We start from the raw sequence: 235,150 nt of genomic DNA on the forward strand, positions 1-235,150 counted from the left end.
AATGCAGTGTTCTCCTGGGGGTCAGTGCCTGGCAGCACAGAAAGTCTCAAATTCTCAGCATCCAGGACTCCAACAGTGCCTGTGCAGGCACTGTTGGAGTGCAAGGAGAGCAGCTGGGAGAGTTTGGGATGCTGGAATTAGCAGTGATTAGTGAAACTGTTGCGCCATCTATGCTCAGACAGGCTCGTGTTCACAGCGTGTCGCTCAGCCCCGTGACACAGGAGATATTTCCCATCACAGCTCAGATCTCGGCCAGAGCTGTCCCTGCACTGACCCCAGCCATGGAGCATGGGGGGTGACACCCGTGTGGAGCACCTTCACAGGATCAAACAATCCCAGAATCATTTATGTTGGAAAAAATCCCCAAGATCATCGCATCCAAACTTTGATCCCCACCTTGTCCCCAGCCCAGGGCACTCAGTGCCACCTCCAGGGGACACCCGCAGGGATGGGCACTACAAAGCTCCCTGGGCAGCCCCTGCCAAGGCCTGAGCACTCTTGCCATGGGCAAATTCCTGCTGCTGTCCCAGCTGAGCCTGCCCTGGCCCAGCCTGAGGCCGTTCCCTCTGCTCCTGTCCCTGTTCCCTGGAGCAGAGCCCGCCCCCCCCGGCTGTCCCCTCCTGGCAGGGACTTGTGCAGAGCCACAAGGGCCCCCCTGAGCCTCCTTTGCTCCAGGCTCAGCCCCTTCCCAGCTCCGTTCCCTGCCCTGGACACGCTCCAGCCGCTCCAGGTCCCTCCTGCAGGAGCAGAACTGGGCACAGTCCTTGAGGTGCAGCTTTCCTTGCACTTGGGCTGTGCTCACATTTGGGCTGGCAAGATTGCAAGTCACATTAATGCTGTGATTGCCATTCCAGTGCCCCAGCCAACATGAGGGGAGATCCATGAGGCCTCGTGTCTGGCCACCTGCAGGAGGGAAGAAGTACACCCTGATCCATGGAGCTAAAGCTCAGAATAAACAACCATAGCTGGCAGGAGAATCAGCCTCTCATTCCTCAAAACCAAGAGACACCGAAGAGCATTTTTTTCTCACACCACTGCCCTTCTCACCACTTGCTTTTTAAAGTACTGTGGTTTTGTGTTCTTTTTCCTAAAATGCCAGGCACTGCAGGGCCAGGTGTCTCTATTTTGGAAGTCCAGACTTCCTCCCTACTGTCTTCCTCACAGCTGAACTCGGATCACTGCAATAAAAGGGTGTCAGAAAGGAACCACTGCCTGTGCTGCTTTTGGCTGGGCTAGGGTTAATTTTCTTTGCAGTAGCTGTTGCAGGGCTGTGGTTTGGATTTGTGCTGGAATCAGTGTTGATAATTCAGGGATGTTCTCGTTATTGCTGAGAAGAAATGATACTTTTCTGCCTCTTACCCCACTGATGAGTGGGCTGGGGGTGCACACAGGCTTGAGAGGAGACACAGCCAGCACAGCTGACCCCAGATGACCCAAGGGATGTCCCACACCATATGGCATCAGAGTCTGGAGATGGGAGAAGAAGGAAGGTGGGATGCTTGGGGTGATGGTGTTTTTCTCCCCAAGTCACCCTTAAATGTGATAGATCCTGCCTTTTTTGGGGGTGGCTGAACACCTCCTTGCCCTGGGGAAGTGGGGAATGGATTCCAAGATTTGCTTGGCTTGCTGATGTGGCTTTTGCTTCACCTGTTAAATTGTCTTCATCTCAGCTCACAAGTTTCTTACTTTTGATTTTCCAATTCTCTCCCCAATCCCACCAGTGGGGCCCAGGTGCTGACTGGTACATGCTGTCCTTCCCCCCTGGGAAGGCAAGAGGGTTCCAGCAGAAGCATTTCACGTATTTCCTTCTTAGGAAAGCTCTCCACCGGGTTTTCACCCTGAAAAAAGAGATGGTTCAGGTCATGCCACCTGTAAATGCCTCATTTAAAATGTGGACAGAGCCTCTCCCAGGCACATCCCACCCCAGTGCCAAGGTAACCACTTGCAAACACACTCAGCAGAGTAACCCCTTGGCTCAGGGCTCTGCACACAGCCAGAAGTGCTGGTAAATCCCATTCATGGAACTAACAACCACTTCACCTTCAAATGAGCAGGCTGGGTGTGGACCTGGCTCTGAATTCAGAGATTCTTTCTCTCTGCCTGGGACCCTGGGCCTTCAGCACTCTCCCCACACACTGCCTGAGCAGCAGCAGCACCTCCTGGGAGCTCACGTGGTGCTCTTTGTGCCACCAAGGAAGGACACCCTCCTTCCTACCAACCCATCAGTGAGTTTTTGAGAGCAGACAAAGAGCAGAAATAGGATAATAACCCGAACTGGGTGCGGTGTGCTCACTGTTACAGTGCAGCCTTTTCACAGCTGGTATTCACCACAGGCTCATCCTGGAAGGGCAGCAACTGAACCACTCACCATCACCCTCCTGCTCCAGGAAGAGCTTTTTGCTCCCCTTTTTGCTCTTTATCTTGATTTCCAGCCACGTCTGCAAACAGCTTGATCTCACTTCTCCTCCCATCTCCACATCCCAGGTCAGCACCTCCTGGGAGCTCACGTGGTGCTCTTTGTGCCACCCTCCTTCCTACCAACCCATCAGTGAGTTTTTGAGAGCAGACAAAGAGCAGAAATAGGATAATAACCCGAACTGGGTGCGGTGTGCTCACTGTTACAGTGCAGCCTTTTCACAGCTGGTATTCACCACAGGCTCATCCTGGAAGGGCAGCAACTGAACCACTCACCATCACCCTCCTGCTCCAGGAAGAGCTTTTTGCTCCCCTTTTTGCTCTTTATCTTGATTTCCAGCCACTTTTGCAAACAGCTTGATCTCACTTCTCGCAGCTCCATGTTCCAGGGCTTAGGAGAATCACAGAGATGAAGGAACCCCTACTCCCAGAGCTCAGCATCTCTCCATTTTACATGCAAAAACCCCTGGATAAAATCCAGAGGAACCATTTGGGTGAGCACAGAGATCCCTAGGCCAGGTGCAAGCAGCAGCAGCAGTGGCTCCTGTCCTCCTGTCCCCCTGTCCCATGACCCATGTGAGTGGAGCATGTCACTGTCATATTTCCTGGGAAAATCCCCTTGCCCAAGATTTTCTCCTGGGAAGTTGAGAAGCCTCAGCTTCTCCTGTGTTTGCTGCTTTGGAATGCAATATGGAGATTGTTTATCCAGCATGTGAATTGTTTTTCACTTAATGACCAATCACAGCCAGCTGTGTCGGACTCTGGAGAGGAGTCAATCATGAGGTTTCATTATCATGCTTGTTAAGCCTTCTGATGTATCCTTTCTGTATTCTTTAGTATAGCATAATATAATATAATATAATATAATATAATATAATATAATATAATATAATAATATAATAGCCTTCTAAGAACATGGAGTCAGATTCAACAATTCCTCCTTCATCCTGGGGACCCCGGAAATGACCACAGGAGCACATCAGGTGCCTCCAGGCTGAGGCAAAGGCTGAACAGACATTTCCAAGGCCACAGTTCCCAACTGAGCCCTTGCATGGATCTTGTCCTTGTGTTTGTCCCTCATTTTCAGAGCTCCTGACCCTGCAGCTGAGCTGGAGGTGAAAACAAGGCAGATTTTCCATGGGAATTCCCCCAGATCCCAAAGGCTGTGAGGTACCCAACCCTCGGGCTTCCAGCTCTGCCCATTGCCCAAGGTGGTGCATTCCAAGGCATCTCTCAAAGGAAGGGATTGTCCTGGGAAGGCACTGAGTTGTTAATTATTTGGCAGTGGCTGCAGTGGGCAGGGAGGGTTTGCAATCCATTAATGACTGAGGAATCACTCAGCAGCAGCACATCCAAAGCAGCCTGGGAGATATATGGCATGTTTAGGAAAGCTGTTTTATTGTGAAAAGTGTCAAAAGCATCCTTTAAACTGCTCCTCCTTGGAAGGTTTTATTAGCAATTAATTTCTGTCACACCTCAGATCAAGCTACTGTAGATCTTGCAGCAATTTGTGGGGTTTTAAGAGATTTTTATTTAATTGCTGTCTCAAAGATTGTTTTGAATCCTGAGTGTAACCTGTGAGGTGCTGTCTGGGTCCTCTTCCAAGCTGAAATCCTCAGTGAAGCCTGAAACTTAACTGTGTTTCCCTTTGCTAAAGGACCACTGCCACACTCTGGCAAACTTTGAAATATATATTTTCCCAAAGTCCTGCTGATGCTTTGAGGCTTTTTCCCCATCCATCATTTCTTCTTTCCAAGGGATTTGTTTGAAAACAAAATTTCTTTATTTTCTTAACCAGATTTATCCCTCTGCTAGATTCTACCAGGTATGCTGCACAATTTAGCAGGTGACACTACCAGAAAAGGTGCTGGTAGGGGGACAGGTCTGGCATGACAAACTGAGAGTTTACACACAAATACCCCTGCAAAAAAACCCCAAAAAACCAGCAATGACCAGGACAGCCACAAAGGGAACTCTGTGACTGCTCTGTCTTGATGAAAATCTGTGGGTGAGCAGCTGAGTGTTCTCCATGTCCCATCAGCTTCTGAGAAAGTCCTGGTGCCTTTCCACAAAGCAGCTCCAGTTCAAGGGCAGGGCTGGTACAGAAACCTCCTGCAGGCTTTCCGTGCTGTCTGGGTTCCTGGGAACATGACTAAATCTGTCTGAAAGGGGGAGATGTTCACTCAGCTTGTCAAGGAAAACATCACTCAGGCCTCAGGTTCAGCCTGTGCTGACACCTCTCAGGCTTTAGAGGAGGCCACACCCTGCACTGATCACAGGAGTAGATGGATGAGGCTGGAATTTTTCCTCTGCATCTCAGCTTCATCATTTTTTTCCTTCCTCCAGCTGGACACTCAGTGGCTCTGTGGTCTAAAACACACACCTCAAGGCATAATTCTGTTCTCTCTTTAACTACCTTGAGCAAATGTCCACCTGTCATAATCACAGAAGTTTGGGTTAATTGTTTTTGATACACTGGGGTGTCCTATTTACATGTGACTATTCTGCCTTATCTGTTTTCTAGCTGGGCTTTTTTCTTCTGTGGAACTGAAGTTCACCACTTTCTGTGTGTTTTGAAAGAATTCTTTGTAGCTGTGTGCTGGGTGTTGTGGTCTGCAGTAAAAGCTTAGCCCATAGCTATTGGAAGTTAACAGGACATGGGCATTTTATCCATTTTGAAATATTACCACTTCAACATCTACTTTAAAGTGTTTTCAGGTGTATTCTGGAGTTATTTTCTTCTCCTCAGGCAATCTCTTTGAGGCTGGAGCCTCAAAGCAGCTCGAAGTGGCTTCTTTGCCCTGCTTGGGAGAAACTTCACCTGATTTTTAGAAGAATTTATAAGCTGCAGCTCTTCTCTCTTTCTCTGCAAACACAGAGCTCTGATGAGAGCAGTACCCCAAGCCTGATTAAAAACCTCTCAAAATATTTATTTTTCTGTGGAAGTGTGGCAATAACTGTTCAAGGCTGTTATCAATAAAGGGGAAAACTGATGAGAAATGTGGTTTCAGTGTTAATTATGCCCCAACAACTCCAGCCCAGCTGAGTGAGAGGTGGAGAGAGGCCCCCCCATGCCTGTGTCTCCTGATTCTGTACAAGATACACCCAATAACAAATGGAATAAGCTGTGGAGTTTTAACTTCTTTTTGTTAGGGTTGGGATCAAATGTGTGAGATGGTATTTTTTGTTTGGACTTAGGTGTTTATTAGTTCTTATCCATGTTATAGTCCCACAAACTGTGAGGTCTACAGCACTTCACTCTAATAAATTAAAATATGGAGCTGTATCTCTCTCTTACAAGGCTTTTTAAGGATAAACTGTGCAATTAAGAAATGACATCTAAATTGTTTTTACTTTTAACTCAACAACCAACCAACCATGCCCACAATGGGGACTTTTTTATCTAATTACACAATACTACTCAAACCTATGAAGAAGAAGAAGCAGCCTCCACCCTAAACCCTCCATCTTGCTTTATATCTATTACTGCATTCTAAACCCTTAAACTCTGAGTTTCCCACCCTGTGATATCACACACTTCTATTCAAACTGCACACCCACAATCCCAGTTCTGTCATTCCATTTTGGAAGCTTCTCCATGGCCTCAGGTCAATGCAGTGTTCTCTTAGGGGTCAGTGCCTGGCAGCACAGAAAGTCTCAAATTCTCAGTAATTTTTCTCCAGGGTTCCAACAATAAGCTCCTAAAAATAGGAGGTAAGTTTTCTAAAGACTTGGAATGGTAAAGGTATCTTTTATTACACTAAAAAGCATTGTTCCATCCTTTTCTCTCCTTTTTCATGTCTCTCACATCAAAGCCTTGAGCTGCTCTGACTTGCAACTCACCTGCCACAACTCTTCCACAAACACATCCCAAAAATTGATGCTGAGGCTGTGAGACATGAGGGTTTTTTTCAAAACTAGATGGTCACATAAATCTTCTGCCTAATAACTGTGGTCAGCTTTAGCTGATGGGATTTTGTTGCTGTTGTTGTTACAACACTTTTATGCCAGCAAAAGCCTTAATATAGAACCAACCATTCAAGCACACAGAGGATTTACTTTTGTGCATCCTGTACTGGTCACCATGTCTGCACACCCACAGGGCTGACCAAGGCAGAATTTTTATCTCTAAGTGATCCCCAAACCCTTCAGCTCCCAAAATCATTTGGTGGAGTCAGCAGATACTTGAACCCTGAACTCTTGGAAAACAGGAGCAGACTGGAGGCTTCTTTTCCCCTCTGGACTTATTGATTTCATCTGGATATTCAATATTTTTCTGCAGCATGTACAGAAGTCAAACTGCACTCCTCTGCTGAAGACTGTCAATTTTTCTGCTTGTTTTTTCCCATTTTTTGCTACCTCTTCTTTGTGCCTTGGTTTCCTTGGACCTCATATTCCTTTTGTACTGAAGGGCTTTATCCCTTATCTTTTTAGATTAATTTTAATTGAAAGATTTTTTATTTTTCACCAGGTTATGATAATAGGTGTTTGTGCAGTTGCTTGCTTAATAGTTAATTAGAGCTGCTTAGTAATTTAAGCAGACAATATAAGGAAAGCCCATTTTTCTTAGAAAACCCTTTCACCTAAAAAGGCAAATAAAGGAGCAGCTTTTGTGCAGCATCAGCATGATGGGACCCAAATTCCTCCAGCAGCACACCTGGGGTACAAGAGAAAAAATCACTGAGACACAGCAACCAAACCAAGAGAGCTCTGAACCACTGAAGTAGGAAATTGTAATTTCCTTATCTCGAGTGCTAATGGAGCAAAAAGAGGAGAAAAAGGAGCTACAGAGGGTGAAATAGCCATCCTCTCCAGGAACCATTCCTTCCAGAACCAACACCAGCAAACAGCAGGGACTATTATTAAAGCCCAGACATTGACACCAAGAGGTTTTCCATGAGTGACAACACTGAAATTTCACTCAGAGCAGTCAGGATGCTAATGAGAGATGTGCATAAAAATGCTCTCAGACCAAGCCCAAGCAGACTGAGCTGTCTTGCAGGTCCTGGCCACAGAAATGCTTTTTTCACACATGGCATCAGCGCAGGTTTTTTTGCAGCATCACTTTTCTGCTCAGCCTGCTGAAGTCCACCTGACACTCCAGTGCATTGCTGAACATCCTTTCCTCAGCTCCCGTTGCTCTGTTCTACTCATGCTCAGCAGAAATGTGCAGGCACAACTCTCCAAAAGCCTCTCAGCTTCCCTCAGCCACCTGGCAGGAATAATCTCCTGCTTGTCTTCCCACAGAAGGAGCTGATCCTTTTAGGTCCAGGATGATACAGCTTTTTTATGGCTTGCACTGGCTTGGGGTAACTGGTGCCAGAGCCCTTGGCCCACTGGGTGAGATGGGAGGCTGTGAAACCAACCCAGCATGGGCAATTTTCCCATGTCCTTTGTAAATTTTCCCGTGTCTTTCTCCCCTGTAGGGAGAAGAAGGTGCTGGAATAAGTGTTTCAACCTGGAATGTCCTGTCACAACATCATCACTGAATTTAGCACTCGGTAAATCCAGCTCTGTGCTGTGTCTCTGCTGTCCCCTCACCTGTTGGGATAATTTCTAGTCCTTTTTGTCATTTCATCCTTTTTACAGCATCAGAAGTGCTGCAGTAATGCTCAGAAATCCTCCTGTCTCTCTGTGCAGGAGGCACCAAAATGCCAAATAACAAACTGTTGTGCTGTGCCATGCCAGGGCCATCCCTGGCATTTCCTGAGGCGTTTTTTATGTCTGACTTTTAATTTCCTACACTGAATGTTGCTTGAAGCAGAAATATGTTTTCCCTTGTTTCTTAGCCTGGAACCCAGCAGAGCACGAGGCCTTTTTATCCACGAGGGGCTGTGTGTGGTGGGAGTTGGATTTCCCACCTGGTTTTGCAGAGTGTGGATCTCTGTATCTTGCTCTCAGCACAAGTGATGCCTTAGGATTTTAGCTTTTATATTTTTCCTGTATTTGTAACCCTGCAATTCTTTAGTGTAGAACTCTAAACTACATATTCAGTGTCAGCTGCTGCTTTCCCATTTTGGTCAGACACAACAGTTCCTGTCCAGGGAATCAAGGACACCTCACTGCCTCAGGCCTGAGAGATGGAAACAAAATTGAGTTTGGGGGGCAGCAAACTTGGGGCAAATGCCTTCATTACCTGAAGCTGTAATTGGAAGATTAACCCCCAATATTCAAATGGACCTGAAAACCCCTGACCCATCATCCATTTTGGGTGTAGCCCCTGGGGGCCCCCAGGGACATTTGTCTGCCCTAATGTACCTGAAGGCCCTTCAATAAATATAACAGTTTTTACTCCCTTAATTTTGTCTCTGTTTTTAGGTAGCCCAAAAAGGCATCACAAGTACAACCCGCCAGGGGAGATGGCATTTCCATGGATCTCTTCTTTGGATGAATTTCAGCAGGGTTTTTTCAATCCTGCTTTGCAGTGAGGTGTGTTTTTCGTGAGGGCAGCGTGACCGCGGGCCCACCTTTCATCCCAACCCTTGTGCAATGCTTGGAAGAGCCTCCTGCTTTTATAAGTCTGCTCTTCATAACTCATCTGCCAAAGAGAGCTCAGCACAGCCAAGCTCAATAGAAAATATTCCCCTGGGGAAACAGAAGCATTCTTCAGGCTTTGGGTATATTTACAGCAGGCAGATGAAATGCATAAATTAAAAGGGTAGGTAGAGGCTCTGAGGAGTTGAAGGCAGCCAGGATACTCAGACACTACGCACATTTATTAGGGATGGGGTTTGGGTTTTTTTTTTTTTTCACAGGGAATGTTAGTGTTCCACGTCTGACTTTCACAGCTGCAGTAAAACACACGGTGGCATTTTGAAAGCGGCAGCACCGCCGTGAATCCCCTCGCTTTGAGTGGTTCCCTGGTAGGAGACCTTGGCAGAGGCAAAATCTTGGAACAGACCAAGAGCTGAAAGCAGGCACAGCTAAAAAGCACAGGATTTAAGTGCTATGAATAGTGAGTTTGTCTCCAAAAGTGGCACAAAGGCTTTATCCAAAGGAGATAGCCTGCAAGCGGTGGCGTTGTTTGGGATCTTCATCCTCTTTTGCCAGCACAAAGCTACATTCTGCCCCCAGTGAGCACCGTGGGCGCAGGCTGGAGGCTGATCAAAGCAAATAAGCAAACAAATAAATAAATAAATGAGCAGTGCCTGTCAATCCCAGCACTCTGAGGGCCGAGCAGCCCAGGTCCCAGTGCCAGGAGCCAGCCGTGATTCCACACACAGCCCGCGGGCGAAATGGAAACCAGACGGGGAACCTCTCCAGCCCCACTGGGCTCGCCTTCCACCGGGTCTGCAAGTAATTAAAACTGGAGGGGAGGTTTTGAATAACCCCTTTGTGGAACAAAATACAGGCAGTCAAAAACCCAGCTGACAAACACAACAAAACTGACTTCATGGTTTCTTATGAGAAAACCATTAATGGCCAGAGAAATGAAGAAACACTTTGTTCAAGTCACTGGTGTGAATGCAGCATATTCAGATTACAAAGCAGTCTTGCCCTGCTGTAATAAATATCCTATAGCATTATCCATGGGTAACCAGGTGTCTAAAAGCCAGGAATAACACATGAGGTTTTTAGTTAGCATACAGTACCTACTATTGCACGTTCCCAGAGTTCACTCACAAGGAGCCAGCGCTTAAATGCCTCTGATGCATCAAGAAACCATGGGGCAGTCACCTGACCCCCCCCTGCCATGGCTCTGGCTTGATTTCAGCTCTTTGGCCATGCCCTCCTCTCGTGTCAGCACCCAAGGGAGAGCAGGACTGTGTGCTAAAAGATTTAGTAAAGAAATCTTTACCTTGGTGGCACGTCGCCTTCTTTTCCACAGTGCTGATGATGACTGTGGCAGGTTGCTCAGGCAGGCAGGCAGGAAGAAGTAGGGAAAAACACATCATATTTGGGGAAAATATTTACAGTCCCCAGCCCTCAGCTGGGTGGCATTTAGCAGTCTGTGATGTGGCAGGTCAGAGAAAAGGCTGTGACAAGTTTCTCTCCTTGTACTGGCAGTGAAAAGCAATATTCACCCCTTGTTTTACTGCCAGCACCCAGAAGCAGCTCAGGAGTGTCCAAGCCTGGCTGATTCCTACCACAGATCCCCCTTGCAGTGGCTGGTCACCCTCTCTCTGTGATGTTTGTGAACCCACCACCCATGAGTCAGGGAGAGTCACTGCATGAAGCACAGATCCTGCAGGTCCTGCTCTGGTCTCATGTCAAATTCTCCCTTTGGGCACCTGAAATCCCTGAAAGCCCTTTTTGCCTGCCCCAGCCCCTCAGCTCTGTCTGGAGGCTCCTATCCTAACCTGCAGCTGAGAGACCTGCAGATGAGACTGCAAAACTCATTTCTCTTCCAGACCTAATCCAGCCCAGGAGCCCGAGTTCCTTGTGGGAAAAGGCAGCTGCCATGCCAAGTCAGCATTCAGCCACAAACCTGGATTATTTTTGACAATACCATCATTACCATCCAGAAATACAGTAATTTTTAAGCTTAGGTTCCTAAAATGAGAGAAATTCTGACCAAGAGACTGTGTTTTCATCAGGTTCTCAGATAAACCAGCAGAGCACTGTCATCTCCATTGTTTGACAAGAGCTGTAACTGACTGTCCACATTTGTCTCCATCATTTGGAATTCTTTGATGCCCTAAGCATGCCAGGGGGATAACAAATCATTGGTTCACTTCTAGAACATGGAAAGAGTCCACTGGAACACGAATGAGAAAACACTGTTCCTACACCTTCACCAGCCCTCAGAAACCTGAAAGATTTGGCTTGCTGAGGAGACAAGTGTGCAAATTAAGCACCAGTTTCTTTGGGCTGTATTCCGAGTATTTTGCTACTTCATAGCAAGTCATCTTTACACATTTGTGACCTGGAGCCAAGGCTAATCCAATCCCAGGTGAAACCCAATCATTTCATACATGAAGTTGGTCTTGCCTCTTCACCTTGTTCTGCCTGGTACCAGACTAATTCTCTTCAGATCCCTGAAATATGAGAGGATGGTACCATCCTCTGGGTAAACAAGATGTGCTGAAAGCAACCACGACCACAAGTCTTCCAGTCCTAAGAAACTAACTCAAAATGTCATTTCATATCTGCCCCACTGAAATCAGACCATGTCACAGCTCTCACAGGCCTTGACTGTCTTTTCTAATGCATGCACAGAGATGAAAAATACTTTTCAATTACCTTTGTATCCAAATAATGTTGCATTAATCTGCACAGTATTGGAAAGTTATTACCTAGACTACGTAAAATGAACACAGTATCAGAATGTAATTGGACATAGAAAATTGGAAAATTCCACACCACAGTTGCTGAATAAGTAGGAATGCATAAAATGAAGGGCACAGTGCCTCACCTGCCTCAGCTGACATAAGGATGATGAAGATGAAGACAACAAAGGTGACGAAGGCAAAGACGAAGATGAAGACTATGAAGACGAAGAAGTCAACAAAGACAATGAAGAAGATGTAGAAGAAGAAGTTGAAGATGGTGACAAAGACAAGAAAGAGGAAGAAGAATAACTTAAAGATACATAGAAGAATAAGAGTAATGATAGGAATAAGAATTTAGCACTACATAGAAGAAGAGGAATAGGAATAAGAATTTTAAAATCCATAGAAGAAGAGTAATAAGAATTTTATAATCCATAAGAGAAGAGGAATAATGATAAGTAGAATGGGAAAGTATGCACAAGAAGAAAAGCAGAATAGTGAGAATAAGAAGAATTATTTAGAATTTCATCAATGAAGATAAAATCTAGTAAATAAGTGAAATGAGCAAATAATTTCTATTGTCCAATCAAATTTGTGATGCACAAGAGCAGAATCTCCAGATTTCCTTTCTCCTCTCTCCGAGCCATTGATGGATTTTCCACTTCAGTCCCAGGGAGTGCCCTGGGAGCAGAGACTGCTCAGCCCCAGCTGCTGTGGGAGAGTTCCCAGCTGGAACCTGGAAAGGCTGGAGCCAGCTAGGATTGGGCTCTGCTCCCAGGGAACGAGGGATGGCATGAGAAGGAAAGGCCTCTGGCTGTGCCAGGCAAAGGAACTTGGAACAATCCATGCCTGGAAAGCGTTTTCCAGCCCAGGGCAGCGGTGGAGTCCCCATTCCTGGAGGGATTTCAAATCCATACGGATTTGGAGGGACCTGGATCAAGGGTGGCCCTGGCAGTGCCAGGAGTAGTTGGGATGGATCTCCACGGGCTTTTCCAGCCTAAATGATTCCGTGATTTTATCAGCCTCCACCTGCAGAGCTGCATCCAGCACCTGGATCAACATCAGGAAGTGGAGCTGCTGGAGCAATCCCAGAGGGGGTCATGGAGATGCTCTGATACACATTGTTTTCCTAAAGTGCACTATTTATTCAACAGATATTGTATCTATTATTGAAATGGAAAAGAAGCACCTGCTGTTGTTTCATCTTATGTAACAACTACAGGTAATAAAAAAATGATCAGAGATAAACCAAGAGATTATGAGACGTGGTATTAAATTCATGGCAGTTGAGGACAGTCCAAGATGTCATTTTTATTTGTGTTGTTATCAGTCCGTGTAGGACAGGTTGTTCCCCCTGCCTTGAGTCTTAAGATCATAGGAGGATGAGATGCAAAGCTGCAGGGGCTCAGCTGCTTCACCATGGTGATCACCACAGCCTGCAGAGGAATCTCAGCTCCAGCACCTGGAGCTCCTCCTGCCCCTCCTTCTCCACTGACCCTGGTGTCTCCACATTGTTTCCCTCACATGTTCTCACCTCCTCCTCTTCTCTGGCTAGGAAAAAAACCTGTGTGTGCCACTTTGTATTGATTTTCTTCTTCAATACCTTATAACAGAGGGGTTCCCCACCACTCTCATTGGCCCAGCCTTGGCCAGCAGCTTCTGCATCTCCAGAGTCACCTTCAGCATCTGGCTCTGCCAGCCATGGTAGGAGCTTCCAGCAGCTTCTCACAGCTGCCACTGCTGTGGGGCCCCAATTATCAAAAACCAGGCCCTGCAAAACCAAAACAGTTCTTTAGAAGCAGAAGCATTAATTTCCTTGTTTGCTATAAATAGATATATTAAAACTATTTTGTGTCTACATCTGTGTGGAGGCCAGACACAAACCATGGCCAAGAATAAAGTCAGGCCTGCTCTTTAACACTTAAAAATTATTTTGGAGGAGTTTATCCCAACAATTTTGGAAGATTTGGTAAAACCAGGACACACATCAGAGATCAGTCTGATTCTCTGTGGCAAAAAGAGCCAGAGAATTCCTTGTTCTAGCAAACCCATTCCCTCTCTCTCCCTGAGCCTCTTCCAGCCCCTGCAGCCAGCTGTGAACAGCCAGGTGAGAAGGAGGATGGGCAGCACACGTGTGCTGGCACTATCCAGAGCAGGAATGCTCTCCCTGGGGAAGCAGAGCCAGCTGAGCTCAGGTTAAAGCAATCCCCAGGCTGCTGCAACCAGACAAAAATCCTTCCTAATTGGCTTCCTGGCAACCCCAGCCCCAGCAGACCTCGGCTGCAGCAGCAACTGTGACCCCAAATGCCCTGGAATTCCCAAAGCATTTCTGCATCAGGGAAGTTTCAGGTCTGGTTTCACATCAAGTGTTTCTTCCTTTACAAGGCCCTGCAATAGATATACATCCAGAGATGTGCTATTTTGGCTTCCCCTGATAAATGAAGAGCACTATATTTGTATTTTTACTTGGATATTAGAAGAGATCATATGCTGGTTTCCACCTGTCCATAATCTGCTCACTATTAAATCAAATTCAGCTCAGACACACAAAAGTAAAGAATTATTTCTCTCCCACAAGGCCTTAAATGTGGGCAAGTCATTTTAGGTTTCAGCACAATTAATGTCATGGGGTTTCAGCACAATAAATGTCATGGCTTCCTTGCTGTTAGGAATTCAGAATAATAAAATGGGCTGGGTTGGAAGGACCTGAAAAAAAATATAATCTAGTTCTCCTACCATAGGCTGGGAATCACTCTCTGGAAGTTTCTGGCTCTCTCCAGTGAGTAGAGGGGATTTCATGTGAGGCATCACAGTGAACAGCAGCCTTTTGTTGTGACAGCACAGTCCCATTGCAGACATTACCAAAAATCCTCTTTAATGTGGTGATCAGAGAGGGCTTCCCCCAGTGTTGCTATGGGAAATGTGAGTTTATGCCACAAGCAGTCCAAGAGGAGGGATGGATGGGTGATTTCTTCAGGATCTCCTGTGGGGCTCCAGCTGAGTCAGAGTTGCTCATCAAGCAGTTCCCGATGGCCTGAGAGGCACTTTCCTCATCCTTTTTTGGGTAAAATCTGCACTTCCCACCCCACTCTCCCCAGAACTTCCTCTCAGGGCAGGCTGTGTGGTGCTTACACCACCCAAGAGCTCAGCTGGCTTTTGGCATGCAGGGAAGGGACAGAAATGCCAACCAAAAGAGCTCCTCCATCGCTGGGGGGAGATCCTGAGGGGAGAAAAGCAAGAGGAGTATGAGAAATGCTTGCTGCACTCACTCAGCTTGGACTTGCTGCCTTTTTCAGGCAGACAGGGCTGGAGCTGACCACAGCAACTGTGCAGGTGTTGGAACCCTGGCTGCTGAGAATTCCAGACTTTCTGTGCTGCCAGGCACTGACCCCCAAGCGAACACTGCATTGACCCGAGGCCCTGGAGAAGCTTCCAAAATGAAATGACAGAACTGGGATTGTGGGTGTGCAGTTTGGATAGAAGTGTGTGATATCACAGGGTGGGAAACTCAGAGTTTAAGGGTTTAGAATACAGTAATAGATATATAAAACAAGACAGAGGGTTTAGGGTAGAGGCTCCTCCTCCTCCTTCTTCTTCACCTTCTTCTCCTTCTTCTCTTTCTTCTTCACCACCTTCTTCTTCTCCTCCTTCACCTTCTCTTCTTCACCTTCTTCTCCCTGGGTTTGGGTGGTTTTGTGTCATTGGATAAAAAGGTCCCCATTGTGGGCATGGGTGGTTGGGTACTGGGTTAAAAGTAAAAATAATTTAGGTGTCATTTCGTAATTGGAGTTTATCCTTAAAAGGCTTGGCAGAGAGAGATATAGGGCTCCATTTTTAGTTTGTAAAATGCTGCAGAACTCAGGGTTTGTGAGACTGTAATAGAGATAAGAACTGATAAACATCTGAGTCCAAACAAGAAATACCATCTCACACATTTAATCCTGACCTTGGCAGAAAAGAAGCAAAGAATCAGCGTGCAGGAATCCCAATTTCTTCTGGAGGGACACACCTCCCTCTGGCAGCGGGAAGATTCCAGCAGGAGCAGACATTCCAGGTGCCTGGGCTCACATGGCCCTGTCAGCTGCTCTGCAGAAGGCTGTGCTTTGTGTTCAGGGATAAACTGCAAACAACAACAACAACAACAAAGAAAGAACATTTCCAAACAGAAACACCTGTTTCCCACAGAACCACAAAAATCTCCAGGGCTGTTCTTCTCACTGGAGCTGCAACTCATTAGCAGAGATAGCCTGGCAAAGAGAATTGGGAAACAGATTAGCAGGCTGCTAAGGTGGTTAAAAAACACACCCAGAAAGGTGCTGGTTATTTGAGATCGTTCATAAAGAGAAAAGTAACTTCACTCCTGAAGCCCATGGGCTGCAATGAACTTGGCAAATGCAATCCTCTGCCTCCCCCAGGTGCACTCTGTGGGGAAGGCCAGGTTCAGTGCGCAGGGAAGCCCAAACCCTTTATTCTCCTCTCCTTTGGCAGCAGACTGGGAGTGCAGAGGCAGGGAAAGAGAGGGGAGACAGCAAAAAACTGCTCATATTCAGCTCCCACTTCAGCCAGGAAGCAACTGGTGGCAGCACCTGTCTTGAGCCATTGTTTGTTTGTTTATTTGCTTGGCTTTTTAGAGACAGATGTCACCGGTACGTCAGCAGAGCTCAGGCTCCACCACAACCAAAGCAGTGGCTCCTCAGAGGGATTTCCTTGGGATAACCATGGATTCTGGTGGGAAAATGGCCCTTCCCAGTGCTGGTGTTGGGAGAACCATCACCCAGCTCACCTCTCTCTGGCAGTTTAGTCCCTCACTCCATGTGGTGCACACGGGGAAGGTGACCCACCTTTGTCCCTTCCAGAAACAGAGCAGGGTCCCCTTGGGGAGCCCTTTGTCCTCCCCAGCCTGAGCTCCCAAAGCTCCTGAGCTTTCCCACTCCTGGATTTCCCACTGCCTTGCCCCCAGGATAATGGGTTTTGATCCCCAGGATCTCTGGCCAGCTCTGCTGCCCCTTCCCCACCATCTCCTCCCTGTGACCCTACACAGCCCCCTCACCACGCCTGTCCCCTCTGGGACTCCTGCCAAACTTCATTAAGGAAATCACAAAGTAGCACAGACCCTTTCCTGGGGTGCCCTAGCATCGATCCCCCTTCTCTGGGATGCAGCATCCACCTTGGATGCTGAAAACTCCCAAGGTTTGGTGGCCTGTGGAGGCACTGACCTGCAAACAGGCACTGCCAGATGCTCATCATGCAGGGGGAAACCCTAAAAATGGCACCTCCTAGGGGCTCTACCTGGATAGTTCATGAAATATTCAAGGATTGGGTTGTTTTTTTTTTTTTTAATACTTTGAGGAATAACACTGTTCTATAACCCTGTCCCAGCCCCCTGAATAATTAATTTTTGTCTTGACATCATATTATCCCCTGGGGAATTGCTCACTTCCAGGAAAACTGTCCTTAAAGGGGAAGAATGTGCAGTGAGAGAGCAGATCAGGACCCAGCTGTAAAAGAACATCATCCCCACCACTTTATCAGCTTTTGAAAGCCACACATGCCTGAGAGAAACAAAAAATAAGAGATGTTTCTTTTTTTTGAGAGCTAGGGACCCACAAGGATCCTTGAGTCCCACTCCTGCCCTGCACAGGACAGACCCAAAATCCCATTCTGTGCCTGGCAGCCTTGTCTAAAATGTTCTTGAACTCTGGCAGCCTTGGGGGTGTAACCATTTTCCTGCAGTGAGATTATGGGAATGACATGAAAGGCATCTGATGCCAGTTTGGTCTCCAAACTGGTGAGTGTGGACTAAGAAGTCACACAAGACCCCTTCCACTTCCCCCAGTGTGCTTCTCTGGTTGCTGTTGTGTCCAGCACAATGAAAAAACAAGATTTTTTTCCTATTTTTGTCCAGCTGTGGACAGCACAAAGCTTTCCAGGGAGACATTTGGGGGAGAGGAATCCCGTAACCTCGTTTGCTTCGTTCAAAGCCCCTGTTTCTTCCCTGCCCAAATAATACATGAACAACTTTTTAATTGGTTAAAAGGAATTAAATGGAAAAAAAAAAAAAGCAGGAAAAACCCACCCTCAAAACCCTGGGTGAAATTTAAGCAAGATGAAGACGTGCACGTCTTTGCTTTGAGCTGCTGGAACCTGGGTCTGTTGGGTTCCACGCATTACTGCAGCACCCAAATTTTTCCAGAAATCTCAGACAAGTTTACCACAGCAATTAAGCCGTCTGCCATCTGCAAAAGATTTGCCCAAGAAGTTTTCCTAATGTTTTTTCCCCCCTCCTGAAATACTTTTAACTTAATTCTTTCAACATTTTGCCTATCATTCAAGTCCATGTACATTAAGCACCACGGAGCTGGCTGGATTTTTGAGGGCAACTTTCCCTTCTAAGGATTAGTTGTGCTCTGGTGCTCTGAAATTTTATATATGGAGTAACACTCTGAATATGAATTATTTCTTGTGGAACACTGCTCCTATTCTTGGGGAGTGGAGAAGTAAAAACTTTACTGGGAGTTCCAGCCAAGGAGCTGAGATTAACACCCTTTATTCTCCTCCCAAATGGTGAGTTATTTCGAGAATACTGGCCCAGGCTCCAGCTTGATGTCTCCATCACACTGTATAAAAGTGCCCTTGCAAGTAAATACGTGCACTCAGCCAGTGACAATGAAAGACATGGATCTGAATCCTCCAGCACAAAAATTTCCAGTTTTCCCAGGAACATTCAGAGTGCCTCGTGGTCCAAGGAAAACAGTGGTTAGGAAAACTGAAGGGTATTCTTTATGTTTCTCCTCCTTGCACATAAAATGGTTGTTCCCAACTGCCTAACGCTGGTGGGTGTTCTCACTTTTCACTATGGAAACTATATTTTTTATGGAGCTCTCTAAATACAGATTTGCTTGTGTGACAAATAATCAGGCAGTCTGCAGCACGTTATTTTCTCTCTCCCTCAGCGTTTGTGCTTGCACGGCAAATTCTGTTCTTCCATCGTGTACCCAAACACTGAGCCTTCTAAAATAACATCCAAGAAGTGATTTGTTAACAATTAAAAGGCAGGAGGATTTCTGGCACAACCTCTTGCTTTTGGAGACTGATTTTGACAGAATTTGGAACAATTTTAGGGGGAAAAGCCTTGGCAGGGGCTGCCCAGGGAGCTTTGCAGTGCCCATCCCTGCAGGTGTCCCCTGGAGGTGGCACTGAGTGCTCTGGGCTGGGGACAAGGTGGGCATGGGGCACAGCTGGGACTCGATGGGTTGGGAGGTCTTTTCCAACCTAAATCATTCTGTGATTTTGTGAATTTTATGCTGTTTCTATGACTTTGCAGAAGCACAAGATAAGGTCAGGCCTTAGAAGAATTGAGAATTAGAACTGGAGTTTTCACAAAGCCAATAAAATGCTACATAACAGAGAAAAGTGGCAATTGTGAATAAGTGAAAAGAAATAACTCAATCCCTCACCTGGGTTCAGTGTAGGGCCTTTGGAACCCTTGACTGACAACATTTATCAGTAAAATATAAAACTTTGCCCTTGAAAATGCACGTTGAATTTTAGGATGTTGAATCTGCATCTAAAAACCATTCATCAGCCTCCACTCTGTGATTCTATGATTTTATAGATAATATTTTATGTTAATTAAACAAATTAACTGCTTGCTTTCCTCTTTCACTTTCTTATGGAATTTTTTTCCTATTTCTGGGTGATGAAGCACTTTGGACATCTTGTCCATTTCCCAGAATCCCAGAATGGTTTGGGTTGGAAGGGATCTTAAAATTCCAATCCCCTCCCACAGGCAGGGACATCTTCCACTATCCCAGGCTGCTCAGAGCCTCATCCAGCCTGGCCTTGGACACTTTCAGGGATGGGGCATCCACAATTTTTTTGGGAAAGTACCAAAAAGCTCAGAAGTGTGATCACAGATGAGTAATGATCTGCATGACCAGTCCCACCACCCTCACTGGGAGCAGTGAGGCAGCAAAACACTGAGCAGGGTCCTCAAATTGGGTTTCAGCCAGCAGCAGCACTCACAAACTCTCCCAGCTGCCTTCTTTGTGTCCTCCTGTCCATCCACATCCCATCATTCCAAACCTCACTGCAAAGCACTGCCAAGTGCCATCCTCCTCCATCCTCCACAGCTGCAAGGTGGAGCTGTTTGTTCTTCTTTCTATATAGAAAGTCAAATTTACAGCACTAAAATGAGGTGTCTCCCCACCCTACTTTACACACGCTTTGAAAAATACCACTGCTATTCAAAGCAGTGGATGTTAGGCACCAAAAAATAATAACCAGTGGTGTGGAACACATTATTATTTCCATGATATTTTTTTACAGCACATGGGCCCAGTGCTGGTCACACCAAAAAGAACACACACAAAAACACAGCAAAGCCATCAGAGAGGCTGTGAGCTCCAGCAGCCCTGCAGAGGATCCAGGGTCCAACCCCTGCCATGGCAGGGACACCTTCCACTGTGCCGGGCTGCTCCAAGCCCCAGTGTCCAACCTGGCCTTGGGCACAGCCAGGGATTAATTAACTCTGGGCATTAATTGTTGGCATGAGCCTCAAGGGAAAGAGACACAGAATTTGTGGTTTACTTCAGGGTGCAGAATGAAGAAGTGTTGGAATGTTGGGGGACACAAGACAGATGATGGACTTTGGACCTGGTTAACATCAGAGATTTGATAACAGGATGCCTTGGCAAAAGCAAAGGGAAGTTTGAAAATTAGACCTGGATTGTAAGAAGATTAAATCAAATGGGTTTACCAGAAAAAGAAAATCCCATTAAACTCTGCAAGCAAGAGATGTTGTTATATGCAGAAGTTTGTGTATGTGATTGTAACCTAATCACTGTAGTACACATTATTAGTCTCCCTGAAACAGTATATAAGTGCTTGTGTCCCACAATAAAATCAGATTCTGATCACTGAGTCAGTCTTCCCCATCTCTCTCCATCGCTGACAAGGAAGTGCTACTGTCTTGGTTTGAAAAGCCAGGTGTCTGCTAAGGAAGGCAGGAGCCTCCCCTATAATGGAAAATGTAAATCCTCCCTCTGGACTGTAATAAATTTTAAATTAAGGGGCTCTCAGGCAAAGATATGGGAGTAGGAATAACAGCTCTTTACTAGGAAAGAAAATAAAAATTTTTAAAAAATGCAGTAATACAAAGCAGCACTGCCAGAGTGAAAAAAAAAAAAAAAAAAAAAAAAAAAAAAAAGCAGTAATACAAAGCAGCACTTCCAGAGTGAGAACATGCCCTGTCCCTCTGTCGGTCAGGGCGGTGGCACAGTCCCATCCCATGGGGGCTCAGCCGTCCTGTAGTGCCAGCTGTGGTTCTGCTGGAGCAGGGATCCTGCACAAGGCTGGAGTTTTCCTCTGAAGCTCCAGGGCTGCTGGAAATGGACCTGCTCTTCCTCTGGGAATGCAGGGCAGGAGAAAGCTGCTCCTCTGGGAATGCAGTGGGCAGAGGCTGCTGTGCTGTTCCAGGCTCAGATTGTATCCAGGTAGGAATGCTTGGCTCCTCCCCTGGGCAGAGCATCTCCCCATGGGATGCTGGAATTTGATCAGCCATGCAGGGACACTCAGTGGAGCCACCCATCATCTCCAGAAAGGTCCCAGCTCAGGGAAGTGTTCAGACTGTGCTTACATCAAACAGCAGCCAAGGGTGAAGGGGAGCCTTGGGGAATGAGGAGTGCTGGGGTTACCACAGACACTGTGACCTTAAAACCTGAGGGACACGAGCAGAGGAAAATGAACAATCTTCTCTGAGAGCCTGTGGGGAAAGGCAGTGCCTACAGCACAAACAGTGAATTACAGAACCAAGAATCACCAGGGCTGGAAAAGACCTTCAAGCTCATCCAGTGCCACCCCAGCCCCACCAGCATCACCCCAAACCCTGTCCCCAGGGGCCACATCCAGACTCCTCCTGAGCACTCCCACAGACAGTGACTCCAAACCTCCCTGGGCAGCTCAGCCCAAGGCCTGACCACTCTGCCAGGGAAATTTTCTTTCCCAATCTCCAATCTGAGCCCCCCCTGGTGCCATTTGAGGCCATTTCCTCTCCTCCTTTCCCTTGGGACACAGCAGCAGAGCCCGACCCCCTGGTTGTCCCCTCCTGTCAGGAATCGTGCAGAGCCACAAGGGCCCCCCTGAGCCCCCTTTTCTCCAGGCTCAGCCCCTTCCCAGCTCCCTCAGCCATTCCTCACAACTCACATATTCCAGCCCCTTCCCCAGCTCCATTCCCTTCTCTGGACACTCTCCAGCACCTCTGCCCTTCCCACTGCACCTTCTTCTGGCTTGAAATTATCCTGCCCAGAAAATCTCCTTCCAAAAAGTCTCTCCCAGCCTAATGATTCTGTGATTCTGTGAAATCCAGCTGCTGTGCTGCCTCTCTCCCTCTCTCCCCTGCTCTGTCTGCACCCTGGGATTTTAATGGACTTCTGGTCTCTCTCTAGATCCTGTGTATAAATTTCCCAGTTCCTCAGACAGTTTTATTCTGCCACAGCCTCCAGAGGTCTCTGCTCACAGCCCCTGGCTGCCAGGGCAGTCACTCCAAACTTCTGAGCACACCTGCAAAAGCAACAGCAGCCGCAAGTCCTGAGCTCAGGCAGAGTCTGGAGGTGCCAACACCCCGTCCAAGCCCAGAAGGACAAAACCTGGTGCTGAAAATTACCTTTTGCCACTTCAACTCGGAGTTCATTCTTCATGCCCACCACAAAATTCACTCACCAGGTGCAGGTCTGCCCGTGTGGTGTGAGGAAATTTTAGCCAGCTCCATGGGATCCCCGAGTGCCCAAGCCCAGATCGTTTGGGCAAACAGAAATTCTTCCTGATTTCACCAGCACTGAGGGGAATTGAAGCAGGAAGACAGAAACAATAATTTCAAATATTGGCTCTCTGTTTCTCTAGGAAGTGAATAATTTTAAAATTGACACTTTGCAGCCAGAAAAAAAAAAAAAAAAAAAAAAAAAAAATTTAAATTCAATAAATCAGTTTAATATGCCTTGGCATAGCAGGTATGTGCTTAGGTATGTGTCTGCACACGGACTGGAGGTCTGCTGGTTGAATTCATATATTATTTTTAAAGTGAGCTAAAATGCTGTCACTGAACAGCAGGTTATTTATTTTTTCTCCCCAAATGATACCTCTGGCAAAAGCATATAAACGAATTAGATCCTATTCTATTTCACATGTATTTTCTGCATGAAATCATCCCTGGAAGTGTCCAAAGCCAGGTTGGATGGGGCTTGGAGCAACATGGTCTAGTGGAAAGTGTCCCTGTCCATGGCAGGGGGTTGGAACGAGATGATTTTTAAGGTTCATTCCAACCTAAACTGTTCTGGGATTCTGTGGAATTCATTTTGGGAACAATAGGAAAGAGCACACTCATGGTAACAGCAGTGTTGCTCAAAAGCATAATTTGTAAAACGAAGAATACAATGTAAACAAAATTATTGGTTAAAAAAAATGCCATTTTGTACTAGAGACAAAACCAAAATAGGGCTCCATTTTCAAATGCTGCCGGAAAGAAAAGCTTTGAGTTGTGGCCGTGAGTTACAAACCACGATTTTATTTCACAAAGATCCCAGCAGGGATCCAGCCTGAACTGGGAGCACTGGGGCTTTGCTCCGTGGTGTCCCCATCGCAGGGCTCTGAGGGGTTTAAAGTGGAGCAGCAAAACCAGAGCAAACCCAAATTCAGAGCAGCAAAACCCAAATCCAGAGCAGCGAAACCCAAATTCAGAGCAGCGAAACCCAAATCCAGAGCAGTGAAACCCAAATCCAGAGCAGCGAAACCCAAATTCAGAGCAGTGAAACCCAAATTCAGAGCAGTGAAACCCAAATTCAGAGCAGTAAAATCCAAATTCAGAGCAGTGAAACCCAAATTCAGAGCAGCGAAACCCAAATTCAGAGCAGTGAAACCCAAATCCAGAGCACTGAAACTCCAACACAGAGCAGTGAAACTCAAATCCAGAGCACTGAAACTCCAACACAGAGCAGTGAAACTCAAATCCAGAGCACTGAAACTCCAATCCAGAGCACTGAAACTCGTTCAGCGTGGCAACACTGCCCTCCTGCTTCCAAAAGATCCCTGCCCTCTACTCTGTTCAACTCACGGTGTTGAGGGATGTCCCAGCAGCCTCCCCCACCACAAAAGTGTCAGGGATTTGCTCTGTGTTTCCTTCAATCTATTCAAATCAGCTTGTGCAGGCAGTAAAGACACAGCTCCTCAGGGGAAAAAAGGGTGATAAAAGCTCAGAACTTTAATTGTGTGGTTTTCTCAGGGGGAAAATGCACAGCTGTAAAAATCACCTCAAAATGCACTGTTTGATTTCTGGGCTCAGCTTCAGGTTTTATAACTGAGCTTAGCACTTTATTAGCTAATTAATGACAAAAAGTACCTGAAAATTATTATTATTATTATTGTTACTACTACTACTATTATTGTTGTTGTAATAATAATATTAATAATAATAATAATAATAAACACAGAAACATCAGGACTGGAAGAGCCCTTCAGGATCACCCAGTGCCACCCCAGCCCCACCAGCATCACCCCAAACCCTGTCCCCAGGGCCACATCCAGACTCCTCCTGAACATTCCCACAGACAGTGACTCCAAACCTCCCTGGGCAGCTCAGCCCAAGGCCTGACCACTCTCTCAGTGAATTTTTTTTTTTTCAATATCCAATCTGGACTTTTTCTGGTGCAATTTGAGGCCATTTCCTCTCATGCTTTCCCTTGAGACACAGCAGAGGAGATTGACATCTCTCCTCCCCCACAAATAAAAATGGTTTCTATCTGTTGTTTTCATTAGGTTAAACATAATGGAAAATATTTAAAAATACTGGGGAAATGGACTGTTGGTTTAGATGGATCCTGTTCTTTCTGCATTCTGTTTTTGGGGATGGCAGGGAAGGAAAGATGCAATACTCTAACCCTTGCCAGATTAAAATCTAAATTAAAATAATGTAAATTTAAAAATGAATCAGAATTAAATTAAAATATTAATCCCTATGACCTGTTCCAACCTGCTCCTATTGAAATACTTGTCCTGGGCCAACAAAGCTACTGAGGAAAGTGAGGAAGAGAAGAGAGGACACCTCTTGCTCCCTGCACAGTCCAGGTGCAGCCTCAGGACAGAGGGTTAATTTAAGCATCTGATGAAGAAGCTAATTACTGATTCACCTGGTCTAATGAACAAGTCCCTGCCCATGGCTGGGGGTGGAATGAGATGATCTTTAAGGTCCCTTCCAACCCAAACCATTCTGTGATTCTGTGATTTCTGATGCTGCAAAGTAAGAAGATGATGCAAGCCTTTCATTCTGTGCAACACTTTACTTGAGCCCCTGTGGTTTTCTCCTTCCAGAAAGAAAAACAATCTGAGATGTGCAAATAAACCAGGAAAACTGGAGGGAAGGAAGGAAGGAGCAGCTTGCAAGGCAATTGTGAAAAACAAGTAACAGCAGTCATGAGGAAGGAACAGAAAAAACCTCCACAAAGAGGGGACGTGGGCCAGGATTTAGAAAGCATAGGAAAGACTCAAAAGGTGCAGGGAAAAAAAACCAAAAGCTTGAAAAGGCTTATTGAACCCAGGAGGTGAAAAAGACTGAGTAACAAAATGAGAAAAAAAGGAGGTTTACAAGGAAATAAATCCCTTTGTTTCCAAGTTCCCATAAATCAGGCTCTGGGTACTGCTGCTGACAAACACAAGCCCCAGGTGCTCGTGTGTCCCAAACTTCCCTGGACTTCTGTCCTGCTTTGAAAGTTGTCCCATACACCTTCACACTTCAAAGGTAAACGTTTCCCTGGTAAAAACTGGCAGTGTGCTGATCCCTTAGGAAGGATGTTTCCTCTTCCAAAGGAAGAAAAAAATTAGTAACAGCAGCTGTAAGCAGTAGCCCTGCTGGAGCCCTTCTGGCTTTCTGATTTGAACCCAAATCATTACCAATTTGTGGATCCACAAAACTGAACAACTCCACCTTATATTTCCTTCCCTCTCCCTCATCTCTGACCTGACTCAAAGCTTTTTTTGGTCAGGAATCAACACAGAGCCCATGGGCTCCTCCTGGCACAACTTCCAGGTGTGTCACCAGCCACAGCTCCAGCACCACGCCCTGTCCATCTCCCATCTCCATTTCCCACCTCCCATCTCCACCACCCACCTCCATCTCCCATCTTCCATCTCCCATCTCCATTTCCCATCTCCCACCTCCCACCTCCATCTCCCATCTTCCATCTTCCATCTCCCATCTCCATTTCCCACCTCCCATCTCCCACCTCCCATCTCCATCTCCCACCTCCCATCTCCATCTCCCATCTCCCACCTCCCACCTCCTATCTCCCATCTCCCATCCCCATCTCCATCTCCCACCTCCCATCCCCATCTCCCATCTCCCATCTTCCATCTCCCATCTCCATTTCCCACCTCCCATCTCCACCACCCACCTCCATCTCCCATCCCCATCTCCCATCTCCCATCTTCCATCTCCCATCTCCATTTCCCACCTCCCATCTCCCACCTCCCATCTCCATCTCCATCTCCCACCTCCCATCTCCATCTCCATCTCCCACCTCCCACCTCCCATCTCCCACCTCCCATCTCCCACCTCCATCTCCCATCTCCCACCTCCCATCTCCTATCTCCCATCTCCCACCTCCCACCTCCATCTCCCACCTCCCAACTCCCACCTCCCATCTCCGACCTCCCATCTCCCATCTCCCAACTCCCATCTCCCCATCTCCCACCTCCCATCTCCTATCTCCCATCTCCCATCCCCATCTCCCACCTCCGTCTCCCATCTCCCATCTCCCACCTCCTATCTCCCACCTCCCATCTCCCATCAGGAAAGCTGTGTGTGCAGCACCTTGTTTCCCTTCCAGAGGCACCAGGAAGAGGAGCAGGGTCTGGGAGATTTGGGAGTTTTGCTGGTGTGGTCCTTCTCCCACACTCACCGAGTTTTGCGTCAACTTCACAGCAGAACGGTCCCACATCTCTTTTCACTGGAATATTCCTCTGTGGGAAATAGTAAAGGTAAGAAGACTTCCAGAAAGCTGTAAAAGCAGGCCTTAGAATAACAGAAAGGACTGAAAACTTTGAGCTAGTTGCAGCTGCAAAGTCTGAATGTAGAAAGTTACAGTAGTGTAGCAAGCAAGGACATGACACAATAGCTTGAGTTTCAGGCTTGGCTAAGACAGACCTTAAGACAGCAGAAAAATATACTCAGCAAGGTAGTAGAAGGTTTTAAACTTAATAATGGAGTATTGTGTATTGCTAATAGAGAGCAGACAAGCAAGCATTGTGTGAAGCAGGTGTATGTGTGCTTTTAGTGATTGGCTAGAGCATTTATCTGTGAGCTTTAGCAATATGCTGTCGGCTAGAAAGTTTTTCAAATGCTCTGTAACAAAGAAATCTTTGGCTGCTGCTGGCAGGACGTGAGCTGTTGCCATCTTCCAATTGTCTCAGCCATGTAACGAGGCTGGTGCTCCAGTAAAGGAACATATCCCAGCAGTCCTGTCCTGTTGGAGAAAAACTACAACACATTCCTGCTCACTCCACCAGCACTGAGCTGCACGTTTGCCCCATGCTGGGTGTCACCTTCCAGGATTCCCATACCTGTTGGCTTTTCCTGGCATGTGGCATTGCTTTGATGCCCTGCAGCCTGGCTTTGTTCTGCACTCCGAGGTCACGCGGAGAGCTTTTTTCAAAGCACCCTTCAAGCCAGCTCCCTGACAATGACAAATCTTGGTTTTTTGCCCGTCCTAAGGCCTCACAGTGTTCCCTGAGACATCCTAGTGGTGCTTTCAAATCCATCACCCTCCAAGGCAGATGTAAAGTAACCATGGAAAGCTGTACGCAGCCATCAAACCATATGAACGGTTTTATAACTCCTGGCAACCCACTGAACGTTAAATATTGGATTAACCTTCAGCAGCTCTGCTGGTGCTTCCTGCATCTTGGCAGAGAGCTCTCCCCACCACGGAATGCTCGTGGAATGGGCTACAAACTCTCACTAAAATATCTGAGAATGGACGCCTTTGTTCTGCTCTCAACACGCAGCCAGAGGCAAATGGAGCAGCACAACAGGATCACAGGCTGGGAGATGAGGCTGCTGCTGCTTTTCAACCTCTATGAAATTAGTTTGTAACTCCTGACTTGCATGGCTGACCCAGGGAAAAACACATGCTCACGTTGCTACCAACCCAGACCTACTCTCTCATGAGTTTTGGTTTCCTCTCCTCCCTACACTCCCCTAAGTGAGGGCTGTGATCCCTTTGGGATCAGGACTGGTTTTCCTGTGTGCAAGATGATTTTGCCTTATCTTACAGGGTTCACTTGACCTTTTCTCCCATAACATGAATGCTTTCCAAGCAGGAATAATTTCCTCTGAGAGGTGGCTCCAGGTCTCTGTGCTCGAGAGATTCAAGCACAGGTCCCAACACCACCTTGCACCTCCTGCCAGCTTTTCATCAAGGAATTTCCTCAGCATCCCTCCTTGCAGGGTCAGGAGCCTCTTGCAGGACCAAAGCCATCTCTGGGGAGAGCAGCTGCAAGACCACAGGCAGCAACAGGACCCTGTTACAGCTTCACCTCTGTAGGGCACAGATAGAACAGCTGCCATGAACGTGACAATCCTGCCCAGACACCTCAGCACTGCAGCTGTCAGCTGAAAACTTAGCCCAGAGCAGGACAAAATAAACAGACCCAGCTCAAAGGGGCTGCTCCTTCCCTGGAGGTGCTCAAGGACAGGTTGGATGGAGCTCTGAGCAACCTGGGATCCTGGAAGATTGCTTGCCTAAAGCAGGGGGTGGAATGAGATGATCTTTAAGGTCCTTTCCAACCCAAACCATTCTGTGGTTCTATGATTGTATGACAGGCACGGGGAGGAACCTGACCCCAGAGGATTCCAGGCAGCTCTGCTGGAGAAACTCCCTCACACACAATTCCTCCTGACTCGTGTTTTGCAATCAGACACAGGCTGCAGCGTTCTCAGGGGCAGAGGGAGCCTGATGGATGGACTCCAGCATGCAGCCCTGCAGAACACGCCGGCAGCCCCGTGACAGGGTAATCACCACGTCCCAAACACCATTTCAAGAAAGGCAACCTGTCAAATTTGCTTATATTTTGAGGCTCAGCCCCGGAGGACTCCAGCGAATTTCCAACACGTCGAGCTAATTGTAGTTTACATTCGCTTCACTCTCCATTAGAGCTGCTCCACTTTCCAGGAAAGCTAATTGGATCCACAGAGCTTGGGCAGCCGGGGTTTTCTGCAGGAAACCCGAGCAGGGCTCTGGGTACCAGGCAGAGGGAAACGTGCACACGGTCTGTGGCGCGTCCCCCTCAGCATCGCCACACGCCCAAAATAGTCCCAGCTTCCTCTGCCCTGCTGGAAACAAAACACATGGAGTTAGCACGGCCGCTGATTGGATTTTGATTGCTCTGAAACGCTGCCAAGTTTAAAGTGGGGAGTGCGGCCTGAAAGGAAATACAGTAGACACCAGACAATTTATTTGTTCCACAGCAGGGCCCTGGCTGCCGGGCGGCTCCGAAGGTGGCTAACGAGAGCAGCATGTTCCCATATGGAAAGCAGATGGCGGGATCGGGCGGGATCCGCGAGCGCGGCACGAGCAGCGTTACCGCGGCAGAGGGGAAGGCAGAGCCCCGTGAAACCTGTGCCAGCCACAACAGCAAACTGCTGGGAAATGACTGCCACGGAGAACATTCCAGAAGGGTCGGGATGATGCGGGTGGCGGGGAGGGAAAACACGCCTGGAGGCAGGAAAGTCATCGGTTGGTTGGTCATGGTTGTCGTCAGTGTCATGGGCAAGGCTCCCCCAGGTGAGCCTGGCAGCTGGACCTATGGATCTGAGGGACCATAAAACCCTGGAAAAGGGAAAATGCCCTACTGCCACGCCCCTCAGAGCTCTGCCCACCCAGCCCCACCCAGCTGGTTCAGCCCCGCCCACAAACAACATGACCCAGGGGAGACTGTGGCACATAATAGTACGGGAATGAAGTCAACAGAATTCCCTGAATTTAGCAGTTTCATCTCAGTTTGATTTTCATTTCAAAATTTCAGTTTCATTTAAAAGTTTCATTTTCAGTTTAAATTCAGTTTCCCTGAGTTTAGCAATGTAATTCCCAGATTTAGCACAAATTTATCCATTGTCTTGATGGAAGAACAAGGAGATATCAACCTTCTCCCCCCACTTTTTGGATGTTTTAGACTAGAATGCTCTCACACCTTTATATTTCTATTTTTTTTAAACAGCAAGGTTTTGATGATGGCATACAAAAAATAAGGACAAGTTTGTCTGGATTTAAAAAACAAAATAAAAAAAAACCAAACCCAACCAATTTTGAAAATGAACTCTTAATCTGAATACAAATTAAACTTCTCAGTCAATTAAAAAAAAAACAAACCCACAAACCCTTAAAGTTCCATTTTTCCTTTTCATTTTGTTCAGATTTTTTGTCATGTTTTCCCAGGCCCAGAATAGCCATTTTTCTGAACTGCTTTGCTTCAGCTAGTGAAGGGGAAAATAAAATAAAATAGCACTGTTTCAAGTTCAATGGCAGAAAAAGAAAGAAATAATTGACCATGTCAAAGCATGGTCCATCCAGCAACCTGACAGTGACCACAGCCACGTTTCCCACTGCTCATTAGCTGCGGAAATGCTTCCAGGCCAGGAGCATTTTGTGGAAAAGCAGCATCCAGAGACTCAGAGCCCATGACTAAACAAAGGTTATGCTGCTACAGTCTGTTTTCTCACCTCAGGAGCTACTAACTTTTCATTTCTTGATTTTATGACTTGAAAGAAACAGGGAACAGGGGGTTTTAAGCCGTTGTCCGTGGAAAAGGTATCAGCTTTTCCACATGAAGGGCCCAGGATTTACAGCTTTCCCACTGGTGGGTGACAGTGGGGGAAATGTTTCACCGCTTCGCTGCAGTTCTCCATGTTCACTGCATGTCCTCAGTCACAGTGAGACCAAAGCAGTGCTTTTGTGTTTATTAAATTTGTGCTTGATTTATGCGCAAGGGGGCCGTTCCAAAGCCCACTGAAACCGACAGCGTTTACAAGACTCTGAGGAAAACCCTCTTGGCACAGGAATGTATTGAATGACAGCTTTGAGCAGCCCCAAATTGAGACTTGGGTCAGTCTCCCTGGAAGATTCCAGGTTGCTCCTACTCCACATCCTTCCTGGCTCTGCTCCTGGTGCTGGTGCTCCTAGGAATACAAAGTTCCTGAAAACACCATCCTCACCCAGAGCTGGAGAATTTCATGGCTTGTCCTTTTGGACCCGTGATTGTCTGGACACGCATGTCTGTGAGTGCCCTGCTTGGAGGGTTTGAGCACCAAATCCAGAATATTTAAGGGAAAACAGAGTAGAAGAGAGAAGAAAGATGGGCAGAGAAACCCAAACTAGCCACACACCCATCAGACATGGAGTAATTCCTGAATGTTGGCAGAAGACAAGGGGATCTCAGGTCATGGAATGGTCTTTGGAGTCATGGAATATTTTGGGTTGGAAAGGATCTTAAAGATCATTTATTCCCATTCCCCTGCCACGGCAGGGACACCTTCCACTGTCCCAGGCTGCTCCAGCCCCAGTGTCCAACCTGGCCTTGGGCACTGCCAGGGATCCAGGGGCAGCCACAGCTGCTCTGGGCACCCTGTGCCAGGGCCTGCACACCCTGCCAGGGAACAATTCCTTTCCAAAATCCCATCCAGCCCTGCCCTCTGTCAGTTTGAAGCCATTCCCCCTTGTCCTGTCACTACAGACTCCTGGAAAAAATCCCTCTCCATCTTCTTGTCATCTCCTTCAGGTACTGGAAGGCCAAAGTTGGGTGTTCCCAAAGCCTTTTCCTCTTCAGGAATCTTTAATGCCAAGTCCTAAGAAATAACTTTAATACTGAGCTATATAGCCAGGAAATCAAAATAGACACATCAGTCACTGCTTGTGATGCTCTACCTGGCTAAATAAACCAGCCTTCAAATGAAAAATAACACTTATTTCACCAAAAGATGAGAAGCTCTCTGTGTTCAAAGGCCTCTTGATACAACCTCAGCAACTCAGTAAATCAATATTTGCACGTCAAAAATCTCTGACAGGTTATGTAAGTCCCTATATACACATACAACCGTAATTTGGAACAAAACTAAAAAGCCATTTAGCTTATTTCAGGATAAAGCAGTGGGCATCACTTGAGTTTCAACATCACCTCATGCACCACAAAGCCACAGGATGATGCAGTTTTATTCCAATCATCACAAAAGTTTTGCATTGATTTATGATAAAAGAGGGAAATGAGGACAGCCATCCCTGTCTCCAGCTGCAGATTTTTTTTTTCCCTGCTGAACTCCCATGACCTGTTCTCCTGCAGAAACAGAGAGGTCACATCCAGGCTGACACTACACCTGCAGCTGGAAAAGCCAGACAGGTGTATTGTATTTGTGAGATGCCTGATGAAGGAAGGAATGATGAATCTGACTCCATGTTTTCAGAAGGATAAATTATTATTTTATTATCTATATTATATTAAAGAATACTATACTAAACTATACTGAAGAATATAGAAAGGATACTTACAGAAGGTTAAAAAGATAATAATGAAACTTGTGACTCTCTCTCCAGAGTTTTGACACAGCTGGACTCTGATTGGCTAATAAGTCAAACCAATTAACATGAAATTAATGAAACAACCACCTGTTGGTAAACAATCTCCAACTACATTTCAAAGCAGCAAAACACAGGAGAAGCAATGAGATAAAATTGTTTTCCTTTTCCTTTGAGGCTTCTCAGCTTCCTAAAAGAAAAATCCTGGGTAAAGGGATTTTTCAGAAAATGTGAATGCCACACAGGTGTATCTTTATGAGCTCCAGCAGCAGAGGAACTCGGACTTTTCCCTCCCTAAGCCACTTTTTCAATGGCAACCCCTGAACACACCAGGCAGGAGTTTCCTGAGTGATGCTCCTCATTTGCACTCAGAAAATGTAACAAAACTCCTCGTTTTAATTAGTCCACAGTCTCTAGAACATTCCAGTCTATTCTTTAAGGAAAACACAACTCTGGGCCAAGGCTGAGCACCTGCCTCTTCACTTTGCACTTCTGGTTTAGTTCACAGAATATTCAGAGTTGGAAGGACCCACCAAATGCAGCTCCTTAGGCTGAGGCAGGAGAGACAACACAGTCAGACCCAGGATGGCCAAAAGTTACGGCCAAACTGTCTTTGGAGAAATAAAATTGAAGGCCCCACAACCACTGGTTTCTTGAAAATTTGGTGACTTCAGGAAGAAATTCCTCCCTGTGAGGGTGGGCAGGCCCTGGCACAGGGTGCCCAGAGCAGCTGTGGCTGCCCCTGGATCCCTGGCAGTGCCCAAGGCCAGGTTGGACACTGGGGCTGGAGCAGCCTGGCACAGTGGAAGGTGTCCCTGCCATGGCAGGGCCGGAATGGGAATAGCTGATCTTTAAGATCCCTTCCACCCCAAACAATTCTGTGACTGTGACTCTATGACATTGCCAGAACTTTTCATCACAAAGAAAATCCAGCCCTCATAGTAACAGGGTAAATAAAAACCTCAGGAGGCAACTAAAACCACCCCAAATCATATTCAGTTTTAAAAAATTTATTCTAAAATCAACTCACAGCTACCTACACTTGGAGCTACCTACACCAATGGAAACTATATTTTTATATCTATACAAACATATACATACATATATGTATATGCATTTACTTGCCAGCAATGTTTTCATCTTTAAAAGCCCTTTGAAAGCTAATTCACTTGGCTGCTTAAAAAGATTTCTTGCCCAGTCACATCAGAGGAGGACTTTTGCCTCTTTCCAGCAGGTTTTGCATTTCTGGCTCTCAAGTTCTGACCGAAAGGGTAATTTTTCAATCGTTAGAGAACAGGTTTGGCACTTAGGTTTTAGTGCCCTGTAATGACATCTTTAAAGCTGGAGAGTTACAGTGTATTAAAAAAAAAAAAAAGAGAAAGCTGGGTCAGAGAAATAACAGCTGAGAAACTTACTGGAACAAAATGTATACAATAAAAGGCTTTTTTTATCTTTTAAAAACTCGAATAATTTTGTCCAACTGTAGTAAAAACCAAAACTTTTTTCATCTTCTCACTTGGAGCACACCTTTAAAACAAACCACAACAATGGATGGAGCTTCCTGCATCCACTTCCTGCTATGACCCACTCTAATTCTTTGAAATAAATATGTTTTGGATTATTTTGGTAAGGGCAATGTTTAGTGTCTGTCCCCCAGTGTGTAAATGTGTAGAATACACCGAAGATTTAACATCTGCTATGAATAATTTTACAGAACATCTCAAGTTCTCCTAAGGTTATTAGGATATTGTACAGGTGGCCAAATTATTAAAATATGGTTTAAATCCAACACTTAGGCATTTCATAACGTGCACTGGATTTGAGGGTCTGGAAGCCACATGTCAGCACCAGAGAACACCAGGCTGGCTCCCTGGAAGTCCCAAAATCAAAGCCACTTCCCAAACATTACAGCCCGGCCAGCTGCAGCACCCCTGGGGTGGAGGGGATGGAAAAGCCAGGGCAGGCTGCTCTCCTCTCAGACAAGTGACCTTTTCTATCAGCATTACAGCATTACTTTCTCTACCCCACGCTGATTAAGTCAAGACCTCCTCCAAGTGAGCTGAATTTCAGCATCTGGCTCGGAGCACACACTGCAGCGCAGAGGGAAGGCTGAGCGCACAGAGCCAGACAGCTGGTGCTGTGTCTTTGTTCAAAGAGTGGAAATTAAATGAGGGAAAACTAAATGAAAATGATATTAAAAAGCCCTGTTTGCTCTTCACAGGTAACACTCAGTATTTATTCCTGCTTTGAGGTGCTTTGTCAGGAGTGCAGGGGAGCCTCTTGCCTGCAGTGCTCAGAGGTGCAGAGCTCTGGGAATTTGGGTCCCCGCTGGAAGGACATGGACAGGCAGCATGGAAATCCATTTCTGCAGCCTGTGGCTCTGCTGGGCTGCTCTGGAGAGCACAGAAAGTGGGATTTAGCACAGAAACTCTTATTTAATGGAAGCACTCACTGTGTTGGTACAAGGGAGGAGTTCCTGTAGCAATTCCCTCTGTCCCATGGAGTAGAGGGAGATGCCACTACCTCAAGAAGCACCTAAAGCACCACCTGAGCTCCTCAGGCCAGAGGAGGCTCCAGGATGAGCAGAGGGATGGAGCAGCTCTGCTGGCAGGAAAGGCTGGCACAGCTGGGATTGTTCAGCTGCACAGGAGAAGCTTTGGGCTGAGCTCAGGGTGGCCTTGCAGGGCCTGAAGGAGCCCCAGGAAACCTGGAGAGAGACAATTTCCAGGGGATGCAGGGACAGCACACAGGGAATGGCTGCCAGTGCCAGAGGGCAGGGCTGGATGGGATCTTGGGAATGAGGAATTGTTCCCTGGCAGGGGGGGCAGGGGCTGGGATGGAATTCCCAGAGCAGCTGTGGCTGCCCCTGGATCCCTGGCAGTGCCCAAGGCCAGGTTGGACACTGGGGCTGGAGCAGCCTGGCACAGGGGAAGGTGTCCCTGCCATGGCAGGGGTGGCACTGGATGGAATTTAGAGTCCCTCCCAACCCAAACCATTCTGATATTCTGTGAAGTACAAGATTTACTGCTTTAATCAAATAACATCAGAGCCTGAACCAGAATAGACAGAATAGATTCAAAAACCATCTCAAAACTGAGCTGATACTGAATTTGACCTCCAGCACTGACTGGAAGAAATATTTTTGCCCAGATTTTTCTCAGACAATTATTAAACTGAAAAAGTTAGTGAAAACATTAAAATTTACATGAGCCTTGGAAAGCCTCATGGCCACAAATGAGCACCACAGGGCAAACCAACCTGCAGCTTTGAGTGCCTGACCTCAGTCAGCTCCATAGGAGGGATGTCAGGAAAGCAAATAATAGGATTACTGTCCAGTAGGACACAAATCAGAGCATTTGCAGAATGATTTGGGTTGGAAAAGACCTCCAAGACCATCAAGGCCAAGCTGTGCCCCATCCCCACCTTGTCCCCAGCCCAGAGCTCTGAGTGCCACCTCCAGGCCTTCCTTGGGCACCTCCAGGGATGGGCACTCCAAACCTCCCTGGGCAGCCCCTGGCAATATTTAACAACCTCTTCTGAGAAGAAACTCTTGAAAGAATTGTAGAACCAAAATCTTCACTGAACTTTATGCTCAGACAAACCTTCACCTCCAGAATTCCCTCCCTTGCCAGGCAGGGTGTCAGCTGGGGACTGGGGGATTCTTATTTGGGTATAAATCCAAAGATCTCTACCACAAGCCTTGCAGGAGGTGAAGTTCCTGCCCATAAAGATAGAAAATGTGCCTCCCACAATAGCTGGGAATAAGGTTATTTATAAAACCCCCACAGACTATTTTTGCTAAAAAAAAAACCCCAAAACCTAAAAAAACCAAAACAAACAAACAAAAAAAAAAAACCCCAAAAAACAAAACAAACAAAAAACCCCCCAAAAAACCTACTAGATTTTAATAGCTGTTAAAAGTAAATATTCCTCTGTACACATGGATTGGGAAGGGGAAGAACATAAAGAAGTGGAAATTCTAAGGGCAGGTACTGAATCCTCTGTTGCAGAGCATTTTCTCACACATGGCATTACCAGGTTATCCCAAATTATTTCCTGGCACTTGGAAAAAACCCACAGCAACCTGATGGAGCTCCATTGGGCTGCCTTAATTCCAGGCTCAGGCTGAACAGTTCTGCACCAGCAGCTTCTAAGGAATGAACAAACGACTGGCTTGTTTCTGACAGCATCCACAGGGGTTCCTGCAAGGGCCCTCCAGGGTTTAAGGGTGGAATTAGCCAGGCAGAGCATTCTGTACTTCTCACTGTGCTTCTTCTGCACAAAAATATCTTTATAATCCCACTTTGGGAGCGAGGTCAGTGGGGCAGCACAAAGGGAACAGCAAACCCACCTCACAAGCTGCTTTGGCACCACCACAACCCTTTCAAACTCTAATTTTACAGGATGATGGATGCTGAGGTTTTCTCTGCTGTGCTCTCACCTTTCCACAGTGGCTGTTCCCATCCAACCTTTCCTCCCGCAGGTTTGCTTTGGGTTTTTCTTTTTTAAATTAAATGAGGCTGTACATTCTCTGTTCATCTGTTTAGTAATCAAACTGCTGCCTTCACTGATCATGACTCTATTATTTTAATTTTTCATCTCCCCTTTTGTTAATTCCCCATGAAGCAGCTTTAAAGTCTCTGGAACTGACAGAAAAAAGGCTGCTTTTATTTCATGAAAAAGGGTCCAAGTCAAACCCAAAAGAAGAATTAAAATATCAATGCTGAACATGAAATATGGAGTTTTCAGTGAATGAAAGCATGTTGGAATTCTCTGATTCAAACACAGGGGAAGAACCTGTGGTCTTCTCAATAAATGCTTTGTGTAAAGTGTCCTTTGAAGGTGCATCACTATTCTCATTAAACACTTCCTACTTTAAAGCAGTGGTCCAAATTTCCCATCCAAAGACCTTTTAAACTTTTAGTTATACAATTGTTTGAAAGGAAAAAAAAAATAGTTTAACCTTCTTCCACACACACAGTTTGGGGTCTGTGGCCCTCCCTCACCTCAGGATGCCTTGAGAGCAAAGTGAAACAGTGCTTTGCATTTTTATCCCTGTGAGTCAATGGTTTCCTGCAGTATTTACTGCTGGAATTCTCAGGTACCTCTGCTCAGCAGCCATTCTGGGAGAGCTCTCAACAGGATCTCAGTGTTTTCTCTGAAGTAAAAAAAGCCTGACCTCAGAGCTGTGATCTCACTTGGCTCAAGGAGGTGCCTGTAGGTGCTGATTGCTGCTATGTGCAGCAGCTGTCAAAGCTTTCAGTTCAAAATATTTAAAGGGAAAAAAAAAACAAAACTGCAGACCTGATGGCAGGGAAAAAAAAAAAAAGAAAAAAAAAAAAAAGTAAAATCATTAATCTCTTTGACTTTCATTTTATTTTTAGCTCATTTAGATCTGTCAATGTTTTAGACACTAACCAGAATGTTAAACAAATCAGAAAGAATGAGGTAGCACAAAATACTTGCCTTTTTCATTTTTTTTGGCACAAAAAATTGCAGAATTACATGTCAGAAGTGATGTTCTTCCTCTGCAGCTTTGGCAACCAAGCACTTTGCAGGGCAGAGCCAATGTGAGCACGGAATCTAGAAAGAATTAAATTGTTTCCTGGAGCTGTGCAGTGAGATGAGGAATGGGAATGATGTGAATCCTGTCTGCATCCACTGCAGGTGGCACTGGAGGATCTTTAAGGTCCCTTCCAGCCCAAACGTGGCTTGGACTTCACCTTTGTGCCCTGCTCTCACACCTGAGGCCTGCACTGCACAGACTCCTACAGCTTCCAAGGCAAAATCAAAGAAGCCTCCATAAAATGCACCTTGCAGGTACATCACCTTGGGAGTCAGAGCCTTCAGGAATGGGAAAACATCTCTGCACACATAATAAATTCTGCAGTGTGACAAAGGAGAGTGGACTTGAGAAGAGCCCTTGGTTTGGAAGACATTCAGCAGAAGACAGATCAGTCTTATCTAAAAAAAAGGTAATAAATGGCTTAAATGTCTTAAAAAGTGGGGAAAAAACCCCTCTTCCAGTCTCACAGTTTACTCTGGTTTCACAATTTGCATTTATCAAATACCTCAGGAAACCAAGCCTTACACAATCTCATTTCAAACTTCTCCCCCACAGCTCTGAAGCCATCTGCCACATTTGACAAGTGTGAAGTTTGTGAACTCCCACAAGGATTACACCCAGCTGCTGTTAGGAAACAAGAAAGCCTCACTGCAGGCTCTTGGTAGATACTGGAGAGCACAGAAAGGAAAATAAAAAAGGCAACAACATTCAAATATGGAAAAAAATCTTCAGTCAACATTCACATTTTATGAGACACAGTTCGTCATTAGTTCTGAGGCCTCCAAATATTTAAGGGGTAAATATGAGCTGCTTCCTACATCAAATAATGGGAAAAGGCAGAATTTTAAATTAAAATCTCTTATTTCACTGCCCTACTGTACTTCCCCACTACATGCTACCTAAACATTTCCTGCTCTGGAGAGCTTTCAAGCAAGAGCAGTGAACCCTTGAGGAATTCTGCCAGAACACCAGGTTTCAGTCTGATTTCATGTCCCAGGCTGCCATGGTTTTGTTTGCCACTTTTATTCAAGGTGTTTAGGAGCATCCCACACCCCAGCATAAAGCCAGGTAGTAAAAACTGAATTAAATGTGATGTAGTAACTGTTTTAAAACATTGCAAAGTGCCTGGGTGACCACACCAATACCAGAAATACATTCACAATTCCTCTAAGGATCTGCATAACTTACTGTTAAAGATATTTCTTGTTATCTGCTTTATTTATAATGAACCAAACACATAAAAGTAAGAAAATGGTGCAGCCAACTTTCAAAACAACAGAATTCTCAGCTCAGATCACACAGAAAACCAATTTATGAATTAAAAAGATGGACAGAAATGGGGGGGAAAACCCCAACAAAGCTTCAGAATTTGTTCCAAAATCCAGGTCCAAAATCCAGCACCACTTTAGGCAAGATGTGCTCATCTGTCATTACCTGAACTGAAATTTAAATCAGTGACAGTTCTGGGAAGGAAAACACTGTTCAGAAATACCCACTGAGCATCCAGTGTAAATCAAAGCTGCACCCAGCAGAGAACAGAATTACCAGGGAGCAAATTAATACTTGAATACAATTTTCTTAAACAGAATGTTAAATTAAACAGAGTACAACTCAAAACTGCACCTCAATCCTAACTGAGTTAATTCTTGAAATAAACTGCTGAAATTGTTACCAACTTCCAGAGAATTTTCTGAGACACTTTAGAGCCTTTTACTTTCCTCTAAAAATCACCTGCTCTGCCTAAGAGATCTTTTATTATTCCTACCGTTCCCCAAATTTTGGTGGTTTAAAGTGAATTAAATCAGTTTGCCCTGGCAAATCCAGCTGAAGCAGCCTGTGATCCTGCCAGCCCCTTTGATCAGGAGAGGTTATTTTTCACTAGCAAGTTTTAAAGGCATTTACCATACTTTAATTACTGCATTTTGTATCAATATATAAATTAAAAAGGGCATGTGGAGCCATAAATAAACATAAGCAAAATTCTCTGTGGATGGAAAAGGAGAGAGAATGCATTTTCTTGATCACAAACAAATCTTTTAAGAGCATCAAATATTAGAAAAACCTTCAGCTCTCAAAATGAAGTAAAAAAGGGAGAGGTCTCGTTAGATACAGACAGAATTCCTTATCTACATTTCCCTCTTTAAAATAAAAAAGGAATACTTCTAGGTAAGACAATCCCTTCAGGAGGAGAAAAAGGAGTTGCTTTTCATATCCAAGAGATCTTTCCTAAAATCACTCCAGAAAAAAAGTCTTCCAAGCCATGCAGAAGAGTGTTCAGTGATGAAGTTAAAAGCAACAAAAATGAGTGGAAAAGTAAAAATCTACTGGAATTTATTCTACTTTTAAGGGGAAAAAAAAAAATCCCAGAAGTCCTCTAGAGAAGAAACTGGAGTTTGCAAAAGTGCAGCATAACTGTCCTTGTCAGATGTAGATATTATTGTGAGTTTCACTGGTTGTCAGGAACTTCTTCAAAATCTTTGTGCTTTCAGAGGCATCCTGGGGAAAAGAAGAGAGGATCAGCATCACCACAGTGCTGGGAGCAAAGCAAGAACTCCCCTGGTCCCATTTTCAATACTCTGAACATCATTTTTATTAAGATATTAACTAATTTTTATTAGAGATTATAATTAAATAATTATATATTATTTCATTAGATTAATTAAATATATTAATATCACTTTTATTAAGATATTAACTGAGCAAAACTCAGGTCTTCTGAATGAAGTTGTTCACAGGAATCTGCAGTGCAGCAAGAAAATGGGATTTATTTTTTTGCATTCCTCCTTGCTTGGCCATGAGGGGAAGAGTCTCTGTCACTGTTCTCCTTCAGAGTTTAAATATTTATGTCCTACTCAGACTTATTCAGGAGAACAGAATGAGCTGCACTGAAAACTGATTTCAGAAGTGAAATAAACACCTCAGTACACACAGACCTCTTTGGGCATTTAAATCTGGGTTCAAAGTGTTCTCAACCAAGTAGAATTCAATTAAAACCATTTCAGGACCAGTAAAACATTCATTTTAGGAGCTGCAATGGGAATTTATGGGAGCAGTGGGATTTACTGTGAGGATGGTGGCACACAGAAATTGTGGCTGCCTCATCCCTGGAAGTGGTTCAAGGCCAGGCTGGATTTCACAGCTGCTGGATTAGTGTAAAAATGTCTTCAGAAACGTGGCCTTTTAGCTCCAAAAATAAGTTAAAGGTCAAAATGGGTTATCTTAAGAAACCTTCCTGTATGCCAGAAGAGAGGCAGATTTAGAGCTAGAACAGAGGCATCTGGTATATGACTATAAAATGTAAAAATAATAAAAAAACCACACAACAAAAAGCTCAGAAGTTTTAAATGAGGCAACTCCAAAGGAAACTGCAGCTTAGACAAGCACAAGAAACCCCTCCCTGATATATCCATACCATTAGAAGAGCCTGAAAATTCACAATGAAGTTTTGAAGGCAGCTGTAGATTCATTATTTCTAAGCCACACAGATTTTACAGCAGGTACAAAGCAGTCATTAAAATCTGTATTTTTCTGCCTTTTCAGATGCAATCCCCACAGGGAAACAAAACCAGCAGAATGCAAGAGATGAAAACAGACAGAAGCTCCCCTTAATTTTAAATATGGAACTTTACCTTGGCTAAACTCTTGAGGAGCTTAGAAGAGAGCAGAGGCTTGAAGGCTTCGATGGTCACCGTGTCCAGCTTGATGACATCAGTGTAGCACTGGTACAGCACTGCAGGGATCTGCCACACCTGGCAGTAACTCAGAACTGAACGAGGGCAAAAGGACACCTCTGTTAAACTCAGCACAAAAGGAACCTCTGTTCTGTGTATGAAAATCAGCACTTTAAACCCATGGGAGTTAAATTACCAGCTCAGGATCCTGACTGCTGGAGCAGCCTCTCCTCATCCCCCAGCTAGACAAGGAAAATTAGTTAAAACCAAAAATTAGTTAAAACCAAAAATTAGTTAAATGCAGGTGTTTCTTCCTGGCACATACCTTACCTGTAAACTGTACATAAAAATAAATAATTACTATATATATATGTGTATATATATATATACACACATGTATATATATATATACACACAAACACATATATATATACACACACACACATGTATATATATAATATTTAATTAAACATAAAATAAATAAAAATAATAGCAACATTGGCAAAAAACCCAAACAAACCCCCCAAGAAAACCCCCAAAAAACAACAACAACAACAAAAAAACATAAAAAGGAATGTGAACAAGAGAAAATCATCCACTTTAACTCCTGCCAGACAAGCCTTTCCTCACACTGCTACCATTAGGGATTCTAGAATGAAAAACTCAAGTTTTTTATTAAATTACATAATAAAACTGAACCTGATTTTTCCATGAGGTTGATCAGTAGACCTGTGCAAGCTTCCTTACCTGTTATATACAAAAAGGACTTTATGAGCTTTTACTCTGGATGCTCAGATTAAAAAAATTCTTAATAAAACTTATTTAATTTCTAAGTAAAATTCCCAAAAAACTTCACTGTACAATATGCTTTATAAGGCTATACTGGAGGATTTCCCAGTACTTCAGTCTCACACATAACTGGTGAAATGATTTGTGGCTGGTTTGGAAAACTGTCCCTGTTTTCCAGGGCAATGTGTAAGATGTGAATCTGGCAGTAATTAATTTTTAAAAAGCTGACTTGTCAGCCAGTTCCCACAATTAAGCAAAAATTCTAATTGCAGTGGGATGCTCCTCAGGGGGAATTCTGTAAATAATTGAAATTGAAAAGTACCAGCAGCAGGAAGGTCCCTCACGATGTTGGGCTGCTCCAGCAGCGGGCAGCAGACCTGCTCCTGGAATTCTTTGGTCTTCAAGGCCTTCAGGAATGGAGATACAAGTGTCAGAGTGGATTCCTGAGTTTTATAATCAGCTACAGGACACGTGGAAAGGATGGTTACTTGCAAGCCTTTCTTCTGCATGGAGCCAAAAACCTGAAATTGAAAAATAAACATCAGCAAAAGTTCTCTTCTCGCAATAAAGGCAGAGGAACCTCAAGGATTCATTTCAATTTCAGAGCAAAGGGCACTTGAACTCAGGTTTGCAGGAGAAAAACCAGCCTGAATCACAGCCTTCAGGTAGAAATTTCCCAGGCATTGCTCCTGAGATAGAGATAAAAACCTCAAAATAACAGCTGACATATTTACCAAGTCAAGTGATCTTCTGGAGAGGTTTTAGGTTTTCAGCACTTTCTGTTCAATACATTAAGATTTACTGCTTTAGTTAATGGTGACTGCAGAAAGAAGGATTCCAAATAAAAACAAGCAGTTCACTGAGCTGCATAACATTTGAAATGAAAATTGTGCTCCCCAGATGTCCTACAATATTGTAAGAGACTTTATTTTAAATGCACAGATTTTATTTCATTCTATTCAAGTTGAATTGAGAAAGAGAACCCTAAGTTTTCTTCCTCATATTCAAAGAACAGAGTTTTGAAGTACAAAACCTTCTGGCCATCACAAAATACCAACAGGGGAAAAAAATAGAGAATTTGGAAACTGTGACAGAAACTTGCCTGTTTCTGTCTGTTTACCAACCCCAGGAGGGAAGGTGCCTGTGCCCTCCCATCACTGTCACTGTGTCACCACTGTGACAGAAATCTGACAAATATTCAGAAGCCCATATATTTTCCACTTGCTTTGTTGGGAACACAGGCTGGAATTCATGGCTGCAAAACTCCAGCCTGTGTGTTCTGGTTTGTCAGTGATCCTTACAGAGAAAACACAGCCAGATGTAAAGATCTGACTTGTGGAGATGGGAAATGCTCAGTAAATCAGGATTTACACACAGAACAGGGCTGCATGAAAAGCAAAAAGATTGTCAGCACAAGATGCTCAGTAAATCAGGATTTACACACAGAACAGGGCTGCCACTCACATGAAAAGCAAAGAGATTGGCAGCACGTTGTTTCTGCTGCACATTTAAAAATACCAATAACCACAAAATCTAAAAATACTCAGGAACATTCACTTGGTACAACCACACTCCTACTGTTCAGGAACACCCACACTGGAAATCACACACATCCCAAACAACTGGGGAAGACAACAACCCCCCAGCCATCCTACTTCTGCAATCCCACTTCAAATGAAGTGCAGGAACGTGTGGAATACAGCAAAACATCTGAGGTCTCAGGGTTTTTAAACTTCCACATAAGCTGTGATCCCCCAGCAAAGCTGTACTTACCTCTAAGCCCAGCTTTAGAATCCCTGCTGGTCCATCAGCTCAGCAGAGATTTAAAGGCAGGCAGGGAGGGAGCAGACAGACAGACAGCAAGACAAAATAAGCCACACTTCCTCCAGGCAAAGCAGCGACCCAAATCCATCAGGAAAATCAAGAGGAGGAACATTCACCCCTTGGCTTTATCTTATTAAAATCAAAATGATGATATTTGGAGGGACTTCCCTGAGCCAGCAGGGCTCCTGTACCTGGATGATGCTGGGGTGAGGCCCTGGGAATGTTAAATCTGGGAAAGGCGCAGAACACTCCCAGCAGCTGACACCATCCACCAGGAGCTCCACAACTGGTTTGTCTGGTGATCCTTTGGCAGCTGTACAAATTGCTGCTGTTTTTTTGAAGGAAAAAAATTCTCCCAGAGGTGAAATGCAGCTGAAATAAGCCATGGGAAATGAAAAGCAAGCAGGAAAAAGGTTTGGGAAGTGGTTAAGGGCCAACAAAATTGAAACTGGCCAGGAGTGACTGCACTCAGCTGGGAGCTTACAGCAGATACAGGTGGCAGCATTTTGAAAAGGATTTCAAGATCCTGCAGAGAGTAAATTTATCTACTTTTGAATATTTAATAAAAGAAAACCACAGGGGAAACTTATTTAACATTGTCATGGTTAAAGTATCAGAGAGCAAGATCCCCACCCTCAGGATTTTATTACTCCATTTATTTTCTTGTCAGTTTTACCTTCTCAAGCCACTGGAACTGTTGATCCTCAGCCACGTAGCAACTACACTGGCACAACAAAACCTGAAAAAAAGTAAAAACTTGTGTAAGCAAGTGGTCTAAAGGGCACAACAGCAGCTCATCATCACCTGTAAGGATGATGTGGCTGCAGACAATAACTTGTTCAGGTATTTTGGGTTCCTTTAACTCTGTTTCAATGAGGATTTTTTGCTCACAAATGCAGTGAAGCCACGGGGCTGTGACATCTCTGTGCTGAGCTCCAGACAGAAGTTCACAGAGTTTTAGTGAGAATTAACCCTTCAGATCATTTATGAGATTAACCCATGATCCTGCAGTGCCCTGTCTGGGGGTGGATGAAGGCTCTCTTTTTCAGACAGCCAAAGCCCAGAGGAATTACTGCTCAAGTCACTTACTGTGGGATCTGATATCAATCTGTAGAACAAACAGAAAGAGTCTGTGGGGAGGACATTTGTGGTGCTGGATGTTCTGCACCACTCATTCCACAGCTTCACAACTCCAACCACTTCCCAGCACACAGAATCCAGGATAAAAGATGACAGGAAAGCTGCAAAACCCATTAAAAATACTGTTATTTTATAAAGAATAAAACCTCTGCTTTACAAATAAATAGCTGGACTAAATTAGATTATTCCTTTGCAATCTGAAAGAAGAATAACTCATTTTTATCAGCTTGGATTTACTGACCAAATCTAAATAACATCAGCAATGTGATTAGCCCTGCTGTACTCAAATTTAAAAAGATGAAGAGATGTTCAATATATACAGATCCCTAACACAAAAATCACTTGTTCTTGGGAATTATACTATTACCATCAACTTCAAATTGTTTAGTATTAATTAAGGATGTGAGATATTAAGTCTCTAATACCTGCTGACATAAGATATAGCAGATTAAAACCAAAACTCACTGAAGCAGCAGGGCAGAACTATTACACTGTTCTAGAAAACAGAGGCAAGAATGTGGCAAAAAAATGTTCATAAATCAGATTCCTGTCAAAAGCTACAGAAGACAGATTCAAACTATCTATTACCATTTTTCAAGGAAAAACCTGAACAAAATCCAAACAAATTAGCAAAGTTATCTCTGATAAAATCTAACTGCCATTTAAATGTGACTTAAATGCAAGCAAGATCAAAACTTTTGTCAATTAATAAACAATCCCGGAGAGTCTACCAAGCAAAAGCCAGGTAAAGGAAAAGGGGGATTGTCCTAACTAAAATCCCAAACTAAAACATACTTCACTTTTCCTATTCAACTGAAAATACATCAGTTTTCAGGAGGAGTAAACAGCTGCAACAATAACTGTGTTTCCCATGTACAGAGGAACTTCAGCTTTCCCTGGACAACTCAGCTGCCTCCAGGTTTAACCTCTGCTCTTAAATGAGGAGCTGCACGTTCAGTAAATAGAGGGGCTTAAAGAAGGCTGGAGGAGGATTTTTCATAATGTAATGGGATGACAGGACAAGGGGCAATGAGTTGAACTCAAGGAGGGCAGGGTTGGATGGGATCTTGGGAATTTGGAATTGTTCCCTGGCAGGGTGGGCAGGGCTGGGATGGAATTGCCAGAGCAGCTGTGGCTGCCCCTGGATCCCTGGCAGTGCCCAAGGCCAGGCTGGACACTGGGACTTGGAGCAGGGAATGTCCTGGCACATTTACACCTCCCTCCCACGTTGTGCCTCGCCAGGTTTACCCCACACCCAGCAGCTGTGGGTCTGCACGCACCCGCAGCGTTCCTGCCGATGGCCACGATGAACCTGGAGCACTCCAAGGGCTGCTCGCCACAGCTCCACAGCACTTCGACCTCCCTGCGAAAGGAACCCCACAAGAGCCCGAGCTGGGAGGGACCACAAGGACCATCCAAACGCAGCTCCTGGGTTTACAGATACCCAACAATCCCTCCCTGGGCATCCCTGGACAAAGGAGCTCTGGCAGCCTCGGGGCCGTGCCCATTCCCTGGGGAGCCTGGGCAGCCCCAGCACCCTCAGGGGGAAGAACCTTTCCCTGAGCTCCAGCCTGAGCCTCCCGCGCTGCCGGTACCTTTTCTTCTCGATCTCCCTGCGGATCTCCCGGTCCTCGGGCGTCTCCTCCCGCGCCTCCTCCTCCTCGTCCAGGCCGGCCCGGGACGGGGCCACCACCACCTCGCCGAAGAAGGTCGCCATGGCCGCCACCGCGCCTGCGCGGCCCCGCCCTCAGCGCCGAGCAGGCCCGGGAGGCTCCGCGGGGGCAGCGCCGAGCGCCGCCACAAGGGCCTGCTCCGCACGGCTGTGGCGAGCTCGCAGAGACGGTGACTCCATCGCTTCCCTTTCAAGGATTACCAATCCTTTCAGTGAAAAAAAAATCATCCAGATATCCCTTTTGAACTTCCGCTGCCTGACCTCGATGCTGTTCTGTCCTGTCCCTGTTCCCTGGAGCAGAGCCCGACCCCCCCGGCTGTCCCCTCCTGGCAGGGACTTGTGCAGAGCCACAAGGGCCCCCTGAGCCTCCTTTGCTCCAGGCTCAGCCCCTTCCCAGCTCCCTCAGCCCCTGCTGGGGCTCCAGCCCCTTCCCAGCTCCGTTCCCTGCCCTGGACATGCTCTAGCCCCTCCAGGTCTCTCCTGCAGGAGCAGAACTGGGCACAGCCCTCGAGGGGCCTCTCAGAGCCAGCACAGAGGGACAATCCCTGCCCTGCTCCTGCTGGACACACAATTCCTCATCCAGCCCAGCTGCCAGTGGCCTCTTGCCCACCTGGGCACCCCTGGGCTCGTGTCCGGCCCTGTCCCCAGCACCCCCAGGGCTTTCCCAGCTTTCCAGCCCCACGGGGACAATTGTTGTCCCTTGACCTGGTTGAACCAAAGAAGAGCACAGTGAAATTCCAGGTGTATGCACAGCTTTACTTTGGTCCACTAACACATGTACATCAAAGCCTGTAACATGAAAGAAGATTTTGCTTCCTTTACGATTCTGTCCTGCACTTTCATGTTTCCCTCTGTGCAAGCTGCCTGATCACCATCACAGACTCGGGTCCTGCTCTAAGACAAACCAAAACATCCCCCAAAAGTCACATTAAAAAAAGATCCCGCTTTTAAAGGCCTACTACTTTACTTCCCTGAGTATAGCTAGACCAAATCAAAAATGCTCACTTAAAGGAAGATAAAAGGACTCCCAGTTCTATAAGAGCCACCATGCTCCTTTAATAAATTAAAAATAAATAAATTTTCTAAAGGGTGAAAGACTCAAAATACCTTTGAGTTAAATAATTTCTCTTCCCACTATGTGTATAAAATTAGGAACTACAGAGCAGCACATGCTTTGCCTAGAAAATGAAAGTGTCAGGGTCCCCAAGGCAGTGACTCCCTCTGGGATCTGCAGCCCCAAAGGCCAGAACCTTCTCCAGCTTTCAGGGATCATCAACCTGTGTGTGCAGTGACAGAACACAGCCCCTGAAAGAAAAACAGCTTTGTAAATCTAAGCCTAGATTAGAAATACAAACCTACCAGCCAGATTTTAGCTGTTCAAACTGAAAATTAATAAAAACTCTGATGTTCAGTTCAATTATTCCCAAACTGGAGGTTGTACTCCAGAGAACACTGAGAATAAGCAGCTACTAAACAATAAAGTTTATGGAAAAGATAAAGAGTGGACTTACTGTCTTATAACAAAGTTTGCTCCTCAAACAAAACACAAAGCCACCTTCAAGTTTTATCACTAAACACAACTGTGTTTGTACTTCAGAAACCAAATAAAGAATCCAGATAAACATTTATCTTGAATTTACAAAATTATTCTGCATCCCATTAAAGACTATGCTCTAAATAAAACTTCCTGGGGCAAGAACCATTGAAATTATTTTTGGACTTCACATGGAAGCTTTAAGGAAGAAAAATAAAAGAGCATTTCTCTGTGCTGAGGACCATTGAAATTATTTTTGGACTTCACATGGAAGTTTTAAGGAAGAAAAAAAAAGAGTATTTCTCAGTGCTGAGATAACATCTGGGAGAGCAAAAGTGATGGTAAATGCAACCAGTGTCAGTGAGGGTGTTGGAGAAGTGGCTCTCACTGATGGCAGCCCCATTTTCCATGATAATTTCCATTTGTACAGGTTCTGTCATTATTCACCAGGATTGTGCAGCTGCAATAATTTTTTTTACCCCCAAACACTTCTGGGTCCCACTACAAGTCCAACCTGCTGGAAAACCAATTCCCAAACTTGCTATTTCAGTTCACATGAGCTAGGTTAGGATATATCTGATATTTTGCCACACCTTGTACTGGATGATGAGATCAGGAATGACCAAGTTTTCCAAAGTGTGAGAAAGGGAAGCTGCAGAGTAGAGGAGGAACCCTGGATTGAGGAAGGAGCAGAGATTCCCTGGTGTTGGGCTGGGGGCAGCCATCGTGGGGCTCCCACCAGCACAATTCCAGGGGAAACTAAGAATTTAGAGCTGCTGTGTGTTTTTGTTGTTGATATGTGTTAAACCAGGGACTTCCATGTATTTTCCTGGAGAAATTTTTCCTTCCTGTCAACAAGAGCCACCTCAAACATTGTGAAAACAGGAGATATACTGCAGAGCTCAGAAACTGGTAAGGTTTAATCAATGGGAAATCCAACATTCAAACATTTTAAATATGGAGGAACAACAGAAACGTAGCAAAAAAAGGTCTGGAATGTCGGAATCCTGCACCTCAAGCTTTCCACGCATAAAGAAAACAGAACAAGTGTTTTGTTTGTTTTTCTATTTTATAAAGAAAACACACAAAAACCCTTTAGGCCCAAGAGTTCACCTGCATTTCATAATCTTAAAAGTTTACAGTATAGAAGTCACATTAATGATGTACTACCTGTCAGCAGAACCCTCTGTTCACCAAAGCCTCTGGAAGTGGCAAATCAACTGCTTCACTGGTCACAGCTTCTCAGCAATGCAAGGACAGAACACACCTGCACTGATGGAGCTGGGAAGTTATCAGCCTTGTCATTCCTCTCTGGAAGCAATGCTTGCATCCACCAGGATTTTAGAGTGTGTACTATTATTTAGAAGCCTGTTACTATTGTAGATGATTTCATACAGCATTAGAGATGTTTGAAATCTGTTCTTGAATGTTGCATGACCTAGGTAGTATTTCATTGCAGCACCCATAACAATAATACTCAACATACTGCTATTAACCTGTTTGCAGTGTTTTAACATTTTTTTAACTCTTGTTTATATGTAATAAAATACCAGTAAAGACAAAAAAATTGCCCCTATAATGAGGCACATTTTGGCATCTGTGCTAAATGCTGCTACATGGGCAGGCAAGTGCAAGTCAAAATATGAAAAAGGAGAAAGTCATCATCTAATCACATTCATAACTTTTTCATAGAAAAATATAAATATATTCCCTGAAATGTAGGACAAAGAAGAGCCAGCACCCACCAGGAGTTCTAGTGCTATTACCATTAAAAAAAAAAAGAAAAAACAAAAGAAAAAAAACAAAAAACAACAAAAAAAAAAAGAGATGGGCTGGCTATCCTTTTGTTAAGGTTACGTTTCGCAGGCGGCCTCCTCGAGGGCTCTGTCGTCGTCGTCGTCGTGGTAGCGCACGGTGCGCCGGCCGCCGTTGCGCGTGCGGATCTTGGAGCGCCGCCGCCGCCGGCACTCGCCGAACTCCACCTCCTCCGAGTCCTGCTCCTGGCTGCCTTTCCGCCGTTTCCTGCGCTGAGGCCTCCTGCAAGGCTTCAGGGAGTCGTGGTTCAGGGTTTCTTTCCTGCCGGGTTTGGATTTCCTCTTGCGCTTCCTGGTGTCCGCGGCGGCGCTGCAGATGGTGGTGTCAGTTCCAGAGTCCGAGGAGAAACGGCTGAAGTTGGCTTTGGAGCTTCCTGCAGCCCCGGGTGCTTCCACATCCTCGGAGACGGAGCTTTTCTCCTCTTTTTTCCCCCCCCTTTCGGATTCTGTTGTTTCCTTGAAATCATCCACCCGTTTTAATCTCTTGAAAGAAGCTCTGGGTTTTTTATTTGCTGCTACTCTGGTATTTTTAGTTTCAAGTTTAGCCAAGTCAGAATCTACCTCCTCTTCGGAGTTACTCGTACAATGGTCGTGGGCTGAAGCTGCCTGCCTAGAAATTCCCCAGTTTCCCCCATTTTCTACCCTGTGGTTTGTGGAATTCTCCTCTGAGGAGTCGTAGTCAAAATTATTATTCAGAGCTGCAGCACAGAGGGGTTTGTGTGGCTGCACGTGGTTATCACTCCGCTTCCGAGTCTCTGTCTCCGAGTCAGTCCTTTCATTCTCAGACTCAATAATATATTTCCTTTTAGAAACAGAAGGCTCAGGGCAGGAAGGTTTTTTCCTGCCAGAAACCTGCTCACTCTCATTTTCAGACTTGGAACAAGCCTCCACCTCCGAGCTGTTGAACAGCTTCTTCCTGCACACCGAGGACACGCTGCCCTGGAGCTGCCTGCGGTTCTTCCTGACTGGGCAAACACTTTCTGAGCTGGATAATTCCTCCTTTGCATCGCTCATTATCTTGATCTTGCTGGCTGCCAGCGTGGCACACCTGCGGGGGTTCTTCTTCTCCCCCACGCTGGACAGCCTGATGTGTTTCTTGTAGTTGATGATGCATGTCCTGCTCCGCAGCACTTTGGCACTCTGGCTGGCCTCCTCTGATGTTTGCTCTACAAAAGGAAGATGGAAAAGTTCTTTTTAATGTCTTACATTCCTGAAATTATTCGTTTATTACGGCCAAACGCTGCCACCTTTAATGAAATACACAAATATTGAATTTGATTTCAACTGTTGAGTGCAATTTATCTCAATTCTTTACTAAAAATACCAGCAGTATCCCAGGGATACTTTTAACTCTAGAGATTTCAAACCTTTTCATGGTCTCAAAAGAGCTTTCTTTAGCATTACCCTATTAATTAGCTCAGAAATTACAAATCCCCTCACTTACCAAACAAATGCTGTCATAATCACTAAAAGTTGTATTTTTCTTACTAGAATAAAAATTGCAACGTTAATTACACATTTTAGACCTTTTATCCTAAAAAAGGAAACTAACATTTCACGTGGGTGCAAATTTCATGTGGATTTCAAATTTCAAATTTAGATGGTTTCAGAAGAACATTGAAACCCTTCAGCTCCTTAGTGACTTTCACTGTTAGCAGCAATCTGAGTGTTAATCTTCCATTCAGTGTTTTTTAAATTAATATAGAACTTGCTTGTGTTGTGTTTTAAAACAAATATTCCATGTGTAAATCATATACTATGAAGATCAGTGTTTCCCTTCTAAATAAGACAATTCGTACGTATGAATAAAAAAAAAATATCCAAAGTTTTTGAAGTAAATTTAAAAATATAAACAGAGGGAAAAATTCTGAGGCATAAATTCAAATATCCAGCTTAAGTACCAATATTAACAATCTCTTTATATACCAAATCTGGTCCTTATTTAAATGTAGATATTTTTATGTACTACTCCAGTATATTCCTATTTTTACATTTTCAAAGGAAAATTAATTTCCTTTCTTTGTTAAGAGCTTCCAGAAATGATACAGGAATATTACTACTTGTAGTAGTTGCATTGTGTGATTTTATGGCCAAAGCACAACACATTTCTGCTGCACGCTGCAAAATGCTGTATGAAAGGTGAATTAATCCACAGACTAAAAAGAAGAGTTAGATCTTATATTGTACACTGTCCTCCAATATTATTAAGTAGCTGGAACACAAAGCTAAAGAATAAAGAAGCCCAGCCTTTCTGCAACACTGCCAGAATATTACAATTATACTTTCTACACAGGATCTAAAATTTGGAACAAATCTATAATAAATGTATTGAAATTCCTCACTGAACATCCAGAAATAAAAGCTGCAAAGCTACAACCAGGTGGCAGAGGCAGAAGGAGGGAGCATTAAACCAAGTACCCCCAGAAACTGGAAGAGCTTTCAAAAGCCACAAAGATGTGAAAGTTTGGTTCATCAGGGTGTCCTGGAGCTCAGGCCAAACTCCAAACCTGGAATATTGGGCAGGAAAATCCAGCCTTAGCTCCAACCAGCTCAGCTGCAGGGGGCACTACAGCCCAAAACGTATTGGCACAATTTATCAGAAAACTCTGCTTTCAGCTTTTCTGATATATAAAATCCCATGCTAAACACTACATACCTGTAATCTATATTATATATAACATAATAGACATTACACAACTACATACAGACTGTATGTATGTGTATATATATACTATATATGTATGTATATATATGTATGTAGTATATATATATTGTTTTACATATCAAAATAGATTATGTGTTATTTATATAACATATATATATTGAAAATAACCAAAGCAAAGCTTCTACAAAAATTGTTTAGCTGGCTAATTGAGCAGTGTGCATATACACATATATACTTACAGTTATATATATATATAAAATACATATTTATTTGAAAAATAGGAACTCTACAAGTATGCCCCTATATATGTATTAAATATAAGATCTTGGGACAAAACAAACAAATATTCCTTGTGGAAAACTGTCAAGATAGAGTCATCTTAACACACCCAATAATTAATTAAAAAAACAGTAATTTTCCTAAGATTCTTAAAGTATATTGACAGGATTGGAAGGATTGCACCAAACACCAACCTCTGAATAGTCTTTCCAATTTCAAATCAGGACCAATTCCCTGATTATACAGAGGCACAATGTACATGACCTGATTTAATAAACATCAGCATCATTCTCATAAGTTAAAAAAAAACCTCAAACCAAACCAACTCTCAAAATCATGATCAGCCACCACATAAAGATCTGAGTGACAGATAAAATTACAGAATAAAACACAAAAATAAAAGAATTTCACTTTCTGAAACAAGTGGAATATAAATCTTTCCTCTGCCAAGTGCCTGTGTTAAGGACTCTACACATCATTGACAAAATAAAATCTCAAAGTGAAATCCAGTTTCAGGTTCTGGTGCACACCATGGATGTGAGAATAGTTTAAACATGTTTCCATCAAATTAGTTTTGGAAAACTATCAATAAAGTTACTTCAAACTGAAACTAACAGTTGTAAATCTGCTGCAGCACATGAAATCTCAACAGGAAATTAAGGCAAGGTAACAGAACTGAAACCAGAGAGTTTGGGTTACTGAAATCCTCAAAACAAGGAGCTGGACAAAGAGAAGAACACTCTGCTCTCCTGGAGATATCCTATGTCATCTACTCAGTGCTGAGAAATAGAAAAATTAACTTGAAAAATGTTACCTTTTCTAACAATTTTTGTTTTTCCTTTCCTCTTCCTCATCTTTGCTTTTGCAGAAGTTTCACAGTAACTGCTGTTATTGCAATCATTCTCTGAGTCCGAATCAGAAGAGCGATGGAAGCTGGAGGCAGCTCCAGATTTGGAACTCCTTACAATCCTAGTGGGCACCAAGCTGTCCCACACAAAACTCTTCTCCTCCTCTCTGGCTTCATCTTCAGATTCTGCTGTGTCCTCTAAATCACTCAAGACTTTTGCTTTTTTTAAAGGAGGAGAGAGCTGCAGCCCAGAGGCTTTCCTGCCGTTCCACCTGTCCGACTCAGAGTCCGCCTCATCCTCAGAATTGCTCACTGCAGGCTTGTGATGTGCAGGTGTTGACTGGTCAGAAACCTTTTGGCTGCTCCCATCCTCAGAATTATGGCTTTTGGAGTCCTCCTCTGAAAAGTCTAAGGTGGGACTTTTCACTTTGGGAGACACAGAGCAGACAGGGCCCCGGAGCTGTCTGTGCCCGTTGCTCTGCCAGCTCTTCTGCTTGCTCTGCGTGTCGCGCTCAGAATCCGAGCTTCCATTCTCAGATTCGCTGACAAATTTCCTTCGTGGAGCAGAGCAGCCAGTCTGAGAAAGAGTTTTCCTCTTGCTGAGCTGCTCTTCTATTTCTTTGTCACTCTCAGACTTCAGGCCTGCCTCATCCTCGGACCCCTCCAGCAGCATTCTCCTGGCGGCGGCCGAGGCGTTGCGGTGCGGCAGCTTCCTGTTCCTGCAGATCCCGATGCTTTCCGAGCTCGACACCTCTTCCTCCACGTCACTCATCAGCCTCAGTTTGTTGGCAGCCACAGCAGCACTCCTGCGTGGGGTTTTCCTGTGCCTGCCCTTGCTGTTGCTGAGGGACTCGGATGTCACCGCTGAAGTATTTTCAGAGTCACTTCCATATAACTTTTTCCTGACCGTTTTCCTTGTATTCCCGTTCTCCTGAAGAAGTGTTCCTGTGAAGGAAAGCAGGGATTAGTATCTAAAATATGAAACAGCAGCTTTGAAACCTTGTCAAAACTGGGACAGGTTCAACCCACAGACATGCATGAAATATAAGCCCTAGTGACAGTCAGGTGCTTTTACTGTCATAAATTTCAGATTCATACTGGTTTTGTGACAATTAGAACTTCTTTCTATGAATTGCTGGTTTTTTTCTTAAGATATGTGGCAAGTTGTTCCCTCTCACCAAGCTCTTGGTTTCTGTCCTCTTCCCCTAGTCATGAAAAAATCTTTTAAAAAGTTGAACGTAATATTTGAGAGCTTCAAAATTAGCACCAATAAAAAAATTACTATCTTACACATGCAATGGTTTAAAAAAAAATACTAACTCCACTCAGTTATTTTTTATAAACATATAAGTATAAAAATTTGGATTTTTCTTGCTGTTCACAAGGAAGTCCTGGCACCCTACCTGTCTGTTTCCTCTGAGCAGCTTGGTTCCGAGTCAGCCTGCGACTGCTGTTCCTCCTGCACACCCCGTTGAGCAGGGGAGAGGAGGACACAGGAGCCCCAGAACAGCCTTTGCTGTCTTCTGAGCTGCTTGAGGAGGATGAAGATGAAGAGGAAGTAGATGAGGAAACCCCAGAACCTTCTATTTCACTCTCTGTTTAAAAAGAAAAAAAAAAAAAGCCATTAGCAGTTAGAATTCTAAGCAGCTTCCAGTAAAGAGTTACATTTTGCTGATCCTGGAATCTTCAGAGTTTTCTCACATTATTTTAAAATGCATTCTCATGCCTGAATGTCTTACAGGGATCAAACTGATACCTCAACAGAATCCATATTCATACAGGAAGCTTCTTTAACCTGTATTTAAGCTTCAATTAAAATAAAACAGCTCTTTTAAAACACCAGATTTAAGTGAAAAGCATGTTCAAAAAAAACCACCAAACCACAGAACATTTTCTAACAGATTCTACCAGAACTTGCACTCTTATTCTTTGAAATAAGCTGAATTTTTTCAAGGTGAGGTGCAGGGGAAAAGGGAAAGCATTAAAGTCTCAGGGAACTTCTGTCATTTGCTAATTGTGGATAAGAAGTTTTATATAACACATATATATGGGCATACAACCTGTATTTTATATAGTATCAATTATCAAATAATCTATGCTTTCCTGTTGACAAATTTCTTCATTAATATAAGTAAATTTACTGTATTCTACACTATTTCAAAGCAAAAAATTATATGAAGTACACAAGTATTTTTGTAACATTCACTGTAAATGATGTAACGTCCAAAATCCAGTAAGACACAAAACTGTGCATCCCATAAAAACTCTAAACTTGGTGTAAAACAATTTCATGTTAGAAACATAAAGCTCATTTAACAACTCAGAATGCAAACTGCAGCAATTCTAAACCCAGACCTGATGATAAAGCAGAACAGTTAGTCAGTGGAGTGGATCTGGCCTTCCCATTCCTCTCAAAGGATGCCAGGCAGGCAGAATCCGAGGATTCTCCCGAGGAACTCTGGTGGTAGGAGCCAGCGTTGGGTTTATGGCTTGTGACACAGGCAGCTCTGCTTGAGGTAGGCTGAGGAAAAGCATCTTCCTGCTCAGATTCAAGTTTGGCCTGAGACTTTAGTGGTTTCTGCTTTAGGTTTCTAGTGAGAGTGAAAGGAGGACAAGCAACAGAGGTTGTAAAACTAGGAGAGAGAAGGCAACGATGTATTTTAACACATTTAATTCAATTTTGTATTTCTGGGAGCTCATTTTATGAGTGAATGTGGTGTGGGACAGTTTTAACTCTGGCAAGGATAAACATGAACATAAACACTAAACATGAAAAACATTCACTTTCATTAAATAACAGTCTGCACTCCTAGGGAAGTCACACAAGAGGAGACAATCTTTCTCTGCTCTGAGAAACAGAATTTAATGGTGGATGTCCTCCAGACAATTCATGTTCTCTTATTTTCACTGCAGCAGCAGCCTCAATTCCTGCTGGATTCCCAGCCTCTGGTTAGTTGCACATGAGCCTCCAACTGAATGTTATCCAGGCAAACATTATTCCACAATAAACTGAGTTCCCAACACACACAGAAGTGGAACCTTACAGTTCACTGTTTAAAATGAAGTTCACTAATTTGGTCCTTCCTTACCTCCATATGCCTGAGTGCTACCTGCCATCCTGCTCAGTCCTTTATTTTCACCTACAGAACTGGTTTTTTTTTGTAAGTTTTTTCCTTACAGTGCAGGTTTTCAGACATTCATCCAGGTGCACAAGGTGCACAAGGTGTGTAATTTCTGTTATCCCAAACCTCACTTCTGCTGTGCCCCACTGAACAGTCACACACAATTCTCCAGATGTGAGCACAAATGAGATCCAAAAGACAATTTCTGCCTGTCCTGGTGGGTGGTTATTTTCAAGTATAAAAGTAATCCCCAGAAATTAAATTTTTTTTAAAAATTAAAACTTTTACGCCTACCCTTTTCCTGCCAGAGAAGGAAGACTGGACAGCAGCAGAAGGGAAAAGCTCAGTTTCAGTAATTTACCACATTCAGCTTTTGCATTTTGTCCCACATGCAAATTAAGAACAGGAGTTAATCATGTCAAACAGCAATTGTGTCAAAAGCTTGTTTGCCTTCAAAGAGAAAAGGCAAATCTGGCTCCCAACTGAATACTACAGCAAGTGACAATTTCCAGTAATTCCACAGGACTGACTTTATTTCTGTATGTAACAAAATATTTAATTTATGCAGATTTTCATCACTGTACTATATCCACAAGTAAATCTTTGTTTTGCTCCTCATTATTTTAGTTAAATATTGATTTTCTGATTCAAATATTAAAGAAAAAAACCCAACCTTTTCTACTCTTCTGTCTCCTTGTTCAGTTACATGCTATAAAAAAGCCCTAGTTTTTTAACATATTTTTCCTACTGCATGAAAGTTATGGGGTTACAAACATTTAAAAAAACAACTGCTGCCCTCTTCACAGACTAAATGTGAGAGCCAATATGAATATCAGCAGTTGAGACAGATCTTTATACCTTCACAGTTTGATTACCTGAGCATTTTGGTGGGCTGCTGCACTGAGCTTTGATTGTTAAATCTTCTCGTGTACCTCTGGTTTCTCCGTAGCTTCTCATTCTGTTTCTGCCCATTTTTGAAATCTGAAACAATTCTTCGGATTTTCTCCTCAAACAATGCTGACAATCTCAGGGTCATACTGTAAATCTGGGTAAGGAAGTGGTTTCTATTAAAAACAGAGCCTTTGATTCAAGACTAATATTTGTAATATTAAAATCTGCACAGAAAAGCAATAGGAAAAACACAGGCAGTCCTGTGTGACACCAAATAAACAGGAAATAAACATATTAAATATTTTTGTCCTATTTCTCCCCACTATCTACCCAAGCAGCAGCTTTATCAAAGGTACTGATAAATAAATTGCAAAATAAGATTTAATTTCATTAAGACATTCACAAACCCCCAGACAGTAACAGCTACCTTTGACTTTTTGTTTGGAGTATAAGATTTTGCATTACTGAATATCAGTCTGATATCTTTGCACAGTTCCATTGGAGTGTCATAATTCCCAGCTTCCAGAGTTTCCTTCACTGTACCAAAATCCATTGGAGTGTCTATAATATGTCTGTAATCCTATAAAAATCATATGAAAAAAAGATTTCTGTGAAAGTATAAGGGAAAAAAACATGCTGAATTTTATTTCTGTCATTTAGGAGTAGCTAAATTTACACAAATGATCTTCAGCAGCAGTGAAAAAAGAAGCACCACAGCAGAAAGGAACACTTTTGCTGAGACAGTTTGATTTAAAATTTCCTTTTTTCATTATCCCATGAACTTTACTGTGAGAAACAAGAGAACTGGTGTAAAAAAAAACAGCCAAAAAAAGCCCCAAAACACAACAACCACACAGAAAACCCCAAATCAAACCCCATCAAAGCACCTCAAGCTTTCTTTCTCTCCCAGTCTTGTTTTTTTAGAGAACCTAAAGATGTTTTAAACCCTGAAGTGAGACTTAAACTTAAAATGTGGAGTCACCAGGAGAAGTTATGTGCTGTAAATAAGTTTTTCCCCTTTAAATTAAGTTTGTTGAGTTTTTAGAGAAAAAAAGAGATTATGGGGGTAGTAAGATTACCATGAACAGCTAAAAGAGAGGGAAAAAATAAAATTCACAGCTCATGCTCAGTAAACAGATTGCAGACCTTCAAGATACTCATTTTAATTGAGAAAATACATTTTTTTCTAAAATAATCCCCTTACAAAGCATCGTAAGACAGCAAGAAAAGAAGACTCTATTAAGGTTATCAAGTACAACTTACAGGATATTGATCCAAATCAACTGGCTGCCTGAAAGGTTCAGAATCCTCACACTGGAAAATTAAATTCACCAGTTCCATGCACTGCTTCTTCCAACAGTTTTCATCATAGCCACTTTTCAGGTTTTTTCCTTTTTTTAAGCCTGGTCCCTTGAGGGGAAAAAAAAAAAAAAAGTTAGGAAAACATTACTGGAATACAGCAAGAAAAAATTCAACCTGATTTGGGTTACAAGGTAAAGATTGGCCAACTCACTTTCCTTCTTCTGTATGATGTTCTTGGAACACATTTTTCATCATCCTGCACAAAATAAAATCAATTCTCTTAAAAGTGATGTAGGAAAAAAATAGGTGATAGAGGCTAAAAGTGTCATTAGATTTGAAACGGTGGTAGAATTAAATTTTCTTCTTAATTCTTTCAGTAAGACAAAAGATGAGCTTAAAAAAATACAACACAGCATCTGGGAGACTTGGAAAGCAATATCCAAGATAAGGACAAGTGCTGGAGTCTGGAATCTCCAGTGGTTTGAGAAAAGGAATAACCACCATGAGAAACTGCAGTTAGAAGTTACTCAACAGCTTTGAACTTCAGTCACTAAATATTACCAGTAATGCAATTCACTGATAATAAAAGATGTAAAACGTTCATAAAAATTCCTAATATAGTCCATGTTTATATTAGCTATGTAAATAACTCAGCAAATTAACCAAAAATATTTGAAGGTTGCTGGTATTTTCTTACCGCCATAAATTACTGGAATTTTCCACAAAAAACTCCAACTTACCAGATCAGCATCATGACAATCTTGTTCATCATCTGTTGTGCTACATAATTCAAAAATATTTGTACAGTCCTGGTCACTGCAATGCAATTAAATCTCTGTTACTGGAATAGCAAAAGCAGAGCTGTTGTTGTTTCCTAAATTAAACTCAGTCACAACCAAGTGCTCCATATGAAAGGGAAGACTGGGTAACTGAGTAAAATGGAATATAAAAATCAGGATTAGGGATTTGAAAGGGGCCTGCCCAGCTGCAGGAAGGCTGCCCACACTCATTTCAAAATAAACCTCTCAGTTTATTTTAACCTTTCAATTAAGTCAGACAAGCTACAACAGGAACTTCTACACAGGACAGCACAGAAGTCACATTTTACAGGCTGAGCCACTTCACATACTCAATCTCAAGTGACATTTTGGGACTGTAATACCAGGGAAAAAGTTAAAATGCCTCTAAGCTAAACATGTCACTATTTAAGGTAACACTCAGACACTTGTCAAAGCAGGGCTCACCACAAAGGGATACTGAGCTGTTGTTACATTCCACTGTTCAAAAGCACCAGGATTAAAGCATTATTTAGATTAAAATACCACTTACTTGATAAACTTTAGGAGTTGGGTGGTGATTTTTTTTGCAGCTCTGGCAATAGCACTCCCAGGCTCATTGAAGGTTCTGGCATTGCTTTCTATGTATCTGACTTCCCAAACCAATGCTGAAATTCTCCTTCAATTTAGAAAATATTGCACCTTTAATACTAAAGAAAAGCTAAAAACCAGCAAAAATTTTATCTCTGTAATTTCCTCTTCGTATTAGATTTAGATGTCCTCTGTTTTATGTCCCTTTAGGGCAGTCTCAAACTTTTCCTTCACATGGAAAACCCAAGGAAGCAAAACCAGCAATGCACATCTTCCACCACTCATTTCCCCACTCATTATTGCTAATTCATCCTAAGGCAGTTTGTGATATAAACTCAGTTAATTCAGTTGGCCAAGTAAGCACTACCATTTGTTATCCCTAAATCACAAAATACCACTGAAATCATCCCAAGGACTGTGGATTTCCTGAAATCTTTAAAAATACAAGCATTTTTAAAAAGATTACATTTGACTTATTCAAAAGGAGGGGGAAGAATATAATTTAATCACAACTCTAAATGATCACATTTCTTCTGGAAATATCAGCAGCTGCTTGTTGCAAAGCCCTGAGAAAGGGAACACAAGTTGAGTCATATCTGAGGAACTTTTAATTAATAAATACAAAGCAAAAGCAATTAAAAAGGAGTAACAAGAGCCTTGTCCAATGACATTTTTAAAGAATCCCAGCTATGATGTTCCTTTCTGTTTTTCCTTAAAGACCTTGCTCTGAGGCCAAGTGACCACTGAAAACAGTGCCCCCTGTAAAATGACAGATTTGAGAAACTGCTACAAACTGAAATTGTAACTTGATAGAAATGAGCTGCCACAAACCTGTAATTTCATTTTTACGACTCATTTTCCCATTTCCTTATACCTGTGAAGCAGAGATACCCTAAGTCTGCACTTCTTCACCTACAGAATTTCCAATTACTTCCCAAAACATTTTTTCCACCTCATAGAGAAGGAAAATCACTATTAATATCTCTTCACTGTATTTACAGAAACACTGAATGCAGGTCCAGATGAAAAATATACTTATTTTCAAGCTATGGCTGACCAGCACATCCAGCAAACCAGAGCTTTGTCATCATTACACTCTTCCTTCTATCTCTTCTGTAAGTTTTTATCATTTAAAATGCTGCTGTTTATATTTAACATTTCACCTCTTGTGTTTAAGCTCATTTCTGGAAATAGCAACGGCTTAACCTTCTTCAAGTTCAAAGTAACTCAAGGTCAGCACTCCAAAATCTGAATTGTCACCAGCACTGAAGTAACTCCAGGGATTTTTACAATATTTGGTGATTTCACATGTGAATTTCTGAGAGAAAGCATGTCAGGGTTTGCTGTAGCTCTGGTGAGCACTGACCTGTAGAACCTGTTGGCCAGGCGGGTGCGGATGGTGTTCAGGTCCGTGGGATACGCGATCACCGTGCAGTACTTGGGGTACGTGCACAGGTCCACTGGGCCAGCAAAAGCTGCTGAGATGTCTGGTTAAAAACAGCAAGAACAGCAACATTTAACTGTCTGACCTCGTTTTAGGCCTTCCAGTGCCTGAAGGAGCTGATAGGAAAGACAAGAGACACAATTTCCAGGGGCTGGAGGGACAGGACACAGGGAATGGCTTCAAACTGCCAGAGGGCAGGGCTGGATGGGATATTGGGAATTAGGAACTGTTCCCTGGAAGGGTGGGCAGGGTGCCCAGAGCAGCTGTGGGTGCCCCTGGATCGCTGGAAGTGCCCATGGCCAGGAGCACGGAGCAGCCTGGGATAGTGGAAGGTGTCCCTGCCTGTCACATTCATACATTCTGAAAAATCCCTTTGCCCAGGACTTTTCTCCTGGGAAGCTGAGAAGCCTCAGAGAAAAAGGAAAACAATTTTATCTCATTTGCTTCTCCTGTGTTTTGCTGCTTTGGAATGTGTCTGGAGATTGTTTACCAACAGCTGACTGTTTCACTGGTTTCTGCTGTGAATTATTTTGACTTATTGGCCAATCAGTGCCAAGTTGTGTCAGGACTCTGTAAAGAGTCACAAGTTTTTCATTACTATCTTTTTAGCCTTCTGTAAGTATCCTTTGTGGATTCTTTTAGTATAGTATTCTTTAATATAATATAGTATAATAAAGTAATAAATTAGCCTTCTGAGAGCATGGAGTCAGATTCATAATTCCTTCCTGCCATGAGGGACCCCACAAATACAAGACCTGCCCATGGCAGAACTGGACAGATTTTCAGGTCCCTCCCAACCCAAGCCATTCTGGGATTCCATTTCAAAGCCTGCAGGTCCACGACAAATGAGCTGGGTGTTATAAAACCAATGATGTACAAAATCACGGAGATCTCAGTACAAACACAAAGAGCTGCAGAGAAAAACATTTGCTCATTTCAGTACTTTATCATAGGGAATTTTTAAAGGATGCCATGGATATTCCAGGCTGTCTATAAATGTACCATCAGGAGAAAAGCACCTGAAGCTCAGCTCACACTCACCAAGAGTCATGAGCTGATCAATCCCACGGATAATCCGTTCACAGGCCTCATCACGGGACTTCATGCCCCACTCCCCCTCCTGGGGTTTGTACAGGAGCTTCTCCACCTCCTCCAAAGTCACAGAGACACTTGCTCCCAGTTCCTCAGGCTGATCAACTACAGACAGCAAATTGGGGGAGGAGTGAGAATAAGATAAATTGCTGAGCACTCACAGTTATTAAATAATTGTGTGCTTGCAACTGGCAAAAAATCCTTGCCTTGAAGTAGAGTTTAATGCTAAGGCTGTGGGGAAAAAATTATACAAAATGGATACAAACAAAATGTTTTAAATTGTTTTTCTGCAGTTTTGAATTAAGTTTATTACCTTTTTGACAGCTTATTCAGTCACTACTTCCACAGTATCTCCCAAACATTCCTCCCCCCCCTCCCAGCTGGCACTGACAAGTACTGGAAAAGTGAAATATTAAGACAAACCACAAATTCCAGTCTTTTATTTACAGATAATCTGGATTTGACCAGCAAACTATATAAATTGTTGGTTTTAAACTATGTGCAGTAAGGATTTGCTGACTGGAAATTATTTTATTTAAATTCTTCTTACATCCCCTTGTATTACAGTATACTACAACAAATTCATATTTTGAAAATTGAGATGTTTTTTGAAACCTGCCATTTGGAAGTAGCAGGTTTTATTCCCCAAGTCAGAGCTACACATTTAATGTACTTTTAGAAAAATTGCTCTGGAAGATGCAAAAGGAAAAAATACAGGTATATCCAAATTATTTCACTAAATCTGAATGAAGACTGTCTTTAAGACAGGAAACACCTCAGGCCCTCTACCTGCATGAAACAAAGGAACTGGAAAGAGGGAGAAGCACATTAAGCTGTTTTATTAAAGGGTTTTTACTTACCATTATCAGGGACTGGTTCCATGTCCCATGGGCTCAGCTTTTCAATTTCACCATTGTCCCATCTGATTCACCAAGTAAAAAAAATACAATAATAATCTGAAGTTACTTTGACTCCAATCATATTTAAATCTTAGCTATAAGCACAATTCAATTACAGCTATTTGTAGGTATTGACAAAACACACTGTGTAAACATGTACAGAAACAAAGGCATTGGTTTGCAATCAGCAAAAAGGAAACATTCTTCCTGATCAATTTCAGATTAAAATTGTGCTGATTTTGGCTGTATGCAACTTATCCAATACATAAATCAATTTTACAAAGCCTGTATCAAGAAGATGAAGAAAAATAAGCTGCACATTTGGAAAAGGGAGATAACATCAAGGGGAAGATTTGAGAATAAACACAGGAGATTTTTTTTTGCTGATCACAACAGGAGTTGTGCAAGTCCATGGATTAAGGAAGAGCAGGAAGTGAGACATTTCATATGTTAGCACTTCAATTTATGAGGCAGAGGGCATTAAGACAAAGAAAAGAATAAATATAAAATGAAGAAACTGAAGTTAATTAAGATCCTAGACAAAGCAAAAGCAACACAAGTGCTCTTGAAAGATCTGGATATTCACTCTGATACTGAACTATGAGGTGTGAACATCATTCTGAGATCTCTCCCAATCCCACCACATTTGGACAGATTTTCACATGTTTTTAAAAACACATAAAATACCAATGAATTTTGCTATTTGCAAGGTAAGAAATGTCTGACAGGATCAGCTTCACACCTCACTGATGCAGACAGGCAGCAGTACCCTGTACAGATGGAGTGTTGGATCTTTCCTGCAGCTGGGTTAATGCTTACATTCCCATTTTTATTTTTTATTACAAACATATACCAGAAACCAACAGATCAGACTGCAGTTCACCAATTTCCCTGCAGAGATTTGCAGCTTTGCCAGCAGCTTCCTGTCAGAGTTCTCCAAATTCCTACATCTACTTCTGATGCATTAATAAACTCAGATATTTGATCTAATGCCTCCTGTGTATTTATTTCAAACCAACTGGAAATTGAAATGATCATGCTCAGATTACTTTGCCCTGCTGAGGCAAGAGCAGTTCTCCATTGTTTTGGACTTCCCAATGCCTTGGAAAACTTGGATCATTCAGCCTGTTTGATTTTTATGAACTAAGAGTCCTAAAGGTTCATCTGTCCAGTTCTCCTCCCCAGTTATTGTAGTGGACTTCCCAATGCCTTGGAAAACTTGGATCATTCAGCCTGTTTGATTTTTATGAAGAGTCCTAAAGGTTGATCCATTCAGTTCTCCTCCCCAGTTATTGTACAATTCTTCACAAGCTGCTGATATTCACAAATGGATATATTAATTCATCATTTTGCATGTAAGACTCCATCAAGAACTTAGTGCAGCTTCAGCCCCACTTAGTTCTGCTTAAGTTCACTTATCCAGGTAATGCAGCTTCAGAATAAATCAAGCTGCTCCTACACAAACACATATTATTGTCTTGCCAATAAAATAACAAAAAAAATTTGAAAATTATCTTCAATTCATTTATTTTCCATACAACAATAACACTGATAAACTGAAGTGAGTGTGACAAAAAGAGCAAGCCACAAAACCTAAATATAGCTGTGCCAAACACTCCAGATATTTTCATACACCTATCTTAGGATTCTGCTCTAGAAGAGCTTTTTGTGAGGCCAGGAAGAATAAAGTCCTTTTGGAATAGGATCTTAAGGAACATAGCATTCCTTCCTTCCAAAGCAGCTCTAGACTTTTCTGTTAAAGGCTGATGCATTAAAATATTGAAATATCTTTTAGGTCTTACAGGAGAAAGGAGCTCAGGAAATTGGCACCAGGCTTTTGCTCGTTACTGGAAACTTGATTTGGAACTGGCCAAGAAAAATCCAAAGCCCACCTGAACGTGCTCCTTAGGAACATCTGTGGTACACAACAAAACACATGGAATGGATGGAATATGGAAGGGAAGGTAACAGGCAAAAATTTCAGTCTGGGAGTTACTTCAACCTTCCACCAAGGAAAATCATTGAGAGAGAAGATAAGCAGATGGGACAAGGAACCAAAACATGTAACACAGCCTTAGCAGTGTCAGTGGATTGTCTATGAGCTACAAAATTTCCCTTCTTTATGGTGAGCAACAGGTTCAAAAGCCTTTGAGTGAAAAGGCAATTAAGAAGTCCTCCAAAATGAAACTGTGACTATTAAATGTATTGTACAAGACATGAGAATTATCTCTGGGCATGATGGCAATAGGAATATTGAATATTCACTGTTTCTTCTCCTTACAGTCCTCCATTGCTGGGAGAAACCAAACCAAACAAAATTCCAGAATTATCTTTTCAGTGCCTGAAGGAGGTGACAAGAAGGCTGGAGGGAGAACCTTCACAATGGAGTGAAGGACAAGGGGAAATGGCTTTAAGCTGTAGGAGGGAAGGGTTGGATTAGATACTGCAAAGGAATTCTTGACTCCAAGGGTGGTGAGGCCCTGACACAAGCTGCCCAAAGAAGTTGTGGCTACCTCACCCCTGGAAGTGTCCAAGGCCAGGTAGTTTGGAGCTCTGAGTAACCTGGTGTCCCTGCTCATGGCAAGAGGTTGGAACAAGACTATCTTTAAGGTCCCTTCCAACCCAAACTATTCTGGTTCTATTCCAGACAGGACAGGGCAGGACAAGGTCGATATCCTGAGTCTGAACACTGAGGTCCAGAGATATCTTTGTTTACCATTCAAAGTAATGACAGGAAAAAGGATGCACAAGGTGAAAGACAAAGTGTGAGGACTTCAGGCATAAGGACCTTGATGTCAGCAGCCACAGAGGAGATTCAGCATCCCCAAAACCAACTATCAGTGCAGACAAATAATTAATATTCACAGAAAAGTGCATTGCTTGTTTTATGGAAGGGACCCAGAATTACTCAGTACAGGAAATGTGAAGAGGTTAACAACTGCTTTTGCCATATTACTACTCATTAACAAGCTGCCACAAGCTGTTACATATTCACACTGTGCTACAGCAGCAACTTAAAACCATTAAAAAGTGACAATACCAGGAGTAAAATAATTGAAGTGAACAATTTATACATCCTCATAGCAATGAGGCAGTTGTGTGAGAGCAAAGGCAATCTAATAACATTGGAAATCAAATCTTTGTGTACTCACTTGACACTGTAACACTGGAAGTGACTGTCTGGATACTGAGGCTGATAAGGTTCCTGACCCAGCACTGTCCCAAACCACCAGGCATCGTCAATAATGGAGCGGAACCTGTCGGCTGCAGCAAACACAGACATTCTGCTGAGAGGAGGATTTAACTCTGTGGCTGCCACAGCCAATCAGAAAACTTCTGTTAAATGTACTACTTGATTTCTTTTCATAATTTAAAGTCCTAGACTCACTGACATGTAAGTCTGTTATTTAGCTTTAAAATAAAAAAGGGAACAGAACAGTCTGGGTATGTGTTTTGGTGCCTGGATTTACATCTACTGCAGTCCCTCCAAGGTTCAAATTTCTGACTCTTGCCTACCAGAGAACCCTGTGACCCTACAAACAGCACATGCAGCAATTAGCTAAGGACACATCTGTGATTTCTGAACTGTTCAGTCCAACACTCAGCAAACACTTACAGGCCTGCCAGTTCCTCTGCCGGGCTTCGTCGTAGAACTGACGTAAGATAAGGAAGTCGATAACATCTGGCATGTCGTGGTATCTGGATAAAGAAAATCATCACTCACGTGTGCCTCAATGCTTTAGGACAAAGAGAAACATATTCTTAAACACTTTTCAGGAAACTAAAAGTGCACACACCTGATGGAAAATGATTTGTCTGTGTGTTTCCCAGTGGCGTGATCTATAAAGGCAAGCTTGAGGCAACACAACGTGGGAGGACCAACTTCGTATCTAATTCCAACAATTTTCACCAATTCCTGATCCTACAGGTAACAACAAACAGCTTCAGCAAGTTTTGTCTCAGGGACCATGCACAGAACTGTTAATTTAACATGAATTAACCACCTGTACCCACATGCAAAATACTGAAATGAGATTTGAGATTTCAATGGAAGGCAGTCTGTCAGCCTAAGGATTTTAACACACATCTTTCATTTGGCTTCCCAAAGAAAATTCTGAAGACAATCTGATAACTGCACACACTTTCCCCATAAGAAAACATTAGTAACCTCACAAATCTATGTTTTGCAAACAGAACTATAAAACTCTTCAGTCAGACTCTGTCAGAAACCCACAGAACCTCCAGTGCAGACCTACCCTAAGCACCACTTTTCTCCAAGGCTCCTTGTGTGGATTCAGCTCATAAATGTTATTTCTTCTCACTGCTTCAATGTAAGCTTCGTGCCCTTGTCGGAAATATATCACCTGAAAAACACCCCAAACAGTGAATGTTTTCCTGTAGTTAGCAATTATAATAATCACAAGCATTGGAAGATTTTAATCCTTGTTCCTACCTCGTCCCCCATCTGAGGGACAAACGGGGACCTTCGGAGAGCTGTGTCTGTGATCCAAACTGGAGGGTGCCAGTCATAGGACAGCTCCAAGTTCAGTGGTTGTGCTGCAGCATCAGCCTTGACAAAATCAGACATAATGAATTCTAAACAAATCATTCCATTTTGATTAGGCAGACAACAGCTTAACTTGTGAAGAACTAATCTAAAGCATTTCCAAACAGTATCAACAGAATTCCTCCAAAGCTTTGCTTGAGTTGTAACTGTATTTGTAATTCCAACACTAAACATTCCTTTCCTGTCTGGAGATTTGAGTGAGCAAGTCATTATTATGCAGGCCTTAGCAGAAAGTATTATAATTTATATGACAGTCAATTAAAAATTGACTAATGAAAAATTATTCAAGCTGCAAGAAACTGTTTGATTCTACATAGAAGGAAGTGAAAAGATAGAGAGAAAAACAGACCAAATGTATCAAAACTATCCCAGGCTTAAAAAAAAGAATTTGTTTGTTCCTTTATGAGAGAAAACAACTAACAGTAGTTATTGTAACTTAAGGTAGTTATTTAAATTAATTTTAAAAAATCAGTAGGTTAAAACACAGTTATTATTGTCACTTATAAAAATTAAATATTCAACCTAAGTATAAACATTGCCACTAGCAATGCAGTGACTGCATCCCCTATGCATTAAATCAGGTAAAAAACTGGACAGTTTAAACAAGTTAGAGTCACAGAATGGTTTGGGTTGGAAGAGACCTCAAAGATCATCTTGTTCCATGCCCTGCCACAAGCATGGACTCCTCCCACTATCCCAGGCTCCTCCAAGCCCTGTCCAAGCTGCCCTTGGACACTTCCAGGGCTAGGGCAACATGTGGACAACATGTCCCAATGCCACACCACCCTCAGAGTCAATAATTCCTCCCTAATCTAATCCAACCCTGCCCTCCTTCAGTTTAAAGCCTCCCCCCATGTTCTATCCCTTGGGAAAAGGCTGATACTCTGTACTGATATTTATTAAACACATTTCTCCTTTAACACCATCAACCTTGAGAACCCTTTTCATTGGGAAAATGAAAGCACCTTCACTTGGAATGCAGATTCTTCCCTACAAACCAGCAGATCCCTCACACTGGGAATGGTCTCAAACCAATTCCATGTTTCCTGTGTGTACTGGCTGACGCAGTAACAATTACTTCAGCAGCTTCTAACGAAGACCCTAAGAGGGAAATTAACTGAACAGTATGTAGAAAAAAACCTGAAAATTGTACCTCCTCCTGCTTTTTTGGTTTGGGTTTTTTCCTCCTCTTCCTCCTTCTCCTCTTGGGAGGGGAGGATTTCTCAGCTGCCACCTCGTCCTCGGAGGTGCTGCAGTAGCGCAGCGCTTTCCTGCGCGAGGTGCGCACCGGCGGCTGCAGGTTGATCCCGGCGTCCGCGATCCAGTCGGAATATCTGCTCGAGGAGTCGCTGTCCACACAGGCAGGGAAACACAAACACAACCCAGCTCTCACTGCCTCAGAACACTCAGCTCCCTCAGCAAAACACCAGGCAGCAAGTGTTGTTGAAAGTAACTTCAAAAATCACTTTGCACTCTTGTAACCATTAATGCAATCGAGCTTAACATCAATTTTTGGGAGAATCCAGTAATTCAAAGCACATTTCTTTAAACAACTAAAGTCTGGTGAATTCTAAAATCAGTGATTTTATTCAAGAAATATGTGCAGTGGAATTCTGGACTAATGAGGAGCCCTCCCTAAGGAACAAACAAACCAAATGCTGCTTAAATTTTTTATGCTTATCCAAATCTCAGCTACACATCCGCTCTGAGTGGATCTCGGAGCACCATCATTCTCTCTGAACATTTTTTATTTCTAGTACTACACAATTCTAAAAGAGTATCTAAAATAGACACAAGGAAGTGATTAAAAACTTCTCTATATAACAGTTCTACATAAAATTAGAAAGTTTTAAAAATCAGATCTTTCAAAATTTTTTTATGAGCAAGGAAAAAAAAATTCCCCAAATGAAATTAGGAAAAAAATTTCCAAAATTAAATCTTTCAACCCTCCAAAACCAGACCAAAACACACTATAGAAATATTCCAGACTCCTACCTCTCTGTGCCATACAGCAAAAAAAGCAAAGGGACGTAGAGTTACATTAAAAAAACTGAAATGTTTTGGTGAAATGGAACAGTAAGTAACAATATAATGTGTCAGTGAAGTATATGAATTTTACCTTATATGATTATGATTATTATTATATGATCACATCTGAAGTACAACAGAGCTTTCATACAACTCTCAATTTGTCAAAATTCAAGTAAAACTCATTATGGGATATGTTTCTTCACTTTACCTAGAACTATTACTGTTGCTTTTCTTGTCACTTCTCCACTCTTCCTCTTCATCAGATGAACCAGAACCCTCACTTTCTTCAGCTTCCTAAATTTAAAAATACAAACTCAAGCCAAACCCATGTTTTAAGGGTCTGAAACTTAAAAACATGTTGTCCATATTATCAAATTTAAAGAAGTTTGGTAAAAAGTTGTTAAAATGGAAATGAAAGTAATCAGGCCACGTAAAAGGCATAATAAAATCTGACAGGGAAGAAGGTACATTACAAAAGGAACAGATCAAGGAAAACAATCACATCTTCTCTCCACAGACCACAAGGGGATGTTCTGTCACTGTTTTGACTTTTTTTCATTAGTTATGCAAGTTGAGGGTTTCCCCCCCTCCTTTTAGTATCAAATGATTGACCAAGTACTAATTATAGAGTACTCATGCATGTATTTAAATGCAACACTAAACAGTACAGATACACCAAAATACATCATGACTTTACTAATTTCCTGATTGTTGCCCATCAACTATTTGCATTAGTAGAATGTTTTGAATGTGTTTTTCATAACTGAGTCAGTATGATGCATGACTCATGTGTCAAGTTGTATTTTGTCAAGCAAAAAAAATAATAGAAAACCCTGTGAGACCTCAATTGTAGCTTCAAGTGTTTGAATTAGACCAACTGATTTTCATTTTCAGAGTAACAAAGCTGAGAGTCCTGTCACTAAAACCTGCTCATACACTGTGCAGATGATACACTACACCATCAAAGTGCAACACTCACTGAACTTTACATTCAATTTAAGTGATTTACTGTTTTTAGTCACACGGAAATTCTTTACTAAGAGGCAAGCAGAGTCAATTTCCAAGGAATACCATTCCTCATCTTGCTTGCAAGATTTCCTAATCTCCTGAACACACTCCCTTTTGTTCACTGTTCTTGCTTAACAAAGTGACTTCTCCAATAAGTCTGAGCTTCTCTGCTCCTTCCACTTCTCTTTTTCCCAGTTTGAAATTGTTTCCTTGTGGGCAAGGCAAGACAAGGGCAGTCCTATCACCTATTTACAGTCTGATAACACATCAGACACAAACAAAAAGCTCCTGCTACCCACAAAGTCCTGTGTCATCCCCAGCCAGAGGAACAGACCCTGTGGAAGAACATTAGCAAGAACCTTCAAAATTTCCATAGAAAAACATTAAACCACATCTAAACTCCAAATGTCACCTGAAGCCAACTAACTGTCCACCAGATTTTTGACATGGGCTGTGGATTTGGTTTAGAATATTCTCAGCAAAACCAGTTGAGCCATTTATAAACTGAAAGGAAATACTGTCTTTATTAAAGAAACACAACAGGTTTGGGAAGTGCCAACAATGATGATGCTTACAGAAATACTTTCCCTGGAAAAAGAAGGGGTGGGGTTTTTTTGTTTGCTTGTTTAACAGAGAAAAGGCACATCTACATGAAATTTCATTTACTGAGCTACTCAAGTTCAAAATACCAACTCAGAGGAGAACTCACCTTCTCTATCAAGCCAAAGCAGTTGTCCCTCTCCTCCTCAGAAGACTCCAGCTGCTCAATGTTATTCCGTGTTCTGTAGTTGGAATATTTCCGTCTGTGCAGTCGACGCTTTGATTGGATTAATGAAGACTCAGAGTCACTCTAATTTATAAAGCAGGGAAAGAACAAGAGTTAAATAAAAATATTTATCTGACAAATTTTTATGAGGGGGAAAGGGTAGCTAAAAGCACTGCTGAATGCAAAAATTGAAACAGCATGATGAAGTTGAAACTCCCTTTCACAAGAAATAACTTTCATGTAAGCCCAAAGTTTAAAATTTGCTGTTACAAATTTAAGATTTATTTGTTGCTCTAAGAAATTGTTCTTTTTTGTTATAAACTACTGAGACAGCTTCATTCACATCACTTGATAAATGTATTTACAGAATCAAGACATAACTGCCTACAATGTGCAATTATAAAAGCAGAGAATAGCTTGGGTTGGAAGGGACCTTAAAGATCACCTTGTTTCAACCCCCAGCTCCCCTCAGTAAAGGGGATTGTGCAGTAGAATTCTTGTGTCAAATTGTTTTGTACTCTAAGACACAATGAATCAGGCAACAAGCTTATAAAACCAGCACAATAACCAATGTTTCCTTCTTGCCAGTCCCTCCCACAAAACAGGTGATGAAAAAAGCACTCGAAAGGAGAGAAGTCTGAAGAAGTCTCCCCACACACAAAACATTGTTATCTGAAGTAAAATGACAGGGAACAGCAACATAACCTGTGATTCCTCAAGTACAGGACCTTGAATGCTCTCAGTGCTTTAGCAGGACTTGCAATAACTGTGTAACTGCAGTCAAGCCAGAAGGGCCTGAAAGCCATCCTGCCTTTAAAAATTACTCCCAAATACCTCACATAGAAGCAGGCGAGGCTGAAAGCAAAAAGAATTCCAGCTATCCATAAAAATAAATCAAGCCTTGCCCTGCAATAGCTGGGAGCTGAATCATCAGGGTCCTCTGCTTTCATTTTCTACACCACCACTTGTCCTTGGACACAGAGTGCTTGCTTTTCCAGAAGCTGCCACGTACCTTTTCCAGTGACTCAAATGACTTTTTATTCTCTGTTGCATAAAGATCTCTCTCTTCTTCCCCTTTTGCACTCCGATATTCTTCCTGTTTCCTACAAGAAATCAATGAAAATCTAATTCTACACCCAATTCCATTCCATTTTTAATTTCAGATGTTATTGTTGCTCAATTAACTCTAAACCATCCTATCATTTCCAGGTAAGAGTAAAAAACATGGATGCTAAGGAAGTCTTCCTTCCAAACATCAAAATGTAATCTACATTTTCAACCTAATTTTTAGTTCACATTTTTCCATTTGCAATGACTCCACCTCCCAATAGTGGGAATGCTTCTTAAAAGCCTCAGAGATGTGGTAGCACCTATGGTTGTGGCTTTAAACTGAGATGTTTAGCTACTAATTCTCCTTTTCACAGATTAAAACTGATAGCACTTTGAAAGCAACTGGTTTAGCATTTCAAGGGGTTATAACTCATCACCTCCAAGTGTCTCACAGAGAGCACAATCTCACCCAACTCTTCCATGGAAATGAATTCAACCTGTGTCTTTTATTTCAGAGAAAGCAAGAATCTAGGTGACCTAGCTGGCCTGGAGATGACTTGAAATAGGGGAGAATCATTCAACTGGACAATTTCCCTCTCTTCTCATTGAATGAACCTTACAATTATGTGAGTTTTTAGCACATCTGCCCACAACACTGAACTATTCCAACAGCATCCATTCTATCTTTGGTGTAACAGCACTCAATTTAGACAAACCAAGCTGCTGTGCTGTCCCTAGTGCTGCCTGTGATGCCTTAAGTTGCAGCTTTTGTATTTTTCAGATTCTGTACTGCATTAGTGCATAGCTCTGAACTCTACAGAATGCTAGTTAGTTCTCTTCACATTTTGGTCAGACTAAACAATCCTTCTGGGCCTGGAAACCAAGGTCACAACAGCTGCCTCAGGCCCTGAAAAGTATAAACAGAAGTAAACTGGAGAGAGAAGCAAACTAGGGGGATATGAGTTCATTACCTGAAGCTGTAATTAGACAATTAACTTATGATATGCAAATAGACCAAACTTATATCTGCCCAAAAAACTTGTGACCATCATCCATAGTGGACATAGCCTCTGCCAGGCTCTGGCACTACTCGAGAGCAGTTACCTGAAGCTGTAATTAGACAATTAACTTATGATATGCAAATAGACCAAACTTATATCTGCCCAAAAAACTCTCGACCATTGTCCATCGTGGATGTAGCCACCGCCAGGGTCTTGCACTGCCCAAGAGCAGCTGGGGGTTGAACAAAAGTATAAACAAAAGTGAACTGGGGGGAGAAGCAAACTAGGGGGAGATGACTTTCATTACCTGAAGCTGTAATTAGACAACTAATCTCAGATATAAAATAAATAGACCAAACTTGTGGGGGGAGAAGCAAACTAGGGGGATATGACTTCATTACCTGAAGCTGTGATTGGACAATTAATCTCAGCTCTAAAATAAATAGACCAAACTTGCATCTGCCCAAAAACTAGCAACCATCATTCATCACGGACGTAAGCCTCTGCCAGGCTCTTGCACTCTGCCTAGCCCCTGCTCCAGGCAGCCTCTCCAGGCACCACCTGCAGGCTGCAGACAGACCTGAGCAAGCTGGGGGGGATCTCTGGCACCACCACTCTTCTCCTCCAGGCCTGCAGGTCCCTCTCGGTGGCCATCTGGCTGCGCGGGGCGTTCTGGTGCATCTGCCGCACGCCCTCCACCTGCCCGCTGCGCCGCAGCCCGATGTTGGGCGGGGACTGGATGTCCAAACTCGGCCTTCTGAAAGCTGAAACACACAAATCAAAATGGTTTTGCCATGCTGCAGGGAACTGGAAGATTCTTGCTAAAAGATTAAAAAAAAAAAACAAAACCAAGAATAATGAATGTATTTTGATCTCTAAGTATATGGCTCGTAGCCTTCAAAACCAAGAATAATGAATGTATTTTGATCTCTATATGGCTGGTAGCCTTCAGTGATGCCTCAGGCTTGAGCTTTTCTATTTTTCAGATTCTGTGCTGCTTCAGTGTGTGGGGCTGGGTTCATATTATGGGATGGTGAGCTCTGTGCACAGAGCAGGGAGACAAAACAATTCCTGCTCCAGCTGGGCACCAAGGACAAATGATCCAAATCTCAGCCCAAGAGCACAAACCCCGTGGGCTGGAGAGAGAAAAACAAGCAGGATGGGAGTGCAGGGGCTGAGCTGGAATTGGACACTGAACTGCAATGTGCACATGGAGCAGAGCTGATCCCAGGGAGAGACCCCGTGAGCGCTCGTGCATTTTGGGGCCATTTGGGTTCATCTTGGGTGCAGCCCTGGCTGGGCTCTTGTGCTGCCCAAGGTGGATCCATGGAGGCCTTTTCATAAATCCCTGCTTTATTCTTTAGCTCTGTTCTAGGTCAGTCTTCACAAGGCATCAGTTCTAGAGGATTATGTGTCTTGTAGAAAACACAGAGAGATTACACAAAGAACTTTTAAAATTGTTATTTCTACTACTATTTTCACAGAATCAGAATCACAGAGTCATTTAGGCTGTAAAAGGCCTCCAAGATCCATCATGTGACCAATGACCATCTTGTCAACCAGATCAAAACACTGAGTGCCACATTCCAGTGGGTCTTCCAAACACTTCCCAGTGAAAGGAATTGTGGTGTGACAGAAAGGTTCTTCTGAACTATTTCAGACAGCTCTAAGGCCAGCGAGGCTCTAAAAAGCACCTTTCCTAGAACTGAGCACATATAATAAATATATGATTATGTAAGAAAATATGTATTTTTTCATCTATATATTTACATAATTAAAACTACAAAGACACAGCTTAGGAAAGTAACTTGTTTAAATCTGTAAAGAAGGGACAGGGGAAACCAGTTTGAATAATGGCACAATACTTACCTTGCAAAAAGTAAGGAATGCAAAAATAACTTATATTGGCACACATTTTGCATGTTATAAATGACCTTTTCCTTTTAAAGTGAAAGGCTTTGTAATTTAATCACAGGAACAGCAGTGTTTTAGTGAATAAAAATAACCAGGTATCACAGTGTATAAGGAATCTCAGTCCCCAGAATTACACTGAAGTTAAAACCTGTTTCAGTATTTCACACAGTACAGTAAAAATGAAGACAGAGCAATTACTGAACAATTTATCAGCAGTTCTAACCTCTCCTGGGTGTTCCCTCCCCGTTTTGGGGGCCACTTGGAGCAGATTCTTGATCAGCTCCAGTTCTCTGATCCTGTTCCAGCTGTAGCTGTCTGATCATCCCATCCAGAATGCTGGGCTCCAAGCCTGGCTCATCCTGGTCAACTGTCTGCTGGCCAATCACCTGCTCAACAACTTCTCCATCACCTTGCAAGTGTAAAAGAGGTCAAATAATTAAGTTATTCCAATTATTTATTCCAAGTAAGACATTTATGGAATGTACAAAGAAATGGTGTGTGAACGTCACTGCCCACAGAAAAAAACTGCAACACCCATTTGAAAAACTGATTTTTTTTTTGCTTGCTTAAATTGTATTCACTGTAGGACCTCCCAGCATCTTTACTGAACGTAAATACAAAAGATTAAGTGAAAAAAAAAAAAAAGGTGTTTTTAAATTGCTGATGTCCCCTTAGGAACTAGTGAAGAACCTACTTCTGGATGTAGAGCTTTAGTGATATTCTTACTTGTTGCTACATATCCAAGCTGAGGAATCAGATGTTCATCTGCACAATTCTCTCTCCCTGGCACCAGTCTTTGATATTTTGTTGGATGAGGGTTTCCATCCACATCCACTAAGAAGGGAGGGGGCATGAGGTGAGGGGCCTGCTGGGTCTGCTCATCCAGCACGTAGTTGTTGGAGTCTCGGATCAGCGGCCGATAGTCAGTGTGGAAGAACATCTGATCAGGGATCTAAAAGGAAATTTTATTATTATGTCACCAACTTAGAAAAAAGAATATGTTACAGAACAAGGAACAAGCACTAAAGTCCCTAAAATTTATTAAAAGTAAAAGGAAGGGCAAGTTCCCAATTAGAAAGAATATTTAAGTGTAACTTAGTTAACCTGGATGGGCTTTGCAGTACTGCAACTTTTGATCATGGTTTTGCTGGCACCAAAATTCTTTCAGAAAACAAAAAGCTGAGCTAACTTGATGCAAAAGTATTGTTTTACAGTTAAAACATTTATCCTCATTTTGCATTTTCCCCCTACAATTATTAGAATCACAGAATATTCAGAGTTGGAAGGGACCCACAAGGATCACCAAGTCCAACACGTCATGAGTGGCCCCAAAGTTTCCTTGCAAGGAAACCTTTGGCTAAAGCTCAACACCAGGTCAAATTAAAACTTTTCCTAATCATGATTTCATTCTTAATCTATATCCACCTGATGTTTTTTTCTACAACTGGAAGTCCATGAGGCTGAAGGGAAATGGTTACATAACTATTAGATCACAGAATGTTTGCTTCCAGCAGTGATGGCAAAGATGAAGGAAACAAGTTTCAATTTCAGTTGAGAATGTAGGGCAAGGAAAAAATAATTCTTTAAAATTACACACATGGAACTAGCAATGCAACCCAAAGTAAAAAAAAGGGGGGGGGGAAGTGAAGAAAAGAAGAAATGTGTATTTATCAAAACAAAAAGGAAGCAGGCTGATAAACTCAAAAATTTAGGATAGACTAAATTGTTGGATCAATAATTTACTTTTGCTTAATTTAATCAACTGCAGTGAATTTGGGCTTGTGTGAGGAAAGGCCTAAAGAACTGCAAGATAAACCAGCAGAAATTAGAAACAGAAGCATTTTTGAGGTTGAACAACAAAGGTGATTTAGCTGTCTCCAAGATGAAAACGTGCTCCAGGAACATTCTTAGGAGCTACTCCCATGGGAATATTAAGACTTTGGGTTTTTTTTCTGCTCTGCCAGGATCATATAAACAAGACAATTTACAGACATCAAGGAATCCATTATATTTAGATCCTCCAAGCACACAAACTATTTGTTACATATGAACTTTTAAATGAATATAATAATGTCATTTAATTATAAACTCCATACAGAGGTCTGATAAAAGACTGAAATTACCTTTTCATAAGGCCTGCTACAGCCAAAGCCAAATATCAGCAGATGTCCATGAGAATCTGTGCATGCAAAATGCTGCCCATCTGATGAAAATTTACAGTCAAAAACAGCTCCATGTCCCTGGCCTTCAATCTGGGTGAAGGAAAAAAATTTCAAGATTATTTGACAATTTTTTCAGAGCAAACCATAAGCATCCAAAATTAATTACTCTATCAAAAGCCATCATGTATTTCCCTAAACACCTCCATTAAGGCACAAATAATTTTGTTACTTCAGTATATTTCTTTTCCCCTTGAATTTAAATCCTGAACCAATTCTAAAAGATGCACTAAAGGTATGAAAAGTTACTGTTCAGTGAATAAAGAAATAAACATGTTTTTTTCTGACGTTTTTTAGCTGTCAGCACACTGCTTGAAATAAACTGGAGCTAATATAGATTGCTTTTGTTAAACAACTTTCTAGACAACTCCAGAGAATTTAAGAACTTTAAAATAAAATAAAAGCTCTTTGCTGTTGACCAACCAGGGAAAAAGGATGAAAAATTTATATGAACATTAGATCAGAACCTAAGTGTTAGAGAAAATAACCTAATTTAAAGTATTAACAATGAGCTGTCAAATGGAGCCCTCAAGCACTGTGCCAATGGATATTAAGATTATAATTTTTAATCTGTCCACAAGTGTCTTGAAACAATGGCCTAAAACAAAGCCTTTTAGATGGCACCTCCCCTCAGCTGAGGAAAACAATTAATAAGAAGGAAGTGCACAATCATCTTCAGTAACAAAGAGTGGAAAATCTTCAAGAATCAGGAAATTCTAAGGTAAAAAGCTCTAAGGAAATAAAATGAATTAATAAATTTTGCCAGTTAAGCTTTTCCTGTTTGGTTGGGGATTTTTTCCCTAAAGGTGCAAGGGTTTGAGTGTTGGTGGCAGCTCCTTGAGCTGGTAGTGAACACACTGCCATGTGCTGAGAACAAATGGTGTTTAAAGAAGCTCTTACCATGTTAAAATAATGCTTTGTTTTGGTGCCTTTGGTGATGTCCCAGATGAAGATGTTGCCATCGTGGCCTGCAGACAGCATTATCCTGCAATCAAAGGGATGGGTCTCCAAGACAAACACTTCATCTGCATGGCCCTGCAATGGAAAATTGCACATCTCAGGGAAACAAGGGAAATGCACATCAGCAGGACATTCACAGCAGAGCTCAGCCTGTGCTGTGCTCTCTGGAAAATTAAACCCCAGGCAGCCACAAAGACTTGAACATTCCAAAGGTAAAATTTTTCTAGATTCAAGCAAGAGCTGTAGAAATATGAAGCTTTTGCTAAAGGATGGTGAATGGGTGAGTTACTACACAATAATTTTATTTATTCCACATTCATTCGTTCTTTTATTGACAGGGCAAGTCCAAAGCTGAAGGAAGCAGCAAATTCTGGTTAAAAGAATTCCAAGGAACACTCCACTTGCTGTACCATCCATACAGAGCTTTCAGGACTAATCAGCTCTAATTAGAAATTCAGCATGCACATGTCACTGCAATTCCAAGAAAATCTTCAGCAAGGAAAATCCCATACCACCAAGTCATGGAGCAACTGCCCTGTAGTGGAATTCCAAACTTTGAGCAGGTGATTATTCACAGCCGTAACAACGTAGTTGTCATTCTGGTTCCAAGCTATCATGGTCACTTTAGGCTTCATGAATTTGTCTTCTTCTGCACAAGTGTCACTATTTGAAAAAAGTCAAACAGGTCAGAGATGTATTTTATATTTTAATTAGCCCGTTTCTATATCAAAATACAGTAATCTGTTTTCCTGCATTAATAATCAGACAGCAGAAAGGAAGTGAAGAATTAAATTCCAGTTGAAACTTTTCTCCACAAGATTCTTCATTTTAAGCAAATCTGGACTTTTAAATTTTAAAATGCATGATAATCTCTTTCCCATTTGAGATGCAAGGCTTTCCTTTTTCATGCCATCTTGGCTCCTCTACAATTAGAGTCCTAACATAAATCCTGGAAGTTTTTGGACTTTTTACAGTCAGCTTTTCCAACTAACTGATTCCCCAGCCCATCTCTACATCAGCTAAGCATTTTTAATGAGTCCCAACAGAAACACAGTAAAGATAACATTTTGTTTTAACCTCAATCTATTTCCTTATTCTCTCCCTAAAACAGACTTATAGGATTCTGTAACACTGTCCCTCAGCCTTTTTCCAGTCAATCCAAGGAATAAGTTTTCCTTGGAACACCTTCACATGGGATTATCTTTATTGCACTTCCAAAGACTCTCAACTGCACAGCCACAGTCAAATCTCAAATATTAATAACTCCTCCTTTGTAAAATCAGGTTTCTTTTATGGTATTTTTCATCACAAGAAAAGCTTGAAATCACCTCCAATCAAACTGTGTACCCAAGGTTTGGCTTTTTATTTAATCACTTCCGAACCATTTAATTAAAATCTCATTTAATCACCTACAAATGAATTTCTGTTCAGTGTCTGTGGAAGCTTACTGAGCTTCTGTACTCCTGTAAATCACTCTCCCTTCAGGTTTACCCAACACCATGTAAGATCCTGGTTTTTATCTCTAATAACATTATTCAGACTGGGTGCCACCAGCATTTCATTAATTCACTTTTAAAAAAGCAGAAAATGGGAACAGTCAGCAAGATCAGTCCTTGAGAAAAGCCACTTATTCCATGTCATAACCTCTCCTGCAAATAGGTCACCACCTACTTTACTTTTACTAATCTAAAAATATTTCTGCTGTGACACACCAGGTGTCAGACTAAAACCCAGAGAGAGAAGGTAGATTCTTCCTGTTAATTTTTTTCCCTGAAAAGAGGAAATAAAATGAACTTGGTACAGAGCACATGTGAGGGCTTTCAGAACACTCAGGAATTTATGAAAGCACACACTCAAACTCAGCAATTATTACATCACCAGAAGACTCAACTCACCCCTCCCAAGACCACAGACCATGAGCAGAGTGCTTCTCTCACTCTCACATTTGAATAATTGAGTTTTTCAATCTTTCTGAATTCACACAAAGGAAGGCATGAAATGAACACTTCACCTACCCCAGCAGTCGATCAGACATATCCAACAAAATGCTCCTCCACTCTGCTTGCTCGAAGCGCCAGATCCGAGCTGTTCCATCTCTGCTGCCGCTTATGAACCTGAGCAAGTTTGAAAAATTAATTCATTTATCCTCCAAAAAATCTGCTTTAAAGTATGTTTAGAGTTAGACACCTCCACAGCATAGATTTTGCAGCGAAAGACTGACAGGAGTGAAACCTTCAATTTGTGTTCAAGAGAATTCTTTCCATTAACTTTCTTTCCAGAAAAGCAGGAAAGAGTTTTTCTGAAGTGGAAAACTGAATGAAGTTGTCAAAATATGAAGAACAGAGAAGCAAGTTCCAAAGTTTAACTCAATTCACAAATTCATCCTCAACTCCTCCTCAGTACAGGATTTTAATGTATTTTAAGGGATTGCAGAGTTTCAGATGCTGAAGTAGAGGCAAAAACAAATCAGATCAAAAGGTTTTAATTTATTTTTGACTATTTTCACTGTGTTTTTCCTATTTCCTATACAATACTCAGCGAAACTGAAAGGAAAGGAAGAGGAAAAGGAGATTTATGAGGCCACAAATACACTGGGTACATGGAAAAGTGGTAAAATTCCTCCAGGTAAATAAAACTCCAGCCAGGCAAAAAATACCACCTAACACAGATCAACAGAAAGCTGGAAGAGCTGAAGCCTAATTATGCTCCTGCATCAGTCCAAAATTTCCCTTCTGAGCTCTAAATAAGGAGATTTTTCTTCACTGGGAACATCCAGTAATAGATTCTTAATTCCAAAATTATTTGGTTTTGGGCCATATTTCAGCATTTTTCAACATACCTGTCCCCACCATTTGAAAACTGAATGCTGTCAACTTTGTCCTGTAAGAAAAAGTAGAGTTTGTTAGAAATTTTATTTTTTAAACGGGAAATATGTTTTTTGACAATTCTGTGTTTAGCAAAATCTGAAATAATGAAAAAATAAAATGTTGTCTTATTTTTAAGAGGTTTAACAGCATGGCAAATCAAGTCCAAACACTGCCCAGAATTCACTAACTATTAATGTATCTAAAATGCAGCTTTTAAAACCTGCCTGAATTAAACATGAAGGATTAACAGATTAAATAACCTGAAACATATCTAAATATATTTCCAATGCCATAAGCCAACTACAGTGGTGAGGAATCTGTTGTTCCTACTCCTAATTACACTTCCCTTAAAAAAATAAACAATTCTTCACTTCTATCACAATAAAAACTGCAGAAAAGCAGATACCACACTTTGTTTTAGAGTGGAAAAGTCTCCCCCCTACATAAATAAATAAGTACTGATCAAGCCTTATCAATGCAACAAAAATAAAGTCAGATTTTGTAGCAAAGGAAACATTAATGAAAAGAAAATTAATTAAGAGCATTGCTAAAAACCCACTCATAAAATCATCTTGTGACTTCGATGCTGCTTCAAATGAACTAATTAACTAATTACTTACAGCATGACTTTCCAATTCAGCTATTTTCTCAGGTGTTTCAGAGCCAAAAAAATACATCCTGATGACGTGGTCAGTGCTGCCAGTTGCTAAAAACATCCCACCTGTAAAAATCAAGCAATAATTAACCTGCTGTGGAAGAAATTAAAACAGGTCACCTCCATTTCTCAGAGGCCTGGTTTAAATAAAAAAAAAACCACACAACTATTTGGAGAATGGCACATTTTTTATGCTCTTCCACTGACACACATGTGGAAGGAAATCCCCTTCTTGCCCCAGAAAGTGTTATCAGCCATAGTAAAAATAAACTGCTGTTACAAAGATTTTAAAATATATCTTTGGGGCAATAGTGGGACTTTTAACATTCAACTGCACAAAGAAGCCTTCAATGGTGGGGAATATGGCTCTAGATAATCAGAATTATGCAGATGACTCTCACTGTAGTCTGTGCTTCATTTGTGCCAGTGAACTGCATCAAAATTAGGTTGAAATGTGAGTAAAGCAGACAAATGAAATACACAGTGTAAGCACACCAGTGTTTAGCTGAGGTGGCAGAAATTCCAAGATCTGCCTCTAAGTGCTGTCAAAAAAACAAAAAAAAAATCCAAAGAAGCAAAATGTCAAAAACACCCTCCCAACACAAGCCAGGGGTCTGTCCTGACAATGTTTACAAGCTACACTTGGACTTGCTTTTTATTTGTGAAATTCACATGAACTGAGTGAAAGGAAACTACAAGGCAGGAGAGAAGCACATTAGAGATCCATTTCTGCATCCTCAGGAGGAAGATCTTTGTGAGCATCCCTGGCACTGGGTCAGGAGCTCCTGCTGGCAGGACCCATTCCACTGCTGGTGACTGTGGGATGTCAGAGAACCCATTTTACCAATCCTTGACATAATAAGGGAATGAAACAAAAATAAAAACTCCACTAAAGATGGATAGAAGCAAACAGACATTAAGTGGCTTTTACCACCAATGTCTTCAACAGTCTTTCACTGTCAGCTAAGGGAAACCCCATGATTTCATTATGTCAAGCTAACAGTGCACATCTGTGCAATTATTTACTCACACCTGCAGGTTTTCTCCATTTTAAAGCTGTCACAAACAAGTATTACAAGAGAGGAAAGAAGAAATCACAAGGCTGAACTCTATCTGACTTACCCACACTGAAGGAAGAACAAAGCATCTGAACCCCTGGCCTGGGCTTCTCTGTGAACTTCACTGGCTTGGTGCTTAAAAAGAAAAATGTTTGAAATAGGCCACACCACCCGAAATTGGGCTTTTAGCAACATTTCAAAGCATAAAGGGATGTTTCTTTAAACATGGATCATTTTATACCAACTACCATGATGTGGCACAACACCAGACACACCGATCATCCTAGAGCTCTTTTTGGTAGTTATTAATTTTTTGGGTACAAAGAGTAATCACATACTGAACACTTCAAACTATGCTGAACATATCCTGCATGCAAGTTCTGCAAGAAACATCCTAAAACTACAGGACTGTTGGAAAATCAACAGCACCACCAAGCTTTATTAAATTTTCCAACATATTTACATTTCCAGCCAGTCCTGCTGTCCTACTTTTGTACTTTCAGTGAAGAAAGAAATTAATGCATTTCCCAACTAATCTCCCAAGTCAATGGAAGAATATTAATTTGTCAAGGATATAGTTGGTGATGCTGCTTCAAAATAACTATTGAATACATTATTTGCACAGTATTTTTATAACCACAAAAACCCAGTGCAGTAAAAACCACCTGACTGATTTTACTCAAGCCCAGAATGGCACAAAGGTTAACCAGCAAACCATTCACATACTTGAATTTCATGGAATCTGTATCCCACTGCCAAAAGCAAACAGTTCCATCTGCCCCAGTGGAGACCATGTATCTCAGGGAGCCTTTCACCATGGGACTGAACTGCAGAGAGGGAAGCAAAATCACACACACAGAAACACAGATTTAAGAATTGTTCATGAACTTTGCAAAAAGTTAATGTAAAAGGTTGATTTATTTTGGATTTTTCACCTCAAACTGCTGGAGCATTGTTGGCAACTCATTGTTAGTGTTTACAAAGAATACCTCCCCTAATTTAAGGTAAGTTTGTGGTCTCTGTTTCAATTACTGTGTTAAAAAAATCCAGTTCCCTCAGTGGTTTGGGTTGGGTGTTTTCACTGACCACAACCATTCACTGAAAATCCTGTCAGTGAATAAAATAATGAGCACAGCAGACTCAAAAAAGGGAAGTTTGAATAGACAGGTGTAGTTTTGAAATAATTAAGCAGAGCATGAGATATGAGATAGTTTGAATGTGTAACTTAGCATCATACATATTTTACAGGAATTTCATGGAAATTCCTCAGAAATAATTCTTTAAGAATTGGATTTGTTGTTATGCACAGAGCTACCCTTAAGAAAACTTTACAGACACAACTTGTTTAAACTGTTCATCAATTACTAACATTGGAAAGTCATATAAATTGTACATAGTAAAATTATGGTATTGTTAAGAAAGCTTAAATTAAAAAAATCCACACACTGCAATAAAAGAAGCACCACAAGTATTTAAACATTAAAAAACCAAACAAAAAAAATGCAATGAATGCCACGGGATGCAGGTATGAAGATTACTCTCTGAGGCAGCATTTTTGAGAAAAATTCAAGATTATTTGTTTGTACTGAGCTCCACAAGCCACTCTTCACCCCTCAAGACAAGCTGGAAAACACCCCAAACCTTGATAATGAACTGCTAATTTCTGTGTTAATTAAGGAATTTAAAACGAGACTGAATCCAAAGGACCACCAAGAGTATCAACCACCATAAACCACCTTCAAATTTAAATACACAGGTTAGATCTTTGCCCTTCTGAAGTGACTCCTATTTTTGAGATTAAAACAAATACCCACATCCCAAAAGTTGCAGGAATAATACACTGGATCAGAACACATTAACACAGAACAGCAAATCATGTCTCCAGTAAGAGACAAGAGGACAGGACAGTTCCCAGAAATTCCCTTTTGTCCAACAACTCAAGTATTACACACAGTGATCTTCAAGTGAAAAAGAATTCCTGTCATCATCTTCAGCTAAATACTTAGGAATTCCAGAGACAAGGAATTTGCTTGTTATTAAGCAGGTTTATCCTGTGATTTGACTCAGTTTTGACATGAATATTTACACATTCAGATTTCACTACTCCCATAAGCAGCCACAGAGAAATAATTTCAGTTTTTAATATGCAAGAACACTTCAAAAGCCCCATACCTGCAATGAGGTAATGGACCCTGTGTGCCCATGGAGGACAGCAACTGGTGCACAAGTCCTCAGACACCACACCCTGATCATCTTGTCACAGCTCCCAGCTGCAATCATGGTGTTCTCATAGTTCACAGCCATGTCAGAGATCTCTGCTGAATGTCCTCGTAAAGTGGCAAATAATCTGCCATTGTGGGTGGACCAGATCTTCACCAGACAGTCATCTGAGCCCTAAAGAGAAATATTCATTAAGGACAACTTCTGACATGCTTCTGACCTTTAATTACAGCAAATTGTCCCACTTAAGCAGAGTGAGGGAATTGCATTTTACCAGCACTGATATTTATCTCCAGAAGTTTCAGCACAACACCCATTTCCAAGCTCTTTTCCTTGCATCATTTAAAACTATATTCAGAGTTGGATGTATTTGCATCAACTTACAGTAAATATTCTGTGTCCAGTCCTGTCAAATGCAACACAATACACAGAAGAGAGATGGCCAAGGATCCTCCTGTGCATCTTGACATGCTGGTACATACTTGCTGGGAATGAAGTGCTGAACTTGGCATAACCAGTTAATTGTTTTGCTCGATGCACTTCCACTGGAACACAGAGGAATCACACCACGTTTCAAACATGTCTGTTCTAAAACTTGGGTTTATTCAATTGCCATTAATATTAAAAGGCTACTAGAAATTACTTTCAGATTTCATAAACTCAGGTTTTGTGGTATCTGCAATTTTTCTGTGTGTAAAACCAGTATTTTTGATGTGCTCAGCAGCAGTGGGGGGAGGAGCTTACCAAGGTTTGGAGGGGTGCCATAGTTCACAGGCATTTCAGGGGGTCTGCCTCGATGCAGAGCAGCAAATGCAGAGCCCTTCCAAACAGTGTTCCTGCAATCTGCAAAAACAGTTCAAGTTCACCATAAATACTTTCTCAAAATGCCAAGGGAGCTGCAGTTCCAACACACAGCAAAGAGCCCATCCAGTCTGGTCTCAAACACAGGACTGAACCCACCAAAAAACCAGGCACCAACTGCCCCAAAACCTCTCATAAACAATGAAATGTTAAAGAGAAAAATACATTTAATAGTAACAGAAGGAGAAAAAAACCAACACAACTTTGACAGCACTCCTGAATGATAGTACCCCTGCAGTTCACATACATTAAACTAAAATTCCAACAGATTCTTAACATTTTCCTGAATACTTATACAGGAATGCAATGAATAGTAAATAATATGAAGTTATTTAATGAGATGATCTCAAGAACCTTTCAGAAACTAAATGGGATTTACAACAAAGCTGGAGAAGAATTTTTCACAAAGGCTTGGAATGAAAGGACAAGGGGGAATTGCCTCAAGCTGAAGGAGGAGAGGTTTAGATGGGATGTTAGGAAAAACTCCTTCCCTGCGAGGGTGGGCAGGCCCTGGCACAGGGTGCCCAGAGCAGCTGTGGCTGCCCCTGGATCCCTGGCAGTGCCCAAGGCCAGGTTGGACACTGGGGCTGGAGCAGCCTGGCACAGTGGAAGGTGTCCCTGCCATGGCAGGGGGGGCACTGGATGGGCTTTAAGGTGCCTTCCAGCCCAAACCATTCTGGGATTCCAAGAGGTCGCTTCCCAAGTGTCACTTCTGCCTTTCTCACACTATTCCCCAAATCCCAGCTCTGCACACCTGCCAATGAATCACCCCCATTGCAAACAAAGAACAGATCCTACCTTTTGCTGTCCGTAGCAAGGACTGCCTCCCTGCCCCAAGTAAGGAATTCACCCTGGAAATGCTGGGTGGGATCTCCTTATCCAGGATAGGGCCAATACGTTTGCAGATTTGTAATAAATGATCTGGAGCCACATGTTTGTTGGACAGCACCTGACAGAAATTCAAGGTTTAAAAATAAGGATGGTACAGCCAGAACAGATGGATGTAAAAGCATCAATATGCACAGGTATATTTGTTATTTTTTTTAAGTTCAACTTACAGAGAAAAATCAATTCTGTTAAGCTCTCATCTAATAAATTCAGTGCTAGTAAATTCTGATCTAGTAAATTCCTCTGCAAGCTAGGGAGAGCTGTAATAAAAATAACTGGAGTAAAGTTACTCCTGCACATCAGTATTTTATTACTGCAAGTTTGCAGGAATCACCACCGTGGCACTCACATGTAAGGCACCCTACACTGAGTGTCTTTGCCCAATTCACTCTATGATTTGTACTAAAAAGAAGAAATAAAATTCCAACCCTCAGAACTCAAGATCATGCAGAATGTGGTTGCAATCAAGCACAAGTACCAGTAGCAGCTACTACTGCTACTTGTTCAGTGAACTGCAAACCAGCAGGTTTGAGTACAATCTCTCTGGAAACAGTTTCCTTGAAGAACCAGTACCACATAACCAAAGTCTGTCCTACTTCCTTAAACGAGGATCAAACCATTCATCCCTACACTCAGGAATGATCCCACACTATCTGCATCAAGCAACCTAAAAAAAAACTACACCCCCACACACACTCAGATGTCTCAGGCAAGAACAGATGTGTGCGGGTTTTGATTATTTTTCCCCCTTTTCTTTCTGGGAGTTCAATCTAAAAAATCCTTATTCTTATCAAGACAACCACAAAAATGGAGAAATTAAAGACACAAAGTAAGAATTTAAACAGCCTTGAGCAGAGCAAACCATCAGAATCATAAACTGAAGCTGTTGGGGAGGTCTGAAGCAGCTGGGATCCACAGCCCCACGCTTCCTCCAGTGTGACCTGAAGAACACAGCGAGCCCCAGCAGCCACACTGCTCCTGCAGCAGCCACAGAATTCCCAGCCAATCCATTCAGGAGAGGCTCAGGGCCACACCAGCTCAGGTATGTGGCCTCCTGCCCAGGTGGCTGAGAACACAGGCAGAACGAGCTCGTGCTGCTGATGCAGCTCCCTTGAGCTGCTGAGCCGGGAAGAGCCAAGTGTCCCAACAGGGCTGATCTGCTCACACAACAGTGGGAATAAAAATAAAAATAAAAACACCACACGCTGCCAAAAAGTTGCCCAAATGCACAATGAGCATTCAGAAGGTACAATTTAAGTCACAGCCTTGCACTTGTTTTTAATAATAGAATGCAGGTATAAAGCTTGTGGGGCACAGGCACTGAGGAGATAACATCAGTAAAACAGTTCCCATTACCCCACAGGCAAATCTGTCCAAGCAAATCAGCCCATCAGATGCTTAAGGTTGATGATAAGAAACACATCTGGTAGCCCAAAGATTAAAAAATGCAGTTTGACAGAATTTCTTTATCAATTTTGACTCTTGAATTGGTATAGAGCAGTACCAGCCACAAGATCCAGGACAGAAAGGTCAGCCTGCTTTCTGCCAAACACTAAAACCCTTTTTGCTTGCATGCCATCAGCAATATGTATATTTTCTAATATATTTTCTAAATGCAACCCTTGCATATAAAACCTTGCAATTCCTTTCTTTTTGAAGTAGTTTTGCTGAGATTTTGGAAGGAACAGTTATTTTGAAGATTTGCAATTCCACGCTCAGCAAAGTGGAATAGAAGTAATTACAGCACATGACTGCATTTGTCTGTGGTCTCTGCAAACTCAGAGTGAGACCAGTGGGACAAGAGGTTCCCAAAGCCCTCAAAAAACAGAAACTAAAACCCTGAGAAGATTAATTTAGATATTCTGAAATGCTACTGCCCTGTGCAGAGATTTCCTTTAAATTGTGCAGGAAAAAAAAATAAGTAGAAGCAGCACATGTTAAAAGTATTACTTTGACAACTGGATGTGCAGAATAATCACAGTTTAAAAGCAGCCCTGAAATCAGAAAAACACACACATGGGATCTCCCAACACCCTGCCAGAAGAAATGGGGTAAGTAATCAACAATGAAGCAACAAAAAAAAAACCTCCCAACAATTCTTTCTAAGCTTAATCCTACTTTCATCTTGCCTAAATTCAAGTCAGAGCTTGAAAATATTCCTGTTTAGCAAGGCCAGGCTTCTTAGTGACTTAAGAAAACTGATCCAAAACCTTCTTTGCTCAACTGACCACAACAACAAACAGAGGAAATGGAATCACACTTATCATTTCAAGCAATACTTCAATAACTAAGAAAGTCTTGTAAACAACACTTCATTCCTTCTCTATGCAAATATGATCCTGAGATCTTTAAGTGCTTCACAAGAGGGAGTTCACTGCAACAATCAGTCAATTAACCCAGAATGCCTGAACCTTAGGTGGGAAAAAGCAAGGAGAAACACCTCTTTAAAGGAAACAAGATCAAATACAATAAAGGAGGACAGGGCAGGCACCACCAGGCCATCACCCAGGGGCATTCAAACTCTTTGCCACTTAAGAAGCAGCAAAATTAAGCCCCAAAACACAGCTCTGCCTTCTGTAAAAACAATTCACAACACACCACACCAGCCGGGGAAGGGCAGAAAGTAAATTTTGTGGAGAAATCACCCCCATCTTTGCAGCACTTTAGAAACAAAGGCACGACCAGCGTGGAGCCGGCGATGTGAGCACATTCACAGTCGCCACAAGTGCCAACCCTCGGTTTCTGAACAGCGATTTCATTTCCTAATCTGTTGGAGGGGGCTGAAAGAAACCAAGCAGAAAATAAATACCGACAAATCACAACGTGCCTCACAACCTGGTGCCTGAAACTCCGAAATGAAACCTCGCTGTAGATTGGCTCCTGCCTGCATGTAGGCAGTGGCATGTACCACTGCACAACGCCAAGCTCCACCTCTGCTATGTAAACAATATCCTCAATTTAAACCACCGCTTGTGTTTTTGTTAGTCTGATGTAAAGAAATTAAAGGCCCTTTTTAAAGTGACTCCAGTGTTCAGAGCCAGGATGGTACAGGAAGATGAAGATTTGGGCCTACTCTTAAAAGGTAGAAGGTCTAACATCAATGTCACCACCGTAAATAAAAGGGGTTTTTTAAAAGAGAAAAGTCTCACCAATTCTTCATAACTTCTATAATGCTCATTTCCTTGCCAATCCAACCTTTTGGGAAGCAACTAAATAAAGGAAAAACAAACGGAAAAACCGTGAGTAGTTAAACGGGAAAGGAGGGATTACAGACCACATCCAAAACAATGTGTGTTGAGGGGGGGAAAAGTTGAGACAGCGGCAGAAACTTGAATGACTTGCAAAGGAAACTTTTGACTACAGCAAGATTTCATCAGAGCCCACACAGACCTGGTGCTGCTCCAGCTCCTGCACCAGCACCTGCAGAGGGAAGGGGAAAAACACAGAGTCAGGGACAAGCCACGATCCGGCTCCCCCAGAGCGGGGGGCGCGGCTGCTCCCACCTCCCCCCGACCCTCAGCGGGCAGCGCGGGGTGCCCGCGCCCCGGTGAGCCCCGGACTCACCTTCAGCGCTCTCCTGCAGGGCCCGGTGCTCAGGAACCGGGCGATGAGGAAGTAAAGCTCTGTAAGAGACACGGCAAGAGACACGGGGGGATGAGCCGGGGGGCGGCCGTGACCCATCCTGAGGGGGGGGCAGGAAGATGGCGGCACCGGCGGCACCTCCTCACCCCGGCCCGCGGTGTTACCTGATTCAATGAGCGGCAGCGACGCGCCGGAGCTGGAAGAGGCCGCAGGCTCGGCCATGGCGGGCTGAGGGCGGCGGGCCCGGCTCGGCACGGCGCTGTCAGCGCCTCCCCTCCTCCCTCCCTCCCCTCACGGCCGCCCCCCCGCTCCCCTCAGCGCTCCCTCCCTCCCTCTCCCCCCTCAGCGCAGCCTCGGCGGCGCCGCCGCCATCGCCACCGCACCACCCGCCACGGAGCCGCCGTCGACACCTCCGCCGGGAGCGCCCGCGGGGGGGCGGCGAAAAATAGTTCCCGCAGTACCGGGCGCTCCGGGCGCGCCGAGGGAACAGCGGCGAAGGCGTGTGGCCGCGGGGAATATACACGAAGGGGAGCGGGGTGGGTGGCGGGGGGGATGGCGGGGAAGGCGGCGGGTGAGGAGAAGGGGAGGAGGAGGCGCGGAAGGATCGCGCGAGGAAGGCGGCGGTGACGCGTACCGGGGGAGGGGCTGAGCGCGGCGAGGCGGCAGCGCTGAGGGTGGCGGGGGAGAGGCGGCGTCCGCGGGGCTGCTCCGGTCGGCTCCGGGAACAGCCGTGCTGCCGCCGCTGCCTCGGCCTCCCTAGCTCGGGACCCGCGGCGAGGCACCGAGAGCCGGCTCCAGGGGCGATGCAGTGACGGAGCGGACGCTGTGTGTCGCCAGGCCAGGGCGTTTGCCTCGAGTGCCGTGTCCGGCTCTGGGCCCCTCGCTGCGAGGAGGATATCGAGGGGTTGCAGCTTATCCACAGAATAGATCGGAGCTGGGGAAGGGGCTGGAGAATTCCTAAGGGAGCTGGGAAGGGGTTGAGCCTGGAGCAAAGGAGGCTCAGGGGGCCCTTGTGGCTCTGCACAAGTCCCTGCCAGGAGGGGACAGCCGGGGGGGTCAGGCTCTGCTCCAGGGAACAGGGACAGGAGCAGAGGGAACGGCCTCAGGCTGGGCCAGGGCAGGCTCAGGGGGGACACGGGGAGAATTTTTTCGTTGAAAGTGATTAAACGTTGGAATGTGCAGCCCACGGAGGTGTTGAAGTCCCCGGTCCTGGAGGAGTTCAAGGAACGACTGGACGTGGCTCTGGTCATTGACAAGGTGTTGATCAGTCAAAGGTTGGACTCGATGATCTCAGAGGTGTTTCCCAAGCTAAATGATTTTGTGATAATGTGATTCAAAGCATCAATGCTGTGTCCATGTCAGAGCTTAGGGCTGGCCCAGCCTCCTGCTGCGACACCAGAGCTCCGTGGTGGTGCCGGGGGGCACCTGGGCATCCCCAAACACCCGCTTGAGGGGGGCATTTCCCACACAACAGCACTGCTGCCTTGGCATCACTGAGCCAAAAAAAAGCAGCTCTGCCTCCATGCCTGTGCCATCTTGAGCATGGCTCCTGGAGACAGGATTTTGGGAACCTGTCGGAGTGAGTCCAGGATGAGCAGAGGGATGGAGCAGCTCTGCTGGCAGGAAAGGCTGGCACAGCTGGCATTGTTCAGCTGCACAGGAGAAGCTTTGGGCTGAGCTCAGGGTGGCCTTGCAGGGCCTGAAGGAGCCCCAGGAAACCTGGAGAGAGACAATTTCCAGGGGATGCAGGGACAGCACACAGGGAATGGCTGCCAGTGCCAGAGGGCAGGGCTGGATGGGATCTTGGGAATGAGGAATTGTTCCCTGGCAGGGTGGGCAGGAGCTGGGATGGAATTGCCAGAGCAGCTGTGGCTGCCCCTGGATCCCTGGCAGTGCCCAAGGCCAGGCTGGACACTGGGGCTGGAGCAGCCTGGGACAGGGGAAGGTGTCCCTGCCATGGCAGGGGTGGCATTCGATGATTTTTAAAGTCCCTTTCAACCCAGACCATTCTTCATCTTTTTTCTTTCCCACAGTTGTTTCCCTGCCATGCCCAGCATGAAAGCTGACAAAGACAGCAATGGCTGTAATTGTGTTACATTTTAAAGCCCAGGTCTTTGCCTATTTCATTCCCCACCTCTGGGTACCTTAAAATACACTTTTAGAACCTTGATGCAAGTTACTTTTAGGTCTCATTCCCTTAACCCAAACAACTACTAGTAGTATACAAAGACAACAAAGTATGTTCCAAGAAACAAGTTTTGTTTTCCTGCTGTTGTATTTTGTATCAGATTGTTTTCCACTGGATGTAAATCTGTATCAGCTCTCACTCCAGTGCTTAGCTGAAGAGTAAATCTGGTATCACACAGGACACAGTAATGTCAAGAAGTTACAATAAATTAAGCAGTGGGTAATAGATGTGAGGGAGATGCTCAAAGTGCACAGGATCACAGCACCAGAGACCCAAAACATGAAAAACAGCCATTCTGTAAAAGCAGGGATGAGTGGTTATTTTGGGGGATTTACCTGCAAGTTTATTACTTATTTAACTGGTGGCTTGAGCTTGCCAAAACCAGAGAGTAAACAATACCATGGAGCTAGATCATGTTACTATTCAATTAAACCAAGAAATATGGTACCTGGAAGGGGATGCTGGGGGAAGTGGGTTCTAAAAGTGGCATCAATTTCCAGTTTTGAAATGTCTAAGGACTTGAAGCCAAAGCCAGGTGTGCTCTGTGAGGAACACACCTGTGATGGAATGGAACAGGAGAAGGTTGTGGTATAAGGTTGGGAGACTTCCTATAGAAAATTTAAAGATTGCTAAAGTATTGAAGAGGTAAAAATGGTAAAATTCTTCCTGAAATGAGAGTATTGATTAAGAAAGCAAGTTAGAGGTGAAACTAAAGTGGCTTTTTTTAGAAAAAACTGCAACAATTTGAAAAAGGCACTAAAAATGTACAGGAAGCAGGTACTGGGCTTGCAGGTGTTACCTAAGAGCATAAACAAGATGTGGGGTAAGAAGGAAAAAAAAACCAACAAAGAACAAACGTTACTGTTTGAGCTTGGCTCCTCCCAGGACCAGGTGAGGGTTGTCTGGCTGGCATCTGACACTTACTAATTATTGACTTTTAAAAAGCAAACAGCAGCAGCACAAAGCTCTCAGCTTTCAAACTGCAGGTTTAGATTAACACTGCAATTCTCCACTCCCTGAGCTGCCACCCATCTCTTTAAAAAAAGTACAGTTTTGACACTCTGAAGGACTCAGTTAAAAATCCAAACCACAGCACTCAGATTGTGAGTTCACAGTCAATGCAGGAGCTATGGAAACATCCTTTCATAATCAAGATTTATTTGGCTTTTGTTTGGTGATCACAAACACTATCAACAATTTTACAATTGTTTTTATTCACAGAGCTTTTTTAAATCTAAAAACTAATTCTGTTTTTTTTTTTCCTAGCACTATTTCAAATATTTTTTCATTCCATCTTCGTAGACAAGCTGTCCTTGAAAACCAGATGTGAAGTTCCAGTATCTCAAATATTGACATAACAAGTTCCATCTGCCAAGCAGAAACTTTTACTTAAGACAGTATTTAAAGATATAAAATAAAAGTTTCCAATCTTTTGCATCACAGCTACAAAGTTGTTGGAAAAAAATAAAGCTGCAACTACCAAAAATAACTTTGTCACTGCTATACATCACTCAGCAAGAAATCCACCACTAGGGAGCAGTTTTATTAGATAAGCAATTCTACTGATGGTACAACCATAGAGAAAGATAAATAACTAAAATGTTAAGACATTCTCAACACATCATTATGAATTCCAAAGTCTGATCTGTGTTATGCTTCATTTTATAGGATAGAAAACTGTCCCTTGGAGTCTGTGGAACGTGAGGTCTAATCACGGCCTCAATGCCCTCTCCTTAATTAACACACCGTTAATTTCTGGTTTCATAGAAAACAGACAACCAGTACATGATTTTACCACTTAAAAAAAGCATTTACACTTATCTAAATATGTAAAAAAATGGGCTGAGTCGGGATTCTCTCCTTTTTAAAAACGTGTTTTCTAGAACTACTAAAAAACTTGCATTTACAAAATAGTTGATAAAAATATTCCTCTGAATTGTACAAGAAGAAAGATTTAAGGACCACCAGTTACAGATGTGGGAGCAGGTGTCACTCAGACTTCACTTCTTTCTCTGCAGCTGCATCAGGTGCTGGGGTCTGGAAAGGAGAAAAAAAAACCAGAACACTTCAGTGCAGGAAGTTTTTATGGCTCTGATTAGTTTGGAGTGGTTTTAATGCACATTAAACCCTGCACAGAATAACCCTGACTTGTTCCTGCAGATTTCTCTTGGGTCATGACCTGCTAAACCAAGCTGTCACAAAAAGGCTCCTCAGATCCACCAGGATGGATTTCAGGATGTTGATTTGTTACTAAAGACACACTGCAAAGGATTTTAATTTTAACTGGATTACTGCCTTTATGACAGAAAAAACTTCATCTTTTACACAGCTACAATTACATAGGAGGTGTTTAGAAAACCCATGAGGTAACACTTCATGCTTTTAAGTTTCAGTGCCACACTTAAAATATTCTTCAAATCTTAACCCTGTTTTAATTCTTAGCAAACAACATCCAACAGGACTCTGCCTCTGCTAGACTTTGGTATAAAATTACACCTGGAATTTTGGCTGGTGTGACCAAATCATCATCCATTCCTTGTAAATTTACATAATCTCTGCACCAGTGAACTAAAGGGACCCCAGGTGGGAATGCTGCCAAATTTGGTTCCACTGCTGAAGTATTAGAAGCACAAATTAAAAGACTGCATTAATGCCAAAAATTGAGTCAGCTGAAGAACTGGTAGTTAGAGCACAACTTTTTGACACTGCAAGCTTGCAAGTGATGAACTGAACCCCAGAGTAAATCCTCCTGCTCAGTGAAGTACCATCCTGTACCTTCCCTGCCCAAAAATCTCATCATCTACCTAAAACCAAAATATTCCACAGAATTCCTAAAAATGTTTCTGTCACAGAAACCTGACACCAACTCCAGGCCCATTACCACGTTTGTGTTTCATCCCTGCAGATCTTGGCCTAAATTTGTATCTGACTGTCTGCATTCCAGGAGTGCAACACAGAGTGGAGGATGCTGTAAGTGATCTGATCAATGACTCCAAAAACGTTCAGCCACTCTGGCACTGTGGTGCAGCCAAGACTCACCTGGCACAGTCACTTCTCCAGCAACAACAACAACTCATTAATTGTTGAACTTTGTCCCTGCACCAACCTGTCCCTTCTCCCAGCAGGCTCTGTCAATGTCACCTCAACTTTGCACAGATCAACTCTGGGTTTTCACACAAGATTCTTTCCAGGCCCAAGAAAAAGTATTTCATTACTCAAGAAACTTTTGCAGGAAAAAAAACCCAAACTTCTCAGTAACAGCAAAACCCAAAGCCAGCCCTCCAAACTTCACCTCCTCAGTTTTAGCTTCCCCATTTTCTGCAGGCAGGTTGTCCTTTGTCTGCTCTTGGTTTGTCTCTTCTGTCTGTTTTCCTTTAGGCCCCTTCTTCCCCTTTGACGGAGCTTTCTTGTCCTCAGATTTGTCCTACAATGAAATACATTTCCAGTAAGTCAATTGTTACAATCTTCCAGGTAAACCTTGGAAATAATAAAAAGCTCAGAAAACTTGCTAAGCTACCAACAACTCCTCATCACCCACTTATAAAATATTTCAGAATTACATAATTGTAACATACTGACTTCTATATTTTGAATGCCAGAATATATTTTTCTTCATTAATATTTATTTTAAAAGCCCACCAAATAACTCCATAATGAGCAAACTTCTCACAACTGGAAAAAATACCGTGTGGAAAGTTTTCAAAACTGTTAAAGTTGATGCAAAAAAGGGATTTTTGATGAATCAAATAACAAATCTTTGACTGTTAATTAATAGCTTGAAGTAGTTTTAAGCAGAAAATCAGATCAGACATCAGTCAGCATCAATGAGCAGCAGTAAGTGCAGATGCACCACAGACACTGCAGGAAAAAAAAAGGAAATTACAACTCGGTAGCATTGGAAAGCTTCCCCAAATTCTTTAGGCTTACAGCCCTGAGAGTGGGAACGCTGATACTCAAACCACCGGAATGAAGGTGGATTCCTCATCAGTAACTGCTCAAGAGGATTAATGCAATGAAAACATCAGGAAGTCTGGAAAAATTACGAGTTTATCTCAAATTAGAGAATCACGGAACAGTTTGGGTTGAGAGGGATCTTAAAGATCATCTCATCCAACCCCCAACACCTTCCCCTGCGCCAGGCTGCTCCAATCCCCAATGTCCAACCTGGCCTTGGGCACTTCCAGAGATCCAGGGGCAGCCTGGAATTCCATCCCAGCCCCTCCCCACCCTCACAGAGAGCAATTCCTGCCCAGTATCCCATCCAGCCCTGCCTTCTGGCAGTTTGAAGCCATTCCCTGTCCCTCCAGCCCTTGGAAATTGTCTCTCCATCTTTCTTATCAACTCCCTCCAGGTACTGAAAGGTCACGATGAGGTCACCCCAAAGCTTTTAATCCACACATCACAAAGAAAAGCTTATAATGACAAAGGAACACTTAACAACATAAACGGCAGCAAGCAAACGGACACAAGGCCTTTTTTAATTCTCCCAAAAACCAAAGAATTTTACACCTCACTTATTTTCACTGTGAAAGCTGTGCTGAAAAATTCAAAGATCACACAAACACCTGAAAGCTTAACCACATGAATGGAAGCTCATGTGGTTTTAAAGTGGCTAATACAATTTTTTCCCTGTCCTAACACACTGCTTTAAAACATCAGTAGGTGTGTTTTATCCCCTCCCAGATATGAAATACAACACTATGCACAGAATCATTCAGTTTGGAAAAGTCCTCCAAGATACTCCAGTCCAACTTGAACTGAGCACTGCCCTATCAACCAGAGCAGAGCAAACAACATCCAGGCCTATCCTTGGACACCTCCAGGGATGGTGACTTCACCACCTCCCTGGGCAGCTTTTCCAATGCCTGACCAGCCTTTGTGTGAAGAAATTCCTCCCGATGTCCTAACACAGCTGCTTTGACAGTCAGGTAGTTCCACCCAATACCAAACCACAATGTAATACGCCTGGATCCGTGCCCGCACTTCCGTGCAATGCCTGGAGCTTAACAAGGATCTACAGCCACAGTGATGGAATGTACCTGTAAATACTGGCAAAAGCACATCAAAACAACACTTCAGCCAAGTTCCCACAAGGAACAAAACCATTCCAGCACGGTGCACCGAGGACACAACGCGGGATTGCCCCAAGCACCACCTCCTCTCCCTTCCCTTTTCCAATTCACTCTCACCTTCGCCGGTAACTTTTTAGGTTTCGGCTCTGCTTTGGCAGGCGCGGGTTTCTGAGGAGAGAGAACAAGTCAGGCGGGGATCCAGCCCGGGCACGGCCTCCCGCCCATCCCGGCAGGGCCCCGCCGCTCGGCACTTACCGCGGAGAGCCGCGCCGATCGCCGCTTGGGCTGCGGGGGGAGACACACACAGACACAGAGAGAGAAGGGCGTGAGGGGAGGGCGGGCCGGGGCAGCCCCGCCCGCCCTGCCCGCTCCTTACCTCCTCGGGGGCGTCCCCGTCCGCCACCGTCACCTGCAACACACACGGCGCGTCAGCGGGGCGGCACCGGCCTCCGCCCGCCCCTTCCCGCACCGCTCCCGGACCGCGAGTCGCGCCGAGCCCCCCGAGCCCCCCACGCCCGCTGCCCCCTGCCCGGCCCGCCGAGCCACGCGGCACAAGGGGAAGGCGCCGCCCGCCGCACCGGAGCCCCACACGCCGAGCCCGCTCCCCACACGCTCCCGGCCGTCCCCACCCGGCGGCTCCGCTCGCTGCCGCCCGCCTTCACCTTCCTCTTGGGCATCTCGAGGCTCCCGGCCGCGACCCCCGCGGCTGCGGCTGCTCGTGTGGCGCGGCTGCTGCGAGCGCTGCTGCGGCCGCCTGCGCGCCCCAGCCCGGCTGCGCAGCGGAGCCGCCCCCCTCCCCATCCCAGCAGCGCCAGCGGCGCCGCAACAGGATCCAGCCGGATCGCCGCGCGCCCCGCCCCGAGCGCACCGCCTCGCCATTGGCCCGCCCGCGTCACGTGCCGCGCGCGTCCCCGCGTGCCCTCAGGCGGGCGGCGGCGCGGGGCCCATGGCGGAGAGCGGCGCCTGGCTGCTGGTGCTCAGCGCCGTGTTCCTCTGCAACGCGCTCAAGATCCTCCTGCCCTCCTGCTCCTCCCTCGTGAGTCATGGCTTTGAGGGGGAAGCGGGAGGATGGCGCTGAGGGGGACCCCAGGAAGCCGGCGGGGCGTTAAGGGTGCCCGGGCGGGAGCGCTGCCGGTGCCCCTCCCGGGACGGGCAGGGTCTGGTGCCGCTGCTGGCCTTGCAGAGGAGAAGCTGCTGCTGGAGATGGTGGAGCGCAGCCCCGGGTTCTGGGGGATGAGTTACCGGTGTGTTCCGTGAGTCTTCTGAGCCTCCAGCCCTTGGGATGCATCATGGAGTTTTTTGGGCTGGAAGGAACCTTAAGGATGATCCCATTCCAACCCCCCTGCTGCGATCAGGGATCCTTCCACCGGGCTTGGCTGCTCAGAGCCCCGTCCCGTCTGTTCTTGAACTCCCCCAGGGATGGGGCATCCGCAGCTTCCCAGTTTTGGGAATGGAAGGACAGCTTTGCTCAGTCTTGCGTGTTTTCAACAGATGGACGTGGCCATTGTTGAGATGGGAGATCAGTGGATATGGAGATTATGGAGTTAAGTCATTGTAGGAATAAATCTTAATAATCTTAAGCACTGGTCATGGTGCCCCCGTTCTGATCTGAAGCATTCCTGTGGAAGCGTGGATAATGGAATTGAGGACAAATAAACTCAGATAAAGTCACATGTGTACAAAGATGCTGAGATCCCTGTCGCTCTGCTCGACCATGGAAATAACTTTGACTGGCACAGAGATCAGTGTGCACTGTTCAAAAATGAACAAAAAATCCTTAAATCATCCTCAGCAGTTTGGGAAGCTGAACTCAGTGTTGCTAGAGATGAGTGATGGAAGAGCCTTATGAGGAGAGGCTGAGGGCATTTGGTTCGTTCAGGCTGGAGGAGGCTGAGATTGGGATCTGCAGCTCCTCCCAAGGGACAGCTCTGATCTCTGCTCTGGCACAGGGACAGCACCCAGGGAGCAGCTGCAGCTGGGCCAGGGGGATTTAGGTTGGATTTTAGGGAAAGGTTCTTCCCCCAGAGGGTGCTGGCACTGCCCAGGCTCCCCAGGGAATGGGCACGGCCCCGAGGCTGCCAGAGCTCCAGGAGCCTTTGGCCAGCTCTGCCAGGGATTCCCAGGGTGGGATTTTGGGGGGGCTGGGCAGGGCCAGGGATGGGACTCAGTTCCTTGTGGGTCCTTCCAACTCAGGATATTCCAAGATTCTCTGGAGATCTCCGCTCAGCTTTGTGCTGTGGTTTGAGGCTGAAGATGGTGTTGATGCTCTCACTGTCTGCAGGGAGCAGAGAGCAGCATCCATGGGGAAATAAATTACATGTGTCTTGGGGAACCTGGAAGATTTGCTAAGGAACAGCAAGAAAAAGATTTTGTGTCCTTTGTGCCTGCATTTCTATGGCAAACAGAGTTCATGAACCGACAAGCAGGTGGTGCCTCAAGAAAAGAAATTAGGAAAGTAAAAGGAAAGGAGAAAATGTTGGAATACTTGGCTGCTGGAGCTGGAAATGGGAATGATCACAGAATCATTTCAATTGGAAAAAACCTTCAAGATCATTGAGTCCAGCTTGAGGCTGTTTCCTCTTATCTTGGCACTTGTTCTCTTGTCATCCAAGGATTTCCTGCATCTCAATGAAAGGGCCTTTTTTATGGGAGGCTTTTGAGGCCATACTTTATACACACTAAAGCAAATCAGTGGAATTCTGGAGCAGGAATTGATAATTTCCTTCACTTCTCAGATATCCAGGCTGTTACAGAAGGATGCAGAGCAGGAATCCCAGATGAGAACCGAGATCCAGACCATGAAGCAGGAGCTTGCCACCATCAGCATGATGGATGAGTTTGCCAGATATGCCCGGCTGGAGAGGAAGATCAACAAAATGACTGACAAGCTCAAAACCCACGGTACAGTTCCATGTCTGCTCCCTGCTCCAAAAGGAAAAACAGTTTCTGTTTCTGAAAAGATGTCAGGAGTGTTTTCAGCTCTAAGTATTTGTCCTTCCTTCCTTCCTTCCTTCCTTCCTTCCTTCCTTCCTTCCTTCCTTCCTTCCTTCCTTCCCTCCTTCCCTCCTTCCCTCCCTCCCATTTTTTCCCCTCTTTAAACTATTTGAAGAGCTTACCTGTGTCTTTCCAGGAATTTCCTGGGCTTCACTGTATAGTTATTTATTCTTTCTCAGTGATGCCCATCACTGAATCCTGTTTTGAGTAAATCAAAATAGAAATTGCAGTGTGATATAGAGCTGGCAGTTTTTTGTAGAAAGGTGTTTTTAATATAGCTATAAATTATTTGGAAAGAGATTTTTAACAGGGTAATGTCCAGCCTTACACACTGAAATATTAAAATGTTACTAATTTAATGTAATACTATAAGTAATGGAAAGTAATCTTTTTTTCTTTGACAGTGAAAGCACGAACTGCCCAATTAGCCAAAATAAAGTGGGTCATAAATATTGTATTCTACATATTGCAGGTAAGTAAATATTTTGTTATGGATGCAACTTAGCCCAAATTCTCAGTAGTGTTACAATTCTCTCCTGGTTTATTGGTCCATATCTGGTCACTCAGGGCTCCGCCATGGCAGGGGTGGCACTGGAGGATCTTTAATTTCCTTCCAGCCCAAACCTTTCTGTGATTCCAGGGTCACAGAGTTTGTCAGACAGAAAGAGTTTCTGGAACTGGAAGGGAAATGCTGCTGATAAAATCTGGTAGTTGAGGATGGAAGGAGTTTAACTTTCATCTCCACTCTGTGTTTCTGGTTTTGGGGGGACAAGCTCTTTAATCACTGGGTTGTTTTTTTTTTTTAATATGGCCCCAAACCCAGGAAAGTTCTGCTACATGTAAATATAATTCTAGCTTTGAAACCAAAATGTACTTCTGCTGAGGATGCAAATCTCCAGCTACAGCTGCCACACGTTTCCCCACGGTGCCTCATCAGATTGTCTGAGCAGTTCTGATGTGATGCCAAAGAATTTGCTAACGAGGATGGCACTGGTCAGCCTGAAGATTTCCTTAGGGGACTGTTGAAGTGAGTTGCACTCCTTGTAGGCAAAAATTCAAACTAAAAAGGGTCATCAGAATTTTAACAAATGCTAGGACTGTGTTTGACTCTGCTGGATTGGAAAGAGGGTCTTGAAAGCAAACAAGTTCTCCCTGCAACCTCGTAATATTATGTATAAATTTAAGATCATATGAAATCTAAAAATATTCTGAAGAAGATAAAATAACAAAGAAACAATTCCAGATAGCACTGGGACTGTACTTTGATGTGTGTAATTATCCAGACTAATAAAAAAATCCCCATTCCAGGCTGCCCTGATGATCTCTCTGATCTGGAAGTACTACTCCGAGCCCGTCACCGTGCTTCCAAGCAAGTGGCTGGCTCCTCTGGAGCGCCTGGTGGCCTTCCCTACAGGAGTGGCAGGTGAGGAGGGGGACATTGCCAAGCCCCAGAGCATCCAGGGATTCACAGCAGCTCCTTCTCTGACTCCCAGAGCAGAGGGTTCTAATATTTGAGCAGCTCTTCTATGTGTGGTTCTGGTTTCTTGAACTGAACACGGAATTTTGTCATTTTTATTTCCACCCAAACAGAGCATTGCCCTTCTCTGTATTGAATAGACCCTGGGGAAGGTTTAAATGAGAAAATCAGAAAATCACCCAAAAGGGAGTTTTCTTCACAGGTGTGCTATTAACAGCTATGTGCTTACAAAACAACTGATTTCAATTTCAGAGGAAATTTACTTTTTACCTCTCAAATCCTGAATTTAAGTTCAAGGAAAGCATTCTTCCAGGCCTTAAACTTAGATTTTCTTTTGAGTCTGTATCTGATGGTTTTTCCTCTGGGATGCACTCACCACCCTTTAGCTCATATTGTTGTATTTGGTGCTCTTTTTTCCCAAGACAATCCAGAATTTTTTGGGACCAGCATTAATTTATCTCCCTTGTGCATGTAAAGAGTTTATTTCCTGTTGGCCTCATGAATTCTGAGTTTCATTTTTTACACTTCCAAGGTTGTTTGCAGCTGCACAGGTTCCTCAGGGCTATTGATCTAACAACTTCAATCTTGGTTTCTCCCTCTTTTCCAGGAGGTGTGGGAATTACCTGCTGGCTCGTGGTCTGCAATAAAGTTGTAGCTATCATGCTGCACCCCTTCAGCTGAAGGAATCCCAGCAATCCATGGACTGCCCAGCTGCATTTACATAATCACTGCTTTAAATTAATTAAAAAAAAAGGGGGGACAGTTATCTTTTATGAGACAAGGTCTGAGACAATCCTTGTTACTCCATTTGGATATCTGTCAGTCCTTTTGATTCTTTTGATTTCACTTCCCAGAGTTTGTCTTTCATTTTGGAAAGAACAGCATTGCTGGTTATAGAACCTCATTTTGGGTTTAGTCATGGCAGAACCATAAGGTTTTGTCGTGGCCTGTTGTCACCAACATGTAAAAGTGTTGGATTTGTGGTTTTAAATTGGAAATATGCTGGCTTTAGGAATTAATTTGGGAGCTTGGCTGTTTCTTTGCTGTGAGATGTGGTAGCTTCACCCCGAGGTGGGACCATGTTGGGTGGTGCAGGGGGCAGAGAGAGGTTGTTTGCTTGGCTTGGGGAAAAAGAGTTTCTTTGTGATTTTTTTACCCTAAAATTGGTGAGCTCTCCTAAAAAATAGGTGAATTAAATCAAGATTTTTATCTCTTAAGAGGTTTCTTCAGCTGCCAAGCACAGGCTGCTGTCAATGAAGTAGAAGACAGTGCTGTTGCTGCAGGGAGATGCTGATTTAGCTTCCCACTCTGGAATTCCCAGAGCAATGATCCCTTCTGCTATTCCAGGACCTTTTCCTCTCTGCAGGAAGGAAGGGGCCAGGACCCCTCCAGAACTGGCACTGCCTTTAAAAACCAACTCAAAATGTCAGTTTGTGTTGTGTGTATATATATAAATTTTATTTTGTTTGTTTGTTTCAATGTTAATTTATTGGGATTTTATATTAGGAATTGCATTTAGCCAACATGAAAATAAATATCAAGGAAAAAAATGTTGTGATTGGATGTTATGTATAATTGTGATTTTATTAAGGAAATAAAGCTTTTCAACCCAACTTAGGTTTTTTCATCTCTTTTTTAATGTTAACAGCAATTTTGCTAAACAACCCACAAAAACCCCAAAGAACAAACCCAAACTGACAAAACAAACCCCAAACTCACCAAAATCCATGCGAAAACAACAGCCCCTGTGTTTGTGCATAAGGAAATACTGTTTGAATCAACTCAACTAATTTATTTTTTAAACTATTTGAAATGTTGCTGCAATAGGTTCAGCTCTGAATGTCTTTGTCATCTTTAAAAGCTTTTGTAGTGTAATTTTGGACATTTTTTTGAACTGCTACTGCCTTTAAAAATTAACAGAATGTCCCTAATTTTTCCAAACTTCAGATGAATTAAGCAAGTGCTTAATAAATTAGTGTGAGGAGCAAAACACAATCCTCCTCCCCTCGCTTACATAACCTTAAACAAGGATTTTTAGAGGCTTTTTGGGGACTGGCTATGCCTGACTTCTCCAAAACAATGCTCTCCTCTTGCACATTGATCTCTGGATGTCAGCTGGGGAAGTTACCAGGCAAACTGCTTTGATAAGTTCCAACAGTGGGAAAGAATGAGGCTTTAGAGGTTCCTAATGCTCGTGAAAACAATGTAGGAGCAAATTATTTTTATTATCTGTGAATTCTGGAAGCTGTTTGGGGAGTGAAGGAACTAAAAAAGTGTTTTCTTTTCTTGCATTGTTGCTTCTCACCCAGCAGTGAACCTTAGGAAAGCTGGGTGCTCATGTCAGCAAGCTGACAACCACTCAGCTTCTAAATTCCAGCTCCTTGGGAATGCAAAAACCTGGAAGTTCCTAAAGAAGGACTAACTTTTACCTGGTAACAGTTAAAAATGATAAGGAATTCTTAATCCAACACACGAAGCACAGAATGTGTTTTTTGTGACAACTGATTGGATTGTTTTGGAAAAAATCACGGAAAGCAATTGCCAGTGCTTGTAAGATTTAACAAACATTTAATGAAAGCAAAACATTTGGTTTGTAACAATGTGAATGTTTAAACTTTCTAAAGGTAAGCTGATGTACCTAACTATCAGGACGAATTGTGGAGTAACTCAGGAGCTGGTTTTACCGAGGAGAGCTGCACCCTGGCATGGAGTTTGGGATTTGCCTTGCACCCCTCACTTGTCTGCCTTCACCCTTGTGCTGCTGGAACTCCAGGAGTTGTCTCCTTGCAGACATTCCTCCCCCAAGAGCTCCTTCATCAAGCGTTTCTTCCCCTCCAGAGGCGCTGTCCTGCCGGCCCAGGGGGGTTTGCCCAAAAGAAGGTTCATAAGCCCCAAAGGAGATTTTCCCCCTGGGCACAGCAGTGTCACTGCAGCTCTGCCCTGCCTGTCTCTGGCTCTTCAGGCAGCTTTTTCCAAATCCTGCTTTGCACTTGGCACCTGAAGTGTGGAGCCCCCGGTGCAAATTCTCAGTGGCTGCTGAGAAGATGTATTTCTTTTTCAGCCTAGTGGGGTCTTTGCTTGGACTTGGACCTTCATTCCTGGCTTTCTTCTTTTGCTGCTCAAAGGGTTTTTTCTTTTCTTTTTCAGCTTCTTCCACTGCCTCTCCCTCTTGATTGTTCTCTTTTTCTCTTTGAGCATTTTTTTCGGATTTCATCAGAGTTTTCAGCTCCTGTTTAAGAACCTCTGTCTCTTTCTCCATTTCTTTAATAAATTCTGAAAATTTGTGTTCTTCCATCAGGAGTTTGTCCCCTGAAATATTGTAGGGTTTAAGAACATGAGGAGTTTTAAAAAGAGCAAGTATGACATCCTTATTTCAATTATTGATGATATTTCAAATACCATCTATAATAAATACAACAGCATGGGGCAAGATTTAAATGACATCATTCTGCCACTGAATCCAGGTTAATATATATATTTTTTTTACTTTTTTTTCATGGTGTTGAATTTAGTTAAATGGATTTATCTGCCATTATGTACAGTAATGACTAAACACAGTGCCAGAAAAATCATGTACAATGCAACAGAGAAACCAGGTGAGATCTGAACTCCTAGTTGTCACATTCTGGCATTTGAGTGGAACTTATGGGATATGCAGGATTTCCTTTCCCTTAATTCACAACACAGAGTTGCTTGTGTGGAGGAGAATATACAGCAACTCTCACTTGGGAATGAGGGGGCTCCACTTTTCAGCAGGAAAAGGAACATGTGTGCAGAAATGCCATTTTCTGTGCAACTTCTAATGGTTCCTGTACTCTGCAGAGACTCACAGAGTACCCCCAAAATGAGACATAATCCAAGCTTAAAGGAGACATAAGAAGTTGCAGGAACTAAAAAAGCCAAGTAAGGCTTCAATAAAAGCCTTCTTACTTCTGCTATCAGTGAGAGAAACTCAGGTTTCACAGATTTTTCAGAGGGAGCATTGTAAGACCTGTGTTTTCTGTCAGTTTTAAAAGGGCATTTTAAAGACAAATGCTGACTTTGGTTGTCTGGGGAGCTCTGGAAAGGCTGCAGGCTGAACAGGCAGAGTACAAACCTCAGGAGTTAACACAAGCCAGGTTACAGGGATGTGACTTGGCATCACCTGTTCCACCTGGGCAAATGTGTGACCTGGAGGTCTCCTGCCACTCAGATCTTTTCTTTTCCTAAAAGCCTTAAAGGAAATAACAGGAATGTTTCTAGAAATAAAAACGTGAATGAGGGAACAGCAGTGGCTTTTTCTCTCCTCTGTTCTGTAGAATTTGTTCAGAAAAAAAGATGATTAGCAATGAGTCCCTTGCATGTAACTTTTCCATGAGAAAACAGTGGCTGAGATTTCCATAAAATCTCTTTCCAGGGATCACTAATGAGAAATTGCTCCCAGGCCTCACAGTCCTTTTCCTTTTCCAGCCATGGAAATAGGTCCACATCAGTGATGAAGATTCCCAGCTTTGAGATCAGTGTTTGATTAGTGTGGATTAACACTGTTCATTATCCTGTTACAGACAGAACACTGAATTTTTACCACCCTGAGCCTTGGGAAGAACAGCAGGGTGGAGATGCCACATCCTGCAGGGCAGCTCTGCTGTCAATGCAGCACCACCAGCAGCTGCATTTTCCAGCCCAGATGATTCTGTGTTTTCAGTGACACCTCATTCATCATTTGGAACTCGTTCCTGTCAGCCAGGTGCCAGTGAAGGGCTGTCAGAACCACACAAATTACTAGGATTCCTGGTAATTAGCAAAGACCAGGTGAATTTCTGAGAGAAATATTAAACCTACCTCTGTGAGTGCTGTTTGAAGTTTCTGGCACTTTCTTGGTTGCTTGCTTTTCTTTTTTACCCTGAGCATCTGAGCACACTTCCTTTGCATTACCTTCTCCACCCTTATCTTCTCTGTTCTCCTACAATTGGCAATTAAAAGTAAAAATAATGAGGGAATGCTTGTTTAGTGACTTTTAAAAGAACACAATCAGTGCAATACTTACAAAAAGATCAGTAATTTCTATTGCTGTTACATTATATTTTGCATCACAGCATTATTTCTGTACCATGCAAAATCCCCATCCCAGATGATGGATCAGGCTATCCAGGCATTACTGCAACTTAGGGAATAAGATACATCTTAGCTGAGAGTTTAAAGAGGGAATTGGATTTGGATCCAGATCTTTCCCACCTTTTTTAGCTGGATTGGATTTTTTTCTGCTTCCTGGTGCTGAGACAGCAGCAGCTCTCTAAAACTCTCTTTATCTACTTGTACTGATCTGTCTACTCTCAGACCTGTGGAATATGACAAACATTAGCAGTACAGTCATTTCTGAATTAGGTTGTTGATATAAATAAAAAATATCTCTGACAACTGACAATACTGTTATGTGACCAAGAATTTTAACTTTTTTTTTAAAAATGCCCTTTGAAAAAGAAATAATTTGTTCTGCTGCATCTATAAATGCTGAAACTGGACACAAACCTGGATTTCTGAGACTTTTCGTCTGTACATCAGTGCATCCTAAACATAAGTATATACATAAATATATATATTAAAATGTACTACAAAGTATATTTTCAGTTAGAAGATGTAAAGTCAGAAAAGTGTGTCTATGCCCCAGAGCCCACATGGGCTTAATTCTTGGTTCCATTCTAGTGTAAATTTGAGAGGTCTGCTATGAAGTCTCAGAGTTCAGTTTCCTAAATTAGGATCTGAATGGAACCCAGCTCATGGGGAATGCTTAACCCTGTTTGAAATATCAGTGGTCTCTGGAAGAGATTCCAAAGGAGTGACTGAATGAGATGTTCAGAGAAATATGGATAGAATATGGAGAAGATGAGTATATTGTTCCTTTATTATTGGAATAATTTTCACACTGGCATAGCAGCTGAGAAATTTGTTACCACCAGAGCAGCAAAACCAGGATCTTACACATCCACACTCACCCTTATTCCCAATTTTGAGCTCAGAAATCAAAGGATAAAACGCATAAAATGGTGCCCTCTGAGCGCTGGCAGCTGGGCGGTGGAAGGGAAGCTGGTGCCCCGGAGTGACTCTGGTGATGGGGGAGGAATCGGCTTCCCAGTCCCAATTTCTCCGGGAGCTTTTCCAGCCGGGAGCAGTGGGACGTTCCCCGGCACCGGGAGCAGGGGGCGCTGCCCCCCCAGGTGAGCTCCCGCCCGGAGCTGTGCAATCCACGGCTCCATCCAAAAAATCCCTTCCAGTGACGTGCACACAGCTTTCCGACCACCTAAGGAAGCCTCTCTCCAGCCCCGCTAGAAAAGCCCAGCTCCAAATTTCCTGCTGGCTAAAAAAATTTTTGTGGATGTCAACTAGAAAAGAATGACCTGAAGAGGTAACTCGTCCAAATTTCCTCCTGGCTAAAAAAATTTTTGTGGATGTCAACTAGAATGACCTGAAGAGGTAACTCTTCAGAAATCTGCAAAAGGAAAATTCAAGTCAATAGTGAAAAGGAGAACAAATTGTCTGCAGTTCCAGCTCTGGGTTTCCAAATCCATTAACTGGCAGAGAATGAAACATATTTCTAAAAATTCCAGAGGAATGGGCAACTTTGCTTGGAAGCTTTTCATTACAAAATATCATGTCTCTCTTCAACTAAGCTCCCTTATCTTGATTAAAAGAAAGAAGAATTGAAATAATAACAGTGGTTCAAGTACCATAATTGAATAGCAATATTCAATTTGTATCGAATACAAGGCCATATATGAGTATATGAGTAATAAAAATGTAGTTATGTGGTGTAACTAAAACAGGAATTCAGAGTTTTATAAAAAATGTGTCTGACTTGGGATGAGAACAAGGAATTTGTGCTTTTCTTAATTTACACCTTAAATTACCAATCTTTTCCCTGTAGTTCACTGGTGGTTTGGGCAGAGTTAATGGGTTTGCAAAGGCAATGAAGAGGTAAGAATAAGCAACTGAGTGTGGTAAGATTTTGTATTGCTGCCACAATTTGAGGAATTCTGGGGGGAGCATTTCCAGCAGACAGGTTTGCTAAGGGCTCTTTGGTACCCACATGGAGGAAGTCCTGACTGCTGCTTCACTTGAGGAGCAGCAATACCTGATCAGTGTTTTCAAGAGGTGCCTCAGCCAGGGAAGTCCATGTTTGGTTCATTCCATCCCAAATTCTGGGTGTAGTGGAGGCAAACTGGGGCATCTCAAACAGCACTGGTTGGTTTTAATCAGCTGAATCCCACTCCAGGCAGCTGCCCTTGGGATGTTGGATAGCCAAGACTGCATGGAATAAATATTTCTCCCAAATATCTGTAAGCATCCATGTGAAATAAATATTCTTTATTAAAGAGCTTTTTCTTCCTTGGTAGAATTTAATTGATGTTGTTATTTTCTATCATTCAAGCCTTTAAACTTCCTGAACCTTTTCACCTTTTCAGCCCACACAAAAGCACTATTTTGGTATTTAATTAGGAATAAACCTCCCAGTTCTAAAACAGTGGAAGTGTCACTTAACTAAACAGGAAAAGAAGATGGTTACAGACATACTTTGGTCATTAGGAACCCAATCACTTCTGTCCCTCAGGGCTTTTGGCATCCGATTTGCATAAATATTCTGTACATAAAGTTGCCGGTCCTTTTCCTAAAAAGAAATAAACATTATTAAGCTTCTAGTATGCATTAAAAATTACTTTTTACCTGCTTAATTTTCCCATGCTGGGTGAAACCTATCAGGGGTTTTCTTTTGCCAGAACCACATGGTCTTTGTCATTTACATTTTTTCAGACTAAATATTTTTTGCCTTTACTTCCTCTTTTTTGTATATTTTTTTAAAAATTCATTTACCCAGTGCCCTTGTTGTATGCTCATTTGGTTCACAACCTGTTGCTCTGATGGTGACATGAACTCCTGAGGCACATTTTGACATTTATTTATTAGCAAGATTCCTCTTTCTTTAATGAAATCTTCCTTGAACACAGAAGACAGATCTCAGTTACACTTTCACCACTCCAGCTTTCAGTGGGAAAAAAAGAGGAGCTTCATTTATTTGGGAAAATTACAAGTTATCTTGGAAGTGGAATGGCCTGAAATAAGACAGGTGCATAAAACTATGAATTTGTAAGGATAAACTCTGTTCTGGCACAGAAATAAGGTCTGGTCTTCTTTGTGGTAAATCAATAAAAGATTTTGTGGATCCCAATAGAAAATCCAGAGACCTGGACACACAGAAAACTGTGTGGAAAAGAGATGAAACAGAACTATTTTAGAGAAGAGTTAAGGTGAGAATAATTTAGAATAATTTGCATTTTGGGACAGATTTCTATTAGTGTTCCTGAGATTATAATTGTTCCCATCTGCTAGATCTGCATGTCCAGGAGGAGATGAGACTCTGACAGGGAAAAAAACCCTGCCAAGTACCAGGAGGAAACTGGAATTTAAGCAAACTCTTGAAACATTTCCACAGCTCTTCTTGTTAAACTCTAGTTTTGTAGGTTGTAATATTTGGCTCATTTTGACTTGTTTCTGTGAGGGAGCTCATTTAAAGTGAGTAGATTAATATATCTGACTCCAATCTGACAAAATGGTAACATATTGGCCAAATTGTGGATTTTGGTTCAATTTCTGATGCATTAATCTCTGTTTCAATTTATTATTGACCTGCTTCTAACAAATAGACCCCCCCAATAATGCCAGAATTTCACATTTCTGGCTTTTTTAGTAGATTATAGACTCAAGCAGGAAACCAAATTCAATTAGTAAAGACTGCAAAAGAAGCAAAGGAATAGGTAACATTAAATACTTGAATTTTCCTGTAAAGACAGAAACCTGGATAAAATATGGAATACCTTAATTTTTTGGTGAACAATGTTAATTTCCATTAGCAAGTTCTTTGTGGTCATTGTAGCTTCCAGGAGTTTTTTGCTCTTACTTGCCAGCTGATGACTAAAGGTGCAGCTGTTCATCTTCAGCTGCATTTCCAGACTCTTAAAAAGGGACAGATTTCACCATTCTCAGTGTGACAGTTGGAAAACTTCAGATCTTGACTGATTTAAAATAAAAGTGTGCTAATATAAGGAAGTTTAAGCTTATAATTGTATATAATAACAGTTATTATCTTCTCATTATAGTGATACAAATAATATTATAAATTATGTTGTAAATAATACATGAAACTATACTAAAGTATCTGAAAAATGAATTTCAAAGTAAGAAAAAAAATTGTTTTTAACCTATCTTCACTAAACAAAAGAAAAGATTATGGCATTCAATCATAAAAATAAGGTTGTACATTACCTTTCTGGTGGATTAATTAATACAACTGTCTTTGAGAAATGTTAAGGCTTTCTATTCACAGAGACCTATGAACTGTAGCAGAATAAGGAGGCTTAGTGTAAATGAAAATTTGGTGATTTATTGGGTTCTTTATCTTCAGAACCCAGGGCCATGCACTGAAATTCCAGTTCCTAAAAGTATCAGGTGGACACCCAACCCTGTGTGATTTTATAGCTCCTCCCTCCTAGAAAAAGAAAGTTTTTAAAAGACAGTCTGAATTCAGCCCTTCATATTTACAGTTTCTCTTAAGATTTCCTAGCTCTTTATTTAATTCTATGCATAATAGGCTCCATAGGAAATAGAAATGAATTCCTGGAGGACCATGGAAATTTCACTCTTCCAGTTTTGTAGTAAAAAGTGTGTTCCCATCTTTTTTTGTGCCAGGGTCAGTGAGAGTAAAGGAACATGAGATACTAAAAGGAGATTAATTATCTCCTCTTGAACTTCCTTACACTCAGGAGAGCACTGGATAAACAGCATCCAGTGTTACAGGATTATATAAGAACATTTATCTGATAAGAAGCAGCCAAAACTTTTCCACTATTCCTGCACTGAAACCTCTCCTGCTCAACGATCCTTGTGATTCCCTCCCAGTTTAGGATATTCTGTGACCCTACACTCCCCAAATACAATAATTTTCAGGCATTTACCTGTATCCTCTCATCCTTTGCTTCCAATGTTTCGTTAAGGACCGACAACCTGCGATGAAGTTCCTCCTTCTCTGCCAGAGCTTTGTCTTCTGACAGCACAGCCAAAGCCTTCAGATCACCTTTAGTTCTCCTCAGCTCCGCTTCAACTTTTTTCAGCTCCCTGGCTGTGTTTTTCTCGGCCTCCTGGGACGTTTTCAGGAGGTTCCTGAGCTCTCTCATCTCGTTGCGATGCCCTGCCAGCAGCTCCTGCAGGTGGCTCTCTGCGCTGCTGTACCTGCCGATGGCTCTGCCGTGCCGCCGGTTCAGCTCTTTCAAAGCCAGGTTCTCGAAGCTCGAGGTCTCGATTTTCCTTTGCAAGTCGAATATTTCGTTCTTCAGCTCTTTGATTTTGTGGATCCTGGCTGAGGATATTCGCTGGGCAGTGGCGTTTTTGTCCTGGTAAACCACCCCGCTCTGCAGGGGTGAAAAGGAGTTCAGGTTGGAGGTGTTTGCAGCTGGCCATTTCTTCACTCCTGCATTCAGATCAGAGGCAATTGGCATTGAGAGACAGAAATTATTGGAGACAAATCAATCACTGTGTGCTTTTTCTGCTCACATAAACTCCTACTACTAATTAACTACTACTCCTAAACTGCTCATCCAACTACAGAATTGTGGTTTCTTCACAAAATGCCCCAAAACTCTGATATTCAATGAGAAGCCTGGTCTAGGGGAAGGTTCCCTGCCCATGGCAGGGGGTGGAACAAGATGAACTTTAAATTCCCTTCCAACCCAGATTATTTTAGGGTTGTGTGATTCAAATGATTCACAGATAAATGCATAAAAATATTTTATATCTCTGTGTCTTTCTGTGTCTGCAGCAGACCACAGCTAGGAGCCAATAGAAAAAAAATGGAAATGAATGAATGGAAATCAATTTTCAATCCACGGAAATCAGTTTTCTTCCTGTAAATCATGCACTTCACTAACGTAGCCACAATGTGATGAACCCAATTCAACCCATCAGGATCTACACCTTGAATAGGTGCATGATAAAAAATAAAACCAACCAACCAACCAACAAAAAACAACAAAGTAATTTACAGGCCTGCAAGGACTCAAAAACCAACATGCTCCCATCAGCACATGGTTGAAATCCCTGCAGCTGGGATTTCTAACCAGTTTTCTACAGCTTTCCAGTCAGCTTTGAATTAAAGCACATTTTTAAATAAACCTTAAATGCTCATTGCATAGAACAGGTGTGCTGTTGTCTATGTGGTTTCTAAACAGCAATTAAAAATATATTAATGGGCTACTTCTCAGTGTGTTGCTGCCATTTGCCTCTCCTTATGGCCAGGATTCTGGCTGAATTACTCTCATTTGCTTTTCCTGAAGCAGGATTAGAATTTAAAAATACTAAAGCCTGTAAATCTGAGTGTGTTCCCCTTTTTCAGGCATATATTCATGTCATTTCAGGCAGTATTTTGCTAAAAAGTTTATTATAATTTATAAATCACCTCATATTTTATGGGTAACACAGGCAAGGTCCTGACTAGAAAAAAAACCACCAGAATAAAAAGACAGATCTTTCCAAGAATTTCTGTTGAATCCAATATTTTCTGCAACACAATTCAACTGCAGGAAAACTACAATAAGACCACAAATATTGTCACACAAGTATTTGTAAAATTACATTATCTTACTATTTTATTTTGCCAGAAAGGACTGAGAGGATGGGAAAAAAGGGCAAATACCTTTCTGCAAAAGCTGTCAGAAGAACTGTAAAATGTATTTCATTTCCAGTAGTCATGGACAAGCAAAAAGAAACACTTTATCCAGATGAGATATAACATCAACATTATATATAAGAAATTACCCACCACAGGTAGGGGTCAGTAATGATTTTTTGCTAACTAGATATAAAAAATGTCATTATTTTTTCTGCTCTGCTACTTTCATGCAAGTATAACTTTTTGACAGCAGCATATAATAACAGAGGTTATAACAGAGACAATTAGTTGTTCTTCTGGCTTTTTTTGGATTGATTTCTATCTTGTAGCTTTGGTAAATCAAGATGAAATTTTGAAGCCCAGCAGGAAAAGGGTTGCTGGTTTTCCACTCGTTTTTGTGATGTGGCCTGGTAGAATTTAGGGATTTAAGAAAGGATGGGTCTAGATGGGAAAATGCAGACACGGAGAGATTCCTGACTGTTAAAAGTGGCATAAATTCGATGTAAGTTTACATCTTCCTTCTCTCTGCTCATTCCATTGGCACAAATTCATTTCACAGGATACACCACGACCCAGCTGGCCATAAAATGGCTGTTTTCTGGTCAAAACCAACATTTTGTGTATTATTTTTACCCACTTTCATTAAGAAAGGCTTTTTCAGACTCGTCAGGTGATGCATGGTTAGACATCAAAATGTGGCAGAGCCATTGTCAGGTCCTTGGGTTAAAGCTGAGGATGAGAATTGCCAAGGGCTCCCACATCCCAGGGGATTCTCCCTTTGGATCACTGAGTATTGTGGGATAACACAGCAGGGAATCTCTCTTTCTCTTCCCTCCCCTTACTGGTGTTTGAAATAGGATTTATTACATATATGCATTTAATATAAAAATTATATATATAAAATATATAAAATCTAATCTATAATATATAATCTGATATATAGTATATAATAATTCTATAGAAAAATGATATAATATATAATATTTATATACAGAATTGTTCTATATTTTATATAATATTATATATAATATTATTATACACAATAGAATACATATTTATTAGATTATAGATTATAGATCACAGATGGTATATACAAAATAAACATGTAATATATATTATTATATTTATTATGCCAATCCTCCTTTCACTGAAAAACTGTTGTCCTTGTCTTGCTAATTATTAAAAAAAAAAAAAAAAGCCAAAGAAAGGGAACAATGATATTTCTTAAGAGAGTCTCATACTACTGGAAATATCTCATACTACCAGAAAACAAAATTTACCTTTTTTATCACCTTGGGCATAGAGACACTGTCCATATTTTTTTCTTTCCTTTCTTGTCTTGTCCTTTTTCTGTGTTTCCCTCTCTTCGGTTCCTGGTGTTTCTAAAGGTTTCCCTCCTCTGACTCTTTCAGGGTCAGTCACTGAAAAAGCTCTTGGAATCATCCCTGGGAGAATGTTCACTTGTGTCTTCTCCAAGAGGTCACCACCCTACCTGGGATTTCACAGTATTTCATGTCATAAAAACATCATTAATCACATTTTTCAAGAATTGGACAGCAAATCACATCACAAAATTAACTAAACCCTTAAAAACAGCACAAAAACCACCTTAGCTGCCAGATTAACACTCTAACCAGAGGATAGAGCAGAACCTAAAACTATTTTTATATGCTTGTAAAAAGCATGTATTTAGCACAAAATAAATAATTCTAAGTAATTTTCTGGGTCTTTCTGAATAACTGTTTTTTTTTTTTTTTCCCTTTTTTCCCCCCATTTTTTTTTTTTTTTTTTTTTTTTTTTTTTTTCCTTGCAGAGGCTACTGGGAAGTTCAAGAACAGATCAGTTTATTCTCCTGGCAGAATTATTTCAACACTGTAGTTCTGGTAAAAAACTATTTTTTGGGATATGGCTTGATGCCCATTCAATTTTCGTATTATGTTCCAATCCACTTCAGATGAGGAGAGGCAAGTTTTGCCTTGAGCCACAATTGTGGAAAGGAATTAGGTTCTAAACATACCTGAAAACGAGATTAAAACACAGAAGAGGTTAAGTGCTGGGACCCAAAGTGATAATTCAACTTTTATTTCTTGCATAAATAGAAAAAAAAAATTAGAAAAGTAGGAAAATATTTGCTACCAGGGGATTTTGAGAGTGGCAATGTCACATTCACCTCACAGCAACCACACAGCCACAGAGAAATTCATCTTTGCTCCCTTAAAATTCATTTATAAACAAAGAATCTTGCACAGAAGCAGGATAAATTGTATCCTTTGGGGGTCTAAAAGGAGCATGGCAACTGGAAAGGAAATTTGAGGGAGTTTAAAATGGTGTTTTAGTTCACATGGGTTTTAACATGTCCCCTTCACTAACAGAATATTAAACTATTTTCTTAAAAGCTTCTAACTCCTTGTGTTGGCTTTTTTGCTTTCTGCTGGCATTCCATTTTCAATTAAATTTCTTAAATGGGAGAGGGGAATCACATAGCTCCCAAAAAAATTTAAAAAACGTAATTCAGGATTGCACAGGACATTTTAGGTTGAATCAAAACAGTTTCATTACTCTTAATTCCTTTGCATGAGTAGTTTTTCCTTGTGGAATTCAGAGGAATGCCACAGTCCTGCTAAATCTGAGGCAGTGCAATAACCCACAAGAGATGAGAAATCTTATTTTGAGCATTAGGCAAAGCCCAGGTTGGTTCGCAGACCTGTACTTGTGTTAAAATTTGATTTGGTACTGACAACACTTTCTAGGCAAATTGTCTTTAAAGCAAATTACCTAAAATGAAACTTAAAACTACTGCTTTAATTTCTTTTGATGAGAAGCGTGGCCCGAATCTACTCGTCCAGAACAGCTGTTGAGAAGTAAATAAAATAGAGAAGGAGAAGACAGGAAAACCAAAGATGAAGCAGAAGAAATAGAGATATGAAATGAAAGATACAGCAATAGAATTAAAAAGTCAGGAGCTGGAATGGACAAACTCCAGGACAATTTCTGTTGAAAAAGTACAGGAATTAAAATTATTAGAATGAAAATCCTGTGTCAAAGATGAAAATGTCCTGGCACCCTGACAGTGTCTGCCTGGACACACAAACCCCACACCCAGCCCCATGTCCTGGCAGCTCCCTCAATGTCCCAAAACCCCACACCCAGCCCCATGTCCTGGCAGTTCCCTCAATGTCCCAAAACCCCAAACAAGCTCCATGTCCTGGCACCCCCTCCATGTCCCACAACGCCAAACCAGCCCTGTGTCCTGTCAGTCCCCTAAAATGTCCCACAACCCCAAACCAGCCCCATGTCCTGGCAGTCCCCTCAGTGTCCCACAACCCCAAACCAGCTCCATGTCCTGACACCCCCTCCATGTCCCACAGCGCCAAACCAGCCCTGTGTCCTGTCAGTCCCCTAAAATGTCCCACAACCCCACACCCAGCCCCATGTCCTGGCACCCCCTCCATGTCCCACAACCCCAAACCAGCTCCATGTCCTGGCAGTCCCCTCAGTGTCCCACACCCCCAAACCAGCTCCATGTCCTGGCAGTCCCCTCAGTGTCCCACACCCCCAAACCAGCTCCATGTCCTGGCAGTCCCCTCAGTGTCCCACACCCCCAAACCAGCTCCATGTCCTGGCAGTCCCCTCAGTGTCCCACAACCCCACACCAACCCCATGTCCTGGCACCCCCTCAATGTCCCTGCTGGACACACAGTCCCACACCCAGCCCCATGTCCTCCCATCACCCCTCTCTGTTCTCCGTGTCCCCCTGGCTCCCACAGGTGTAGGATCCCACCTTGTCCCGTGTCCTTCCTGGGAATCTCTCCCTGCTCCTACCCCAGTGTGTGCTGTCCCCTCATGGCCTCAGCAGCCACCATCACCGGCCTCCATCCCTGCTGCTGTGGGAAATGGCAGCAGCACCCTGGCAGTGGCGTCTCACCCTTTTCCTCCCTCTTCTCTCACCGCAGACAGAGGAGCCTGTGTGTGTATTTCCACCCCCATATTTCAGTACCATTCCAGGGTTTTAATGGGAATTTTGAGATGTGGGTTCTGCTGTGCCCTGGCCATGGAGGCGCCTCAGGGCCTGGACGCGCCCTCAGAGCGCACAGGCCGGACCCAGCAGGCTCCAAACTCGGCGTTAAACTCAACATTCTTAACTTGAAAAAGGGGAAAAATCCCTTCAGAATGAAGTCATATTTTCCATGGAGGCTGCACACAATGGGAGGTGTGACCCAAAGCCCTTGGGAATGGCATTTCCATGTGTGGCTCAAAGAGTGTTTCAGGTATGAAGCCAAACAGGAGTGAGAGTTCATTGGCAATTCTGTTCCAGATTTGACCACAGATGTTTGGTGGTGCAAATATTTACTGCTTTGACTTTGACTTTTGTGACTCTTGCGGATGGTGCTGTGCAGGGCCATCAGTTGGACTTGAAGATACTTGTAGATCCCTTCCAACTCAGCTTATTCTGTGATTCTCTGATAAATTATTAACATCATTATCACAAGGCTGATCAGTATGCTGCGAAGCCCAGGACTTTTTCATCCTTTGGTTGTACTTCTTCAGAGCACAGAAAACCAAATAACTTGGAAACATTCTATTCCAAATGGCCAGTCTTTTCCCAGACTATACTCACATATAAAATCTCCTGGGAAACAAGCATGTGTAATAACTTCAGGCAATAATTAAAGTTTTCTCACTTGGGTTTTTTTTTTTCATGGTTGTTGTTCTTTTTCAGGAAAATACTCTGAAAATACCTACTTCTAATAGGCTTGTTGCTGGACCTCCTGTTACCCCTCAAAAGTAAAAAAGAAATGACAGATGGTGAGCCACAGTAAACTACCCATACTGTTATTTTTAGTTTTCAGTGCAGTTTTTCAGGATCCTGTTTCCATACATGGAGTACTGCATTTCCCACTTCACATACTGGTTAATAGAGACAAAACACTTCCTTTCAACAGCATTTTTACTCTTTATAACTGTAAAGAGTAAAATTTTTACTCTTTTAAAAACTCAACAGCATTTTCACTCTTTATAACTATGTAATAGGGTATTTAGTCCTATCTAATAAATTCTGGAAATAAAGTATTAAAGTATTATAATTACTTTGTAATATAAATTATAGTTTATATTATGAAGTATAATGTAATAATTTTAAGTGTTTTCAGGATCAGACATTACTATATTCAATCTTAACATGTGAAACATGTTTTTCTAAAACCTCGTCCAGTTTCACCTCTGGCACAGGGTCAGCTTTACTAAGCTCATGTTGCTCACAGCACAAACAGACTTGGCCCTTAAAATTTGAAAATAATCTGTGACCATTTAACATTCTTCAAATACCTCTCATGCCCAGAGACCTCCCTCAGCAAGTATGTGCAGGCAGGCACTGAATTGTGGTGATTCTGGGGTAGAAGGTGACAACCAGATGGAAAAAAAGAGCATCCTGGGTAATACAGGAGAATGGGAATATTTTTTGCCAAGTATTCTGGACCTCTTCTTACACCTCCTTTGATGCAAAAAATAAGAAAATGCACCAATATGTTCTGGTTGCATCGAGTCAGGCAAAGCAGTAGCAGGCAGTGTCAGACACACATTTATGTCAGGAAAGTCCCTGAGCCCTGCAATGTAGATGATGATCGGAATTCTTTAAAGCTGAGCACAGTTGTAGCCATGGCTTATTTCGATATGATCTCTGCTATAATTACTGCTGCATCTTTGCTGCCCTTGCTTTCCCCTTCCCCTCAAATTTCCAGCTACAACTCCAAAGCCTTGTAGCGATCTGGGAAAGCTCTTTCCCAGGCAACCCGACAGCTTTGGGATTGCCCCCAGCACGAAGCTGCCAGCTCCCCGTCCCTTCTCAGTTGTCCCTTCCCCCTCTCCCAAATATTTCTCCAGCCCTGTCTCATTGGTGCACTACTCTCCCTTGCCTTTTTTGGGCTGCCACCCTGTCAATCTAACGCAATAAGGCCAGGGGCAGGTGCAAACCCCTTGCTCTGGCTCCTCTTACTGACCAATCCTCATCCCAAAATACCCAAGAGCCAATGGAGTGGGAAATCCCGGGACCCCGGAGAGAGGGCAAAGCTGCGGGATAGCTGGGGGGAGGGGGCATCCATTTAGCACCCGGCTTAGCCCAGGAACTGCGGAACATTTGGATTCCTCCGGGGATCGTGGTGACTCGTGGGTAGCAAGGCTGCTCTGCTGATTCACTTCCACCGCTGCCGGCATGGTGATCAAAGTGTTTGTCGCCACATCTTCGGGGTCTACAGCGGTAGGTGACTCCTTTAACATCCTCCTCTTACCGCTGGGATCAGCGTGGCGAATTAGCCTAGGAAATACCAGGAATTTGTGATGAAAAACCCACTGGAATTTTAAGCCGGAATAAACCTTAGTTTTATTCTGACCTGACCACCTTATTCTTGAAAGTTGCTCAAGTTGTAGAGAATTCCTGTCCGTGCAGGCTGGCTTGCCTGCGAGCTTTTATCGCAGTTACATCTAAATTATCTGTAATTTCATAGATTTACTGCTGTTTGGGAAATTATTTGCAATATATATAAACTGAAGAAGGAAACATTGGGCATTGTATTTGTGCAAAAATGATGCTGGACTCTTTACAGGAGAAAATAAAATTTTTGTTTTTAAAAGAGACTTTAGGACACTGCTCCTGCAAAGGGGGAACTCTGTGTAAGAAAGAACCTGGAGCTGGATAAAGTTAGACAGAAAAACTTCTTTCCAAAGGCCCTTTCTTTTCCTGGGTTTTGGGAGGTTTTTTGTTTACTTAGTGTTTTCTTTTTGGTTTGGAATTTTTTTTTGTTTGGTATTGTTTATTTGTGTTTTTGTTTGTTTGGGGGTTTTGGGTTCTGTTTGTTTATTTGTTGGTGTTTGGTTGGGGTTTTTTGTTTGGTTTTTTTTTTGTTTGGTGTGTGTGTCTGTTGAAATGCTATACTGATGATTTTTAGCATTGAGATCTAGTGCTGTAGCTGTCAGCAGAGAGTATCAGCTGAAGGGAAGGGCATGTGAATAGTAGGGAGGTTGGAAGTCCGTGGGAGGTGGGAACCGGGAAAGGACTGTTTCCTTTTATATCCAGTTCCCAGATGAGCTCAGGTTGCAGTTTTCCTTTGGCACTCCCTCCCTCCCAGTGACACGGATAAGCAAACTGGCTGGTGCTTACACAGAGCTCTAACTACATCTCTATCTCCCTGACACCAGCTGCATTTCTTTAAGAAGATTCCAGAGTGGAAAAGTTCCAAAAACCACTCCCCATTTATGGGACCACCATCTGTAGGAAATGAACTGAGGGTCCCTCACTGAAGTTCCAGTTGGAATGCTCCTCAGGAAGTTTGGAGTTCTCTTACCAGCCTGTTCCTAAGCCTTACATTCTAAAATTACTATTGATATTTACCATTTTTTAAAAAAAAAATAAACTTCAGATATAAGAGGACCTGTTCCTAAGCCTTACATTCTAAAATTACTATTGATATTTAGCATTTTTTTTTAATAATAAACTTCAGATACAAGAGGGAAAAAAAAGAAGAGGAAGTTGGGAATTTCAGGTTTGGTAGCTCACAATTTGTAATAAAATGTTCACTGCTCACAAATTGCCATGTGCTGTGCATGGGCACTCTTCTTGCTCCAGTTTGGCCTGTTTTGACCTGGAGACTCCAAAAGAAAATTATGGAATCTGCACAGGGCACTATTCCTCTGCATTTGCTCCTTTCTGGTGTGCTGGGTGTGTGTATATCTGTAGCAATCTCAGCATGTGTTCAGATCACTGATTCTGAATTGCAGTGCCAAGTACACCTGGAGTAGTTTTCCACATTTTCCAATGAACATGGATGGAAGGTATCCTTTCAATGAACCTTTAATGAGTCCTGGTAAAATAAAATTCACTCATGCAGGGAGTTAGCACAAACCTCAATATATCACTAAAATCCTATTAAATAGAAATTTTGTATCAAGCATGTACAGCTTTTCCTGAGAGGAATTAATTTAATCCCTAAACAGTTTAAATTGGAAGTTTAAATTGTGCTCTTTGCACTGGTGAACTCTTCAAATTTGGTGGCTGGTCCCATCAAATGCATGGTGTTGTTTTTTAATTCAGTATAAGATATGGCCAGCCTCTGGTGTAAATCAGCAGAGGATCATTGGCAAAGAGTGAAAAAGTCTGTATTTTATGTACTACATGGTCACCCTAGTCACTGCAAGTGGTTTTCATGTTAATAAATACTTTGTGCAAGTGAATGCAGTGAACCCAGTGACATTCTGGCAGATCAGATGCTGGAATGTTATAATTCACTGTGGCTCTGGAGCAAATCTGCAGTCTGTATTTTTCCTCTTGATGCTTCAGAAATTTATTTTAAATATCTCCAGCTTTATTATCTTTCTGCTCCAGACTTAGCTGATATTGAACTATTCATTAAGGCAGCCAGAAGTGGAGACACTTATTTATAGCACTAAAAAGCACTAAATGCTTGCCTTGGAGCAAACAATAAAAAAAAAAAAAAGAAAATAGTGTTGTTGCTAGTCACAGGGGTGTTTAGAATTTGGTAATATCCTGCAAGATTCTAAACTGTGGGAGAAAGAGGATTCATGTCTCACAAAGGAAGTCTTGCAGTCTTGCTTCCTGCTGCTTATGGTTATGACACCTCTAAAATACTTCTATTTCCTGTGGTTTTGGTGACATTTTTATGAACTTTCCCCCCTTCAAATCAGCATCAAAAGCAGCATAACCAGCAGGGCAAGGGAGGGGATTCTGTCCCTCTGTCCCACTCAGGTGAGAGCCCACCTGAGAGCTGCCCCAGCACAGGGAGGAGCTGGAGCTGCTGCAGAGAGCCCAGAGGAGGCTCCAGGATGAGCAGAGGGATGGAGCAGCTCTGCTGGCAGGAAAGGCTGGCACAGCTGGGATTGTTCAGCTGCACAGGAGAAGCTTTGGGCTGAGCTCAGGGTGGCCTTGCAGGGCCTGAAGGAGCCCCAGGAAACCTGGAGAGAGACAATTTCCAGGGGATGCAGGGTCAGCACACAGGGAATGGCTTAAAATGAAGAAATAAAGGGTTAGATTAGATATTAAGATGAAATTCCTCCCTGTGAAGGTGGTGAGGCCCTGACATAGGGTGCCCAGAGAATCTGTGGCTACTCCTGGAGCCCTGGAAGAGCAGAGCTCTGGAAGTGGAAGGCTGGATGGAGCTCTGAGCAGCCTGGGATAGTGGAAGGTGTCCCTGCCCATGCAGGGGGTTGTAGTGAGATGATCTTGAAGGTCTCTTCCAGCACAAACCGTTCTGTGATTCTGTCATCCAACCTGGCCCTGAACACTTCCAGGGATGCGAAGTCTGGCAATCCTTACACTCTAGCCAGATGCCATTTATTTGAAACATTTTTTTTTTTTTAAATTTTAAGGAACTAGTAGCTAGGAATGGTACAACTCAAGCATTGCTGAAAGAAAAAGTGGCATTGCTGAAATAATATCCTGCTCATCACCACTTTCCAAGTAATCTATCCCCAAGTAATTGGAATTCTTCCCATGCCATGAGACAAGGGAGGGCACAAACAAGCTCCTGCAGTCTCATCCATTCTGGGAAAGCCTTTGCATGTCCTCTGTGTTGTTACACCCTACATCTCCCTCTGTGAGTGCTGCTTCCTGGAGAGATTTTTTTGGTTGCCCACTTAGTGCCACCCACAACAAAGGTTTGCTTTGTGGTTACACACTCGGTTGTGTCCCAAGTCTTTTGCTCTGCCTAAACCCCAGTAACAGTGAGCCCTAAGACACAGCACATCCTCTGCTCTGCTTATCTCATTGTCATAGTCAGAAGCTCCTTGATTTTTCCTTTAGCAGCATAATTCCATGAAAGTTTACTGCTTTACCTCAGCATTAATTTTTTCATACATTTTTTTGCTTTCAGGCCTGGCGCTGCCTGAGCCTCCTGTGCATTCTGAACCTCAAGCTGAAGAGAAATTATTAAGAAATTATTAAGAGAAATTATGAAGGCTTAAAAGTTACAGCTTTCATAAGCAGAGGAGCACAGAATCCCTGGCTCCATTTCCATTATCTCCTCAGAGGCACCGTCTGTCTGGAGCAGCAGTTATTCCAGGAGCCCTATCTCCTGCAGTGCCTGTGTCCAAAGGGACAGGCTGGCCCTGGAATTGCAGCTGACAGCACTTGAGTGGCCTGGCTCTCAGAGCATGTGATGTTACTGCTGCTGCTGGCTCCTGCAGATTTTATTAACCATTTATACAAATGTTATCCTGCCACTTTCTCCAGTGAAATGTCCTTTGAGCAATCCTTTCTGCTGCCTGTGTTGTGCAAATAACTCTGCAGCTCAATAGGCAGTAATGAGATTATTTCTTTTTTAAAAAGAGAAAATAAGAATAGAAATAAGCAGCTTTGAACTCTGTTAACTGCATGGCTTTTGACCACTTTGGATTAGTGTTTTCATTCAAAGTGATGCATTTTCTTTAGCTCACTGCAAACCTTTGATGCTGTGACAAAAATGTACAGAATTTTATGTTTGCTATTTTTTATAAGCAAGCCTATGTGTAGATAGATGCTTCTTTGTTTGTACAAGGAAAAGAAATTTTATCTACTCATGAGAATTCATCTTTCCAGGATAATAGACTATCACTCTACTTCAGCTCTTCTGTTTTATTAGATTATGGAAATACATAATCCCTGATTTAGTTCTCATCTCATTGCCTGTCCCTCTGATTTAAACTAGCTTGGTGTCACTTTAATTTCAGGTGTTCAGATGTCTGACATAGGGAGGACATGGTTTCAAATCACAAGATATAAAAATTACCTTGATGCCTCATTCCAGCTGTGTCTGGTGGCAAGTTCTTTAAAAGCTGCTCAGGAGCAGTGTTCCTTTACTAGGGAAATACAGTGAGTGTTACATTTTCAGAGTAAAGGGATGGGTTATAAGCTCAATGCCTGCACAGAATCAGCATCATAGGGAATAAAAGGGTCGTGAGTGAATTTTAGGTGTCACAGAAGCTGTCTGTAACAAGCTTTATTTGTATGTAATGTGTTCTTCGTGGTCCAACTGGAATGTCATTCTCTAATGGGGGATTTATTTAAGCACAGGTGCTCAGCTGTGCTGGATTTTCTCGAGCCTTAACTCATATTTATATATTATATCTCAAGGAACAATGGCCATAAACTCAAACACAGGAAATTCCACCTCCACATGAGGAAGAACTTTTTTACACTGAGGGTGGCAGAGCCCTGGAGCAGCTGCCCAGGGAGGGTGTGGAGTCTCCATCTCTGGAGGCATTTCAAACCCACCTGGACACTTTCCTGTGTCACCTGCTCCAGGTGACCCTGCCTAGGCAGGGGGTTGGACTGGAAGATCCCTTCCAATCCCAACTACTGTGTGATTCTGATTCTGTGAAATTTATTTATGCCTAACATTAAAGAACAGAGACAAGAGAAACGTGGCTCACAGACAGCTGAATGTCACTTGGGACCTGGAGGAAGAAGGAGGCTGTAACATGCTGAGGAAAATTTGTACATTTTCTGACCTTTGCTGACTTCAGGCAGGATCACCATAGGTATCTGTGCATCACATTCCCAGATCTGGGAACACAGTAGGAGGCTTCCTGCTGAGCCTCATTTCTTAGCTGGAGTTGTCACTGCATCCAGGGAGGAAAGAAAGAAGCTGGGGGGTGGGTGTGTGATGGGAGGGATGTAGTGGCAGCACTCTGGGTGCTGACAGAAAGTGTTGAATCTCAGCTTCAAAAAGTTTGAGGGCTACTGGAGAAGTGAATCCCACTTCAGGAACTTCCAACATTCAGGAAGAATTTTTTCATGGAAAAAGAATTGGAACAGGCTGCCCAGGGAGCTTTGGAGTCCCCATCCCTGGAGGTGTCCAAGGAAGGTCTGGAGGTGGCACTCAGAGCTCTGGGCTGGGGACAAGGTGGGGTTTGGCCAAAGGGTGGACTCAATGATCTTGGAGCCTTTTCCAACCTAAAAGATTCTCTAAACTTGACAAACTTGCCTGAGTTCTTGTAACAGCAGTTGCTTTTAGAAAACCATTTTCATTTTAAAGTAGGAATGTTGTTTTCCCCTTTTCCTACCCAGATAAAAAAGAAACAGCAAGAAGTCGTGGGCTTTTTAGAGGCCAACAAGATTGACTTTCAGCAAATGGACATAGCAGGAGATGAGGACAACAGGAAATGGATGAGAGAGAATGTCCCGGGTGAAAAAAAGCCTCAGAATGGAATTCCCCTCCCTCCACAGATCTTCAACGAGGAGCGGTACTGTGGGGTAAGAAGCTGTTGGGAAATTAAATATTTCAGAGAGTGGTTTCTCACAGAAAGGGACTCTTTTCCACTAATAGGAAGCATCAAACAAACTCCTTAAAACAATTTGAGATTCACTGTGAAAGAACAATTCTCAGGAAGCATTTTGTAAGCACAGAAAAGCAATGAAACAGAAGATTATTTACGGAGGGAAAATTGACTGGAGAAAGTTCTTGAAGTTTCAGTTGATTTTGATGGAGAGTGTTGATATTTTGTTTGGACTTACCTGGGTTTCAAGGTACCAGAGGCTGGGAATAGGAATCTTCTTCTTCCATTATAATATACAAATAAATAGGAATGTTTGTTTACTGGAATAGTTCCAGGATGTGGTTTGAATTATTGGCATTATATATTGCTTATTCAATAAATATCCAACCCTTCATAACAGCAACTGTAGCATTCATCAGATGCTTTCATATTTTCATATGTGCTCATAACAGGTTCTTTTTCTTGAGACAGTTTGTTCAAAGCAGAGAAAGATAATAATGTGCCAGCATGAATATTAGGACTGTGAATCAAAAGAGATAATCTGAGACCTTTTATTTTCTCCCAGTCTGGGTGAAAATGGCCAGTCTGGAAAGTGCTGGGATCTGATGTCTGGAATGAACCTGCAAAGTGCTCTGGAACACAGAGCACCCAGTGAGCCTGGTTTGGAGTTACTGCACAAATCCAGGGTGAACTCCTGAAAGGTTGTACTGGGGCAGCGGGGATTTTCATGCCACTGAGTTTTCAGAATTAACTTCAGTGCTCTCAAAGCAAAAGTTCATAATATGAATATTGGAGTGCAGCTGTTTCCTTGTTTCCTCATAAAATTCCTAAAAGAGAAGTTGGTGTGTTGGAGTTCATGTGCATTTCAGCATCCAGTCTGCACCAATAAAAAGTATAATTTGATATATCTTACTCTGGGTTTTGTGGCAGCCAGTGCTGCAATAAATATTTCTGATGTTCCTTGGAGAAGTATATAAGGAATTAAAGAATAATTGCCTTATAAAATGTTGCAACTGGTCAGTCTTGACAGTAAATGATAAATATACAGTTTCTACTGCATGTCTGAAGCTATTTCAGGGAGCCAAATAATCTACATATTGAAATAAATTCAAGTGAAGAAATAGTCCTTTACAAAAACACCTCCATGGGGAAGAAGTTGCAGCTACTGATTTAAAAACTGAATCAAATTTACAATTAGTCTAAAAGTCTCCAGAATTCTAATGCACCCAGCTCAGAGCTAATGATCCCAGTGAGTGCATAACAAAGCCTAATTTATGGCATCATTATTTCCAAATAAATAAGGTAATGAGATTCATATCAGTGCATGAGCCTTATCCTCTCCCCAGGGGAAGGTGCCTCGAGGGAGCTGCACAGGGAGTGTGATGTGGGCTGAGAACATGGCCAGGGGCTGCCAGACTGCTGCAAACCCCTCCCAAGTGACACATTCTACAATAAAACCCTGGGGATTTGCATTTGCTTCCCTGCACAGCCTGTGCAGGGCCAGCAGAGCCATCCAGAAATCCAGAATTGTTTTAGGCTGGTTTATGTTTATCTGATGCATCTTCCCCCATGTCCCACTCCTTTGGCCTCAGCCATTTTATTAAAAATATCTCTGAGGATTGCAAGGGTCTGTGTGACTCCAGTGCAGTATCTTGATTTCATGAAAGTTCTTTTAAAATATATTGCTCTCATCACTTTTTAAGGGCCTCACTCTTGTGACACCTAAAAACCTTTGAATTTGTAGCCTGGCTAAATGCAGGCAGTTCATACCAATTTCCTGCTATGCCCAAATCACTCTTTATCTTCAACAGTCCCAATCCAGTATATTTGTAGATGGGAATTGTATCCTCTATTAATCTTCATTTTGCTGAGCTAAACAAGTCAAGCTCTTTATACCTCTTTCATTTTTTTTTGTAAGATATTTTCCCTTTCTCCTTCCTGCTAATTTTTATTTTCTTCATTCACAGTTAGTACTTTTTTTTTTTTTTTTTTAAAGATCAAATCTGTTACATTTCATTTTCCACCATTCTTCATTCTGGGATCACTCTTTTCCCACATTTCCCTTCTTATCAATGGTCTTATCAGTTGTTCTTATCAATGTTTGGTTCCCATTCACACATGTGCACGTGTGTACACATTACATCATGATGACCTGGGAGATCTAGCCTTGGGAGATAAAAAGTCAAGATTAAATATTTCCTTCCTTAATCTGAGAAAGAGGGGTTTGGAGAGAGACATGACAACCTTCAGCTATTCTAAGGGCTGTGGCAAAAAGTGAATTATTGGTCTGAATTCAGTATTGACCCTGCTTTGAGCTGGAGGTTGGTCTAGGTGGTCTCGTGAGGTTTCTTCCCCCCTAAATTATCTAGGATTTTGTAAAATATGTTCTGCTCTGCATCCACTGGAGGTGGGATGAGCTGTAAGTGAAGAAAATGCAGCAAAGAAAGTTCAAATCAGACATCAGAAAATACGTTGTTTTCAGGAGATCACTTCATTATCTCATTAAAGGTGGGTCAGAACCAGTGGATCAGAGTGATGCAATGGTTCCTGCCTTGGAGGAATGGTCCTTTGTGACCTTGTCCAATGTCCTCTTCTGCAGTTCAGTGAAGTTTTTGGAGTGGTGGAAAGGAAAGTTGGTTCTGGGGACAGGTGAGCAGTCTTCTGTTTGTGCTAGAATAGAATGGCATAATAAGAAAGCTAAGCCAGTCTCTCTGCACATCTGCTTTTCTGCTGATACATTTTCTGTATCTTCATTTTCTGGGTGACCATGAAGAGCTGCTCCACTCCACAGCATGTACTGTAAAGTGGAGGATTCTTATAGATGGATTTTTATAAAGATACACTGCCTGGGAGCAGCATTTCCATGAGGTCACAGAAGCTTAAAACTATAAAATAGCTGATAAAATAGCTGAGATCTTATTTTTCTCACAGATCTTTGGTATTGCCACTTGAAGAAATAGATTAGAAATTGATTCATTTTGTATGCCTGACTAAAGCACCAATTTCAAGTATCCATTCTAATCCATCAGTGCTGGCAATTATGTCCTTATTTGATCTTTTTCTTAAGCTGCTTCTTTGCTCATGTCTAGACAGACGTCTGCATCTGTGTCACTTGCTAAATATATTGAGCACTCTGTTGCTCTTGTCTTTTCTTTTGCTTGACAAAAACCCTTAGAAAACTAGGAAAGAAAGGAAACGTAAACTTCTGTTTTTCTTTGTAAGTTGAAATCTCTGTTTTCTTCTGTAAACTGAAATCCATAGAATAGAGTACCCTTGTATGTACTTTAAAAAACATCTCTGAACTATTAGGTAAGGCTTTTATTTGATTTTGGAATGTGCATTTGCAGCCCAGAAACCAACTGTGTCCAGATCTGCATCCAGAGCAGTGTGGGCAGAGGTGAGGGGGGATTGTGCCCCTGTGCCCCCTCAGGTGAGAGCCCACCTGAGAGCTGTCCCAGCCCTGTCCCAGCACAGGGAAGAGCTGGAGCTGCTGCAGAGAGCCCAGAGGAGGCTCCAGGATGAGCAGAGGGATGGAGCAGCTCTGCTGGCAGGAAAGGCTGGCACAGCTGGGATTGTTCAGCTGCACAGGAGAAGCTTTGGGCTGAGCTCAGGGTGGCCTTGCAGGGCCTGAAGGAGCCCCAGGAAACCTGGAGAGAGACAATTTCCAGGACATGCAGGGACAGGACACAGTGGGAATGGCTCCCACTGCCAGTGAATAGGGTTAGATTAGATATTAAGAAGAAATTCTTCCCTGTGAGAGTGCTGAGGCCCTGGCCCAGGGTGTCCAGAGAAGTTTTGGCTGCCCTTGGATCCCTGGCAGTGCCCAAGGCCAGGATGGATGTTGGGGCTTGGAGAAACCTGGGACAGTGGAAGGTGTCCCTGCCCAGGCTGGAATGAGATGAACTTTATGGTCCCATTCCAACTCAGGCCATTTTATGTTTCTATCATTTACGTAACTGCTAAAGTCAAATGTATGGAAAGATAGGGACCTCTGGAGGTTTGTAGTCCAGCCTGCTACTCAGAGCAGGGTAGCTTTAAAGTTAGCTTATATTGCCTGGGGCTTTGGCCATCTGAGTTCCAAAAGACTCCAAGGATGGTGTTTCCATGCTCTCTCTCTGTGCTCTGACCTGGTGCTGTACCAGCACCGGGGGAAGAATTTTCTGCTGATGTCCAGTTGACAAATTGCAGCACTTAAACCATTTATGTCTTTTCATATAGATAAAATATAATTGCATACCTGAAATAAATTGTTCCTGCTTATTTTTCTTGCTGCCTGCCTTGGGAACAGTTATCTTTAGTCATTCAGCAAATGGAGATGTGAACAAGTCACCATTAGTAAAGCATAGCTGCAAATACACCATAAGAAAAACTATTCCATGATCACTGTAGGCATTCCTTTATCTCTTATTTAATACATGATAGCTTCCTCCCCAGTGTGAGGAAATAAGTGACCTTTCATTTACTGTGGGATGTCATTGCACACTCCCTGTTGCCAAGCAGCCCCTGATATCATGGAAGATTATACCCACTTCTGATAAGGACTTGTCTGGTCATTCATACATTTTACTTGTGTCCTCAGGTCTGGTTATTTACAAGGCTTTGTGTTTCTGGAAGATTTTAGTACACTTGCCATGCACTACTTTTCCTCAAAAAGACATAAAATATCACGTGCACTTCATGGTCTTGGTGTTTTCTTCTCCTCTCTTTGTTCCCCAGCTCTTGCCATGTCATGCCATGGTTGGCTCAGGCTGCTTTGACTATGTGGTGTACAGGAGGGCACAATTTTCCTGTGTTTGCGTGACCATGTCAAATTGCAGCCCTTCAAATTGCAGAAAATCCTCATTTTCTTGTTTGCTGAAAAAAAATCCAATCCTAAATCCATGAGCCAGATGCAGACACTGCCTGGCTTGGATGAGAAGATGGTCTGAGAAATGGGTGGCCTGGAGCTGCAGCAAAATGTGCTCCAGGGCTTCTCCCAGATGGAGCAGTTCCCAGTGGGTGTGACTGTGTGAAAGCCAATCTGTCCCTCAGATAAATCAGAGAAATGGGCTGTCATTTGTCCTGTCTGTAAAGCTCTTCCAAACTGCACTGAAATGTCATCAATTCCAGTCTTGTTGGCATTAAGGTGACTTCAAAACCATCCACTCCAGCCTTTCTGATAATTTATACTCTGGAAATACTAAAACAGCTCAATAAAACAACTCAGGTCCTTACCCAGCTTTACAAACAAGTCTCAAGGATGATTCAGCACCTTATTATTTACAGGCTTCTATTCTTGGAGTTATTTGGGATTAGAGGAAGGATGATAACATGATCAAGGCAGCAGTGTAGGGCTCAGCAGGACATGTTCAGTCCCCTGTCTCAGAGCTGCCTGTGATTCTGGGCCAGTCACTCCTGACTGGAGATTCTTCTGGAACTTAAATATTTGTTGCTTTTTACCTGTGTAAGATGTGAGCTGTGAAGTTCCCGGTGACAAAAGTAGTGACAGCAAAACTTCCTTAATTGATAGGAGTGCTGTAGAGGTGAAAGCAGTAAAGGGCATGCAAGCTGTAGCTGGCAGGATAGGAGGCATCCCTGGTCTTCTCAGTTCCATTTCCACTGAAAACAGGCATTTAATGTACTGGTTTATCATTTCATTTCACCAGGGCACAAGACATTTTGGCTGGTACATGGATATCAGAGAGAACAGCACAACCCCTTCCTAAGTTAGTCTGAAAATAACATAATTTTCTAACCAGACAGCCTTTCTCTAAAATGAAGTTTCCTTGTTACCATTTCACTCAAGCTATCCTCTTGACTGTTGCCTTTTATTTGCCATAAAGAAGTTCCAGGGTTTTGAGGGCCTATTTTGTGTCCTTACTCACAGCAAGTTTTATTTCAACATTTAAAGGGAATAGCTTTGCCTCAGAGTGAACAGCTGAGGCACGTTAAAATGAGACACTTAGTTTCATCTGATTCTGCCATGGATGGGATATAATTAAAGTGTAAGTCTCTGGAGAGATTTGCTCATTTATTCATTTTGCCACTCTGTGTGAAACTCCCTTTATCTGTATTTTCTTCCTGGGGCTCAGATAATGCAGACAATTGTACAAATGCATGGTCATTCTCATCTATGTGGGATTTGCTTGGGCTGGCCTCTTCCTCCTGTGCTTTTTGTTTGATTTTTGATACCAATTCTCTGTTGTTTGTTTGTTCCTTTCGTAGGATTTTGAATCCTTTTTCTCTGCCAAGGAAGAAAATATTATTTATTCGTTCCTGGGCCTTGCTCCTCCTCCAGGCACAAAGGTATGCCCTTCCATGGGGATCATTTATTTGATTTTAATAAAAAATGAACATTGGCAGTGACTCAGCATGTCACATTAGAGGCAGTGGCAAGCAATATGTTAGATGTTGGAGCAGCAAAGTGTTCTTAGGGGGAAAAAAGTGGCTGGTTCAGTAAATAGTAGAAAAATACTTCTTTCTTGCCTTCTTTCACTGCAGGCTCGTTACCATGGCTCCAGCTGATGGGTTTGTTGTTGTTGTTGACACAAAGCAGTGTTTTATTATGTTCAGCTTTTAAATGTTGCAGACTCCCTCACACAATTCCTAGGTGGTGTTGGTTACAAGAAGCCTTCCCTTGCTCCTGACCACATTGGACAGGACCAGTCCTGGCCCCCAACACGGTGTTGGGATCAGACCCATCCCATCCTTCACTGGCACCATGGAACTCTCTCCCTCTGCCTGCAGGAGAAAAGGGCTCACCCAGCCCTTCACCAGGTCCCTCTGGCAAGTCTGCCTGTGGTTCTCCATCACATTTTGACAATGTTCTAATGTATTTCTGGCAAAAGAAAAACATTTTATTTTGTTGGGGTTTTTTCCCCCCCCTGGTGTTGTTTTTTACAGAAACCGATGTGTTTTTTCTTTATTAGAATCTTCTCCTAATTAGAAGTTTTATAACTGAGACTGTTACAGCTCTGCTATCCTGAGCTCTTACAATATTGCCATCTTTAACGTGGGTGAGCCAACAAAAGAAATGAATCAAGAGAGTGATGAGCCAGAGCGACAGGAGAACTCTGCTGCATTGTGGTGACCTGGCTGAGGAAGTGCCTTGGAGCAGGAGATCTGCCTTGGTCCAGCTCTGCAGCAGCTTTGAGTGAAACACCATTGGAAATAATTCTTTATCCTCTCCTGTAAAAGCAGAGGGGGAAAAAAAGGGAGCCTTTTCTAAGTGCTTTGAGAACCACAGCTGAAAACACGCTCAGGGGTGTGTTTTAAATGTCCCAGTTGTTATAAATGTCTTTGCCACTGAGTCCCTGCATGATAAGGAGAGTGATTTAAACTTTCTGCTTTAGCTGTGTCATCTCCCACCCAGGGAAATAAAAAGGACTTGCCTACCTCACAAGGGTCTTGTGAGAATTCATTTAATTAACATCCACAAAGCCATGGAAGGCTTAAAGGACTGCAGGTATTACACATTATAGTCATTATAAAAGATATGTGGAGAATCAGTGAGATAAAGAAAATTGCATTTTTCCACCTTCCCACTCCACAGATTATCTGCTTCTTCATGCAAGGTCCTGGTAGATTCCATATCTGTGAAGCAAAGTGACAATTTTTTAGAATTCATTCATTCCCAGCTGTCAGCAGAGGCTATTACAGTTTCTACTTTGTGACTGCCTTGGAAATGTTGAAAATAATATGTTCAGTACATTCTGCTGGGCAGGTTTGTTTGTTAGTGCCATTGGTAGCAGGCTTGTCTTGTTTACAGTGATTAACTGCTGCCTTGGTGGTGGCTGCAGGCCAGAGAGTGCAAATAAGTGAGAGTGTTTGTAAAGTCCCTGTTAAATGTGGAATTCTGATAGCCTTCCTTTCAGAATCTATTCCTGTTTGTGAGAGACATACACACTTCTTGCAGAGGTGTTTCTCAGCATCTTCACTGCAGGAGAGGCTGCCTGCTTTGTCAAACAAAGAATTCTCCTGCTCTGCTTCTGCTTCTCTTTCTGCTTCCCCCTCATTCTCTGTCAACTCCACCTTAGATAAGCACAATGGATGGCTCATGACACTGATTTCCAGCAGCATAAATCTGGAATTATAAGTCAGGTGTGGAAGAGATGGTGATGGTGACACATATGACAAGGTTTCCTATTAATCCCTTCTTAAAAAATGTGTGGGTTTTGGGTTTTTTCTTTTCTGGAATGAAGATGCAAACTATAAAATATGGAATCAGCACAAGGCAGTAAGCATTTTCTTTATAGAGATTTTTACTATGCTGAGACATGACAAAGATTAATATGAAGCTCATACCTATTTGATTCTCTTGTCTTAAAACATTCTATTTCTTTTTCCATCCATCTTTTGTCTCATACTGCACCAAGACTAGAGAAGTTCTTTACTGGCTACGATCCTGTTCCACAGCACAATCCAACAGCATCCTGACCAGGACTGTTTTGAGCTTATTTCCTTCCATCTGAGGAAGCAGATTAACCTTTTCAGGCTCCCTCAACAAATTATAACTTCCCAACAAAATACTTGTAGTTAAATTTATTGCCAATTCATTGCCATTGCTGAGTGCAAAAAATACACATTCAGTTCTGCAGATTCTCTTGTTCTGTTGTTTCTATATATCAATATATTCTGTATATTTGAGTGTTTCATCCAGCCCTGTCCCAGCACAGGGAGGAGCTGGAGCTGCTGCAGAGAGCCCAGAGGAGGCTCCAGGATGAGCAGAGGGATGGAGCAGCTCTGCTGGCAGGAAAGGCTGGCACAGCTGGGATTGTTCAGCTGCACAGGAGAAGCTTTGGGCTGAGCTCAGGGTGGCCTTGCAGAGCCTGAAGGAGCCCCAGGAAACCTGAAGAGAGACAATTTCCAGGGGATGCAGGGACAGGACACAGGGAATGGCTTCCAACTGAAAATTTAGGGCATGCAGGGACAGGACACAGGGAACGGCTTCCAACTGAAAATTTACAGGTTCAGATCAGATTTTATGAAAAAATTCCTCCCTGTGAGGGTGGGCAGGCCCTGGCCCAGGGTGTCCAGATAAGTTGTGGCTGCCCCTGGATCCCTGGCAGTGCTCGAGGCCAGGCTGGATGGAGCTCTGAGCAGCCAGGGATAGTGGAAGGTGTCCCTGCCTATGGAACAAGATGATGTTTAAGGTCCCTTCCAATCCAAATAATTCACTGATTCTCTGATTCTGTGATTTTATCATATCAAGTTAATCTATTGCCTTAAAGGGTGCAATGTGCCCATAAAATGCAGTGACTTTACAGGAAACCAATCCATTTTTGTGGTGCTTCAGCAAGGATTTGTTAGCTCCCATCATCCTCTCTCCTGTTTCCTCCTGACCACAATGGTTTTTGTGTTTTCTAAAGCATCATTTAGCAGGGCTGAGCAGAACAGTTTTCTGTGCCTGAGAGAAGCAGCAGATGTAGTGCAGCTTGTGTTAATAAGTATTTTAATCTATTAATACCAAACACCTCCTCACCTGAAGGAACACCTGGTCTAGATTAGTTCCAAACACAGTTCAGGGCAGGCTGGGATTTAAGGGCAGCTGTGCCTGACCCAAAGATCACTCAAATTTGTGACAGATTTCTAAGAGATCCTGTTTAATTTTGGATTAGTGGCCTGAGTGATGTCCCAATAGGATACATGTGTAGATCTGACCTTTGTCAAAGTAGTTTGTATGTTTGGGGGTCAGGTGTGTCAATCTCAGCTGCCTCAAAAGTTGGGTACATTTTTTTAAAGCTGGCATCATTTTTATGCTTAGTCTGACTCAGTGTTCTCAGTGATTTATGTGACTTGAGGGTCTGTTTTCAAATGTTGCACACTTGAAGCCTTAATCCCACTATTCTTGATCTTAATATCCAGAATCTTGATATCCCCAAATCTGTAGGTACTCAAGCTTAAGTTAGTGGAGGAAAGCTTCTTCTAAATCTGCTTTGAATTACAAATTTGTGCTATGTGCATTTTATTTAAAGAGAAAATGACCTGTCAGCCAATCTTTAGAAATGGTACTTCATTTTCAATTCGTTGAAAATTAAATTCTGTGTTTCTATGGAGAGCCAGTGTGGCAATGCTATTCTGAATGTCAGAGTTCTCCATATAATTAACAAGAACTCTGTGTGTGTGTGTGTGTTCTGGCTGATAACATGCTGCTTCTAGAGTTTCGTTCTTTCTGATACAACTCTTTTTTGTGCCTTATGATCTAAGTATGTGATTCATCTGAGATGGATTCACACAAAGGGGTCATTTAATTAGGATGCTCTCTGTGGTTCTTATGTATTTTATGTCCCAGCCAAAAAATACTGAGTGTATGGATTTTAATGAAATTTGTGCTGAAAATAAATATTTAATCTATTTCAAGACCAGATTGGATGGGGCTCTGAGCAACCAGGTCTAGTAGAGGGTGCCCCTGCCCATGGCAAGGAGGTTGGAATGAGACAATCTTTAAGATCATCTTTTGGTCCCTTCCAACCCAAATCATGGTCAGTGATTCTGTTAATTTAATTTTCATTAATGCCGTCCTTTTCATTTAAGAAACTTCAGCAAAGAAAGTATCTGTAAGAAGTTGGCATTTCCTTAAGAAAATAATGTATTAACACAAGAGAATAATGTATTGCACAAGAGAATTTCAATGTATGTTTGTGTTACTAATATTTCAATCTTAAAATATTTTTTGGCTTCTGGGAGAAAAGTAAACAATAAACCAAGCCCAACAAATGTTCTCTGTAGATCTGTTTTAATAACAATGCCACCAGCATCAGAGTGCAGTGAGCCCACAATTTTATGTGCACTTGAAATGAGAGGATATTGCCAGAAAAAGAAATTGTCTTTTCTCCCTCCTCCTTCCTCTGGCTCCTTCTGCTCCCTCCCAGCTGCTCATCCCTCTCCCCAGCATCCCCCACGTGCTGGCACAAACACTTGTGCAGCTGTGTGACAGAGTGTGAAAGTGCTGTGAGTTTTTGCTTTTTAGAGCTTTCATCTTGATCAGCTCCTTCTCCACTTCCAGAGGAAGGAGAACTTAGGGACCTTTGTGCCCACTCTCTTTTCACTGCAAGTAACTTGGATGTTAAACTGACTTTCCAGAACTCAGGAGAAAATTGCCAAAAGAGCACCAAGCCTTGCAGGCAGTCAAGTTTCAGCAAAAACACATCAAACTGCTGTGATATCTGCTTCCTAACATTCCTGAGCTCCTTTCTATCATTTCTGTCCCCATCCAGCAGAGCTTGCCAGCAGGAGGACATCTCTTATGTCCCACAGCACATCCTGGGACAAAGATCCCTAAGCCAGCACTCAGGCAGTAGCTCTGGGGATAAAAGCCAGCCAGACATGCCCTGTTCTGCAGAACAAGAGCACTGGCTGAGATATTTTCTGTGGTATTTTCTGAGACCCCTATTGTTGGAAGGAAAGGAAGGAATCTGACTCCATGTTCTTAGAAGGTTAATTTATCATGATATGATATGATATAACATGATATTATAGAATGCTATACTAAAACTATACTAAACTATACTAAAGAATACAGAAAGGATACTCACAGAAAGCTAGAAAGACAAAGAATACAGACTCATGACTCTCCTCAGAGAGTCTGACACAGCTGGCCGTAATTGGCCAATAAGTAAAAACAATTCACATGCAACCAATGAAACAATCACTGGTTGGTAAACAATCTCCAGACCACATTGCAAAGCAGCAAAACACAGGAGAAGCAATGAGATAAATATTGTTTTCCTTTTTCTCTGAGGCTTCTGAGCTTCCCAGGAGAAGAATCCTGGGCAAAGGGATTTTTCCAGAAAATATGACAGTGACAGATATCATCATGGGGACACTGGAGAAGGACTTGTGAAGTTTAAAGGACAGGGGAACATAAGGGCTTCTGTTTAACTGTGGAGACAAATGAAATGATGGAAAAGCAGCAAACCCCAAAGCAACCAGGTGGCTGAGCTGTAAGGGTTTGGTCACAGGGATGGGGAAGGAGTTTGTCTCCTCCCAGGGATGTGCTGCTCTTCCCAAAGCGTGTGGGACTCAGGGTGACACAGGACAGGACCTCCCCTGAGTGCCAGGGGAACCCACCCCAGATAACACCCCTCAGAGGGGGTCACATGTCCTTTTAATGAATAAGATTCTTTACCTCTCTACTACAGATCACTTCCGAAATCTCCCACTGATGATGATTAGAATTTTTCTTCACAGCCAATTTGTACTCACTTTGCATCTCCCTCAGCACTCCTCCTTGTCCTATCCCTGTCTGATGTTTATCCTGATCTATTTTGGGAGTGCCATCATATCCCCTCACAGCATCACTTTCAATAGATTAAAGCAATGAAGCTTTTTTTGTCCCACTTTGGTTAGACAGGCTCTCCACTCCCTCAGATGTTCCTGGAGCCCTCTCTGCACCTGCTCCAGTCTGAGTTTCTCCTTCTTGAGCCTGAGTGACTGGGATGGCACAGAGCAATCCAGAGGAGGCTTTTCCTCACCTCATGCATCTGAGGATTACATTTTTTACCTCTTTCATTGTCCCATCACCCTCATGGCTCAGTTATCCCATGCTAATTTAAATACATTCATCTTTTTCTTATCTTTTTCTTCCTTGATGATCATTAACTGACAAGCTCCTAAAGTGCAATAGAAAAATCACTTTCTAGTGTCTGACCCAGAACTGCTTGCCCTAAATAAGGTGACTTTGCACTTCATGCTCTTGCATTTCATCATATTTCTGCTGTGCCACTTGAGGCCTCCTTTTGTCTGACACAGTGTGAGAGCCACTGTGACCTTTCAGAGCCACCTGGCTGAAAGGACACCAGGATATTTGTCAAATAAAGGACTTCCCAGGAGCTGCTTGGTTATGGTGCTGGAATAAATGGACTTGAGTGACTGATGTGGGAAGAATTTCCTGATGTTTTTAAGCAAGAAAGTTAAGAGACTAAATGTGAAATCCTTTATTACTTCTGTTTTCCTGGAGCTTTTGAATGATGTTTAATTGGAATTCATGCTGGTGGAAAAAGGGGGTTTTTTTAACTGAAACTCAAATGTGCCATCAGGGTGAACTTTGGTTTCTATTGAACTTTCAGAGGAAGGTTAGAGAATCTGCTATGCTGAGAAGTGCTTGAATTCCTGTTTTCCCCACACAAATCCCACCTGGTCAGCATGCCAGCAAGCGTTCTTTTCACAGGAGAAATACACCCTAAAAGGGGGTATTTTCATTTGAGAGCTGAAGCAAAAATAGAAAAACATTTTCCCAAAATAAGAAACTCGGGAATTTTATAGAAATGAGTTGTTGATTGTGTGCCCTGAAGCTTACCATGACTTCCCCTTTGCTGCCAGGAGACTGAAAAGTCTGATGCCACAGAGGAGAAGTCTGATGCCACAGAGGAAAAATCAGAAGCCACAGAAGATAAATCTGATTCCAAGGATGAAAAATCTGATGCAACAAATGAAACCGAGGCACACACAGAAGACAAGGCAGATGAAGGAGCTCCTGAAGAGGCTCAGTCTGGCCAGACACCCCCAGAAGGTCAACAGGTAATTTTTCCTTTCTCTTTGTGATCTGAGGGTTTTACCTGTGCTAAGCACATGGAACATAAACCCACAAGGCCTCCTGGAGTGCCCCAGGGTGACTGATTGCATAGTGCCTTTTGGATGTGTTTTCTTTTATATAAGGATGATATCAAACCTGGATAAAACTCCAGGGAACTTTGTTCTGATTCTTTAATATCAGCAGCTGCCTTTTGCCACTTGTTACCCCAAGCTTTTTATTTTATTTTGATGGTCATTGGGAACCAGAGTCTAGTTATGGAGGGTAATTTAGGACTAGACATCTGAGTCCTGCCTGGGAGAAAAAAACAATTTTCTGCTCTTGATGGCCAGCAAGTGCAGTGCTAATAAATCTGGCTGTAAATGTTTGCTGCAGATCTGACAGTGACTTCTCCAGGCCTTGCAGAATCCCCTGGACAGTGCAGAAAGAGAGGCCAATGTTTTCCTTCCTGTCTGCTCCTGCTCTAGTACTACAGATCTCAAACTGCAGCTCAGGTTTGTGCTGCATCCTTTAAGGATGGCTTAATTTGGGTGCTGACTCTTCCCTGGGAGTCAGGCCTGCTTGTCAGGATATTCTGTGTTTGGAGATCAGATGGTCCCTGGGGAATACCCAGCTCAAATGCATCACTTCTTACATCAAAGATCAGAACAAATGGAGTTTGGGTTTTTTTCATCTAGCTGCAATATTTCTCCAGAGGAAACAGCTCTCTGTAGGCCTTTCCCCACTGCCCTTTGTAATAGTGACTGATCTGGCCACTGCTGGGCTGGAAAAGCCCCTTTTACACACCCTCAGGCACACCTCAGCCACTGGGAAGTCCCACTCATGATTTCATAACAGTGATGAGGAAAGACAGTCCTCAGTGGGAACTAAATTCCTCCTTAAGGAAAATTATATCCAAGCACTGTACATGTTGCTATGAATTTCAGCTGGCAGGTGAGTGCCATCAAACTCCTTTTTTATTGTTTCATGAGAGGAGCCAAAACTGCTGCCTGGGTTGGGTTCCCTGCCCTTCTGGCTGGCATTCTGCTTTAATGCTTTTCAAATGAGAGCAGAATGCTGGAATTTGTCTGCAAACATGTCAGGCAGCTGTGGAGGAGAGGTTTTGCACTGACATCATGCAGCACCACTCCTATACAACCAGCACCTTGCTCCACTTCTCACAGAAGAGATTGGAGTTAAAAGTGGAGAATAGATTTCTTTGTAGTTTTTCAGGGAGGGGAGAGGCAGAGGAGAGAGCACAGAAAACACTTTATGCCCTGTTCCACCACCCACTTCCCGTGTCACCCAGGACAAATCACTTCAGTGCGGTGGCATCTGCCTGCTTCATCCCAATTATCACTTCTGTTGGGATGGCATGAATCATTCTGTAGGAATTCTGCTATTCTCACTCACTACAGACAGCACACAGAGGACAGGGTTAGATGAGAAGAGCAACTCTGAGGCAGCTACAGCGAGATGAATTCCACCTTTTGTCTCTGTATCTCATTTTTTGCTTATTAAAGAAAGTAAAAATACCATTTCCTTACCTGAGCAGGGTTTTATGAAAGTAAAGATGCTCAAAGACTGCCAGACTGCCATCAGAGTATCTCCACTGGATGTTAAGTCCTAAAGGATAGAGGTATTTTCAACACAAACATTTGAAAGATGGCAGTTTTATGTTCCATGGCTGAATTAATATGCCAGTGGGAATTTAGTACTGGAATTTTGGCCTTATTTAGCACTGCTTCAAACCACCTCCCAAATGACTCCCATTTGTGAGGTGTAACCAAGCCAGCTTTTCTCCAGTGACTTTGCAGGAGAAATGTCAGCGCTGTGGAAAATTCTGGAATTACCTCAGCCTTTGCCAGTGAGCCCAGGCCAGAAACCAGAACAAACTGGTGCTGGCTCAGCCCTGGGGAGGCTCCAGGTTTCAGGAGGCTCCTCCCGTGCTCGGGAGCAGGGGATGTTCAGTGTGGAGGTTGCAGCTCTCTCCACCTTCTGCTGCTGCTCCTGGGAGATGCAGAAATGCAGAAGCTCCAGGGTTTTGTCTGCATGGATGCAGTGCCCCATTCCTGCTTTGTCTGTCCCTTTGGTTTTGAGTTTCCTGGAGAGAAGACTGAGCTCCAGCTCACATGGACCCTGCTGGTCACTCCATGTGCTGGGAATAAATTTTCTGTGGTTTCACTGTCTGATTTTGAATTCAGATTTAAGCTTGGAGGTTCGAGTATTTTTTAAGTGGTGTCCCAGTTAAATCAGTTTTCAGTACAGATTAGGCTCCCTTCAGGGCAAAATTATTTTAGAAACATGTTCAAAAATCATATTATAATGTAAGTCTGTATCCTGTCTCAGCAATTCCTCAGGCCATATTTAAACCTTGGCACGGCAATTCACTCCCTTAAGTCATTCCACGAGAACTCAAATCAACCCCTCTGCCTTCTGTGTGGCACTGTGACATTTGTCTCTGGTCCTTGGGATTTTTGGTAGGATCAGCTCTTTCCCCCAAAAGCCAGCTTAGGATCTACCATTACATTCTATTCACTTTTTTTTTTTAATCTCTTTTATCACTTCTGCTCAATCTACAGTCTAAAACCAGCTTGCATTATTTTTTATTCCCTGTTGAGCCAAGGCATCTGTTGCAGCCTACAACACTTAACAGAATCACAAGCCAGATTCTGAATGATGATGTATAGCATACATAAGACTCTCTGTAATTCTGATTATACTTGCATTTTGTAGACCAGCTAATTACCAAAAAAAAAAAACCTGCAAAAACTCCACCTGGACAAGGAAACAAAACCCAGCTTCACATCTTTGCTTGACAATGAAGCAGTTTTGATTAGAAGTAACTGAGGAAAAGAGAACTCAATTTAATGATTTTATAGTCCTTTTCCAGCATAAAAGTTAAGCTTGAATATGCTTTGTGAGTTAATTTGGAGGACAGTATCTCCAAATGAATCCAGTGAATTCCACATAATTTTCCTAAATTCAGTGTTTAACTTCTGCTGTGTTTACCCTGTCTCATTTCTGATATTCTTTCTTTATTTTATCTTTTTAATATTTTCTTTTGTATCTCTTCTGTAGGAAGCCGAGGAAGAACATGCAGCAACAGGGGTATAGTACACCTGGATATTTTATTAACAGCTTTTGTTTGTGTGTATTTAATTTCTTTTCAGTCCTTTTGCTTCACTCAAAAGCTGGTAAATTCTTATTCATGAAAACAAACACACCACAGTCATATTCTGCTAGAGATAATGGCTGGTCCTATCGTGATCTTATTGACTGGGAACAAAGATGGGCCTTTAATCATTAAAAGGTGTAAATGGAATGGAAATTGTCTGTCACAGAGCCTTCAATACAATTTGCCAAGGACTCCCATGACAAGTCCATCTTTGATAATCACTGACTGACACCATGCTGTGATTGCATTTTCAGGGTGAAAGACTCGTTGTGACAATTTAGGCAGTTCTGCCCATAAAGGAGATATTTCCCTCATGAGAATTTCTAACAAATCCTCAAACATTTTTCTGCTTTGCCCAAACCTTCAGGATCACCCAGTGCCACCCCAGCCCCACCGGCATCACCCCAACCCCTGTCCCCAGGGGCCACATCCAGACTCCTCTGGGACAATTCCAGTGACTCCAAACCTCCCTGGGCAGCTCATCCCAAGGCCTGACCACTCTGCCAGGGAAATTTTCTAATCTCCAATCTGAACCTCTTCTGATGCAATTGAAGGCCATTTCCTTTGTCCTTTCGTTGGCAGCAGAACCCAAACCCCCCTCACTGCCCCTCCTGTCAGGAGCTGAGAGCAATGAGGATCCCCCCTGATCCTCCTTTTCTCCAGCCTGAACCTCCCCAGCTCCCTCAGCTGCTCCTCCCAGGATGTGTTTTCCTGACCCTAAAGCTCCTGGAGCCATGAGCAAAGTGCAGAAATTCCTGGAGAGGCAGGTGAGGGCCACCAAGCCTGGTTAGTTTCACTCTGGCACCACCAGCAAATGCTTCAATTAAAAGAAAGAACCATTTCTTTCCCCTGTAAAAGTTAATTGACTTGAATTTTGGATGGAAGTTGGTAATATCTGAAAGATGTGGTTTGTCAGTGGGATCTCCTGGCCCTGTGTCAGAGTTCTCATGAGATAAAAAAGGTACCTTTCCTGGGGGAAAACGCCCAGAGAGGCAATACTCCTTTGGCATAAGAACTTCTAATCCACAGATGTTTGTGTTACATTTCTGGTTTTTCAGAATGATTCTTTAATTCAATGTTTTTCCCTGAAAAACATCTGAAACCAGGAATCTGATTCCAACAGCTCCATTCCCAAGCAGGTATTTAAGTAGGATTTCACTACAGCAACTCAGGTGTGACTCCTGCAGAGACAGGAGGTGCCTGGGAGGGAAAACAAAGCTCTGGGCTGCTCATGTACAACCTGCAGTCCTGGCAGAAAGCTCATTATTGATTCTTTGATTGGTTATTTAATATGCCACAAAGAAATTCACGTCACTTTTGCAGTCCAAGCAGTTTGTGAAGGGGCTGCAGATTGAGATAAAGCTGATTTATACACATGGGAGTGCCTTTGGACAGGAGATGGCTGGAAGAGGAGCCCACAAAGCAATTTCCAGCTGTTTTTCAGAGAAGAGCTTAATTAATTCTAGAAAGAGAATAAGCAGAGGTTGTTGTCTGTGGGACACAAATTCAAGTTTTGAGATAACTGTTGATTGAAGCAAAGGGCTATTGTCTTTCAAATGTGTCATTTCTCCTGCATAAAAGAGAGAAATAAGAACTTTAGAGATGGAAACAAGGCTATATTATCTGATTCCAGGTGATTTTTAGATCATTCAGGAGTCTACTTCCTGTGCCATGAATCTGTAGTTGTTTACTGCTTCAGGAAAGTGTATAGTTAAAAATACTAAACTTTTTGTCATATTTACACATATTTAATATTCTTATTTTGATTTTGAGTACCAATTTGCGGCTTAACCATGTGTTCTAACCTCCCTAGGAAGAGGATTCTTATAGTAAAGCATGTGCCTATAAACTTCACAAAATAAAGCCCTGCCATGTTGAGATTAAAAACTCTATACATTAATTCTGTTTTTGAATCTCAAAGAATACTGCATTTACTGGAAATAGAACAGTGGTAAAAGCAGAGCTTTGCATTTCAAGACTGTTTATTTTTTTTTCTTTCAATTCCTATATGATAACTACAAATATTTTCTATTAAAAAAAAAAAAAGGAAGAAGAAGAAAAGCAGGGAGAGGGAGAAGAAAAGGAAGCGGTGGAGGAGCAGGAAGAGTCTTAGTACAGTTCCCTACGACACAATATTTCTTGAACAGGTTTTCAGGTAAATATTGAGGCATCAAGCACAGTTTCTAAATGCCCTTACAGTAAGATAAAATTGCAATTTTTGTAATTATTGTTGTGGACAGGTGAAGTGTCCATGCATAAAGTACCCAGCTGATGACTCAAAAGTAGATTTAACTGTTGTAGCTTGTCTTTCACATGGAATAAGAATTATTCCCTCTCCTCTCCTACTCAGCTACTGATTCCACTGCAGCTTTTAGGAGCTCTATGCCTCACATGAATTCCTCTCTCAAATTCAGTTGAAAACATAAAATACTGGTAAAAGAGAGGAGCCTGGTGGGAAATATGACTCAGTATAAAATTACTGAAAATAGGCCAAATTTAAAGCCGCAAAAGAGGAAGCACCTGGAAGGCAGAGTTTGTCCTGTATGATGTGTGAGCACACCAGCACTGCTCAAGTTCTGTCAGCATGTGCTTTCTAATTTTAATTTTCAGGTTTTCTCCTTCCTCTGTCCCTTCTCCCCTGCACTGGAATACAGATGAGACAATCACTTACTGGGGAGAAACTCAAACTTACAAGAGAGTTGGAACTTCCAGCAGATTTTCCTTTGGGTGATGGGACTTCCTCCTGATCACAAAGTGCTCTCTCTAGGACCCATAGAATCATGGAATGGTTTAGGTTGGGAAGGACCTGGAAGATGATCCAGTTCCAACCCCTCTGCCATGGGCAGGGACACCTTCCACTATCCCAGGCTGCTCCAAGCCCCCTCCAGCCTGTCCTGGGCTGGATTCCCAGCTGACTCAGACTCTGAGGTAGCTGCCAAAGGTTTCACCAACCAGGTGCAGGTGGGATTTCCCAGCACCTCGACAGGGCAGGAAATCCATCACTTCTTTCATGCTGCCTCTCCCAAATCCGGGTTCATCTGTTCCATGGGAATTAATTCATCACAACATTGTGCAGAGTTCAGATCTGTAACATCACAGAAGTGCTGAGTTCAAATTGATTTTTCTTTGTTTTTGTTCAGGAAGCACCAGCTGGAGCCACCCCACCAAAGAAAAGAAAATCCCTTTCTCAAGCAAAGCACCACTACCTTTAGTGCCTGTATGAACATAAAAACAGAACACAGCCACCACTCTGTCCCACCTGTAACCTTTATATATATATTTGGTATTCCAGTTGCTTGTTAAAATGGATCTCATGTCTGACAGATGGTATTTCAGTCAATTGTTATGTGTTGGGATAGTTTTGTCCATGTCACATTTAGATTGTGAGCTCTCCAGGGCAGGAACCACGTGTCTCTTCATGTCCAAACACTGCCAAGCATGTTGCTGCCACTCAGCAGCACTCACACCCCTGATGTCTTCAGAGGAAAAGAAATTCAGCACTGAAAACTGCAAAGAGGCTTCCTGTACACAAGCCATGTGAGTCACTTCTCCCTCAGCTGGCATTTGAAAATGATTGAGATTCCCATTGTGCAGCAGTTTAAATAAATGTGTTTTCTGTCATATCTGCTCTTGTCTGCAAAAGCATTAATTTATCTGTGCTGCAGATGTTTTCTCCATCCTTAGGGATGTGGGCTGTACAAAGCCATGGAATCATAGAATCATGGAATGGTTTGGGTTGGAAGGGACCTTAATGATCATCCAGTTTCCACTATCTGAGATTGCTCAGAGCTCCATCCATCCTGGCCTTGGACAATTCCAGGGATGGGGCAGCCACAGCTTCTCTCAACAACCTCTTCCAGGGCCTCTCACAATAAAGAATTTCTTCTCAATATCCCATCAAAGCCTACTCTCTGGCAGTGTGAAGCCATTCCCTGTGTGCTGTCCCTGCATGCCCTGGAAATTGTCTCTCTCCAGGTTTCCTGGGGCTCCTTCAGGCCCTGCAAGGCCACCCTGAGCTCAGCCCAAAGCTTCTCCTGTGCAGCTGAACAATCCCAGCTGTGCCAGCCTTTCCTGCCAGCAGAGCTGCTCCATCCCTCTGCTCATCCTGGAGCCTCCTCTGGGCTCTCTGCAGCAGCTCCACATCCTTCCAAAACCATCATCCCAAGGTGCAGCCGTGGCCAAGACCCAGGGAAATGCACTGTCAGCAGGATGGCAGGGCTTTGCAGCCCTACAAACCTGGCTGTGTTGACATCTTGAACAGGTTGTGCAGTCTGGTCTCAGGGAAGATCTGGGGATGTGAGAAACAACAGCAGCTGGAGAGGACGAAACAGCTGCTCCATGAGGAGGCTGAAAAGACTTTTCAATTTAGAGAGGAAGCCAAGGAAGCTACAAAAAAATCATAAAGATGGATGCAGAACAGTGAGTCAAAAAATCCTGCAACACCATAATGAAAATTAGCAGACACAATGTAATTAATAGATCCGCTTGAAAGAGAAAAGAGAGAATGTTTTTATGCAGTGAGTCAGGAAATTTTGGAATTCGTCGTCACAGGATGTTATGGAAGCTGACAATGTCAATGTGAAGGGATTGGGCAATGTCAGGAACAGGAGGGTCACAAATGGATACTGGAGCCTGGGATGTGTCCATCCTGAATCCAAGGAATCACAGATGCTGGGACTGGCAGCAAAAGGATTTAAATATTGCTATTCCTAAATAGTTTTGCCCACTTCCACTTTCAAAGACTGAATATCAGCTTAGGTGAGCCACTGATTCTAGCATTTCTTATGTTCCTGCAGTAATTCCTCTTCCTGGGGGAAATTTTCCCCATTTCACCAGCAGCCAAACCAGGACACCAGTCAGTGCTGCAGAGGTTTTGAGCAGAAGGACTTTTGGGAGCATGGTAGACAATTAAACACAGAACTGTTAATCACTCTGGAAATGTGGTGAATCCAGTGTGTGCTGTGCCTTGATGTATTCCCAGGCTGCCTGAGCTTCCTGTGCCAGGTGAACCACAAGTTCCACTTTTCCCCTCAGAACAAAACCCCTGAGAGTACTCAGGACATCAGGCAGGGCTGCAGCCTTTGGGTTTGAGACAAAGCCCACCACACTTTGCCCATTCTTGTTAAAGCAGAAATATAGCAGTGATCTCCTGCACAGGGTCTAATCTGGGAAGGCTGGGAGGGAATGTGAGGAATGCTGAGCCTCCCATGTGGGAGGGACACACTGGCCTGGTCTTGAGCTGGTGGCAGGGGTGAAACAGCAAACGGGATAGCAAAGATCCTACAGCCAGCACAGAAATTTGGGGCATTCCTTGGGATCAGCACATGCTGGCCATCCTTCCTGCCAGGAGAAAAGGGGGCTGTGAGTATGCCAAGGATAAACTGGGGCCGGCTGCTGCTCGGTGGTTTTAGCCATGATGTTAATTCTGCTTACATAAGCTTAATACTTTCTGCAGTAATTTAGTGCAAAGAATTCAATCTTTTCTAAACTGCAGCTGAATGAAAACCAGTAGCATGCATTTGTGAGCTATTGGCTTAAATGCACTTGGAGGAACACCTGTCTGCATTTATATATTCCTGTTTTGCTGGGACAAGGCAACTGCAGCTGGTTAACACAGAGTACATGGCATTTCACAGGCTTCAGGAATCCATGGAAGCAAAATCCTTCCAGTGCACCCCAGTTACACACAAACCAGCAGGCTGTTCTTTTTTTTTGATTGTTTTTTTTTTTGGTGACACTTTGGTATGTAAAGCATTTTCCTTGGATGATTGATGCTTGAAACTTCTCGTATCCTGAAACAAGCTAAAATTAGAAAGGCTCCAAGCTATGCTTCCTACAGATCCATATATGTCATAGGATGTGGCTGTTGGCACTTTGGGATGATTGATTGTCAAGTTTCACAGGCTGCTGAAGTGTAAAAGACGTGATTTCGAGTGCCATGGCAAGCAGCAGAGTGGATAGGGTTAGTCAATTGTTTGTTTTGTGGGAAAATAAATATGAGGTGCTGCACTGTGTTGCTAATAAAGGGTTTGGAATGGCAGGTCCAAAGGCAACTTGGGCTATGGATGAGAGCACTTCTGAGCCCACAAATCCTATGAGAGATTTTCTCCTAAGAAAACTCTTTGTGAAATCCATTGGAGAGAAATTCAAGTGTTCAGGAGCTTTGCCAGGGCAGCACCAGCCCCCAGTCAGGGTTTCTGGCCACTTTTCCAGCCACCACATCTGTCCATTCACCTTCCAAGTAATAAAACTTGCTTACAGTCTTCTCTTTAACGTGGGAGGCTGGAAATATGCTTGACGTATCATCTGGGAAGCTGAGACCTCAAGACAGTTATTCCTTCAGGAAGCAGATTGTGAGTTTTAGGTTTGATGTCAAATATCCCGAAGGATGCTTGCTGTTCCCATCACTGCCAAGCAAGAAGCACAGGGAGGGAGCAACAAATCTCAGCTGAGACTCATCTTAATGAGCTTCTGTCTATTTAGCTCAGGGGAAAGGAACTCATTGGTTACTCGAGGTGAGAACTGGATGACTCAAATCAAGGGCACAGGAGTCCAAATGAGGTGTGGAGAACCGTGGTGATGCCTTCCTGTCACTGAGAATTTGGGATCATTTAGGTGTGAAAAGACCCTTGAGATCACCGAATCCAACCATAAACTTAACACTGCCAACCCCACCACTAAAAAGCCTCCTTAAGAGTCACATCTTCACTTTTAAATACCTCCAGGGATAAAAGCAGGAAGGAACTGTGGAGAGATGAAGGATGAATCTCTGAGAACACCTGGGACTGCTTTAGAGACCACAGTGTCTTTGAGGCACAGTACCTTTCTCTTCCAGGATGTTTGATTTGTGAGGAATAACTCTGTCACTGGATTTAAGAGAAGCTGAGTTTTGATACCAGCTCATCCAAGCCCAATTTTGACCATAGACCACTGTCTTGGTTTGAACAGACAGGTGTCTGCTAAGGAAGGTGGGAGCCTCCCCTGAAATGGAAAATGTAAACCCCCTCCCTCTGAATTATTATAATTTTGAAATTAAGGGGCTCTCAGGCAAAGATATGGGAGTAGGAATGACAGTTCTGTACTAGGAAAATTTTTAAAAACAGAGATCTCCTGGAGGGAGGATTGGCTGTGGGAGAGATAAAGGAAAAACTGCCCAAAGAACAGCAGAGAACTGCCCCAGCTCTGACAGGTGGAAATTGAACACACACCCAGCTAAACCTGAGACAACTACCCAGTAACTTCCTTTCACCTTTACAAAAGTGAGAAAATATTGCAGAGAATTTGTGGGAATAAAATCAAAGTATCAATGCACTGATGAAAAGATGAACGCATCACTGCACCTTCTTCCTTTGATAAGATAATTTCTTCTGGGTTGTCCATTCCCCTTGAAAAATGATAACTTTTTTCCCCATCATATTGATATCTGACAGCTCTCAAACCTTCTCCTTCACATGGTATTTTCACTGCTTTCTCACCAAACTCTCCTATTTAGCAGTCTGCAGGAGAAATGGCCGAGAATATGCTCACCTTCCACTCCTTTTTGCTCACTGGATGGCCGTGAAGGTCTCTCCATCCTTGATGATTCTGTGATTTTGTGACATTTTGAAGCAGAACAGAACTTATCTGTGTTTCCTACTTCACTGGAAAAGTTTGGAGCATATTTCTGAGACTGCAGAGGCCACTTCCTTACGTGTGCAGAGGAAGATGTCACACAGAGTGCCTTCCTGCCAGCCAGCTGGGATTTTGCTGAGAGGTGTGGAAAAAGCCTGTTAGAACCTCTCCTTCCTCAGCAGTGCAATCCCTCAGGAGAACGCAGCTCCAGGAAAAGAAGCCTGGAGGCACAAAACAATACAGACCTAAAAGAATTTTTTTCTTTCTTTCTTGTTTTTCTTTTTTTTTTTTTCTTTTTTTCTCTTTAACTGTGTAGCGCCAGAGTAGAGCTCAGTGGATCAAAGAGAAATCAAATCCCAAAGAAGGGATCTTCTCCCTCTCCACAAATCCCTGACAGGAGAGTGGGGCCAGTGAGGGTCAGGCTCTGCTCCTGGGTAGCAAGGGACAGGAAGAAAAGGAAAAGGAGAAGGGGGAAAGGGAAGGGAAGGGAAGGGAAGGGAAGGGAAGGGAAGGGAAGGGAAGGGAAGAAGGAAAGGAAAGGAAAGGAAAGGAAAGGAAAGGAAAGGAAAGGAAAGGAAAGGTCTCAAGTTGCACTAAGGGAAGTTTAGATAGGATATGAGGAAAAAATTGTGCAAGGAAAGCTTTGTTGAGCATTGGGATGAGCTGCCCAGGACAGTGCTGGGGTCTCCATCCCTGCAGGGATTTAAAAGCCATGCAGATGTGGCACTTGGGGACATGGGCCAGTGGTGGCCTTGTTGTGCTGGGGGAACAGTTGGTCTTGATCATCTTAAAGGCCTTTTCCAATCTAAATGAGTCCATGATTCCAAGACAGATACCAGGGCACATCGGAGCTCAGATGCACAAAGAGGGTGAGGTGGCTGTGGAATCCTGAGCTGAGGGGCTGGGGTCAAAGCATGGTGGTTTCTGCTCTGCTGAGCTCCAGGATGGGATCCTGGCTGGATGCCATTGTCCTGTCAGCTCCAATTTGCAGTGCCCTGCTCTGGTGGGGCCCAGCAGGGGCTGCAGGTGAGCTGGAGCCGTGTGCTGGGCAGTGCTGAGCCCGGCTGTTGCCAGCCTAAGCCTGCAAAATCACATTACCCTGATAAAATTTGCAGTCCTGGAGCTCTCCAGGCAGCACCAAGCACATGAGCTGCCTTCTTTCCTGATGCCCAGCCTGTGTTTCCCTTACCCCTCACCATAGGAATTTTTTTGTTTGTTTAATATTTTATTCTGACAAAAGTGAAGCACCTTCACAATAGGCTCCAGATAAATAAATAAAACAAACAGGCACATTCTCTTCCAACCCCCCTCTGGCCAGGGAGGTGACAGTTTTTGCATGCACTGCACAGGAGTGATTCCCAGCAGTCAGTGGTGGTGCAGGAATATTGGCTTTCTGTGGGCTCCAGTACTTTTCCATCAGCATTTGAGTCTTGCTGGATTTTAATGATGGGTTATTGTGTTTGTGGGGTTCCCAGATGAAGGAAGGAATGATGAATCTGACTCCATGTTCTCAGAAGGCTAATTTATTATTTTATGATACTATATTATATCAAAGAATACTAAACTATGCAATATTAAAGAATACAGAAAGGATACTTACAGAAGGCTAAAAAGATAATAATGAAAACTCGTGACTTTTTCCAGAGTCCTGACACGGCTTGACCCTGATTGGCCAATGAGTCAAAACAATTCACATGAAACCAATGAAACAATCACCTGTTGGATAAACAATCTCCAACCACATTCCAAAGGAGAAAAACACAGGAGAAGCAAATCAGATAATTATTTTTTTTTTCTTTTTCTTTGAGGCTTCTCAGCTGCCCAGGAGAAAAATCCTGGGCGAAGGGATTTTTCCAGAAAATATGACTGCCACAATGGGTCATGCTGCACCCAGTTGAAATGGGTTGGATACTGGTGTCTGTGTGGCCTTAATCAAATAAATCACCGTAAGAAAATTATATTCAGCTTCTGGCCAGCCTCAGGCTGGTTTTGGGGGAGTTGCCAGTGTGGCTCATCCAGAGACAAATACAGGAGGTGGAGGAAGCAGCTCTTGGAGGGCCAGAATTTGGGTGGGGAGTCACCAGCTGTGCCGTGGTGAGGACACCCCCACCTGATCCCCAGCACTGCGACAGGGGGAGGCTGTGGGCAAGGAGGAGGGACATGCCCAGGGTAGGGAAAACCTCCAAGGATGGGTCCTGGCACCGTGTTTAACACCAGCCCCAGCACAGGCTGCCTGTGCCAAAGAAATGTGAGCTGGCAGGGAGCTGAGGAGCATTGCCAGTGTGGAGGAAAACAGAACAGCATCCCAGGAAGAAGTGAAAGATCCCCAAGTACAGGTAGCAGATAAAATTTGGTGGCATGGAGTCCCAGCATCGCTTGCTTTGGGGGCTAGTAAGATTTTCTGCTAGAAACTGGGATTCTGTCCTCCTAGGACTGGCCCAGGAGGCAGATTTTTGTCTGCACAGGTTTGTCCCCAAGCTGTGGGGAGCTGTAATGTGATGCAGCCGTGGCAAAGAGGAATGTGATGAGCAGGTGTCCCAAGGAGTTATTTTCAGAAGTAAAGGGGATATGTAGTCACACTGCAAAGCACTGCCCTGGCACCTCCTTTGGGGCAGGTCCTGTGCAGTGTTTTAATCCTGACCAAAAAGGTTCAATCCACACTGAAGAGATGGGGGAGGAGAAATTCCAGTAATCCATGACAGGCACTGTCCACTTTATGAGAGGAGGCTACAGGACCTTGGTTGGTGTAGAGCAGCAACATTTCCAAATTGGAAATTCCCAAAAAATGGTGGCTAATGAAAGTTGTTTCATATGCAGGAACAGAGGAAATATAAAGCTGGGGAAGGAACTTATTCCAGGGGAAGGGGCAATAACATCTCTTTGGCAGATGTGCACTCAGTACTGCTTGTGTCAGGAGGAACGTGGGATGTAAAGCAAGGGCACACAGCAAATACTGGGTGTGCAGGACCTGTAGTGTGCCAGAGACACCTGGAAAGAGTGAATTCAGTCCGTGCTGAATGTCCTTAGCAAACTATCCTGCGCTCCTGTTCTTAAAAGTGCATTTTTAACCCGTGGTGATCTTTGCCCAGCTGTTCCTATTACAAACCTCAGCATCACCCTCTTGCCTAAGAGGAAGAGCTACAAACACAGATATTTTGGTGCCTGCTGTCTGAAGGGGGGTTGAAATCGTGTCTGCTCCAACTCGAGGATCAGAGAGCCTGGCAGACACTCAGACACTCGATCCCTGTGGCGTCAGCGCCGGGATAATCCCCGCAAGGTGCCGGAGCCTCTCTGGGCTGGAGACAGAGCCCAGCCCAGAGTGCCCAGGCTGGCAGCAGGGCTTGGGGACATGCCACAGATGAAGGTCAGAGACTCCTGCAGGGTGGTGCCCTGTCAGGTTGTATTTTTGGTTTCCAAATAAGACGCTGAGCCGGCGGCAGAAACTCGGGAAATTCTTCTGCCTTGCTTGGGGCCATCACCTGTGGGATTGTGTCCCTGTGGGATTCTGTCCCTGTGGGATTGTGCCCCTGTGCCCCCACAGGTGAGAGCCCACCTGAGAGCTGCCCCAGCCCTGTCCCAGCCCTGGGAGGAGCTGGAGCTGCTGCAGAGAGCCCAGAGGAGGCTCCAGGATGAGCAGAGGGATGGAGCAGCTCTGCTGGCAGGAAAGGCTGGCACAGCTGGCATTGTTCAGCTGCACAGGAGAAGCTTTGGGCTGAGCTCAGGGTGGCCTTGCAGGGCCTGCAGGAGCCCCAGGAAACCTGGAGAGAGACAATTTCCAGGGGATGCAGGGACAGGACACAGGGAATGGCTCCCACTGCCAGAGGGCAGGGTTAGGTTGGATATTAGGAAGAAATATTTTACTGTCAGAGTAGAAGGCATTAGAACAGGTTTCCTAGAGAAATTTTGGATGCCCTATCCCTGGAAGCATTTCTCAGTGACTTTCTCAGTTTTTCTTTCAGAAAGAAAGAAAACCCCAACAGCTGCCTTTTGGTCAGAAGCTATGACTCCAGCAGGAGTCTTTATTTTCCTGTGAGTTGGATGAGCTTTTTTTACAAGGCACTTCCTCTAAAGGAGTTAGATTAAATAAGAAATGTTCCACAAAAGTCAAGGTCAGTGACCTTCCTATATTTTACCTGATTTTAAAAAAAAATAAAATAAGTGTTTCCCCTCTTTCTTTGTGTGCAGGGGCTGGGAGACACCCTTTGTGTTGAGAAGATGCCAAAAAGGGAACTTCTAATTCCTGTAGCCCCTGCCCCTGCAGCCAAAGCTCAGCCACACAAACTTAATAAAAGACTCCAGAGTGTCAAATTGCTTCAAGAGCTGATGGTTTAATATCAGAAGCCCAACACTGACTGACTCCCTCAAAGTAGGGAGCTGATTTAGTGGGCTAAAGGAAACAAGGACAGGTATATTTACTGCTCATCTATGTTTTACTGCCCTGTATGAAAGATTAATGAGCTCTGAACTTGTGGGCAGCCAGTTTTCCTGGCCTGACTCACACTGAAGAGGAGCTGGAGGGGGTTCTGACACTCCTGCATCTGGATGAGAACAGCACACCCTGAGCTGGGTGGGTCATGGTGTGATCTCCTGAAAAAAAGAGGGGTTGAGAAGGGGAATATAAACTAGAGACCAGATAAAATGCTTACAAGTGGAGCAAGTTGTGCTATCTGCAGATTTATTTTTTAAAATATTCTTTTCATAGAATCACAGAATCATTGAGAGTGGAAGAGACCTCCAAAATTATCCAGTGTCACTATCAACTCAGAGCCACCAAAATCACCCCTAAACCACATCCCCAAGTGCCACATTCAGACACCTCTTGAACACTTCCAGAGCTGGCAGCTCCACCAACCCCTGGGCAATCCATTCCAATGCCTGACCACTCTTCCAGAGAAAAAGTTTTTTTCTTATATGTAATCTGAACTTCCCTGGGCACAACTTGAGGCCATTTCCTCCCATTCTTTCACTTGACAATCATTTTTCATGTTTAAGAAATGCCATTCATGTAAAGTCACCTGGAAAGAAAGCCCCCAGAAATAAATCTATAAACACTCAGCTGGATGCTGCCCTTGTGGTGGACACCTTGGAGCTCATGTTTCATGGGGCAGAGTGGAAGAGGGATGAAGTAAAACACAAAAGCTGTGGCCACCCTGGCTGCAAGAAGACCTGAACTCGTAAGGGGGCAGGGAGCAAAGATTGGAGCTCTTCAGCTTGGTGTTTGAGCAGGGTTGGCTCCACCAGCCATTTATTGCATTTAGTGACTCTTAAATGTACTCAGGGTGTCCCCCTGTGCAAGGTGAGGGATGCAAGCACCAGCCCAGGGTGCAGAAATGAGGGAGATCCTCTCCAGAGCCAGACATCCTTCACAGAGGGAATGTTGCTCTGGGCTGGGGACAAGGTGGGAACCAAAGTTTGGGCTGGATGATCCTGGAGGTGTTTCCCAGCCTCAGTGATTCCAGGTTCTGTGTTTCAGCAGCAGCTGGAGCACACAGCAATGACACCTTGGGCAGGGGGATCAGCACTGCAGCTCCTGCAGCAGCTGCCTCTCCCCGCTCAGGGTCACATCCCCTGCTCCAGCCTGGAGCCTCACCCACCAGATCCCTGCCCCAGGTACCTGACAAACCCTCAGAAACACAGAAAAAAAAGTCAGAAGCTGACCACAGAGTAGATGTGAGGTGTGAGTTAAACAGCCAGGAAATCACAGAGAAGATGGACATGTGGTTGACCAATACCCACTGTCATCCAGCTGATCAAAAAGCCCAATCCAAACCCAACACAAAAAAAAGGTTTTTTAATATGTATAAAAATTGTATATATATATATAAGTATATGTATATATAAGTATATATATAATATATAATATAATGTATAAGTATTTAAAAAGCATTGATAAGTATTTGTGGAGTCAGGGGTATTACTCAATTTACAAAACCACTGCAAAAAATGCTTTGAGGGAACAGAAAATATTGTGGTAGAGCAAGTGGATGGAGAACTGTACTGACAAACATGGTTTCCCCTAAAAAAAATATATTAAAAGAGTTATAATTTTATTTGTGTCGCTGACATGGCAATATGTTATACATCAGTTCAAGATATAAGAAATAAATAAGAATATAAATAGTATAAATATAAATAAGAATATAAACAAGAAATAAATGTTCACCAAATGGCATTTTTTTTCTTTTGTGAAAAACACGTTTCACTCCTTGGAATTCATCTTGAAAACGGAGTGGAAACATTCCAAAGAGTCACAATATCAAAAATATTTCATTTCTGTTGAGCTTTTGGGAGAACTTTTTTGAATTTCCATCTTCTTTGAATGCAATATTGTACCACATTTCTTTTGCATCCCATTTTATACCCATGCCATGCCCAGCAGCAGATGAACTCATGATCAGCTGGATTTGGAGCCTTTTGCTCTACACAGGGCTCTGTAGGAGATGTGCAGGGCAGGGTGGGCTTTACTTTTTAAATCTGGAAACTGTGGTATACTTAGTTTCAACCCAAATGACCTGAAACTTCCCTCCTGACAAGCCCTTGTTTTGAACACATCAAAAAATATTCCATTTGGACGCCTTCCCCTTGGCTTTTGCTCTCTTGCTGGCCCAGAACAGGAAGAGGCTGACGATAAATTAAAAATAAAAAAATAAAAGCACATAAAACTCAGCAGCTCAGGAGGATCCATTTGTCAGAGCCATAAGTGAGTGAACATTTTTTGGCACTTCAGCCTCCATCTCATGCCCTGCTGAAGGTGCTCAGGTCAGTCAGGGCTGGGAAAACACTGGAGGCAGATAAGGCTGGGAGGGAAGCAGTGGGAGTTTTGCTAAACCTGGGTTTAAATCCTTGTTTCCCGGGGCTCACATCCTTGGCTGGGTGTTGTCCTTCCCTCAGGGGTTAAGGGGACAGAGCTCTGCCCTTTCCCCAGGGGAGGCTGCAGATTCCCTGCTCCAAAGAGGGTCCCAGGCACGGATGCAGATCCTGCAGCAGATCCCAGGGCCTGGGCTCCATCCTCGGACCTGCACAGCTCCAGGGAGACCCTGGCCTTCCCCTGGGCTTTTCATTACTGCCTCACTACTCACCCTTTCCCTTTCCCCCTTTTGGCCATTCACTTTTTTCCTTTTTTCCTATCTCTTTTTCCCTTTTTTTACCCTTTCCATTTTTCCCTTTCCTTTTTTTCCTTTTTCCCCTCCCCCTTTCCCTTTTTCCTTTCTTTTTTCCATGTTCCCTTTCATCCTCGGACCTGCACAGCTCCAGAGAGACCCTGACCTTCCCCTGGGCTTTTCATTACTGCCTCACTACTGACCCTTTCCCTTTCTCCCTTTCCATTTTTCCCTTTTTCACTCTTTTTCCTTTTTTTCTCCCTTTCTTGTTCCTTAATTTTTTCCATTTTCTCTTTCTTTTTTCAATTTCCCTTTTCCCCTTTCCCTTTATCTCTTTCCCTTTCTCCTTTTTCCTTTCTCTCTTTCCCTTTTGCTTTTTCCCTCTCCATTTTCCCTTTTCCTTTTCTCCTTTCCCCCTTTTTATTTTTCCTTTTCCCCTCTCCCCCTTTCCCTTTCCATTTTTCCCTTTTGCACCCTGGGCTCCATCCTCGGACCTGCACAGCTCCAGGGAGACCCTGGCCTTCCCCTGGGCTTTTCATTACTGCCTCACTACTCACCCTTTCCCTTTCCCCCTTTTGGCCATTCACTTTTTTCCTTTTTTCCTATCTCTTTTTCCCTTTTTTTACCCTTTCCATTTTTCCCTTTCCTTTTTTTCCTTTTTCCCCTCCCCCTTTCCCTTTTTCCTTTCTTTTTTCCATGTTCCCTTTCTTTTTTTTTTTTCCAATTTCCCTTTCCCCTTTCCCTTTATCTCTTTCCATTTATCTCTTTCCCTTTTGCTTTTCCCCTTTTCCTTTTTCGTTTCCCCTTTTTCCCTTTTCAATTTTCCCCTTTTTCCTTTTCCTCCTTTCCCCTATTTCCATTTTCCCCTTCCCTTTTTCCTTTCATTTCCCTTTCCCTTTCTTTTTTCTTTTTTTTTTTTTTTTCTCTTCAAAATGAGCCAACAGGGCAAAAAACCACAAACACGTGGAAAGCCTTCACAGCCTTCCACTTAATTGTGCAGTGGGCAAGGACCAAAAAACCAATCTGCTTTCCTTATTCCTTCAGGCAGGAGGCCTGGAGCATGTGATTTGATTCCCATCACTGTGTGCCTGCTGGCAGAGAGGGCACTTCTGGGGGCTCAGGGGGTCACACCCTCAGCTGTGCCCAGTCCCTGTTCCTGCATGTTGATTTGAGCCCTTTCCTGACTCAGAGATGGGGCAAATGAGAGGCATTTTAAAAACTTTTATTCTATTTTTAGTTTCATTAAGAGGGTGAGATAAGATAGGTGTTACAGTTATCACAATCAGAAGCTCTTTCCTAATTACAATACACTGTCACTTTTTGCCACACCATATGCAAATGCCTTAAAGCCAATCATCTAAAATTACTCTCTGTGTGTCTTAATACAACGCATCTTCCATAGTTCTATTTCTCTAAAGTATCTAGTCTTTTTTTGTAAGGCCATTCTTCAAAACTTGTCTTTAATTCAATTTCTCTTTTAACAATGTCTGTCTTATTCTATGGTATTTTTAAGGCAGTATTTTTTATTTCAAGGTTTGCACACAGATGCACACTATGTGAGCCTTCTGTCAGGTTTTGAGAATTTTCTACAAATCCATTTCCTATAGGATTTATGAAGATCCCCCAATGCAGGGAAGAACGATGTGTAGAACTCTATGATATTAGAAGGTTAATTAATTACTTTATTATACTATAGTTATATTAAAGAGATACATACTATTCTATATCATATTTGCTTTTAACTAACTACTGGAAAACTCTTGACTGTCAGCTGACAGTCCTGACACTTAACACGTGGATCTAATTGGCTAATGAATCAAAACACCATTACCAGAATCTAATTGACAAACTCCTTCAGATAAACAATCTTCTAACACATTCCACATGAGCATAACAACAGGAGCAGCAAATGAGATTAGAATTATTTTTTCTTTCTCTGAGGTTCCTCACTGTGATTCCCAGGAAATATCCTTGAGAAGTCATGCTTCGCTTTTCTCCATGAAGAGAAATTCAGCCACAATTTCCCACATCTGCAGAATGTTTCTCACACAGATATGCCAAGGGCTCCTTGGCAGTGAGGGTGAGGTTGTGCTGCACTTTCCTGGTGGCCCCAGCATTCCATAGGCTGCACTGCTCAATGGAACAGGCCCCATGCCTCAGTTAAAGCCTGGGTGGCTCCAAGCCCAATCCCCCTAATCCTGGATGGCTTCAATCCCCCTAATGCAACAGGAGGGAGGTGGGAAGGGCTGGAGGCACTGGAGAGCACCAGTGCCATGTGCTCACAGAATCACAGAATCCCAGAATCCTTGGGTTGGAAGAGACCTCCAAGACCATCGAGTCCAACCCAGCCCCAACAGCTCAACTAAACCCTGGCCCCCAGTGCCACATCCAGGCTTTGTTAAACACGCCCAGGGATGGTGACTGCACCACCTCCCCGGGCAGCCATTCCAGAACTTCATCCCCCTTTCTGGAATAAACTTTTCCCTGATATCCAGCCTGTATATCTTGGGTGCTCTGCCAGGTGCTGGCCTCGTGCTTGAGGAGGGGCCAGCAGTGGAAGTGAAGGGTTAATGGGACTCAGGCTCTGGAAAGCAGCACAGGACACAGGATGGCATCAGCTGAGAGGGCTCAGCCAGGCAGGAGGATGAGGAGGAGCTGCCTGCCCCACGTAGGGCATGGCTGAGGCCAAACCTCTGAGCCCTGGCAGCGTGAGGCCGGGGGGATGAGGGTGAGGATGGGCTGGATCCCACAGAGCCCTGGATGCCAGCCCTGAGCTATCCTCAGAGGGCAGGGAGAGCTGAAAGCCGTGCAGAGCCAGGGTTCAACCTGCTCTTTGAGGTGCTGAGATGGCTTTGGCATTCTCAGGGAGGATTTTGGGAAGAAATCCTTCCCTGGGAGGGTGGGCAGGCCCTGGCAGTGCCCAAGGCCAGGTTGGACACTGGGGCTTGGAGCAGCCTGGCACAGTGGAAGGTGTCCCTGCCATAGCAGGGGTGGCACTGGATGGACTTTAAGGTCCCAGCCCAAACCATTCTGTGATTCCATGACCTTATCAATGCACCCAAATATCTTAAAGGCAGGTGCCAGGGGGATGGGGCCAGACTTTTCAGTGGTGCCCAGCAGCAGGACAAGGCAAAAACTGCAACACACAAAGTTTCATCTGAATATGAAAAAAAAAAAAAACAACCTTTCCTGTGGTGGTAACAAAACATTGGAAGAGGCTGCCCAGAGAGGCTGAGGAGTTTCCTTGTCTGGGGATGCTCAAAACCTGTCTGGACATGATTCTGTCAGCAGGAAAAACCCTTCTGTGCTCTGAGGGATTAAAGTGGGGCTGGAGGCAGCCCCAGGAGCACTGATGGGTACAGGAGTCAGCTGTGGGGACAGTACACAACGCTGCCTACCCACTTATCTTGTTAACTGCTGATGCTGAGAGGAATTTGAGCCTTGTTTGCACAAGTTGCGGTAGAATTTTACACATTTTGATCTCATTAAGTGGGCACTGCTCCAACCCCCTCCCCCTGGCAGAGGTGCTGTTATAAAATCAGGGAATTTAAATCATGCAGAGTGAGGTACCTGGCGTGTCTTGTCCAACAAAGTCCCTGCACCATCTGCCAAAGGTGTGGGTTTAGAACCACAGAATGGTTTGGGTTGGAGGGGACCTTAAAATTCATCTCATCCCACCCCCTTCCATGGGCAGGGACACATTCCTCTATCCCAGGTTGCTCCAAGCCTCATCCAACCTGGCCTTGGACACTTCCAGACATTGGGCAGCCACAGCTTCTCTGGGCAAAACCTGTCAATTTTGCATCAGTAGAATTATAATCCTGTAAATCTGAGGGTAGAAACCATTTTGCTGCCTCACAAGCAGGTTTTATTGACAACAATTTTCCTCATATTAGATTGATCTGCTCTGCTGTTGTGTCTTTATAACATAAACTGCACCCATTAAAGGCCTGAGGCTGTTATTTCAACAAAACTCCTCCTCCTGAAATAAATCTGTAGATTTCTGCAGAAAAACCTTGAAAAGCTCTTCATGAAAATTGGCTTTGATTTTGCATTAGAGTGAATATCCTTAAAGCCCGCAGTGCAGTCAGGCAGCGAAGCCATCAAAACATCTCATTCCTACAGCAAGTGGCAGAGTGTGAACCAGTGACCCTCTTCACCTGCAAGAGCTCCTGTGCCTGCCCCCACAGCTGCCTTAGCAGCACGTGTGCTCAGAGAAACCCCAGGACAGAGCTCCTGCTCACATTTTTCATCCTGGTGAGAAAGCAAAAAAACCTCAAGCCTGTGGCACTCACATTGTCTGAACAGAGAGAGACATAATTCTCTCTCCCAGGTTTTTTTCCTGGAGAAGCACAAAGAGAAGAAGGAGGCCCAGCAGAAGAATTGCAAATGCAGTCTTCTTTTAATTTTTATTATAATACGAATTAATTAAGAATTAATAAGAATTATATTATAATAAGAATTAATGCTATTAATTCTAGAATTATTGTAATATAATAATATAATTATTATATATATTATAATATTATTAAAATAATATAGTAATTGTATTATAATAAGAATTAATTGTAGCCACAGCTCTCTTCATAGAGAGCAGGCAGGCACAATTATAGGATTTTTCCAAGGATATTTCCTGGGAATCACAGCAAGGAACCTCAGAGAAAGAGAAAACAATCTTTATCTCTATTCTCTGCTCCTGTAGTTTTTGCACATGTGGAATGTGTTAGGGAGATTGTTTACCTGAAGTGACTTGTCAATTGGATTCTGCTGAGGATTGTTTTGTTTCCTTGGCCAGTTGGGTCAAAGCTGTGTCCTGGCTGTCTGGAGGCAGTCACGGGTTTTTCTTTATCTTTGTATAGTATTAATGTAATATAGTATAGTATTAGTGTAATATAGTATAATTTTAATAAAGCAATTGTTCAGCATTCTGAATCAATGGAGTCAGATGCCAATCATCCCCTGCTGGGGGGTCTCCTGATTTTTCTACACAAGCCCAGCCAAACAATGGCATCTTTTGGTGGGTGTTTGCAGCCTGACCTTGTCCCTGCCTGCCTCACGCTCTGACAAACTCAGGTGTGGAAATATTTACTGTGCCTTAGCCAGACCATATCCAGCCAGACTTGTCAGAGGAGGTGACAACACAGAGCCACCGATGCCACCAGAGAATCAAGCTGCTGCTTTTCTTCTTGAAGAATGCATGGGAGTGCTGGGGAGGGCTGAGTTTGGGGTTGAGTGTGGCTTGGAAGGCAGAAACGCCTCTTGGTTCAAGCAGAATTTGATGTCTTATGGGGTTTTTTAGCCTGGAAAAACGGAGGCTCAGAGGGGACCTTGTCACTGTGTGTGACTCCCCAAAAGGAGGGTGCAGCCTCTGCTCCCAAGTGACAGGACAAGAGGGAATAGCCTCAGGTTTTGCCAGGGGAGGATCAGCTTGGTCATCAGGAAGAATTTGTTCACTGAAAGGGTGATTAAGCATTGGCAGGGGCTGCCCAGGGGGGTTTGGAGTGCCCATCCCTGGAGGTGTCCAAGGAAGGACTGGAGGTGGCACTCAGAGCTCTGGGCTGGGGACAAGGTGGGGATGGGGCACAGCTGGGACTCCATGGGTTGGGAGGGCTTTTCCAACTTTAATGACTGTGAATATCCTGCTCCATGAGCCCCACCTCCTCCTCATCCTCTGAACAGCATCCACCACGCTCTCTCCATTTTTTTTTTTTTTTTAATTTGATCTGGCCCCTTCTGATGACTAAGGGAACAGGAAGATTACAGTTTAAGTATATAATTTTCATTTGATGTGACAGGTTAAAGCTATGTGCATTTAGAGCAAGCTTAGATTATTTTAGTTCAGTTGCAACACTGATTTAGTCCCTGACTCACTCTTTGAGGCCTGATTTCATGTAGATATATGTTGGCTTAAATTTACTGCTGGTGAAATGCAGGCACATGTGTGCATTACTCTGCTGAAATGCTGGGGTAGGGGTGGGCTCACACAGCAAACACAGTCCTGAATCAGAGGCAGAGAGGAGCAGACTGTGCTTGTTGGGTGTTTTTTTTTTCCCCAGCACGAAGGCTGGATATTCCAGAGTTTATTTTCTGTCTCCTTGTGCCCCTCCCAGACCCTGGGCTGTGTAATCTGCCGGTGCAGTGAGTGCTTTGAGCCCTGGAGCCTCCCTGCCTTTGCTGACAGCTGGGCAGCCTAAAAACCGTGGAGAATTTAGCAAATTGCTAAAACTCACAGAGCAGGCTGGGAGCAGTGACCTGGAGGTGGCTGGCCTGGCTGGAGGGAGTGGAAAGTGCTTTGTATGGATTGGGAATGCATTCTCCCCCTCTACGCTGCCCCTGTGAGCCCCTCCTGCTGCATCCAGCTCTGGGTGCCCAGCAGGAGAAAAACGTGGAGCTGGTTGGGATGAGTCTGGAGCAGGGACACAAGGATGAGGGGCTGGAGCACCTCTGCTGTGGAGCCAGGCTGGGAGGGCTGGGACTGCTCAGGCTGGAGAAGAGAAGGCTTCAGGGAGACCTTTGAGCCCCTCTTAGTTAATGCTTTACAGGAGAGCTGCAGAGGGGCTTTTCACAAGGGCATGGAGTGACAGGGCAAGGGGGAATGGCCTTGACCCCTCTTAGTTAATGCTTTACAGGAGAGCTGCAGAGGGGCTTTTCACAAGGGCATGGAGTGAGAGGGCAAGGGGGAATGGCCTTGGGCTGAAGCAGGGCAGGTTAGAATAGATATGGGAAAGAAATTGTTCCCTGGTAGGGTGGGCTGGCCCTGGCACAGGGTGGTGCCCAGAGCAGCTGGGGCTGCCCCTGGATCCCTGGCAGTGCCCAAGGCCAGGTTGGACACTGGGGCTTGGAGCAGCCTGGCACAGTGGAAGGTGTCCCTGCCATGGCAGGGGCGGAATGGGATGATTTTTAAGGTCTTTTCCAACCCAAAACATTCTGTGATTCCATGACTCTCATTTCAGGGCTGCCCTGGTGGCAGCCAGGGAGCAGTGTGATGTTCAGCAGGGATGTGGGCAGAGGTTGGGGCCCCAGCCCCAGCACTGTGCTCCTGTTTGCCATGGGTAAATGCCCAAACCTTGCTAATTTCCAGGTGAAGAACAGATAATTTGCATGCAGCTTTTGTGTGTTCGGTAGCTGTCAGACTTTGTAGGTCAGACTGTGACAAAGGAAGTGTTAGCACTTTCCCAAAACTAAAGGCAAGGGTTTTTTTAGGAACTTGGAGTACAAAGGAGAGAGTCATGCACGCAGAGGGAGGCACAGGCATTCTTAGGCGCCTTAGCTAATGCCTCCTCATTACAGGAAACTAAAGCTACCCGGGGGTGTTTTTTTGAATAATTAAAAAAAGAAAAAGCTTTTGGGGCAGTCAGTCTGCGAGTGGATCTGGACCTGTCTTCTCACTTGTGTTTCTCCTGCGGAGTACACCAAGCAAACAGCGTTTTGTGTGTCTCCTTAACTACATCTCTCCATCTCCAGCCTTGGAGTGGAGGGGGAGGAGAAAGGGAGCTGCCAGCAGCTCGCAGTGATTGATTTGTCTCGTGTTTTCTTATGCTGTGCTCTAACAACCTGTTTCGAAAAAAAAAAAAACAAAAAACAATGACAAATCAAAGCGAATATTTTCTCGCTAGAAATTCAAAGTGCCCTGGATCATCCCTGGGTATTTTGCTATTAAATGTGAGGCTTTATCCATAACGTTTGTCCGGGAGGGTTTTTTTAGTTGGTTTTTTTTTTTCTTTTTTTTTTTTTTTCTTTTTTTTTTTTTTTTTTTTTTTTTTTTTTTTTTTTTTTTTTTTTTTTTTTTTTTTTTTTTTTTTTTTTTTTTTTTTTTTTTCCTGCCTGAGCTTGCAGCGTTTAGAAGAGATATGTCTTTCCCTCGGAGCCATTTGCCTCAATAATTGTTGTGGTGTGAAGCTGGCTGCTGTCACCAGGGGACAGCTGATAAAGGTAAAAAGCAGCTCTCCACGTGCTCCAGGTATTGGAATTGGCGCTGGGAAGGGATCGGGTGTCCTGCCTGGACTCGCACTTTGCCCTGAAGCAAAGGCTTGGTGCTGGGGCTGTGCTGAGCCCGGACCCTCGGGGGGCAGGCGGACGGGGGGTGCAGGGAGGGCGCTCAGGGATGCTGCTCCCCTCGCTTTCCCCTTTCCCCGGCGCGGTGGTTTTGCATTTGGTCGTCATTCCCCATCAGGAAAAAAAAACTCCTCCGAGGGTGCCTGAGCGAGGGCTTTGGAGCAGAGGGGGATTTCTGTCCCACTGAACACAGCGAGGCTGGGAGCGCCCGGCCGAACTTTCCCAGCGCCGGGAGGAGCCGCCGCTGCTCCGACACGATTTCCAGCTGCGGGCAGCACACCGCTTCCCACCTGCCATCCAAAATACCCCAAATAAAAGCATCTACAGCCGCCTCCTAACCTGGAGCAGAGGTTCAGTGGGTCTGTCACCCACTGAGGGTAGGGAGAGGGAGGCAGGGATAGAGGGAGGGAGGAGGGAAGAGGCAGGCAGGGAGTTCAGGTTACCGCTGCCGCATCGCCGCCTTCCTTCGCTTCTGCCTCCGGAGCCGAGGCCGGGGATCAGCCCCTCGCTGGGCACAGCGGGGCTAAGGGGGCACAGGGGCACAGCCGGGCAGCTGGAGCCCCGCAGATCCCACCGGGAAGGCGATCCCGCCGGGAAGAGCCGCAGCTGCCGGAGGATGCGCTGCGGGCGCCGAGGGTGAGGAGGCGCCTCTTGCTTCGGCCAGCTCCAGGTAGGACCGGGAGCAGGGACTGCCTTCCTCTCTTCTTCTCCCCCTTCTTCTCCCCCTTCTTCTCTCCCTTCTTCTCTCTCTTCTTCTCTCCTTTCTCCCCCTTCTCCTCTCCCTTCCTTCTCTCCCTTCTCCTCTCCCTTCTCTCCCTCCTCTTCTCCCTTTTCTCCCTTCTCTCCCTCCAACCCTGGATGTGCCCTCGGAGCCGCCGTTCCAACTTTCCCAAACTCTCCGCTGGGTGGGGAGAGGGAGAGGAGAGGGGGATAGATGCAGGTGTGACCCTGCCTGGAAACCGGGATCACAATCCAGACTCCCTGTCCAGGGATGTCCCCAGCTCCGGGCTGCCGTGTCCTTCCCCTGGCAAAGCGGGTATCGTGGATTGATTTGGGGGTGCAAACGTGGTCATGAGCAATGCGACTTGCCCGGTTTAATGGATGTTTTACACGGGGGAATATTTTGGCATCCCCACATAAAGAGCAGGAGCAGTTAGGACAAAGCCAGGGCAGCATTCTCCTCGCTGTCCTGCTCGGATAAAATGCTGAAAAACAGAAGATCCGTGAGGCACAGGTAAGTAATTAAAAACGCAGCCACTGGCCCTGGTCCCACAAACATTTCTGTGTATAATCAGCACTTTTAAAGCCAAGTAGTTATTGACAAAGGATTTGCCAGCATGAGGGCCCCACAGTTGGATTTGTGTTCCTTTGCCCAGGAAGATTTTTTTCCTCCCAAAGTACCAGACTTGATGCTTGAACAGACACACATGAATGCAAAGACTTAGTTCAACTGGTGGAGGAGTATAAAGTTCCAAACACCAAAAAGTGACTGTGCCAAGAGGAAGAATGAAACAAAAGGGCAAAGCATGAGCACCACGCTCACCTGCTCCAAGTGCTCCCTCAGCTTTAAATTGGACAAAAAACCATCTGCAATGTAACATCCTACAGTGCTTCTCATCCTACAGTGATATCATCAGGACTGAGCAGCAGTCAAATATTTAGGAGTGGTATTGGAATATCTTTATTGGCAATTTTTCCCATTTTGAATTTTTTTTTTAAACTTGCATAATTATCACTTCTCTTCGGTGCTATTTTACTTCTTCCTTCATGTATCTTGAGACTGTTTCCAAGGGAGAAGAGCAAGATCCTCATTCTATCTGAAATACCATTTTCAGTTTTATTTCTCTTTTGCATTGAGATGAGGAAAAACAACCAGCAGTACTACTTGTAAAAGAGGATGTAATAAATAATTTAGTTTGGGGGCACAGAATTTCTTGGAGAACTGGACTTTTGGAGTCCTGGCAGAAGCCTAAGGAAGTCCTAAGAAGAGGCTAAGGAAGAAATTTCCTCATTACTTTGTTTATGAAGATAAGAGGAATCCGAGCTGGGTTTTATTCCTGTTCAGCACAATGAAGCACACAGATTTACACAGGGTCAGGTTGCTCTGATTCATCCTGTTGTGGACAATTGCTTATCTGTGCTGAGATCTGGGGTTTGGAATAGAGCAAGTAGGATAAAATTGCTGATTCATGAGGCCGTTCTGAAATAAGTTAAGTATGCCCATTAGCATCAGGGATAAAAGGAACATGGTGCTATTGTAGGAATAGAGGGAGCATTAGAAGAAGAGTCTATTAGCATTGGAGAGAAATCCAGAGAAGGATGGCTGGCACTCAGCAGGTGAAGGGAGGACAGAGACAGGAGGAGGAGAAGGCTTTTAAGCTGAATGTTTGGGAAAAAAATACTACCAAGATGAGAGAGAAGGAGGGAGTGCCTCAGGGCACTGCTCTTTTCCCTGCCTGTCAGACAGGATGCCCTTGGCTGCCTGCCAGCTGTGTTTGCATCCCCACTGCAAGTGGAACAAGCCAAAAGTGTCCAAAAATGCTGCAAAAAAGGACACAAAGCACCTGCAGTGGGGGCTGGACTGCACTGGTGTCCTGTACAGTGTCCCTGCATTGATGGTCTGAGCTCTCCAGGACGCCTCCAGCCCCCACTGCAGCATCTTCTCCATCCTGGAAAAAGGATCTGGCCTTCATAATACCCAAACTGAACATTCTTGTGGGTGTTTAAGGGCCAGGATTCATCCAGAGAATTTTGCAGGTGGCTTGGAAAAGCAAGCTGATATTTTAAAATAGAAGCAAGCTTCCTGAGCTTGGCTAAAGTCCCTGGGAATATATTTCTTTTTGACTCCTCAGTTGCAGCACTTATTTCCTGTGACATTACCAGAGCAGTGACACCTCCTGCCAAACTGCTTCAGTTTGAGTCACTCCAAGACACAAACTTTTTGCTGGTTTTGGGACCAAAATTGTATTTAGGTCTGAGGATGCTTTTTTGGCTTTTCAAAACAGATGTCATGAGCAAGTGCTCACGTCGGGTGGATGAGATCAAGGTGCAGTAAGAGCTAATGGCTCTTGATTTCTTTTTAATAAGGAGGAAGATGCATCCTCTGGTCCAAAAGATTCCTGTGCCTCAAAGGCCTTCCCCCCTGCCATGATCTTGATTCTCCTTTAGGCATCTGGGCAGGGACAGGGGCAGAACCCAAGGACACCTGGTCTGGGCCACTGCAACCATTTTAATAATGGAAATTTCCCCACCCGAGGTGACACTTCTGGATCTGAGCAGGAAACACTTTCCTGAGTGGATGGGGCCCATGAGTGTTTGTTTTTTCCTGTAAAAACAAAGATGCAGCTATTAAATGGAGGGGTGCTGCCTGCAGAACTCCCCCTGTGCCCGAGTGGCCGTGTTCAGGTTGTGTTTATGCAATCTGCTGGGACTGTGGTTAACCACCACTAAGTTGCCCTCTGTGGCACAGAAATTACATCCAGAGGAGGAAATGGTGCAAATTTGCCTCTGAATGTGTGAGGTTAAGGAGTTATTGTGGGTCAGGTGGCTCTTCTGAAATAGCCTCATAGCAGGACAGGGCAAGGAAGTGAAACTTGAAGAGACTCTTGCTCAGGTACAGAGCAATATAACTAATTTTAACCCTGAATTTTTTAAACCTGAATTTTAACCAATTTATATTTTAAAATTTCACCCTTTTTTGACCATGTGTTTTCTTTGATTGCTGTGAAAAATGTTTCTTTGCTTATTATAGCTGTGCCAGTGTTTAGGCCGTGTTGGCCATGCATATATCTGTATATATGGTAAATGGTATTTAATTTGGCTTACTTTAATCTAGAATGTAACATCTCACTCTAATTTTTCTTTCTCTAGAAAATTAATAATTCACTTGGTTTTAACTATATATTTTTTTCTTTTAACTATTCTTAATTCTCTCCTTATTATACCTAAAGTAGTAAATAAAAATCAGCCCAACCTACAAAGAAAATTCAATCTGCTGCTGGAGTCACAGGGTCAATCAGCTAAATGGGTATTAGTAACATAAAGACAGAGCATAAGCCAGGCCACGTAGTGGGATTTGCAAATCCATAACAGTAATGCTCCTTTTCTATCTGCTCTCTGAGAGAAAAACCAAAGAGAAAAAAGAATCAAATTGTAATTTTTGTATCTGTCTAACTCTTCCAAACTGTTATTAAAACAAAACCAAAACCACAACAAATAAACAAACACCCAAAAAAAAGCCCAACCAACCAAAACAAAACAACAAAAAAAAACCCCACAAAACCAGCAACAATGAAACAAAACAAAACAAAAAATCCACCAGAAAAAAAAAAAAAAAAAAAAACCCCACAAAACCAGCAACAATGAAACAAAACAAAACAAAAAATCCCCCAGAAAAAAAAAAAAAGAGAGAGAGAGAGGAAAAAAAAGGGAGAGGATTTGCCTGTAGATGATGAACCCAGCAACTGAGTGCTGAAGTGATAGAAAATGGTGTGTTTGGAGAAGAGGAACAGTGCCTTGCTCTGTCTTGCTGATGGACTGGCAAGGTGACACCATCCTGAGAGCAGAGGCTGGTGAGAGGAACCAAAGGGAAAAAAGTTCACAAAGTACAGCACAAAAAGTTTTTTCCTTTGTCCTGCTTTTTTTTTTTTTTGACTGCCAGTTTGGGTGAGCACAATGTTAATCCAAGAAACTGGTGAGCCAGGCACTCCTGAACCCAGTGCATCAGCAGAAATGTAATTTTGGAGAGCTCCAGACTGGGCCCTGCTCCTCTGAAACTCTTGCATTTAGGAAAAAAAAAAAAATTAAATGTTTCCCGCTGTTCTTGACATTTTCTTATTATCTATGTGTGCTTAATCCTTCTCTGTGTCATGCTGAGCTTATGAAAAAGCAATTCAGGGGCTTTATTCCAAAGAAAACTGGGAGTTAGCAGCTTTTACCAGTCCTTATACCAGGGCATATGTCACATTCAGTGATTAGGAAAGGCAAAGGGAGCAGCACTGCAGATTTTAACTGTGCAGGATCTGAGTTTGGAGCTCCTGCTCCCGCTCTTAAGTCGTGCCTCTGGTTTTGGGGCTGCAGCTGTTTGAGTCTTGTTTCAAAGCAAGGACTTTTGCAGGTGGTGCAAAGCGCTTTGATCATTTGTGGTTTGGGGTTTTTTGCCTGGCTGGTGTGTGTGACCTCGGTGCAAAACACCAGCAGCCACCCGCTGAACCCGACTGCAGCTTTGGCCCAGAAAAGGTAAGAAAAGTTTCTTTTTAAAGTTGATATTTCCATCCTGCTCCTCGGGGGGACTCCAGACCTACTTCCCTGCCTCTGCCTGAGGACAGGCTGCTTTCCCTGAGCTGTCTGGCACACAGCCCTCACCTCCTGGCGCTGTGCAGACAATTACACTCATTAAAGGAGATGTCAGGTTAATTCTGATGCGGTAATTAGGTTTTGGCACAGGAGCTACCACGGCTTGATCTCTGGGAAGCAGAAAGGAGCTCCAGCAGGGTCAGAGGTGTGGACAGAGGGACCCTAAAGCCAAACCATGGCAGGGTGGAGGACGGAGTTTGTGGAAATAGGGACTTGTGAAATCGGGAGTGCTGCTGCTTGGGATTGGGATCCCAGACCTTGGCCACCTTCTTCATAGGATCCCAGTGATAAATGACATAGACAACAAACATTTCCACCTCCCCTGAAGCTGCTGTGTAGAGCCTGAAGACTTAACTGGCAAACAAAAAGCTAAGATGATGTCGAGGCGTGCCCAGGGGTGATAAACCTGTCTGGGACCCGTGCAGGAGCGGATAAAGAAGCCTCCAGTGGTTTTTTGGCAAATTGTGCCAAAAGGAGCAACAGAAAGAAAGTCAGAAAAGTTTATTCCTGCCAATTTTGGTGCCATTTCTGGTGAACCCACATGAGACAAGTGCCTGGTCTCCTCTGAGGCTCTGGGATTTTCCATGCTGGCACTTTCCTGGAGAAAACCACAGATTCCCCCGGACTGATTTGGGACACAGGTAGGGTCCCACTGTGACATTGAGGCATCCTCTTGAGTCTGGGGGTCCTGCCCACATAAGACACCTGAAAATTGGTATTTTGGAATTGGGTGTTTTAGAATTTAATGTCTTGAAGGTCTTGGGTTACTTTGATATTTTGAAGCTTGATGTTCTGGTTCTGTTCTTGATGTTTTGAGGCAGAATTGTTTTAATATTTTGGAACTTGGTATTCTAATATTTTGAAACTGGGTTGCTTTGGTGTTGTGGAACTTAGTGTTTGAATATTTTAAATATGTGTTACTTTGGTATTTGAAAACTTGGCATTGTGGTACTTTAAAACAGAGATTTTGAAACCTGGTTTTCTAATATTTTGGTGGAAGAGCTACCAGCATTTAGATTGTCAATGAAAAAAGGAAGTTTAAGACTTAGCTGCAAAGTCCTGTGCATAGAGAACTGAAAAGGCCAGCTGCAGGCATAGATAAGAGAGAAATAAAGATAAGAAAACATTTGGGAGGAAGGCAAAAGTTGCCTGGCTCCTATTTTCATAGGACAATCATCAGATGATATTATAATAAAACTACCAAAAATCCCAGAAATGGATGGTTTTAATACAGGTAAACTACTTGATGTTGCATGGGCAGTGTATCAAAATGTGCAAATCTGAAAAAAAAAAAAAAAAAAAAAAAAAAAAAAAAAAAAAAAAAAAGAAAAGAAAAGAAAAACAGGAAAAAACTAAACAGAAAATGATAGTAATTATAAAAGAAAACAGCAAAAATTTCTTACCCCCAGGGAGGAGTCTTGTAACAAGGGAAGGGCTTCAGATCCTCCATCTTCACTAGGAAGATTGGGAATTAATCAATACACAAATTACAAAATAAATATAAATACTGGAAGCAGGAGTATCCTCAGGTAAAACCCAGGACTCCTCCAAAGGCTCTCATGGCAACAGCAGAGCCTCTGGTGACAGCCACACCAAGAAATAAAAACCTGCACATTTTAGTAGGCACAGGAACCAATTATTCAGTATTAAATACCAATTATTCAGTATTAAATGCAAGGGAAGTTTAGGGATGCCTCCCTCACAATTGCTGGTGCCACTGGAACTCGTGAACTGTGCTCTTTTTTCAAACCACTGAAGTTCAAGCTAGAAAAATTATAAATAACCCATCAATTTTGTACCTGTCTAACTCTCCAAAACTGTTATTAAGGAAAAAAAAAAAAACTTATTGGGAAAATTGAGTGCAAAATTCCAGTTTCAGGAAGGAGACATTCAAATTAAAATCCCTGAGTCTAAACCCATGTAAGCTTCAATTTTTATATTACACTGGCTTCCCAATCTGAACCTATCCCAAAGAGAATTAAGGATGCAGTAATCCCCTTTGTGTGGGCCAGGGAGATTCCTGGAAAATCAAAAAGAGCAGAATCTGTGAGAACCAAATTAAATCAGACACAGGCCTGGTAAGACAAAACCAATATCCTTTAAAATTAAAACATTGAAAAGGCTCATGACCTAAGATTAAGAAAGTTTTAAGGTACAGGTTGTTGGTGAACTCCAATTTTACCAGACAAAAATGTTAAAAGTAAAGATTATCAGCTAGTACAAGACTCAGGAGCAATTAATAAAATTGCTAACTAACCCTAAAATTGCTAAGTTACTCAAAACACTTATAATCACACTTAAAAAAGAAAAAAAAAGTAAACAAATAAATAAATAAATTTGGAATGGCTCACTGTAATAGATTTAAAGGAATTTTGGATTATTGGTCCACCCTTTGTATGTACTCTTAAATATTTTATATAGTAATAGCCATCTATAGTTTATAGCCACAAATACTTTTAAATACAAAAATACTTTATTATATGGCCAAATGATACTCAGGCTGCTTTCAAACTACTTAAAAAGTCCTAATGAGGTCTCCAGCTTTGGGCTGCCTAGATCCTGGGAAATCTTTTGAATTATTCCCTCATGCCAAGGCTGGCCCAGCTCTTTGTGAGCAGTCACAGCTACAGAGCTGCAGGGCCAGATATTAAACCAGAATACAGCACAAAAATTCTGTTAATCAGGGCATTATATTCTAAATTTCACCCCGGTGGACGGGTGCTCACCCCTGCTGGACAAGGAATAGTTTCTGAGGGAATAAAGTAGGGATAGAGGCTGTCAAATGTAGAAACTCTCTGATTCTCAGAAATTCTCTCAGAAATCTCAGGAGATTATTGGCAAAATTGACTTTGCAGAACTTCCATGCAGAGAGAGCTGTAAATTTCTTTTAGTGGATCCCTGCTCTGGGTGGCCTGAAGCATTTCCCTGTTGCACCAACGTGGCAAAAGAAGCAGTGGAAATATTTCTAAATCAAATATTTCCATGCTTTGGAGCTCCTCTAGGAATGCCAACAGATGGAGGGTCTCGTTTTACAGCAGGAATTGTGGGACAAGTTAGCAAGGCCTTGGGAATCCAGTTAGATTTACACACCCCATGCTGGTCACAAGCCATGAAAGAATGAATTACACTATTAAACTTAAATTATTACCCCCAGCCCAGAATAAAATAGAGGAAAAAGAACGAAGAGCCTTGCAACTGAAGTGTTGCTCATGTCTGTAAGAGGTATCTCAACAATTCACCAAAATCTTTGTTTGCCAAATACACCTTTGGAGTTTCACAGAGGGATTAGGCAGGAAAATTCCTATGAAAATTTCAAGTAGACAAAATGTTAAATGTAACTCATTTCTGGATATGTTCTCAAGGAATGTTGAGGCTCCACAGAACCACGTGGCCTTAAGGAAAAAATGTGCTATTATAGGACAAGAAGGTTGCACTTCCATCAGGGATGAGCTTGAAGCCCAGCAGACAAAAATGGATAGAAAAAGCAATAGAAGAGTGGCAGAAAGAAGAAAACTCTTTGATGAGGTTGGCTTCACTCATGGCTACCAAGCTGTGGGCTGCTACAGGATGCATTTGTGGCAGTCATTTGTGACCACTGCAGAGTGTTTATTTGCTTGTGTTTGCTTGCTGTAACACTTTCTGCTGAAAAATGAAGTATTGTGACTTGCCTAAAAGAGACAGTCTCAAGAAAAAGGAAGGATTTGATAAATAACAAAGAGAATAAAAAAATCTCAGCTCCCCTTAAGCTGCTGGGAGAGAGCAGTCTTTTTTTTTGGTGCTCATTTCAGGTGAGTGTGAGAAGAGGCTGCAGCTCCCACATGGTTTGGTGCCAGGATTCCTTGCAAGCCACAGCTGCAGAGAGCCATGGAGTGCCAGTCAGCTTAAGAAAAGTCTCTAGGATATGAAACAGGCAATTTTTGGCAATGCCCTTCACAAAATATTTTGCAGTTGGAACAATAAGAGATGGGAAATAGCGTTGTGATAATTGAAAACTATGATTTCTGACTGAGAGCACAGAGAAAAATTAAATATTTCATCATGCAAAAGGACTTTCTATAAAACCAGAAATATTTGTTTTGATGCAAAATGGGGATGGGAGGGAGGCTCAGCATCTCAGGGGTGAGGAGACAATACCAAGGTGATTTAATTCCCTGACAGAGAAACTTCAGTGCTCCAAGGAACTTCCCTGACTGCATCAATATGAAATGGTTTTAGTGTTCAGAAACAATTTCAGTGTACAGAAACATCCCTGTTCATCTGGAAACAAGGATTGAATGGATGGTTTTTGAAGAAAAATGGCCTTGGCAAGGGGAAGCAGCTTGTGTTCTCTGTCACCCCTTTCCCTTGGAGTTCTCTCAGTGAATTTTAGGTTGGACACTGGGGCTTGGAGCAGCCTGGGACAGTGGAAGGTGTCCCTGCCATGGCAGGGGTGGCACTGGATGGGCTTTAAGGTCCTTTTCAATCCAAACCATTCCATGGTTCCATGGTTCTTCCTATCAAGGCCACTTCCCACCCCTTGGTCCCTACACAGGGACCTGCTGGGAGAGGCTACATGGGCACGTGTGCCACTTGCAAAACTTCTAAAATGCAATGTTTGCAATTTGCATGCATTTGCCAGCAGTTGCATTGCCCAGCTGTGTGTGTCTGTGTGTTTTTGTGTGTGTACAAGCTGTGCTCCTTCACACATGGCCTGAAAGGGGAAGGCAGTCTGGTTCTGGAAAGAAAAAAATGGTAAAGGTGGGAGGCTGCTCACCCAGCTGTCCAAAACAAGGAGATTTTAAAGTTTTTTTAAAGATCTGTTACCAATGCTGGAAACAAAAGTAAGTAATGGTCATGTTACATTGGTCTGATTCTACTGAAATCTTGTAAAATGGTTGTTGTGTATTATGGCACCTTGCACTTGGATATTTGTGGAAAGGTTTTAATGGGTTTTAACAGAATATTGCTCTCCATTGTTTCCTTATTTCAGTGTTTGTTTTGTACATGTTCTGGATTTTCTGTAACAGAGAAATATCAGACTCTCAGACAGTCTTCTGTGAGCAGGTGACAGGAAAAAAACCTCTGTACATCTCCACTGTCAACCTCAGAACACCTTCCTGTCCTGCAAACACAATTCAGGTCATTCATGTGCTTCCTCCCAGGCCACTGAAGAATGTGAGAACAGATGCAGAGCAGATTTTTGGTTAACCTTTTTGTATATACATGTAATATAACTGCATAGGCACAATCTCACACATTTTTACGTATGTATTTAGCTAAAGCAGTTGTAAAGTTAATTACAAGATTACTGTAAGATATAAATACAAGAAAAAATCAGATCTGAGGAATACTCAATTTAAGGATAAAGTGAATTAAAATATAAGTGCCAGAAGAAATGTGAACTTGTGAAATATTGTCAAAATTCATTAGTGAATCATTGCAAAAATGCACTTCACTATGGGAGCCATTCCAGTAAACCAAGACTCCAGTTCTCCTTTTTCATGCTTTTGAGAATCCCCACTGAAGTCAATGGGACTATTCCTGGGGGTAAAATGAGCAGGATTTGGTTCCAGGGACACCTGGCTGGACTTTCAAGTGAGCTTCAATCCTGCAGTGCAAAACCTTTGATTGCCTGGAAAGGGGAATTTGAGCAAAAGGAAGGCACTGAGGTGATTTGGGGGAGTCTACACAGAACATTCCTGGTCAGAAGGCAGAGATGTAATTTCCATGAAATCTGCAGCTCTGGGCATGGTTAGCTTGGTTTGTATCTGGGGGGCCAGATACAATTCCTGGTTAAGAAGGGGGAAGGTGGAAGGGTTGCGCTTTCCCTGGTAAAAACTGCCCCGTGCTTGTGCTCTAAAATAGCAGTAGGAGAGCCTGTGGTTACTGGAATGAGCAACTCAAGCCTTAAACTCCTCTCACCAGATTAATTTATGGAGATGTGTAATATTTTTGGCACTGTAAAGATTCGGGGTTTGTTTTGATAATTTTTCTCTCACTCAAAATTTCTATTAGATTTATAACCAGATGTCCAGCTCATTAATCTCTTACGAGGTTAAATGAGTGAGCATTGTTGTTGTTTGGATCTTTCTCACTTAAAAAGGGAAGGGGAATGGGAGAAGCCCCTTCTCACCTCAGCATGTCCTTGTGAGTCACTCAAACTCTGCAGAAGCTGAAACATCCAAATAATGTGACCCACTGCTGTTTTTGGTTCTTTTCTTTTTTTCAGAGCAGCTGTCCCAACTTCAAAAATGTGACTCATGGCCCCTCCAGCAAAAGGATCAGGAGCAGTTTCTGGATTGGTGCAAGAGCTCCACAGGAGACAAAGGTGATGAAGATGAGAGGAACCTGGCTGAGTGTGCCCCTGGGACACCTGCTGGCTCTGGGACACAGGCACAAATGGAGAAACATGGTATTTAAACAAAAACAAACCCAAAACCAAACAAAAACAAACAAACCAAATGACTATCATCATTATTCTCTGTCCTCTGAGATGGATACATAAATCTGCTCCTTCTCTGACCCTGGTGGGTCTAAACTTGGTTTGTAGGATGCTGAAAATGGGGAGGGAGCTTGAAGGATCAGCCTGGGTAACCTGGTGTCAGTGGACATGCTTGTGCGGATTTCTGAGGACACACTGGCCTGAAAGGCAGATTCAAGTTAAGCCCAAGTGTGAATCTGCCAGCAGAACATCTCCTGGGGGTGTCAGGAGGAGAAATGCAGGTGGCTGAGTGCCCTCAAACAGGCACCTTCCTTTTAGAGCGGACCTGGCTTTAAATCCCTGTGCAGGGACTTGGCAGAGGAATGCTGACAGGAGCCAGAGATTATTTTTATGGATGTGCTGCTCCTTCTTGTTCCTTTCAGATGGATTCCAGAAAGTTCAGGCTGTTTTTCTGCCTGGTGGGGCTCAGCAGTGCCAGCCTCTGGGTTTTCCACACCTGGACCGAATTCTGCGTGCTCTGTGAGAGCAGCCAGGGATACCTGTTCCCTACGGAGACTTTCAGGAGGATGGAAGGGAACTTCTCCCAGCTCCCAGATGTTGACTGCCACAAGAACCCTCCTTTCCTCGTCCTGCTGGTGGCGTGCTCTTTCCAGCAGCTGGATGCCAGGATGGCCATCCGGCACAGCTGGGGCAAGGAGAGGACAGTGGCTGGGAAGCGCCTGGTGACCTTGTTCCTGCTGGGGAGCCCTGTGGATCCCAGCCAGCAGGCTGACATCGCTGCCGAGAGCCAGAGGTACAGAGACATCATCCAGAAGAACTTTACAGACACCTATTACAACCTGACCCTGAAGACCATGATGGGAATCGAGTGGATCCACAGGTTTTGCTCCCAGTCCAGCTTCGCCATGAAAACCGACACGGACGTGTTTGTCAACGTTTTTTACCTCACTGAGCTGCTCCTGAGGAAAAAGAAGAGCACTGGATTCTTCACAGGCTTTTTAAAACTGCACGAGTACCCCATCAGGACAAGAGGGAGTAAGTGGTATGTGAGTAGGGAAGAGTATCCAGGAACCACCTACCCACCCTTTTGTTCCGGGACTGGATATGTTTTATCCAGCGACGTAGCCAGCCAGATCTATAACATTTCTGAGAGTGTTCCATTCATTAAACTGGAGGATGTGTTCATAGGGCTGTGCCTTGACAAATTAAAAATTCAGCTGGAGGAGCTTCACTCGGAGCAGACGTTTTTCCCAGAAAGGATCAGGTTCTCTGTTCCTCGCTTTAGGAAAATCGTGACGTGCCATGGAGTAAAACCATCCGAGCAGCTGAGCTACTGGAACCACTTAGTGGCAGCAACTCAAGGAGGAGTGCTCTAGCACCTACCCTGCTCCACTTAACAGACTGAAATTCTCTGCTTTTACAGGGCTGCTCCCCACTCCAGCAAACTCCCAATTAACTCCAGCTCCATCACGTTAAAGGTTTTAGAAATGGTTATTTTAATCACAGAATCAGAGAATTGTTAAGGTTGGAAAAGATCTCCAAGATCATTGAGTCAAACCTTTGACTAAACACCACCTGGTGAACTAAACTAGAGCACTGAGTGCCACGTCCAGTCATTCCTTGAACACCTCCCTGGGCAGCCCCTTTTAGTGCTTATCCACTAAAAATTCCCTATTTCTGCTCAAGAACATACAAACCTCCTTCTCTCCCATTCACTCCCACCTCTGTGCATCCCTTCTCTATACAAGTTACTTTTTTTTTTTTTTTTCCCATGAAATATTCAGGCCTGCTAACCCACCCTCCAAATCTTGCTGCCAGAGGCCTGGGAACATTTCTGCTGTGCCAAACAAAAAAGTCAAAGCACTTTTGTTCAGGGAATAAAATCTGCACCATCTTCCTGGTCGCCCTTGATAAATTACTGCACCCATCTGTGCAGGCACTTAAGGGATGATATTTGTAGCTGTCAGGATGCTCCCTCCTGGCATAGGAAGCTGCAGCCCTGCCCTTGCAGCCAGCTCTGAGTGGGCTGAGCTGCATCCTGGCACAGATCCCTCCTTCAGTCTACACCATTTTTTTTTTTTTTTCAGAGATGGTAGAATTTGCCCATGCAATTCTCTCAGGACAAGCTTGGGCACTGCAGGTCACCTGGTGGAGGTGTAAAAGCTGCTGCAGCTGTTTCCTTGTGTGTGCTTCCTGCTGAAAATAATCCGTGGTGGAGCCAGCGCAGGGTGTCCTGCTCTTCCTATTAAAAGAGACCCTGGAGACATCTTTTATATTTGTGTCTCACTTTGATTGCCTGAGAGCTACTGTGAAGGGTTTGCCAAGGCTAAACTAGAGTCACTTACAGTGATTTAGACATTTTTTTCCAAAGAGAAACTGAGTGTGTGAGGGAGAAGACAGGAGGATTTTTCTCTTTTTAATTTTTTTTTAAACAAAACCTAATGGAAAATGTGCTCAAATAATCATTCAGGCTGGGAGCCCTATTTCTTATTTCATTCCCAAGCAAAGACTCATGGAATCTCTGGGATCATTATGAGTTTCAGAGATAAGAAGAGGGGTCTTTACAGCCCTCCTTCAGGGCTCTGAGGAGGCAGAAAGGAGCTCAGAAATCCTCCCTTATGCAATGGTCCTGTTTGATTTTCCTGCAGGCACAGGCAAGGCCAGTGTTATCAGCAGGGAATGCCTGTAATGTCTGTAGGAAGGGCTTTTTCCAAAAAAGCAGGGAAAGTGGAGCTGTTCCCAAGGGGAGTTGAGGGGATCCAACATCCAGCATGGTAAAAGCACGGAAATGAGACAGGAAAACAGATTTTATTGTTTTGGAGTTATTTATTTTTATTGCTTTTCTTTTCATTGAAAAGAAGGACCTTCCTTCCTTCCTTCCTTCCTACCTTCCTTCCGTCCTTCCTTCCTTCCTACCTTCCTTCCGTCCTTCCTTCCTTCCTACCTTCCTTCCGTCCTTCCTTCCTTCCTACCTTCCTTCCGTCCTTCCTTCCTTCCTACCTTCCTTCCGTCCTTCCTTCCTTCCTTCCTTTTCCCCAGCACCTCTTTTTACTTGCCTGTGTCTGAAGAGCAGGGTAAATATTTCCAGCAGGAAGATCCTGGCAGTGTTAAATAATGGTCATAATATATTATTTATTTTCCTCTGGTGTAACCCAATATCATGCACTTATTTTTGACCATTGATGATGAAAGAAACAATGTTTATTTGTTTGTCAGAAGAATGGTCTTTTTCATTTTAAGCTTCTTTAATGAACTTTTAATATTTTATTTAAAGAATTAAAATATTTAAATAGCTGAATTTTGCTTAAAATTCAGCTATTTTTGAATACTTTTGCTGCCTTCAGAAGGTGTGATGGGTCAGACTGATAAAGCCAAGCCAACATCTTTTTAATCACTATTCTTTCCATGCAATATGCAGAAATATCTTGTGTCATTCATTGCTGTTGTGCCCAAGGTGCAAGCTGGTTATTCCTTTAATTTATGGAAAAATGGTGAGCAGAAAGGAATGTGTCCTGGTCATTGCTAGCTCCTTGTCTGGAGGGGCAGAGCTCTGAGAGCTGGGACAGCATCATCAGCCTGATGTTCTCTTCTTGTTCTCAGAGATAATAGTACAATCATAAAAATAATAATATAATAATGAAATAATCCTGCAGGCAATTGCAGGTCTCACTTCCACCTCTGTGCCTGCTGCCAGCAGTTTGTGGCTTTGCATCAGCATTAAAAAAGTCACCCTTGAGGGTGACCCAAGTCCTGCTCAACCTCTTGGCTGGGGCTTTTATTTGAGTCCAGGAGTGTTCCAAATGACTTGAATCCAGCTGCTGACTGTTCTTCTGCAGACTGCACCTCTGTATTTTTGGGGTTAAATTCCAGTGGAAGATGTCCCTGCCTGTGGCAAGGGGGTGGGAATGGATGTTCTCCAACCCAACCCCAACCATTCTGTGGCTCCGTGAAACCCATCTCTGATGGATTGGGAACAAGGACCTGGCACAAGGTCCTGAAACCATCCTGACCCGTTTCCAGGGAGGTGGAATTGTCATTCCAAGTGACCTGTGCAAGACGTCTCTGTTGCTGCCTTCAGGATGTTTTGTCCCCACACCAGTCTCCAATGGCCTGACTGTCCATGAGCATTTAATTTGTCACTGCTGGAGCTCTGCTGAGGAGCAGATGAGTTTGGGTTGAAATGTCAGGGATTCAGATTTTCAGGGATTTTTCTGCTCCTCTTTGCAGAGTGGTTTCCCAAGTGAATGCTTTCAGTTGCTGCACAGAATTTTCCTCAACGTAATGATTTTCTTTGTGTGAATGAGAAACTGATCTTGTAATTCACAGGATCATAGAATTGTTTAGGTTGGAAGAGAACTGCAAGTTCCCCGAGTCCAACCATTAACCCCAAAAGGTGTCCCTAACCACCACATCTACACCTTTTTTTTTGACACTTTCAGGGACAGTGCATCCACCACTTCCTTGAGTCCAACCATTAACCCCAAAAGGTGTCCCTAAGCACCACATCTACACCTTTTTTTGACACTTTCAGGGACAGTGACTCCACAACTTCCTTGGGCTGCCTGTTCCTGTGCTTTACCACCCTTTCTGTGGAGAAATTTTTCATAAACGCAATCTAAACCTCCCCTAGTGCAACTTGAAGCCATTTCTTCTTGTCCTGTTGCTTTTCACATGGGAGAAGAGACCAAGGCCCATCTCACTACATCCTCCTGCCAGGGAGTTACAGAGTGCAATGAAATCCCCCCTGAGCTCCTTTTCTCCAGACTAAACCCTTCCCCAGCTCCCTAGGCTGCTTTGCATAAGAATATATTAATTGAGTAATTAATTACTTAAAACATAAAGTTACCCTGCTGGAAAATGTGATTTAAGAAAAAGCAGATGATTGCATGTAAGGCAAATCCATTTGTTTAAACAAAACCACTGTGCTAGTGAGTTTATATGTATCAGCTAAATTAAATTAGCTTTTGCAGCTGAGGCCTCAGGTCATGAATTTTAAAACAATCAAAATAGTATTAGTGGCCTTTTGCAAAATTAGATTCATTTTCCTATGAAAGGCCATCATAAAAGACTCAGAAATGCAAATAGAACTGTAAACACAAAACTGCAGTGTACATTTACTTTTTTTTTTTTAAATTTTGTATAGGCTGATAAAAGAATTCAGGCAATTTGGGGGCAGTTTGTCTGCAGAAGCTGAGCACTACCCCAATGTTTTTAAGCATTCAGGGTTAGAAGTTCATTAATTTTTTTTTAATGAATAGCTTTGAAAAGGTCATCTAAAAGTTACTCCACTGCTTCTAAGTAGGAAGGAGTACAGAAATCAGCAGAGCTGGCAGTGTCTTAGGTTGGTTGCATTTCAGCACACTCTATTTCTTCCAAGATCAGTTTTTGGATGCATAAAAATTAATACCTTTTTTTTTCCCCCCACAACCCTAATTCATCAACTAACACATTCTCAGTGTAAATTAGGATTTTCAAATCTGTGCACGAAGGATTTGGTCTCACAGCTCCTCTGACTCAGACTTATTGAGGAGGCACAACCCTCCCAGGCACTTCTGAAAATACAGAAGTGGAGTTTTGCAATGGAAGTTTTGCCTTATTTCAGAGTGGAAGGGGACAAAAGGGCTCCTGGTGTGTGCTGGGTGTGACAGGAATGCTGCTCCTCACGGATGTGTGCAGGTGACAATGCAATGCTCATTTCAAAGGCGTGACAATGTTTGTATTATTTGCATAAAACATGAGCCAACAGTTCCATGTTTGATATTTTATTAGTAAAGAATTTTGCTACCACAGTTTTGTGTGTTCTCCTGTCTTTCTGGTTGTGAATGTACAAACATTTTGGGGTTTAGTTGTGTCAGGGGGCTGCTTCCTTTTCCAGTTCAAATCAGGAGAATCATAGAATCATTTAGGTTGGAAGTGACATTGAAGGTCATCGAGTCCAACCTTTATCCAGCACTGCTGAGCCCAGCACTGATCCCGGTCCCCAAGTGCCACATCTGCACAGCTTTCCAATTCCCCAGGGATGGGGACTCCAGCTCTGCGCTGGGCAGCTGTGCCAGGGTTTGGGCACCTTTCTGGGAGAAACTCCCAGCCTGGAGCTCCCTGGGGTTGTTGTGACCCAAGGGCAGGACCCAGCACTTGGTCTTTTAATATCTGAATTTGAAAACTGTTGAATTTTCTCCCCTTCTCAAAAATGACTTAGGAAATAGTGAGGGAATTGAAAGAAAAAGACAAGTTTAACCACAGCTGATACCTTCGGGAAGAACAAGAGCCAAACTGAAGTGATTTCTGCCCCAGTGTGTGCCTGAGGATGGCTGCCAGGGTCCTTCTAGGACCTGGAAGTACAGGGCTATTCTCTTATCACTTCAAAGAGAAATGTGAAATAACTAAAAACTGTCAGATGGATTTTCAAACACAAGCAGTTATGAACAAAAAAAAAAAAAACATAAAGAGAAAAGTCTCCCTTACTGGCTTTATCTTTTATCTTGCTTACATTTCTGATCTATTTTGCTTGAGGTTTTTTTTTTACTGGACTTCAATTCATTAGTTCATGACAGCAATATATTCCCAGGAATATCTACAAATATTGTCACAAGACTTAGACATACGCTGCACATAGGAGATCCAGCCTGAAAAAGCAGAATTGAATTTGCACATGCTCTGGCTGAGCAAACAGAGACTTTTTTCAAAGGTTTGTAATAGAGTGGATTTGAGGCCGTCCTTCTAAAGAGTTCACTTAAGTACATTTTCACTGAAAAACGTAATTGGATTATTTTAATGTTTGAGAAATAATGTTTTACATATTCAAAATTGCATTATTTTTGCAGGAAAAAAAAAAATAAATCCATGTCCCTTCTTAAAATCTGCCAAAGTGAACCATGTACACAACATTCCTTGCATTCAGCTACTGACCTAACCCGACCTCGTTTAATTTGTGACTTTGGGTGCAGGGACAGAGGCCTGCATCATCTTCCTGCTCCTCAGGAATCCCAGCTCCATTTCCAATGATACAATTCCACTCCCCAAACTCCCGTGTGCAGCCGGAGGCGGGGAATGGCATAAATTAGTGATGTGCTGTGATTTGCACCTCCAGCTCTAATCCCTTCGTGTTTAATTTAATTATTCCTGCTGAAACAGCCGTAGTAAGTAAATGTTTGACTCGGGTACACAAAGGGACCTGCAGCTTTTACACGAGCTGCTGCTTGTCAAGGTCCAGCGGGGAATGAGAGAGCAGAGAGAGCTGAGCTGGGAGCAGGGGCAGGACGTGGAGGGGGAGTGATGCTGCTGACAGGGTGAGGAGGGGTGGAACACCTTAGGGTGAGGGGCTGTGAGGCACTGTCTTGGTTTGGAAAGCCAGGTGTCTGCTAAGGAAGGCAGGAGCCTCTCCTGAAATGAAAAATGTAAACCCCCCCTCACTCCAAATTGTTATGAATTTGAAATTAAGGAGCTCTTGGGCAAAAATATGGGAGCAGGAATAACAGTTCTTTACTAGAGAAGAAACAAAGAAAGATAAAATAAACAATGCAGTAAACCAAAACAACACTGACAGAATCAGAACACGACACCCTGTTGGTCAGGGTGCTGGTAGCAGTCCAGTTGGAACTGGCTGCAGCCCTCCTGGAGTGGCAGGTCTTGTATTTGTGAGGTGCCCCGTGGCAGAAGGAAGGAATGATGCATCGGACTCCATGTTCTTAGAAGGCTAATTTATTATTTTATGGTACTATATTATATTAAAGAAGGCTATACTAAAACTATACTAAACTTTACTCAAGAATACAGCAAGGATACTTACAGAAGGCTAAAAAGGTAATAATGAAATACTCCTGACTCCTTCCAGAGTCCTGACACAGCTTGGCCCTGATTGGCCATTGAGTCAAAACAATTCACACGAAACCAATGAAACAATCACCTGTTGGATAAACAATCTCCAACCACATTCCAAAGCAGCAAAACACAGGAGAAGCAAATGAGACAAAATTGTTTTCCTTTTTCTCTGAGGTTTCTCAGCTTCCCAGGAGAAGAATCCTGGGCAAAGGGATTTTTCCAGAAAATATGACTGGCACAGTCAGGAGTGGTTCTGCTGGAGCAGGGATCCTGTAGAAGGGTGTAGGCTTCCTCTGAAGATCCAGTGGAAGAGGCAGCTGCTGTTCCTCTGGGAAATCCAATGGAGAAGCCGTGCTGGTGTTCCATAACTCAAGATTCTATCCAGGTAGGAATGCTTGGCTCCTCCCTCTGGGCTCACATCTCCCAGTGGATGCTGTCGTTCTTATCAGCCATGCAGTGACACTCAATAGCCCGTTATCAGCAGGTGTCCCCTGAGGGAGGAGTGGCTGTGGCACAGATAAGGAAAACTGCCCGCTGAACAGAAGACAGCTGCCATCCAGATGGCAAACAGAATGCAATTTGCTTGGCAATCCAGGGCAGGCACCTCAGCCCATTTTGGGGATGTCAGCTCCTTATCCTGAGGCCAAACACTGTGGGTGGGACTCTGGCAGGAGGTTTCCTGAGCCATACCACCTTCAGGTGCATGGGAGATGGAAGAGGAAAGGACTGGAAGGTTTATCCTTTAAAGTGTCAGTCTATACTCTATTCTTGAGATCTTTTAGTACTCACTAGTTCCCTCAGCTTTTAGGAGATCTCATTTTGTCTACAAGTGTTTCAAAGGAAATGACCAAACAGAATCAAGAAATCACAGGGCTTGGGTTGAAAGGGCCCTTTAAAGGTCATCCAGTCCCACTCTCTCTGCTGTGGGCAGTGACATTTTCAACTCTGTCAGAGCTCTGTCCAGCCTGGCCTTGAAGTTTTCCAAGGATTGGGAATCCAACAACTCTCTGGACAACCTGTTGTGGTTTTCTTCACGCTCATTGTAAAAAAAATTCTCTCATATCTAGTTTAAACTGACCTTCCTTCAGTTTAAAGCCATTACCCCTTGTCCTATCAGTACAAGGCCTTGTAAAAAATCCCTCTCCAGCTCTGTTGTAGCCCCTTCAGATAATGGAAAAGAGCAGTAAGTTCTCCCTGGGGATTTCTCTGTTGTGAACAGCCCCAACTCTCTCAACCTGAAATAATTTCACTGCTCCTCTACAGGAGAAAGCCAAAATACAGCAGTGATTGTGCCACACAAAGAGAAATTGAGTATCTGAAACCATCTCCAGAGCCTTACGGTGTTCTACACTGCAAAAGGGCAGCTTTCAGTCACAGACCTGGTATCACAAACAGTGCAGAGGAAACACTGATTTCCAAAAAAAACCCTGCTTGGTGACCTTAACTGAATGCCCAAAGGGAGCAGCAAGATGCCAGTCACAGGGATGTGCTTCATGAAAATGCAAAAAGGAAACAGCTCTCCCAATATCACACCTAGTGTGCTGGTGACACTCTGCTCTCTCATCATGGCAGTGCCACTCTGGATCATGCCTGTGGGGCACTTGGGGAATATTCATTAATATTCTACTTTCAGAGGTGTGAGTATGAACGTTTCTCATAACTGGCAGCCCTTGCAGAATCGTCAGGAAAATAAGAAAGACCTGGGAGCATGAACTTCAGAGGTCCCTTCCAATCCTAACAATTCTGTGGGATTCTGTGTGAAAAGGGGTTTAATTCCATGGTCTCATGGTAAATTTCCTGGAAAGTCCTGTGGGATTTGGAGCCCTGGACTCAGTGTCTGTGTTTGCATTCCTCTGACAAAGATGTCCATTTGTTCATCTGGTGTGCCCAGAGCTGGACTCACTGTGCTGGCTAGAGAGAGGTAGTGAGCAACAGTTTTAAAGGAGCTCTGCACAGATTTGCACTTTATTTGAACTCCTTGATAAATCTGGTTTTCCATGTACACCTCAGGAAGAGTCTAAAAAGCATGACCTTAAGCAATAATGAAAAATGCAATCATGATTATGAGTGTAGAGAATGATGTTTCCCTTCTCTTGGCACATTATCACGCATTGAAAAGTTCTTTAGAATAAACTGAAGGATAACCAGAGCAATTAAAGCTGTTTGAATCAGAGACAAAGCATTTCTAAAGCTAAAGAAAATGTTGCCAGGGGAACTGATGCATTAAAAAATTTCCTTCTCAGATTTACACTCCCTCTGACAGCACCAAAACTGCATCTTCTGTCATTGTGTGATAAACTTTCTTACTTCTTCTTGCCTGAACTCCACAATAAATGTCTTCATCTACCTGCCCTGAATGATGACATTTTCATTTTTCCAGCTACAACTCACTGGTTTCAGTGCTGGAGAGGAGAAATGCACCTGGCAAAGGGGAAGCATGGAATGTGGTTCCCAAGGAGTGCTGGCAGCAGAGGACTGGAGAACAGCATTCCAGTTGTGCAGATTTATTCAGGCCAAATGAAAAAACTGTGAGGGTATTTGTGCCAAAAAAAAGTGTTTAATCCCGTGGCCTCCTGGGTGTGAAAGTCTGGAAGAAGATTATGTCCAAAGCTTTCCTCATCAAGGGCCCACAGCAATTCTGCAAAGAGCTGTGGAAAGGAAAAAAAAAAAAAGAAAAAAAAATTAAATTAAAGAAAAAATCAGATGAGTTAAATTGGTGCTACAAGGTTTTTTGAGAATTTATCCTGGCCTAGATTCATGGTAGCATAATTTCATGAATCTTTACATCGAGGCAAAGATTACCTGACTTCCTTGGAAAGAGACAAAGCAGGATTCCTCAGACCAGTGGGAAGCAACCTGGTGGGACTGGGCTCAGCTACTTTTGCAGTCTGAACCAGAAAGTCCAGTCCAGCCTTTCAGACTCCTCTGGAGTCAAAATAAGGAGGGAGACAATGGGGGAAAATGCATCTCAATGTTTACAAAGGTGACACAAAGAGGAAATGGCCCAGCCCTGTTATTTCCAGAGCTTTTCCTCTAAGCTTCTGATTAAGGAAAAATGTCACTACACTAACAGACTAATTATAAGATTTAAAAAAACTCGTTAGAGACAGAGAGGGATCTGTGTGTCTCACTTAGACTTCTACAGCTAACACTAATCAAATCTGTTTTGAATGAGAAACACCTTGCAGAGCACCAGATATTTTGGAGAATAGTAGAGGAAAGGAGGAAGAGCATACAGAGAGAGGAAAAAACAGAGGCAGAGTTGGAAAAGTATGGCTTAGCCTCTCTTTGGCCTGATTTGCTACTGGAGAGCAGCATCCTGTAGGCAAGATAGAGACAGCTAATTCAGTCCCATGGGCAGCTTTCCTCCTGCCTTTGTCTTTTCCAGGGGTTTCAATTCCCTTGCTCTTCATGAGAGAAAACAGCATTTATTTCTTTGATAGGGAGCCATTTCTCAAAATCCTTATAATGGTCCAACCTCCTTTCAAGCCCATTTCCATGAAGAAATTAAGAATCTTATTTCTGTTTCTAGCACCAACCTCAAATCAGCTTTAATTAGAAAGTGGCTTTTCTCTGCTGTTTTAGTGCCCACACAATCTGATCATATTTTCTTTGACTCAGCTAAATAAGCCAAAATAGAGCATGGAACTGTAGGGCCTGGTGATTTTACAGATGAAGGTGTCCAAATGCTGTTCATTTTCTATCATAGAATCACAGAATGGTTTGGGCTGGAAGGGACCTTAAAGATCATCCAGTTCCAACTCCCTGCCATGGCAGGGACACCTTCCACTGTGCCAGGCTGCTCCAAGCCCCAGCGTCCAACCTGGCCTTGGGCACTGCCAGGGATCCAGGGGTGTTGGATTAAGTTTTTTTCTGACTTAGAGATGGGGTAACTGAGAAGCATTTTAAAAACTTTTATTGTCAGTCTCATGTGAAGGGTGAGACAATACAGATGGTATAATTTACACTTTTACAATCAGAAGTTAACTATTTCTTAATTACAATGCATTGTAAGAGTTTCTTGATTTATTAGCTTTAGCCACATCATGTTGTAAATGCCTTAAAGCCAATAATTTAAAATTACCCCTCGGGTCCCACTACAATTCATCTTTCATAGTTTTATTTCTCTAAAGTATCCAGTCTTATTTGCAAGGCCATCCTTTGAAACTTGTTTCTAGTTCTATTTCTCTCTCAACAATGCCTGTCTTATTCTATGGTAGTTTCAAGTCAGTATTTCTTATCTTAAAGTTTGCATAGAGATGCCCACTGTGTGAGCCTTCTGTGCTTGGGAATTTTCTACAAATCCATTTCCCACACAGGGGCAGCCACAGCTTCTCTGGGCACCCTGTGCCAGGGCCTGCCCATCCTCACAGGAAAGAATTTCTTCCTAATATCCCATCTAAACCAGCTCTTTCAGTTTGAAGCCATTCCCATGGTGACAATTTGTCCCACTCTCCTGCAGGGGAAACAGAAGTGACACTTGCGGCCCCAATGGCAGTGACAGAAGGTTTCCCTGAGTGAATCCCAGGAAGTCCATTTCCCTCGGAGCTCCTTGTGTGGGATGGCACAGCAAGCTGTGCAGACATATGTTCCAGCCTCACACACCCCAGAACAAAAATGTGGGGGGTTCCTTAGGAGTTCACAGTGTACATGCCATCCAGAAACGGCTTTGGAAGGGCTGGGGGGGAAAAAGGGTGAAAATCCTCCTACTCACCAGCAGATGAAAAGGAAAAATTGGAAAGAAGTGTCTCGGGGAAGTGGAGTGGGAGGCAGGACTTGCCTGGTGATTCACAGAGTGACCAGGATGCTTTTCCATGGAAATCAGGCTGGCAAAGTAAGGACCTGGTCTTTTAAACATCATGAGCATGGGTAACTTTGTGCATGCACACTGGAGATCACATCTTATCCCACTCCATCCTATCCCACTCCATCCTCACCCAAGGTTTTACTCATCCCAACACCGTGGTTCATTAGGAAGGCCAAAGGAAGGAAGGAGATGACAAGGGCAGTAATTAATAATTAATAAAATGTCAATGTACGTGCTGGTCATTCCTAACACAATGGATTTTGGCTGTTTCATCTCTAGTTGCTCTTCAGGTAGGCTTGGGCTGCTCTGAGGTTCATGCCCATCCCCGCAGTGTAGAGAGGACAATCACTTCTCAGCAGTGCCAAATGATAGCTTTGTAAAAGTTCTAAAAGCAGCAATTATCCTTTCCAAAGCATTTTTATGAAGCGTTATCTTGATTAATTCAAGCTGAAAATTCATTTTAACCTTCTGCACTTCTTCTGCTTGGGCAGCCAGAGATGGAATGTGCTCATTAGATGTAATTTATACCTTTTCTTGCTCTAGCTTTATTCAGACACACCTGTATGGAAGGCATTTCAAGAATACTGTCATTTAACTCAGTGGAACAAGAATGTGAGCTTTTAGACTTAAAAAAAATAAAAATTTGTAAAGTCACAGAAATAGTAACAAAAAATTATAACTGGTCAAAAGAACCTCTTCCTGCAGCTTTCATGGCTATTTCTTTTAACAAGTCTGGGCAATACTTTTTCTAATAAAGCAAAGTTTTAAAAATTTATTTTCAGAAATTTCTTGTGATTCCCCAAACTGAATGATTCATTTCCCTTTGCTGAAACTGTCCATTTTGAGTCACTGTGGCATTAATTTCTACTTGCTACTGTCACCGTGCTTAGTAGGAAATACAGTTCAGGGAAGTTTTACTTCCCTTTTTTATGATTTAAACTCATTATAAAAATCCCTTGACGTGTCACATCAGTTCAACTCACTGACCACAATGGCATAAAATGCAGGATGCAGTTCTTGGAAGAAGACAAAGGGTGTAAGAACATGTCACAAACACAACCCCCTCAGCCTCCTGGGGCCATCAGGAGGAATTTCATCACGGAAAGGGTGATTAAACACTGGAAAGCACTCCCAGGGAGGTGGAGTTACTGTCCCTGGAGGCATTTGAGGAAAGACTGGGTGTGGCACTCAGTGCTCGGGTCGGGCTGACAAGGTGATGTTTGGTCAAAGGTTGCACTTGATGATCTCACAGGTCTTTTCCAACCTAATTGATTCTGTGACTCTGTAATGCTCCCCAGTGCTGCCACAGCCTGATCCATCCCTCATCCTTGGATGGGATGGTCACCTTGGTTTTACATGCAGCCTCACCACACTCACCTGTGCCATTACAGCAGGGGACATCAGTGCCAGGCACTGTTCACTCACCTGTGCCACTGTAACAGGGGACATCAGTGCCAGGCACCATCACACTCACCTGTGCCATTGTAACAGGGGACATCAGTGCCATGCACTGTTGCACTTACCTGTGTTATATAACGGGGACATCAGTGCCAGGCACCATCACACTCACCTGTGCCACTGTAACAGGGGACATCAGTGCCAGGCACCATCACACTCACCTGTGCCACTGTAACAGGGGACATCAGTGCCAGGCACCATCACACTCACCTGTGCCACTGTAACAGGGGACATCAGTGCCAGGCACCATCACACTCACCTGTGCCACTGTAACAGGGGACATCAGTGCCAGGCACCATCACACTCACCTGTGCCACTGTAACAGGGGACATCAGTGCCAGGCACCATCACACTCACCTGTGCCACTGTAACAGGGGACATCAGTGCCAGGCACCTGTTCACTCACCTGTGCCACTGTAACAGGGGACATCAGTGCCAGGCACCATCACACTCACCTGTGCCACTGTAACAGGGGACATCAGTGCCAGGCACCATCACACTCACCTGTGCCATTGTAACAGGGGACATCAGTGCCATGCACTGTTGCACTTACCTGTGTTATATAACAGGGGAAATTGTCACCATTGCACTCACCTGTGTCATTGTAAAGGGGGGGCATTGGTGCCAGGCACATCACACTCACCTGTGTCATTATAATGGGGAAATTGGTACCACTGCACACACCTGTGTAATTATAACGGGGGAATCAGCACCATCACACTCACCTGTGTCACTGTGACAGGGGAAATCGGCACCATGGCTCTCACCTGTGACAGAGGACACCTGTTCCAGGGACCATGGTGCTCACCTGTGTCACTGTGACAGGGACACCCATCCCAGGCACCATCACACTCACCTGTGTCACTGTGACAGGGGAAATTGGCACCATGGCTCTCATCTGTGTCATTGAGACAGGGGGCACCCGTTGCAGACACCACGGCTCTCACCTGTGTCCCTGCAGCAGGGTAAATTGGCACCATGGCTCTCACCTGTGTCTCTGTGACAGGGGACACCCATCCCAGGCACCATCACACTCACCTGTGTCTCTGTGACAGGGGAAATAGGCACCATGGGACTCACCTGTGTCCCTGTGACAGGTCACCTGTCCCAGCCCATGGGTCCCTGTCCCGTGGGTCGCCCCAGCCCTGTCCCCGGCCGTGCCTGTCGCGCTGTCCCCCTGGCAGCTCCAGCCCTGTCCCCTGGCCGCCGCAGCCCTGTCCCCGGCCATGGCGGTGCCGCTGTCCCCTGGCCGCCCCAGCCCTGTCCCCTGGCAGCTCCAGCCCCGTTCCCTGGCCGCCCCAGCCCTGTCCCCGGCCGTGGCGGTGCCGCAGTCCCGCGGCGCTGCGCTGGCACCGGGCGAGGCTCGCTCCGGGTGCCCCGGCCGTGCCTCACTTCCTCCGGCCCGGTTAAACATTAACAGGCGCAGGGCGGAGGAAGGCAGAGGCCATCCCTGCGTGTCACAGTGCCCGGCTCGGCCTGCGGCTGAGGGACAGCTCGGAGCAGCCTCCCTTCCCTCAGGGACAGTGTCCCCAGCTCCTGAGGGACATTTCCTTGGGACAGCAGTGAGGGCTGGCCCGGGATCCCCGCCTGGATCACCTCCAGCCCGGATCCCCGCCTGGATCACCTCCAGCCTCTGCGTGGGCAGCGGCAGCCGGAGCTGCCGTCTGAGGGAAAGCGGTGGGAGAGGTCTCAGCGCCAGGGATGTGATCCAGGTAAAGCCCTGGGCAGCCTGCATTTGCCTCCCAGCAGACAGAGCCGGGGGATGGAAGATAATTTAGCCCTTTAGCCCTTTTCCCTGATCCTGCCTCAGCCGGGAGCTGCCCGGAGGTGGCAGGAGTGGTTTGTGGCTCTGTCTCCTATTCTGCTTCCTGGCATTTGGGGTTGGTGTCCGTCGTGGGGTGCCCAAAGCATCTGAGCCCCTCTCTGGGACCAGCTGCCATTCCTCGAGGGGATAATTATTGTTATTTTCCTTGCCTGTGTCGTGGATAAGGGAGGGAGCAGGCTCAGAGCAGCACTGGCAACCTGAGTCACTCCAGGCACCGGCAGAGGAGGGGAAAAGCCTCCCAAAACAAACCCAGGCATTTAATTCATCGTCAGCCAAAATATCCTGTTTCATCTGGGGATCAGATAGCATTTCCCAGCCCTTTGAAAGTCCATTTTGAAACAAAGTAAAACAAAATGTTATAGATCCCTCCCTTTCCTGCCTTGCTCTACTTCACCCCAAGCTGTTTACTGATTTTTGTCCTGGATTTGGCACAATGTTCTTGCCAGTTTATTCTTCACCATGTAAAGCTTTGCCCAGCTCAGATTGCTTTGGTGGAGCTGGATTTGTCAGAGGGGGTATGAATGCTGCTGTTCTGCTTGGAAATGCTGCTTGGTGTCACAGCTTCCTGGAAAAGAACCCTGGAAAAGAATCCTGTGTTTTGGATTTGTTTCCTGGTGCTTTACTCGGGCTGTTTCACTTGGTATGACAGATGATACCAGCTCCTGTAGTCCTGACTGGTTTGTGTGTGACAGCCAAGTGACAGATTTCACAGTGACAGAGCACAGAGAAATCCCTCCAGGCTGTGCACAGTGACCCTCCCTCCCCACCTGCCTGCAGGGGACTCCTCCACACATAAAATATGGAGATTAAAAAACCCAAAAACCTTTCAAAATGCACTAGGAAAACCCGAACCAGCCTTTGAACAAACAGGTGAAGAAATCAGCCCACCGGTTTGGCTGAAAACATTGATAAATTGACAGGGCTGTCCTGTAGGTTCCCAAGGTAAATGGAAAGCTTGAAAAACAGGAAAATGTGGATGAAAATGCCAGCTGAGCCTGCCAGATTCCAGGCAGGGAATGGAGCTCTGGTACCTCCTGGTGCTGCAGGAAACCCAGGGTGTCTCTGTGGTGACACTTAATTTTCATGCACTGCACAGTGCTGCCACAAAGAGCAGCCCCGGAGTCAGAAACACTTTCCTGACAAGAAATTTGGTCTGGCCACAAAACCACATCCTCTGGCCCGGGTCCCTTTCACAAAAGCTTTTTTTTTTTTTTAAAAAAAAAGCAAGCTTCAGTGGCCCTGATGAGGAATTTGTAAGCCAAGCACAGTAAAAGCCTCTCCCACATATTTTGAGTGGGAGGAGGATAATATCTCACAAGTGAATCACAAACACTGAAAAAGCAGAAAATAAGGAGTAAGGTGGTGTCTCACACCCAGAATGTGTGTATTATTTCTGACCACAGTGGAGAGCTGCAGGTGGTAAAGGAGGCACTCTCAGGTTCTGAGGAATAACTCTGGGGACCTTTTTTTCCACTCTCAGCCTTTCTGAGGGCTCAGTCTGGGCAGCTGAGAGGAGATTTGATGTTTCTCATCCTCACAAGTGCAGCAGCTCAGAGCATTACTTTTCCCAGTTGCTCAGGAGTAACTTTAATGATGCAGCTGGAGCTGCCCTGGCCATGTCAGTGCTGAAGCAGGAGTGTTGTAACATCCAGGAGGGGCTGAGGAGTGGGAGATCTGCAGGAGGAGGTTTCTCTGCTGAAAAAAGGGTCCTCTGTGTCTTTTAAAACAATTATTTGAGGAAAGGTTCCGCTCTGCTTCCAAACACTCCCTCATTTAATCTTTTCCCCTTGCTGGTGGTACAGGTCACACAAAGTCACCCTTGCCACAGGACCCGAAGCTGTGGTTCATTCCCAGGTTTCTCCAGGAGTTCTGTCCTTCAGCTTCTTCTCAAGCATGCAGTGACCACTGGTGGCTTCCTGCCTCAGGGACCAGGAGAGAATGCTCCAATGGAGAGCTTCCAGAAATGCATTTTGCTTCCCCTCATCCTGACTGCCTCGCTGCCAGGTAGGACACGTTCAAAACCCATGAGATGAACCACCATGGACAAAACGTGGGCACTCATTTCAGGGTGGTGAAAATGGCCTTTGCTGGTGAATTCAGACTGAGCACTCAGCCACAGAGTGGGATTGTTTCAACTGTTTGAAAGGAGATGTTTGTATTTCAAGCCTGAACCATCTGATGATTTCAAGTGTGTTTGAGTGTGAAGGACTGAGCCGTGTATGGGGTGGGGAGGAGGTGGGAGGCCTGCCTTCTTTCAGTTTTTCCCTCTCCTTGTTTTTCTCTCCCTCCTGTTTGGGACTGCTTTTGAGGGTGCATCTGTAGAAAACTCAGTATCAGCAGCTGGTTTTTTACTTCCAGAAGTAAATGCAAATTTTCACGTTGCTGGTTCACCACCAATTCACACTACACACGCCTGAGTCTCAAAGTCAATTGAGATTAAAAGTGTCTTGGTGGCAAAGCTTTAGAGGAAAAGTGAATATTAAGTGACTAGTTGGGTAATGGAGACAAGGCAGATTTTTTTTTTTTAATTATAGTCTAGCTGGAGTTTTAACAGCCTCTGACAGGAACAAGCTGCAGAGGGATGAGGGGAAAGGTGTTGTCATGGATTAATAGTGAAAGGAAACACAATGCAGGAATAAACACTGAGTTTTCTGAGCAGTGGAGCTGCACAGGGATGTGTGGTATTCAACAAGCTCTTGAACAACCTGGTGAAGAGGAGGGAGCTGTGAGGTGGCAGACTTTGCAAGCAGTGCAGAGTTACTTAGGGCAGCCAAATCCAAGAAGAGACTAGGAAGATTTGCCAGAAAATGTCAGGATGTCAGATGAGTAAGTAAGAAAGGCAGAGAAAGCATTCAATGCAAAGCATCTCTTAAATGCAATGTCTAGTGGAGAAAAGAATAGATGTCTTGGAAAGAGAGTGAATTGCTGAAAAAGTGAGAAAATTTCACCATTTAGTGTCTTCAGCAAGGGGAGATAAAATGAAACCTGGCATAATGTAAATCCACAGAAAGGTTTAATCTCAGATATTGGCTGTTTTGTTAACCCTTCCATCACAAACAGGACAGGTTAGGTCTGAGAAAACGACAAAGTGTGATGGAGCTGTTCTAAGGCAGAGAATCAAAGAATCATAGGAGGGTTTGGGTTGGAAAGGACCTTAAAAATCTTCCAATTCCAACCTCCCTGCCATGGGCAGGGACACTTTTCATTAGAGCACATTCCTCAATCTTTCATCCAGCCCTGAACACTTCCAGGATGAGGCCTCCAAAGCCCCTCTTGTCTAGGAGGGAAGGATGAGAAGGCTTCATTAGACTGGGATATCTTTTCCCTACTTGTGAAGAAGAATAAATGGTAAAAATGTATTAAAATGATTGATTCTATGGAAGTGAATGGTGAAATGATTATTCACAATTTCTCATGACAAAAAGAAATTTGCTGTAACCACTAAAAGTATCAGCTTTAAGGCTAACCAAAGCCTGTTCTTTTCTCAGAGCATGTACTTAAATAGTAAAGCTCACGGTCACAGGCTTTGGGGGATATAAAATTATAAAGAGGCTGAAAAAACCTAGAAACAAATATCATAAAGGGTAGATCCATAGGTGCAGAAGCAACTTTTGGCTCAGGAAATCCCTGGATCTCTTTTTTTTTTTTTTTTTTGGGCACTGGGAAGTTCTACCAGGGACTGCTGTCAAACAGTGAGTGAGAGGAGAGAGGAAGACACGCCTGGGGGCTGTGGAGAGGTTTGTGTGCAGGTGGGAGGAAATAAGAATTGCTGAGCATCAGGAGTCTGGTATTACTTGACAGAAACATCCTGTAAGCATTTAAAAATTCTTGTTAACACAAGCGAACAAGCCAGTCCCTCGCTGCAGGCTGTGACAAGCTCCAACCTACTTTGGTTTTCAAAAAGCTCAGCTGCAGGGCTGTTGGGTTTTGAGACAAACTTGAGCTGCTTATTTATTTATTTATTGTTGTGTATTTAGCAGCTGATAGCAGAGCTGTGGCTGGAGCAGTGGGACAGTGGTGGGGAAGGGGAGGCAGAAGGCAAGGTGGGGTGAGCAGGAGACTGAAGAAAAAGTGAAGAGAAAAAGGAATTTCAAAGAGATTGAAGGAAGGGAAAAAGATGTAGAAATTCAAACAGAAAGAGCAGAGAGGGAAGGGAGAAAGGCAGATATTAGTTACAAAAACTGAAGGATGAAAAGCAGTGTTTGTGGAAGGGCAATATGGGTAGAGAGGGGGAGATTATGTTGAAATACGATAATGAGGCTGAAAAAAAAAGAGGAATCATTATGGCAAAAGGATAAGCCCATCCTGTCCTTCCCTGTGCTGCATCCAAATAGGTCACTTACAAAAGAGGAAAGACAGAGCCAGCAGAGGACAGGAGGCAAGGAAGAGAAGGTAGCCACATCTCAATGCCCTTGTTGTTGAAAACTGCAGCATGGAAGAGTGGTCCTTTGGGGTTTATTCAAGTGTGGAAGAAAAAACATTGTTGACAAAGGGCAAGGGTGGTTCTTTGGCACATGAGGTTCCCTCAGTGCAGGCATCATCCTGCACAAGATGCATTTTCATTTCATCACAACCTGCAGTGGTGTGACAGCGAATTTGTGTGGCAGAGGAGGGAAAACACCAGCTGATAAAGGAGTTGGTTTGTGCTCTGCGTTCTGCTGGGAGGCACTGAGCACCTGGCACACCATAAACACTTAATTTAAGCAAATTTTCACCCCAGGTGACTGCTCTGTAAACATTTAGTGATGTGCCTCAGAGAAGGTGTCCTCACTCAGCTCTGTTTTTCAAAAGCTCAGGGGTGATCAGGGAGCCAGCCCAACATTCCCCTGCTGCAGGGATGGTCTTTGCCTGGGTGGGATGTCTCCCTGCTGGTGTGGGGGGAAGCAGATGCTAAAGCAGCTGTTCAGAGCTGAACACATAATTCTGTAAAGTGCAATGAAAATCTAGCCCGAGGCCTTAATTTGTTTAAAAGCAACCATCTGCAAGGTATTTTTGAAGCAGGATGCAAATGAAAGCAGCACTAACATTTTTCTCCCCGGTGCATGAGACAAGGTCCAGCAAAAGGAGTCCCACCACTGGCTTCAGGCATTGGTAGCTGGGTTTAGATCCCATTTGTGCCATGAATGTCCTCTGTGACCTCACACAGGTGACTTTGTCAGTGTTTGTGCACGGGTTGGACAATGGAACATGCTGTTGGTTCAGGACTCCACGTGCAGAACAAACAATAAAAGCAAGAAGATAAAGAGGCAAAGGAGAAATCACCAAAACCATTCAGGCCACAGGTGGAGAAAACTCCTTTATTGGCTGTGCTGGGGCTGGGAGCTGAGTGGAGGAGAGGTTATGACCCACTCAGTCCTTCTGCCTCCCAAAGGATTCCCCAGGGCTCAGGGACCTGTTCCCCATGGGGCAGCAATCAGGGAAAGACCATTTATTGCTCCAGCAGACATGGTTGGTGAAAGAAGATGTAGGTCCTACCTTACCTATGGACTGATAAAAATTATTATAGATAAATGATTAACTCATACATACCTGCCTATACTGCCCTGAATATCTGAAGAAAGCAAAATCAACATAGCCAATTATTTTTAGAGCCAATGATCACTGATTATTCCTGTTTAGGGATAAATTTCAAAGATTAATTAACAGTAAGCATTGTCCTGAAAGTTGAATCATTTATTCAGAGCCCTGGCAAACCACAGCTCCTTGAAAAAGTAGAGTGTTTGCACAGGCATAGAAATAAATTCCAAGTGCACAGAGAACAGTTTGCATTAAGAGGGTCAGAGTGGGTAAGTTTTAATTTGAACAGAAATGTGATTTACTTAATCTTATCTGGCTTTATTAATTATCACAGTAGGTAAAGTTTGCTTTTCATTTAATGTTTTGTTGCTCACACACAGATATGCAGACTGAGGTGTGTGGAAAATTTTTGTGAATCCAGGAAGGTGGAAAATTTTTGTGAACGTTTTTGTAGACTTGACAGAACTCAGAGTCAGCCATACAGACAGCCAGGGAGAGCAAGGTTTGCACAATCCTGCAAAACAAAGAAGTCTGTAAATGCTTGCAGCAGGTGGGAGGAAAGAGAGGAGCTATTTATATTAAAGAACAATTCCTGGCACCAACCTGGTTGGATGTGGAGTGGTTAAATGTGGGCTGGGAACTGCAAAAGGTTCTGGGCAATGGAGCAATGAGGTTCCAGACCCTAGTCCTGGGTGCAGCTCACTGAGGCACTGGTTGCAATGTCCTCACTGAGACTGGGCTCTGGTTCCATTTATACAAACACCAAACACTCTGTGTGTGAAAAATACAGCATGTCCTTCTCACATCAGCTGCTGACTAAAAGAAAAATGGGATTTTGTCAATAATTTATAGCTAATCCATTAATGAATAAACTACCTAAAATAAACTTGGTGTGAACAAAACCCTTAAAAATTACTTCATTGTCCTGAATACTCTTAGCAAGGGAGTGATGACCATTTCAGGCTTCCTTTCTCCTGGAACATAATTGAGCACTTATTCTCAGGCCAAATTTGCTGGCATGAGGTTTTAATTAGACTGCCATGGACTGCAGTGTCTAATTGCTGTCATCGTGCAGAGCTCAGCTGGGAGCATTGGGGCTCCACAGCAGTCCTGGTGCTCCCTCAGCAGGAATGTTCCCTGGGGAGGCAGATCCCCCTGGCAGGACTGTTGGGTCTGCAGGGAGGGAAATGTCCATGCTTGGACTCAAAATATTCCTGTGCAATCGGTGGAGTTGGCAATGGGAGGCCTTGGGTCTGTGAGGAGGAAAGGAAAACAAAATGACTTTGTGAGGCGCGTTCAGCTCTGAAAAATATTGGCCAAAATTCACACTGCCTTTCAAGGAGTTAAAGCTAATGAGTTACAGCACCTCTGGTTAGCAGAAATCCTGAGGAAGGCTTTAGAAGAAATACATCACAATGTGTATGAAAAAAGCTCAAACCTGAGGCATCACAGCCACCAGCAAAAAGCTGTTTTATTGTGCTGCACTTAAGGGAATCCTCTGAGGAATTGCTCAAGTTATCCCTGGGAGGAGTACATGCTCTCATTTACCATCCTTTGCCTCCTGCCCTCCTCACCCTAATTTTAGTGTGTGGGTTTTAGAGTCACATGCAGAGGGCCAACAGCAGAGGTTTTAACTGCCCCTGTTTCTTCCTTCTCCATCTCTTATTCCTTATCCTGCAGCCAGGAAAGCAGGATCTCACCACCAGGCACTATCCATTTGTCAAGGAGGGGCTTGGTGCAGTGATGGCATCTCATCACCTACCTGTAAACCTCTTCTTATATGACCTGAGCATATTTAAAACTTAGAGAGAAACACTGTTATTTCCCTGTGTTGTCCTCCAGCTGGATATGTGTCAAGATGACCAAAAAGTGCAATTTCCTGCTTTTTATTAGAAAGGTACTGAAAGTTGTGACTTGTGCTTTACCATATTGGGTAATGGGCCCATGTAGTTGAAATATCTGCATGTTTCCGTCATGCATATGGTATATCTGTATTAATAATTGTTTTCCACTTCATATCTCAAGGCATAGCTATTTCTGGGTAGCGAGATAAGATTTAAAAACTACCAGCAGGAAAGCAATGCAGCGAAACGTTCTGAAGGAACAAAAACATCTTTTCCCTCCCACAGTTAATGGATCTTTACTCATCAAAAATAGCACCTTAACAGTAAAAGACAACCAAACAATTGAGATTGTTTGCGAAGCCTTAGGATGGGCTCCAGCTCCAGACATTGCCTGGATGACAAATGACTCTTTGGTTGATAAGTCAAGCTATGTTACCCAGCAAAGTCCAGGATCTCATGGCCTCCACAATGCCCTGAGCACCTTAACTCTGACTCCGAGGGACACTGAGGTTTTGACTTGTTTAGCTGACATAGAAGCACTCCCCAGCCCTCAGAATGCAACTGTAACTCTTATTTTTGACAACTCTGCCTCGGGTAAGTGATTGTTTGTTGTGCTTTTCCCATCCTGTACCGCCTGTGCTCAGGGCTGTGCGTTTTGTTCTGGTTGGTTTTGCTTTGAAAAGTTGTTTATTTGCCAATGAAATCCTCTGGGGTGTGGAATTCAGAGCCAGGAGTCACAGCATGATGTACAGGTAGGGTTAAATGTACTTCTAGCAGTCTAATGAACCATGAAGCCCAAGGTAGGACTGAGCAGGACAAAGCCTCTGACAAATATCTGCCTCTGACTCCTGTGGATTTGCTGCTAGGAAAACCAGTCTTTGCTCCTTGACCAAGAAAACACCCAAGGAATTTAGATCTTAAATATCCTTGATCAGAGCATGCCTGCCATATTAACTTAATTTCTTACAAAGACAAACCCTCATGTGAAATTTTTCTCTGTAATATCCAATACCAGTTTTACCCCTGATTTGGGAAAAAAAAAAACCCCTTCCAGTTTCTGCACACAACCTAGAATAAATTCTGTCCTAACATATATTTTTTTGGGCAGTGCATTAGGTTGCCTTTTACTGGCTTTTACTTAAAGGAATTCAAAGTTGTTTTAATCCAAGCTGGGATGTCATGCAAATCTCTCCAGAGCAGTTAGCAAGGCCTTTGATAACTCTAAATATTTTTGCTAAGGTTGTAATCATGCTGACAGCTTCTCTTGATGAACTGATTCTTCTTCTGCAATGGGTGAACAAGGCACACACAAAACATCCTTACAGGGTATCAATGAGGGGTTTGGTACAGACATTTTGACACATAAACAGCTGAGAAGATTGAGTAGCTGTGCCCTTTGTTTTCAGTATGAATCATTATTAGCAGGCCTTTTTCAGAAGTGCTTACTTGGTAATGCAGTTGGAAAAGGTCATTTGCCATCCCTAATATGGCCTTTTGTAGTCACATTGATCTTAATTACTGACTAAGCAAAATAGCACTATCCTGAGGAAATTAATAAATTCCCCTGCCCACTCATTTGTGATGTTTCCATAGCTACTCCCTATAAATCAGAAGAGGAGAAAAACAGATGTCATGAAGCACTATTAGTGTATAATTAGTGATTGTATAGGACCATCATTCATTTCTCTTTGGAAATACCATTGTGCAGCAGCAGCAGGCACTCAAAATTTGACAGGATAGGAGAATCTGAAGTCTTTAAATGATTAGGATGAAATAAAAGCATGGCATTTATGACACAGGAAGGTATATAATGTATATATCACACTCAAAACCTAAGAGCTTGTCCCTGTTTTCATACACAGGCTCAGCCTTAGCTGGCTGTTGAGAAAGAGCACAACCAGCTTTAGGCACGTAAGAAATCTTTCCCAAAACTACTGAAATATCAATTTTCCCCTTCCCTTAAAAGCTGGAGCAATCAAACTCCTCCTTGTTCTCTTAAGCAATACAAGAACTACTGAAAATCTGAGCCCTCTCCAGCCACCAGCCCCTGGTGAGGGAATGTCCCACCTTCCTGCACCTCTGGGTCAGTCTTTCCATACAAAGTGATGCATTTTCATGTCATTCACTCTTCCTACATGGGTGTTTGGCTGAGCCTGAAATTTAGGCACTCCTACAGAGTTATCCCAGGAGATGCATTCACAGAGCTGTTACTTGGAATGGGATCCATGGTGGAGCTCCTTAGCTGGGTCCAAGCAGAAATTTGACCTGCAGAAATTGAGGAAAAAGAGTCTCCCATGAGCCTGGATGTCCTTTACTTTAGAACTCAACCAGAAAGCTCCAATATTGTATTTGCAAAGACCCCAGACAAAGGAAGGAATGATGAATCTGACTCCATGTTCTCAGAAGGCTGATTTATTATTTTAAGATACTATATTATATTAAAGAATACTAAACTATATTATACTAAAGAATTCAGAAAGGATACTTACAGAAGGCTAAAAAGATAATAATGAAACTTGTGACTCTTTCCAGAGTCCTGACACAGCTTGGCACTGGTTGGCCAATGAGTCAAAATAATTCACAGCAGAACCCAATGAAACAATCACCTGTTGGATAAACAATCTCCAACCACATTCCAAAGGAGAAAAACACAGGAGAAACAATGAGATGACACAATTTTCCTTTTTTCTCTGAGGCTTCTCAGCTTCCCAGGAGAAAAATCTTGGGCAAAGGGATTTTTCAGAAAATGTGACTGTGACACTCCAAAGTGTCCAAGGAGCCACATGCAGGTTTTTCCAGTCTCTCATTCCTCACTGGTCACCAGCACCTGCCTGGGAAAATCCTCTTTTCTGCAGACACTTTGTCAAAGTCAATGTTTGGACAACTTAGGGAGGAGCCAGAGGTCAGGATGGCAGCAGAGGATGGCCCTGTGGAATGAGGAAGTGGCTCTGTCCACATTAAACACTTCATGGAACTTGGTTTGGATTTCCTAAGAGACTCAAAGGGATTTAACTCCTTCAGCCCTTCGTGCTCCTCCCTTGCAGCCCTGCTTGTGTGTTCACCTAACAGCTCCTCATTCACACCCAGCTCCAGTTTCTTCCTGCTTCCTCCTAAACTGCAGAGACACAAAAACACTGAAGCTCTGGGAGTGTTTGTGTTGTACCCTGTCCTTCTGCCTTCAGCTCCATAAATATTTTGGCACATAACCTGACCCTGGCAGGGAGTGAAACCCCTTGGTGTGGCAGCCAGCAGGAATGGGCTGGTGCAGGTGTGTTTAGCTCCTCCCTTCTCACTAGGGTTAAGCTTTTCCCTCTAGCTAAATAGATGTCATTCATATTTTAGTCATCTTGAAATCCCCGTGGCATCTCTGTGGAACAAAATGTACTAAAATGTAGATACCTGTTGCAGTACCTCTAGATAAAAATACTATGAACAAGTTTATCATCAACTGATGGCAGCCTACAGGATTTACTGCTAATTTTCAGGTCACTGAGTGCTTGGGTTTTTTTTCCTAATAGAAGAAATTCCAAACATGCTGGTTGAGCATTAGGATTAGAGAAGACTGGAACAAATTGCTTAATGGTAGTGACCTGAGCTTTGGAAAATGCAGGTTCCTGGCAGAGGTTCAAGCTTTGTAGGAGGTCTTGGTAGTGTCTCTTTTCAGTCTGAAACCTCCGAACCCCAAACACACACCTAGGAAAATTTGTAGATGGAAAGGATTTAGTTTATTCCCTGCCACAGCTAAACCTGGCTCCCACATCAGGGGAATTGCCCTGACCTTGAGCATCTCCCAGTCACCCTCATTCCTGTGGTGCCTCTTCCAGAGGCTGTGTGGCCATGGAGTTGTTAATTGGGACCTCAAATGAGGAAAAGGCAATCACAGACCCATGGGACAGAACTAATCTGCACGTGTCTCACACCTGTAATTTGGGTTGGAAGGTTGTTTCTAAACAGCTGCCAAAAGTGTTTTGGGGCTGCTTTCCAAAGGGAAACCAAACTGGAGGTGCTTCTGGAATATTTGGTCAAACCAAGGGGCAGGATGATGTGACAAGCAGAACTGGTGTCTTCCTTGCACATCCAGCTGCCTGAGAAATGTTCCCCAGCACTGGAAGTGTCCAAGGCCAGGGCTTGAAACAACCTGGGATGGTGGAAGGTGTCCCTGCCCGTGGCAGGGGGTGGAACTGAGTGGTCTTTGAGGTCTCTTCCAGCCCAAATCATTCCATGATTCTATAATTCTAAATGCAAGATATTTTTAAAATTCTGCACATGTGGGACCCTTGTTTGGTCATAGCAACTGATTTCAGCAAGACATTGAATTATCCTTAAATCCCCTCATTTAACCCTGTAGATTACAGCAAAGATGAAGGAATCAGTTAAATGTGAGCATGCTGTAGAGAAGATGGGTCAGCAGCTGTGTGTTCTTCACTGGTTTTGCTCTTTGGTGCTCTTTAAGTGGGGAACAGGGGTCCCACCAAGAACATCCCGAAATCAAACACTTGTTGAAATCACTGAGAGAAATCCCAAGATGGAATTGATTAGAAAATATTTTTTTCCAGGCTAGAGATCACCAACTGTACTAATCACCTACAGCTGTTGCTGTGGTTTATGGGGAGAAATGGACATTTTTTTTTCAAAGCAGTTCACCTTATTTAAAAGGGACACATATACATTTAATCAAATTAATGCAAGAACATCCCGAAATCAAACACTTGTTGAAATCACTGAGAGAAATCCCAAGATGGAATTGATTAGAAAATATTTTTTTCCAGGCTAGAGATCACCAACTGTACTAATCACCTACAGCTGTTGCTGTGGTTTATGGGGAGAAATGGACATTTTTTTTTCAAAGCAGTTCACCTTATTAAAAGGGACACATACACATTTAATCACATTAATTGTAACCCAAGATACCTATTTTCTCTCTGCTGACCAGAGCAGCCAGGCAAGACACTCAATATCTGCAGTATGGAGACCTAAACTGAATCTTAAAACATTTCCCCAGATGTCTCCAAAGGACTCTGGGATGCCCAGCATAATTATAAAATAAAGTTTGAAGGTTGCAACCCTGTGTTTTTTCAGAAGAGAAGTAGCACTGGGAGAAGCTACAACTGCAATAAAGGATTTGAATTCAGGAATATTTTAAATTCTTGGGTGCCATCCATAAATACAGAGTCTGTCAATTGGAAAACACAACCTCCTCGTTAAATATTCACCAAACACTTAATAGCATCTCCCAGAAAAGGTAAACATGCTGAAAAGGATGCTTTGAGGCTCTGATAGTCCAATGTTTCTCCATTTAATTTAACAGAAAATTATTACAGTGAAGACAACAGGAGCACGTGGGTTGTTGTACTTGCAGTTGTGCTTTCATTTCTTGGCATTGTCCTCCTGGTCGTTATTATTGTGGTTGCTGTGCGCTGCTGCCTGAAGAGGAGAGGTGAGTGAACCTTCACAGCTGGTCTAAACATCAAAAAGTGGCTTTGATTAGACATAACTCTACCTGTGTCAGCTCTGATGCTGCACAAAGACCTGTAAGCAGAAGACTGAGCAGGCAGATCCTGCTCTTAACCATGACCTGTTTAAGATCCTCCTTAATTTCACCGTCATGTTTCTCTCATGAATTTATTCCAATCAGTGTCAGCCCATCGCACTAACTGCCAGGGGGTAATGTTTTTTGGGAGTACATTCACTTCTAAAGACATTTAAGTGTTCTTTATTGAAGAGTATTTTCAGTGCTGTGTGCCTAATTCCAGTTTCCACGTAAGGTGCTCTACAGGGCTGCCCAATTTTTCAAACAGGGTGGAGAGGTGCTCCTGTGGCAGCTGGAGCTCTTAGAGAACTTACAGAGGTTTTAAATTTTAATTTCCTGCACTTTAAACACTTTTTTTTTTTTATTATTTTTTTTCATTTTTAGGGTCTACTTATCAAAATGAAATAAGGTAAGTCAGATATGGAAAACTTTTTGTGGTGTTCGCTGGACTCTCTGAGGCTGCTGCAGGGTGGCAGGAGGGACGTGCCAGTGTCCTTGTGCTGGCATCCATCATCCCAGAACCGCCGGTGCTGCCGGGCTGGGTGAGCCTGTGGGACAGCAGAGGGATGGGGACAGCATCCAGGGAAGGGGACTGCCTTAGGGATGAAAGGCGAGCACCAGGGCTGGCAGCAGGCTGTGAGCTCCCATCCCACCGCGCTGACAACCCCGAAGCGCCGGAGCGGACAAACCCAGCCAGCCCTGTGCAAGGACAAAGCGAATTCCTCGGAGCCGGCTGTGCCCGCAGCTGTCCCGGGGAAGGCAGGGGAGGGTGGCCGGCCACCCGAGCCCGGAGGGCGATTGTCGCCGCCGCCACAGGATGTCACTGCCAGCCCGGCAGCGCGGCTGGCGCCGGGAGCGGCGAGCCCGGAGCGCGGCAGGCGAATTCCACCGGGTAAACGGGTAAAAAAGGGTTCAGAGGGCAGGCTCGGAGCAGATATTAAGAAGAAGAAGAAATTAAATATTATATTTTAATAATGATAAGACGTAATAGATATAATGTATATTATACAATGTATAATTATATATAATATAGAAGATGTAATATAGAACATATAATCATATATAATTTATATATAATAATATATAATAATTATATAATATATAATATAAATGATATTAAAAGATATAAAAATTAATAAAGCTACCCCATGTAATTTTAATTAAAAAATTAATAAAGCTGCTTGGAACAAGATGACCTTTAAGGTTTCTTCCAACCCGAGCTATTCTATAATAAAAAATTAATATAATATATAATTATATTATATGATTATATAATTATATAGAATAAAAAAATTCTAAAAATATTTTATAAAATTGCCCCATGGATGAGTATCAGCACCTCATCCAGTGATTTTCAGACGTGTTTCAGTACAAAGCTGTTGCTCCATTATTGCACTGAGATGGAAAACTTCAGAAATCATTAACTGGTGGCTCTCAGCATTAAGATCCTTTTTATCAGCACCTGTGACAGCCGTGGCAGTGGGGTTATTAATATTATTATTTATATTTAGACAGCATTGTGAATTCATTCCCTGCCTACGCTTGTGGGGTTTTAAGTCCCCTTCCCTTAATGAGTTTGCAGAACGTTCCACCCCGCTGCCTGGCATGCCAGTAATTCCCAGTTTCATTAGCAGCCTCTTGTGGGGAAAGTTTGTGCAGGTCTGTTGACAGATTTCCATTTGTAAAGCACTTTATTGATGGGAAACAAAATAAGGAAATTAGATACCCTCTGTTTTCTCCCAGGGAAATGATGCTTATTATGCTATGCCATACGTGCAAACTTCTGTGTGATTTCTTACTTTATGGGGCTAAATTCATCATTTTGCCAAGTGCAGCTATATAAATAGGGCAGGACTAACTCAGCAGGGATTGCTTGGATTCTGACTTGGTTCAGAATCCCAAAAACTTCCACAAGGATCAACCCTACAAAGGCAAAACCAGTTGAACATGCAGAGAAGGACCTGCCCAGCAGCAGGGTCTGTGTCCTTCCCAGACCCTGCCTTGCTCTTGGGGATCTGCAGTGCTTCTTTCAGACAACCTGAACAGGTCCAGAAAAGGGCAAAACTTTCCTTTCCCTCTGTGTTTTTGCATCTGGTCTGGGCAGAAACAATTCTACCTTCATGGCAGAAGCATGTTTTTAGCTCTCAGTATTACAAAGTTACTATTTCTCCATTAACTTCAGAGATGAGTTGTCTCACTGTGTTCACAATCCTTGCTTATACTTTAAAGTTAAAAAAACTGGGATGAGTTCAGGCTCTGAGGCTCAGTTTGGACTTGGAGATTCAGTGTTGATTTCAAGGTCTGAAAAGCAATGACCCTGAAATTATTAACAATCACAGATTTTTTAGGCTCAGTGTTTTTATCTCGGGGGGAACTTCCCTGCAGTAAAAAGGATGATGCTTGTCCAGATTTGGAAGCTGCATTGCTGTGGTAGCAAAGAAGTAGTGAGACCAAACACACACTGGTTTATTTCCCACCTTTATTTTTAACTTGGCTGGCTATCTTCCTGTGCCTCCCACACACCTTTTCTTTTTTTTTTAAAATTTTTTAATTTTTTTTTGTAGCTGCTTTTTATTTGGCTACTCCACTGAGTTTGTTGGGATCTAAAGCTCAGATAAAAGAGACAGCCCAGTGTCATGTAACATGTGGGGGTGGTAGCCCTAAACAATTGCTTTTGTCTTCTAGCAACCATGGCAGGGCTCTTAGTGGTGTCCAACCTGTTTATCTCCTAAAAAAGCCCCAGAGCTGAGAGCTGACTCACCAGGCTTGTGTGTGCATTAGTAACACTCCTCTGAAGCTCTGGGGGCTGCAAAGTGATTCCTACTAAATAAAAAAGAAGTAGAATTACAGAATCATGGAATCATTGAGGTTGGAAAAGACCTGCAAGGCCACCAAATCCCAGCTGTGGCTGATCCCCACCTTGTCCCCAGCCCAGAGCACTCAGTGCCACATCCAAAGGACACCTGCAGGGATGGGCACTGCAAAGCTCCCTGGGCAGCCCCTGCCAAGGCCTGAGCACCCTTTCCATGGGCAAATTCCTGCTGCTGTCCCAGCTGAGCCTGCCCTGGCCCAGCCTGAGGCCGTTCCCTCTGCTCCTGTCCCTGTTCCCTGGAGCAGAGCCCGACCCCTCACTACAACTTTTGTACAAGGACATGCAGCAGGTTCCACAAACGTCACCAACATCCCTTCCCACCAAAAATTCCTGGTTTTCCTTGGTGGATTTGTGTTTGCCACATCTCAAACCTACGCAGAGGTGGACCTGCAGACAGGTCCATGGTAGGAACAGATCAATAGTAGTATCTCTTCTGGCATCAGAATTTTGGGTGAAAAAGTGCCATTCTCTCCCTGTGCAGCTGTGAGGGCACCGTTCTGCAAATTCAGAGGTTTGTAACTTTAACCAAGGAGTTTCTCTCTGGTGTAAAGTAAATTTTCAGAGTGAAAGATTAACTTCAGAGTGTACTGATGAATCCCTGGCTGTGGGGATGTGAGAGGACATGCTTTGGTATTGCAGCTGGGCACCAAAATGATCAGTGTCATAAGTGACCTGGCTGGTGTTCCATTATTGGGCACCTAAATATCCTCAATTCAGAATCAGAGATCAAAATTAATTTTCTAGAAAACCTACGATCTGGCACAGAGTCCACACTTCTTGAAGGTTGCCTTATTTTCATGGGTTTTCACATTGCAGCTGATGGAAACGTTCCAAACAGAATTCCATGGGCAATACTTCCATGATAATTGCTTGGAATGTTTTACATCTCTTTTTTGGGATGTGAGACATTTACTTCTTTCCCTCTAGTCTGCTACCCAAGAGTTCTCCCACCAGAAAGAACTTCTGATGACACCTTTTTGTTTTCTAGAAAAGTTTCAGCTGAGAAGAAAAAAGATGGTGATTTGGAAAACAGGCAGGGGAGTGGCAGTGAAAATCTGGGATACATTCCAGAGGAACTGTGGAACACAGAGCAAGGCCCAGGTGAGTCTAGGCTGGTGAATCACAGGTTGTCAAATTGCTTCTCAACATGGGCTTTTTGGACAGCAGGTCAGGCAGTTAAAATTGTGAGGTTTCACAATATTTAGTGAAGGACTTGTGCTTTTCCTGGACCTCTCCAGAACATTTTTGATGTTTTAGAGGAAGATCCTCCAAAAATATTGTGGAAACACCCAAGTTCTTTGCAACTGAATTTAGATTTAGTCCTGGGTTTGTTTTTTGAAATGCCTTTGTTCTTCTAATTTTCTTCTGGGGCTCGCTGTGGGAGGACTGGATTTTCATACAAGCAGCAATTTATGCAATATTTTGCAGTTGGTCTGTGAAAACAAAATAAAATCCACCACTGCCAACAAATACAAAAAAAAAAAAAAAATTAAAAAAAGGGAAAGAAAGAGAAGGAAACAATAAAGGCAGTTAGTGAACTATTATTTTACTGATAATGACTAAGTTAGCATTATAAATTCTTGTCCTTAAGCACAAAGACTCTTCAAAAGCAAATGTAAATCTCCACCAAATCGTTACCTGCCACTTGCATTTATAACCACATTATTCTCAAAACATTTAATCAAACACTTAATGGCACAAAACTATTGTGCAGAGTCTGTAACTCAGGCACACATCCTTCCCTCTCTGACAAATAAGTGGTGAAGAAATAAGTACAGAGGAAAGATTTTGAGAGTTTGTAATGTTATAAAATGCAGGAGTTATAAAAAGTAAAAGGAAAATTAAGTGGATCTGGAAAAATGGATTCCACAGATGGAATCTGAACTGGTTTTTTTCATATTTGTTGGTGTTCTGGGTTGACCTTGGCTTGTCACCTCCCTTCTCCACTAACCTGGGTGTCTCCAGGACTGTTTCCTTCACACTTTCTCTCTCCTCTTTCCCAGGTCCTGCTGTGCTGGGTGTTTTTTTACCTTTCCTTAAATAAGTTATGGCAGAGGTGCCACCAATGTCACAGCTCAGGCAGAGGACCCACCTGGAACTGCCTCTGTCTGACACTGAGGCCAGCTTCTGGTGTCACCTCACAGAAATCACCCTGCAAACTCCCCCAGTACAAAAATCTGGCCATGTTAGCCCAAAAAAATTAGCCTTAGTTTTGCTCACAATATTAATAATTAATATTATTAATTAATAATTAATATTATTAATATTAGCCATTGTGGTTCCTGCCATGGTGCACACTGAGTAACTAATCTTTTATATTCTTGTTGCAGGACTTTCCTCTTTCCCCCCAGTGTTTTCCAAGTTTGCTGGCCCTGATGACAATTTGCACATCAGTTCTGTACCAAAGGTAATGCTGATTTCTTGAATATCACAGCCTTTTTTTTTTTCTTCTTCACAGAGTGTGTATTGTGCTAGAGCCAAACATAGATTTTGGGGAGGTAGACAATTAGAAGTCAATTACAGCTGTAACTGAGTAAGTGGAATGTCCTCTCAGCATTCTTGACTGCATTTTCCTTCAGACTTGAAGGAGATGTGGATCTAAGATGGAGGCACTGTGAAGGTGAGGTTTGAGGTTCCTTTGCAGACAAAATCCAGTGCAGAGAGAGTAAATGAATGTGCATTTTCTCTGGATTATTTCTTGACTATATTTTCCAATATTCTAGAAGTTGCTTCCATCAGGAGCTTTACATTGACCTTGAAACCTTTGTTATCTCAGCAGTAAGAGCTGGGAGGGAAGGCAAACCCAACACCCAGTGCCCCCAGAGCTTTGCCCCTTTTCCATGGGGATAAAATGAAAAAAGAAGAGCTCAGTGTTTGCTCCTCCACTGGTTCCATTCTCAGTGGCCTCGTTCTGAAGGCTGGTGCAGCTCTCTCTCAGCTTCCAGCACAAGAGCAATGTGAATCTTAATTTATGCCATATTTTTATAAAATCCACTTAGCACCTCCGGGATGGTTTTTGCCAGTATTCCCTTGAGAAAGTGGCGGTGATGTGGTACTGAGTTCACTCCTCAACACAGTGATAACTCATTTATTTCTGAAGAGCTGCTTCAACATGAACAATGCAGAAATCTGTCTTGGGGATGACACTGCACATAAATCACAGCAGAGTGTGTCAACTTCTTTTGGCACACAATGAAATTTAGGAAGCACTCAATCAACAATTAAAACAATGATCACATAATACCAGTACAAAATAACAGCAATGACACTGATGCATTTGTGCCTGGTAGTTATGATGGTTGACATGAATTACTTGTCAAACAAAATACTGTTAAAGCAAAGCTGAAAAGTCTGCACAAAACAGTGGAGGCATCAGTGTAGATCTATAACCCCAAGCAACACTTTCAGACAGAGTTTGGAATGCTTGTGAACAGCACTATGGGGCTTTTATCAGCTCCTGCATACACAAATGAGGCCATCACAATATACTGAGGAGCCCTGCTCAAACTGAAAAATAGTTTGTCTTCACAAAGCCATTTTTACATTGCTAAATATTCCTCTAACACATGGAAAATGGTTATAAATAATTTTCACTTCTTGATTCTCTCTTGGTGTTTTTCAAGAATGTGTGTACAGCTATTGATCAGGTAGAAGCCACTGTGACAGAGTTTTTATATTGTCCAGGGACAACTGGTTTGAAAATCATAAATATTTCAATTTTATGCTGTGTTCCTGTGATGGATTCAAAGTTTCCCTGGCCACTTGATCTCCTAGGCCACCTAACCCAGGATTTCATGTGGAGGCTGCAGCTTTCATGTCTCAGTTTGAATCAGGACAGTGAACATAAGCTGGGCTTCCAAGCATGTGGCACGTGGTGTCTGCTCTGACAGCCAGGAGATGTTGCTGAGCACCCTGGACACATTTCAGGGCAGGACATTGACTCCAAGAGGCATCTGGATGTGGCACCAGGGGACATGGTTTAGGGGGGATGATGGTGGTGGTGATGGTGGATGATGGGACTGGATGATTTGAAGGTCTCTGTGATGATTCTGGGATTTGGTGGTTCTGGGATCCATCTGGGCATTTCCCGGAGCCTGGGTGCTCATTGATGGTTCATGGGCACTGGTTGGGTGCTGTGGTGGCATTAAGGTATTTAGTGACATCTGAAAGGCATTGAATTTGGATGAAATAACCTTCAGAACCAGCTCCATCCACTGTGAGAACAAGAATGTTGTGAGTGGGGACCATCAGGAATCTGGGTTCACTGTCCTGATTCAAACTGAGACATGAAAGCTGCAGCCTCCACATGAAATCCTGGGTTAGGTGGCCTAGGAGATCAAGTGGCCAGGGAAACTTTGAATCCATCACAGGAACACAGCATAAAATTGAAATATTTATGATTTTCAAACCAGTTGTCCCTGGACAATATAAAAACTCTGTCACAGTGGCTTCTACCTGATCAATAGCTGTACACACATTCTTGAAAAACACCAAGAGAGAATCAAGAAGTGAAAATTATTTATAACCATTTTCCATGTGTTAGAGGAATATTTAGCAATGTAAAAATGGCTTTGTGAAGACAAACTATTTTTCAGTTTGAGCAGGGCTTCTCAATATATTGTAGTGGCCCCATTTGTGTATGCAGGAGCTGATAAAAGGCTGCTAAAGTTTTACCCTAAGTTGTGGATTTGCAGTCACTGATTTAATTTTACCACAATAAATGAAAACAGAGTAAAACATTTCCCAGAGAAAAAGTGTTTTCCTTTTGCATTCACAACTTTCCCTGTTAACTGCATAATACAGATTTTCTCACAAAGGGTGTTCCTGGATATATTCCAATAAAGTTCAACCACTGATGCCAAGATATTGCCTAACAGCCATTGTAGTGCTCTTTCATTATATTTCCTGTCAAGTAGGTGAAATCAGATGTTCACTCATTTAGCTGTTTGCTGGCTAGTGCTGAATCAGACAATTTGTTCAGAAACCACCTGCCTTCCTGCCACCTTCCAAGCACAGAAAGTTGTGATTCTCAGTTGGCTTTCCCTGCCTGAGCACTGGAAACATTCCCAAAGACTTTTCATCTTTGTTCTCCGGGACCTTTTAGTGAGAAATAGAGGGTTAAAAAAGCCAAAAAACAACAGGAGGAAGAAAAGTTATCCTGAGAATTTTTTCCATAGTGAAGGAGGTCAGGGAGGGGTGGACTCCAATAAATTACTTCTCTCTCCCTGGGTAATCAGGAAAAATGAGCAAAAGTCCTTGCAGTGCTTCTTTAGAGGTCAAGAAGAAGGAAGGGAAATCCAAAGCCTCCCTGAGCAGCAGGAATTCCATCTACTGATGGAAAAAATTGCAGACTGAAGATGTAAAACCTTATCTATTCCCGTTTCTCTCAGGGAAAGGGCTTCAAATTTGATCCCTTTTGTTCCATATGTAAAAAAGTTACAATTTTAAATTATTTGGGAGATTGAAGGAGACTTCATATCACGGGTTTTGCTTCCTCAGGATTTGTTACCCATAGACCCAGCTGAGTACAAACCTGAAATCCCTGGTGTGTGTCGTAAAGGGTGACAACAGAAAAACATTGAGCTCAGCTTTTGGCCATTCAGACTCTTTGAATCAGAAACTAATGCAAAGCGTCCACAGAAGATAAATGCTGCCCAGTAATTGCACTGATCAATTCACAACCTGAACAAAAGGTTTGGCAAAGAACAAGGGAGGAAAATCAAAGGTGTGTGAGACGTTTAAAAAATGATGAGTAACGAAGCAAATTATTGAGCTGAGGGAAAAATGACCAGCCACTGGAAGAGGAAGCCAGAAGCATCAGTCAGAGGTGCTGGAAGGTCTTCACTGTGATGATATTAACTGAGAAAAGGTCAAACTGAGAGCAGAGGTGCAGGCTTCTGTTTAATTGCAAATGTAGTTCCTGTCGGGGATGGGCGAGTGTGATCCTTGTTCCCAGCATCAGGGCTGAGCTGCCAGAAAAATCAGTTTTAGGGAGCAGCATCCCACTCAGTCCCTGACCCACAGTGCTCCTTCCAAAACCCAAGAGCAGTGAGGGGGATCCCCTGCCTGGGATTTTGCAGATTTTGGGGCAGTGCCACTTCCAAGGAACTCTGTTTTCCAAGTTCCCACAGAAGGAGCTCTGAGCAACTTCCAGGATTGGGCAGTCTCCTAGAAGAGCTTCATAATGAGCTCATTTAATATGCCATAAAGGTGTCTGTGATAAATCAGGAGCCCCTTTCCATGAGGGAGTGAATTCTCATTTCCAATGGGCCAGACTCATCCCTGCTGTGACTTCAGCACAGCCCCAGGAAGCTTCCACAGCCTCACTCCTCCTTCCCAGTCCAGAGTGAGTCATGGCTCCCTTAATGGGGAAGGATCTGTTTTTCTTCTTAACTACTCCAAATGACACTCTATAAACTGGAAATATTATTTAGCTGTGCTTGTGGTTTTATACTGAGAAGGAAATGAATGATGAATTGCAGCTCCATTTATTGCCCCATATAGAACTGCTCCGACTCTGAGGGTTGTTGGAAAGAAAAATTAAGCTATCAAAATTGAATTAAAAGGTCAATAAATCGAAAAATAAATCGATGAAAGCAAACAATTTTGCCCCTGCTGATGAAATGGGCTGCAGATATGTCATGTTATGATATTCATTGGTTAGCATATCTTGATTAAGAGAGCAATAAATATTGATGATACAGATAAAGAAATGGCAGCTGCAGTTTACAGATTTTTTTTCCCAAATGTCTGTGGGAGAAGGGGAGGAGTTAAGGCATATGGGTGGGATCAACCCATGAAGAAACAAGGGGGACTTTCCAGGCTATATTGGTGTGCAGGGAAATGTGCTGAGTGTTCAAAAAGTTGACAGGATGGCACTGGTTTGTTACTTGAAGTAATAGTGTATCTGGTTTATTTTGTGGGTATCCACAATTTATAGGAGTGGGTGTTTTCATGTAAAAGAAGTGAATTTGGAATCAAAATTGAAAACTAAGGGCAGGGGGAGAAATAACCTTCAGAACCAGAAAGCTGTGGCTTTGTCCCCCTGATTGTTTGTTCTGTTTTGTTAGCCCAGTGTGTGATGCATGCAGACACATTTGGGAGCACTCCTACCACATTAATGTCAGCACTTTGTTCTTGTGCAGTTGGACTTGAATATTTTTTGGCTGGCTAATGGCAAGCCTGCAGTTTGTCACACACTTCCACAGCATCGGTGTCTGAGGAGCTGCCATCCTTCACCTCAGTGCTGAGATCAGTCCTGTTCCACAGGGCCAGACGTGTGCTCATCATTCACATCATATCACACAGGCTGCAGAACTGACTGAAACGTGCTTGTAAGGGCAGAAATCCTTCTTTCATTGACTGAAGATCAGTATTCAAAACACCATGGAAGGATTCACCCCTGAAAGCAGCTGATACACGCTCAGTTTACCTTCTGATTCATCCATGTCTTGCTAGCTCCCTTTTTGTCTGGCTGAAGAGCTGGAAGAGATGAAAAGATCTGTGCTGCATCTGTTTGCCCAAGCAAACCAACAAACTATGTGAAGCTTTTCCCAGTGTTATAATCCCTTTACAGTAATCCCTGTGAAAAGGCACCCAAGGCAGATGATAAATCAACAGGCAGGCTTTGAAGCATGTGACTGTCAGATATCCATGGTTAACTGGATGCCAAGCTGACAGTACAAAGAGATTTAAAACTATGTAAAAGAAATGCTGATGTTAGCACATCCTTCCTGATGGGGGGGACCACCTCAGAAACTCACTCCTATGATGTTGTGCTGTGCAGCAAGCCACTGGAGATGGGTTTTTTCCTTTCAATCTGTAGAGTATAATGAGTTATGAAGCCCTTTTTCCTCAGACTAGGACTGGCAGGACTAGTAAAGCACTGAAATAATCCAAAGAGGAAAGAACTTTGAAATCAAAACCAAGCAGGGGCTGCAGCAGCTCCAGCAGATCAGGGTATAAATAGGAAGTGCTTGTTGTGGTCCTGCTCCTCTGCATTATTATTTGTAATGTGTTGTATGAGATCTTCCATTGCATTCAGAAAATGAGTTTTAGGTTGCTGACCAGCAGCCAGCAGCCTCTGTTTCAGTGAAGTGCAACCTCAGGAAGGCTTTGCTGCTTCAGAGAAAGCTTCCCAGAAAATGGGCCAGCACACAGCATGAGCTGATTGAAATTCATGAAATTATTCATTAATTGATACCGGAGCACAATAAGCATCAAGTAGTAGTAACTCTAAAGCAAATAACTCTGAGAGATGCAGCAGGGCAAGGGTGAACCCTTGTCAGCCCCACCCTGGGAGCAAACTCTGCTCAGGCCCTGCTTTGGTGGTGAGAAGTGCCATGACAGACAGGGCTGGATGCCTCATTCCTGAAGATGGGATTTTTAAAGAAAAATAGTCCTGGTGGGGTTATCCTTTCCCCAGTGCTCTCACAGGGCTGCCTGGATCCAGGTGCTGCTTGTTCTCTGGCTCCCTGCTGTTCAGGGTCATCTACCTCCCTGTGCTGGGACAGGGCTGGGGCAGCTCTCAGGTGGGCTCTCACCTGTGGGGGCACAGGGACAGAATCCCCCCTAAATCTCCTGTAGCATTGCCCCCAAATTGCCCCAAAACTGTCTCTTTCCACAACACTGCTGGCTGAATTTTCTGATTTATATCTTTTTTCCTTTAGCAAATCTGATGCAATAGAATATTTTTCTGCAGCAAGTTTTGGGAAATATTCTCACTTCAGTATTTTGCTAAACATGGGATATAAAACATGACCTGTTTCAGGGAATTTCAGAGACAGGGTGTTCTTGGGCCCCCTCTGAAACCTTCTGGTTACTCACTATGCTACTGGTTCTGTATCCTTTATTCTCACAGACCACAATATGTGGGAATATTTCCCTTCCACAAATATAAAACTTGCCTTTGTCATTTTTTCAGATTTTTTTCCCCCCATTCTATTTGAAAATTTGTTATTTTGGTGGGAGAGGTAATAGAGAGCTCCTCTGCTTAACACCACTGAGGTCTTTGGGCAAGAAATCAAAATGCAGCAGAGGGATCTTGGAAAAGGTCCTTGAACAGAGGCAGGCAATGCTGTCACTTCCCAAAGTACCTCTCCTCTCTGCAAAAATAAACAGTAAAGAAGGGTAAATTTAGAAAACAGCAGCATGTTCTAGCAACAAGAAGGGATGGGAGGGTGGAGAAAGAGAGTTGTGTTTAAAACAGAAGGCAGCTGTCTCGTGAATGCTTCTAGGATAGTTAAATTTATCCCACAGCAGTGCTGGGGCTCATTAAATACCAGAGCCATGTTGTCCACATTTGTTATCTAACATTTGCCTCCATCTGTTATTCAATAATGTATATGTACCAAATGCATTATTGAAGATGTTTAATACTGGAAGAATACCAGAGCAATACAGACTGTACATGATTAATGCTCCAGAACAAGCCTCAGGAAAATTGGTCAATAGTTAGAGAAACAAATTTGCCTTGATGAAACATTTCACTGAGAAAAACAGTGAAATTTCCATTAATTTCCAAGGAGTTGAGACCAGGTGAGGATTTACAAGGAGGAGGCGTTGATACTACATTTAAAAATCCCCAGGTTTTTGTTACTCAGATGCATTTGAGAGCGAATTTTTCCTTGTCTTTTCCTCTGCAGTGATGTTTTGTAAAAGCACAGGAGTAATTAGGACTGGAGATGCACCTGCACTTGTTTCAGATGAGGAGGAGCTTTCCAAGGCTGCTGAGCTTTTGCCCTGCTCTGATCCCACCGGGGGCAGTGTGAGAACAGGCTGCAGCCAGTGGTAGTGGAATCCTGGCAGTCTTGGGAAGTGTAAAAAAACCCTGGCTTGGATAAACACCGAGATGCTGAGAGCAATCTTCCAGCCACATGAAACGCTGCTGTGCTGTGATTTCTAATGGATTTGGAAAGCAAATATTCAGATTTTTTTTACAGCTTAACAGGTTCCTTTAAGAGAACCAGAGGAGAAACACCCAACAGAGGACACAGCCTCAGCTACTTCAGGGAAGGTATAGGTTGGATATTAGGAAAAAAAATTTCACCAAAAGAATAACAAAGTACTGGAATGCTCTTCCCAGGGAGGTGGTGGAATCACCATCTCTGGATGTGTTTAAAAACAGGCTGGACATTGCACTTGGTGCTGTAGTCTGGACTCTGAGTTGAGGTGTTAGGGCACAGGTTGGACTCGATGATTAGAGGCCTCTTCCACCCTCGTTATTCTGTGATGCTGTGATCACCTTTTGCTTAAGAGCACACACAGACTGCAGAGGCCACAAGAAGTTCTCAGGCAGCGTAAAACCAGCTCGTGAATTCCCAGAAGTGTTGCATGTGAAGCTTTTGTTTCGTTCTGCTTCTCGTGCTTTCCTTTGTGTTTGGATTTTGAGTGGGCTGCTGGTGATAGGTTTCGTTTTGCTGTCGTGCTCTGGGGTGAGGGGTGGGCAGGTAACCTCCTGAGACCCACTGTGGGACTGCTTTTCTGGGATCTCTTTTAGTTCTCTCACTGGTTTTGCTCTCCCCTAGGTGCGACCTCAAAGGCGTCCTGATTATCTGATCAGCCCAAAGAAAATCAGGAATGTGACACTCGTGTAGGATGTACTTCTCCAAGAAGTTGCTTTTTTACATGTTTGGATGCCTTCATGCAATGGAAAAAAAGTTAAAACCAGTTCTCTCAGTTTAACTTATAAGTTATTTTCTTTCTTTTTTTTTTTTTTTTCCTCATGCAATGAAATAAAATTGCAACCTTTATAATGCAGCACGTGATATCACAGCAAAATAATGGACAAAAATGACATCAGTAGACTGCCCTAATTTCCAAGACAATGAGTTTGATGGGACTGTGGAAGAAAAATCCACATTTTGGGTCCCAAGGAAATCAGCAAAACTGTCAGACAGAAATGTTATGTTACAGCAAGATCAAGGACTGGAAATGCAAGATATTTATTATTTCAGAAAAACTGGTGAATAATAATAATGGTTAATACAATATCTATGCTTTAAAACACATTTTATGTACAGCTGATAATCTTGAGCTTTCAGATCAACAACATTTTTCCATTCCTATTCTGTAATAAAATCAAGGGAAGTTTTCATGGGGGCTGCTTCAAAATTTCTAACAAAACTATCTTTGGATCAGAAATGACATTTCTCCATTTCAATACATTCTTTTATAAGAAGTATTTGCCTTAAAATTCCATTTCAAAATAAAACCCAATCACCCGTGTGCCAAAAAAATCCTTTTTTAAGAAAATTGAAATTCAAATATCTTAAGTTGAAAAATGTAGATTTGAAACTCTTGACTTTGAAGAGTTGTTGCTTGAATGTTTTATGTCTCTGTTCTGCTTATGGGATGGGTTGTGTCACTGCAATGGTGGCTTCTGGAATTCAGTTTGAACAGTGTTTTTTCCTCAGGGATACAGTTGATAATGACCATGGGAAATGCACTTTAACAAAGCAGCTTCTCAGCAGAGCAGATCCAGCACATGGACTGTATCTAAAATTAATTAAATATTTTGTCTGAAATGTTCTATTTCGCAATAAAAAAGTTCAAGCTTATTATTTTATATTTTTCTTTTACAAAATGGCAAACTTCTTTCAGAAAAACAAGATATTTTCAGTGTACTCTTCTTCCTTCCCACTCAAAGAATTCTGAATTATTCAGTGTGTCTCACGTTAATCTTTGGTACAAACATGCTCTTGAAAGAAGCCCTTGCTTCAAACCCTTCCAGTGACACTCTGTGCAACAAAACTGGGGAATTTGAAACCTGAACTCAGGAAGGAGAAGTTGTTTTTCACGTTTAGCATTTGGTATCTCCTTAACTCGTGCCAGATTTTGTGTGCTGGTGGCATTTTCAGCCAGTCTGTCTGAACAAGTGCAAGGTCTGCCATGTGCTGTTTGTACACAAAGCTGTTTCAAACTCTGACCATCTACTGCCTTTCTATCTTGTTTGCCTAAGGAGGGGCTTGGAAATGAATTTTATAATGTTACACAGACAAAAATTTAAGCAATTTACATTGTGGCATATTGACATTTTCCTTGAAAATATCCGTATTTTGAATTAACCACTCATGCTGAAAAACATCTACCTTATTCTGATACAAGGATTTCTATTGCTGACATTTCCTTGTTGCCACTGTAGCTGAAAGCAGCCTAAACACAACCAAAAATCCACTTTATTAGAGGAATGTCTGCTGCATGAGAGAGGGGAGCCCAGAGTAACACCAGCCTGGGACTTGAGGGGGTAAAAACCATGGAGCTTTGGCTTTCTGTTCATGTGCATTGTCAACAAGGCCTGCTGGTTGCCAGAAAAGTAAAAATAATCTCTGAACTCTGTGGAGTTTCCCAGTAGAAAGTGTTGATTCTTTGGGATGTATTTTGCAAAGGGTTCACGCTGTACTCCTTTGTTTTTCTCCAGGCCCTTATTTTCAAGTGTAGCTTTGGTATTTTTTGGTGTCATGGCAAAGCAGCCAAACTTGGACTGAAGAAAACCTTTTCTCCACCTAATCTGAATCCTTCCACATTAATCAAACACATTTCTGTGTTGATGCCGTGGGCCAGAGGACACAAAATGTGTCAGCAGCAAGGAGATTTCTGTGCTGGGGAGTCCCCACTGAGATTCCCAGGCTGTGCTTCCAGGTGCTCAAGGCTCTGCAGAGGACACCAGCAGTGCTCCCAAAATTGGTTTGCAGGCTGTGGCTGGGCCGAAGGGCTCCCTGGCACTCCTGATGAGTGAACAGGCTGAGAAGAGAAGGTTGTGATGCCTTGTGCAGGCTGCCCCAGAGCAGAACTAAAGAATAAAGCAGGGATTTATGAAAAGGCCTCCATGGATGCACCTTGGGCAGCACAAGAGCCCAGCCAGGGCTGCACCCAAGATGAACCCAAATGGTCCCAAAATGCACGAGTGCTCACGGGGTCTCTCCCTGGGATCAGCTCTGCTCCATGTGCACATTGCAGTTCAGTGTCCAATTCCAGCTCAGCCCCTGCACTCCCATCCTGCTTGTTTTTCTCTCTCCAGCCCACGGGGTTTGTGCTCTTGGGCTGAGATTTGGATCATTTGTCCTTGGTGCCCAGCTGGAGCAGGAATTGTTTTGTCTCCCTGCTCTGTGCACAGAGCTCACCATCCCATAATATGAAGCCCAGCCCCACACACTGAAGCAGCACAGAACCTGAAAAACATAAAAGCTCAAACCTGAGGCATCAGTTGGAGACTTCACAGCAGCCTTCCAGTACCTGAAGAGGGGCTCCAAGGGGTCTGGAAGGGATGCTTCATCAGGAATTACAGTGAGAGGACAAGGAGGAATGGCTTCAAACTGACAGAGAGCAGGGTTGGATGGGATATCGGGAAGCAGTTGTTCCCTGGGAGGATGGGGAGGCACTTGGAACTGGTTTCCCAGAGCAGCTGTGGCTGCCCCTGGATCCCTAGAAGTGTCCCAGGCCAGCTTGGAGCAGCCTGGCACAGTGGAAGGTGTCCCCGCCCGTGCTAGGGGGTGGCACTGAATGATTTTTAAAGTCCCTTCCAACCCAAACTATTTTGGGACTCTTAGTGAGGCCCCAAAGCTGGGAACCACGTGGGAGCCCCTTCCTTGCTGCCAGCTCCAAGCTGCCTCAGTCAGACATCAGGGACAGCCCAGACAGGTCACCCTCCAGCTGTGCATCCTGCCTGGCAGCTGGAAAAGTGCTCCAAGGTGCCACACTCTCCTCAGGAACCACCAGAAAAATGCCCCTGGACATCCCACAGCAGCAGGAGGAATTAACAGCCCCTGCCTGCACCTCTCACCCACTCAAGCAAACAAAGCTTTTTGCACAAACAGGTACCACAGCCATGGAAACGTGCACATTAACCAGAGGCTGGAGCTCTTTTCCCTCCCTGCCAGCTCAAGGAATGCACCCACACAACTCTGGAACACTCCTAAGAGCGCCAGCAAACAAAGCTTTTTGCACAAACAGGTACCACAGCCATGGAAACGTGCACATTAACCAGAGGCTGGAGCTCTTTTCCCTCCCTGCCAGCTCAAGGAATGCATCCCACATAGCTCTGGAACACTCCTAAGAGCGCTGGCACGAGGTTAAAAAATTCTCATTGTGTCCTTGGGATTTATGGTTGGGGGCATTTATTTCCTTCCAGATTTGTTTGTTTGGGCATGTTGTACAGCCTGTATATCATCTCCAGTACTAGCTGTTACTTATGTTTGCAAATAGAGCTCCACAAATAACAATACATAAAATACAGAGACAATTTTCAGCTCACAGGGAATATAAAATATACAGGCACTTTCAGAAGGCACACTAGACTAAAAATATTGAATTTCAGGCACTTTATGGAGACACCAATCTTTTGTATGCATGCATATTGATTTATAATTATGACTTGAGGGACATTTTAGTAATCTAGAAGTATCCAGCTTTTTACAGCTCACAGACTGTGCACAGTTTGATAATATAAAACCCTTCCATGTTTCCTTGCAAAATCTTCTCATTTGAATTCTGTGCTTGTATATTCAGGGAAAAAAATGCACTGAAGATAAACAGTATTTCATGCCACAGTAAGGTTTCCTAAACTTGTCTCACCAGTTTAATATTTCACAGAAAATTCAGGCTACCTTTAATACAAAACCACTTAAAAATACCACTTGGCTTCATGGGGAGGTTTCTTGTTTCAACAGAATGCACCTCAGGTTTGTGTGGGCTGAGTGGAATCAACACATGAACTCTTACTGAAGAGTACTCACAATATTGACTGAACATTTGGTTTCTTCCTGATCTGATTGAACAGAGCCTCTATTTTCAATATTTATTTGGTAGGATGTACAATATATGGTGCTGCTAACCTAAAATGCAGCATTTTTGAGGATTTGGTCCTCCCAGTGACATAGATGGGAATAGCTCTTTGGTTGCAGGGCTCACCATCCCTTTCCTCAAAAGGATCCTGCATGAGGCAGGAAAAACACAGCTTCCTATCAAATTCCCCAGCAGAAACTCATGGAAAACTGGAATATGGTCTCCTTAAAGTGTCAGAGATATCTCATTTTCCCATCCCTCACTCTCTACCCAAGCAGATCTTCTCCATGCAACGTGGGGAAATGAGGCACATCCCCAACTCTCCCTCTCTCTGAGTTTCTTTAAATCCCACACTCACATTCCCAACAACACCACAAATTAATCCAGTGGCATCCTGGTAACTGTGTAAGTAACATTAAGCAAGCAGGATAGACCAAAGTGGGCTCATATTCTGAAGCTATAACAAAACCCAGCCAACCTCAGCTGCCAGGGGGAGAGCACAGCTCCCCAAACACCTTTGGCATCTCAGTACTTTTTTCCCCAACAGCCTCCAAAACCCCTCCTAAAGATGAGGCTGAGCATTGAAATTCATAAAGCCACTTGATCTGGAGGAGCGTGCACTCGGCTGATGTGACTTTTATGATTACTCTCCTCCCACTCACCACGATTGACTCTTGTTCCCCAGGCTATAAACTACCTGCCTCTTCCTCCCCCCAGGTGACAAGCAGCTTCATTTAACTTCAACTTTCTCTGTCTCTCATTTTCCGCCCTCTTCCCCATCCTTTCTTCTCTGCAGCTCCCAAATACATTTCCTTTAAACAAAGGCCTAATTGATACATACCTAATTAACATCTGAGCGTTTGTTCTCAGCTTGTATTTAGCTCTGAAAATTGATGCTTCTATTTCAGACCTGAAAAAGGGCTTGCGTGCCTGAAAGTTTGCCTGATATTTCCAGCAATACCAGTGGATCCAATAAAACACACGCTGGTGGCTGTATATTCCCATTTTCCCATCTACCAGGATTCAGGAGGACACTGTGCCCACCTCGGCTGACCTTCCTGAACTGCTGGTGGGGAAAAAAAAGGAAAAGAGCCAAACCAGGTCTGCATTAATATGTCTGCACCAAACCTGCTCAGCCAGCAGGAAAGTTCTCCATGTTGTGGGGAAGGTGGAATTTGACAGGAATGTTCTACCTTGCTGCAGTTTGGAGCTCTGTGTGAGATTTCTGCCCTTCTGAGTTCAGTTTTCTCTTACCCATCCTCACCCTGCTCTCTGTTCTTTGGGAGGTGCAGGTTGGTACCAACTCCTTCCCATTATCCTGGAAATAATGGGAATAATCCCATGGATTATTTGTGCTAGATTAGCACAGATAGTTATTTAAATGATGCATATTTGCAGGCTCAGAGGAATATTGCAACTTCTTTCCAGCTCAGAGAATCAATGTTTGGGAATTCCCACCATCATTTGGCATTAGCTCTGACAGCAGAGCTCGTGTCACACAGATGTTATTTATATTGTTTATTTTCTCCTGTGCTGTGATCACTCCCTCAAATGAGGTTTACACTAAGTGCTTAAAAAAACCCCAAAAACAACAACACATTCCAGCAAAATGCTCTGTTTGGTTTTGTTTTGGAGGGAGAATGCCAAAATCGAGGGAAAACAACACTGAGAGGTTTTTGTTAGAGAAATCAACCAGATCCATCTCAGCCCTGCCTCCCACTCAGCTTCCCATCAAATGGTCCTGCCCTGACCTTGGATCAGCTCATCTGTGCTATGGATTCCCTTCATCCCAGTGCCCTTCCCAGCAGATGCTGATGCTGTGGGCTCAGGTCTTTCCTGGGCTGTGTTTTCTGCACCCTGGCTCTCTCCACTACAAACAGCACCCATTTCACACCCCCTGTGCAAGGTGAAGGAGGCTCTTGGCTCAGCATCAAATGGTCCTGCCCTGACCTTGGATCAGCTCATCTGTGCTATGGATTCCCTTCATCCCAGTGCCCTTCCCAGCAGATGCTGATGCTGTGGGCTCAGGTCTTTCCTGGGCTGTGTTTTCTGCACCCTGGCTCTCTCCACTACAAACAGCACCTTTCACACTCCTTGTAAAGGTGAAGGAGGCTCTTGGCTCACCCTGCTGCCCCACAGCTCTTCCAGAGAGGCTGCCAGGATGGATTTTCCTTCCCCAGCAGAGCAAGGATTCACATGGGGCTACAATCTACCAGATGCTGGGATTATTCCATGCTGGGTTTCATTTAGGTGTGACCCCACTGACACAGCCCCTTGGTGAGCACTGCTCCCTTTGGGTTTGCCTCTTGCATGTTGCAGCACCTATGGGGAAGTCTGATCTTCCTGACAACTGCTGATCCACATTGGAATTGTATTGGGGAAACAATTCCTGCTTGAAAATTAGCATTGTGTTGTGATGTTTTCCAGCTCAGAGCAGTTACACACATTCAAGCCATGCAAAACACTGGCACAGGGTGCTCAGAGAAGCTATGGCTGCCTCTGGATCCCTGGAAAAGTCCAAGGCCAGGTTGGACACTGGGACTTGGAACAGCCTGGGACAGTGGAAGGTGTCCCTGCTCATGGAACCAGATGGAATGGGGTGATCCTTAAAGTGCCTTCTAACCCAAACCATTTTGTGATCTGATGATTCTAAACCAGAGACTGTTCTGTTAAAATACCAGCAAATTTAGCCACAAGTTTTGTAGAGATCTTCATTTTGGAAATTTGCAAGTCTGTTCCCATATCCTCTAAAAACATCCTCAATGAACATCTAAAGTTACGAGCCAAGCCCTCTGATGCTGAAACCACTGAGCTCAGAAATCACTTTAAATTTGATCCCTGCTTCCCCATCTCCATTTGCAAAATGACAACTAAAAGGCAGCAAAGAGGGAAGCAGTGCCTGTGCCAGCCTGCAAAACTCACTGGAGAGGCATCTGAGCTGGCAGAGGAACAGTTACTTTCCCCTACTCCCTTTTTCCATTGCCAGAGCAGGGGACAAACACAAGAGAGTGGTTTGGGAGTGCTGCTCACCAGGAGTGCTCACACTGCTGTGCTGGGGGGAAGGGAGCAAAGGATGGGGAGAACAGCTGAAACTGCTGCACAGATTAGGAGAAAATCTGCCACTTCCCCCTAAAATGATATATGATGGTTACGTCATGGATTCTGTGGTGCTGCTTGCTACTACTAATAATTATTGATTGTTTACTCTTCCCTGGCAGGGTGGGCAGGCCCTGGCACAGGCTGCCCAGAGCAGCTGGGGCTGGCCCTGGATCCTGGCAGTGCCCAAGGCCAGGTTGGACAGAGTTTGGAGCAGCCTGGCACAGTGGAAGGTGTCCCTGTCTATGGCAGGGGGTGGAAAGATGTGATCTTTAGGGTCCATTCCAAACTGTTCTATGATTCCATGATTACCTTTCCCTAGAGATCCTGAAAAGAATTGTGACATTCTGAACTCTGTTGTGCAACCAAATTTGAAGACATTTTAGAACTTTGTATGAAATGACAAGTCAAAATTCTGTTCCCTTTGCTCATGCAAAACCTTTGCTGATCTCAGTGGGGTTGAGTCTATTTTTAAAACTAAAATACCTCTCTTATGCAATAGGACCATCCAGAGTTACAAATAAATGTATTCTTTCCAAAGCTTTCATATTTTACTTCTTTTCATAATGTTTAAAGGATAGCTGAGTGTATTAAAAGTGTTTACAAGAGGCAGGTACTAATGAGGATGGAACATTGAGAGGTGCAAGGCTGCAAAGTACAAGGTAAGGGAGGAGGTGGCTGTGGTACACACACACATTTCCACTTCTCTGAGCTGATACCTGAGAGCTGATGTCTTGGGGGACCTGCTGCAAAGACTTAGCTGCTGTAAATGCAATTTTGAGAGCACTCAGTGCAGCTCCTCAGGGCCCTGGGAATGCCAGCAGCCTCTGGAGCCACCTTTCCCTGCAATCCTCCTCTGCAGGGAATTCCACCCTGCACATCCAAGGCTTTGCTGCCAGCGTTTGAGGTGATGGTGTGTAACCTTCCCTCACACTGCTGTGAGCACAGCTGAGCTGGGGGAAAAAGCAGAGAGAATCCTCAGCCAGGGTTTCTCCTCAGTGCCTGGCAGGGAGCTTGGGTTCCCTGCCCACTGCCCAGCCCCTCCTGGGCTGCCTGGACCTTGCACCTGAGTGTTTCAGTAAGGTAGAAAAATCATAAAGAAAGGCTTCGTAAAATCAAGGCTGCTCTCCTGGAAATCAGTGGCTGGCCTTGTCAAAGCCAGCATTTTGCAAGTTCCCATATGAAACCAATCATGTTGTGAGCAGTTTGTTAGTGTAACAATCTATTCCTGGGTAAAAAAAACCTTGCACCTGCAGAAGCTGTTTTTACACCATTAGATAGAAAAATGAAAATTATCTTTCACAACCAACTTCCCTACATGTATACACTGAGAGTTTGTGACAAACCAATACAGAATAACAACCTGTTACTAACCAATAAAGTAATTGGCAAAAAAATACTGACCAATTGGAGTCCCACACAAGGTCTGTAAAACTGGTTAAAAAGGAGTTGTGTAAATAAAGAAGGGGCTTTTTCTACCATGAAGAAAATGGAGCCCTGTGTGATTTATTCCCATACCTGTGTGGTCACCTGGGCTTCTGCTGCCTGCCTGGCGGGGCCTGGACCCTGTGTGCTGCTGCCAGAGCCTTGGAGAGCTGCAGAACAATTCTGTTTCCTGGCAAAGGGCTGTAGGAATTCCACAGGAAGGATTTTTTGGGGACAGATTTAAAAGTTATTTTTACAGACAGTGCAAACTAAGTGGTTAATGCACCTTCTGTAGCTCCCACTGATTGCACATTATGGCGAGCAACCCCCATGCACTCTGGGACAGAATTGCTTCCAGATTTAAATGCAATCCTTCCACCAGGAGTGAGGCACAGCAGCACCCTCTGCAAATCCCTGACAGGAGGTTGTAGCAATTTGGGGCTGGGCCTTTCTCCTGGACAACAGGACAACAGGAAAAGACCTCAGGTTGTGCAAGGGGAAGTTCAGGCTGGACATCAGGAAGAATTTCTTCGTGGAAGGGGTGGCCAAGCATTGGAATGGGCTGCCCAGGGAAGGAAAATCACCATCCCTGGAGCTGTTCTAGAAGTGGCTGGACGTGGCACTCAGTGCTGTGGTCAGTTTGAGATGATGGTGTTCAGGCAAAGGCTGGACTCCGATCTTAGAGGCTTTGTCCAACCTAAATGATGCTCTGTGGGATTCTGTTTGTGGTCCTTGTGTCCCTGACACGGGGGCTCCTTCTGAAACAGCCACAGCATCACTCACAGGGCACAGGTGGGAACATCCTTTACCCAGAGGGACAGGCTGGGCTTTTTCCTTTTTATAAAAAAAAAATTATTTTTGAGGGGGCAAAGCTCCCTTTGCCACATAACAATGGACCCAGTGGTTGTACAGGGAAGAGGGAGATGAGCCTTTTGCCTTCATCACTGTGCTCACTGAGCCACTTGAGTGTATCAATGCAGAGGCCACTCAGCCCTGTCACCCCTAAGCAGATGCCCAAAGAAAATGGCTTCAGTGTTCAGAAACCTTTTCACTGCAACTCCTTTCCTGCTGCGACAAAGCCACTGCTGAACTATGCAGCACTACTGCCAATTATGTTTTATTTCCCTCCAGAAAGTTTCCTTTCTCACCCTTCTTTGCAGATGCTTCTTTTTTCCCCCCTGCTCTCGATTTGTTTTCGACTCTCAGAGCTCTTGTTTAATCAGGAGCCCAAATGCCTCAGAGAGGGTGCCTTGACTCCTCAGCTGGCTGTCAAGCTCTGTGAGCAGCCACATGCCACTGCAGAAGAAATAAGGAAGGAAATCTATATCCTTTCCCTTCACTGGCCAGGCTGCTGACAAATCCTGCCCTGCATTGCAGAGGAGATTCAATTATTTCAATGAACCCAATCAGAAATAATTAATGAAGACTTTCTAAATGCATATTGGGAAGACCATCCACTAAAACACGGAGTTTTTCTTTCTTTTGCTCTATTGCTACACTCAGCAGCTTACAGCTAATAAGTTACAAAGCCTCGGTTTACTTGATTCCAACTGCTAATCCCTTTTGGTAGGGCAGAGGTGGATACAATTAATGTCAGCAGATTATGAAGGCACTGATGGTGCTTTGAAATGGAAACTGTAAGAAGAGCCACGAGCTATGGTTACCCACATTGCAACACTTAAATCACTCCTCGGCTGGTGTTTGTTAATTTTGCCACGGAGCAGGATTTGCCAAGCAGCACCCGTGTCCTTTGTGCCCTCTCGTAGCTGCTGGATGATCGAAGTTCACCATGGTAAAAGTGAGGGACAGGACACAGCACCTCCTCTCGTGTTCTGTGTGTCTGCCCCCCAGGGACACACTGCCTGCAGCACACTCGTGGGTCAGCAACCAGGGCAATTAAAACCATCAGCTAAACAGCCTCTAATTGCAACAATTTCCATGGAAGTGCCGGGCTGTGGCTGCTTTTCCTGCTGCAGGTGCAGAGAGCTGAGGGCTCAGCCCACACTGCCCGAGTTGATGCCATGCTGGAGACTCCATGGGTAAGAGTTCACTGAACTCAGCTTGCTCCATTTTCTGTTTTCTGCTTCTCAGCCACAGCTGTCAAATGAACAGATTTGACAGCACAGGGTTGAAGCTTTTTTTCCTTTTTTTTTTTTTTTTTTTTTTCCCTGTCAGGGTAAAGAAGATTTTATGAATGCCTAAAGACCTAAGTAAAAGGTCAATTGGCATAATCAGCAATTTAAGTAATACATCTATTATCATGCTTTCAATTTCATTAGCCAGTTAATGATTCCAGCCCCTGGGTTAGAAGTGGCATTTCAGTGTGCAGGGCATGGTGATTCCCAATGGAACCACAGAATCTCAGAATGGTTTGGGTTGGAAATGACCTCAAAGTCCCTCCAGTGCCACCCCTGCCATGGCAGGGACACCTTCCACTGTACCAGGCTGCTCCAGCCCCAGTGTCCAACCTGGCCTTGGGCACTGCCAGGGATCCAGGGGCAGCCACAGCTGCTATGGCCACCACCCTCACAGGAAAGATTTTTTTCCTAATCTAAACCTGCTCTCTGTCAGTTTAAAGCCATTTCTCCTTGTACTGTCACTCCAGGGCCTTGTAAATAATCTCCATCGTTCTTGTAAGCTCCCTTCAGGTCCTGGAACAGAACAATTTTAATTTACTTTATGGAAAAGATAATTCATAAAAGAAAACCTGAGAAGGACACAGCAGTTCCTTTGCTCTCCAGGCATCAGTCACATCCTCCTTTAAATTAGAAATGTGTGTAATGGGACAGAGGGAATAAACCTCTAATATGGAAATGGACTTTTGTTGGGGTGTTTGTGTACTTGCACGTTTCTTTGCTTGACATTCATAGAAAGCAGCAAGAAGCATATTCTGGCAATAATCTTGGTCAGCATCTAGAACACTGCAGCAGTGAGGGAGGAAGGAGAACATGGACAGAGAGGGAAGGACACTTTTCAGCAGCAGCAAGAGCAGCCTCTCTGCTTTTGTAATCTGTTTTTTTTTTTTTTTTTTTTTTTTTTTGGTTTTTTTTTTTTTTTTTTTTGGTTTTTTTTTAAATTTTGTTTGGGTTGGGATCGGGACCGAAAGTATTTGAGACAGTATTTTGTGTTCAGATGTTCAGATGATTTATATGTTTATTATTTCTTATTTATATTACAGTTTTATAAGCTGTGAGTTTTACATTATTTTACTAACAAGTTACAAAATTGCCCTGTATCTATCTTTCTAAGGTTTTTTAAGGAAAAAGTATTTAATTAAGAAATTACACTTAAATCAGTTTTATTTTTAATTTAATAACTAATTACTTTTGTTTTATAATGTGGATGTTTTGTCAAATTATAAATACTACTTAAACTTATGAAGAAGAAGGTGAAGAAGAAGGATTAGCTACCACCCTAAAAATTCTATTTTAGTTTTATATATATTATTATATTTTAAAACTTTAAACTCTTAAGTTTTTTTCCACGTGATATTACACAGTTTTATTTAAACTACACACTTATAATCTTAGTTCCATCATTCAATTTTGGGAGTTTTTTCTGTGGTTTTAGGTTAAATGTAGTGCTTTCTTGAGGGTCTGTGTTTTTCAACACAGAAAGTCTAAAATTCTCAGTGTCTAGGGTTCCAAGAGTAAACCAAAGCTCATTCATCTGAAGCTGTTTTCTTGAAAGACACTACTTTGAAGAAGACTGAGCCCAGATCTGCCAACAGCTCTCCTGAGAGCCAAATCTCCCAGTTTTACACTAATCATGAGCCTTTTCCCCCTGAGCACCACATGTTGCACAGGTTACTGACAGTACTTGTCACTGCTTTTCCACCCTGGATTTAAATGTGGTCTAAGCAGATAAGAAACAAACTGTTTATAGATTCAGCGCTGAGAGTATAATTAACCAACCTGCTTAATGAGGCATTAGTGAGGATGTGGATACAGTGGCCATTCAGCTACTTGTCAGTCTTTGCCCTGATCAGCGCTCATCAAACTGAGCTCGCCAGAGCAAACAACAGAAAATCCCATTAGGAAGTAAAGCTTCAGATATCATTAAAGGTTCTGTGTCACCCATGATGGCCAGAACAGGACTGGCAGAGTTTTCCTCCTGCCCCAGGCTAAGACAGGTCCAGCATGGGGCAGCCCTTCCCCTCAGGCCCTGGATTTGAAGGTTTTTTGCCTCCCAAAAATTTGGGCGTACTTCATAGAAACTTCAAAGTTCTCAACCAAGGAACAGCTCCTGAGCAGATGGCAGCAGGAGTCCTGTGAGTGTGTGTTAGGGCTGCTGAAATCTGCTACAGGTTGGAACTACACTGAGTTCACACAAAAACCCTCTTTACTCATCTGAAATTCGTATAAAAATACAGTCACCTAGCTAATGCCACCCGGCACTATAACGATGTGTTATTGACAAAATTCATGCACACACACAAACGAAAAAAATCCAGGTTTAGGTCAGAGTTCCTTGCACATGGTGTCCAGAAATTTCTATCAAATGTTTGAACTGTTTCCTTGCATTCAGTATTTCATTGCTGTTTCACTGATGACCTCCAGAAGTCCCTTTTTGACCTAAATTATTCTTTGATTCCGTGCATTGTTTTGAATTCCATTGAATTGCTCTGAAATATGAAACAAGGTAGATACATGCTCAGCAATATGGCAATGTGCTCTGTAAAATAAGCCAGCAGGTTTTTGGTCCTTCCTGGGTAGGAGCTATGTTATTTAACACCTTTGCCTTCCTCAATATCAGGTGAACTCATCTGTTTACAGTTGCATAACATCATTAAAGTTTCAGCTTCTGAAACTTTAAATACAAAGAGATGATAAACTAAATATTTAAGAGAACCTGGGATTAGATTCCTCTGACCTTCACAAACTCCTTTGAGTAATTTATATAAATGAACCTACTTATTATTCATACAAATAAAATACATGAAAAAAAAAAAAGTAAATCCAGGACTACTCCTGTTTTTTATAGCTGAGATCAGATCTAGTTTGCCCATTAGGCTCGTAGCCAGTGCTCCATCACACTGCCAAGGACACTGTAGGGCCTGAACTGCTTCTGATTGAGTCAAAATTATTTTATTTCTGGTCATTTGAGGGAGCACTGATTGGACTTTTGTTCTGGCCAGATCCTGGTGTAAATGTCAGAGCTCTTTGTGCTTCAGGGCACTTGAGGTGCACAGGGACAAACCAACTACCCAAGAATGCATTAAACCTCACTGTGCTTTTTTGCCTAGTCCCAGGTAACACAGTGCAGCTCTTTTTAATTTCTGTGCAGCAGCAAGTGTTAAACAAGCTCCACGTGCCCTCCCTTGCATTTTAAAGAGGGATATCAGTAGGAACAAGCTGTAGGAGCAGCACAGTGCCAGACATGCAGCCTGGGAGGTTGGAGTTGGGGGATCCCACAGCTCGGCCTTGTTCTCACTCTCCTCCAGTGCCATCCATAGAAGACTTTCATCTTTTGGGAGAAAG

General features: G+C 43.5%; 8 protein-coding genes across 12 annotated transcripts; 4 read left to right on the forward strand and 4 right to left on the reverse strand.

Annotated features, from left to right (window-relative positions):
* Nucleotides 1-38,986: 38,986 nt before the first annotated feature.
* PSMG1 (proteasome assembly chaperone 1) lies at nt 38,987-46,975 on the reverse strand. 2 transcript variants are annotated; one of them, XM_041399966.1, is made up of 8 exons: nt 46,822-46,975; nt 46,507-46,589; nt 45,176-45,327; nt 44,763-44,825; nt 42,751-42,783; nt 42,585-42,669; nt 41,432-41,568; nt 38,987-40,298 (listed from the first exon to the last, which is right to left on the reverse strand). In XM_041399966.1, exons 1-8 carry the CDS (start codon nt 46,941-46,943, stop codon nt 40,224-40,226), a joined length of 750 nt encoding a protein of 249 aa, XP_041255900.1. In that variant the 5' UTR covers nt 46,944-46,975; the 3' UTR covers nt 38,987-40,223. The 2 variants fall into 2 exon arrangements, with proteins under 2 accessions (XP_041255900.1, XP_041255899.1); XM_041399965.1 differs by having other exon boundaries at nt 42,585-42,783.
* Nucleotides 46,976-49,207: 2,232 nt separating this feature from the next.
* Nucleotides 49,208-92,377, reverse strand: BRWD1 (bromodomain and WD repeat domain containing 1). Its single transcript, XM_041399818.1, has 41 exons — nt 91,966-92,377; nt 91,784-91,842; nt 91,610-91,639; nt 91,369-91,428; nt 88,130-88,280; nt 87,215-87,313; nt 86,855-87,015; nt 86,423-86,644; nt 84,977-85,077; nt 84,315-84,385; nt 83,158-83,258; nt 82,510-82,550; nt 81,686-81,784; nt 80,183-80,333; nt 79,611-79,745; nt 78,615-78,743; nt 77,218-77,443; nt 76,715-76,900; nt 75,158-75,341; nt 73,539-73,629; nt 72,470-72,610; nt 70,961-71,046; nt 69,875-70,070; nt 68,608-68,724; nt 68,411-68,518; nt 67,952-68,076; nt 67,771-67,853; nt 67,307-67,418; nt 64,116-64,177; nt 63,205-63,360; nt 62,086-62,206; nt 60,682-60,807; nt 60,093-60,168; nt 59,564-59,608; nt 59,314-59,460; nt 58,478-58,630; nt 58,035-58,204; nt 56,393-56,628; nt 55,441-55,632; nt 54,005-54,982; nt 49,208-51,412 (listed from the first exon to the last, which is right to left on the reverse strand). The coding sequence occupies exons 1-41, from the start codon at nt 92,021-92,023 to the stop codon at nt 50,286-50,288; spliced, it is 6,912 nt and encodes a 2,303-aa protein (XP_041255752.1). The 5' UTR covers nt 92,024-92,377; the 3' UTR covers nt 49,208-50,285.
* A 2,750-nt stretch (nt 92,378-95,127) lies between these two features.
* Nucleotides 95,128-99,874, reverse strand: HMGN1 (high mobility group nucleosome binding domain 1). Its single transcript, XM_041399744.1, has 6 exons — nt 99,724-99,874; nt 99,438-99,470; nt 99,317-99,346; nt 99,179-99,229; nt 97,282-97,413; nt 95,128-96,026 (listed from the first exon to the last, which is right to left on the reverse strand). Exons 1-6 carry the CDS (start codon nt 99,736-99,738, stop codon nt 95,979-95,981), a joined length of 309 nt encoding a protein of 102 aa, XP_041255678.1. The 5' UTR covers nt 99,739-99,874; the 3' UTR covers nt 95,128-95,978.
* Nucleotides 99,875-99,946: 72 nt separating this feature from the next.
* GET1 (guided entry of tail-anchored proteins factor 1) lies at nt 99,947-105,145 on the forward strand. The gene is made up of 5 exons (XM_041399743.1): nt 99,947-100,097; nt 101,797-101,962; nt 102,460-102,527; nt 103,364-103,478; nt 104,140-105,145. Exons 1-5 carry the CDS (start codon nt 100,008-100,010, stop codon nt 104,211-104,213), a joined length of 513 nt encoding a protein of 170 aa, XP_041255677.1. The 5' UTR covers nt 99,947-100,007; the 3' UTR covers nt 104,214-105,145.
* Nucleotides 105,146-106,212: 1,067 nt separating this feature from the next.
* On the reverse strand, nt 106,213-116,667 carry LCA5L (lebercilin LCA5 like). The gene is made up of 8 exons (XM_041399711.1): nt 116,505-116,667; nt 114,688-114,698; nt 113,516-114,019; nt 112,379-112,516; nt 111,081-111,174; nt 108,747-108,850; nt 108,354-108,474; nt 106,213-106,841 (listed from the first exon to the last, which is right to left on the reverse strand). Exons 1-8 carry the CDS (start codon nt 116,665-116,667, stop codon nt 106,213-106,215), a joined length of 1,764 nt encoding a protein of 587 aa, XP_041255645.1.
* Nucleotides 116,668-121,229: 4,562 nt separating this feature from the next.
* Nucleotides 121,230-147,775, forward strand: SH3BGR (SH3 domain binding glutamate rich protein). Its single transcript, XM_041399742.1, has 7 exons — nt 121,230-121,477; nt 127,277-127,462; nt 133,690-133,770; nt 140,785-140,982; nt 144,056-144,086; nt 146,198-146,307; nt 147,293-147,775. The coding sequence occupies exons 1-6, from the start codon at nt 121,433-121,435 to the stop codon at nt 146,263-146,265; spliced, it is 609 nt and encodes a 202-aa protein (XP_041255676.1). The 5' UTR covers nt 121,230-121,432; the 3' UTR covers nt 146,266-146,307; nt 147,293-147,775.
* Nucleotides 147,776-166,700: 18,925 nt separating this feature from the next.
* On the forward strand, nt 166,701-181,596 carry B3GALT5 (beta-1,3-galactosyltransferase 5). Of its 4 annotated transcripts, none has more exons than XM_041399999.1 (3): nt 166,701-166,795; nt 178,482-178,664; nt 179,117-181,596. In XM_041399999.1, the coding sequence occupies exons 2-3, from the start codon at nt 178,584-178,586 to the stop codon at nt 180,068-180,070; spliced, it is 1,035 nt and encodes a 344-aa protein (XP_041255933.1). In that variant the 5' UTR covers nt 166,701-166,795; nt 178,482-178,583; the 3' UTR covers nt 180,071-181,596. The 4 variants fall into 4 exon arrangements, with proteins under 4 accessions (XP_041255933.1, XP_041255934.1, XP_041255932.1 ...); XM_041400000.1 differs by lacking the exon at nt 166,701-166,795 and adding an exon at nt 167,456-167,588; XM_041399998.1 differs by lacking the exon at nt 166,701-166,795 and adding an exon at nt 172,670-172,914.
* Nucleotides 181,597-202,202: 20,606 nt separating this feature from the next.
* On the forward strand, nt 202,203-221,515 carry LOC121333420 (immunoglobulin superfamily member 5-like). Its single transcript, XM_041399712.1, has 6 exons — nt 202,203-202,560; nt 207,275-207,403; nt 207,881-207,905; nt 211,357-211,469; nt 212,699-212,775; nt 220,895-221,515. Exons 1-6 carry the CDS (start codon nt 202,203-202,205, stop codon nt 220,961-220,963), a joined length of 771 nt encoding a protein of 256 aa, XP_041255646.1. The 3' UTR covers nt 220,964-221,515.
* Nucleotides 221,516-235,150: the final 13,635 nt, after the last annotated feature.

Source organism: Onychostruthus taczanowskii, unplaced genomic scaffold, assembly GCF_017590055.1.
Source record: "Onychostruthus taczanowskii isolate IOZ18803 unplaced genomic scaffold, ASM1759005v1 scaffold17, whole genome shotgun sequence".
Taxonomy (NCBI): Eukaryota; Metazoa; Chordata; class Aves; order Passeriformes; family Passeridae; genus Onychostruthus; species Onychostruthus taczanowskii.

What these genes read in the sequence shown, in the direction of transcription:
- GET1 (XM_041399743.1), top strand. Translation starts at nt 100,008, where the DNA reads ATGGCGGAGAGCGGCGCCTGGCTGCTGGTGCTCAGCGCCGTGTTCCTC. An exon ending in TGACAAGCTCAAAACCCACG is followed by an intron (nt 101,963 to 102,459) that starts GTACAGTTCCAT and finishes TTTCTTTGACAG; the next exon opens with TGAAAGCACGAACTGCCCAA. An exon ending in TTGTATTCTACATATTGCAG is followed by an intron (nt 102,528 to 103,363) that starts GTAAGTAAATAT and finishes TCCCCATTCCAG; the next exon opens with GCTGCCCTGATGATCTCTCT.
- SH3BGR (XM_041399742.1), top strand. Translation starts at nt 121,433, where the DNA reads ATGGTGATCAAAGTGTTTGTCGCCACATCTTCGGGGTCTACAGCG. An exon ending in CATCTTCGGGGTCTACAGCG is followed by an intron (nt 121,478 to 127,276) that starts GTAGGTGACTCC and finishes TTTCCTACCCAG; the next exon opens with ATAAAAAAGAAACAGCAAGA. An exon ending in CTCCTCCTCCAGGCACAAAG is followed by an intron (nt 133,771 to 140,784) that starts GTATGCCCTTCC and finishes CTTTGCTGCCAG; the next exon opens with GAGACTGAAAAGTCTGATGC.
- BRWD1 (XM_041399818.1), bottom strand. Translation starts at nt 92,023, where the DNA reads ATGGCCGAGCCTGCGGCCTCTTCCAGCTCCGGCGCGTCGCTGCCGCTC. An exon ending in CTTGCTACGGACAGCAAAAG is followed by an intron (nt 87,314 to 88,129) that starts GTAGGATCTGTT and finishes CTGTTTTTGCAG; the next exon opens with ATTGCAGGAACACTGTTTGG. An exon ending in AACCAAAAAAGCAGGAGGAG is followed by an intron (nt 68,725 to 69,874) that starts GTACAATTTTCA and finishes GATTTTGTCAAG; the next exon opens with GCTGATGCTGCAGCACAACC.
- B3GALT5 (XM_041399999.1), top strand. Translation starts at nt 178,584, where the DNA reads ATGAAGATGAGAGGAACCTGGCTGAGTGTGCCCCTGGGACACCTGCTG. An exon ending in GGCACAAATGGAGAAACATG is followed by an intron (nt 178,665 to 179,116) that starts GTATTTAAACAA and finishes TGTTCCTTTCAG; the next exon opens with ATGGATTCCAGAAAGTTCAG.
- LOC121333420 (XM_041399712.1), top strand. Translation starts at nt 202,203, where the DNA reads ATGCAGCGAAACGTTCTGAAGGAACAAAAACATCTTTTCCCTCCCACA. An exon ending in CTGCTGCCTGAAGAGGAGAG is followed by an intron (nt 207,404 to 207,880) that starts GTGAGTGAACCT and finishes TTTCATTTTTAG; the next exon opens with GGTCTACTTATCAAAATGAA. An exon ending in GAACACAGAGCAAGGCCCAG is followed by an intron (nt 211,470 to 212,698) that starts GTGAGTCTAGGC and finishes TTCTTGTTGCAG; the next exon opens with GACTTTCCTCTTTCCCCCCA.
- HMGN1 (XM_041399744.1), bottom strand. An exon ending in ACGGGGACGCCCCCGAGGAG is followed by an intron (nt 99,347 to 99,437) that starts GTAAGGAGCGGG and finishes CTCCCCCCGCAG; the next exon opens with CCCAAGCGGCGATCGGCGCG. An exon ending in GATCGGCGCGGCTCTCCGCG is followed by an intron (nt 99,230 to 99,316) that starts GTAAGTGCCGAG and finishes CTCTCTCCTCAG; the next exon opens with AAACCCGCGCCTGCCAAAGC.
- LCA5L (XM_041399711.1), bottom strand. Translation starts at nt 116,667, where the DNA reads ATGATTCCAAGAGCTTTTTCAGTGACTGACCCTGAAAGAGTCAGAGGA. An exon ending in TTGGGTTCCTAATGACCAAA is followed by an intron (nt 108,851 to 111,080) that starts GTATGTCTGTAA and finishes CATATTCCACAG; the next exon opens with GTCTGAGAGTAGACAGATCA. An exon ending in TTCAAACAGCACTCACAGAG is followed by an intron (nt 106,842 to 108,353) that starts GTAGGTTTAATA and finishes ACAATATTTCAG; the next exon opens with GGGACAAACTCCTGATGGAA.
- PSMG1 (XM_041399965.1), bottom strand. Translation starts at nt 46,943, where the DNA reads ATGGCGACCTTCTTCGGCGAGGTGGTGGTGGCCCCGTCCCGGGCCGGC. An exon ending in GATTGATATCAGATCCCACA is followed by an intron (nt 44,826 to 45,175) that starts GTAAGTGACTTG and finishes ACTTTTTTTCAG; the next exon opens with GTTTTGTTGTGCCAGTGTAG. An exon ending in AGTTCCAGTGGCTTGAGAAG is followed by an intron (nt 42,784 to 44,762) that starts GTAAAACTGACA and finishes TTTCAATTTCAG; the next exon opens with GTTTTTGGCTCCATGCAGAA.